At 34.3% G+C, this 260,012-nt stretch overlaps 9 protein-coding genes across 13 annotated transcripts; 4 read left to right on the top strand and 5 right to left on the bottom strand.

Moving 5' to 3' along the window:
* Positions 1–5,783: 5,783 nt before the first annotated feature.
* Positions 5,784–14,494, bottom strand: LOC140051587 (uncharacterized). 2 transcript variants are annotated; one of them, XM_072096844.1, is made up of 2 exons: positions 14,173–14,494; positions 5,784–10,127 (listed from the first exon to the last, which is right to left on the bottom strand). In XM_072096844.1, exon 2 carries the CDS (start codon positions 9,996–9,998, stop codon positions 8,904–8,906), a length of 1,095 nt encoding a protein of 364 aa, XP_071952945.1. In that variant the 5' UTR covers positions 9,999–10,127; positions 14,173–14,494; the 3' UTR covers positions 5,784–8,903. The 2 variants fall into 2 exon arrangements, with proteins under 2 accessions (XP_071952945.1, XP_071952946.1); XM_072096845.1 differs by lacking the exon at positions 14,173–14,494 and adding an exon at positions 13,955–14,133.
* A 2,084-nt stretch (positions 14,495–16,578) lies between these two features.
* LOC140052150 (uncharacterized) lies at positions 16,579–38,340 on the top strand. Of its 2 annotated transcripts, XM_072097583.1 has the most exons (5): positions 16,594–16,659; positions 23,089–23,194; positions 26,752–26,857; positions 27,330–27,447; positions 35,388–38,340. In XM_072097583.1, exons 3-5 carry the CDS (start codon positions 26,840–26,842, stop codon positions 37,598–37,600), a joined length of 2,349 nt encoding a protein of 782 aa, XP_071953684.1. In that variant the 5' UTR covers positions 16,594–16,659; positions 23,089–23,194; positions 26,752–26,839; the 3' UTR covers positions 37,601–38,340. The 2 variants fall into 2 exon arrangements, with proteins under 2 accessions (XP_071953683.1, XP_071953684.1); XM_072097582.1 differs by lacking the exon at positions 23,089–23,194 and having other exon boundaries at positions 16,579–16,659.
* Positions 38,341–39,825: 1,485 nt separating this feature from the next.
* Positions 39,826–45,268, bottom strand: LOC140051626 (protein fem-1 homolog C-like). The gene has a single exon (XM_072096900.1). The coding sequence runs from the start codon at positions 44,895–44,897 to the stop codon at positions 42,951–42,953; it is 1,947 nt and encodes a 648-aa protein (XP_071953001.1). The 5' UTR covers positions 44,898–45,268; the 3' UTR covers positions 39,826–42,950.
* A 279-nt stretch (positions 45,269–45,547) lies between these two features.
* LOC140050961 (coiled-coil domain-containing protein 171-like) lies at positions 45,548–104,848 on the top strand. The gene is made up of 30 exons (XM_072095987.1): positions 45,548–45,696; positions 56,365–56,459; positions 60,757–60,928; positions 63,251–63,330; positions 64,539–64,713; positions 77,598–77,710; positions 78,510–78,598; positions 79,993–80,128; positions 81,502–81,594; positions 84,854–84,948; positions 89,150–89,215; positions 92,203–92,341; positions 92,618–92,845; positions 93,736–93,825; positions 95,000–95,200; positions 96,099–96,257; positions 96,439–96,627; positions 97,294–97,667; positions 97,821–97,921; positions 98,349–98,483; positions 99,207–99,430; positions 100,106–100,288; positions 100,845–101,036; positions 101,503–101,648; positions 102,107–102,221; positions 102,307–102,375; positions 103,006–103,152; positions 103,471–103,577; positions 104,188–104,262; positions 104,401–104,848. The coding sequence occupies exons 2-30, from the start codon at positions 56,373–56,375 to the stop codon at positions 104,447–104,449; spliced, it is 4,029 nt and encodes a 1,342-aa protein (XP_071952088.1). The 5' UTR covers positions 45,548–45,696; positions 56,365–56,372; the 3' UTR covers positions 104,450–104,848.
* Positions 104,849–106,584: 1,736 nt separating this feature from the next.
* Positions 106,585–135,511, bottom strand: LOC140051391 (centlein-like). Its single transcript, XM_072096592.1, has 22 exons — positions 135,086–135,511; positions 134,523–134,624; positions 130,176–130,294; positions 129,919–130,044; positions 129,007–129,107; positions 128,793–128,878; positions 128,406–128,494; positions 127,961–128,132; positions 127,075–127,166; positions 122,219–122,336; positions 121,408–121,510; positions 120,897–121,007; positions 120,431–120,585; positions 119,828–119,959; positions 119,350–119,496; positions 118,860–118,957; positions 117,712–117,820; positions 110,793–110,948; positions 110,107–110,292; positions 109,686–109,886; positions 108,978–109,052; positions 106,585–107,781 (listed from the first exon to the last, which is right to left on the bottom strand). Exons 1-22 carry the CDS (start codon positions 135,506–135,508, stop codon positions 107,689–107,691), a joined length of 2,994 nt encoding a protein of 997 aa, XP_071952693.1. The 5' UTR covers positions 135,509–135,511; the 3' UTR covers positions 106,585–107,688.
* Positions 135,512–139,649: 4,138 nt separating this feature from the next.
* On the bottom strand, positions 139,650–155,357 carry LOC140052418 (centlein-like). Its single transcript, XM_072098029.1, has 13 exons — positions 155,249–155,357; positions 152,489–152,550; positions 151,839–151,927; positions 148,454–148,538; positions 147,399–147,442; positions 147,154–147,247; positions 146,048–146,129; positions 145,507–145,592; positions 141,982–142,038; positions 141,724–141,821; positions 141,058–141,167; positions 140,429–140,507; positions 139,650–139,713 (listed from the first exon to the last, which is right to left on the bottom strand). Exons 1-13 carry the CDS (start codon positions 155,277–155,279, stop codon positions 139,650–139,652), a joined length of 981 nt encoding a protein of 326 aa, XP_071954130.1. The 5' UTR covers positions 155,280–155,357.
* A 29,920-nt stretch (positions 155,358–185,277) lies between these two features.
* Positions 185,278–200,159, top strand: LOC140051636 (very low-density lipoprotein receptor-like). Of its 2 annotated transcripts, XM_072096910.1 has the most exons (12): positions 185,278–185,453; positions 186,119–186,229; positions 191,609–191,731; positions 193,251–193,370; positions 193,851–194,219; positions 194,497–194,622; positions 194,824–194,949; positions 195,283–195,928; positions 196,067–196,467; positions 196,760–197,147; positions 197,449–197,584; positions 198,073–200,158. In XM_072096910.1, exons 1-12 carry the CDS (start codon positions 185,381–185,383, stop codon positions 198,088–198,090), a joined length of 2,637 nt encoding a protein of 878 aa, XP_071953011.1. In that variant the 5' UTR covers positions 185,278–185,380; the 3' UTR covers positions 198,091–200,158. The 2 variants fall into 2 exon arrangements, with proteins under 2 accessions (XP_071953011.1, XP_071953012.1); XM_072096911.1 differs by lacking the exons at positions 185,278–185,453; positions 186,119–186,229 and adding an exon at positions 190,035–190,770 and having other exon boundaries at positions 198,073–200,159.
* A 5,153-nt stretch (positions 200,160–205,312) lies between these two features.
* Positions 205,313–227,237, top strand: LOC140051635 (uncharacterized). Of its 2 annotated transcripts, none has more exons than XM_072096909.1 (18): positions 205,313–205,438; positions 209,829–210,125; positions 211,390–211,503; positions 212,013–212,126; positions 213,784–213,909; positions 214,042–214,170; positions 215,135–215,281; positions 220,096–220,218; positions 221,254–221,365; positions 221,887–222,020; positions 222,378–222,503; positions 222,864–223,167; positions 223,300–223,536; positions 223,917–224,175; positions 225,536–225,680; positions 225,815–226,006; positions 226,448–226,624; positions 226,887–227,237. In XM_072096909.1, the coding sequence occupies exons 1-18, from the start codon at positions 205,381–205,383 to the stop codon at positions 226,916–226,918; spliced, it is 2,826 nt and encodes a 941-aa protein (XP_071953010.1). In that variant the 5' UTR covers positions 205,313–205,380; the 3' UTR covers positions 226,919–227,237. The 2 variants fall into 2 exon arrangements, with proteins under 2 accessions (XP_071953010.1, XP_071953009.1); XM_072096908.1 differs by having other exon boundaries at positions 211,390–211,509.
* A 14,843-nt stretch (positions 227,238–242,080) lies between these two features.
* Positions 242,081–247,866, bottom strand: LOC140052417 (growth/differentiation factor 11-like). Its single transcript, XM_072098027.1, has 2 exons — positions 247,527–247,866; positions 242,081–244,301 (listed from the first exon to the last, which is right to left on the bottom strand). Exons 1-2 carry the CDS (start codon positions 247,864–247,866, stop codon positions 243,448–243,450), a joined length of 1,194 nt encoding a protein of 397 aa, XP_071954128.1. The 3' UTR covers positions 242,081–243,447.
* Positions 247,867–260,012: the final 12,146 nt, after the last annotated feature.

The raw sequence follows: 260,012 nt of genomic DNA, 5'->3' as shown, positions 1-260,012 counted from the left end.
TTTGCACAGTTGTCCATTAGGGTATCAAAAACATGGAATGGAATGGTTGCACAAAATTTGGCCAGGGTAAAGCACAGTACATATAGCATTTATACCGTAAAACCTTGTAAAGAAATCAATGGGCTTCATTTTTTTAGTACTCTTAGGTGGGCTTCGAGATAGTCTTTACCTTCCAATTTTAAGTAGTATTGTGATCAAAATACCATTTTAAGCTGTAAAAGGAATGTACGATATAACTTGATCAGACATTATATCTGTATCACAAGTTATCTGGCATTAAATCATGTTGTTACTTTGATATTCAAATAGTCTATCTTGAAAGTAAGCCAAGTGGGCTTGATTTCAAGGGTTGGCTTCTTTTTTTAAATGTACATTTCAAAATTAATCTCAGGCTTTTTTGTTGAGGTTTTACGGTATATTTATTTATTTTAAAAAGAGGAAAAGATTATTGCTAATGTACATTGTTAAAACAGATTCAGAATTTAATTTCCTGTAACCATACAATAGTGATTTGACAAACATTTCTGTGTCATCTTTTTATTGACTATATAGTTTTGATTGCAAATAACTTTGTATTTTGTGACATATATACAAGTCCTTTAAGTTTGGGGGTGGTCTAATAAGTATTTTGAAAGTTTACTGAAGGATACAACATTTTTTATAAACCTACTTTACTACATAAATACGATATACAGTATAATGAAATGTAATATAATTGAAAATTATGACAAAATCCTAATGAAATTGGACATATGGGTCATTCTTCAGTAAGTGTCTAAAATCGTGTCCCGATACTTTGGTGGGATAGAGACTGAAAATTCATCATTAAAAAATAAAAATTCTTTACTTAAATCCTAATCAACATTATTGTAAATATAATTAATTACATAAAACAAAGATAATTACATTGATATTGTTAATTTTTATAAAAATGTTTTAGGCAACCCCCTAAAATCCTATGTCCCGATCGTACATCTTCAATTTTATGATCGCCGTATATATTTGATAACAGGACTTTTGTTATCGAAAATATTGTAAAAAGTTAGTTAATCATGATTTCATGCGATTATATTCGAAATACATCTCTACATACATTAAATCTCAAACTTTAAAGTTTTTGTTTGGAAAAAGCTTGTCCCGCAGTTTTGTGTCATTTCCGTCACATAATTTAAATGTACCGTCTACAGTTTAATGAACGGCGGGGAAAAAAATTGACTGTGCGTTGTAAACATACGAAGATATTGAAATTAAACTAGCCGCACATCATTTTCAATAAAAGAGGAAAAAAGCTAAAAAAAACGAGGTTTTAGAAAAATTACAGCTGCGTACCTTTATTGAATGTCATATCCGAACGGTATAGAACTCATTAAATAGTTATAATTTCTGGTTTTTTTCAACTGGAAGTACAAGTTATTCACGGTATCTAGAAGTATGCAATCCGTCTCCGCTGTCCGACATGCCTACGATGTGATCCTAGGCTCTCCAATGCTAAATACATCATCTCCGTCACGGTCAGCTCCGTCACATTTCCCAATGTTTCGTTGTGACGGAGATGACGGCCCGTGACGGATATGACTTTTTGTTATTGCCAGAGCCTTTTTTTGTTGTACATTTTGTTTTGTATATCTTTATTATGTTATTACATTGTATATCTATGTGACTCTGGTCAATAAACATAATCAAATCATATCTTAAAGTCATCTCCGTCACATGATTTTTTAGGTTCGTCATATCCGTCACGGTTTCATCTCCGTCACATGGATATTTTATCCTTTTAAATCCTAAAATATTTAAGTAATGAACGCAATTATGTGGTATATTGAAATATAAACAATATTCTTCTACTATGTCAATGGATAGTAATATTAGTTCAACAGAATTTTGTAAAACATCAGTGACAGTCATACTATTTTCTGAAAATTATTCTTTTTTGGAATAGTAAATGGTTTTGAACGTATAACATCATACTTATAAATGTTAAAACAATCATTTTTTGATTAATAGAGACAAAAATAATATAAAGTATCAAAGAATTAATAATTGAAATAATTTTATAATTCCTGAACCCTTATTTTTTCTATCTTTGTATATTCCATAAATGTGACGGAAATGACAGTAACATAGAACCATGTATTTATAAATACGAATAAAATACGAAATATATAATAAAGATTGCGCCAAACATACGCTTGCCATGTAATACATGTTCATTTATCTGAATAAACTTTTAAAATTAAAAAAATGCAAATTTTAAAATCGATTTTTTATAAACCTGAAATTAGACACTTACTGAAGAATGACCCATATATTGTTAAAACTGTATTCATACAAACAGTATGGTATTAGGTAAAATTAGATGTTGACCTTTTGACCTTTATTGGTCACATGACTTATATTGCTAAATAACTGCGACTATAAATAATAAAATAATATGAATAAAATGATCAGTATTAATTTCTCTTTCCAATGACACCATGGATGAGCATGTTTAGTGTCGATTGTTTTCGGCCATTTTGAAACCCAAAATGGCAGCTTTCCCCTGACCAAATTTTGTGCAACCCTTCCATTTTGTGTTCTTGATACGACAATCGTAGGAAAAGTGTCTTGCCTAAAGGATACAATGTGGCCACACGCCATTACGAAGCCAGGTTTTAGATGTTCTATCTAGAACTATAACAACTTTATTGTTCTAATCTATTAAATAAAGTACACATCTACACAGTAGGAATAAATTTGGAAGAGCGAGTCGCATACTTATTTCTTTAAACTGAATACAAATATACTGATTTCCAAAGTGGTTCAGTATACAACATATAACACAAATCAAATGTTTAAAAAAAGTGGACTATCTGAAATGTGAGCAAAGCAATAATCTGTGGTATGGGAATAGTTCCTATCTCAACTGGCCATTTACCAAATAAATAAAAATAATGGACATTAGTACAGTAACTTTCACTTATCATCTACAGGTACAATTTTACATTTGATCCTAAATTGACGTGTCGTGTTTGGCACACCATAGTCAGTAGTGTCGCGTTTGACAGCGAAAGCACTTGACCTAATTCAAGTAACGTATAACCTGAATGAACACGCAGATGCAACGGTATTAAACAAAAGCACAATAACTGAGACATGCAAAGACAGGTTTACTGGTATTGGTAAGCTTAACGATACTATGTGCAATCTACACATAAATACTGAAATCGCATCGCAGGATACCGTTTCATTTAAGGAAGAAGGTTGAAAGCGAACTGAAACGATTACAGGAGTTAGATATGATTGAACCAGTTGACAACAAACCTACTCCATGGATTTCACCAATAACTGTTGTAGCAAAGCCTAAGAAACGAAATTCGCATTTGTGTTGATATGAGGGCCGCGAACAAAGCTATAAGCAGAGAGAGACACGTGACACCGACAATCGACGACATAATCGGCAAACTAAATGGAGCCGTGATGTTTTCAAAGATCGATATGAACGCAGGCTATTATCAGGTAATGCTAGCGCCAAAGTCGCGATACATTACTGTCTTCTCAACACACGTTGGCCTTTTCAGGTATAAACGACTAAGCTTTGGAGTTTGTTCAGCAGCAGAAAAATTTCAAAACGTCATTCAGTCTGCACTAGGTGGACTAAAAGGAGTCATAAATATAAGTGATGTGTTATGGAAAGACTGAGAGATAAAAACCTTACCTTAAATAAAGCTAAGTGCGAATTCTTCAAACGCAGCGTTGAATTCTACGGACACATATTTAGCGATACCGGAGTATCACCAGATCCTAAAAAGATCGTCTCACTCCAAAAGGCTGCAGCACCGACTTCTAAAGAACAAACGCGATCGCTCCTAGGCATGACACAATACGTTGCTAGATTCATTCCAAACTACGCTACCATAACAACACCGCTCAGAAAACTCACTCGCAAAAACACACCATGGTGCTGGGGTGAAGAAGAACAGCAGGCATTCGACAAACTAAAGAAAACGCTAACCAGCTTGCACGTCATGGCCTACTTTGATCCAGAAAAGAAATCTACGATTATAACTGACGCAAGTCCAAGTGGACTCGGGGTCATACTGAGCCAAAACGGTCAACCGCTAGCATATGCGAGCCGCGCGCTTACAAGTGGCGAAACTAGGTACTCTCAAATAGAGCGTGAAGCACTAGGAGTCATATGGGGAATCCAACACTTTCACTTGTACTTATGTGGCAGTGAGTTCGATGTAGTGACAGATCACAAACCGCTTCTTACGCTATTCAATAATCCCGCATCGAAACCACCACCACGTATCGAAAGATGGATATTAAAAATCCAAGCCTACGGCTACACCCTGAAGTACCAACCAGGCAATACAAATCCAGCTGACTATGTCAAGACACAGCCTTACAATGAGCAACAAGACAAAACTGGAGAAGAACACGTCAATCTTGTAACAAACAACGCAATCCCTAAATCACTTACTCTGGAACAAGTTCGACGTGAAACGGCAAACAATGGTCTCATACAAACATGCATTAAGGCCATCAGTCGCAATAAATGGCACGAGGCTCTAAAAATTCAAGATGACCTCCATTCCGATCTCCAGTGCATGCACAAAGTTCGCAATCAGCTAACATTTGACCAAAAAAACAACATACTCCTACGCGATCACCGCATAGTCATACCCAAGGCACTTAGAAACACAGTAATAGACATCGCCCACGAAGGACATCAGGGCATAGTAAAGACAAAGCAACTCCTCCGAGAAAAAATATGGTTTCCCGGAATAGACCGCATGGTTGAATCAAAAGTAAAACACTGCATACCATGTCAAGCGACGGTGACTGAAAAGAACCACAATGAACCGCTTCAGATGTTGAAACTTCCTAACGGACCATGGGAGGAAATTAGTATTGACTTTAAAGACCTCCCTACTTGCGAGCATCTTCTAGTGATTCTCGATGACTATAGCAGATTCATCACAGTGGAAGTTGTTAAATCAACATCAGCGAAGACAGTTATTCCCAAATTTTGGAATACCCAGTATAATTCGCACCGACAATGGACCACCATTCAACAGTCACGAGTTTTCTCAATTCACAAAGTACCTTGGCACTCATCACCGCAAAATAACTCCACTATGGCCGCAAGCAAACGGAGAGGTGGAAAGAGTAATGCGTAATCTGAAAAAGGTCTACAAAACCGCAGTGGCCGAAGGTGTTAACTATAAACAATCACTCAATCAATACCTCAGAAATTACAGAGCCACCCCACACAATACCACAGGCAAACCTCCAGCATCTCTGATTTTTAGACATACCTTCAAAGTAAGACTCCCAGAAATAATCAAACAATCAAGTATCAATCAGAATGCAGTCAGGGACAAAGATAACGCACAAAAATAAAAAATGAAGGACTACGCAGAGAGACGGAAGAAACCTCGAAAGAAACAAATTGAAGTTGCCGACATGGTCCTTGTAAAAGAAAGCGGCATAATAACATCAACAAAAACACCATATAAAACTAAACCATACAGGGTAACTAAAACAAACGGAACAATGATTACCGCAATGCGAGGACAGCACGGAATCACTCGAAACTCGTCATTCTTCAAACTTCTCAACAATCACGTTGCAAACACAAATACAGACAGCGAAGACAACTATCTCACAGATGACGACTCTCCCGGAAAACATCCCATAACAACAAATAATGCAAGGCGTAATCCTCAAAGAGTTCGACAGCCACCAGTTTATCTCAAAGACTATGTTCCATAAGTTAATCGTAACTCTGATAGTTTTAATAATGATCAGCATTGATAATTACAAAACTTAATAACCTGAACTCATAATAACGTTTCTATAACACCGCAGATTGTCAATGCTTGACAACCAAATTGTTTAAAGTTTATTGCTTAGTTTTTATGTAAAAGATGGAGGGATGTAGTGTCGTGTTTGGCACACCATAGTTAGTTGTTAGTAATAAAGCAAAGAAGTAGTAACCATCATCAAATCGTGTCTTATATTTCATTCATTACACAACTTTACAGAAGGATTAAATAAATAGTGCATCATCAAAGGTATCAAAACGAATAAGAGTTATATGGTGTGTAAAATACTACCTGCTCTCTCACACAACTATTACTGTATGCTAACAAATTCTCTTGTACAATAATGCCATTGTTTGACTAAAGTACTGTATGGACTAATTCTACAATTTAAAATTTTAATACGCTTTAAATATTACTAAACAGATATAGATAGATATCTGCTAATATATAATACACCGATAAATGATATTTATTGGATTTCAAATTCATTCGAGGCCATTCACCATCATATTTATCTTCAATAAAGTTTAAGGTTAATGATACCATCCACTCCAATGAATCCATAAGTAGTAACAATGTAGGATAATCATCAACCAGTACAAAAACCACCCACTATAGACTGTACCACTGAAACAATGTTACAGTGGGTGCTGCATTCTTGTCTACAATAGACTGAGACATCTGCCTTTGAATTCTACTTTTTAGTTCATGCATTTTACATGCAGAATCAAACATTTGAGAGATTTTGATGTATAATCTTTCAAATTCAAAGTTTGATCTGTTGTTTAATAAATGGAATATTATATTTTCTCACATATTTTTCACAAAGAATGTTTTTTGTTTAAATTGCCCTTTAAAATTGCTTACTTCCATCCAAGTATTAGGCTGATGAAGTGGATGTTCATGTTGCTGAGTATCCAGTGAATCATTTAAGTGTTAGGCTGATGAAGTGGATGTTCATGTTGCTGAGTATCCAGTGAATCATTTAAGTGTTAGGTTGATGAAGTGGATGTTCATGTTGCTGTGTATTCAGTGAATCATTCAAGTATTAGGTTGATGAAGTGGATGTTCATATTGCTGTGTATCCAGTGAATCATTCAAGTATTAGTTTGATGAAGTGGATGTTCATATTGCTGTGTATCCAGTGAATCATTCAAGTATTAGGTTGATGAAGTGGATGTTCATGTTGCTGATTATTCATTGAATCATTCAAGTATTAGGTTGATGAAGTTGATGTTCATGTTGCTGATTATTCATTGAATCATTCAAGTATTAGGTTGATGAAGTTGATGTTCATGTTGCCGATTATTCAGTGAATCATTCAAGTATTAAGTTGATGAAGTGGATGTTCATGTTGCTGATTATTCAGTGAATCCGATTCAAGTATTAAGTTGATGAAGTGGATGTTCATGTTGCTGAGTATCCAGTGAATCTGATTCAAGTATTAGGTTGATGAAGTGGATGTTGATGTTGCTGATTATTCAGTGAATCTTTCAAGTATTAGGTTGATGAAGTGGATGTTCATGTAGCTGAGTATCCAGTGAATCATTCAAGTATTAGTTTGATGAAGTGGATGTTCATGTTGCTTATTATTCAGTGAATCATTCCAGTATTAGGTTAATGAAGTGGATGTTCATGTTCCTGAGTATCCAGTGTATCTTTCAAGTATTAGGTTAATGAAGTGGATGTTCATGTTGCTGAGTATCCAGTGAATCATTCAAGTATTAGGTTGATGAAGTGGATGCTCATGGTGATGAGTATCCAGTGAATCATTCAAGTATTAGGTTGATGAAGTGGATGTTCATGTTGCTCATTATTCAGTGAATCATTCAAGTATTAGGTTGATGAAGTGGATGTTCATGTTGCTCATTATTCAAGTATTAGGTTGGTAAAGTGGATGTTCATGTTACTGAGTATCCAGTGAATCATTCAAGTATTAGGTTGATGAAGTGGATGTTCATGCTACTGAGTATCCAGTGAATCATTCAAGTATTAGGTTGATGAAGTGGATGTTCATGTTGCTGTGTATCCATTGAATCATTCAAGTATTAAGTTGATGAAGTTGATGTTCATGCTGCAGATTATTCAGTGAATTATTCAAGTATTATGTTGATGAAGTGGATGTTCATGTTGCTGAGTATCCAGTGAATCATTCAAGTATTAGGTTGATGAAGTGGATGTTCATGCTACTGAGTATCCAGTGAATCATTCAAGTATTAGGTTGATGAAGTGGATGTTTACGTTGCTGTGTATCCAGTGAATCATTCAAGTACTAGGTTGATGAAGTGGATGTTCATGTTGCTGATTATTCAGTGAATCATTCAAGTATTAGGTTGATGAAGTGGATGTTTACGTTGCTGTGTATCCAGTGAATCATTCAAGTACTAGGTTGATGAAGTGGATGTTCATGTTGCTGATTATTCAGTGAATCATTCAAGTATTAGGTTGATGAAGTGGATGTTCATGTTGCTGAGTATCCAGTGAATCATTCAAGTATTAGGTTGATGAAGTGGATGTTCATATTGCTGTGTATCCAGTGAATCATTCAAGTACTAGGTTGATGAAGTGGATGTTCATGTTGCTGATTATTCAGTGAATCATTCAAGTATTAGGTTGATGAAGTGGATGTTTATGTTGCTGTGTATCCAGTGAATCATAAGTAGATATTCATGTTGCTGAGTATCCAGTGTATCTTTCAAGTATTAGGTTGATGAAGTGGATGTTCATGTTGCTGTGTATCCAGTGAATCATTCAAGTACTAGGTTGATGAAGTGGATGTTCATGTTGCTGATTATTCAGTGAATCATTCAAGTATTAGGTTGATGAAGTGGATGTTCATGTTACTGATTATTCAGTGAATCATTGAAGTATTAGGTTGATGAAGTGGATGTTCATGTTGCTGTGTATCCAGTGAATCATTCAAGTATTAGTTTTAAGTGGATGTTTATGTTGCCGAGTATCCAGTGAAGCATCTGTCATAAGTTGTGCGTAATCCCCTGTATGTTCCCTAGAATCCTTTACATTATGTAAGGTTTTTTTTTAAGTGTTTGCCAAATATTTATCAATTTCCATATCACCAACATTCCCACTATGTTACATGCATTCTGTTTCTTCTTCATGTTTCACAACATGCAACATAAGTTCATCAGAAGTGCAGAAACAATCACCACACGCAACGCACATGAATGGTTTGCATTCATTATTTTGTACCTCTGCTTCAATGCTAAATCGACAAACAACATTTCTTTTTTCAATCGACTCTGAACCTTTTGCCATTGGGCAAAACTGTTTATTATCAATATTTGCTTCATGTTTAACAACAGGTGATGGCAGAGCTTTAATTGTTTCATTGTTTGGCAACAAGAGCACTTTTTTTGGCCGCCCTGGTTTTCGTTTTATACCATCATTTATTTTGACCGGATGTATTCGCGGTCTGCCCCGCTTCCTCTTGCCTGTAATCGGGTCAACAGCAGGAAGGTATCTGAGTGTCGGTGGGGGTTTAGGTATTTGTATGGTATTCATAGATGGTATAAAAGTATGTGGTATAGGGCCAGTAAATGCCATTAATGATGGGTCGGGTTTTGGTCGTATATGCCTAATAACGTGACTAACAGGTAGCTTTTCACAAGGTTGTGGATGAATACGTGGCCTCCCTGGTTTTCGCTTTATTCCATCACTTGGCTTGACAGGGTGTATTCTTGGCCTTCCTGGTTTACGTTTGATTCCTATATCTGGCTTAATTGGATGAATTCTAGGCCTACCTCTTTTGACAGGCTTTAAAATTGGTTGAACAGAAGTATTGAACCCCATTATGCCAGGCGCTACCATAAACGGCGTAAACAACATTGCTTTATTATGATTAGGTTCTTGTTTTACATTGGATGAGTTTATAACACCATTATCTATAAATACCTTAGTGTTAACATAATTCTTGACCAAGCATTTGTCATGGCTATATTTCTTCTCTTGCCCAACATTAGGTTGATAGCAGCTTCCAACACTTTCCTCTGCTTGCTCTTTGCTGGTTATAAGAGCAGAATTTTTGTTCAAATATGAATCTATATCGTCCAAAAGTGGTTTTGTCTCCAAATTATCACCAAAGTCTGATGGCACTGCCAGCAAACAGTGGTCTTTCATGCCATTTAATAGACCATCATCATAATCAACCCAACTATCCATTGAATTCATTCTTTAATCAGTCAGTAGCTTGGCTTATATAAACTCACATTTTAAAAAGCTACAATTATTCTTCTTCTGGTGTTCAATTCAACTGCAACAAGCAATTGGAGTACAAATCAAGGTGATGTAGTTTTCCTTCTGTTTATGGAAATAAGAAAATAATTAGAATGTGCAAAAATGATATTTTTTTACTTAATTCTACTTGTATTGTCCCTTTAACTAATTCCCCCCAAATTTTTTTTTTAATATTTCGAAAAAAAGTGGGTCATTTTGAAGTATCATAAATAGTCACCAAAAATTAGTTGAAAAAAAAAAAATTTAACCGAAATATGGACGTTTTTTTATTCAAAAAATAACTTTGACTTCCAGTCAAAGTTTTCGATCAAAACAATGGAACGCGCTTGTTTGGCTAACTCTGTATGCATAATCAAAAAACTTCCTCGCGATCTGTGTGAAAACACCTTCTCAACCGCGACGAGTTGTAAAAAATCCTAATTAGCATCATGCATAATGCATACTCGTGGTTGGAAATCTTTGTTTACTTTCGCTCGTGACGATTTTCCAGACGAAATGTAATCAAATTAATTTACCTGTTACTTACGTAAACTTGTTGTTTTTGCCTCAAATTTTCTACTTAAAGTGAATAACTTTAATATTACTTTGATATGGCCAATTTAGAATATATTTTTTTTTTTTTTTGTGTTTCAAGGGACAATACATCTTTAATACACAACAGCGGTGTATCACAACAGTTAAAATATCAGGCAGTTTTTTCAATGACTAGTGCTAATCCCACACTCCATTGTGTTCTCACCGGAGTTAAATGAAGCTGAATGTTTTCCGGTGTACTTTATCCGATGAAATTACAGCATTCCAATATATAAACCGCTAATGAGTTTATTTTATTGCTAGAATACTCAATAATATACAAATAATGAATGTTAATGAGTGCAATAGTACAAATAATTTCAAGGTGAAAGATAAAAGGTCTTATTTTTATAAGGTGACAGCTGAGTGAGAATATGACCCTTCATATTTACTTTTAATGCTTTTAAAAAATACATGTAAATAACGAATTTCCCTGAGACCTCCGAGGTCTGGTACATCTATCTCAGGCCTCTAGCTAGTAGTAGTCTAACTAACTTTGGTTAGTAAATGTCTTACTCTTGTCTTAGTCAAAGATTCTTCATCTGCATAAATTGTTACAACTTGTAACAAGTCGTAAACCAGGTTTGATCTCCAGATTTATTGCATGTTTTCACACACGCATACGTGACCCTTGTGAAAAATAGTTGCACGCTATTTGATTACTATGAATGGTCAGTTAATACCAGGGCAATACATGTGCGCACGCAGTAAGAACTCGGAACATCTCGGAACAAAAAATTGTCACACAAAATTGTCTTCACACTATATTATGCAAACCTGGTTACAAGTTGTTACTTTTTGCAGATGTGAAAAGGGTATATGCCTAGCCTATATAAGCCTACCTAGGCCTAGGGCCTAGCCCTAATCAATAGTCTAATAGTGGTTGTCAGACGATTAGTCTAATGTGTTAGGAATCATTTTGGTCCCGATCATCTTAGCGCAAGGGCCGATAGTATGGTGTTGAATATGGTAAAATCGATCACATTTTATTTTGGTTCCGATAAATATTCGGTACGAAGCATGGCTGATACTCTTTTGCGATTGTGTTCACGTTTTATTTCTGTCAGGCGTTAGGCCTATGTTCTGGCTAGATACATTTCAACGTTTCCCAATTTTAACAATTGAACAGTTTTTAAAACTCTGTAAATGGTTCTGTTCAATGTTACGTTATGTATAAGAGATGAATGTTTATTTAGGCCTAATGTATATAATTTTTGTTTTCAATTTATTTTACAGGTTGCAACAAGTTTGTGAATGTGTTCTCTTTGAAAATCATTGTAAGAATAGTTTTAATATAGTAACAGAGTATTTATTACCAATGAGACATTCTTTATATGATTAGCATAACAAATACTCATCGTCTAAAAATATCCAGACTGTAAAATATATAATCTACAGTAGGCCTACCTGATATAAACGAAATGTTATTGTATAATGATCACGAAAATGTATTTAGTGCGCCAAATACAAGCAATAAAAATTAAAACCCAATCGATTTAAAAAACACGACCGATATGATAAAAAAGGCAAAAAGTTGTTTTTATTGCGACCAAAATAAAACGTGACCGATTTGGGCCCGATTGTCTTATTTGTTGGGGGTGCAGGTCAAGTCGGCCCCAAACCGTCTCGGCCAAAGTCAAGTCGGCCCCACGTCAAGTCGGCCCCACGTCAACTCGGCCCCACGTCAACTCGGCCTCACGTCAACTCGGTCAAAAACTAATCGGTCAACTCGGCCACAATAAAGTATGGAACGCAAAAAGTACTTAATATTATTATGATTTAATTACTATCCACTCTTTAAAAAAAATGAAGAAAATAAAAAATATAATATAATTAAATAATATCATATAAAAAAATGAACTCATTGCCGATATGAATAGAAGTACCCGCGTGTTACAAAAACACGTGCAGGTACCGCATTTTAGTAAATCAAAGACGGAGGCCTACGTTCCACCATTTGGCCATAGAAAAAATGATCGTACATATCGTTTTTGTCCATGATTTGCGTTTTTAAAAAAGGGGAATCCCCCGGTAAGCGAAAACACATAGCAGTTGTAGATATCGAAAAAGCTGCCAAACACGCAGGGGGAGGCGCAGCTACGAATTGTTTTCAATTGTGCAATTTGAAATTTTATTAAACGTAAATAAAGGAAAGTTGGTGAAATCATTCCTATGTTTTTTGCTAAATATATTATTGTCTAAATATTAATATTCATTAAAAGTCAGAATTATTCATAGTTAAAAAATTGTGATGAAATATTATTTTATCAATCCCCTTCATTTGCACTTTTTGCGTTCCATGGACTTGGGGTCGACTTGACTTTGGCCGTCGGCCCGGTTTAGGGCCGACTTGGATCGAAATCATTTGTTGGGCCTTATCGTCTGGGCCCCAATTGTGTCTGGTCCCGATCGTCTTAAACCCTTGTTGGGCCCGATCGTCTCACGGTTTGGGCCCGATTGTCTGTTCCTCATCAAACTTTAAAAAAAGGATGATATAATAAAAATTACGCCGTGGTTAGGATTCCGGCACCGGAACTCAACTGCCCACCGTTAGGGAATCCGACACGCTATGGCGCATGCCCAGAGCTCTGGGAAGTGAATTATAGCTTGCGCTAATAGTGCCACACACACCACACCACCGCCGAGAGTCGGAGTGTTATAGGGATTTACTGTAGCCTAGATAGTCGTTGCGCGAGCGAGAGAGCGATGGATGAAACTTGGCCTATGCCATACATGAATGAATTAATAATTAAAATAATACTACGCAACGCGTTAAAATAATCATAATGATATTAATAAGTATCAGTATCTATCTAAGAATCGTAATGCTGTTTTTAGCGTTGCGACCCTGACTTCCCGAACAGTTTTTTCACATCCACGCGGTTGCTGCCGTCAACAAATCAACTTGTGATTGCATGTTGTTATGTACCGTACAGTATAATGCGTTATGAAAAATCATAAACTAGTCATGTAATTATATAATTCATAATGATATGAAGTTTATATATGAATGAAGCAACCACTTTTTAATTACAAAATAAATAGGCCCCACTGGTCACGTCTAACTGGTAGCCCTAGCCTAGATTAGTGGATCCCGTATTATAGGCATCTAGGCTAGTAGCTATGAAATGATCCATCGCTGTTGAAGTATAGAGTCGCCGATTACCTCGATCTGGGCATGCGCAATAGCGTGTCGGATTCCCTAACGCTGGGCAGTTGAGTTCCGGTGCCGGAATCCTAACCACGGCGTAAAAATTATATAGGCATAATAGCTAGGCCTAAGCCTCCTAGTACAAATATTAAAAATGTATACATACATAACGCCGCGGCCGAAATGAACTTGTCATATTTGGTCCTTTTGGCGTTTCATGAATTTGGTCGTTCCATAACATAACTGGCGGCCGAAATGCACTGTCGGTGACCTATCATCTATCTAGGCGCGGCTAGGAAACTCAAATAAATGGCTAGGCCTTACTGAAGTGTTACTGTTATTTTAAAACATTATGATTATTTTAAACTAAAATTTATACTTTACCGTAGGTAGGCCTAATCAAAATGATTGTTTATGATAGTCGCGCCTAGGCCTAGCCTAATATTAATAAGAGGACATCTACGCATCATATCGCGGGGCCTTTCTGATCTTCTCTCTTTATTCTCTCTCTCACAACAACAATATCAAACCGGCCACATTATTTGTTTTCCTCCTATTTTAAATATCGATGGGGGGTTGAGGAAATAAGAAACTACAGCGGGCGTGTGTTACAACGGCTAATCTGCGGCTAGCTAATCGGCCGCCGAGAGAGGTGGTCGAATTTATATGAAAAGCCGGGTGTGATTCTTTGTATTGTTGTTCCCCCAAAAACATGAAAAATGAAGATTAATTAAATCAGACTTTGAATATGTTATTTTGTACTTTTAATCAAATTAATCACTTCCATAGAAAAAAAATAATGTTTTCTTTTCTCCTTGGCATACTTTGATGGCATTGTTTGAGCCGTGAAATGTGCAAAAAGTCACTTGTGCAAACAACCACATTGTGCAAACATGTTGAAAAAACACCACTTTTGTGCAAACTCAAATGTGCAAATCTGTAACAATGTATAATCCACTAATGTGCAAGTTTTCATGTGACATCCCTACTTAATTTGTACAGGCTGAAATAATCTGTTTTGAAAAACAACAATGTCCAGAGATGCTGGACTGGCACGTGGTCGCTTTTATTTTTTATATATTTATTAATAGGAATCACCTTTATCGATGGCACACATTTATCAGTTAATGGTGCATCCAATTTACATACAAAATTACAAACATAAGGCACGAAGTTCTAAATAAATAACATCAAAACAAAATGTAAACTAATTAATTAATGTATGAAAATATAATAGGCCTACGTCCGTACCCAAATTGTACAATATATCTTACTACGAAACAAGTAGCCTAAATAGGGGCCTAAAACAAATACACAACAACAAAAATACAGGATATCATTACAAATAATAATAATTATTATAAAACTTACAAATTTACAGATATACAATAGCCTAGTCATGCAGACGTCTGTGTCTCATATATAGTCATTAATATTTTTTACGTGTTGAGAGAGGTATGCTGATGGTAGATCTAGTATCTCATGCTTTCATTAAATATTATTTACAATAAAAATAAAAAATTCCTCCTAATGTTTAATTTTTAGTGAATAAATTGTCTAGCTGTTTGCAAGGTTGCTAAACTCCCCAATATACAAGCAAAGTGGGCCGAAGTTGAGATGGGGTAACAATGAAATAGACTGGGACAAAACATGGTAGGCCTACTGTAAAGTTCACAATATGAAACATTTACCAAAAGTCGCCCAATTTAATTTTAAATTAGGCCTATTACATCGTATAGCTTGTAGAAAACAATTATAGAAGTGGAATCTTTTTTGTTTGTTTTATGTTGTAGGTTCGACACACTTTTATTTCTTCACCAATAAGATGTGTTCGTTTACAATGGTAATATTACAATACAATACAACTGGCAATAATAAATAACTTTCAATACATCTTATATCTTACTCCTATACCAATGCATTTACTGTATATATATAATAGTAAGGAAAGAAAAAATTATTTTCCTCTATTTTATACATTTTACATTACTTTAAGTGCACCACGTAAATAAACCTCTGATGCACTATTGCCCAGTGCTCAATGACAATTTACGTATAATTAGCACAGAATTCTTTTATTTTATAACTCTTTTTACCTCTTTCAGGCAATCCAAAAATAGTTATTATATTTAACTTTACCTAAATATCAATTTTATAAACGTTACTTTTATACCTTGCTAAATTGTTACAGTCCACTTTATCTGACCACATTTTATTTGCCTTTTCTTTATAAAAACTCAATATTGTTCCCGTTCTAAAAATGTTAGCGATGTAAACAAGTTACGCCCTCTGTTGGCCGCTTGGCGAATGCACGGGAAATAAACAAAGTTTTCGAAGTAATAAATTGAATATAAAATTACGTTTTTTTAGTAATTTATTTTATATATTATATTGTCAATATCAATAAAATACGGATTGTTAAACACCTTGATAAATACAAAAAAAATGAAAATGATTTGGTCTAAAGTGAGACGTTTCGGCCCACAATTGTCAAAAAAGTGGATGTTTTGGCCCAAAAGTGGGCCGAATCGTCTCACCAAAAGTGGGCCGAATCGTCCCGGGCCGAATCGTCCCGGGTCGAATCGTCCCGGGCCGAATCGTCTCGGGCCGAATCGTCCCGGGCCGAATCGTCCCGGGCCGGGCCGAATCGTCCCGGGCCGGGCCGAATCGTCCCGGGCCGGGCCGAATCGTCCCGGGCCGGGCCGAATCGTCCCGGGCCGGGCCGAATCGTCCCGGGCCGGGCCGAATCGTCCCGGGCCGGGCCGAATCGTCCCGGATTAGTTCTGAATTTTGTCACGTTTCGAATCATAGCATGATAAATGTGCCTTATGTATATTTTTCTTTCCTTATTCACCCAGGGTAATTCAAAAGGTAAGTACAAAAACATTTTGTTTTTGTTCAAAACCATAGTATTAGGTAGCCTAGGCCTGCTTCCATCATGTGGGCCTGCAACAAAGAGACTGAAAATAAAATGAATTTATCCAAAAAGCAGTAGGCCACTGTAGTTAACAGGAGTTGAATAACAACTCCCTGGACCCTGGGTTTAATATACGCCGTCCGTGCCTAAAAAGATACGGTACCGATCCATACTTTTAAAAACTAAAGGTATGTCACGATACGATAAATATGGTCCGGTACAGGGCCAAAATATTTATGATTGAGCCCTTTTCCTTCCTCAACCTATTAAATATTGGATAATTGTTTTATAATAATTGTATTGAATTGATATATTACGAAGCCCCATTGGGGACATATGTAAAAAAAAAAGCTTCCACAACTCGTACGTACGACTTAGATATCTCGTACGTACGCGTTATTATCACGTACGTACGACTTATTATCTCGTACGTACGTGTTATTTTCTCGTACGTACAAGTTATTATCTCGTACGTACGTGTTATTTTCTCATACGTACGAGTTATTATCTTGTACGTACGAGATAATAACTCATACGTACGCGTTATCTTGTATACGTCACACGTGTAATTGAACCATGAACCACGTGTGCGCACATTGACATGTGACCTGCTTGTTGACAACCTGATGAGCTAGACTGGCTCTAGTCTATACTACTACTCTCTATCCTGGGGCGGATCCAGACATTTTTTAGAGGGGGGGTCCGCCGATAAAAAGGGCACATCAGATATTGAGTATTTGAGCCACAGGCCCCCCATGGTGGGGGTTGTGGCGAAGCGAATTTTGTTACAGGACACACTTAGATGGCCGGAAATGGCATTCTCGCACGCAAAATCCATGATAAATGGCACCTTTCTAGTTCGCCGGAAATGACACTTTATTAGCAAGGATAACGATGCAAAATTAAAAGTTGTTATTTTTCAACCAATTTAAACATTATCTGTTGGTATTTTGTTTCAATATTCCAATAAAGAAATAATTACGAAAATCGGACTTGTAGTTTTCGAAATATAGGGTCTAAAACATTGCCGAAAATGATCGTTTTTAGCCACGAACGTTGTAAACAAATTGCGCCATTTTTCGGTAAAATAATTACATATAATTACGTTTTATAGTAATTTCTTTTATATATCAACATTGGAAATATCAATAAAATATGTTATTAAATGTTTATAAAATATATAGAGTTGTACAAATTCATTGCTCTGAATTTGTGTAGTACCGTTTCAGTACAGAGAGATCACGTGACTTCTTGGTACACGCGAGAGAAAACATTCCGCTGTGGGTGATTCGCGTCCACCAATCAAATAGCCAGAATCAAAAATCATTCAACCGTGAGCTCTGCCGATCACGGGAAAGCTCAGCTTTGATTGGCTTACGATGACATCATATCACAAAATGGTGGTTTTGTAGTTGAGCCTCACGTAATTTTCACAAATATTGTTTCAAAAATGAAATAAATGAACCTTCTTTATGGTACGTATGTGTGATTTTTCTTTAAAAGATTTGAATAATAAAGGCTTCATATCGAGAAAAAAAACATTTTTTTGGCACTTATAATAAATATTTCTCAGAGAAAAAAGCACATGGCTTGTAGAACTATATTATCTTGGCGTAGGAAGACAAACAAATCCCAGGTCATGAGAGGCTCAACTACAAAAACAAGGTTGAATAGTGTAAGGACCGTTCGATGATTTTTGAGTAAACAATCTACCGCGTATGGTCGTACGCGCTAGATAGTACGATATTTTAACTACATTTTTTACATGTTTGGTTGGATGTAATGGAAATAAAAAATAGTGGATCTGATGGAATGATATGTAAATAAACAAATACTCAAAAGAATTATGTTTACAGTTCAATTATTTTCAGAATAATGATACATAAAATTGTGTTTACCAATGGACATATAATCGCGTCAATGACATAGCGCGCATGGTAACGTACGCGGAGTTGAATCGTAAAAAGTTTACATGCGCCCTCTGTAGTATGTGAAACGATCTATTTTTAGAAGTTTAAGTAGAGATCATCACGCGTCACCACCTCTCACGATGCTCTTTGATCGGCCGCCGTAACTTAACATCGCGCTCATTGTGATAAATTTCTGTTTTTATTTTTGGGGTTAGTGTAGCCTAATCTGTGCATACTAATATACACACAAATATGTCACACGAATAAAATATTGAACCTCTAAAAAAAGGGCACCCTTAAAATTTAGGGGGGGTCCGGACCCCGTGGACCCCCCCTCTGGATCCGCCCCAGCTATCAAATGGGATGGCCAGTCTGTGTATTCAGGAGGAGTGTATATGTGGTTGACAAACCTGGCTTTTGCCACTGTTAAGTGTAAGCTGACAGCAAATGTGATGTGATTGTGAGAGAAGTTATAGAGATTTTAAACCAGGCGCAACAGTTCCTGTTAAAAACAACCTAGAATTCTCCACCCCTCTAACCATAAAGTCATCTCATCTTGATTGTGATTACAAGAAGACTATTGCTCAGGGCTCATTTGGAGAAGTATTCAAGGGAATGTACCAATATGAGTATGTTGCCGTAAAGAAAGTGAAGTTGAGAAAGGGCAAGCGTCCGAAGAAGCGGATTATAAGGGAGCCTCAAATAGACCAACAACTCGCACACAAGAATATTGAAAAGTTCATTGGAATTTGCCTCTGGAGCATCATTTATGTCTATCATTACTGAATTCATCTATTGGCAAAACACGAAATAGGAAAGTGGCAGTTGCTGCAACTGGTGTTGTAGGTGTTTCGTATTTACACACAAGCATAGTCCTCAGATAATACACCAGGATAAAGCCCGCCAACATAACATTCTTTTAGACAAAAAGTTTGTACCAAAACTGTGTGACCTCGGTTGTGCTAGGATGAAGTCATGTGGTGCTGCGTCAACAACTATAGTGGGATTCATGTCACTTTGTAGGCCTACCCCAGAATACATGTGCCCAGAAATGTTACTAAACAGTGAGAAATGTACGTCATCTTCTGACATCACAAAGAGACCTTTTGAAACACAAGAACAGGACGATGATCCTTGACATTTATCAAGAACTGCATGAGGAGAGAAAGCAAATTCCTCCAGTGTTGAGAACATTCGACTTTCCATTCATCACAAGCTGTTTGAACTATCTTCCACAGAATCGACCACCTGCTGACATCTTGTGAAACATCTCCAGTGTCCCCCTTGCTCCAAAAGTATGGCTCTGTAAAGAGTTTATGTAGACACACTGTTTTTCTTTTATGTTTGTGTTGCTTTTAAAGTTAGGTTAACCATTTACATGGCTGAAGTCGCGTGCTCAAGTTAGTGTTTACCGACCAACCGACCGACATAGTGAGATGTAGAGTTGCGTTGCACGCGACTAAAACGTATATTGACTTGCTTGCCTTTTATAATTTTGAAGACATTGAACCATCATCATTAAAGCAGGGAAGAATTGAAAATACAATTTCAATTTCACTCTTCCCTGATTAAAGTGATTTTAAAATATGTAGTAAAATATAACGAAAATTAAAAGGATAAGAGTGTAAGCTACAGTATATCAGTTTAAAAGTAGACACTGACTATCTACCATCGTTTGAGGCTAAAATTAGGATATTATAAATAATATTAAGAAGCACAGAGTATGTGTCAATTTAGGATTTTTCAAATAAAACAAAATCATCATAAAACATATTTTTGATTTACTGAATGTTGACACTTACACATACTGATATCTTCACAACTCAAAACGAATAGTGATAACATCTTTGACACTTTTTAGTCGCGTGGACGCGACTCTATAGTTCACTATGTCGGTCGGTCTGTCTGTCGGTCCGGTATCACTATGCATTGTAGCACGCGACTTAATGGCTGTTGGCCTTGTTCTATTAATTAAGAGCTCTGTAAGGTGTTCTTTAATCTTTAAAGGCACGACGTATTCTGCCCAACCTTTAACATCACGGCACCAGTGGTTTTTTAATACCATACTTATGCCTATTACTAAGGTAGCATTATATTATATTGCTACATGTTTTAAGATTGTTTTAAGTTTAAGTTTTTGTTCAATGTTTCTACTGATTAAAAAAGTAATTGTCCTACAAAAATATCGGCATACAGATATGATTTACAATAAATTCACCGGGTTTTATAATTATTGTTTTGTTATTATTTTTCTATTATATTATAAGTCATTCATCATCGTAATAATTGTTTTTCAAATTTTGATATTTGTGAATTTTGGACATTTTGGAATCGAGATGGCGGTTATTCGGTCACACCCTCAGATTGCAAAAGGAAGTCCCAGCCAATAAAGCAAAACTATTATTTTGAAAAATGTAAGCAACAAAAGTATAGAGGACGACCACGATCCACACTATACTGGTAACTCTATCGAACGACCTGATCACCCTTCATAAACAATCATCAACTGCACTACTCCCTAGGATCAAAAGCATAAAAGATATAGCCTAGAAACGATTCGGAGAATAGCAGAGAACAGACAGGACTGGAGGAAAGCAATCCGAGATATAAGCAAAGCAGCAACTAAATTTATAATGTTGTTGTTGCCACTATGTCACGTGGACTTGTGGAAATTAAATTATATACAAAAAAAGTAGTAGTAGTAGTCAATTTTCCTCGATCATTGAAACACTTTGAATAAACCAAGTTATATATAGGACCGCTGGTATGTTATTACTGCGAAACTATATCGCACCCAATCTAATTACGTTTACAATATACATTTAGATTTGTAAACATTATTCAAATAATATATACAAAAGTTGCGAAAAACAATTAGACATAATAGATAGATATAAAATAATTTATAAATTGAAAAAGAAAATTGTAATAGACGCCCCAATTCATGTGATGTTACCCCCATTTATTTCAACCACTCCCTTGACAATTCAAAGCAATTGATGGATTCAAAATCAATTATGTTTAGTTTAGGCTACATAATGTCAAAATGAATATAGTCAAATGCTTTTTTCACACATTAATCAGAACCATCTTATATGTATAGGCTTTTATTCTCACTATAACTATAAAATCTTAATATTGATTGATTAACCATAAATAATTAATAAATTAAATTGTTTTTAACATCATGGGGAAACAAAGATGTTAAAAAAGAACAAAATGGATTAAAAACAGGCAGAGATACATATTGTAAAAAGCAAACAATTAGTACTAATTATTGATGAGTTACTACTAATAATGACAATAAAAAAAACAGGCTTAATTTATAATATTAAAATAACAAATAAAACCCCGTAGTTTTCAATATAATGACTAATCATGGCTTTTTTTTTTAATGATATATACATTATAACTCATTTTGCGCACCATATATTTGTAAGACCGGACCATATTAGGCGGCCAAAATCAGTCCTACTGCCCGGACCGATTTTATCCAGGCCGGACAAGTTTTGGCAGCCATAAAAGGTCCCCCGGACTGATTTTGGCAGCCAAAACTGGTACGATTTTGGTGTGACAGGTACGTACGGTAATTATAAATTGCATACCTAAACCTCGTACCTAAATATAAAACTCGTTCCTAAATATTAAAAACCTACCCTCTATTCTATAATCTCTCTTAAATTAAAAACTAAACAAGAAATATTTCTTATTATTAGAAAAAATGCTGCTTGACATTTTAAAATTAATCATTGTTCTTTCTTCAGGTATATTATTAAAAAGATGTCCTTTAATCGAAAAAGTACATACAAATCAAAAAGCTAGTTCTTTAATTATGAATCACATGCCCATTTAAAAATGGTCAATTTTGAACTTTAATGTGCTGTGTGTGTGACCTCAACCTGTAGGCATGCAACTGAATACCCTCTAGAGACATGACTTCATGCAGGTACAAGTGAGGAAATAACATCTATCTTACATAGCACCCTCTATAAATTACCGTACCTTTAGTTTTCGCGCCGCGGCTCTAGCCAGCTATGTCCCAGGAGGACACATTCATTAATAAGCTGTTTCATAGCGGTAGCTTTAGTATCTAAGGCTGACAGTTTTGTGAATTTGGAAACTCGACTATAATTTATAGGTAGCTGCTGGACCCAAAAAACGTCTGGGAGAAGAGAGTCTATATGAAAGCCTTTGCTGATAATACAGTATTATTGAGATGTAGACGGAAATCTGTAAAATCTTGTTCAATAAATAATAACTTCGTTTTTGCTGTCAACCAGGCTGGTATTATAATAAATCACTGTCAAATAATCATTCGATAATGGTCAAAACTTTATTTTGGCTCTGTCAACATAAAGGGAGGTATTTACAATAACTTTCTTTTGACTGTCAATCTAGGCCAATGTTATAATAATACGCCGTCAGATATTAAATCATTGAAACAGTCCTGGTACATTTTTTGTTGGTTATCAGATGCCGTGGAGGGTCCAATCAATTATCGTCAGAAGGTGAACAATCAGTCTAGGTAGCAGCAGCAGATTATTAGGAACGCCTGCTCCATTAATTAATCCAGAAAAAGGTTTGTACATTATCTATTTGTTTATTAGCCTTCTCCTAACACAATTATATTTTCTTTAAAAAAAGGTTTTATAAGTGGTTTCAACATTTATGATAGTAATGTCACAGTTCTGTGTCTGGACGCAACTTCATAGACCTACTAGTTATATTATTCATATTAACTGATACTTACTCTTCATTTACCGTAAAGTTCATTAATGAAATATAATATAATTTATGATTTAATCCCACCGACCAGACATAGCTGTCATGGTAGGAATTTAAGAAATAAAAACAAAATTACCCAGCTACTGTCTAAAACATCCAGATATACCAATAGCCCTATACCCTACTTCATCAAATTACTGAATTCTTAATTTTTTCCCCTGCTAGTTTGCGACTGCTCTCCCCTTCTTTGTTGTTTTTTTTTTTTCATATTTTTTATATATATTTATATTTTTGATATGACATGTATTTTACACGCAATTTGGCTCTTAGCCACGAGTTGTAATTTTGGTCAATTTTTTGATATTTGAAATAAAAGTGAATAATAATAATAATAATATAAATTGGCTTCATAACAATTAATTAGTGTTGAAAAGGTTAGTTTTTTGGTGATAGGTGAAAATGACATGTAACTTCGTAATCAATTTATTTTTTTTTGTATAAAGGCCCAATTACACTATGACGATAACGACGGACGATAAATATATAGCATGCATTTTGTTTACATAAACCAAAAGAAATTAGAAAGGTTTTTGTTCTAGACCTATAGGATAATCATTTATGCTGCCTTTGATAAAAATAATGTTTTTCAAATTCCAATCAAATGACGTCATGATAAATAAAAACAATAAAATCGCTGTATTGTCACGATATTATTGGTCTTACTAATCATGACGTCATTTGATTGGACGTGTGAAAATATAATTTTCATCAAAGGAATTGTTTATATTTCTTTTGGTTTATGTATTAAAAATGCACATTTGTCTATTTATCGTCGATCGTTATCGTCCTAGTGTATGGGCCTTATGCTGTAAATGTTCAATTAATTGATCATTCCGTTTTCATTTTATTAGTTGGACTCTTGCACAGTTGCTGTCTAATCGTTGTGTAATATCATTTCGAACCATATTAAAATCATAAAGATATTCATATTCCTTAACATGTGGCTGTTATTATACAATTGAAAGCAAAACCCGTTGAATCTCAAATCATTAGGACTAGAAATTTGGCTTATCACAATCAAATAAATACTTTCGTTCAAAATGAAACTCCAACCTCTCTAAAAGATTGAACTCGAAAACGGACCGTTTTTTTGAATTGGGTATGTTGAAACATTTCAATATTCATTTAAAAAAGTACATTAATTATGGTATTGATCAGTGGCTATAGAGGCGTAAAAACCCTCGGTCAATATCATGTAAAATGCACTGTGGAAGGGTCATTATTAAGACTGCAAAATTGGGCTTATCAACAAATAAATACTTTCGTTCAAAATGTAAAATCAAGGCTGAAAAATTGGGCTTATCAACAACAAAATATTTTATTATTAGACGCGATAACATCAAGGATAATCAGTATAATTATTAATATAGCCACTGTTACTAGTTTTATTCTACATGCTAAAGTAAATAAAAATCCACTAGAAAACAAACAAGTCTGAATGTTATGCTTATAAGCCATGTTATGTTTGTTACTGTAGGCCTATGATCGGGCCTATGATTGTTTGCAATGTCCACATATTATTTCCTTGGGCATATCCATCACTCACAAAAAAGACGTGTGAGGTTCTTTCTTTAGATTTTGAAGAATGATTTGTGTTACAGGTTGACACATGAGTCAAATGCTCAAGATATCGGCTAACGCCATGGGACCCTTGGCTTATCAATGAATAATAAATACAGTACTACTTTTGTTCAATTGAAATCGGAATCTGACCGTTTCAATAAATTGGGTGTGATTAGGCCTAAACATATAATAATTTATTAAAAAGGTACAATAAAAACAAATGCATCAGAGGCGTAAAGAACCCACGGTCAATATCATGTAAAATATATATGGTATAAGCACTGTGGAAGGGGTCATTATTATTAAACTGGAAATTCGGCTTATCAACAAATAAATACTTTCGTTTAAAATGTAAAATAAGACTGCAAAATTGGGCTTATCAACAAATAAATACTTTTGTTCAAAATGTAAAATTAAGACTGGAAAATTGGGCTTATAAACAAATAAATACTTTTTTTCAAAATGTAAGAAAACATTTTTTAAATATAATCCTTAAGCTCTGTCAAACTAAATATGATGTGCCCATATTATATAGACATGACGATGTCCACTACGATATTCGGGCATATCACTACCATATTTGGGCACATCACACTTTTTTTGTTAAACTAGTTGGGACAGTGTAGACACAGAACTATGTGATCGAAACATAAGTCGGAATTGGACTGACGCGATTGATTTAATTGGGTATTTTTATTAATGTAATGATTCATTAAAAACTATAATACCGATACGCGTTTGGTATTGATCAATGGTGCAAAAAACCCTGAGAAATAGTGGTATAACGCGATTTGGTGATAGCTTATCATTAATACAACCCATATACTATTATTATAAATATAAACTTTTCATCGCGAACCGAAAATGTATAAATGTTATTCTACAGACAGTAATTATATATTCAAAAGCCATATTATTATTATTATCAATACCTAAATGCGATAGTAATAACCACATAAACATAAATTATACCCAATACAAGTTTGTGCGTTTAATTCTAGAAAGAAACGACTGTGCTGACAGGCCAATGACATAAATCACAAGTAAAGTCCCAATTGTTCACTTGCGTTTTGATTGGCCGACCTATTATATTAGATTAATGAAGACTGTCCAGTCAAAAAGTTACGCGGCGTTTTTTGTAAGAAATATTTCTTGTTAAAAGTGTGGATACGGTACTGTATCTTTAGCCACAACGTTTAATATATCTAATATAGGCCTATATGACACGCCTTATTTTATTATATTCTGGAAAAATGGTAAAATAAATATTCACTAGCTTATAATATAAATAATAATATTAGTTATTACAGGCCTAATACTGTAGCTATATTCCAAAATGTATATAAATTCAGCAATTCCTGTTTTTCTTGCTGTATACGATCAACACTTGCATGTTTTATTCATAAAATAAAATTAACAATACGATTATACGGCGCGTCCTATTAGGTCGCAATATACTTGAGACCATCATCAGTAAAATCATGTACGAACCAATGATGTGAAACGCAAATTGACAACTTTTATCCATTTAAAATCTCCCCCCCCCCCTCTTCCCCCAAGATTTCAAAATTTCAAATTGCCTTTTAATCAATAATCAAAAATAAATTAAATTGAAATGTTCATAATATAGCTGGGAACTACTTAGATTTTCCACCCATTAAATCAAAAACCCCTATTGACAAAAATCTGATTAAAAGCTAGGTAACAAACAAAAACTTTCTTTCCATAAAATATTCACTGCAGTTAATTTAATCTATTACAAACGGAAAATAATTATTGCTTTCACAGGATACAGAATCAAATTAACTTCCTTTATTATGGTTGCACTCACTGAGCTGGATCGTAACTGCTAAGTTCATCATATACGGTATAAGCAATGGCATTGAATTTGGAGGTATTTAATTTTATATTTATTACTGTAATTCATTTTATATTTAAAATGGCAAGCAAAAGGAGCATACATGTTTATAATACTTATTAAAGTAAATGTTGCTCTTGAACATTAAATATTATAACATTTTCTAAAGATAGTTTCATCGAGCTGTCTGGTTGACTTCATCAGCTGATATGCTGTTTATGTAAATGACTGTACCGCCTGCTGCAGCCACTATGGAGTAAAAATGCGGTGAACAAATCTAGTGCAATTGCTGGTATTTGAAATTATGAACTAATAGTAATAGTAACCAAAAAGCAAAGTCTGTTGTAGTAGGCAGCCTTTCATTGGTGACTTCCATCTCGTAACAATAGTATTTCTTTACACATGTGACTGAACAAAGGGCGTTTTGTAATCAAAGAATTTAGTAAAAGTTAACTTTAACCCTAATCTTGTATACAGACGTTTTAACTTTATGTGAATTGTATTACAGGATATAAGTTATGATACCGTTGCTGCCAAAAACAAATATACTATAAATTTTGAAACATTGCTTCAGGAAAGAAGACATGATTTTGTGTTTGAACAAGAAAAGACAGATGGCAGATCAGGTTAGATATTGCTTTTTTTTAACTACAATACAATTACAATTGAGACGACAGTTGCCGATTACTGAGCTGAAATTACCCCACATATTCTTTAGGTGGTTCCCACCACAGTGGATAGTCATGTATAAGTTTTAAAATACTAAATATAGGTCTACTTTTCATATTAGTCTCCAATAAAAATGTTGTACATTTATTTTTTAGATTTTTCATTGTAAAAATACAGAACCCAGTAAGTGCATACAGTAGCTTAAAATAGTCCCTTTACAGTAATAATTCTTTTTTTAGCAGTGTCTTTTGTAAAGAGAACTTATCGAATGTTCCGAATCTTGATAAAAAGATTGAGGCTTCTTTGTCAGATATTGAGTTTAAGGAAGAAGATATTCATAAGTTTGGATTGAATTAAAGGATCAAATTGCTTACCCTCTCAGTCTAATATTCACTAGATTATTCAATGATCAGAAGGTCCCTTTATCGTGGAAGGAGGCAACAGTAATACCTATCTTTAAAAAAGGCAAAAACAGGGAATAATTTCGCCAGTGTAGCATAGCAAAAAGCTATACAAAACAACCTTTTTGCTACAGATTTTTAAAATTGTGTAGCAGTCTAAGAGATTTTTGTAAAATAAGAGGTCATCAATAAACATTTCGATATTGTGTTCTTTAGCAAATGTTTCTGATTTTAAGAAATCTTAAAAAACGAGAAATAGAAGTGGTCTGCTGATACAACTTGCCATGGTCTTTCAGGTATTTTATGCTGCATTAAGGGTTCTGGTGGTTGTGATATTTGGTGTGTTTGACATATGGTGCAGCTTTTGATCAAATTCTCAATGTCACGGTTGATTCCCGGCCAAAACACAGTTAATTTGGCTCGGAGTTGAGTTTTGGTTACACCTTGGTAGTCTGTTTGTAGTTTTTTAAGGATTTCTGGTCTTAGTTTTTCTGGTATTTGGATTCTGTTGCCTTGTAGAATAAGGTCATCTTCGATTGATAATGTTTCTCTGTCTGACCAGAAAATTATGAGACATTTTGGCAACTCTTTGGGGTCTTCTGGCCATCCGCTTGTTATGATATCCATCAGGGGTTTGAGAGTTACACTTTGTTTGGTTTGTTCTTGCATTTCAGCTAGTTTCTCATGCGAGAACTGTACGATGTGAATGGTTTGTCGAATTGTATTTCAGGGCCATATGAGGGATTGAGTCTTGACATTGTGTCTTTACCGGGTTTGTACGTTAGATGTACATCATATGGTTGTAGTTGAATCATCATTCGCTGGAGCCTTGGTGGAGTGTTTACTAAGTTTTTGTGTTGTATTCTGAGTCTTTCCTGGTTAAACTCTGAGTGTGTCTGTATGGTCTGCCAATTTTGGTATGAATGGAGACATATATTGTACAATCCCTAGGAACTGTTGTAACTCGGTGACAGATGTAGGACTTGGGAGCGAGTGGATGGCTTGTACTTTTTGTGTATCAGGATGTATGCCATCTGCATCATAGAGACATCCAAAGAATTTTACACAGTGTGTTTTGATGTCACATTCACAATGTTAAATACAAGGCCATATTTTGCTGCAACTTTCATAAGTTTGTGCAGGTTCTGATCATGTTGTTTCTCATCATGTCCGAAAACAATCACATCATCCGCAATTCCAAATGTGCCGGGGCACTGCTCCAGGATTATATCCATCTTCTCTTGAAATATATCTTGTGACACTTTGAGTCCAAATGGTAAGCGATTAAACCTAAATCTTCCGAAAGGCGAGTTGAATGTAGTTAGGAAGCTGGATTCTTCCGTTAGCACAATGCTCCAATAACCATGTCTCGCATCAAGTTTGCTAAAGGACTTAGCTCCACTTAGCTAGCTTAGTTTTGTGATAAGTTCTTTTCATTGCCTTGTTGAGATCCTTCGGATTGAGACAGATCCTCAATTTCCCATTACTTTTGCGACTGTAGGTTATTGACGATAGTATACCCAGTCAGTTGGTTCAGTTACATTTGTTATTATTCCATTATTTATCATGCTCACAGCTCTGCTTCCAGCTCATTTTTTTAGGTTTTCCTAAATTCCTTGGAGGGTGGATTACAGGCTGAGCATCTTCAACCAATGTGATATTGAATTTGCCTGGAAACCTCCCAATACCGTAAAATCTGTTTGGGTATTGGTTTTGTAGATCATTTTCGTCTTTGATTGGTGTGCTAACATCCACAGTAGTATTTACTGCACAGTTGATTGTCACAAGTTTCAAGGTTCTTGCGTCGGAGAGTCCTAAGATTACTAGTCCTTCAACATTGCATACGTAGAAGGTTAACCATGACCACTTGTTGTCATTAAAATTGGCTTGGATCTGGACTGTACCATGTTGTGGAATTGTTGTTCCATTGTATGCTGTCAGTTTGACTTGGCTTTGCTTTGTTTTCCCTGGCTTGGGGAGTCCATCTGTATTGATATTGTGAGGTACCATTTGTTTGTACACGCATAGGGGCAGGATGTTTCCCCAGGGTGCCTGTGTCCACTTTTGCAGAAAAATGCTATTCCTTTGTGGTATTTGAACTTTTAGGTTAGCAAAGAGTTCATCACCGTCATTGTTCATTCCAACTAAATCAAACAATAGTTCCTTAAACTGTTCCACGACATTGTTCATCTATGTCAACAGCGTTCATCTATGTCAACAGCGTTCATCTGTCTCCTAAATGGACTTTTGTTTCTGGATCTGTATAAGTATGATCCTTTGGTTCTTTCATCACTTTTTTCCTTGCGCATTCTGCCTCTGCACATTTTTTTCCAGTGTCCTTTTTTTCCACAAGCTTTGCAAACTGTGCCGAAAGCTGGACATTGTTTTGGTCTATGGTTGTTTCCACAATTCCCACATGGTCTGTTTTGTGATTGAACAGATCTGCATGGGACTTAGTAATTTCTGCTACTCTGCATAGTTTTAAGGCTTTTTGGTTAAGTCATCTTCCCCTAGTAGACGTTCACGGAGTTGATTGTCTGGAATACCACAGAGAATCCTGTCTTGTATTAAGGAGTTGGTTAGGTCTCCGAACTCGCAAGATTTTGCTTTGTTCCTTAATTCTGTCGCATACTGGTCAATTGTTTCAGATGTGTGTTGACATCTAGTGAAGAAATTGTGTCTCTCAAATGTTATGTTTTTGTTTGGTGAACAATACTTTTCGAACTATTTGAGGACTTTCTTTAATAGCTTCATGCTATCTCCTTCAGTGTCGAATGTAAACGTATGTATTATAGACATCTAGTGTGTTATCCCCGATAATGTGGAGCAACATAGATGTTTGTGTTGAGTCGTCTTTTTTTGCGGTGCCAGAAGCAGTATTGTATAGTAAAAATCTTTGTTTAAATTTCTTCCAGTTTTCAGATACATTTCCTGTTAGTTCTAGTGGTCCTGGCTGTGTTAGATGAGCCATGTTGTCACTGTAACTGTTTTGTAGGCCTATGCGTTCGTGCTTGGCTATTCGGCTGTTCTACACGCTGTGTAGAGTGGTATAATACTAGGCCTAGCCTAGAGTGTACTGACCTGACTTAGTGTTATTGCGTTACGTTGGCTTTTATTACCGCTGCCACCATGTAATAAGATCTGAGAGAGGTCTTGTAGTCATGTGGTAATGAATCAGACCTTGATTTATAAATATAAGAGGAGAGCTCCTAATGGCTCTCCTCAATATGTTGAGGAGAGCCATTATTTTGATTAAGTATTCGAGGCACAGGCCCACCATGGTTGGGCCTGTGGCGAGCCGAATTTTGATAAATGACACCTCTAGATGGCCGGAAATGGTACTCTCGCACGTAAAATTCATCGTAGGTCATTGTTCTCTGAACGTAGTCTACGATGTATTGTTATGATATTAAATTATCTACGCGTCGATCGTAGGGTGGTTCGTAGGGTTAGTAAACACCATTGTCATCGCCTTTACTTTAGAAGCATGGACAATGCAAACAAACAATGTATTGTTTGCTAATTAAAATCCTATCTAAAGATAGTAGACGTCAATTTTTGTAGCCACCCTAGCTAGCATCGGTTATCCTAATTTGGACGGAAATCCGCCGACGAGACGACATCGGGTCCGTGGACCTCTCAGCTCACGCAGAGAGAGAGAGTCGAGGCTATCTATCTAGTCTAGTTTCGGCGGCCTACACTATAAATTATTTAATCCTACCTTGGGTTAGCGAATTATAAAAACAACGACACCTAGGCTAGGACACCAACAAAATATATGCAAAATAAATATATATTCCATATTAATTACTATAAGATTTAACATAAAGGCGACATGTGTATAAGAAAAGGCCCGACCAGAATTTGGAGGGGAAAACATGTGAGCAGTTATTAAGATCAGAGAGAGTGTTTGATGTCATGTGACACAAAATCCAGGTACACGATCTTAATTACTGTTTATCGTCGGCAGCCACCCTCACATACTGAGTTTTAAAAAAAACATACGAGATGTTGCGGTAAAGCAGAGAGTATCGCGTTTCATGCCATGTGACCAAAAAAACTAGGTCTGTATAATTACGGTCTTCTGACGGCAGTCTTTTTGAGCTACCGATTGAACGTTCTGATACCATATTTAGAATGAATTGTTTACGATATTTTTCATGCAACATCAAAGATCGTAGGCGCGCCTAGCCTATCGGGGGTAGCCATAACAAAGATCGTTTGCGCGACTATATATAGACTGTGTGTTGTATTCGGGGTTAATATTCTTATCATTATAGGCCTATATATTTTTATGACGCACTGTAACAGGTTGGGGAGCGCTATTTTAGGCGCTCCTTTGATCGTTTTCAGGAGCGCCAAGGAGCGTCAGCGTTGGGGCCAACTTCCATCCATAAGATAACGCATTACTCTAGATAATATTACATCTTTACGGGTATTATTCCTTATTTCGGCGCTAGTTACCGGAAGAATCCTACTAGAACCAATATGCGCAACCGAAATTTCGCTATGACGTGGTGGACCCTCAACCGGTAATCGGGATAAATAATCCGCGTTCGCATTCGCTTGACTGTTCCTAAATTTAATATTATAATCAAACCCAGACAAATAAAGAGCCCATCGCTGGATTCGCTCAGCAGTCAAAATTGGTAACCCTTTCTTCGGACCAAATATAGTAGTTAGGGGCTTATTGTCGGTTATTAAAATAAACTTTCGGCCATAAATATAAGAATAAAACTTTTTGCAAGCATACACGATAGCCAAAGGCTTCCCTTTCTAGTTGCGGATAATTTCTTTCGGTCTTTCAATGAACGCGATGCAAATTTAATAGGTCTTTCTTTCCCATTAACCATGTGGGATAACACAGCGCCTACCCCTTCACCTGAAGCATCTGTAGCTACTGTTAAAGGTAAATTAGGATCATAGTGAACCAAAAACCCAGAATGTCTTAGCATTTCCTTAGATTTTACCCATGCATTTCTAGCTAATTCCGTCCACTTAAATTCTCTACCCTTTTCTAACATATTAGTTAAAGGTGCTAATATTGTGGCTAATTGAGGTACAAATGAACGGTAATAATTCACCATTCCCAGATACGATCTTAAAGTAGTAATGCCCGAAGGCAACGGCATTTGCAAAATATGATCAATTTTGTCTATGGATTTATGAACACCATGTTTATCAACACAATGTCCCAGATATTCAACAGACTGCTTCATAAATTCGCACTTTTCCCGTTTTAGTCTCAAGCCATAATCTTGCAAACGAACAAGGACCCTCTCTAAATTACCAAGGTGCTCTTGATCGTCTTTCCCTGTGACTAAGATGTCATCAAGGTACACTTGTACACCTGGGAGATCCTTCAAGATAACATTCATTGCGTTTTGCCAAATTGCTGGCGCGGACGTTATGCCAAAAACTAAACGATTTTGCTGAAACAAGCCCTTTTCAGTAATAATTGTGAGTACCTTTTTAGACTCATCGGACAACTCCATCTGATTGTAGGCTTGTGCCAGATCTAATTTGGTAAAGGTTTCACCACCCGCAAGGTTAGACAAAATGTCGTCAACGTTAATGTTAGGTGGGGCAACAGATTGTAGCACCGGATTAATTGTGGGCTTATAATTTCCACATAATCTAACAGACCCATCCTTTTTCCGAACGGTTACTATACCACTGGCCCACTGACTATGCGTCACTGGTGTCAGAACCCCAATGTTGACCAGTCTATCTAACTCAGTATCAACGTCAGACCTTAAGGCATAGGGAACCCGGTATGCTTTACTAATAATTGGCTTGGCATCTCCCTTAAGTAAAACATCAGCTTTAATATGCTTTAAAAGACCCAGTTCCTCTTTAAACAGACCCTCATGCTTATCCAAGAGTTGTTTAAGAGCATCCCTACATTCCAATTTATTAACATAATTATTATGAAAACATTCTTGCCAATTTAACTTGATAACATTTAACCAGTCTCGCCCTAAAATAGAATGCTTAGTATTAGCAACAACATACATGAATAAATAATGACATTGTGATTCATATACCACTTTAACACTGATTTTACCAAGGAGTTTTACAATCTCCCCCGTAAAACTAGTAAATGTTCGAGAACTCCCTTGCAAACGTTTATACTTAAAATGTTCTTTATAAGTCTGTTCAGATATCAAAGTTACTGCAGAACCAGTGTCCAATTCAAACTGAAAGTTCCGGTCATCCACATTCATATTAACACAAATAGCATCTGATGATTTAGTTGTCGTAAAAATAGGCAAAGGTAATGCAGTTTCAATATCACTATCGCTATCATCCATCTCGCTATCATTAATCTTTAACGCACGTACACCTTGTGACCTTTTGTAGCACACGCGACTAAATATGTCCAACTTTTTGACACACGTTACACTTCTTGTCTCTAAACCAACAATTTTGTTGATCATGTGATTTTCTTCCACACCGGTTACACATCTTAAGTTCTTTATTCCGCTTTTTATGTTTACCGTTATCACTTTTATGCATATTCCTACGCTCACCGCTTCCCTGTTTACCACCACTAGAGTATGTACCAATTTTATGAACCTCTGTATTTATAGCAGACTCTCTCTGATACTTGGATTCATCCTTAGCACTTTCTCTCGCTAAAGCAACTTCTACTGCTTCATTAAAACTCAACGCAGCCACACCCGCCTTTTCCATTAATTTCAATGACGTATTTTGGTCCCTCATCCCGCTTATGAATCTATCACGTAGTTGCTCGTCCAGCTTCTCGCCAAACTTGCAATTCAAACTTAAATGTTTTAAAGCAACTATGTATTCAGAAGTCTTTTCATCGGGACGTTGATTACGCTGAATAAACTTATGTCTTTCGGCAATGGTAATCGGCTTAGTAAAATGTTTCTTAAGTGTAGACTTTAATTCATCATATGGAATATCTTTTGGTGCCTTTGGGCTAACCAAATCCCTCAAAATACCGTAGTACTTACGACCTATTGCGTTCAGGAAAATGGCTGCTACTCTAGCTCCCACATTACCACGTGCATCTGCATCCGGCTCTCCATGTAAGACCAGTCCAATCGCCTCCACATAAATCTCAAACCGCTCCAAATAACAGTCAAAATTCTCGGCTTCATTATACTGCACAAACATCGGCATATAGTGGTCTTTAACGGCCATCCTCGTCGCCAAATTTTATGTTTCGTACACGCTAAAGACACTACAACAGTACACTGGTATAATAGACACGACTAAGTCAGGTGTGGATTCCAAGTGAACGAGGCATTTATTAACAACAGCCTATTATACTATTCTACCCACAATATCAATGCGCGTAGACCAATCACCCATGTCTTAATACACGACATCTACAATACATATGACTTGACAATGTGGTGTTTTAGTTGCAAAATAAGATGAGATAGGATAATGTATTAATTTGTCATGTTTTCAAATTCAAATACTGTTTATTGTAAAAGTTTTTTTAAAATTTTCTTTTTCAGTACAAGGCTACCAGAGGAGAGGACTAACACCTAAAGATGAGCTATTAGATGTCCTTGATTCAATAGCAAAAGCGTGTCGACATCTCAAAAAAGAACTTGATAAGTCCCACCTAAGAGAACTTTTTTTATTCAAAGAACTTCAAACTAGAAATACTAGTTCAGACAATGTTTTTCCAAAGTTAGTTGAGGAACTTCAAGTTCTACAACATGAAAATTGTAGACTACTTCATGAAGCTTCAACTACAAAAGCTGAACGGAAAGAAGATAAAACATTTATAGAAAAATTGAAAGTTTCTCTTGACAATCTTCAGAAAGAGATTAGACATTTATGGGCAGAAAACCATCAATTGAGGCTAGCAACAAATATAGAAGAATACAGTGAAGGTATACTACATGGTAAAAAATATTCAGAATTTTCAAACCAAGGAGAATTGCAAAATGAAAAACCAATGGAATATGATATTAAACAAAAAAAAAAGATACAAAAAGTAGAACATGAGCTTCAAAAAACCATTGACAAATTGGAGAAGTCACAAAATGAAATTGCTAGATTGAAGCAGGAAAAAGATGTCCTGAAAACAAGACTTCAAACATTTACTAATATGAATAGCATTCTTGTTGAACAAACAGAAAAAGATGTTACAATAAAACCAATGGCAGTGCCAGATGTTGCAGCTGATGCGAAATACCTTGAACTTTTGAAAAATCTTGATTATCAAAACATTTTATTAAGAAAAAGACTTGCTTGGGCGGAAGAAGATCGAGAAAACTTAAAAGAAAAGGTTAGACAATATAGAATGAATGTTCAGAAATATAATTTAATGCCGCCTGCAAGTCATAAAATCATTTCATCAGAATTTCATGATAATGTTGATAAAACAAGACATCAATCATTGTTAACCAATTCATCAGAAGTCCATTTATATAATGATGTGGATAAAACAGGACATCAATCATTGTTACCCAATTCATCAGAAGTCCATTTATATGATGATGATGATAAAACAGAACATCAATCATTGCTACCCAATTCATCAGAAGTCCATTTATATGATGATGTTGATAAAACAGGACATCAATCATTGCTACCCAATTCATCAGAAGTCCATTTATATGATGATGTTGATAAAACAGGACATCAATCATTGTTACCCAATTCATCAGAAGTCCATTTATATGATGATGTTGATAAAACTGGTATAAGTATTGGGAAACAGAAGGATTGTATGAATTTTAAATATGTAACTTCTGATAAAGAGTGTTCTAATGTCTATGAATTGTTACCCATTAGGTCAAGTATAACGAATATGGGTAGTGGATTTAGTATTGACTCCCAAGATCAGGTGTTTCCAGCTTTGCCAAGTCCAATACATAAATCCACAGTCAGAGTCAGTTCTGTGGAAGACATTACTAGCATTAGCAGCATTGACGATGATGAAGTATTCAATCAGGAAAAAAGATTAAGTCTTGGTGGAATAATTGCATCAACAGCAGAGAAATCTCATAAAAAATACTCATCTCAAAATGTGTTGCTGATTGATGTTGATGATATAAAAGATGAAAAAACACTGACAGAAAATGTAAATATCAATTCTCCTAGAAATATCCTTGGAACTTCTCATATTTTAAACAGTAGTCCATCTTCAAGTTTAATCGATTTAAAATATTCAATGTCCTGTACACCAGCTTGTTTGTCATCTAACCTTCCATTGTTCACTGATGTTAAAAAACTACTTTATAGTTCTTCAGAAGATGAATCATGTGATGAAAGCAAGGTTGTATTAACAGAGTTTAGGAAGCTTCCAGATCAAATTGATAATCCCGAGAGGCTACATGATACATCGCCAAAAATTGTTTTGTCAAACACAAAGGATACTGTTAGTGTTGTAGATCATCAAGTTATTAAACCTAATTTGGTAAACATAGATCCTGATAGAAATGTACATGAACACAATAATGCATCATCTGTCAAAAACAGAGCAGTAATTTCCCCCAAAAATAGAGTTAGTGCTCATGTTTCAGGATATGTTAAACAAGTTAAGGATTTGGAAGTAAAAGAGGTAATCCAAGCTTCTGGGTCATACTTAACTATAAATAACCACTTGTGTACTTCACCTAACTCTGTGTATAAACATAAAGTTTGTCTAAGTACTAGAGATCAAATATATGCTAACACTATCATTGATAAATACTTAAGACTTGCTCCAAAATAACAAAATAGACCAGAGTGATGTCTCATCTAGATCTCCCTGACTATATTTGATTCTTCCTTATTGACCCACAATTTTAAATTTTAATCGGCATACTTTAGCAGTAATCGTTCTTCATAACTAAAAAGAAATGGTGTAAAAATGATAATCTATGTTGAAATGCAAAATCATGTCACATATAAAATACATCAACAAGCATCTATCCAGAATCCCAGCGTGTTCTAATTATGAATAAACTGACAGATGCATTGTAAGGGAAACTACAACTGCAAGTCTAATTTTACTGTACTTTTTAAAGTTGCATTCTGCTATTAGTGGATTTATTTACTATATTTTTGTAAACCCTATATTAAATATAACAATTTAATTGTATTAGAGCTGACATTGTTTTAAAACAGAATCTAGGATTACTCCACTTTTAGTAGGTGGAGAAATGACCATCAAGAAGTTTTCACATACGGCAAGGACGACACAAATGTGCTGACTGGATTTTAAATAAAATCATTCCCGATAATGAACCGGATATATACTGGATTTGTAAACTATGTATATGCAGATTAATATTTTGTATCATTTTGCGCCCTTTGTCTATCACTACTATTGTCCCAATGGAAATGCTCAATCTAGTTTTCACCAATATGTATGATTTGTATAAAACCTCATGATTCAAATAATAAGAAATTAAAGAGACCTGTTGGAAAACCGAATAAAATATGGAAAAAAATGATACAGGATGACTTCTCACTTTTATTTTGTTCATACTCATTCAACACCCAGTAACTCACAAATTACAGGATGAACTAGAAAGCCACTCCGAGAGTGCATACCTCCGCCTACTGTAAAATTCTCCTACATAAGATTTCTCCGGGAAAAAATATATATATTTGTGTATGTCTTAATGCTGTTTGTGATTTAGGCTAATTTCACTACAAGCATGTGTATGCGAGTTTGGTGTAATGGTTAAGTAACAAGCCTTTCAATTAACAATAGCTTCAGTTGACTAACAATAGAACAGCAACGCGAAAATGAAACGAGTGAATTTGAAAAGAAATAGGTTTTTTAAACTACTCGCATCAAAAAAGTTGCACATTAAATCAAATTATGTTTTAAAATTACAAATCACCAATTATAACTCTTGCCTCTTGTACAAAAATGAAGTTTTTTGGACAAGTAGTTCTCGAGAAAATGCAATTTCAGTTTACTTAATACTCAAGACTGCTCGTCGGCTTTTGAAAAATTCTGTCCTATCTTTTAACACCAGCAGGTCTGAAAAGTATACTAAAAAGTGGTTCAGAATTGGGACCATGGTCCCAAAATTTAATGGAATGGTCCTTGACCACATATCTATCTGTATATTCATTTTGGTAAAGATCTTGTAATTACTTTTTGAGTAATCCTGCTAACAAACAAACAGACAAACACACGCGATTGATTACATATACCTCCTTGGCGGAGGTAAATAAACCAGGGAGGTATAAAAATAAATTATTTTTATACCTCCCAGGATAAACTTTTATATAATTTATCGTGCTTATACTGTACCTATTTGAAGATTAGTGAGTGGAGTTGAATGAAATCTTAAGTTACAACTCTGGCACTATAGGTTAGGATTGGATGTTGGGATTGGATGTTGTGATTGCATGTTGTGATTGCAACCATCAAGCTACAGTACCATTCTTTTTTGTTTGTGAAACAAAATATAAGGGTCTCCATGCCAAGCATGGTAAGAATATTTGACAAATAGAGATGCTAGGGCTCTGAACATTGCACTTATATGTTATGTTAACACGTGACCTGAAGTTATAAGTGCAGTAAATTTGATTGATATCTCTATCTATATTGGTTATGAATATAATTGATGCTGAATTCACAAAATGGTGCCCTGATAACGTCATGGTTGTTGAGTGATCATGCTTTTTGCTTTTTTGTTTACAGCCTGTCAAAGATAGTAAATCATGTTTAGAAAATTGTATCTCATTTTTACAGTTTGTTTTTATTTTTTGATTCGGGGGTCTGCATCCAGCTTTGTGGATGAGTGACAAATAAACATGCACAACACCTCATAACAACCATAGTTCGGACATTTTTTAAATAATGGCTCTCCTTGCAGTTAGTTATGGCATCATTAAAACTTCTCAAAATCATGGACGTACAGTCCTGCTATGCTAAAATAGCCTAAAACAAACCCTGGTGGTACAGTTACAAATAATATACAAAATACACACAAAAAACAGTCCAGTCTTTTAATGATTACTATATTATGTCAAACAGCAAACTTAACAAAATCAACTTTGAAAAAGCAAACAAATAATTATTTAGACTGTACCATGGTATTTAAAACACATATATTGTCTATATTGTTTTTAATTCAAAATTGGAAATTCTACAGACATTAGTATTCATATTCTTCTAATGAATGTCGGTCAACTTCTGCTGTTGACTACCTAATACTTCTAATATGCATAGTGAGTGTGAGCATCTTCTGTTGTTCCATTTTAAGAATCATAAACTGTGCCGTAATATGGAACAAAAGTAGGCTAATTTTAACTTCTGAAAATACAAAGTGTTGCTTATACTATAGATAAATATTATATTTATATCATCAATTGCACATCAACCCCTAAAAACCTAAAAGAAAAACAAATAAAATCTTTTGTTTTTTGTAAGAATACAATCTTTTTTGTAGTAAATAGTTGGTTATAAAAAATGTCTTTCCTAATTTTGATTTAATATTTCTAAAGAGTGTTTTAAGCATTTCTTTGCCATGTAAATCTTTAAACAATAATATTTGTATTCAAACAAAGTAATCTGGTATAAACATTAATAATAGTTCAAGTAATACTATATGAAACGAATACTTCATCATTGTAAACATGCAGTACTTGTAGAGTTGTATTCATTCAAACATATTAAGTCAAAATATGGATGGATATGGACTCTACAGTTTGAAAATACGTAAATGTTTTACAAGGAAAGGAAAGCTAATAATTCGCTGAAATAAATTTAATAGAACATAGCAACAAAAAAAAAGAATTTTAATGGCCTGACACATTTTGGCTATAGATATACAGGTAATTATATATTCCTTTTCACCATTTACTATTACCGGTAGTGCAATATTTTAACTTTCAATTTAGTGTAAACATACTTGCAGGGTACATGAGCACATACTGTATGATATGATCACACACTCATAAATTAAATTATATTATATTTTGATCGGACGATTGTACATCACATGGCATGCAATAGTATGTACTATTAAACAAACATGGAATAGCACCTTAATTTTTGTTGTGAACGGGGGAAAAAAAAATCTGTGAAATCCAATAGCAGCATTGCCTGTTATGTGAACAGAAGCAGCAACGCGATTTCTCCTTCAAAACATGATCAGAACAATGACAAGAATTTAATTAGATGTTAAAAACAAATAATGAATGTTTTTATATTCGTGCGATGGTACACATAATTTCATTCGGTGTAATATGAATTCAATCTTTCACCTCATGAAATTATTTGTACCATCACACTCATAAACATTCATTATTTGTTTAATATACACTATTCAAATGTGCATTCCATGCAACCATGCAATTGGTTGTGATGTAATTGATTGATTGTACAGTACAACTAATCGCCATGGGCAAGAATTTGCGATATCAAATAATTAGTACTTTTTTCACACGTTTGTGATGTTACAATTGCTACAACTGATCATAATGCGATGCACTTCTGAACTAAATTTATTTATTATTTAGATATTTTCTGGTGTTCAAATCATATTAATTTCAAATACGCGAGTATAAAATCAACCCTAAAATTTAGACAAATCGTTTTAACTATATTAGTGGCATGATATACTATGAATTATAATGCTCAAATGAATTTAGAACATACAGTATATCTGATCATAGAGTGGCATTTCTGAAATAAATTTAAATGTCTACATTTGACCAGCATTATTTTTTATTTATTATCACTCTGAACAAAGACTTTTTAGAGCTAAATGGCCATATTAATTATCAACCTTTGGTGATTTGGTGTGGTCATGCAAACTCCCACTTTTAAATCAAGCATCAACCCCACCATCCTCTGTAATATATATGTATATTTTTGAAGAATAAAAATCTGATATTAAAGTAAAAACAAAAACAGGCCTTGTCTTTTGAAAGGTAGGTTTGTTACAAATTGCACCCCTCAACACATTAAGGGATGCTGTAGATGTGTAGAATTTGCACACCTTAAGGGCATTTTAGGAGTTAAAATATCCTACTACAGTACTGTATGACAACATCGAATTCTAATGTGAAAGATGACCGTTGTTTGCAATTAAAATGATGATGTAATTAAAATGATTGAATATGGGACTGTTCTCTCAATCTCAAATTTCCTTTAAAAAAAATGTAATTATTATAGATCTTTTAACAAAAAAGAGCTATAGCACAAGTTTGTGTAAATCCCTTGCATCATATATATAATTTTAGAAATTGAGACATCAATATGTAAAACAGCATTTGATCACATTAGAGAATAATAATTAGGGAAACTAAAAGTAGTAAAAGAATAAACGAGCATTAATCAAAGACAACTACAGTACTATGCTTCGGTAGGCATGTCCTGAATTCAAATCAAGGCTGTGTTTTTACTTTAGAACTGCACGAGCAATTTACATTAATAAAGCACAGTTCAATCAAGTCGGCCCTAAACCATCTTGGCCAAAGTCAAGCCAGCTCCGCGTCAAGTCGGCCCAACGTCAACTCAGCCTCGTGTTAACTCGGCATCAAACTAATCGGTTAACTCGGCCCTAATAAAGTAGAACTAGTATAACTATTGAAATAGAATTTGTGTGGTAGAGGCCCTGGTCATAATATTAATTTTGTAAATATATTATTAGCCTAGGGCTATGTGGTATTATTAATATTAGTCTTGACCCCAGCTACTGTAGCTATTCTTTTTGCAAGAATTATTGGATCGTCCTGAATCTATTGTGATTATTTTTCTTGTATGGTAGATTCGAAATAAATATAACTGCTTTAATTATAATTACTGTGATATTAATTACTGTATTGTAAAATGTTCTTTGCTTAGTACTGTATAAGAAAAGTTTAATAGTAAAATTATTTATATTTTTTATTCTTTGATAGAATTCTTGTCAAAAATGTGAAGAAATATTGAATAGTATTTTTTATCCATTCGATTTGTTTGCACTTTCTGCGTTCCACACTTTATTAAGGCCGATTTGACCCGATTAGTTTTGAGCTGAGTTAACTTGAGGCCAAGTTGACGGAGGCCGAGATGGTTTAGGGCCGACTTAGATCGAATTTTTCTTGATGATATTAAAGTAATGCTTACATCAGTGAGATTCAATAAAGCCTTCTAGTTTACAAGGTACATGACCTTTGTACAGAATGTTATGCTGTAAAATGACCTTCGCTGCCAAACATTTTAATGTAACATAGTTCATTGGACATATATCACATGTACCTTCAACAAGCTCAAGAGCAGTTTTGTTGTTTGAATTGCGACTATCTATATGTGTACCTGATTCTATAAGGAACTTCATAACTTCAATGCAATTGTCTTTTAGAGACATGGCTGCAATATGAAGAGGAGTGTTTCTGTTGACGTCAACGGCATTTAAATCCGCGCCACAATCTATCAAAAGTGAAACAACATTCTTATCTGGGAAACAACAGACTGGGTAGCGACCAACTGCTGAGGTGTCTTTATCAACAGCTAAATGTAGTGGCTCATAACCATTCATTCCCTTTGGATTAATCTTTAGCAACTTGTAAGTGGCACGTTTAATAACCTGTGCATCTTCTGGCTTACACTCCAACTTTGCAACAAGGTTCATAAGATGCATTAATATCTGCAGACATCGGTTAAAATTCATCATATCTTTTTCTGTTAATGGCATAGGCTTGCCGACGACGGTGATTGCACGTTCAATTTCTTTTACTCCTTTTAGATAAACAGTTTTCATATCAACAAATGATAAATTACTATATACTCTTTGGCCATTACGTTCTGACATCATGTATGAAAATAGCTCTGCAAATGACAACAAACTACTTTGGGTCATTGGGTTAAGTGGTTCAAGTACACTCTGTTGCATGTCAAGTGCATACATCCACAATTGTATACAGCGATCAAAGTTTCCAGAATCGGCATAAACGGCACCACGGTATCGAATGTAGTAAGTTGTGTCAGGATGGGCTGGACCCAATATTCGTTCTCGTATTAATAATGCTTGCATTCGCATTAAGTCCACATCTGACACAATATTCTCAAGTTCATCGGCACTCTCAGCTTCTATAGCATATTCATAAGCAGGTATAAGATCATCTGGTCTTGATTTTTTTACCACTTTTCTTGGATCCTTATAACGTTCTTCCATTGCACGATTCCAGTATTTTAATGCCTGTAGCACATCACGCTTCTTATCAATATATGTTGCTCCCATTAATTCTAATGCATCAATCTTCTCCAGTTTATCAATTTCATATCTTAACACAAGAAAATCAACAATGTTTCTATGACCTGCAACTGCTGCAGCTAAAAGAGGTGTCATATTGTATGCATCATTTTCCATTTTTGCATGGTATTTCAGAAAAAGGAGCTTCATTATTTCTAAGCTTCCCGATTCAGCGCAATCATGCAATGCTGTATTGCCCTTTACACTCTTTCGATTAACATTTGCTCCAAGCTCCAGCAGATATTTTGCAATTTTAAAATGACCTTTATAACACGAGATCATGAGACATGTGTGACCATGACGATTTGCAACTTCAATATCTGCTTTGTGTTGCACAAGGTACTTTACAATATCATAGTGACCATCAAAACATGCTGCACGTAATGGTGTTGAATTAGAGAATGTTGTATGATTGACATCTGCTCCATGTTTTATTAGTGACTGAACTATGTTAAAATGGCCTGCAGCAGCAGCGCACCATAGTGGCGGAGCTCCATCAACGGTTTCGCCGTCAAAAGTCACAGATCCGACTTGTTCATAATCAGCGATGCACTGTTCAATAAAATAATTTACAATATCTAGATGCCCATGGCGACAGGCCATGAGCAATGGTGTAGTACTCTCTGTTACTGTTGACACAATATATTGCACTTCCTCCTTCGATAGCGAATCCAGGATGCCTCGCAGTGTGGTCAGCTTTCCTTGACGAGCAGACTGAAAAACGACATTTTTAAACACTTTTAGGTGTTCTGGATTTTCTATGACAGAGATAGATTTACTCTTGGACATTTCTTGTACCTGAATCATTCGTTTTATAGGCATATTTAGTTATTTTACAAAAATAATTAACGCATATTTATATCATGAGTCTCTCTCCAATCGTCATCGTTTTGGTAAAATTCCAGAGCCGACGACGACGACCCGAATTTATAAATGATCGTTTCCAAACAAAACCTGTAAATAATAAACAATGAAATTCATAATGTATATAAAATTAAACAAAGATATATGTATATATATATATATTTAACTTCTAAGCCATATACTGTATTTATTAATTTGTAAAAAAATGAACGGTAAACAAAATAAATGTTCAGTTTCAATATGACAGACACCAGGAGGAAAAATACAGTACCAAATTGGCAACTAAATCACTCTAAATTACCTTACAGTAGTCATAATACCATCACTCGTTTACCATTTGGATTCACAGTTAGTTAGATTTATATATCATTTTCAAACACATACAATTCCTTTCATTCACCCGCTGTTTTGTTGTGATATTTTACCAACTTTTAATCATAGAATCAGCAACCATTATTACAGTAGTCTGTTTCACGCGAGACTACGACTTCCTATTCGGTAGTGAGGCAAAAGTAACCCACCATATCGAGGTTGGTCTGCTGGCAGCAGCAATTTTCAAAAATCAAAAGATCAGAGAATCTACGACACACGATATGCGCGATGAAAGAATAAAAGAGAGGAGAGGAGAGGAGGAGGCTAGTTGGCGCGCGGAAGAATTACATTTGAAAGAAAAAGTAGGCTTAGGTTGTTGCTTCTAGGCCTAGGCTAGACCTAGAGGCCTAAATATTAGGTAGTACTACAAGACATGGTTAATCAGGTTAGTTACTAACTTAGTAATATTACTAATAATAATTATAGCCTAGCTAGGGCGTACCCTAGCTAGGCCTAGCCAGACTGGAGGGATCCCGCCTAACCGAATACAGATCACTCCGGCCGCGCTTCACTCCGGCCGCGCTTCAAATCCGGCCGCGATTCATTCCGGCCGCGATTCATTCCGGCCGCAGCTATGGAGCGCCCAATGAGTCTTTTACAACCGAGACACGTTTTTTGTAGAGAATCAAAATAAACATTTGTAATAATACAGTATATTTTTTCTCTTTCAGGATCACAACAACATCGCAAGTGTTTTAAATTAGGTCTAATGCTAGAACAAAATAATTTATGTGTTTTATCCAATGTAATAGGCTAGTATATTAATTGTAATGTGATTAATTAATGTAATTTATTGCAATGTACCCTATATGTCATATTATTTTTATCATATATAAATTAAAATATAAAATCATTGTAAATTGGACTGTACAAAAATGATATATTAATTCTTGATACAATTCCAGGTAACATTAATTAGACGGATATTTGATTATTTGAAATAAATTAATTAATATTGTAAATATTGTTATTAACTATAATTAGTAAGTATGGGTACTGGCAAGATAAAGTGTTATAAAAATAAGGGTTTTAACTAATTTTTAATGTTAATAAATGTAAAGCTATAAAAATAAATGTACATAGAAAGAAATTAAATATTGTTATTCAAGCATTAATTAGACGGGTATTTGATTATTATTTTATTATTGAATTTAATTAAGTTAAGTTTAGTTTGAAAGAAAAAGCAGTTCCAACTTCTTTGAATGTTATTGTTAATGAAACAAGTAAAATTGTTGCTAATAAATATTCAACTAGTTCCATTTAAATTCACCAAGAATTTGTTATAACACTGAACAGTATAGAAAACGTAGATATGGGCGCTCCATACTAACGGCCCCTTTGCACAGGAAGTCGAATTGAATAGCGGCCGGAGTGCATAACATCGCGCTAAACTGATACGGCGGCCGGAGTGAAGCGCGGCCGGAGTGATCGGCTACCGCCTAACCTAGCTAGGCTAGAGTAGAGGCCTAGCTCTAGGTAGGCTACCTAACCTAGTAGGGCCTAGGCCTAGCTAGTAGTAGTAGGCTAGGCCTAGAGCCCGGTATCGCCAGCAGCAGCGGTAGGCTTGGCCTAGGTCTAGTATTACTGGTATCGCATTGTTGTTGCATTGATTGTTTGGATGCTACTATTCTATATAGTACTAGCCTACCTAACTAACTAGCTGGGCTAGGCCTAGCGTGCGGAAGCCGATCACTACGGCCGGGCTTCACTCCGGCCGCCGTATCAGTTTAGCGCGATGTAATGCACTCCGGCCGCTATTCAATTCGACTTCCTGTGCAAAGTAGCCGTTTAAAATTAGTATGGAGCGGCCATATCTACGTTTTCTATACTGTTCAGTGTTATAACAAATTCTTGGTGACCAATCAAAAGAATTAAAAGAAAAAAGAATTTAAATGGAACTAGGTAGTTGAATATTTATTAATATTAGCAACAATTTTACTTTTTTCATTAACATTCAAAGAAGTTGGAACTGCTTTTTCTTTCAAACTAAACTTAAATTAACTTTTTCCTTTCAAATAATCAAATACCCGTCTAATTAATGCTTGAATAACAATATTTAATTTCTTTCTATGTACATTTTATAGCTTTACATTAACATTAAAAATTAGTTAAAAACCTTATTTTTATAACACTTTATCTTTCCAGTACCCATACTTACTAATTATAGTTAATAACAATATGTAAAATATTAATATTTATTTCAAATAATCAAATGTCCATCTAATTAATGTTTATTTTGATTCTCTACAAAAACGTGTCTCGGTTGTAAAAGACTCATTGGGCGCTCCATAGTTGCGGCCGGAATGAATCGCGGCCGGATTGATCTGTATTCGGCCTAGCTAGCCTAGTCAAGTCGCCCCATCGCAAAGTCGGCCCTCACAAAGGGTTCCAGGGCGATTCGGCCCTGGGACAATTCGGCCCACTTTTGGGCCGAAACATCCCACTTTAGACCAAATTCATTTTTTTTTGGTATTTATCAAGTTTTTAATGGTGTTTAACAATCCGTATTTTATTGATATTAAAAATTTTAATATAATATTATATAATAAATTACTAAAAAAAAGTAATTTTATATTTAATTTATTACTTCGAAAACCTTGTTTATTTCGTGCATTCGCCAAGCGGCCAACAGAGGGCGTAACTTGTTTACAACTTTCGCGTGACTAAAAATGATTATTTTTGACAATGTTTTCAAAATGTTTGCTTTATTGCATCTTTATCCCTAGTGGTACTACCCCATAGTCTCTCTGAAAATAAAGTTTGGGGAAAAACAGCGGCGTAACCCCGTAATTACTCTGCATTATAAAAATATTTTTCGGCATATGTCATTTAAAAGTACAGGTACATAATTATTTAAATGTGAAATTTTATAGAGAGGCTACGTCTGTGTCTTTAAACTATGTAAAACAATTTTTATTAATAAACATTCAGTTTATTATTATTACAATGAACATTTGATATATAAGCCCGGAAAGGCAATCCCATCATTATCCATTATAAAATTGCATCATATCACCAAATATGTCGTAAAAATAATGATGTGCATGTGTGTATTCGTTGTACGTCCGTCTGACTTGTTTAATTTAAAATTAAATAAACACCCGATATGAGGATATTAATTTGGTTTATTTATTTTATTTATAACGTAATTACTTCACTGTTCAGCCTAAACTATGCTCTAGCTCATCAGCGAAGAAACCCCGTAGTTACTCTGCATTATAATATTATTTGGCATATGTCAGTTAAAAGTACAGGTACATAATTATTTATATGTGAAATTTTATAGAGACCTTAGGCTACGTCTGTGTCTTTAATAAACATTCAGTTTACTATTATTAGTAATATAGGCCTACTATATCACGTTAATACATTTATTATATTATCCTAAAAAATGAGCTGGTATCCACTTGTAGGTTGAAGAAAGATTTGTAATTGTGGCTTTGGTAACTAATTTTAAAATCATATTAAATTAAAAATTTTCGAAAATCAGTTTCTTTTTAGAAACTTTCAAAACAAGGAACTATTTTTTAAAATTGATTTTCAAAAAGCACATTACTCCATTAAAACCTGTAAAATAAAAAGGAAAACACAAATTATGTATGTATTAAGGATAAACATTATAATGTATACTACATTTAACGCAACCAAAGTAACAACGCGATTGATATCAAACCTAATATGATTAAAACAGCGTACTAGCGACGGCGCTTCATACCGAAATAAAACCGTGGGCAACTTTGCAATTGGCCACATACAAACAATATCTATGGAGTGCCAAAACCGCCAAACAATGTACCACTTAGTATTGATACACTGTCACACACACTGAATTTATTATTATTTGCTGGGCAATTCCACGGTAACGGAATTCACAATGATTTTCGGCCTTTTTTAACTAACCCACCAGATCTGGGTAAGCTTTGAATAATAAATTTGATACGTGTGTGTAGTACACATACTTATCAATATAAAACAGTCCACTTAAAAAAAAAATTACAAAGTCTTGATATTCTGGTAACTTTTATTTTGGTAACGGAATTACACAGAAAATTGGTAATTCAATTTTGAAACATGCGATTCCGTCTGAATACTATAAACAACTGAAGATTATGATTGGTATTGGAGTGTAGACATAAGATGTGGCTAATTTATTATACAAGTTTACTTCGGATATTTTCATAGTTTATCTGCATTTGGTTAGTTTTGTCTGGTAACGGAATTACATGACATGGTAACGGAATTACACGTCTGATTATTTATTCGAATAGAACATCAAATAATAATTTTTTCTATGTTTTTTAGTGTTCTCATGGAACTTTAACAATGATTGATGCCCATTTAAACCAGATTTTATAAAAAATCATCACATGAATTGGTTGGATACCTACTATAATATTTAAAAAATGCGCCTATCTATGGTTCACAGAGCTTAGTCAATATATGCATGATCTGTCCACTATATTTAAGTCTTCTACACTATAACTAGAATTTAGAAACAAAATGTTCCAAGTTTAAAAATTTTAACAAATTGAATTGTGAAGCTTAATTTTCATTGTAATATTCAAGAGCCTGGCTAAAATTGTGTCTAAAACTACCCATTTTAAGCTTAGATCGTCCGTATTACTATTGAAGTCTAACTAGCTGTTGTATACACTGTACTACAGCCATCACCAAACTAATCATTATTAAATATAAGTTTATTCACTACTGTCATCAGCTTTATGACTATTAGTATTAACCTTCATCAACCTACTTTGGTTCAGATAGATCCTTCAAAGTGGTGCCCGTATAAGGAATAAATTTGAATGATTTTAGCATCGATCGGAAATATAGTATAGTATCTACTGTATACTGTACTATGACTCTATATAGTACTATGGATTTGTTTTGGAATTGGATTCATTAATATTTATGAATTAATTGTTGATTAGCTTCATTTAGAAACAATTTATACAGTACTAAGACATATGTAATGAATTAAGGTATAATACTTTATACATAACCCAATGTAATTCCGTTACCATGTAATACTATGTTATGTTATACCAAAATTTAATTATGTTACCCAGGCTTTCTAAAAAAAACTAGAGCAGACATAACTGGTTACTGATAATGATATTGGTTTGAGCATGCCTAGTATTAGAAATAATATAAATTAATTTAAGTTTTTATAAGCATTGGTTAGCTCATAGGAAGTATGTTTTATAAACGTTTTAAGTGATTTTGTGTACAAAATATTAAATTTCTACTATAAGTGATTCCATGGAACAGTTTTGGCCACTAGGAATTGGATTTATTATAAATAATCAATTAATTGTTGATTCCCTTCACTTAAAACCAATTTTATATGATTACAGAGACATTTATAGTGAATTAAGATCCATTACTTTATACCTATACCCCCATGTAATTCCGTTACCAAATGTACCGTATATTTCGGTGTATAAGTCGCACGTTTGACACGCAAATTTGACCTCTAAATTAAGGGTGCGTCTTATACACCGAACATAAATGCCTCACCACACAGATTGTACATAGGCCTAGGCTATCGTCACCTCGTTTGCTAGGCCTGAGTAGGCTAGGCCTAGCTACAGTAACTAACTAACGTAACGGCAACCTGCTTCTGCCTAGTTTTCAAGTCATTTTAGCATGATGTTATACTAAATATGATGAAAAGATTTGTTCATTATGGCGCTCCGATAAAATTTCATTTGTAAACGTTTACATGTACGATTGGAATAGTATTTATTTATACAGTAGTTATACGCACGATCGCCGTACCCCCAGCGCAAGCCCTTCTTTTGGTGGCCACACGGTGTACGGTATTCGACTAGTATATTCTCCAGGTGATTATAGCATGGACCTAGCGTACACACTTCTCGGATACATAGATACTAATCGAATACGATTGTCCGTTAAAACGTGCGCCCTCTCGAAATGATCGAGCGAGGCTGCTAGCCCACACACGTACATCGTGTTACACACATGGTCATGCACTCAATGTTGCGGCGAAACTCATGAATAACAAGTTAGAAAGAACTTGTTGAGGCTGGGCGCGGCCGAGCCTAGGTAAGAAAAAACCTAAATAAAGGACGCCGTTGTAGATATAACAAAATATATTATTACAATAATTAATATTGATTACAATTTAAAAAAACATTGTTTTGATGAAATATAAGGTGCGTCTTATACATCGACGATATAAAAAATACCGATATTTTACTCTCAGTCTCAGTTAGGGGGCGCGTCTTATACACAGGTGCGACTTATACACCGAAATATACGGTAATTCTGTTACCAAGTTTTCTACAAAACTAGAGAAACTAAACAAAATGTGTAATTGATATAGGTAAATGGGCATACCTAATAAGAGAATTTAAAGTAACTCAAGTTTATAAGCATTGGTTAGCTTACAGGAAAACTTTATCAATTTTTTGGTAACGGAATTACAAACCAATTTACTAGAAAATGAATAATTTCTTATAGAAAGTGGGAGATGCGACATGAAACTTTATATTAATATTAGTGTTCTAGATACCATGAACTCAAATAATTAAAGTCAACAAGGGTTGAGTTAAGTACATAGTTCAGGATTGTCTAATTCCAGCTATTTTTTCAGTTTCAAATTTTAAATTACACATTCGACAAGGCAAGCAATTTTTGAAGAAATGTGAATTAATAAAACAAAAATTTCAGTTGGAACTAAATTCCACACATAAAGTAAACAAAAAATAACACTTAAAGGAAAGGAACACCCTAATATCTTACCTAACTATTATAAAAGTAACCCTACCAACTTAATATTCAGAACAATTTATGTTTAAATCAGATTTGTAGTTTTCTAGTAAGGATTTTAAAGCTGTTTTCAAGACATTTGAAAATCGCCATCTTGTGCTCATGGCAGCCTGTTTGTGACGTCAGATACGGGCGACGAAAATTTTAAGATTCGCGGTTGCATTTGGCGCTTCTATTGGCTAAGCGAATCCGCTAATATGATTGGCTAATAACGCGACATGCAGTCATGCAGGCCGGCGATGACACGGTATGAGCATGCGCTGGCTTGGTAAACAAACCTTCGATCGATTTTTTCTTCTGCAAGCCAATTCGTAAATCTTTCAGCTATTGTTAATCTATTGTTACTTTTATTGCCTAGCTGTTTCAAACGGGTTTGGTAGGGGAATTAACTGGCAAACCTTCCAAACGGAGGCTGTTGATTGACGATGCAGTGTCTACTTTATTTTCGTTCAACACGAGTTCTAGGCCTAGTAAGGCATACAGTACAGATACACTGGCCGCAAGTACACCATTCTTCGACGGCTTGTTATGCTCGAGAATGTTCTTCTTCTCTTCTTTTTTCCTCATCAGCACGACGCAAAACTAACTCTCTTTCTGTATATTCTGGTTCCAAATTTTCTGAATTATAAAAACTCCAAGCCATATTCCGAAAATATTAGGTATGTTAGGCTATTTAATTGATTTTATTTATGGTTATATCCCGCACTTCCATATTGAAATACTGTACTAAGACGATGGACGCTTGGATTTGCTTGAATGCGTCCACCTAATCTGACGTCACATAATTGCTCTTAACCTGTCAAAATGGCGCTGTTCAATTTCCGATATGTTGTCGTTTAAAAGTCTATTTTTTAACTAAATTGCTTACTATTGTACCTTGAACCATTGTAATCATGTTTTTATTACATTTATCTATAAGCACAGTGGCACATTTAGCCCAGGGTGTTCCTTTCCTTTAAGTGTAGGTTCATGTAGATTTAAAAAATGATGATTTTGGTCTTCCATCCAATGGAGAATTGCCCTGCTTTTAAAATTGTACATTTTTAACGGTAATTTTCAAATCTTGAAAAGTTTTATTTTCTGTAGTACTTTAGGGCCTACTGTATCAGATCATCGTTTTGTTTTATATTGCAATTTTTAAATTAAAGTTACTATATTGTACATACTACATATAGACTTGCCCCAAGCCTGTATTATCTTTTTTTTAAATTTATTTGTTTTTATTTTGACCGCGATTTTTGTCTGAAAATACAGACTTGTGAAACATGTATAGAAATCGATTTGCAGACTGCAAACATCCGATAAGAATGACGTAGGTTATCATACCGTATTTGGCTATATGGGGCGGGCGGTATGTAAATATGGATTTCGAATCAACCAATGATCATTTTGTTTCAAAATGAAAAAGATCGAGTACGTGCAGTGCTGAATGTACGATCGAGACTGTTGAAATATAAAATCGTAATGCCAAGTTGTTTTGTTTATTAATTGTTTAGCCTTGGCCTAGGCCTCTTTCGTAGGTCCTACTCAATTCGCACGTATGACCTGCCAAATAAAACGCCAATAAAGTAGGCCTACATACTGTACCACCACCAGCACACAAGGGTCTGGGTGGGAATTAAATCAAAATTATCTCCGCGTAATAAATGATCCATTCAATGTTTGATTTGCGGATTTGCTAGCTTATCATATCAAGACGAGTTTTCATGTTCTTGGGAAAAATCCCATCAAATGTTTACCAGACTACTAGGCATATATAAAATAATTTCCAGCCTTCAGAAACTTTCATAAATGTACCCAAGTACACGTTGTCTAAACGTAACATAGCGCATGCGCATCATCTTTAGTTGTTGAGTCTTTGAAATTCTGAAATATGAATATTAAAACGGAGTACGAGTGAGTAGCCAATCGCATGCAGCTGAAACTAGTCAACTGGATAATCGTATGCACCAAGAATTCTTGGTGTCAAACCACGTGACTTGTGCGTGTTTCCCCAGACGGAGTATCCAAAATCAAGTAGTATACGTATGAAACGCCATATGTGCCAAAATATTTATCTTTTTACTAATATTAAGACAAAACTCCGTCTGGAACCCAAACTAATACTACATACAATGTGGTTTATCAAACAGCAGAATATAAATTAGCCTCAATTCAATACTAAATTAGTCAGATTTTGATAATGAGAAAGACTAAAAAATTCAATTTTTATCGTAAAAATTAACATTTGAGGCGGATGTACATATAATAATAACTGACTTACATATTAAAATAAAGAGTATTTAAAGCCTGATAACACGCAACAAAAATTACTCAACCACCTTTTATAGAGCTCAGTGCGATCGTGTTTTGAAAATGGGTACTGTACTGTAGGTGTTTTCCAAAGTTATTTGGCTCGCCGGCTTTTGTACCTCATTTTTAACTCGTGTTTTCTATTAAATTATTTAATAAACATCGATTAAAAAAAAAATATATATATAAATAAACCCTTAAGCAAGGTCTTTCCAGTAATTTTTATTCACATGGGTACATAAGAAATAGTATATTTTTTAACTTCAAAGACATGTCACTTTTCGAAATCGCAGTAATGAAAAATCCGCTATTAATATGTTAAACTTTTTTAGTTAAGTTTATTAATTTTTAAAAGTAATGTAAATAGTTAAATAATTTAAGTTAAATATTATATTTAAAAAATAAAACTGGAATTAAAAGACTTTCCTTTTTGTAATGTAGGCGTACTGTTAGTGTTGCTGTGTTAATCTCATACTCAAATAACATAAAGCCTACTACTACTAGTATAAATAATAGAAAAAGTAGTCAAATCGGAATTTAAAAAAAAAAACGAAAGATTCCCTAAAACTCACTTCCATGCTTCAATCAACATTCTAACGTCTGAAACACAAAACGGACGGTAAATTTAACATAATGCCTTTGCATGGATACTCGTGTGCTTTAATGGCGTTCCATTATGAATGAATCCAATTCCAAAACAAATCCATAGTATATAGAGTCGCAGTACAGTATACGGTAGATCATACTATATTTCCGATCAATGCTAAAATCATTCAAATTCATTCCCTATACGGGCACGACTTTAAGGATCTATCTGAATCAAAATAGGTTGATGAAGGTTAATAATAGTCATGAAGCTGATGACAGAAGTGAATATTTAACTTATATTTAATAATTGATTAGTTTGATGATGGCTGTAGTACAGTGTATACAACAGCTATTTTGTCCAGGCTCTTGAATATGACAATGAAAATTAAGCTTCACAATTCAATTTGTAAAATTTTTTAAATTTGGGACATTTTGTTCCTAGTTATAGTGTAGATGCCTTATTTAAATACAGTGGACAGATCATGCATATATTGACTAAGCTCTGTGAACCACAGATTTGTACATTTTTAAATTATTATAGTAGGTACCGTAGATCCAACCAATTCATGTGATGATTTTTATAAAATCTGGTTTAAATAGGCATCAATCAAAGTTCCACGAGAACACTAAATAACATAGAAAAAAAATTATTATTTGATGTTCTATTCGAATCAATAATCAGATGCATAATTCCGTTACCATGCCATGTAATTCCGTTACCATGCCATGTAATTCCGTTACCATGCCATGTAATTCCGTTACCATGCCATGTAATTCCGTTACCAAACAAAACTAAATCAAATGCAGATTATGAAAATATCCGAAGTAAACTTGTATTAATAAATTAGCCACATCTTATTCCTTATGTCTACACTGTAATACCAATCATAATCTTCAGTTGTTTATAGTATTCAGACGAAATCTCATGTTTCAAGTTAAAAATTGAATTATCAATTTTCTGTGTAATTCTGTTACCAAAATAAGAATATCAAGACATTGTAATTTTTTTTTTAAGTAGACTGTTTTAGATTGGTAAGTTACCAATCTAAAACAGTCTACTTTAAGTATGTGTACTACTACATATCAAATTTATATTTCAAAGCTTACCCAGAACTTGTGGGTTGGTTAAAAAAGGTTGAAAATCAGTGTGAATTGTAAATCCGTTGTTAACGTGGAATTGCCCATGGTCTGTGCAGTTTTCACAGGGAAATATGTAATTTATCCAAAAAAAGTAAAACTTCTACATAATCCATGAAAAATCTTTACATTGTGGTATAAAATATTTCTAAAATGCCTTGAAAACTACAGTTATGCAGACTTATACATCAAAATATATATATAGTTGTAGCATTCATATTATTTTTTTTCTGTTTTGTAGTGAACTGCATGATGGATAGCAAGAATGAAGAAAATTGTAGTATATCAGAGGACATATTAAGTCCAGAAGATTCAATGAGCACATCCAAAATTAAGGTTACATAATCTTGTTTTCACTACATACAGTATATACAGTATATTTCGGTGTATAAGTCGCACTTTTGACACGCAAATTTGACCTCTAAATTAAGGGTGCGTCTTATACACCGAACATAAATGCCTCACCACACAGATTGTATACCGTCACCTTGTTGGCGCGGCTAGGCCTGAGTAGGCTAGGCCTAGGCTAGCTACAGTGTACAACGTAACGGCAACCTGCTTCTGCCTAGTTTTCAAGGCATTATAGCGTGATGTTATACTGAATATGATGAAAAGATTTGTTCATTATAGAGCTGTTTTAGGCGCTCCGATAAAATTTCATTTGTAAACGTTTACGATTGGAATGTATTTATTTATAGTTATACGCACGATCGCTGACCGCCGTACCCCCAGTGCAAGCCCTTCTTGGCGGCCACGTGGTGTACGGTATTCGACTAGTATATTCTCCAGTTGATTATAGCATGGACCTAGCGTATACACTTCTCGGATACATAGATACTAATCGAATACAATTGTCCGTGAAAACGTGCGCCCTCTCGAAATGATCAAGCGAGGCTAACCCACACACATGCGTGTTATACACACGGTCATGCACTCGATGTTGCGGGTGCGAAACTCATGAATAACAAGTTGTAAAGAACTTGTTGAGGCTGGGCGCGACCGAGTCTAGGTAAGAAAAAACCTAAATAAAGACTCCGTTGTAGATATAACAAAATATATTATCACAATAATATTGATTACAATTTAATGAAATAGTTTTGATGAAATATAAAGTGTGTATTATACATTGACGATATAAAAAATACCGATATTTTACTCTCAGTTAGGGGGTGCGTCTTATACACTGTAATATAGTGTTATGAGGTTTCTGACTTGTAATGAAGACTCTACTCGCTTGACTGTAGTAACACATATATTGTTTATTCAATAATACGTTATATACTCAATACAATACAATACAACGAGAAACAGGAACAGAGGATACAGTGATGCTGTCGGTGAGGTGTGTAGGTCTGCTTCTGGAGAAGTGGCTGTGAGGTGTGTCTGGGCCCTTCTGAAACTTGGGGGTATATTGGCTCAGTTCATTAGCAATGTCAATTACATCATTTATGGAGCTAATGATTGGTCCTAAGTTAATCCAGGGGTGTTTAAGTGGGAGTGATTGATCTTATCTGGGGAGGTTACAATGATGAATTGGCCCTGTCAAATCTCTGCTAAAAACTGTCAATATCTAATTGTTTTACGATGGGAACGGTTAGGAATAGTGGCATGCAAAATTAAAGTTATATAAAAGAAAAAAACATTATTATACATATAAGCAAAATTGAGTTAGCCAAAACCATTGACTCTGAAGTGTAACCTTATCACTTTCACTCTCTCTCTTCTCTCAAAAAAATGTTAAAATTAAAAAGCGAATTTTGTATAAAATTCAAGATTTCATTAAAAAAAATTGGATAAAAAAATGTATAAAAAACGAATATGTTGTTCAAGATCGACGTAATTGTGGGTCCGTTGTTTTGGAGGCGTGCTACACTCGGATTACCGAAATAAAGACATCACAACGGTGGGGTTTCCCTAAAGAACATCGGTCACGAAGTCGACTGTCGTTAATCTAAGCTATAATAATGGGATTCGCGTAAATCAAACAAAAATCGGTTAAAAAATAAAAATACAAAACTTAAAAATAGTATGTTACATTGAACATACATCAAATCGTCCGACAACTTATCGCGTTCTAATGGCCTTCAAACATAAATCAATCAAATCAAAACGTAAAACTTAAGAAACTGTGCCTGATTAGCCTAAAATCAATAATTGACTCAAAATATCAAACTTAATCACTTAAAACTTAAAAGAAACAAATGTGTGTGTGTCTCGTTGACACAAACTTATCCACAATATATCATTATCATCATCACAACTTTATCGATTCAAGCATTTATATTCACAGGTAATTACGATTTCAATCGACAAATTAGACTTTTTTTACAATTAAAAGTACTAAGAAAATCTCCTGTTCTTGTATATAAATTAATTAATGCTTGAGATTAACGACTCAACGGTTTAAACAAAATATTTTCAATATCGCAATATATCGATCATCAAAATTAAAAATTAATCTTTATAAAAAAAAACTCGTTACAAAATCAATACTTAAACATAAATTCAATTCTCTTTTAACTGAAATCACATCATTACTAAACAAATCTCCTCAAATACATAGACTATGCTATCATTAATTTAGCAAATGTCGTAATTTAAAAAAAAATCTTGCAAAAAAAATTAAATCAGTAATTTGTTGCATTATACAAACGTTTTATGAATCGTTTTGGCGATCCACTTATCGGTATCTGTTTATTATTAATAATCTCTTTAATCAATTTATCTGTATCGTTATATCTGTCAATATTCCACCAAAATTTGCGATCATTAGGTTCGTGTTTTGTATTATCAGTGTTACGTTTGGCTGAAGACGGTTTAGAATACGAAACTAAAACTTGGAAATGTCCTGCTTTAAATCTACCTCGGTTTAATGTCATATTTGAATCATTAGGTGCTGTCATGATTAAATTAGTTTGTTCCTTATTTGTTCTTCTTTCATTTGGACTGGGGCTGCTAGTTCTCTACACAGTCAATGTAAGGTTGCAAGTTAAGGGGTTCTACTTTAGTTGGATGTGTAACGATATCAGATTGCAATTGGGCTGGTGTCCTATCATGTTCGTCGACAAATTCAACATTGGTTTCGTCATTTACTACATTAATGGTGTTTTGGATTTTCTCATTATTATCATCAGTGGGTTCATTCAACAATTGTTTAAGTTTTTGGAGATGTGTAAAATTTTGGCGTTCTTTGGGTGTTCTCATAAAACAAGGTTTCAGTCTGTTATAATTGAATACGTCGCGAAGTATTTCTCCTTTAATCGTTGCTAGGATGTATTGTGTTCGGTCTAGTACTTCATGAATTACTAATGGTCCGACCCATTCTGCGGCGATTTTCTTTGAATTTGCCGTTAGTGATAATGATGTTGGCTTGTATAAATATACGAGTTGTCCTACTGAGTAAATTGGACTTTTTTCTAAGCGTTGGGAAATTTTTGAGTTTTGGACGTTTTGTTGTGTTCGCTGTATTGTAGCATTGTCTGTGAAATGTTTTGAAATTTCTTCTTGAGGTGTTCAAAGTATTCTTCATAGGAATGAGACAATCCTGAAATAGGGTTAAATGCTAATGAGGTCAAACTTGGAGGTTGACGGCCAAAAACTAATTCGTAAGGGGAGTGGTTTCCTAGATGTGGGGATGAGAAAGAATTATAAGCATAACTAACATGTTGTTGATACAAATCTAACCCAATCTGTTCCGAATTGGTTAAGGTTGACCTTTAACAGGTCCGGTACAGTGACGTTTAACTTGTAAACTACTGTGATTATGGACGCTGATGATTTTCCTATCAATGTTAATGGTGTTACATAAGAGTGTTAATAATTTTCCTGTAAGGGAGGTGGCTGCATCTGAAATAAGACGAGATGGGGGTCCGAAAATACTGATGACCTTTTGAATTAATAGTGCTTCATAGTTTCGAACTATTTATTTAAGTTTTATGAACTAAATGGACCAAATATACTTTTGAAACATCTGGACAAACTCTCCTCTGGACTTTCTGGGCCAAGTTTGTGAACTTAGTTGAATCATAATACAAAGGTTGATTTCTTAATTATAAATGCATATCATTATATTACAATACGGTACCATATCATGGGAACTTATTAGGCAAATTGTACATAACAACACTACACTATTATATAGAACATTTGTTGTCAGTGTACAGAAATATTATTTACATGTGCATAGAATGTCTCATATATACTATTAGGCCTAATACTATACTTTTTATGCAAATTATATATGAAGATTTTTCCATTTTAGCATCTCGACCAATACTAATGATAACCTAAACAATTTGGTGTCCAGATCCATGTTTTCATGGTCAAGGATCATTGGCTATCTGTCAATAACAAGAATCAATTGTACAGTACCAATTGTACAGCATATTTTTGGTTTTTATCCCTTGTAAAATTGTATTATCATAAAAAACTATATGCCGCTAGTTCATATAAAATCTACTACATTTTTATTTACTTTTCCTAATTTCAGACATACACTATGAAAAGGAATCTTATTACAGGAGCTATACTTCAATTTTTTTTAAATCAAGGTTATAAACAGAATATGAATACATTTTATGTGTAAACAACTACTGTGTAACATTACATAATCAGAATTGGATTATTTTTATAGAGAACATTTGAGTTTGGTGCCAGCATAGATTTTGGTAATTCACCTACAGAGGTTAGTCAAGAACTTGTCAGAAGCCGTTCACCAGTGAGGGATGATGTAAAAATGAGAGAAGATATCCGACAATTAAGGATACAAAATAGAGAACTTCGAGCAGAATTAAATGAAGAGGAAGGTACTATATTAATAAGTTAAATTTTTAACTTGAAAACCGATTTAAAAAGAAAATACTGTTTCACTTTGTATGTAAACTTTAGTACACATAACCAGTGTTCTCATGAAGCAGTAAGATTTGCCAGTAAGATTTGCCGGACTAAATTGGCTCCATTGGTGTAAGAAAATGATACATAAAATAAACACTTATCTATTAGTGGTAGTTAGACCTAGCCATTAAAAACCAATAGAAACCAATATTTTTGCCAATTGGATAGAAGAATTAGTTACATCTTGTAATTTCAATATTTGGAGAACATCGGTAGTAACCCATGCATAGCGTTATTTTTTCTTGCAATTCTACGTAAGGCATTGGTTTTTTATGCTTCAGATCACAGGTTTTATCATTAATAAACATCATTGTTACCAACTATAGAACAATATCTGTCTTTCTTTAATAAACATATCCAAAAACCAAATTTCCTTATTAATTCTGAACAGTTTATTTAGTCTGAAACACAATAGCTTTTGTTATATTTAACCTTTATTAAAAAAGAACATTTTTTTGACAAACAAAAAATATTGTAACATCGCAATTGACACTGTATACTCGTCCTAGCTAGTAGGTTGGCGAGACAGTGCGTGTGAATGGGTATGATTCGAAATTTCCTTAGAAACAGTTGTGTTCTTTAATTATATTGAGATTTTGCATGATTAGATTCCAAACATTTCTACCAGGTCCTGAATTGTTTACAAATGCATGATGATAGATAATGTATCTTTGATCCAAATGATTTTTCAAGTTTTAGTGTAAACGCTTAGATTTAATTTTAAGTGAACAATAGAGAACAATGCTTTAGGCTTGTAGCATGCGCTGTCAGTTGACTTGAATTAGCTAATCAAAAAGCACAACACACAATTGTTCTTAAGGAAGGTCTGACGCCCGTATTCTTAAACCGGACATTAGTCGTAGTTCGAAGTTCGACTTGGAAAAGTCGTAGTTCGAGCTATTACTTGAAATTCGATTCAAAAACGAAGTAGTCGAAGTTTGCAGTTCGACTTAATGAAGTCGAGCTTTTAGTCGAGTTGCACACGTCTGGGTAACAAAGGCTATACATTGGCCAATGACAAGAGAGTATTTGAGGAGCAGACGAAATTTTGCGCATTGATATCACTTTCCATTTCTTACAACACTTTTTACGCATCAGGACTATATACATGAAAAATAATTTTAATCGTTAATTATTAGAACAATATCAGTAATAATTTAACAGTGAAGTATATTTGATTAACAACAAATAAAATCTTAAAAATATATTTAGGAACCATGGCGGTACGGTAACTTTTATATTTTCTAGGCCCCCAACAAAGTATGATCGCCACGAACCACGCACTTCATAGCGTGACAAGAAAGCGCTAGGCCCCCTAAACATTCCATCGCGTGGTGAATTGCCGCATCTCCCATTGTCGCTATGGCGTGACGTAGCTCAAGTCGGACTTGCGCGAAGAAAATAATGTAATTTGTATACAGTTGTAAATAAAGATGATTTTCATTATTATAATTTATACCAATGTATATTTAATTAAGCTAATATAAATATAGATATTTCATTCTTCAATATCTGGCCAATATAACAACTCAATGACTGTTACGTTTTTTATAAACATCGTTTAAAAACCATTTAGTCGACCATTTAGTCTGCCCTCTCCAGGACTAAAAAAATCGATCAAAATCCGTCTCGATTTAGTCGAGGTTGGCCTGATTTAGTCGGTGATTTAGTTGAAGTTCGGTTTATGAATTAAAATGACGTCATTTTTTTAGTTTTAGCTCGAACTACGACTAAAGTCCGGTTTAAGAATACGGGCGTATGTGTACAGATCTAAAATCTATTTGACGAATCAATGAAAGTTTATAAAATTGTCTTCCCTGTTGTTATTTAACTTATGAAAAAATATTGGTGACCTCCAAATGAGATCGAGAAAAGGATGGTTTTTAGCGCACATTTCAGAGCAAATCTCCTTAGTTTTTCCTTCTTCTGAGTTTAGATGGTTGATGAAAATAATTGTTTATATATATAATAAAATTAGAACAATTTTTAACCTAATTAATAATAACCTAAAACTGCATGTTTTTTTAAACAAAATGAAATCTGAACTTTTGACCTGTTTTTGTTTTTCGGACATATCTTTCAGAACTCTGAGCAACCCTGATCATTTTCTATTGACAATGTCACATATGTTTATTGCACTTACAGTTACAACACAGCTGACTAAACTCTGGAGTGTCTGCGGAGTTTTGCTAGTTGATGCAGAGATTAAATTTTTTAATTTTCTACTAATCTAGAACTCTCAACAAAACTTAGAAAGACTGTTACTCAGTTAGAGGAAAAGAATCTAGAACATACAAGCAATTTCAATAATAAGGTAAATGTTAATAAATATTTGCATTTGAATCAAATGTGGTTTGTAACGTAGTGAAAATGCTACATCCTCTAGATGGACGTTTCACAAACTATTGGCGCAGTCCAAATTTGGCCAAGGAAACATTTTTAAAGGGCCCAAGGTGGCTTAAGAAATTTACCTTCCCAAAACAAATTTACAATGCAATTGAGGAAGAGGATTTTAGGCAATGAAATAAAAAGTTTGTGGAATGTTGCTCTACTGTAGATTCCAGAGAGTTTGATACCCATTTCATATAGAATTGCGGCAATATTCCAGTAAGCAAGCCGTCTTGGCCTTCGACACGACTACCGTTACTGAATTTAACCTTCGTTTGTTGTAATGCTTCGCTGCGTAAGCAGGTGTTATATCGTGGACTCTTCCACACAGATCAGGCTTATGACAGTGATGGTAATATTACCGCAATTTTACTAGGTCCAGAGGTGGTAAACGGAAGCCGGCAATAAGGGGTTTTTACACTAGACTGGCGCTCACAAATTATCGCAATATTACCGTCTTACAACTCTGTGTGAAAAGGCCAATTTTTGTATAATGTTAGTTTTTATTTGGTTTTATAGGTACGTTTTATGATTGGTTAATATTGAGATTTAACCCTTAATCACAAGGGATCTTTTTTTTCATAAGATGATTAAATAGATACCATACATGTAATCATAAAAATGTAATAAAAGACCATTTGACAAATTTGTTATAATACATATATAATAATACATTGTTGTAATTGTTCAATTTTGAACTTTGACCCTTTATATCTAAAAAAACGCTTCCTACCTATCCTGATCGATTACCTTCTAAATTTGTAAAAAATTCTGGTCTAGAAAAGTTAGATGGCAATCTTCCACCCCACTCCCCCTCCTCCTGCCACCGGACTACTTGAAAAGCATTAAATTAACAGAAAACTGCAAAGTAATAGTTTGAATTTAGACCATGAAATGTATTGAATTCAGTGTGATATAACAAACATTTATAAATCATAGATTTGATATCTGAGCCTAACTGGAATTATATTACACAATCAATCAATTTATTTGGAAATTGCACTTTTATATCGGTGGCACACACAGGAAGTGGTGCATCCATATTGAACACAATTAACATAAAATGACGAATGAATGCTTATACTGTATCAACTTTATTAGCATCAATGTAAAATAAATGCTCATCTTATACAGAACAGTCAATTTCAAATTGAACTAGCTAAGCTGAGGGCAAAAATAGAGGAAGGAGAATCAGCTAAACAGACGATGGAATTTGAGTTGGCCAAGGCTAGAAATGAAACATGTCAACAATCAAAATCCATTCAAGATAAACAACAGCAGTTAAAGAATGTTATTAAAACATCAGATGGTAAGTGGAACTGTGATTTAAATATCAAAGTAAAATACAAAGCTGATCATTATGGGTTAATCCTGGAAGCATATTAGGGGCCATGATTTATATTACTCTGTGCACAGACAAAATAACACATTTTTTTTCTAGGTCAAAGCACTGCTTGCAAGCAAAAAAGCATATTTTAAATTGTACGTACTCACCGTGTAGAAATCGTATGTGTGTGTGTGTGTGTGTGTCTGATTGCTCTATCTATTGACATGTCTGTGTTGATAATTGCCAACATTAAGTTTCTGAAACATTTTTTTAAAAATTTCATCAAAATTGAACAATGATCTGGTCATTTACAGCTAATCGTTAAGTCTATTTGAAACCAATCCGTGGTCCCTGATCTGGGATTGGTTGGCCAGTTACGATGCACCACTAAATTGTCGCACTCATGCATGTTTTGAAAGTAGTTGATTGTATTTCGACATACGAGTCAGCTTAATGGCACATGCGCCACTAAGAAGCCTTTGTTTATTTTGTAACATTGTTGGTAGTCTGTGCTCTGTCAGCAAAATACATGGAACGTTTGATCTCAGACTGATGCATATTCTTGTGGTCATTTGTTCATACTCTGTGTAATGTGATTAACTCAATGTTTACCACAGTTAATCCAAAGGTTTGTTTATAAATAGAATTTCACGAAACTTCTGCCTCAATGCCATTGGAAATAAGTAGGGTTATAGTATATAATAGGTCGCTTAGGTCCTATTTTTGGCCATATTGTGCACTTTGTGAAAAAAGCACCAAACTTGGCAGAAACCGTCTTTAGGACCTAACTAACAATTCTAGAAGGGGTGCCCAAACATTTTAATTAATGACGTCATTTTGATCACACCCATTTTAAATATATTATGTAGCTATGTGAAAATTTTGAAAAAAATATATATTACATAAATATGTAAAGTTTGGTATCAAATTATAGCTTATGACATACAATACCACTGAGAAATGTAATTATATCATTTAAGCCACAACAATATATACTAGGGTATTAAATAAGTTTGTAAATCATACATATTTCAAATGTGGCATCAAATTAAATGTTATGATTATATAAATTGATTATATAATCATAATGTCATTGTAGCCACACCCAGTTTTATATAATTATGTAGCATTTTTTGTATTTTTACCGAACTATAAAATTATGTTGATGTATATTTGGTGTAAAAAATGAATCAAATTTTTCGTAATGCATCTAGAATCATGACATATTTGTAATGAGACTTGATCATACTGCTTGTGTAGCCTAGATGTTACACAAGTATGGATAGCAAGACCTGTGCAAGACAGTCCTGCTGATCGAAACTCGAAACAGAAGGGCAGCTTTTTACATTCACACTTTAGTAATTCTCTACAGACTTTTAATGCTTCAGGTAGTAGAGTCCAGATGGCTTCCACATAGGCCTACTGTCAATAAGTCCAACCAAAACCTTCAGATGAACGTACATACTGCATTAAGAGCCATTGTCTGTAAAAAAAGATTTGGTGGCAGATGTAAAAAATGGATTTCTCTCAAATTTTTACCATGAAGACACTTCAATAACAAGCACGAATGTGCAATACTCGGGGTACAGTGAAAGAAGCTGTAATGACGTCATAAGACCGGATGTAACGTCACATACACATCAATAACCGCGCTACCAAATACGGCTATACGGTACCATCTTCGAGACGTGATATGGCTGCATCCGGTTTGAAATTAAAAAATCCGGCTCTATAGCTTTGAGGACATGTCCCTGTAGTATATTCATGCTAAATCCGAGCTCAATACTACAACGAATAAGGGAGGAGTAGTACTTTATAAATCGCACTTTTTGCTCAATAGTGTCTGGATAGTAGAAGAAGAGGAAAAGATGAAAGAGTCCTAGACTCAGGTACCCCGAGTAATAAAACGAGATATACTCTATATCATATTACGTATACAGTATATTTCACCATAAAGATAAAGAAAAATAGGTTTCGCCAGGGCTCGAACCGGGACCTTCTGCGTGTTAAGCAGACTTGACAACCACTACACTACGAAACCTCTTGCACTAAAAATGTGGGTTACACAAAGTTTGTTAATCCATTTACATTACAGAATAAATATGGTAATAAGCACAAAGCAAAAGAAACATGTGTAAAAGTGATAATTACCGATTACACAAAATAGTTATTTAAAAAAATAATAAAAATAAGATATACTGTGTATAATTATCATATTGCGTATACAGTACTTTTCACCATAAAATTAGAAAAAAAAAGGTTTCGCCCGGGCTCGAACCAGGTACCTTCTGCGTGTTAAGCAAACGTGATAACCACTACGCCAAGAAGCCGCATATAACTACCTTACGCTGTGTGGTGTGTCACACATTGTGGCTTCTTAATTAAACAAATTAATTAACAAAAAAGCACGAATCTGCGATACTCGGGGTACAGCAAATGAAGCTGTAATGACGTCATAAGACGGGATGTGACGTCACATACACATCAATAACCTACCAAATACGGCTATATGGTACCATCTTCGAGACGTCATATGGCTGCATCCGGTTTGAAATTTAACAATCCGGCTCTATAGATTTTAGGACATGTCCCTGTAGTATATTCATGCCAAATCCCAGCTCAATACTACAACTAATAAGGGAGGAGTAGTACTTTAAAAATCGCACTTTTTACTCAATAGTGTCCAGATGGAGGAAGAGGAGAAAATGAGTAAGTCCTAGACTCGGGTACCCCGAGTAAAAAGCATATCTACAACATTCATTTTAATTTTTAGCTTTCGTTGCCATGACAACGGTCAATTACCCAAATGTTGATGTTTTTGCCATTTTTCACAGATTTTCTATAATGAAAAAGTACAAACTTGTATACTTATTTTAAACAAAAATACTTACAGTATACAGTTTTTGTTTATATCAGTGTAAACAACCAAGTATTGAGTTCCATTTAATGTAGAAAAAAAAAATTTACAAAATGGAGTTTGGTTGATACCATTATTTTAAAAAGGGGTGTTTTTAAAAAATATTTTTTTTTATAAAAGTATACCTCATAAACGTACCTATAACTTCCAAAGTGGTGTTTTTATATCAATGAGGTTTTGTAATTTGATAGTCAATAGGTTTTTCAACAATAATCACGAAAAAAAAACTGGGGTAAATTTTGTACATAGATTTTGTTTTGCCAGGAAAATACAGAAAATACAAAAAAATACAATCAAAATAACAACAAACAAAACACATGAATCAAAATTTAAATATGGCTAATCCAATAATAAAATATATATAATGTCATAATGCTACTAGAGTCATACGAATAGTTTAGATAAAATACAAGAATGTGTTGCCAGGTTTATTTCAATTAATTGCCAGAAAAACAGTATTTTGCATTGAAATATTAGTTGATGGAAACTAATGTTAAACTTTGAAATAATTGCCTCCAGGTTTTTTTTTTAAATTTTGACATCTATTTTTTGTAAAGAGATACAGAAAGACGTCCCAAAAAATCTGAACTTCTAAATAGGTCATTTGAGGTCAAAAGGGGTCAGAATGCAAAACAGGACGCGTAATTTTTTTTTCCAGGACGAACGTGGGCAGAAATCATGAATAATTCATAATTAATTATGACGTAATAGGGAACATTATAGAGGGCGCTGTATAAGAATGCAGAGAGATTAAATAATTAGTGTAAACAACGTTTGCCAACCGAAATGTTTGGTCTAGTGGTCCAGGCTTTAACCTATTACGCTGAAGCCCTCGGTTCGAGCTCTTTCATGAACATATTTTTTTTAATAGTTGAGAGAGATTATTTAGAGGGTTAGGTTTAGTATATTTAGGAAGTAGATCAGCTATCTTTCAATTCTTTATAATTTATATATAAATTTACGTAAGGGCAAAATTCGGTAAATCGCGCCTTATTTCTAGAATTTTTACTCGATGGTATATAAAGTTGGTTCGTACTTTCGGTACTGATTTTAACCACCTGATGTAACCCTGTTTACTAATTAAATTAAGTTAGATAATTAGTTATTGACGATTAAAACGAATTTAGGTTCAACGATTTGCCCCAAATAGGGGTGTTTTCCGATCGTGGTATACACTGTCTAATGGATGTCCATCTTGAAAAATACCCGCCACAAAAATGCGAGGAGGCTTCGCATTTTCCTATCTCCTCCTACGATAATTGTTTTTAATAGCTGAAAACCGGTTGAACAGTTCGAGTACAGCATCATAATGTTGAAGACAGGCCGATTTTCTTTAAAAAATACTATTTTGATACATTTAATATACGTTTTTACAAATGTATTGATTTGTGATGAATGGAACATTCCAAATTATTTGGTTTAACCATACAGGTATAGATTTAGATTTATGGGCCCCCTTGGAGAATAAACATAAATAGTATTGCAATGCTGTACAATACTGTTAAGGTATTAACCACTTTTGATCGCAACTTGAATCGCAAATTTCTTACTGTGAGTGTTGGTACTGTTAGATGTAATATAAAAATATATACAAATAAACTTTATTACTGTGAGTGTGGGTAGGCCCTACTGTTAGATTATAAACATATAATATACAAATAAATAAACGTTATTACTGACAGTTGCTTCTCAACGTTTGTATTAATTAATTTAAAAATATATAAACGTCGTAGTGGTGTATCGTTACATGTACTTTACTATTTCAATCGACTATGACAGTGAGAGTTTTAACAAAGTACCGTATTAAATCGTAAATGTTTTACTGTATTTAGTGGTATATTATTTATAGGCCTATAAAACATTAAAAACAATATTTCGTTACTGAGTGGATAAGAATATATTTTAAAATGTTTCCTCTTTGTACCTATCTTCTTCCACCATCCCTCAACCCTTAATGTTACATACAAAACACAAATTGGGTTTGTTTAAATGAGTCCAAATAAAAAAATTTGACTCATTTTGTTTCTCTCTCGGAAGTAATTCTCAGGGTGCTAATTTTGGTTGACTACATAAATCATTGTGTATATTTATTCGTTTCTGTAAACGACAATGTATTATAGTCCTGCGGTACGTACATTTGAAATCTCCATTTTTTTCTCGCTGGAAATACTGTGTATTCGAGAACCATCTGTGGGCACGACCTAGATGGTACGCGAGCGAAGCGAGCGTGCCATCTAGTAGAAAATAATTAAGGTAATGAATTATTCATGACTTCAGTCTTCTGCCCACGTTCGTCCTGGAAAAAAAAAACACGCAAACAGGACAAGTCCCCACTTTAGTTCAACTATTAATGTTTTATCAAAATTTACAAGATACCGTATATTTCGGTGTATAAGTCGCACTTTTGACATGCAAATGTGACCTTTAAATTAAAGGTGCGTCTTATACACCGAACATAAATGCCTCACCACACAGAGTGTACATATCGTCACCTCGTTGGCTAGGCCTGAGTAGGCTAGGCCTAGCTACAGTGTACTAACGTAACGGCAACCTGCTTCTGCCTAGTTTTCAAGGCATTTTAGCGTGATGTTATACTAAATTATTATGATGAAAAGATTTGTTTATTATGGAGCTGTTTAGGCGCTCCGATAAAATTTCATTTGTAAACGTTTACGATTGGAATAGTATTTATTTATAAGTTATACGCACGATCGCCGACCGCCGTACAAGCCCTTCTTGGCGGCCACATTTTGTACGGTATTCGACTAGTATATTCTCCAGGTGATTATAGCATGGACCTAGCGTACACACTTCTCGGATACATTGATACTAATCGAATACGAATGATTGTCCGTGAAAACGTGCGCCCTCTCGAAATGATCGAGCGAGGCTAGCCCACACACGTGCGTGTTACACACACGGTCATGCACTCGATGTTGCGCTGCGGGTGCGAAACTCATGAATAACAAGCTAGAAACAACTTGTTGAGGCTGGGCCCGGCCGAGCCTAGGTAAGAAAAAACTAAAGGACGCCGTTGTAGATATAACAAAATATATTATTACAATGATATTGATTACAATTTAAAAAAAACATTGTTTTGATGAAATATAAGGTGCGTCTTATACATCGACGATATAAAAAATACCGATATTTTACTCTCAGTTAGGGGGTGCTTCTTATACACAGGTGCGACTTATACACCGAAATATACAGTAGTTCATAAAAATTGTCAACAAATTTAATTTTTCACCTATAGTTTTACCTTAGCAACCATTTCTATGTGTAACTAAGGAAAGAAATTTAAAAAAAAAACGGGAAAAAAATGACGTTTTTATGAATACAAAGAATTGATTGCATTGTACTTTTTCTCAATTTGACTTCTACTGCATTCTAATAATCATAGGCCCTGTTCAGACCCATGGCGTTAGACCGTTTTAGCGTACGACGCTAAAAGAATGTGTGTCTGAACAGTTGGGGATTAGCGTACAACGCGTCGTACAACGGTTGTAGCGTTGTAGTAGAAAACGGTTGATAGTACCGTTTTAGCGTACGACGCTACTGTAAGTCAACGATGTATCCAATCAGAACGTTTCCTGTTATGACGCGAAACAAGGTTTGACCTAGGCTGACATCTTGTATCGTCAAAATGAGATGGATTTCAATAACAAAAAGGCCAGAATAAATAAGGCCTAACTACACTACAAATACAACTGTTACAAAGGCTACAAACTACTATCAACTGATTACCATTATATTTTCTAACAAATGACATAAATACATGCACCTTGTATTTAAACATAGGGACTACGATCCCAACCGCTTTTAGGGCCTAGAGCCATTCACGCATTTCATTCAAGCTAAAAACTAGCGTGGGACATCAAGTCACTCATTCATACAATGCAGACTAGACTGGACAAGTTTAATGCTGAAAACCCCCTAACTCCTAAAAAATTCAGTAAACAAACAAGGGGAGCTGTGTCCCTTTTATTAATAGCAAGTTAAGGGTTATTTTCAACCGACTGGACCAAAGAATATATATCTTTGACTGGACTGGATAGACTAATCACAATCAATTTTTTCTTCCTCATTAGGAGGCCTGCCCCAGAGCCTGGGGAAAATGTTTTTTACTACAAAATAAAAACAATAGAAACAGAAATTTGGCTTTACTATATTTTTCTTAAATAAATGCTGAGGTATGTTTTATTTACGGCAAATTTTGTCATAATTGTAGGGCTGAGATCTAGGCCTATTACAGTGGAAATAATGATGAAAACACGTGGGTAAGAGCACATGAATATGCAACTAGAAACAACCTGAATGACGTACTTCCGTTGTAACGATAATTGTACGCCGCTATGGGTCTGAACACCTCGTTTTTTTCTCTGCGGTTTGTAACGTGACCTTGCTAGTAACGTTGTACGCTAAAACGGTCTAACGCCATGGGTCTGAACATAGCCATAAAGTGATGACAAACTTGACCTTGGAAATTCATTCATTTTGAGGTCAAATGAGTTCAACATTTTACTATAGTAACTGCCCGGGGGGGTCACTCTTAAATATTTCCATACGGGGAGGTGCCGCATTTACGGGTATATTTTCGAGGGCCTGGTAGCACAAGTGTGGGAAAATATGAAGAGTTGGTAGCACAAGTGTGGGAAATGACAGGGTGAAATTAGTAGTTTAAGTCCCTAGCCCGCCCACCCGTGTCAAAATGTCACGAATTATCGCCAAATTTTGCAGGTATTTTAGCATACTGGATGCCCATCGCGGAATACCTTTTCGCATCAGCAGAAGAACACGAAACATCCAGCCTAGGACAAAACCATTCAACTGTGACCACTCTTGATGATCGTCGTCATGCACCCCGCGATGCGCGATAAACTTTCAAAACACGTTCGTGATTTTTCCCATGAACGGTCTCTTTGGCCATGCGCAGATCATGCTGGGAACCAGTACAAATGTTGCGCCCTCTCTGGCGTGGCCTTGTTTCTGCCGTCTTTTTATAGAACACTGGATTTTGGTAAATGGTAGTTCAAGTATATTTTTCAGTAAAACAGGTAGCGCAAGTGCCTCATGTCTTGAAGTGGCTGCTGCACCTCCCCATTTGGTTTATATACAAGTGACTTTAAATACTGAATCCTAATAATCTCAGAAAAAAGTCTTGACAAATCTGAATAAAGGTAAAAAATTGACCTTTAGTGCTATCTTAAACCTGTTTCTATATATAAATAAAATATGGGGTTTTCATGAAAAAAATATAATTACATTTTACATTGAGGTCAATTGACATCAACATTTTACCTATAGTGTATTTTAGCAACTCTTTCTATGCGTAACTAAGTACAATTTTGTTATTACGGGGTTTCATGACTACAAACAATTGATTACATAGCTTTACTAATTTTTCCCAAATTTACGTATCTACTGAATCCCAAAAATCACAGAAAAAGTCTGATCTTGTGAAAGGGTCATTTGTGGGTCAAATTATGTCAAAATGTATTATTTATGTTATCTCAGAACCTGTTTCTAGGTGTAACAAAGAATAATTGTTTTTTAAAATACAGTTGATCCTTCCACCCTCGGGACCTGGAAAAGTGACCGATTACGGGAGGTTCTGCCGATAAAGGGCCAAAATCACGTATTATGGCTATGCACGATATTTTTCAGTGTTCTTAACGCAACGAGCCTCTCAATTTTCCAGCTAATTGTATTATTGTTTATAATCAGGTGGTTTAGTATTATTTATCATTTTCAGACACATTTTAAAAGCTTTTATCATATGAAAAATGGTCGGTCAAAATCTGTGTAGTTTTCTCATCTCTTCACAGAAATGTTTTTAAAACCGCTTTGAAATAAAGCTAATATATAAAAAACTAGAATAAACATGTACCTCTAATTCATAGCTCCATGCACTAAGTATCACATTTTTCGGGTGGCCGCTTACGGAAGGTAATTTACCATACAAAAAATTAATTTTTAGTAAAAGAGTGGCCGCAGCCGCTTACGAGAGGTGGCCCCTTACGGGACGTACCAAATGCACTAATTCGATAGGAAGAACAAACATGCTTTTGAAAGTGGGGGGGGGGGGGGGGGTGTTGTGTTGTGTTGTGTGGGGAGTCGGAAGTGGTAGTTGATGGGCATGTGGGATCTGCTTAGGTTAGCAAATAGAAGAAGTAACAAAAATTAAAGAGGAGCTTCAAAATAAGAGAGGAGTAATCTGTTGCAAAGATTAAAATTCACAACGATCTGATAATTTATATTATTTAATTTCCAGAGGATATAACCTATAAAATTACATTAAAACTGCAAATTACAGAATCTATAATTAAAAATATTGGTTTTTTTTTCACACAACACAACTAGATTTATATAAAACATTAACAATTGTTCTGACCAATGGGTTTAAAATCAGATAATCAAAGAAAATAAAATGTTTTTAATAATTTACCATGTTTTTTTAAACAAAAATGCCTATGTTTCTGGCAACACTGCTTGTAGATTTTTAAATAACCCCAGTATTTTATTTTAGAAATCACTTATTAAACATTAGAACTACCTATTTGTAATAAATCAGCTTAAAAAATACACCACTTTGCTGGGGCGGATCCAGACATTTTTGAGAGGGGGGGGGGGGGTCCGTCGATAAAAAGGGCACATCAGATATTGAGTATTTGAGCCACAGCCCCCCCCCCCCCCCATGGTGGGGGTTGTGGCGAAGCGAATTTTGTTACAGGACACACTTAGATGGCCGGAAATGGTACTCTCGCACGCAAAATCTATGATAAATGGCACCTTTCTAGTTCGCCGGAAATGACACTTTATTAGCGCGCTAGCTAGCAAACAGCAAAGTGAGCATAGCCTAAGCCTAAGATGCGGCGACTAACAATAGATACATCTTTTTTGTTGCGTTCAATGCAAACGTCGGGGGAAGTCCCAGATGAACGTACTTCCGATATGGTCATAAATGATAATAATTCATTATTATTATCAATTGATGATGCATGTAATCTTTTATCATTTGACATTGTTTTCATGTTGATTACTGAATTTATTTGATTTAAATGAGCAGTTTCTCCGTTTCTAATTTGATAAACACAAAATTAAGAATTCAGACAATACCCGTCGTAAAGTATACGGTAAAACTTTATAAGTTTTCAAGTAGTGTATTACCACCACGAACATTTAACATTATTTACAATACATTTGTTAACCCAGTGTGCGTCTGGGGGGCCTAGAGAGGTAAAGGAGGAGACAGACCTCGTCGGCGGCGGCGGGTAAAAAAGTAGGTGGTCCAGAGCTTGAGGTATCTAGGCCTTGCTGATCATTATTACAGACTTCAGCGACGGCGGGTAAAAAAATAGGTGGTCCAGAGGTATCTAGCTGATCATCATTATTACTAGTATGTAACAACCAGCCACCTAGCTAGTTTGACACAATGTTTGGCTTGTTCTGCCAAATCTTGCTGTTTGCGCTTTCTCCCTTTCTCTCCTTACGAGGCATCTTGAAGTTTACATGCGCCCTCTGTAGTATGTGAAACGATCTATTTTTAGAAGTTTAAGTAGAGATCATTACGCGTCACCACCACGATGCTCTTTGATCGGCCGCCGTAACTTAACATCGCGCGCATTGTGATAAATTTTTGCTTTTATTTTTGGGGTTAGTGTAGCCTACTCTGTGCATACTAATATACACACAAATATGTCACACGAATAAAATATTGAACCTCTAAAAAAAGGGCACCCTTAAAATTTAGGGGGGGGTCCGGACCCCGTGGACCCCCCCCCCCCTGGATCCGCCCCAGATTTGGGCATTATGGTGAAGTAAAGTTTAGTTGTTTTTAACAATTAATAAAAACTGAAAAACACCCCTTTTTAAATAAATGGTAAAGTATGAAATCAAAATTTTAAAAAAATATGAAACCGGTACACAATGCATTGTTATTATGCACTAATTATTTTTTATAATTAAATCAACAAAACAAAAATATCGTTCATCAAAGTAATACCAATATCAATTTTAAAAAACCTTAAAAAAAGAAAAAATTATTCAAAAACACCAATTTGCTCGTTGCCATGGAAATATATGTGTGAAATAAAAAATACTTCATATTTGATTTCTCTCAACACATATATAACCATGTGCAAAATTTGAAAGAAATCCATTTTTTTTAGTCTGCCACTATTTTTTATATTTCTTTAATTCTTACAGACAATAACTCTTAATAACTAGAACGGCACTCCGAGAGTGTCTGTACTGTAAAATTCTCCTACATAAGATTTCAGCGGAAAAGTATTTATTTTTTTTGTGTCTTAATGCTGTGTCACTACAATAATGTGTATGCGAATTTGGTGTAATGATTATTTGACTTCACTCGAAGGTTTTGGTTGAACTGTAATTTACAGTAGTCCTATGTTGAGGCCAGTCTGGTTACTACCTGAAGCATCCAAAGTCTGTAGAGAATTACTAATGTGTGAATATAAAAACCGGCCCTTCTGCTCAGTAAGTTCTGATCAGCAGGACTTTCTTGCACATGTCTTTGCTATCCATGCCGCGGTACTTGTATGACATCTAAGCTACACAAATAGTATGGTCCAAGTGTCATTACAAATATGTCATGATTCTAGATGCATAACAAAAACTTAGATCCATGCTGCTAATATACTTGCTCTTTATTTTTACACCAAATATACATAATACTGTATCAACATAATTTTATGGTTCGGTAAAAATACTACATAGTAATACATAGGTGTAGCTGCAATGACATTATTATTATTAAATTATATTACTCTGTGTAATGCATTAAACACAAAGTGGACCGCGGTTAACACACTAACACTCATTACGGATGTTCGTTTATGCATAATCTTGTGGATTTCATTAATTGCATTAGCAAATTGATTTTTCATAACAATGTTGCGAGGCTATTTTTGGTAATTGACAACATAGATGGCTGGAAATGGTACTCTCGCACGTAAAATTCATGTTGAATGACACTTCATAGCGTGCTAGCAACAGCAGAACGATTGTATAGCCTACTTTTTCCTCCGGTAAACACACACGATAAGAAACATTTTGTTTGCATTCAATACACAAACGTCAGGGGGAAGTCCCTGATGAAAAAAGAAAACTAGGCCTACTCATCAGTAGGACACGTCCTCTAGTTTGCCGGAAATGACACTTCATATTGTGATAGCAAATAGCAAAACGATCATATAGCCTACTTTTTCCGTCGGTAAACATACACGATAAGAAACATTTTTTTGCGTTCATTCAGGGTAAGTCTCCGATGAAATACAACTAGGCCTACACTCATCAGTAGGACACCTAGTTGACAAAAATGACACTTCTTAGCGCGCTAGCAAACACCAAAACGATCGTAGCCTAGAATGCAATATGTATTATAAGATCAAAGCAGCTTGCAAATTAATTAATTGTGCCTAGCAAACCAATCACGCCTCCTTTGATGATGTGCGTATGCTACCGACGAAAGAGTAAAATTCCAATGATCTAGATCAGATAGTCAATTAATTCAGTGTGATATTGAAAATATCATTATGATATTTATTTTTTAATACACATTTTACAAGAATGGACGATTCAGCCAACATCTATTTAAAACTAGAGATCGAAAAATAGACATTTCAGCAACAAAACATTATTTTAACGTTATTTATTCTTTTGTTTCTTGGCTTGCATCGTCATAGTGGTCATGTCACGAGTCTCATGCAATATGCATTCCTCAACTCTAGAAAGTACCTGTTATTAATCTATTTTTAGATTGGTTGTGGTGGATATTTTTAAGCATCACGGATAAGGTTTTTCCGTGGGGAAATTGTGATTTTTTATTGTAAATATTTAGATCAGACATGATTTTACCATATATTTACACCCACCTTATTAATGAATTAAAGATTACCTAATTTCAGCAATTGTCTTTTTTGTTTAGAAAAAATACATGATTTTCAAAACTACATTAAGGATCTTGAAAATAAATTGAAAAAATCAACATCAAACTTTGAAAGTGCTGAAGAGAAGTACAAAGACATCATAATGGAAAAGGTAAACTGTATGAGCCAGTCTTCTGGCTTTTGTTTCATCATGGAGATATTGTCAACTGGAGAAACAACACTGAATATCCCTGTTATTCATTGCTTTAAAGGCCAGGTGCGGGCAAAAAATTTCTATTGATCATACATTCCAATAATCATCGATCTATAGTTTCCCCTATGTTTCATAATTTTGGGAATTTTATTTATGTTACACGAGGTTGTTGAAAATAAGCACTTTCTTATCAGTGGGGGGATAGTTCAAATTACACAGTAAAATCTCTATTCTTTTGTACACAAATTGTGTAAATAGAGAGGTATTTTAAAAAGCTATGAAAACTAAACGGTGTGGTAAAAAATGTTATCGGATGACTAAATATAGGTAATATAACTTGAATTTTACATTTTTGGTATTTTTATTCAACTTCAGATTTTTGTTTTCATGCTATAGCAAAAATTATCCACCGTATATCCACCATCTTTTTTCACCTTCTAGGGAGTCACCAGACATGTTATTACATTAGGTTAACTACCTAACTACTGAAAAAAAGTCTTCCTGGTTTTTATGGCAGAATATTGTCAAATTTTGTATTTGACCATATTAAGGGAAATTCATGTTTTTTTCGTCTTGATTTCTGTTACAAATATTTGATTTATGTGCAATTAACCAGATATTATATTTAAAATTCATGCCTGTACCTGAGCTTTAAAACAAGAGCTTTTAGAACCAATAAGACAGGAAAACGATGGTTAAAGCTACAATTTCACTTGGTCTATGCTTACAGTATTTATCACATTTATGTTTCAATCAGGAAAAAGTAATAGCTACCCTTACAGCACAGCTTGATGTAATGAAAACAGAAAAAGATCAGCTTGACCAAGTGTTTCAAGAGCAAGAGGGGTAAACTTTCATTTATTTATTTTGTTTTATTTTATGTCTTAAGGCACATATTGTCAGCGACACCACAAAGAGGCACTAACCGCTTTGACATAACCATGCGATCTTCATAAAACACATAATTTTAGCTTAAAGAAATTTTCATTTATATTTTTTTATTTACATGCCTGTAAAGCTAGACAATTCAGCTATTAAAAGGTGTAATTTATTGTAATCTTGTTTAATTAATGAACTAATATTAGGGATAATGATGTAATATTAAAAGTTAATATTTTTCAAATTAATACATTGCCTGTATCAATATTATAATAAAGAAAGAATTATGAAAATATATAGTTTTTCGAAATATAGGGAGAATCCAAAATCGTTCAACCATGAGCCCTGCGGAGCGGTCGAAAGCGGAGGTTTGATTGGCTTACAATAAAATCATACCACAAAATGGCATTTTTGTAGTTGAGCCTACGTTGAACGGATATTTGGTATATTGTGGGTTGTTACTAGGCCTCATATCAGAATAAAACTGTTTTTTTAGCCTTTAAAATTAATATTTTTCTTAGTAACAAACATGTGTATGTGGAACTACAGTATATTATCTTTGTGTAGGAAGAAAAATCATTTTAAGGTCATAAGAGGCTCAACTAAATGAAATGAAATGGTAGGTCTTTGAGCCGTTCGATGGTTTCATAGTAAACAAAAGCTATACGCGCTAGACAATAACGATCTTTTAACGACTATATTTACATTTTTAGTTAAATATAATAATAAAAATTACTTGATCTTATAGAATAATAGGTAAATAAATATTCACTTAAAAAGAATATTTTCATAATTAATTTATTTTCAGAATAATGGCCTAAAAAAAGTTTACCAATGTATAAAACACTGCGTCAATGACATTGCGCGCATAGTGATGTGCTCGCTTTTTAATCGTGGTGATAAAAATGGAGTCCGCTTTCGGTATCCCTACTAATATGTTAAGTCTAAACATTAGTGTCACTTCTTGAAAACACAAAATCCATTTCATGCGCATAGTGTCTGTAGCCACATTAATGTCACTTTGTGGCATCGATATGGCCAAGGATGACCAATAGTAAATGAATCACTGTCATATCAGATAGGTGTTAATCCCTCTAAAACACAGGGGATATTTTGTGAACCAGTTCTTGTATGCAAACAGCTTCTGCAGTATGGAACAATTTTTTTTGGTTCGTCATTTTCTTGCACGATCTTTGGTTAAAGTAATTAAAGTACGGTATTAGCTCGTTATTACTAAGCTTGAATTTTTTTAAAATCCTGTTTCTTAAATTGGGTTTTACCAATTTCAATTTAAAGAATTTGACATAATTCTAATTTCAGTTAAATCAGTATCTGTATTAATTAATACAACTATTTTACAGTATTTATGAAGATGCACAAGAGAAGATTGAGCAGCTAGAAATGGAGAGGAACATACAAACAGAAACAGTCAGATGCCAACTTAAAGACATAAAATATATGACAGAAAGAGAACAAACACTCAAGCAAGAAATACAGGTACAGTTTTATTGCATAGATTCAATTGTTAAGCAGATAGCAGATGAATTGTGTGCATCGTATGTTTTGCCCAGTGATACTGCAGTAGCACCTTTAGGCGTCATCTACAAATTATTTCAGACCACAAATCAGCGTCCAGATGCGTTTTCTATTGTTTACCCAAAAACGCGTCTCAAAACCCGTCTGATTTGGCTGCGTCTAGATGCCAATATGCATGTTCGACTATGGCCCCGCCCCTATATACGGCTGACTGCACATTGTTATACTGTGTACTGGTGTTAAACGCGCTACATACAAGTGAATTCATTGAGAGCGTGATATTAAATTATTATTTACAACAGGCAATAAGACAAACAAATCAGTACAGGTATACCCTTTTACCGCCGACAGAGTATACTGTAAAGAGCAAATTTTTGTTTCTATTTATTCGCGACCTTTTATTTTTGCGATTTTATTTTTTTTGTGCTAAAGAGTGAATTTACCACATGCAAAAACGTTAAAGTTAACTTTTGGAACATGGAATCACTCAAACTATTGACCTACAGTTCAGAAAGAAAATACTGCAACTTTACCTACGAAGTAGCTTCGTAGGCTACGTTGTTGGCTTCGTAGGTTCCATTGTTTGGCTTCGTAACCTCAATAAACAACTTTCAATGAGCTACGTTCTGAACTTTGTAACCTAAAAACAACCCTACGATGTTCTTAGTGAAGGTGTGAAATTAATGTGTTAAATTTAACTGGCAGAGGACCAAGTTGTAAAATATATAATATTTTTTAATCGTAATCGTTTCCTTCGTGCGTGTTTACCTACTCAACGGCGAATATAAATATAAATTTCCCACGATGTAAACGTAGAGACACGATCCAACACAGGTGAACCTCAACGAACAGGCCAACTAATAAATATAATATAGCGAACGTCCAGTCCATCCAGAACAATGCCGAGAAAAAAAGATCGTAAACAATTCATTCTAATAGTATCAGAACGTTTCCAGTCGGTCGCTCAAAAAGACTGCCGACAGAAGACCGTAATAAATACAGACCTAGTCTTTTTGGTCACATGGCATGAAACGCGATACTCTCTGACCGCAACCTCTCGCATGTTTTTTACGAGAGGGTGGCTGCCGTCTGACGACGATAAAACAGTCATTAAGTGTACCTGGATTTCCAGACGCGTCTCTGTGGTCTGAAATAATTTGTAGATGACGCCTTAGCTTAGTATAATGTTTAAAATTGAAAAAAACAACCGTATATGCGCAAGCTTTTGTTTTGTGAATTGCTAATTGTTCTTAATAGACTACACTTGCCCGAAGTCTGTAGCGATTGTCTTCTTTTTTATGTAAACTTGCAACTTACTGTTTTGTTAATTTCAGGAGGCTTATTCAAAAGTAAAGTTGTTGGAAGAAAGTATTGAAACGGAGAGGGCAGCACATTTGGAATCAAAGTTCAATTCTGAGATTGTACAGGTAAACCTTGCTTTTGTAATGATTCATAAGCATCCTATTTTGACATGCAGCAAATGTAACATTTTTGACAGAAATTGTCCCTTTTATTGCATTATTAATTAGATCCCAACTAGTCTAGGAAAAAAATCTGAAAAGATACCTAGAAATCAAGTTTGTAGTTGGGAATGTTTAGAGGCTGTCAACATAGCCAGATATCCTAATTAATCCCTTCTGATCACTCTAAGCCCTGTTGACACTTAATTTTTTGCCTTGTATTGAAAATTTTTCAAAATGGCCACCAATTTTATATAAAATGTGCATAAAAACAGATCTAAACTTTTAAAGTAGATACACAATCTTTTTTTTTTTCTCTCTTTTTTGGTTAAACACCACCTTTATTCATTCAATATTTCATACATATTTCGTTCACATTTCATTTTCGTACATTAAATTTCCGTTTTCTACTTTTTTTGTTATTTTCTGCTTTTTACTCTTTATACATATAGTTGTAGTGGGTTTTATATAGTCTGTTCCGAGCGTATGCTTTCTCAGGCGTATTAAATCCACGAGACCGTACACTGACTGCCAAAATGATTCCACATACAAAAAGTATACTGTATTTAACTAAACTTTTATTTCTTGTAACTCAGAATTAATACAACTTTCTATCAGACTAGACCTTTCTTTATACATCTTTCTACTATCATCTTATATTACATAGCCTATGTAAATACGTGAACGTGATTGGTTGAAACTGCATCACATGACTACCGCTGCGAGGATCGTAAATCGTATATATCCTCGAGAACGATGATATTGACTGAGTAATTTTTGCGTAATTATCGTGTCCCTGTCATTAATCATAAATTCTCGAGTACGATGATATTGACTGTGTAATTTTCGTGTGGCAACACTCGCGTTTGCCGATAAATAAACAAAAGTCATCTACTGGGTCTCCACACAAGACAACGCTACATGCGCTGCGCCACGGAACTTGCTTGAAGAAATTACTCAACTAAACTATTTAAACTATGCATACATAGCGCCCTCATTTGTTATTAGTCCTCCCTAGATGTGATGAAAGACCGTTTGTGATTGGTTAATACTCACAGTAGTAACCGATACGCTCGCGACGCACTGAACATCCGGTGATTCGGCTTGATCGAAGAAAACGAATTATTATTTATTCGGCCTACCTGATAATAATATTATTATTATTAATGTGGGCTTATTGATAGAAATTCTTCTGTTATTATTTAAACGACCTAGGCTAGTGAATATTTTATTGCCATTAATTAGTAATTATCTGTATATTATTCTTCGAAAGGTAAGGTGTCTGGGCAGCTTGTTTACATACAATACAAAAAGGAGGCCCAGCAGATATTCTACTTTTTGTTGGCTATGTAATATAACAGATATCGCCTTTTATATCGGTAAAATATAAGATTAGACATCCCCTCGGGAATGATATTAAGTTCTCGGGAATTATATATTTCCCTCAGCTGGCACTTCGGGAAATATATATTCCCTCGAACATAATATCATTCCCTCGGACATTCAAATTAGGGGCTTCTGAGGAGGATCAAATGTTGCCTCCAAAAGTTTCCCACCAAAATTATACTATTCTGATTGGCTCATAAATTAAGCAGACCTAGTCTGAAACATCCTTTATCTAACCACAGGACATCAGATACATAATATTATAACAATAGTGTTTTGATTATATGCATACAAAAACCATAAAAATCTACATTTCATTTTGTACATGATATAATACTGTACATTTTAAAATACAAATATGGATGCCACTTATAGGTTACAACATGCCTAGTGTATTCATATCTTTTAAAATATATTTAAACTGAATCCAGGGATTCTGGCATACAGGTTTTTTAAGTTCAGTTTTAATTTTAATTATGTATATGACGTACACAGCTATTGAATACAATTGATTTTTTCATTGACATTTACTTCCTAACAGGAGTTCTTTGAACGAGCTACTGCTGTTTTCTAGCTTTTTAAATATATTGTAAATTTTTTTCCACAGTATTTGATCTTTGTGTCTAAACACATGTACTTCAGACAAGAAATCCCTGTTGATACCTCAATTTTGCTTTGTATTAAAATGTTGGCCATTTAAAAAAATTCATTTTCTTCGATTAAAATATAAGTTAAAAATAAAAATTTCCGTTATAATGATCTAACTAATTTAGTATTAGTATAAGATTAAAATTAATTCTTTTTGAAACTACACTGTTTAATTTGACATTGTGTGTCGTTACACACGATTTTACTGAATGGAAGAGATTACTAGTATTTAAGTTCAGTTTATTTAGAGCTAGGTTGATTATTTATGATTTTAATTGATTATTTTTGGGTTAGGTCAAGCTTGTCTTAAACATGTTAACAAATGTTGTTTCACCCTTTCTTTACACATACTATTATATCCTGTATGACGGTTTTTCACCCAATAGACTATTGTTCTTTCGACTTTTTATAAGAGTCGAAAATTAACAATATGTCTGTAGTTCATTTCCTTTTATGTTTATTGGATTCGGTTATTCTATTGTCTAACTTAAACATTAGCAAGTTTAATAAAGTTACTTTAGGTAACTAATTACAAAAAGCATTCATTTAAAATTTGTTTTTCATTTTAAAATTTTACTTTATTGTATTAATCAAAAGAAGCCATAAACTTCCAACAGTAAGGAGTTATCAATTACTTATTTGTACACATTGAGAATACCTACCAACTGTACTTATCTTTAGACTAGCCAGCAAGTTTGGAATAGCAAACACGCAATTGTATAGTGGGGTGTGTGTGTAATAATTAGAATAGCCACAAGGATATTCCAGAAAATGAGATATTTTATCCTAACTTTGGAACTACTTTACGGATTTTTTTGCACAAAATTAAAATCTATAATAATTCTTTAAAAATACAAGACTATAGCAATTAACTTAATAATGTGAAGTGAATATACTGAATTTGTGTTGAGGCAGAATGAGTTTATATCACACTATCCTGTTCACCAAGATAAATTAAACAGATAAGGATTTAATCCTTTTTTCCACTTTTCCTGGTGACTCTACTTGTATTTCAGAATTATGGGTCCAAATCTCAAAATTTGTATACTGATAGGATTTATAGTTTAGGCATGAGTCAAATAAACAGTTATTAAGATTACGAAATTTGTTAGCAATTCATGTATTATTTGTTTCATATAAGTAAACAAAAAACAATAAGTAATGCTAATAATAATTATGTTATATTCATTAGTTGCGAGTTCGTGACCTTGAAGGTGCATTTGATGTTGAAAAGTCTGCACACATTAAGGACAGTACAAAGATGGAAATGGTATCCAAGGAATTGAGGTTAGACCCCAAAACAATCGTGAACAACAATTACTATCCTATTACAAGATGGTTGCTTATGAGATCCTGGGACGGATCCAGAGGGGGGGTCCACGGGCTCTAGCCCCTCCGTCGGGGAACACGGGTACTTTTTGTCGGGGAATATAATATACAGTAAAAAACGTTCGCGTTCACTTCATGCTTCAGCGCCTAGAAAACCACGACGTTCCATTGACCGTGAGAGTACGTCAGAGGGCTATTATGCACTTTTATGCATTCATTTATTGCCAGCGATCTAACTTACTAAACATTAGCTAGGTACGCACTTGTCTGGCGGTATCCCTTTGTACGAATCGTTCAACGTTGGGTCGAGACGCGTGATATCAAGTTCCATACAGGGACCAAAATGTGTAATGTAGTTATTTTCCAGGCGAAGTTTACCGACGGTTACCGAAGGGAACACGGGTACTTTTTGTCGGGGAATATAATATACAGTAAAAAGCGTTCGCGTTCACTTCGTAGCTAGCTTCAGCGCCTAGAAAACCGCGACGTTTCATTGACCGTGAGAGTACGTCAGAGTGATATTATGCACTTTATATGCATTCATTATTGCCAGCGACCTAACTTACTACTAAACAATAGCTAGGTTCGCACTTGTCTGGCGATATCCCTTTGTACGAATCGTTCAACGTTGGGGGTCGAGACGCGTGATATCATGTTCCATCCAGGGACCAAAATGTGTACTGTAGTTATTTTCCAGGCGAAGTTTACTGACGGTTACGTCGTGTACTGCGTCGACGTACGCTACACTACAGCAAAAACGAAATTATGTTAATTGTTCGTATGTTCACCAATTTTTTAATTTACAAGTAACCTTCTGTACCGTGGGGCACCTAAAATAAATTTTTCATCCATTACTAAACAAAAAAACATGCCATTTTCGCTTAGCCAACATCATTCTTTACTCCATGCCAACATCTTATTATAGCTAAGTTATTACATTTTCAATGTCCTGTATGTCATGAATTTCTCACCACTCGGAAGTCCAGATAGTACGCACGCATACACTTGGGAGGAATAAACTTATTTCCCCGACTGAAAAAGGTCTACGCTTGCGTTTTTTAAGCCTCTAGGCCTGATGTTTCCAAGGTATAAAATGCAATTTTTTGAAGACCTGCAGCTCTAGTTTTAAACAGTTTCTTAGCTCAGCCCCAACAATAAAGCTGGTCATATTTCGAAGTACAAGAAGTGCATTTTCCGGGACCTAACATCTCTATTTTTCAAACATTTCTTAGCTCAGTCACAACCATGATATATTTTGTTTCATGTTTTGAAGTATATTAAGTCCAATTTCCGGAACCTCCAACTCTATTTTTCTAAATTTTCTTTGAACTTTTATTTTTTAAATTGAAAAATATGGATTGAAATTTTTTTGCACGCAGTATTTTATTTATGCATTATAAAAAATGGAAAAAATGGCTACCCTAAATCTGATTAAAATGACCTCAAATGACGCTAGAACGCGTTGCTTCCAGGGGCCTCGCCGGGGGCCATTGGCGGCCCCCCTGGCTCCCAGCCTAGTGATGCTCGCTTCGCTCGCATAGCCCCCTCGTCGGCGAATGTAGCCCCCGCGTCGGGAAGATCCTGGCGCCACCCCTGCTCCGCGTACGTTACCATGCGCACTCTGTCATTGACGCGATTATTTGTCCATTGGTAAACACATTTTTATGTATTATTATTCTGAAATAATTGAACTGTAAACATAATTCTTTTGAGTATTTGTTTATTTACATATCATTCCATCAGATCAACTATTTTTTATTTCCATTACATCCAACCAAACATGTAAAAAATGTAGTTAAAATATCGTACTATCTACCGCGTACGACCATACGCGGTAGATTGTTTACTAAAAAATCATCGAACGGTCCTTACACTATACTATTCAACCTAGTTTTTGTAGTTGAGCCTCTCATGACCTGGGATTTGTTTGTCTTCCTACGCCAAGATAATATAGTTCTACAAGCCATGTGCTTTTTTCTCTGAGAAATATTTATTATAAGTGCCAAAAAAATGTTTTTTTCTCGATATGAAGCCTTTATTATTCAAATCTTTTAAAGAAAAATCACACATACCATAAAGAAGGTTCATTTATTTCATTTTTGAAACAATATTTGTGAAAATTACGTGAGGCTCAACTACAAAACCACCATTTTGTGATATGATGTCATCGTAAGCCAATCAAAGCTGAGCTTTCCCGGGATCGGCAGAGCTCACGGTTGAATGATTTTGGATTCTGGCTATTTTGGATTGGTGGACACGAATCACCCACAGCGGAATGTTTTCTCTCGCGTGTACCAAGAAGTCACGTGATCTCTCTGTACTGAACGGTACTCTACACAAATTTAGAGCAATGAATTTGTACGAATTCCAGGCCCGTAGCCAGGGGGGTTTTTATGGTTCGGGCGAACCCCCCCTTTACAGCGAACCCCCCCTTAACCGACTGCGAACCCCCATCCCCGACATGCCCAATACCTCACCCTCATCTACGAAAATCGTCCAAATACGTGCCCCACAGTACAAAAAGTTGTTCGTATATTAAAAAAATTGTAAACTCGTTCGGAATAACTCATACAGTACCTTCTTCCCTGTATGAGCGTACTTCGAGCGATATAGTCTGTAAAGAGTTGCAAATGAATTGCGGATTTTAACCTGAAAAATAAATGTTTGGTCCCTGCATGTAACATGATATTGACGCGCCTCACAGCGAGCTGGGGGACGAACGATTCGTACAAAGGACACCGGGCCAGACAACTGCGTACCAATTGTTTAGATCACTGGCAGTCAGGCAGCATGCATAAAGTATATAGCCTTCCGACATACATCAGTATTTATGTGTGGCTATGAAGTATAATGTATCATAGAGGATTATAGTGAATATTAATATTTTACACTATAATATCTATGGTATCATGTACTGTAGTTCACATTATGGCATCCGATTATTTTTTTCTAGACCACCAGCCGATACGTACTCAATGTATCAATATCACCTATTTACATTGGCATATTTAATTTCCTCAACAAATTGCTGTAAATAAATATTATAGATAGAGCTATAATAAGAATTGCATTTGCCTTCACCCAGTGTGCTTTTTTCGGGGCTTCTCCTAGACGTACGTTCGCATTGAACTTGAACGCAAAACAAAATATCGAGTAAATGATCAAACAATCGGCGGCTCCGCACAGAGCACGCGCATCTAACATACGGCAACAAATGTTATCGTTTAAATAGTCCACGAGTCCAAGTACGAACGTTTTGCTCATTGGTAGCATGCTGCATGAGAGTGTCTTTTCCGGCCATCTAGGGGTGTCATTTGCTTCGCCTCAGGCCCCACCCCGGGGGAGGGGGAGGGGTAGGTATGGGGGTGGGGGTGACCCAAATACTTAGTGTGCGAACCCCCCCTTGACAGATCCTGGCTACGGCCCTGAATTCCGTTAAATAAACAACTCTATATATTTTATAAACATTTAATAACATATTTTATTGATATTTCCAATGTTGATATATAAAAGAAATTACTATAAAACGTAATTATATGTAATTATTTTAGCGAAAAATGGCGCAATTTGTTTACAACGTTCGTGGCTAAAAACGATCATTTTCGGCAATGTTTTAGACCCTATCTTTCGAAAACTACAAGTCAGATTTTCGTAATTCTTTCTTTATTGGAATATTGAAACAAAATACCAACAGATAATGTTTAAATTGGTTGAAAAATAACAACTTTTAATTTTGCATCGTTATCCCTGCAAAGTGTCATTTCCGGCGAACTAGAAAGGTGCCATTTATCATGGATTTTGCGTGCGAGAGTGCCATTTCCGGCCATCTAAGTGTGTCCTGTAACAAAATTCGCTTCGCCACAACCCCCACCATGGGGGGGCTGTGGCTCAAATACTCAATATCTGATGTGCCCTTTTCATCGGCGGACCCCCCCTCTCAAAAATGTCTGGATCCGCCCCAGGATCGCCGTTTTCACAAAGGCGATCATTTATGAGAGGTGGATAGACTGGTAACTCAGTTAATAGATACATTTGCACAAACTTATAGAAAGGAATTGTAAAATATATAATAATTTTGAGACTGAATATATAAAATGCCTCTATTCTATAAACATAAATTCAACTTATGTTGTGACAGTATGTTTTTTATTTTTTACAGTGAAATAAAGTTACTTTATGATAAAGAGTTAGAAAAGGGAAATGAAACCAAGAATAAGCTCAACAGGTATGATTTACACTTTATTTATACTATATTCAGAAATTTAGTTAAAATATGATGATGAATACTTTGCCGAATTCGACATACACTAGAAACCTTCAATTTACAAACCCCAATTTTAAGAATTCTCAAATTTACTCATCTCGGCCTCACGTCATCACGGCCTCAAGCCAACTCGGCCTCAAGCCAACTCAGCCAAAAACTAATCAGTCAACTTGGCCCAATTAAAGTATGGAACGCAAAAATAGTTATAATTATAATTACAGAATTAGTAAGGTTAGGCTTACACATAGGCCTAGGCCTAGACAAAATTTTAAAAAATTCAATATAATTATAACACACTCGGTCGTTTTTCATTTCATTGATAGGTAGGCCCTTTATATATATATTAATATATTGTTATTAGTTGTGATATTAGTCTCACAGTAATAATATGGTATAGCTAGGCCGGCACTATATTTTGATACAAGAAGGATGCTTACAGAATGAATCGAAATATTCTTGGATATTATAGACCTAATAGGCCTAAATAGATATTATTAGATTAATTAATAAACAGTAAAATAAAAATGTTTATAAAAAATGTATAATGTATTTAAAATTGTTTCATTCTTTTATCAATTCGCTTCGCTTTTTGTGTTCCATACTTTAAGGGGGCCGAGTTGACCGCTTAGTTTTTGGCCGAGTTGACATGAGGTCGATTTGACTTGAGTCCGAGTTGACTTCGGGCCGAGCTGACTTGGGGTCGACTTGACTAGGGGGCGACTTGGCTAGGGACCGACTTGGCTAGGGGACCGACTTGGCTAGGGACCAACTTGGCTAGGGGACCGACTTGACTAGGGGCCGACTTGACTAGGGGCCGACTTGACTTTGGCCGAGACGGTTTAGGGCCGAGTTGGATCGAATTCAAATACACATGTAAATATATTCATAGTACTAAATGCAAAAAAGTTAAATCAAATATTAACTAGACTTGAACTCGTCACTTTGACGAGTTAGTTATCCGCTCATGACTTTCCACAGAAGTTAGTTTAAGATATAAATTACACTTTTGCTAAGTTTCAATTTAAATTGTTATATGGTTTTCAATCTATGTTAAATAGACGAAATTCAAAAATCGCGCATTAGTCACGTTTCGTAATTCTGACGTCATTCAAAAATAGGAGGTGCACAACTTCACATAATTTTCCATATGTTGACAAGGTTACGATTTGTTCTGTTTACACGTTTTTCGTGAAACGTGACACACAAAAAAGCAAGAAAGAAGAACTAGATTTGAACCTGTCACTTTGACGAATTCTGGTTGTCCGCGCAAACGCAACATGCACATCATTAAAAAATGAATGCCGACAATTATTATGCCATCCTATGAGTATGACATGAATTAAATATGTTTACAGTGCTGACAGAATATTACAGTATTTACAGAATACACTGTACCGTATATGTTATATACAGCGTAGCATAGATGAAATTACGAGACCCATCTTTTAAATCCAATTATTAACACGATGACATCATCAAATAGACATATAAAGGTAACTATTTTTTAAAGATAATTATCTAAATAATTTCATTAATATAAATTGAAGAATTTTGGGTACTGAAAAACTGAGATGCGCTCAATTTTAAACGCGTTGAACTTTTACGAAATAGATGAAAATCTTACTTTTTGAATTCAACTGCCCATATGATGACTTCAGATAGACAACATTTTTATATGAATTCATTTTAAAAAATGAGGGTAACCAGCCATCTTGAGGAGCAACTGAATAAATATAAGTATATTTGTTAACAAATTTGCATTCTTTGCTATTCTTTAGCACACGATTTCTAAAGTTTAACGTGCGTTGTTAATTTGCAATAAAAGTTAATCAAAATGAATGAAATCTACTTACTACAGAACGTATGAAAAACAAAAATCAATTGCAAACATCATTTTTCTACGCTTTGTACGAGCTGTGCGCAATACACAAAAAATTACACTTGGTTTTTAATCTATGAAGTATGATCAATCATAAAAAATCCTAAAATTAGTTTCTTAACTGCTTAAATGTATGATTAAAACGTTATTATTAGAAAACACTATACCCAAATGGAACAGTTCACTTATACACCAACAATATCATGCCATGTTCTCATAGAGGGTGCTAGCACTTCATGCAACAAGACATGAAATAAAAATTGGCAAGAGTGCAAGAGATTATTAGGGTTTTTACTCAGTACATTTGGGTGTTAGGGTGATTTTTATTTATGTTCAGTTTGCTATTACACGCCAAATTTTCTGTGCGTGATAAAACATTGATTAGGTTAAAACTATAAATGTGTTAATTACTACTTTATTTAAACAGAATTGAACATTTACTTGTAAAAAGTAATTTGTTTAATAATGAATAAATTGCCTCCATGTTCTTGATGGCAGAAAGTCCAAATTTCAAATAACTACTTTAAAACTTGAAATAAATATTTACTTAAATTATGAATTTTAGCTGCCTAATTAATTTAAAGTGCATCTTGAAGGTTGAAAGCATCAATAAATAGCATTTCAACTTGCAATCAATCATGGGTTTATAACCATTTATTGGAGATTATTTGACTTTAGGTGAGGTTATCAGATCTGAAGCTTGGTTCCCACTAGAACGTAACGCAAGGACGTAAACGCAACGCAAGCGTTTTAACGAATGACAAGCGAAGTTATAGACAGTTAGCAATCACAAGCGAATAAGCCATCGCTTGTGATTGGTCAATTCACTTGCGTTGCGTTACGTCCTTGTGTTGCGTCGCTAGTGGGAACCACGCTTAACTCTAGATCTAATTTGCAGAGTTTGCTTCTGAATGGTGTTAAACAAATGATATTAACCCAAATCAGTAAATCAGTAAAAGTTATCAATTTTAGTTTACAGTGGAATAATAAATAAAAACATTTTAATGAAATATGAGTTTTGTTTCAGTATATAGTATTTGACTACTTGTAATTTTTTATTTATTTTTAGTGTAGAAAAGGAACACAAAATGGTCAAAAAAGAATTAGTAGCAGATCTTGAGGAAAAGAAGTTAGTCATTGGAGAGTTATCAACTCAAATTGATCTTCACCAAAAAAACTTTGATGAACTTAAGCAAGAACTTAAAAAGGTTATATAATGTTAATTGCAAATTATTTTTGAGATTTAAAATAAACAATCAACAGAATTATAATTCTGCATATCAGACATAGACATTTTTTGTTGTTGTTCTTTTGGGGTTTTTCTAGGAAGCACAGAATACAAAATGGGCATTTCCAATTAATTTACCCAGGGTAGACTAAAGAGATCAATCTAACATTTGTTTCATGAGAGTGCTTATAAATATAAAAGTTGTTTTATAATTTTATTAAGTATTAAGTAAATAAACGTAAAGAATAATGTTTAGGCTAAGAAGAGGCAAATTTATCTAGAAGAGACATACGGTGGATGCATGAGAGAGCTTGAGTTATTTGTAAAGAGTTACCAATTTCATGAAAGTAAGACAGAAAAACCAACAGGAAAAAGAAAAAACAAGCCAAAGACAGATGAAAGAGCTACGCTTTCATCAATTATTGTAAATGTTAAGTCAACATTGATGACCTATAAAGACCGACTCAATTCTAAAACGTCAGAGGTAAGCATTTCAGAACAAAAACTAACATGATAATGGTTAAAGATAATGGTTACAAATGGTATAAAAAAACAAGCTGTGCCCGGGAGTTGTGGGGCGAGCAGTGAAAAGTGAATATTTCAGATGCCTCATGGCCTGCAAATACAAACGTAGACAATTTTAATTTTTTGGAACAACAATGTTATGGTTTCATCTTGTTATTTTTCGCCTTTCATTTTTTTTGTAAAATGTTTTATTAGAGCAAATATAAATATGTACATTCTGAATAAGGCTTTGTAAAAATCAACTCTCTAGCATTAATGTTTTTCGAGATATGGGAAGACTGTAATTTCACCCCCTTATTTGCATATTTTATGTAACTTGTACTAATAATTTACATACTTCTGAAGTGAGTGATACAGGTGTGATTTTGAGATATACTAAACAATCTTATGTTGACTATTATAAACTTGTATCTGAGCCATTTGAGGGCAGAACAAAGTATCTACAGACATTTTAATTTCATTATAATATGCAATATTGAGAAATGGATTCAAAATGATAATTGCCTAGCCTATGAAAATTATTTGGTTATTTTTTTGTAAAATGTTTCATTGGAGCAAATAGGAATATGTACATTCTGAATACGGCTGTGAAAAAAATCAACTCTCTAGCATTAGTGGTTTTCGAGATATAGGACAACTGTGATTTTCCCCACCTTATTTGCATATTTTATTTAACTTGTACTACTAATTTGCATACTTTTGAGGTGTGATTTTGGGAATTACAAAGCGGTTCTATGCTGGCTATTAGGAACTTATATCTGGGTCATTTAATGGCAAAACAAAGTCTGTACAGACATTTTTATTTTTGTACTATAACATGATTATTCTCTTCATAACATTATATTCCAGCTTTCGAACATAAAGAATTTATATGAGAAATTGGTCAAGGAATGCAAGCAGTGTAAAGAAATAACCATGTCAAGAAGTAGCACTGTTCAGGTAATAACTGTAACTAGATGGTACACTCGTTTCGCTCGTGTACCACCTAGGTCATGCCCACAGATGGATCTCGAATACATAGTAGTATCATCGTAAAAAAACTGGCAATTTCAGATGTGCAGGAACGAATAAATAGACACAGTGATTTTTGTAGTCAACTAAAATTAGCACCCTGGGAATTACTTCCAAAAGAGAAACTTGGCACAAAATGAGACCAATTGTTTGAATCAAATTTAAACAAATCCAATTTGTGTTTTGTATGTAACATTACGTTTTAGGGATGGGGAAGAGGATGGGTGCAAAGAAGAACAATTTTTAAATGTATTCTTTATCATCCATACTTTGTTGAAACTGTCACTGTCATAGTCTATTGAAATAGTAAAGTAAATGTAACGATACACCACTACGACGTTTATATTTTTTGTAATAATTACAGTATTACTTAATACAGACATTGAGAAGCAAATATATTGGGTACAAAAAGTTTGTTTCAGGAAAAAAATGCAGATACAAAGGTTTTCAATAGCGATATTTATAAACATAATATATAAATCCAAAGGCAAATTACTGAAAAAATGACAATGCTGTGGGTATCAGTGGCTGGATCTCAATGGAGATACAAAAACAAAAGCTAAAAGCTAAATCAAAACGAAAAGTAAAACAGCCAGAAAAGTTAGCAGAGCTTTCAAGCAACACTAGCCCTTCATCAGTGCAAGTGAAGGTACTTGGACAAGATAGATAGATATATATCAGGCAAGCGCTGCCTGGCTGGACAGGAATAAAAGAAATACAACAAAAGGAGGCAGGGTGGAGTCTGAATAAGAGTAGAAAACAAAGAAGGTAGCTTGGTAAACAATTTTGGAATGAAACTAAAAAACAGCTTAAATGTGGTTAATATTGAAACTTAAATTTTGGTAGTCAATGGAATAATTTTACCTATCTGGGAGTATGTTCCTAATGGTAAGTCCAAAAGGTTTTGTGGTTTTAAGTTGTAATTCGCAGTGGTTTTCTTTGTCTTTGCGAGTTTTTTCGCTCCATTTGACATCGTGGTCTATTGCAATTAAACATAATATATAAGATATAAACATAATATATATGATATAAAGCACTCATATTTCATATTGGTCCTCTTATGTGTAGATTTTCCATTATGTTTTTTGTTTAATGTTAACAGGAACTTCAAGAAAAGCTTAGAAAGACCAGTAAAGAGACGGAGCAATTAAAAAACAAGTGTCGTGAATCTGATGTCCAGTTAGCATCTGTAAAAGGAGATTTGAAAAAGACATCTAAAATGTGTCAAGATGAACGAAGTCAATTTACGTTGCTGGCACAAGAACTTCATGACAGAAATAAAGAGTCAATTGAAAGTGAAGAGGTAATTTTTGTGTTTAAAAGCAGCTGGAAGTCAAGAAGTCTAGTTTAAAATGCATTCATTTAATTATGCATTGCATATTAGTTCTATTCTTGTATATATATGTTTGTTGTTACTTGTTATCATATTCATTTTGTGTGGAAAATCAATAAAAACAAAAACAAAAAAAACAAAAAATTCTACCTACTAGAAAAATGATGTTAATTATGGTTCTTATGTACATTCACCTTTTTGTAAACATTTTGAGAATTTGTGCAAAAATGAACCAGTATCACGCCCTGTTTATAACTGTTGGAGAACCGCCTTTTTGAATGGCCTAGCTTCCCGGCCTAGCTTTCATCAATGATCTACGATGGATAAATTAAATACAAGTTTATTTTATAACTGTAGGTGTGTAATGAATGTTTTATACTTGTTGAATGGTGAGATTATAAAGTAACATTACACTCTGCATGACCTTTTTTCCCTTCCAATTTTCCAAGAAAGATGCTATTCTTGCAGCATTTTGAAAAGTAAATTTAATTTAAATAACAGGTCTGTCCCAGGATAGCAACTTTCACAGATTTCCAAATAGCTATGATTATGTTTATTTATTCATGTAATAAATTTCTTTTATTGATCATGTGTATGAAGCTACTAGTTCCTAAATCTTATTCAATTCAAGGGACATGCATTTAAAAAAAAAATATATAAATTATATATATATATAATTAATGCGATTTTAGTATAATTTGTTGACACTTTGACTGTGACCCAGTGACCTAATTTGCCTTAAAGCCTTCTAAAAAGATTGAAATAACATTTAATGGAATTGAATAAGGAACTACAGGTAGGAACTATTGATAATTTCACAGACATTGATGTAAGGAAGCTATAATTTAATATTGTTTTACTTTTAAAGAGTAAACGGTTGTACCTTCATTGTCTGTATCAGCGAATGGTAGCAGGGATACATCCAAATGAGCCCATATTGAGTTCATTCAGTTGGAATGACCTTAGTATTGCTATTCATGATCAAGTACTATTACTGATAAACTTGTTGAAGACAGAAAAAGAAAAGGTAATTGTAATGTAATACAAAAAAATGTAATGTTGTTCGATTTATATCGTTGTCGTTTAAAGTTCAATAGTGAATGTACTTTATTCTATTCACTGGGAACTGGTGTACAGCAGATTGTATGAACAGAGGTATAGGTGCAATATATGATGCCCTACTCTGCAATTGATGTCTTTTTTTGTAGGTAAATGATCTTGAATCATCGTTGCGTATGAAGGATCTTAAAATACAAACATTACATGAAGAGCATGGACAGAGTTTACAACAAGCAACAATGTCAGGAGAAGAGAGAAGTAAGAGAATGAAAAAAGAAAATGAGGATGTTGAAAAAAGATACACAAACATCTTTGAGCAACTCCAGATCAAATCAAGGGTAAAGCAAATTAATTTATGCGTGTAATTTGTACTTATGCTTTTTGAGAAATTATAAATATTGGTAATATTTCTCATAAACATATTCATAATACTGACATATAGAATAAGATGGTTACGATCACATTAATTTGTAAGAAAAAGTGTGACAACAAGCACGTCACTCAACAATATACAGGATGGAAAACAATCTAAACTAGGTCTTGTACTGAGGCTTAAGTAGTAGCTTTGTTTTGGGCATTGAATAACACAGAGCAGAGCCAATGATTGTTAACACCACAATTATTCGAGAAACTGCTATGCACACCCATCATACTGCTTAGGAAAAAACACAGACAACTTGTAAGACTATAAACTTAAATTACCATATACTGTATGTTTATGTAGGACCTTTTTATAAATTGTGTTAATTATGACACTGAAGTTGGACTTGCTTCAAGTATGTCTCTAGTTATTGTCTTTGATAGTACTCCAGTTGGCATTTCGGTTTTGTAGACGACATAATGCCGTTGAAGAGGAATGATATGACATTTAACCAAATCTGAACACAAGCAGAATGGTTCTTTTTTGGCCAAATTGTACGATAACATGCAATTTTAAGCACTAGAGTAGCGATTTATAAAAATTAACTTTGTAATCAATAATTAAACAAAATTGTTTTCATTAGAAAACACAAGGCCTAGCTGACCAAGCCTGGGAGAAAGTTCGGCTGCTAAGCACAATAAACGAAGGACTTGAATCTGAATGCAAACAGCTACACAAGGCTGTAGACAAATCCAATGTTGTAAAAACTAGCCTGTTGGCTTCTTGCTGTCTGCTCATAGGCGCATACATACCTTTATGCAGACGGACTAAGCAGCTTATTATTCAGCGAAACATCCTTGAGAATCGGTTAATTGATACATATGTTATCAAGGAGAAGGTATTAGAGCTTGTCCGTACTCTTTCTCTTGAGGAAAATCAGGAGATGTCTTGTCATGGGGATATGAGTATGCTGATGAAATTTAGGACCTGTGCTATTGCAGTCATTGCAGCCAATAGGTAATACATTACATTATTAAAAACAAGATTTGTTTTCCAGTGCTTTTTCATTAGAAAAGATGAAATACTGCATGTAGTAGAATTATTTTGGAAAACAACATACTGTAAAATTGATCAATCTTAAATGAATCTTTCAATTTTGTGTTTTAATAGATTAAATCGCCTAAGAAAACCGAGTCGGTATTTATTTATGGCGAAATGTAACCTCATGCCATCTGGTGTTAGCTCTCCTGTTTGTTTGCCATCAAAACAAGGTAAAGGTTGATATCTATATACTGTATATTGTTTTTTCAGTCAATAGTAGACTATAGGGTTTGATACAATACATGTTAAAGATGAAATGCATGGAAACCCTAATTTTTTTAATATGGCATCATTTTAAATAATTGCGATTGATTGCAGTATGTAATAATGTATATAATACATAAATTATATTCAGTTGTATATTACTATATGGATCAATGTTGAATGCCATTCCTGATACAGACATTGAAACTATAAGATTTTTGTTTAAATTTGTTCGCATCATTTGTTTAGTCATACTTTAAAATATATTTAGAGAAAAAAACCTGAATGGAGATGTGTTAGTACAACTTATTTTACTTTGTGTTTTATAATTTTGATTGAATATGTTATGAATTTGTATTGTTTTAATATTTAAAGTAAATTATTTTTTGACAGATACCTTTAAAACGTTAGATGATCTTTACATGAATACTGCTGTTAGTACAATAACTTGGTTAACCAACCAACAGACCCTGTCATCAATACTTCAAGCTACGTCTGACCTTAATGAATTACTTATTCTTACACCAGGTATTTAATATAAGTTGTACTACATTGTTATAAACAACAGAAGGTGCTATGCTTAAAAATAACATAATCATTGGGGTAAAAACACTTTTGACATTTTTGTCAAAGAAACAAAAAGTTGCAGCTCTAAAATAACAAAACAAACTGGATTTGAATTCATCATCGTAGTGAGTTTAGGTTATCCGCATAATGCACACCGTGTAACATACACATCGAAATACTGTATGCATGAACATTTCCGATTACCTGAAGTAAATATGTTTTATAGTGCTGAATTGTGTTATGGAGATATGTTATACTGAATATACTACTGTATTAGTGTAGCGTATTTTAAACATACAGAAATGACGTCATCAATATTAATAACAAGATAACATTTATGAATTATTATTCTTGAAATTGGGCACTTAGAAACAAGATGGATCCTCTTTAGAATGTGTTTCATACTGTTATGTGTTGTATGCAGGATATATTGTATAGTATACACAGTGCAACATAGGTGAAATTATAGAACCTATCTATATTCTAATTTTTAACATGATGACAACATCTGAATAAAACATGAAGATTATAACTATGATAGATAATAATATGAGCAAGAACATTGGGCCCATACATTGTAGATGCTCGCTACCTGGAAACTGATATTTTTGAAAAATAATCATATAAACACACACGGATAAACAAAGACCTATTTCCTTTAATGATAACCTATTTTATAAACAGAGCTTCAGACACTTCAGTCAAAGAAAATAACACAAGTAGCAAAGGTGGCTTTTACACAACTTGTCAGTAACTTAAGTCTAGCGTATGATGAACCAGTATCATCTTCAGAACACCATCAGTTTCCTAAAGAAAGGCAGTCAATTGTTGTCTTGCTGGGTTTAGGTTTAAAAAGGGCTTTGAACATGGCATCATTTTTCAAAAAAAGCAGTACTTCAACAACACAGGTATGAATACTTTGTAGTTTACTTTAAAAAGAAAGAAAAACAATGATAAATAATCTAAATTAAATTTACAAAACAAACATGTCATGTAAAATTGTGGTACAGTCAACTCTACCAATACCGGGCTGGCCAAATATGTCTGGTTTTTCGGAAATGTTCGTATTCGGAATGTGTTTTTAATGGTAAAAAGGAATTTGGGACATTTTGGTCCCCAAGAAAAGTGTGGTTTCTTTTTCTCATTGATTCCGGTATTGCCAGAGTTGACTGTACTTTGTCTAATCTATGTGCTTTCCTATTTGCTGGAACCCTTTAGCAAATTAAATTTAAACCAATATGAAGTTTAATGGAGTATAGTACAGAAATTGTTTCGCGTTTAGTACCTTACTTTCAATTTTCATAATTTTGTATATTATGAATAATTCAGTAAAGTTATGTTTTTATTGTGCATTTTATTTACTGGTAGACACTGTTTAATAATGTAAATCAAGTATCTGTATTTTTATCTTAATTAATTCATTCATTAATTGGCTTATGTATTTTTATTATATAGTTTATTTTGTATTTTTGTAAGCATGTTTTTGAGGATACACCATATGTGCAGCTGTTTTGAAAGCGTTTTCCTAATGAATTATTAGTATTATGATTACGAAATAAATATTTTTTTTTTCATCATGATAGGCAATAGTATCAACACTTCAAAAATATGTCCTTGAGTTCACCAAACGACTACACGCAGCGGAAGTGGAGAGGAGATCCTTACGAATAGAAGTTAGCAAGTTAACAAAAGATTTAAGTGATTTTACAGAACTGAAGAAAAAGAACGTTGAATTGACACAGCAACTTGATACTCTTCAGCTTCAAGTAATGTTCTTTTCTAATTCATATTACTATCATCATTTCCCATATGCATCCAACAGCGAGTAACTTGCCAATTACAGGGTGGATAAACTATTTGTTAATTTCTCATTCTTTTATAAAGTCTCATTTGAGGCATAGGGAGTGGAGTTAAAAGAGTCATGAGTTTACAATCCTGGTACTAGGTCAGGATTGAACCCTGGACCTTGGGATTGGAAGGGATGCATGTTAACCACCATGCTACAGCTCCACGACATCATCTTTTATTTGAGTCAGCATTCTCCCTCTTCCCAAAAACGACATCCCTAAAAAAAATTATATACTTTTATTTTTTATTTAAAATTCTGGTTTTATTAATTTAAATATCATTGTTTTTATAGCCACATAAATATCAGGTTTTTTTAAGCATCATGACTGTCCTATATGCATATATAGAGTGTTTTGTTGATGAGTACCGACCACATTTCGATTGATTGCAAAATTGTTTATGAACTTGAAAACGTTGACACACAGATCTACATTATATTGTACAATATAATAGTATAATTCTTATATCTAATAGCGCAAACATCTAACTGAAAAGGAGAGATTTGAAAAAGTTTGTCATGAATTGTCTTGCGCCCTTCAGCGTGAAGAGAAGGCCCAAGAAATACTGAATGAACAAAGTAAACAAATGGAAGAAATGAGTATGCGACTGAACATACAAACAAGCAAGGAGATTGAACGCAACTCTACGATATCAGAGGCAGTCAAGGTACAGTATGATGATGTAAAACATATGATTGAATGAATAATAATAATAATAATAGTATCCTGGATTTATAAAGCGCATATGTTGTAAAACCTATGCGCTGTACATATTATTACCCCGGCCATTTTTGGAAACATACTCCCATAATTAATTTGTGGTTGACCTTACCAAGGTAACCATTTGTACACCCTGGTAGAGAGAGGCAAACATAAGTAAAGTGTCTTGCCTAAGGATACAAGCAATGCAATGTGGGTATTGAACCCACAATCTCACGATCAGTAGTCCAACTTCCAAGACACTGTTCTCAAATGGACATACAATAATACAGGTTTTCAATTTACCTATTTAAATATTCCAATTGTTTAAAATATTGTAGTTGTTTTTTCATTGTACTACTATTACTGCATTTATAAGCAATTGTATTGGATATGGCGTATTGTAAAACTTATATTATTATTTTTAAATTTAGAGTTTGTCAGAGACAAAGATGGAGTTGCGTCGGAAGGACCAGTCAACAAGACAACTGAACAAACAACTATCACAATTAGAAGTTGAAAAACGGGAACTGACTGAAAGACTAGCCAGTACAGAGAATGTGCTCTTAATGTCAACAAAGTAATAATAATTATGTTTAAATGCATGGAATATAAATTTTGGAAAATCAAATCAAATTAATTCTTTTTTATACATAAAAAATAAATTGGAAACACTTCAATGATTACACTTATAGGATTGTAGTTACAGGATTGCTGCAAAAAATTCAACTTCAGTTTTTACTTTGAGTAATACCATGAAACCTAAGATAGAACTAGGTAGAGCATTTATTTATATGAAACATCAACCAATAATTAAAAATAAAAATTGTTTATTATAAAAAATATATATGAAAATGTTAAGCTCTGTTTACATATCAAACATTATATGCCCATGGACACAATGACATCATATCAATACCATATTTGGCACATCACACTTCTTTTGTCTAATTAGTTTGATAGGGAGACTCGCGTGTACAATACTGTATAATATGTTTGGCCTACTATTAAATTTACTAAATGAAAATTGACTTTTAGGGAGAAGGAGGCAGTGGCATCATACTTGAAGATTATTGAAGTAAATGTTGCAGACATTAAAGGACACATCATATTAAGAACAGATCACAAGATGGTTGATGAAATTCTAAATAAGGTAGAACATTCAATGTTTTATTTATCTTTTAATTTTGTATGATTGCAAGCTGTATATTTGTTTCATTTTATTACTTTATTTGCAGATGCTGTCTCAAATGCACAGACAGGTTTTAGAAGTAGTCAATCCAAGTCCAGAAGTAAAAATGTTGAAGGTATTTAATACCAAACTGAAATAAATTTAAATTTAATTCAGTCAAATTTAATATGTATCATAATAATGTGGGTTGTTTTTAATGAAAATTTTGCATAATAATAGAACAATAGTTCATGAATGAAAGTGCAAAGTTTCATTGAAATACAACAATTATGATATCCTTTTGCTAAGGTGTAATTTTTTTTGTATTTGTCATTTCCTGTTACTTAATTTAACAAGCTTTTTCCTCAAAACACTGATTGTAACAGCCAAAACTTTAGGCTGTGATATCTCTGAAAGTAGACATGGTATCAAGACATTTTTTTCAGCATTTTAAATCTTATGTAGTTTTCATTTTTAAAAATTTCCACAAATACCGAACTACAGTGTAGGCTAAAAAGGGAGTTTTATGTTTTGACAACAATTTAAAAAAAAAGTCACACTTAAAAAAAGTGGTCCAGAATTGGGATCCTGGTCCAAATTGCCTCCAAAATTTAACGTAGTCTTCCATGACCATCTGTATGTGGTATAAATGTAGTAAAAATTCATCTTTTAGTTATCATATCCTAAATATCGCAGAAAAAAATATAGTCTCCTTGGCGATGTAACCCCATTTTGGAGTTAATAATGACACAGCCTTTGTTTGCAGAATGTGATTGAGACATTTGTTGAAGCACAAAAGACAACATTATCTTGGATTGCAGCACTTGAATCTGAAATAGATTCCAATAAACAGCACATTAGTACTCTAAAGATTGAACTGAATTCAGCTTGTAGACGTGAATACCACGATGAGGTATTATTTCATTTATCAACAATCTAGTAATATTCATTTTATTAACAACAAATGGAATAAAAACAAATGTTATTAACAAAGGTTACATAGATGGTAGAAGGCAACCTGTTTACTGTAAATTCTGTAATTATTACTAGTTAGCTCTGCTAATTTTTATGGCTGTTTTACTTTATCATTTTGATTTAGCAGTTAGATTTTTTTTTTTTGTATCTCCATTGAGATCCAGCAAATGATACCCACAGCATTGTCATTATTTTCAGTAATTTGCCTTTGGATTTATTATGTAATTCATATATAAATTTTAAAATTTGTTTACAGAACATGATGTTTGGTGGAACACCAAAACATCCAGAAAGATCGTTTGGAAGATTACAACCTCTCTTTGAACACGAGAAGAGCTGTATGGAATCTTTTGTACCCCTGAAGTATGAAATATATTTATTATTTATGTAATAGTTGGTTTTGTAACATGGGGTAAAAATTATAGTCCAGAAGGGCTATAATTTTTTGCTTACTTTTTATACACCTTAATCATCTCCTAACAAAAGATTTATATGTCCAGCAGCATGTAAAGATCTAATAAATGTTTTAAAATGTTGTACATAGCAAAATATACATTATTTAAAATGTTCACTTAGGCCTAGGTCGTTTAAATTAACAGAAGAATTTCCATCAATAAGCCTACATTAATAATAATAATAATATTATCAGGTAGGCCGAATAAATAATATTACGTCTTCTTCAAGGAGCCGAATCACTGTCCGGATTTATTTTCATTTTCCTATGTTGTTGGCCAATGGAGCCAAATTCCCTAGTAATTAAGAACTCTGTACTGTGGGTAACCATCTGCGTGAAGCATTTAGGCTATATGGTTGTGTTTTCAATTTCATATACACCTATTTAAAGGCAATAAAATGAAATCCTACTACAGTACTTAAAAATGTATTTTGTTCCCAAAACAAAAACAAAGAATGAACAGAAATATGGGTTTTCCGGTTGACTATTTTTTTCTTTATGTATTTGTTTTGCTTATAGTGAAGACCATGATTACAGTGTGGGATACAGTTCCAGTCCTGGAAAATCAAAAGCAATGTCATATTATCATGATAGGTGAGTTCATACTTCAATTTCATTATTTTGTAAACTGAACATAATTGTACCATGGAGGAAAACCCCTTGGTTGTACAAGCTCATGTATTTTAAGAAATGTAAGAATTGTAAAGCAACACATTCTTTTTTATACTTTAGTTTGCTCGCATCTTCACCAGAGAGGAAAACAGGACAAGCAATAATATAATATTGCATCATTATATTTTGTAAAGTAAAAGAAGTGTGTGTGTTAAGTATTCTAAATTCTGTTTATATAATCTACCTGACCAAATAAATAAATAGATTGATTAACATAATATAGGAAAGTACATATTTTATAATAATAATATAATAATAATTTCATAACTTATCGATCATCCCCCCTCACCCTTTTTTGTTTTGAACATTTGTAGTGTTGTAATAATTAATTTATCACACTAATGTTTAAACAGGAAAATCTTCACCTAAACAGCATAAAAAGTACTTCCTACAGATGAAATTATTTCTACAGTATGTCTAGTATTAAAAACATGTGACACACTTGGGTGCGGTCACTCAGGATTTTCTTTTATATTTTTTTAATGAGTGTAAAATACTGTATGTTTTTATAGTGTTTTTTTGTTGTTAATTGAAATAAAGAAATACAATATCTGATACTTTGTCGGACAATTTAATTCCTAGTTGGTGTAATATTTAATTTAAAAGTCAATTAAACAACTTCGCAAGAGAGGATTTATTAGGCAAGTATTACAATGTAACTATGTTTAGGTAGAAATGTACCAAAGAAATTTAGTAGGCCTGTTTAAGGTCGAAACTGGTCAAGTGTATTGGGATCCTTCCACGACATGACCGATGGCGGTGGATGGCCTGGTCATAATACAAGGTTGAATAAGACACTTACGGATGTCACCAGACCGGTAAACCATTACAAAATTTGTCCTAATTTAAGGTCACGCACTACATTTTATGTAAAAATAAATATATTTTTTCGTCTTTAAACGGTTAAAATGTGAAAAATAAGTCAATTCTAATAATTTAAACAACTCACTATAAAAATACCAGAATCGTACATGAAATTTTCATATTGTGATGTGATGCATGCACTTTTGATCGATCGTCAAAGGGTAAACGAAAAGAAGAACCAAAACCAAAAAAGGAAAAGCAATTCAGCAACGTGACGTCAGGCATACATCAACACCGCTCTTTACCAGCTCAGCCTACAATACTGTCCATGAGAGGACATTCGACGCGAGATACTTAGGTAGTGGGTCATTCCGTGTAAAATCAATTTTTTAGGGTAATGATCCACATGTAAAAGTGTCGCCCCAATTTTTTTTCTTTTTAACTATCTAAAGCTGAAGCTCAACTAACTTGTCTCGCAAGTACTGTGGAAGTCTGCCCTTTCGCTGTGGTGGCTAAACTGGGTCCATGTTAACAACGGCTTGGAAGGGACAGGCTGCACCATTATAGCATTTGATATGCGGGTCAAAAAACATAGAACTCTTCATTTAAATCTTTGTCGAATTGTTGAAGGAATGGTATGATCAGGTGAACCTGGAATGAATGGAGTATGGATTGGGTTGTGGATGGTAATGGACTGTTGTTGACGGTAGGTTATGAGTGCATTATTACAATTGACAGAAGAACCTGGAGGAATGTGGTATTGTTTTGAATCCAAATCTTTCCGTCAATGCTGTGAATCTAGCTCTGGCCAGGTAGGAGGTAGATAAATATACTACGAGGTTCAAGGTTCATTATCATGAGTCTTAGTTGTGCCCTTGGAACCGTACGTGTAAGAGTTGCCTATGGCCACCTTCGCTGGACGATGTCATTTTCCAGAAAGAGTGCCTGCTAGAATATCAACATCGAGTCGTTCGACTACGAGGCCGTCAAAGAGAAGTTTTACCTGGTACATGGAAAAATATAACTTTCAATGGTGATGAGCCATGAGATGAGTATCTAATTTCGGACCAAAAGGGCTGTCGCTACAGCAACGGAGATCATATCACTAACGAACAAAACATGGTCCATGGAGCAAAATTTTCATCCAACGAAAGTGTATAAATAATGTTCTGCCGCCATGACTCTGAGTTTATTGTCTCAGTTTTAGTTAGGCTCCACTGTTTAGGAGCTCTGTTTTAATGTTCGCCATCGTACCAGCTATATGTGCTGACTGGTCGTACGCCTCTGTGCGATCACGTAGATTATGGTCTAGGCTAGGCCTAGGTTCAACAACTAATAACCAAATATCATGGGCTACCACCATGCCAATAAGGTTGAAGGTTTATATGCCAAAACTCTACAGACCGATGTAATGCGAATAACATATTTAATAACTCTCAATAATAATGATTCAATTCAACATGGCAAAGCAACAACGAACAAACATCGCCAGCCCATGAGGGCGCATTGGTGTTCATTGATTTGACACGGAATGACCGTGCATTGTTTATCTCCTTTTTCTCAAAGGAAGACAAGGAATTACCTGGTTTAATGTTCTTAAAGTAACACATATGCATTATTTTTACAAAATGTCAACAATTGTAGGGATAGTGTCGTTAAGGTTGCCATTAGTGGCCAGGCTGTTATGAATTTGATACACATTAATGAGCAATCAATCATTGCAATATGATACATTATATTCTAATATCACTTTTATTTTGATCTACCGTAATAAAAAAAATATAAAAAATGATAAAAATATTCACATGCATTAAAATACGATTTCGATCCAAGTCGGCCCCAAGTCAACTCGGCCAAAAAATAATCGGTCAACTCGGCCCCGTTAAAGTATGGAACGCAAATGAAGGGGATTGATAAAATAATGTTTCTTCACAATTGTTTAACTATGAATAATTCTGACTTTTAATGAATATTAATATTTAGACAATAATATATTTAGCAAAAAAAAAGAGGAATGATTTCACCAACTTTCCTTTATTTACGTTAATAAAATTTCAAATTGCACAATTGAAAACAATTCGTAGCTGAGCCTCCCTGCGCGTTTGGCAGCTTTTTCGATATCTACAACTGCTACATGTTTTCGCTGACCGGGGATCCCCTTTTTTAAAAACGCAAATCATAGACAAAAACGATGTAGCCTAGGCCGCGCCTACGATCATTTTTTCTATGGCCAAATGGTGAAATGTATAGGTCTCTATCTTCGATTTATTAAAATGCGGTACCTGCACGTGTTTTTGTAACACGCGGGTACTTCTATTCATATGATATTATTTAATTATATTATATTTTTTATTTCTTCATTTTTTTTAAAGCGTCGATAGTAAGAATCATAATAATATTAAGCACTTTTTGCGTCCCATACTTTATTGTGGCCGAGTTGACCGATTAGTTCTTGGCCGAGTTGACTTGAGGCCGAGTTGACTTGGGGCCGAGTTGACGTGGGGCCGACTTGACTTGCACCCTAAAATACACTGTATTCCATGTTCATGTTGTTTCTTTTTCAACTTTTGAGAGTAATTTATCATGTTCTATGATCTTGTCCATAAGCATCTGGAAGACCTTTTGTGCCAAAGGTGTCTGAAAATAAATTTAATTTATTTCTTTTAAAACAGTTGTATTAATTAAAGACAACTTTTGTTTGTTTACTAGTAAACTCAGAATTTGCCATTGTTTGGAAAAGGTTGTGTGTTTTAACACAAATTGTGTTAAAAAAATTAAAAATTAATACAATTAAAAAGCTCTTTCTACAATATCAAACAAAAAGTGTGATGTGCCCAAATATGGTAGTGATATGACATCATCGTGTCCATATATGGGTACATTTTGTTTGTCACATAAAGTTTGATAGTGTAGACAGAGCTTTCGCTGGACGCTGTTTATCTGATGATCATATGTGGCAGGGACAAGCTAGTAGATCAGTCGCATGTCGCAAAATTTAATTTTAAGATAATATATTATTATGCAGCTAATTATCTGTTTTATAATGGTAAAAAAAATCATTGTAATCTGACTTTTACTTACAAAGTTATGTGAAATTTAAAACATGTATGTGTTGGAACTCTCTGGATTATGTTTCGGAGAAATGTGCGTTCAAAGTTTATCGACGCGTTACTGGGCCGCGGTGGCCTCGCTGAACATTGAGGCTGAATGAACGCCCTAGCAACGGACAAGACGACACAGTTTTATTATTGTTCTAGTCCGAAATTATTTTTGTTTTTATATTACTCTTGTAACATGCAAAATCTCAGTATACACTGCTCTCGCATTGTGTCCTGCTTCCTCCTCCGAACCACTGTACACTTAGGTGTAATTTTGACAGCTACGACATTGTGAGCATGTTCAGTCGTGAGCTTTAAAGCCATGTGAGCACAATTGGCCAATCACAGCGCCGGATACAGCGTTCGTCGTTAAGGAAAATATTTTTGTATATATCACTAAAGTCATTATCATTGGTTAGGATGAGGATTCATAGTAGACAAGCCAGATTTCGCTCAGAAAATGGCGGCATACGAAGACTATTCTACAGGCGAAAAATTGACCATGTTGCCTTACAAAATGTATTTTTTACTTGTTTTAGTTGAAAAATTAAAAATATACCAACACAGTAGGATTCTAGAATACATAAAAGTTAGATTTAATCGATAAAATATTGTTTTTATTTTTTTTTTAGTCAATGTGATTTTGCCTATTCTAGGCTGTAAATCAGTTCGGGGATTACCGACAAGCGACTGGTTTAGCTTGTCCGTGCCACAAATGACAAGGGATACCCTTACCTGTGAATTGATTAAACTTTCCAATAGTTTCATCCATTCCTCATCTTTTCTTCTTTCCTTTATAAGCTCCTTCTCCTAAAAACAATTTTAATTGTTAATGTATTTAAAAATACATTATTATTATTACAAAACACAATTCAATATTATACAAATAGTGAATGCTTTGCCTCGTTGAAATATAACCTTTTATTATTCACCTCATGCCATTATTTGTACCATTACATGAATATAAAACATTCATTATTTGTTTTACGAACATTGATTCACGTTGTTTAAACAGTGAAATTTGGTTTTTAATAATATATTAAATATAATATCTATATCTATTGCACGCCATGTGACCCACAATCGTCCTATTAAACGACAGGAATTTATTTCGGTGTTATATAAAACCAACCAATGCAGTGTTTAGTAGAGTGTCACTTCAAAACAGAATACCATGATGGCAGAAAAGTACCAATTTACATTTCTAATTTATAAATGCTTAATTACTTTTATAAATTGGCTTGTTTTTTTTGTCTTTAAAAAAAATTGATTATATTTTTACTCCTGAATTTTTAAAGTAATATGAATTTGTATTTTCCATATATACTTTTGATTCATTTTTAATGAAGCACTTGAAAGATTAAATCATGTAATTCTGACCACATCAAATACCATTCATAATCTCACTGTTTGCATACGATTTGTATAGTTATATAATAATACCAATCTTTTATGCTCCTCAGCATCTTCTAGTGTCATCAATTCCTCAACATCTGATGCTGTCAGGTACAAAATTGAGGAAGCTATCGATTGAGCTTTTGTCATTGATTCATCCATTTTAACTTTGACACATAAAGACTTCTTAATTTGATGAGCCAATTCTCTTGCATCTTTTGTCCGATTTAAGAATTCACCAGCTAACATCTAAAAAGATTTTTTTTTAAATAATAATAATAATATCCTGGATTTATAAAGCGCCTAATGTTGTGAAACCATTGGATTTGAACCTACAATATCATGATCAGTTGTCAAACACACTACCCTTGCTTGCTAAGTCATAGTGTTCGCACAATCAATCATTCTTTGACGGTGGTCAAGTCAAGTCAAGGTTCTTAAATAAGCTACTGATATGAGTATAGCTTACCTCCAACACTAGCTTTAACTGACTATGCTTCAACACTTCTTGTTCAATTTTCTTTTCAGCTGAAGCTATTACTTTCTCAATGTGTTCACTCATGCTTTGCAATTGATTTACAGCTGTAGCCTCAAGATCCACGACCATCTTGTCAGCTTCATTTTTTTCTGTAGTCTTTTTTCTCAATTCTGCTTTCTGTAGGGAATGAACAATTTTTAATAAACATTTTGACAACAACAATTACATTTTAAATAACTAAATATACAAAATAAAAAAAATTTCGGCATTGGCTACGGTATGTTGGATTGTCTTACATACATACAAACATACAAATATACATACGTGCATGTGTGCGTGCATGCGCACGTACGTAATTTCCACATTGAATGCCGCAACCAATGTCCTACTTCTAATAGGGAAGCAAATACTTAGTGACCCACAAGTCGTTTATTGGACCTACCTGGAAGCAAGTTTGACTGTGCCAATCTCTTAAAATTACATGGTGATTTAAATTCCCTTAATTTTGTTTTTCTAACCAACAATTATGGAACAATATCGTAATGGTTATAAAATCTAAATTTCGCAAAAATTTTGGAGACAAATAGGGACGGTTTTCAATACGAAGATATGTACAAAAGTTTTTGTGTTGTGCCGTCTATGTCAGAATTAAGCATAATATATAGATCTGTACTTACAAATGTTTTTAATTCATCTTGTAATTGCTGATTCACTACTTCATAGGTGTGTTTCTCTTTTGTTACTGTCGTCAGTCTTTTTCGTAATGAATTCACTTCTACTTTTCTTTTTTCACAAGCATCAGAAACATCCTGTAATTTGTCTTCCAAGTCTTTCTGTGGACAAGCGATAATGTAGATTATTATTATCCATTCTGATTACTGCAGTGGCGGATCCAGTACTTTAAAATAAGAGGGGCCTAAGGCCTAAAAATGAAGTAAACCTACAGTCTCGGCTTTAGCATTGTAAAATTTAAAATTTGGATCAGCCTATGCAGATAGCACAGGTACCTCCACTGTGGTTTATAAACAATACAATACAATACAATATACAATACAATATAGATACTAAAATGAACATTTGTACGTACCTATATAACATTCCATACCTATTGTAACTGCAGATGTAGTTGTATTTAATTCAATTGGATAATTTGCATATTATTTTATCTGGAAGTTGTTTACTGCATTGGGCAGTCAGTTTATTTTGTTCTTAGTTCTACTAGCTAGTTGTAGCTGAGCACCCAGTAAGGGCAGTTTATTTTTTTGTTGCCAGCACACCATTTTTATTTACCTGGAGTTTACTTACATGGATTTATACTTATGCGGCTTTGGAATTATACTTTAAATGTTGCTTTGGATTTATATTTATGTTGCTTTTGGATTCTGTTATACTGTACATAAAAGAAGGTTCAACTACAATAATTTTGTTTATCCTTTATTTATGTTCTGCGTAAACAAACTGCTCGTCAGCCAGCTACACTCAATTAATTGTTGTCGCAATTAAAGTAACAAAAAATGAAGTAGTAATTATGGATAAAAGAGAGAGAAAGTTAACCGAGAAGGGTCTCGAATATAATCATGATGTGAAGGTTAAGGCCTTTTCTAGAGAAACGAAGCAGTTGCACAGACTTAGAACCTAATGAGGGTGTCATAAGTGACATGGTAGATCAGGAGATAATATTGCGTGAAGTATACTCAGAGCTCTGTCCACTTTTGAATGTGGTTGAAAGAGAAAAATACACTAATATGTTGGAGTTGTCGCATGTTGTTCAGTGCGAAGTAATTCCTCTAGGCACTCATCACAACATTCTTCACATCACTCTCATTTATCAAGACATTCGTTTTCGGAAGTCGAAACATTCATCTAATGCTTCTTTTGTTTCCCGGAGATCTTCGTCAAGTTAAAAAGGGGAGCACTTAAGAGTGGTCGAAGAAATCAAATGGGCGGAATTGAAAGCTGAATTAGAATTTAGTGGAATGGAGAACAAACTTAAGGAACATAGCTTAAGGTTGAGCGTGAAGCTGCAGAACATAAGTTTAAGATGGAGGAGAAGATGTTAGAAATTGAGTTTGAGACTAAATAATAATAATAATTAAGGAAATTTGTAAAGCGCAAGTATCCATCTAAGAAAGACGCTCACTGCGCTACTGACATTATTACCCCATTCATTTTGGATCAAACACGTATGGAAACATAATCCCATAATGCAGCTAGTAATCAGCGCAAAGTTGTGTCTTGATCTAACCGGGTACCCATTTATACACCTGGGTGAAGAGAGGCAAACGTATTAGTAAAGTATCTTGCCTACAGATACAAGCAATGCGGCGAGAGTTGGATTCGAACCTCGGTCTCACGATCAGTAGTCCAACGTCCAACAGACTACATTGATTGAGCAACAGAAGGAGTTAGCAAAGATGGAAGCTAGACTAGATGTCTAGCGTGAGAATGACGTTGTGAGTGACGATTTACAGCCATTGCCGAGTGGTGATGATGATGATTTCATTCCTCTTGGGTTGCAGAAATTCCTTGATGATCTACCAAAAGCGGTTGGTGAACCATCGGCAGTTATGGTAAGATCAAAGTCTGTTGCAGAATCACCTCAATTTACTATTCCTTCCTCAAGTGTATCTACAACCACAAGTGTGACTGTACATACCTCTGCCACTTCTTACATTGCAAAGTCGGCAATAGACACTTCAACCCATATTATTTCCACTAACATTAACCAGCCATTACCATTTGCAGATGTACGCAACACTACTGTTACCACAGAGTGCCAAATATTAGTTTTTTGAATGCAATGCATGCAACTAACTTTAATATTAATTCTAAAGCTTCTCAGATGGACACAGTTCCTGCAAATTCAACTTATGAGAATAAACCTAGTGATCCATGTGCATCGACTTGTGTTCCTACTAGGCCTACTGCGTCAACATCTCTAAGTTATGTGAGGACTGCAGCACTTCCAATGTTTTCAGTACCAGTTAATACAACTAATAATTTACCTACTGTTTCAACACGATCTATTGCCTCTACAAGGTTTACTCCAATAACATATGCTAATTCCGCAGATGTTTCAATGTTTACAGCGCCAGTTGACGCCGACAGTACTGTAGTTCCAATGCATTCTGATGTTAATACAGTTTAATTTAAATAATCCTTACCAGAATCAATTACCTTATGTCGAACCTATGGAAGAAAAAATTCAAGTGACACAGCCACAATATGGTGATATGCATCTTATACGACAACTTACTGACTCGTTGTGTTTGTAAAGAAATTTGATGGAGATCCTCTAAAATTTCCTGAATGGGAAGCAGCGTTTTTATCACTAATTGAAACGAAGCCAGTTACTTTTAATGAGAAACTTTATTTGTTAAATAAACTAAAGAATTTAGTTAGTAATTACTTGTTACTTGGAACCAAGAACGGAGCTCCGAAATCGGTATGTTCACAGTTCTGTAGTAGCGAGGGCTTTCCTAAAAAAGTTGGATGCTTGACCAAAGATAAATGGAAGGGACTATGTTGATTTTCTGGACTTCTCAGATTTTGTTAATGAAGTGGTTGCAGCGCAAAAACAATTCCTGACTTGGGTGTGCTTAATTATACAGCAGAACATTGTAAGGTTACCTACTTACATTGAGAGTAAATGGAGATCGATAGTGTCATCCTACTTAAAAAATGTTGTGAGTTCGTCATTCGCACAATTTGCATCCATTTAGCCTTCCTTCAGTGTATAATAGAGACAGCATACCAGCAGACAGATCACAGATAGCAACTCCTGATGTTGCGAGTAAGTGGGATCATCTTAAGCTGATGAAGTTGTGCCATACTGTACATGTCTGATGTACCTGTAGCATTGCTTATTGGTAATAATGTTCCTCGCGTTATTAGACCAAGAGATGCAGGAGGAGAGGACCAGCTAAAGTAAGGGAGATGATGGAGCCTGATTTTGTTGACAGAAATTTGGGCGTTTCGATGTCTGTTTGGAATTTTTTTTGATGTAATAAGCAACAACATACGTAAGCGAGATGACAAGATTTAGTAATTTAATGAAAATATTTTCCAAAGAACCTGATTTTAAGAAAGATTATTTTGTATTCATGACAGATGTTTTGAGAGAGTGTGCCGAAGAAGTACCAAAGAACAAGAATCCAGTTGTTGGTAAAGTCAACTATGTGCCTCACACTGGGGTTTATCATCCAAAAAAGCCTGGTAAAATTAGAGTTGTTTTTGACTGTTTAGTGACATAAAGGTACTTCTTTGAACCAGGTCCAAATCAAGCTAATAGTTTATTGGGTATTCTGTTGAGATTTAGACAGGAACTTTGGTCTTAAACGTGCTGCGGATGATGGCGAAAAACAATAAGGAAAAGTAGCAGCTGACTTCATACGAAACGATTTCTATGTTGACAATGGTTTAAGGTCTCTTCGCACTGAAGCCGAAGTTATATGTATGCACAAGCTGGATTGAGATTACATAAATGGATATCAAACAACAGGAAATAATAATAAGATTTATACAGCGCACATATCCACTAAAGTGCTCAAGGCGCTTGTGAAAAACAATGAAACATTTTAACCTTAAACCTAAATACAATTGATAAATTTGACAAAAACCAAAAAAATAAACAAGACCAATCAAACCCACATCACTGCTTCCGTTTACCAGCAATTTACGGTGCATAGACCAGCCAGTACATAACTCACAGGTGTTCTCAGTGATGTGGGTAAATAGCTAAACAAAGTAAATCTTACAAATTGCCAAAAGCAGCCGACAGCAGATGTGTCTTAAGCGCACTCTTGAAAACATCAGTAGACTTGCTTGAACGAATGTGTAAAGATAACCGATTCCACAGACGAGGAGCTGAAACAGAAAAAGACCCCCATGAACGTGCAGATCTTGGCTCAACAAGGAGAAACTTGTCACCGGATCGAAGTCTTCGAGAAGGTATGTACCAAATGAGCAGCTCGCGAAGGTAATCTGGACCTTCACCATTTAGTGTCTTGAATGCAATCAGGAGTATCTTGAAAATACTCCTATATCGGATAGGGAGCCAATGCAACTCCTGTAAAACTGGAGTGATGTGTTAAAACTTGCCTGTCCCTGTTAGTGTTATAATCCTAGCAGCTGTATTTTGCAACAGTTGGAGGCGCTGGATACTTGATTGATAGTTGATAGTATTCCAGAATCTGAACAAGGGAAGTTAGTGCTTGATATAAACATAAAGACTGACCCACTTCACGTCTGTCAATTCGTTTAATTCTAAATTATCTTACAGTAAATATCGTGTACCCCAAGACTCCATACTTGGTCCTTTGTTATTTTTAATTTACGTAAATAATATTTCAAATTGCTCAAATCTCCTTCATTTTGTTTTGTTTGCAGATGTTATTAACATATTTTTTTCTCACAAAAATAAACGTTCTCTTAAGTTTAAGTTAAATAAATTGTCTTTAAAACTAACTATATTATTTTTAATCGCACAAAGGGAAATCTTACTTTTGATAACTTATTTATTGATAATCATCTTATTTCTCGCGTCAATGAAACTAAATTTCTCGGTGTTACTATTGACGCTAATTTAACTTGGAAACCACATTTAAATAAAGTTAGTAATATTATTTCTAGAAATGTTAGTATTATTAATAATTTAAAACACTCTTCCCCTGGACAAGTACTAAACTTGATCGTATTTTTAAACTACAAAAAGAATTGTCAGAATTTGTGCAGGGGCACCAATTAATTCTTATTCTAAATTATTTTTTCATTATTAAAATGTTCTAAATATTTATGATTTAAATAAACTATTAACTAACACTTTTATGTTTCGTCTTACTAAAAAAACATTACCACCTTATGTTTGTTCTTTATTTACTAACGCATCCGAACTCCACTCATATAATACACGATTCTCCCAGACAAATTTCTTAAGCGATCTATCAAATTCTAAACTCAGACGCTCTTCAATTCTGTACAATGGCCCAAAATTATGGAAAAATATCTCCCCTTCTTTAAAAAATAAACATTCTCTTTCATCATTTAAATATCATTATAAAAGCCTCTTGGTCTCAGTGTATGGTGAGTAGTCTCCTCTTTCCTTCTTTTGATATTTTTTTGTATTGGATTTAAAGAGTTTTAAATGAATTGTAAATTATTTATATTTGGATTTACATAATATATTCTATAATTTTTTACTATATTTCTTAAAGATGTATTGTCCCTTTGACTAATTCCAAAAAAATAAAAAATAAAAGATTTCGAAAAAAGGTGGGTCATTTTGAAGTATCATAATAGTTATTAACTATCACCAAAAATTTTTGGAAAAAAAAAAATTAACTGAAATACAGACGTTTTTTTGTTTAAAAAATAACTTTGACTTCCAGTCAAAGTTTTCAATCAAAACATATCCCATAATGAAACGTGCTTGTTTGGCTACTCTGTATGCATAATCATAAAACTTCCTCATGATCTGTGTGAAAATACCTTCTTAATTCGAGTTGTAAACAATCCTAATTTAGCATATACATATTAATGCATACTCATGGTTTGAAATCTACTTTCGCTCGTGACGATTTTCCACATGAAATGTAATCAAACTAATTTACCTGTTAATTACGTAAACTTGTTGTTTTTGGCTCAAATTTTCGACTTAAACTTTAATATTACTTTGATATGGCCACTTTAAATTTAGAATATTTTGACCTTCATTTTTTTGTGTTTCAAGGGACAATACATCTTTAGTTTTATTTATTTATTTTGTTTTTAAATATTATTTTTTGATGCGTTCAACTTAACTCGGTCGGTCTGTAATCTGATTGACTCCTGTTACAATTAATGGTTTCTAACTTAAACGCTTCATTTGTATAATCATTTTCGTATATTTATCTGTAATTATTGTTTAAGTGATAATTTTTCTCCCGTGTGCTTGTCTGGGTATCCAAACTAAATTCTAAAGTTTTCAACTTATTTGGTCACCTTCCACACTCATCATACTTTTTTTAATATCTAAATATTTAAGTAAAATGTATATTGATGTGTGTGGAAAAAATTAATAAACAAACAAAACAAACTCCCAGTTGAAAAAGTTTTAGGAGTATCATGGTGTGTAGAAAGTGATGTTTTTAAATACAAGGTCCAACTTCATGATTATCTCCCAACAAGAAAAATATACTTAAAACTATCAGTTCCATATCCTGTGTTAATAGTAGGAAAAATTATTCTCCACATATTGTGCAAAGAGAATCTCGACTGGAATTTATATTTATGTTGCTTTTGGATTCTGTTATACTGTACACAAAGAAGGTTCAACTACAATAATTTTGTTTATCCTTTATTTATGTTCTGCGTAAACAAACTGCTCGTCAGCCAGCTACACTCAATTAATTGTTGTCGCAATTAAACCTGTTTTACATCAGATTACAACATTATGCAATTATAGATGGTAAATTTACTCTAATTGGGTGACGGCTTGTATTTATTGAATCTTTATGAAAATATAGATATGGTTTGATGTTTGGTAAATTTGATCTAATTGGGTTACCAGCCACAGTATTAACATCTATTATGCTTCAGAAGAAACTAAAGATTACTTACCAGATAGACATTGTCTGACTTGTCTTTATTGGTGGAGGCTTTCACTCTAGCTCTCAAATCTTCCATAAGTGACCTCTTTTGATTTAGATCACGTTCATTATGACTAATCCTAATATATTTCATAAAGTAAGAATACTTATATTAAATAAAAGAATTTTTGCCCTGCAACGTTGTTTCGAAAATCAACATGAGGTGCACACTGTTCTACTCCACTGGAGCACTAGATGCCAACAGTAGTACACAGTATGTGTTCGACATGTGCCAAGACCACACAATTAATTAGATGATTGAATGTGGAGTGACTATTCAATTTTAATATTTTTTAATCTTTTGAAACCCAAATTCATTGGTAGAAAAAAATGTGTGTACCATGTAAAGTAAAATCCTTATACACTAAAATGATATCTTTATTTAGAGGGAATTTTAATTTCAAGATTTTTTAAACATAAAGCTTAATACACCTATTTTTAATTTACTAATAAATCAAATGCATCATGTAGCACTGTAACTTGGGTGTCTAGAAAACTCAGATATCAATATCAGATCATCAAATGATTGGTTGGTAGGTCATTGGGTCATTCAATTATTATTCAGAAGGTAGGTAATTTGAAATAATAGAGTATTATTAAAACTGATTACTGTCACTTACGTTTTCTTACTAATATTGTAAAATGTAGAAGTGGCCTACGGCTTAAATCATAAAAAAAATACAGTGCACGTTACCGTTAAAATGTAGGCTTAAAAATTAGGTATGTACGAGTTGGTGTGGGTACAAGTTAGCCAAGTTGGGAATAGGTACGAGTTATTTTGGGTACGAGTTGACCACTTTCTAGCCTACTAGTAGGGCCAGGCCTACTCTTCGCGATACATCGCGATAGCACATACACATTGAGCCTTGAATTGAGTTTGCTTAGCTAGGCTAGGCCTAAATGCTAAGCCTACATTTCAAAAGGTGTATACTGTATTTCTTTATGATTTAAGTCGTAGGCTGCTACTACAAGTTACAATAATTAATATTATTAGTAAGAAAAAGTAAAATACTGCAGCAAAATACTGTAGTATTCAAACAAGCTAGATCTAGACAACTCAGATATATCTGAGATCTGAGTTTTCTAGATCTGAGTTTTCTAGACACCCCTGTAACTTGCCTATCTTGAAGAGTCTTTATCTGCTGAGCCTGTGATTCAATCTCACTTTTAAGCGTTTTCACCACCACATTCCGTTGTGATAATTCAATAGACTGGTTCTGAATGTAAACAGTATTTCAAATTAATGTATGGAATAGTTGACCACCCAGGAAAATACAACAATGCATTCTAGGAGGACAAGGAGGACAATTACACAATCTACATATCAATAATTTTTTATTTTAATAATAACATCATTATTGTAATTGTTTGTAACTACTGTGGAGTAGCTTTGCATCTGGTGTTGAGTAATTAGTCAGATGTTACCCTTCCTGTTGGCTAAAAATCAAAAAGTTTAAGGGATGTGGAACTAATAGTGTCGCAGCCACAGAAAACCCTTTAATCCCCGGACCTCAGCATCTAGATTTCTTTGATTTGCACCCAGGACCCTGAAAAGCAAGCAAAACTCCATTTCAGGCTTCTTAATTTAAGGATTGTGAATGCAAGATACCTTAGCACGTAATTCCAGTTCTTTCCAATCAGTGTCAGTATGCTTGGGTTGTTTTGTGCTGCTTGTTTGTCTTTTGCAGCACATTTCAACTTGTTGTCTGACAAGTTCTGCTTCATCATTGTTCTGCTCAACTTCTCGTGTCAACCTCTGGAGAAAAAAGAAAAAAAAAACAAGATAGTATAAAAGTGGTAACCCTTTCACGGTGTACTGTAAGATCTTTTAAAGGAAAAGGGGGAGGCTATTGAAAAGAATGGTAATTTGCATAAATCTGTGGTCACATGGCAATTTATTTTTCACTCATTCTGAAAAACTACTTTTTTCAATGAAAATTTATTCAATACAAAATCGTTTGTGGTATCATAAAATCCTAATACTTTGTAATAGGGTAAACAAATAGTAAATAAACAGTGGTTTGCATGCCACATTACTTGTGAAAAAAATACTTTATGTTGTGTATATGTATAGTAGAGATATGTACTTTTATGGTTTCTTTGCTTATCTTCAACCTTTGATTGGATAGGCTCAAATCAGCTTGTAGTAGCTCACATTTTGCAGTCAACTGTTCCACAGATTGTTGAAGAATGCGCTTTGATCTTTTTGTTGCTATAACCTAACAACACAAAATATAGTGTTATATACCAATCGCATGGATTGAATAACGAACCATACTAACAGCTGTTTTGCCTTTGTCCCCTGCTATCTCTTCCTAAATCATGCGGTCAATACTCGCAAAGTATACCTTTTTAAAATTCCTCCATTTATGCTGTTTACATGAAACCTCTTATTATAGCCAATTTCTTTGAAACAGACAGACCTATTTTTTTTTATAGTGACTTGCACTGCAAATTTTCTGGCTGTTTTACTTTATCATTTCATTTTTTTTTACTTTTTATGCTTATTTTGTTTTGTATCTCCATTGACTGATGCCCAAAGCATTGTCATTTTTTCAGTAAATCGCCTTTGGATTTATTATACCTTTCATACAAATAAACACAAAAGTACAATTTCAAGAAATAATTGAGTAGAGTAAGTATGGCAAATACCTGTTTTAATGCTATTGTATATAATATGCCATCTTTACCTGTTGTTGAAGGGATGCAAGTCGGTTCTTCAAACTACAAATATTTTGGTCTGTTAGCCCAGCCTTTCCACAGTATGTCTTCACAAGAAGTTTCTGTAACTTGGGTAGTGGTAAGTGTGGTGAAGTTGCTGTGTGTTGTCTCTCAACTTTAGGGGCTGAAAGGAATATCAATATAGTCTACGACATAGCAACCTAGAGGAATCTTCTGATTTCTTAAAGTGTATGGTTGGATGTGCAGTAAAACCAGATACCATATTAGAGGTACCAATCTAATTTACAAATTCTGACAGAATCAATAGGTAAATTATTTGTCACAGTGACAAATAATTAAAACCTTTTATTTCATTTTAAGTAAAGTACTGTATGATTCATTTTCTCTGTCCTTTTTATCATTAAAAAATCCTTCATTACCAGAAATGACTTGATTAAATCTTCACACAAAAAATAGGAATACAATTTGTCTTACATGAAGTAACAATGGTACTCAAACTGCTACCTTCACTGTCTGTCATTGATGCTATTTCATCATTCTTTTCAAGCAAAGATTCTTTTAAGAATCTAATTTCTGCTTCTTGAACTGCATATAAAAATAAGCTTTATTTATTCTGGCTTACGAGCTATAGAGCTTCATTGTCTCATTAGAAGCCCCAGAAAATCTACACTCATTTTACCCTTATTTTGACATGGAATTTTTGAAAGTACTAATACTTAGTTCAACAAATTTGTTTTAAACACACCTGAGTGTATCTCTCTCTTTTGATTGGTGAAGTAGGCATCACATGCCATTCGACAAGCGCCCATGGTAATTGTGGGGTTTTACAGTACTATCTAATGGCTTCTATACTGTAGCATGTATTGGATTATTTTCAGGGCTCACTGCTCCACAGATGTCAGTATTGTAACATATATTAAATATTAAAATATAATTTAATGTAGAGTTATCATATCAAATTTAATTATTAAAATGTATTGTATACCTCGTTCAGTCTGAGTTGCTACAGATATTTGGATTGTATGCTCTGCTTCTTTGCCTTTGTATGCCTTAGCCATCCGCCTTAGGTAGGTTTCAACAGAAATTAACTATATGAAAGGAGGGAATGTGTTTGCTTAATTATAACAACTATACTTTTTGCTACAGGTCAAACTATTTCAAGGCATTGTTGATGTCATTCTCTAATCCCTATCTAATACTAGTGAAGTTCACATTTACCTATAATGTGCAATAATGTACAATAATGTACATAATTATTATGGACATTTTTTATGATACTGCTCACTGGAGTACAAGACAAAATACAATTACAACCATTTGGCCAATTACTGTATTAAAGTTGCAAAAAGGTTTGGATCTTAAACTCTCCTATTAAATGTTACACAAGGATCAGATAGACTCATATTAAATTACAGTCACACGCTAAACGCTTCTTTTTGAATGTACTGTATAATGTCAAAGGAATAGAAATGTATGATCGTGTTATATCAATATGACCTTACATCCCTTAATAATCTCAACAATCAAGCCTCAAATATTTATTCTACAAATTTGTTGTTTTGCAAATGGTACTTTGATTGCATCTTGTATCTTCTTCAATTATCTGCTTTTTGGCAAATGTGTAAAATTGGTAGAGAATGTCTAAAAAATCATATTATCGTAGTAGCAATTTACAAAATTTAGAGCATTCATTTAAAAAAGAAGCCCATCTAAAAAAAAAGCACACCTAAGAATCCTAAAAGAAAGCCTCGCTTTTCAAGGTTTTACAGTAGGTTATGAAAAATGTGTATGGTTACCTCTCGCGGTGACTTGGGTGATTTTACTAGACCTGACAGATTCCTCCTTGACAACTTGTTTGCTGACCGCATTATTTGCTGTCCTAAACTCTCTGGGTTACTGCTAACAACATCATCACTGAATAATAAAACAAACATACATCATTGAGCCAAAATTAAATCACAAAAAAACAAAACATGATAGAGCTGCTGTCTTACATATCAGACAGCACATCTTCCCATTCGTTATCATAAAAACAAAACATGATAGAGCTGCTGTCTTACCTATCAGACTGCACATCTTCTTATTCGTTATCATAAAAACAAAACATGATAGAGCTGCTATCTTACCTATCAGACAGCACATCTTCCCATTCGTTATCATAAAAACAAAACATGATAGAGCTGCTGTCTTACATATCAGACAGCACATCTTCCCATTCGTTATCATAAAAACAAAACATGATAGAGCTGCTGTCTTACCTATCAGACAGCACATCTTCTTATTCGTTATCATAAAAACAAAACATGATAGAGCTGCTATCTTACCTATCAGACTGCACATCTTCTTATTCGTTATCATAAAAACAAAACATGATAGAGCTGCTATCTTACCTATCAGACAGCACATCTTCCCATTCGTTATCATAAAAACAAAACATGATAGAGCTGCTGTCTTACATATCAGACAGCACATCTTCCCATTCGTTATCATAAAAACAAAACATGATAGAGCTGCTATCTTACCTATCAGACAGCACATCTTCCCATTCGTTATCATAAAAACAAAACATGATAGAGCTGCTATCTTACATATCAGACAGCACATCTTCCCATTCGTTATCATAAAAACAAAACATGATAGAGCTGCTATCTTACCTATCAGACAGCACATCTTCCCATTCGTTATCATAAAAACAAAACATGATAGAGCTGCTATCTTACATATCAGACAGCACATCTTCCCATTCGTTATCATAAAAACAAAACATGATAGAGCTGCTATCTTACCTATCAGACAGCACATCTTCCCATTCGTTATCATAAAAACAAAACATGACAGAGCTGCTATCTTACCTATCAGACTGCACATCTTCCCATTCGTTATCATAAAAACAAAACATGATAGAGCTGCTGTCTTACCTATCAGACAGCACATCTTCCCATTCGTTATCATAAATACAAAACATGATAGAGCTGCTATCTTACATATCAGACAGCACATCTTCCCATTCGTTATCATAACAAGGCCAACAGCCATTAAGTCGCGTGCTACAATGCATAGTGATACCGGACCGACAGACAAACAGACCGACAGACAGACGGACTGACCGACATAGTGAACTATACTGACCGAAATTACTGAACATGTTTAAAAATGTTGAAATGTTTAAAAACATTTATATTTTTTTAATTTACACGTGCGTAGCCTGTCACTTTTGACGTGCTCGTATAACGTAATTTCGAGTTGAAAAGTAAGTCAAGAAAACAGAAATCGGGCAAAATGAGTGCGCAATAACATTTAACGCGCAGTGCGCGCGCAAAAATCTGTGCACTCATGGCAATTTTGTAAACGCTTAAAATTGCCTGAAACGTACTCTTATTTCATCGAAAATAAATTTTGAAAATTTTAAGCGCGCGTACGCATGCGTTACATGCGCTACGCACGTAATTGTATTGCCATATGATGATTTATGCCCTGAAATTTATGAGTACCAAATTTTATTTAATTGTGATTCATGGTTGTTAAGATATGATTACAAACGTGATTTCGTTAAATCGTGCGTAGACCGCGTAATTTTTTATTGCGCACCGTGAAAACATAACCACATCGATTCCTGGCCATAAGGAATATTCTGTGAAAAATTGACTTAGCTAGATTAAACTGATATCAAGATAAGGTCATAAAGCGATAAAACGCATAGTGATACCGGACAGACAGACAGACAGACCGACAGACAGACAGACCGACCGACCGACATAGTGAACTATAGAGTCGCTTCCACGCGACTAAAAACAAAACATGATAGAGCTGCTATCTTACATATCAGACAGCACATCTTCCCATTCGTTATCATAAAAACAAAACATGATAGAGCTGCTATCTTACCTATCAGACTGCACATCTTCTTATTCGTTATCATAAAAACAAAACATGATAGAGCTGCTGTCTTACATATCAGACAGCACATCTTCCCATTCGTTATCATAAAAACAAAACATGATAGAGCTGCTATCTTACCTATCAGACTGCACATCTTCTTATTCGTTATCATAAAAACAAAACATGATAGAGCTGCTGTCTTACATATCAGACAGCACATCTTCCCATTCGTTATCATAAAAACAAAACATGATAGAGCTGCTATCTTACCTATCAGACTGCACATCTTCTTATTCGTTATCATAAAAACAAAACATGATAGAGCTGCTGTCTTACCTATCAGACTGCACATCTTCCCATTCGTTATCATAAATACAAAACATGACAGAGCTGCTGTCTTACCTATCAGACTGCACATCTTCCCATTCGTTATCATAAATACAAAACATGACAGAGCTGCTATCTTACCTATCAGACTGCACATCTTCCCATTCGTTATCATAAAAACAAAACATGATAGAGCTGCTATCTTACATATCAGACAGCACATCTTCCCATTCGTTATCATAAAAACAAAACATGATAGAGCTGCTATCTTACCTATCAGACTGCACATCTTCTTATTCGTTATCATAAAAACAAAACATGATAGAGCTGCTGTCTTACCTATCAGACAGCACATCTTCCCATTCGTTATCATAAATACAAAACATGACAGAGCTGCTGTCTTACCTATCAGACTGCACATCTTCCCATTCGTTATCATAAATACAAAACATGACAGAGCTGCTGTCTTACCTATCAGAATGGACATCTTCCCATTCGTTATCATAAAAACAAAACATGATAGAGCTGCTGTCTTACCTATCAGACAGCACATCTTCCCATTCGTTATCATAAATACAAAACATGACAGAGCTGCTGTCTTACCTATCAGACTGCACATCTTCCCATTCGTTATCATAAATACAAAACATGACAGAGCTGCTGTCTTACCTATCAGAATGGACATCTTCCCATTCGTTATCATAAAAACAAAACATGATAGAGCTGCTTTCTTACCTATCAGAATGCACATCTTCCCATTCGTTATCATAAAAACAAAACATGACAGAGCTGCTATCTTACCTATCAGACTGCACATCTTCCCATTCGTTATCATTAAAACAAAAATGATAGAGCTGCTGTCTTACCTATCAGAATGCACATTTTCCCATTCGTTATAATAAAAACAACACATGATAGAGATGCTGTCTTACCTATCAGAATGCACATTTTCCCATTCGTTATCATTAAAACAACACATGATAGAGATGCTGTCTTACCTATCAGACTGCACATCTTCCCATTCGTTATCATAAAAACAAAACATGATAAAGATGCTGTCTTACCTATCAGAATGCACATCTTCTCTTTGTTATCATAAATACAAAACATGATAGAGCTGCTGTCTTACCTATCAGAATGCACATCTTCCCATTCGTTATCATTAAAACAAAACATGATAGAGCTGCTGTCTTACCTATCAGACTGCACATCTTCCCATTCGTTATCATTAAAACAAAACATGATAGAGATGCTGTCTTACCTATCAGACTGCACATCTTCCCATTCGTTATCATAAAAACAAAACATGATAGAGCTGCTATCTTACCTATCAGACAGCACATCTTCCCATTCGTTATCATAAAAACAAAACATGATAGAGCTGCTGTCTTACCTATCAGACTGCACATCTTCTTATTCGTTATCATAAAAACAAAACATGATAGAGCTGCTATCTTACCTATCAGACAGCACATCTTCTTATTCGTTATCATAAAAACAAAACATGATCAAGCTGCTTTCCTACCTATCAGAATGCACATCTTCCCATTTGTTATCATTAAAACAAAACATGATAGAGATGCTGTCTTACTATCAGAATGCACATCTTCCCATTCATTTTCATAAATACAAAACATGATAGAGATGCTGTCTTACCTATCAGACTGCACATCTTCCCATTCGTTATCATTAAAACAACACATGATAGAGATGCTGTCTTACCTATCAGACTGCACATCTTCCCATTCGTTATCATAAAAACAAAACATGATAAAGATGCTGTCTTACCTATCAGAATGCACATCTTCCCATTCGTTATCATTAAAACAAAACATGATAGAGCTGCTGTCTTACCTATCAGAATGCACATCTTCCCATTCGTTATCATAAAAACAAAACATGATAGAGCTGCTATCTTACCTATCAGAATGCACATCTTCCCATTCGTTAACATTAAAACAAAACATGATAGAGATGCTGTCTTACTATCAGACTGCACATCTTCCCATTCATTTTCATAAATACAAAACATGATAGAGATGCTGTCTTACCTATCAGACTGCACATCTTCCCATTCGTTATCATAAAAACAAAACATGATAAAGATGCTGTCTTACCTATCAGAATGCACATCTTCTCTTTGTTATCATAAATACAAAACATGACAGAGCTGCTTTCTTACCTATCAGACTGCACATCTTCCCATTCGGTATCATAAAAACAAAACATGATAGAGCTGCTGTCTTACCTATCAGAATGCACATCTTCCTATTCGTTATCATTAAACAAAACATGATAGAGCTGCTGTCTTACATATCAGAATGCACATCTTCACATTCGTTATCATAAATACAAAACATGATAGAGCTGCTGTCTTACCTATCAGACTGCACATTTTCCCATTCGTTATCACAAAAACAAAAACATGATAGAGCTGCTGTCTTACCTATCAGACTGCACATCTTCCCATTCGTTATCTTCAAATTCTGGAAAAACCTTCCTCATTTTTAAGATGGATTTATTCAAGAAAAGTTGATGCTGGAAGTAAAAAGATATATGTTCAATCATTTTCTTGTTTAAACATGACTTTAATTAGGTTTGAACTATCTTTCTTGAAATTGTCCATAGCTTTTCCATTTTGCAGACATTAACACTTATTTATTCATTCACATTTTATGTTTTCTATTTTCCAGGACCTTAATACTAAATTGAATTTCCATAACTTTCCAAACCTGTACGAACCCTGATATTCAAAATAAATTTGTATACATTTTTGCTCGTATACCCAACCAGCTCTGCTTATTTTATTTCCGTCAAGGTTCACTAATATAGAGTTTAAATTTTAATAATACTTTGAAAAAAATATTATTCAATTTTTTTTATCTAATAATCATTAGTAAATCTTGCGATATTCTCACCATTTAAGTCAGAATTTTTATTTTAAAGATGTATTGTCCCCTAAAAATATGAAAAATGAATATAAATAAAAAAAGACTTTGAATAGTCCATTTCACAGTTTTAATCAAGTTAATTACTAAACTTAATCCGTAAAAAAAAAAGTTTTCACTTGTGAAAAGACAAACTTCCAGTTTGACTATTTTTTTTCCAGGTAATTTTTTTTCCCGGTCCCATATTTGGTCAAAGTGAATAACTATGACATTGTGACATTAAAATAACATATTCAACAAAAATAATTAAAACATTTTTTCAGGGATATATATATATATCTTTAACTGTTCAACTTTGAGAATAGCAGACTGTACTGAAAGTATTTTCAATATAAAGATATACATACATCAATATTAAAAAAAATTGAGAATATAACACATTACCTGCTTAGGAGTTTTTATTGCCAAATGTTTGTCTGCCTTATACTGTTTCCATTTCTTATTCTTACGTTTCATCTTTCTTTTTAATTTGTGTATTTCTTGTTTATTGTGCTGTACCTCTGTCTCTTTGCTAAGAAAGTCCGTCTTTACAGTACACAAATCAGCTCTGGCAGATCTGAAATTTACATACAGGTATAACTCCATATATTATTTGAAGCATCAACCAACATATACGGTAAAAATTTAACAAAGAGCTTTATCGTCCAACACATACAAACCCACAAATCATCATCAGGAAAAAGATCAGAGAGAAAATACAAAAAAAAAACACCTCCATTGTTCTAAAGCTCTATCTACACTATCAAACTAGTTTGACAAATGGTATAGTCAAATATTGTAGTGATATGACATCATCATGTCCACAAACTATGACCTGACAATTTGTTACCTTGCCTCTCTTTCTAGTTGTATTTGATCAGATATAAGTTTCTTATTTTCATTTCTTTCTTGTTGAAGTTGTTGCTTTAATAGTTTATTCTGTAGAAAAAATATACTATCAACAATTTAGATAAGTGGAAGAAACCGCTATCATTTTATTCTGTAACTATATGCATAATATAAAATTAATTAGATGTGTTTTGATTTATTATTTATTTGCCTTTGAATTGTTTTGATGTTTTATATAATATAGGTAAAGAAACCGATATATAGTGCAGTGGTGTTGAGTTGGACATGTTCTACTACCCTTAAAATGCATGCATGTAGCTTTAAAGTTATTTGGTCATTATGCTATACAAAACAATCTTTTATATAGTCTACTGTGGCAATACTTTACCTTTTTTAATTGATCATCAAATATGCGTTGTTCCTTCTGGAAAATTTGCAAGTTTTTGTGTTCTTTTTCAAAGCATGCTTGTAACTCTATGAAAATTATTTGGTTGAATTTCGAATAATTATTAAATCCATTTTGTTGTGTTGTCTAAATAACAATTTGTAAAATAATCAAGGATGAAATTACAAATAAATATCCTTGGATGCATTATACTCACTTAGTCTTTCTTGTTCAAGACACCTGCTTAAATCAGCAATTGTACTTGCATCAGCTGTTGTCTGCACTTGAAGCGTATCAATTTCTTCATGTATATCAATTCTAAGTATAAAAAAAATCAATTTTACAAGCAATTAAGATAATATTTCCTATAAAATTACTTTTATCCCATTTTCCTATCAATAACATATTGTATTATTTAGTTTGAATTGAAGTTCTATAAAACATTACACTATAATTGTGACTCTCTATGGTCAGGTTTTAATGGAAATAAAGGTTATTGACTGCATACTACAACTGATTATTTTGGATTTGAAAAAAACATCAGGCGGCAGCATTCAACATACACAGTAAAGCTCCATCTACACTATCAAACTATATATGACAAAAAATGTGATGTGATGGATACAATGATGTCATATTACTACCATATTTGGGGACATCATACTTTTTTTTGACAAAATAGTTTGATAATGTAGATATACAATATGATCTTCTATCATGTAAGTTTTCCCACTACTGACAAAGCTCAACTACAGGCAGCTAATCACAATTCACACACATTGCTGTGGGCATGACTGACCAATAGATTATTTTATAATGAGACTTTCACGTGCAGTGACTTTTTATCAAAATAAATTATTTGAACACATGTATGCTATTTATGCTCTTTTGCATATGAAGGTGGTGGATGACAGAGGGCTGATTTGTTGTACAAAATCAGGACAACATATACATTCATTTAAAACTGGAAAACCTTTGCCTACAATTTTGTCTCAGATTATAATATTCTATATTTACGTTGACATTTTGTTGCCAGGGCATTTCATCTTAATTTTGAGTGCTGAGCTGGTAGCAAGCTCAGCTGGTAGCAACACCTAAAAAAATACAAAAAGCAATAATAGTGTCTTGCCTTTCATTATTGAGTTGTGTATATTTTTCTTTGTAAAAAGTTAGGTCATTCCATACTGTATCACTGTTTAATTGTTGAAGTTGCTTTGAACTTGTCTTGACATGTTTTCTAGAATTCAAAGTTTTCCTATAGTAACAAGAAGAGTTGAACAAAGTACAAGTAATAATAAGTCTCTAAAAAAAATACTTCATGTGCTTTAAAAGCTTCTAGCCTTGGTTATATTGGCAGATGTTCTCAGGGTAAATGATATTACTTACAATTCTTCTTCATCATAAGTACTAATTTGTTCTCTCAGAATGGAACAGTTTTCTTGCAAAATCTTCAAACGATCAAACCTCTTTTTATGCACCTTTCTCATTGTTTCTAGTTCTTCATTCTATAATTGGTAAAAAACATGAAATACATTGAAATATCTCAGTGGCAGATCAAAATGATTAAAAATTCCGTAACTTAACTAAATATACTACAACCTCTGATCGGTGTGAATTTTGCACTCAACATCAATCTTGCAAGGAGATGGTCATGGTCTATAGTTTGTAAACAAAATATTGATTAAATTATGACTTATTAAATATTTTAAAAATTACCTATGAAATATGGAATTTTCAAGGGGCGTCATTAAGACTATAAAAGCAGGAACCGAGAAAAAACGGCAGCATTACGGTTTAGAGAGGCGATTCGATAGGGTAGGCACAATTTTTAAGTAAAAGAAAAGCCACATGGTTGTGGATTACTTCAGTTCACTTCTATTTTTAGGATTATTTATATAAGCTATAGAACTACATTGTTATATCTTTATAACATTTATGTATATTGTGGCTCTACGTTTATTCGTTTTCTTTTATTCTTAGCTTGCAAAATTGTACATTGGCTATGCCACCTGTATTGTAACAATGGGAATGTGAATTATTTATAAGTAAGTTGATCATTCCTATAACCTTTATGCTACGTTTTTATTCTAGACATACTCTAGCCCTGAACGTAGTATTCTTCATTATTCTACTAATTACCAGCTTATTGTTGGTACAGAATCTTAATTATAATTAAGGCTACCTTTTGACGCCTATCATGATTTGTTTACTCTGGATTTCCTAATTTGTAATCAAAAAGTATGTAAGGCATTTTCATTTTACTTTGCAGTGCTTACATCAGTTTACTTTACATGAGTGATACTATAGGCCTACCTACAAGTCATATTGTATCATCGAAACTGGGAATAAAAGTTGTCTATTTTCATCTTTTTTTTCTGTATTTTCAACTTGTTTGTGTTAATCGTCACCAGCACATGTGTGGTAATTATGAATTTTAGATGTAATTTCTTATTAGAACTTGTGATTGTAAAATCCTGTCCTTACAATGCTAGGCCCATTGAAAATAAGAGGTCAGTCTACTCGCCTGCTACAGCCCGATGAAGCCTAAAAAAACACCTTAAAATCACATTTGAAACCGTTTTAGACCATTTTGAGCATTTCGACAAAACATTTTATCACAAAACAAAAGTGTACAGAATAGCTTCAAATCACATTTGGATACATTTTAGACTCAAGTAAACCTGTTGACTATGAAACCTATCCCCAGGAAGTGAAACGCAGGAAAAGGGGTAGGAGTGGTGGAATTATAAAACGTTTAAGACGGAGACAAGTAAAACCTTCTCTACCATTGATAATTTTTGGAAATGTTCGCTCTCTTCCAAATAAGCTTGACGAACTATGTGCATGTACACGATATATGAATGAATACAGAGATGCTTCTGTGATCTGTTTAACAGAAACGTTACATAAAAATATACTTGACAGTCAACTTGAATTAAATAACTTCAAAATAATCAGAGGTGACCGAACTCTAGAATCTGGAAAGCAAAGGGGTGGAGGTGTATGTATTTACATAAATAACAAGTGGTGTAAAAACTGGGCCGTGAGAGAACAATTATGTACACCAGATGTTGAATTGTTGACCGTTAGTGCCAGACCATATTACTTACCTCGTAAATTTGGACAGATATACTTCACCGTTGTTTATTTTCATCCAAAAGGACCTTTGCTATTGCAATACAAAAGACTCGTATAAAAGTAAGATATGCTCTAAATTAGGAAACTTGTATCATAATAATATACACTTAATTCCTAAATCGTCAGAGGCTTAAACAATTTAAGCCAGTTGTAAATAAGTTCAAACTATGGAATGATGACACTATTGAGACACTTCGAGCCTGTCTTGGACTGTACAGATTGGAAAATTTTTTACTGTAACGATTAAAATATGAAAACACAGGTTATCTCAGACTTCATATCTTGATCCCACTGTAAGCAAAGTTCAGTATCCAAATGATAAACCATGGATAACCGGCAGGTGAGCTCAAATTCTTGTTACAGAAGAAGCGCAAAGCACATGGCCAAAAAAAACGAAGTATGAGTCAAAGAAATTAATCAACTCATCAAAGCATCTAAACATAAATTTAAAAGTAACATTGAAAGTAAATTTAAAGAAAATAATCCAAGAGTAGCTAGGAAGGCATTACAAATGTTAACAGGGTATAAAAATGTTGCTAAATCTAGAAAGCAAGATCATGATTTATTTAATTCCGACAACTTAAATGATTTCTTGTCGATTTGATGATGAAGCTACTGTAAACGATACTCTATTAAATAATATAATGCCTGTAAATGATACAAATGAAAATACTGTTGGTGGTGTTTATTACTATCAGGGAAGTGAGCAGTACTGAGATTGCACCTGTTTTCACTCAACTATTAAATCAAAGTATAAATGATGGTATTGTTCCTAAAATCTGGAAAACCTTTGTGATATCCCCACTACCCAAAATAAAAAAACCAAGGGAACTGAAGGATTTCAGACCAATTGCTATCACATCAAACGTTATAAAATGTTTTAAAAAGAGAAAATTTTAATTGAACATTTATTTGACATGACTAAACATTTTCACCACCCCTTTTAATTTGCTTATCAAGAAAACCGCAGTGTGGAAGATGCTGTGTTAGTTCACATAAACAGAATATATAGTCACTTAGACAAAAATAGGTCATATGTCAGATCATTATATGTTGACTTTTCCAGTGCATTTAACACTGTAGTACCTGAAATAGAAAGTTGAATAATATGAACATTAATGTAAATATTTTAAAATGGCTATATGGCCAGACCACAGTTTGTAAAATTAAACGATATTTAAAAAGAGAGAGTTGTAAATGTGGGTATACCACAGGGGTGTGTAATCTCACCAGTACTGTATTCTCTATTCACTGTATATTTTAGATCCAAGTCCAAGATGTGTTTGGTAGTTAAATATGCTGACGATACCGTTTTGACTGGCTATACCAATGCAGATGAAAATAGTTATAGGGAAATGATAACCGATTTTTTAAAGTGGAGTGAGGATAACAACCTGAAATTAAATGCAACTAAAACTAAAGAAGTTGTAATTGAAAGAATATAAACATTTGATTCCAGTTGTTAAAAATGGAGAAGAAATTAATATGGCAGAAGAATACACATATTTAGGATGTATCATTGATCATAAACTTAACTGGAAGACAAACACAGATGTATTAGTTGGTAAATCATGTAGAAAAATGAAAACGCTCAATATTGATATGACTATTATGAAGTTGTTTTATACAACGATGATCCAAAGTGTATATCTTACTGTCTGATTTGTAACTATGGTAATTTATTTAAGAAAGATAAAAAAAGGCTAACGCCCGTATTCTTAAATCGGACTTTAGTCTAGCTAAAGCTAAAAGCTAATTTTTAAAGCTAAAACTTTAAAAATGATGTCATTTTTAAATTTATAAACCAAACTTCAACTAAATCGCCGACTAAATCAGGACCTTGACTAAATCGAGATGGATTTTGATCGATTTTTTTAGTCCTGGAGGGGGCAGGCTATATGGTCGACTAAATGGTTTTTAAACGATGTTTATCAAAAACGTCATTGAGTTGTTATATTGGCCAGATATTAAAGAATGAAATATCTATTTTTATTTTAGCTTAATTAAATATACATTGGTATGTTATAATACGAAAAAAACAACTTCATGGCAAAAAAAAAAGGAAACTGTAGAGTTAATGTATCATTGTGCAATGCTTCCTTTTTAAAATAATATCAGTATCATCAGTATAAATGGAATTAAAACATAATAAATGAGACTTCAATTGCAATTCTTGCATATTATTTTACAGTTTTCTAGGAGCGGTTGAAATCAGCAGGACTCACACCTGTCGAAGACGGTTACTAATTCTAGTATACTATAAAAAAAAATTGTATACCAAAATGAATGGGGTAAGCACATGATTATGAAAAATAATTTCTAAAGAATGATAACAAGAAGCTGAAATTAGGACATTTTTGTAGTTTGAAACTAAAGATTGATGGTCTTATGGTCTAAGACTTTAGGTGGTAAGTAGATTATAAGTACCTGTATATATTTGGGTACTTGTGTTGTGACTTTGCAATATTGTTTAAAGGTTTGCATGGCAAATAAACGAGACATTCTCAATTATACTTAAAGGTCTGTCTACACTATCAAACTTTAATATAAAACTTTAAATATAATCAAAACACAAACAAGCAATACAGCCATTACCTTCAGTTTCAAAAGTTTTCTGAGATCAGACATCTTTCTTTCATAGTTTTCTTCTAACACTTTTTTTTCCTTTCTTCCTAAGTTGTGTCTTATTTGTTCATCCTGGACAGAAAACCATAACTTAAGTATAAAGGATAAAAATCAATCTTAACAATTGATACCCCTCACACTTATTATGTTTATGTGTGATCAACAATACACTAGAGACGCTTTGGGCCTCAACTCAGGCCTGGAAGTATGTGGAATTACACTTGAAGAAAGTCAAGTTTTAGGCAGTTAGATCCAGGATGGACTTGATTCCCTTAATCATTGATCTTTGACCAGCAAACTACCTCTTCCAAGCCTGAGTAGTCAAATTACTGGGGGCTACCATCCAATCAGATTTTATCCACCTTTTTTAGGAATATGCTCCAACAACAACCATATTGCATATGGAGGGTTGGGGAGCAGTACACAACTTATGATAAAGCACTTGAGCGAGCTTCCAAGGTCACTGTGCATCGGGTTTGCTAAGAAAGTCACTAGAGTGAGTAAATAAATACAAATGTAATTTATTACTTTACCATTGTAGTTCCTGCATCAAGTCCAGAATAATGTATATCATTTACACTAATTCCACTGAAGGTTTGACTCCTATATCTTGGTCTACTGGATCTTTCAACTCTGTCGCCTGCTAACAATAATCTATGATGGTCAACTACCAATGGTTGTGGGTGAGAGTGAGGTGTTATTGGTATTTGTTCAGGTGTGAATGAGGCTTGCCGAGTGTTAGATGCTGTTGAGCCCACCTGAGTGCCAGGTGCGGTTGAGCCTACTTGAGTCTTAGATGCTGTTGAGCCCACCTGAGTGCCAGTTGCGGTTGAGCCTACTTGAGTCTTAGATGCTGTTGAGCCCACCTGAGTGCCAGTTGCGGTTGAGTCCACTTGAGTCTCAGCATTATTTGTTGATACAGCAGGTATCATCATTTCCTTCAACTTCTTTTCCATGAGCTTCTCATTTAATACCAATTTGTCATATTTCGATTTTACATCAATATACATCTGTGAAAGTGTGACAGAAATGTTATGACAATTTTTATGTGGTATACTGTAGTTTGTCTTAGAAATAGTGACCATTGTGGTTTTGTTGTTGTTGAAACTGTGTTACTGTTATAATAATAAAATCTTTTTGAAATGGAGGCTCAAAATATGTGCTTCTGCGAGGTCTGTATGAAAGAAATACAACTACAGTATCACAACAATTATCAAACCGATCAACAAACAAGAAAATTATACATTGAAAGGAGCAAAAAAAAAAAAAAGTATAAAAATGTATATTAACCCTTTCACTGCGTATACCCGGTTAAACAGACGTCGTTAAAATACGTATACACAGTAATACCGGTTATGGGCAAAACAATGATTTAATCGTATTTGGCTATAATATATAGCACCCTCTATATTTTTTCGATGAACCTGAATATTTTTGCAAGTCATTAAAACTTTGATTTGTGCATAATTTTTATAAAACAATAAAAATAATTCAATTTTTTTATATATTTTTATATGTTATACGTATCTTCATCAATATCCAGTTGGAAAAACGTATTTCATAAGAATTTCTTATAGAAAATATAGTTTTTATCATTGGTTCGATAGAAAACACAAAATCCAAAATACCGGTAATTAACGTCACATGACGTCATCAATATGCAAATTACATTTTTTTTTTTACCTAACTGTAGACTAACCCTTTGCCCACACACCAATAATTACAAAATTATCTCAATTAGCAATTTATTAAAATATCATGTTTTTCTTAAATATATATTACGCACAGAGGTGGGAATAATGCTCCGCAGTGAATAGATAGAAGTTAGTAGATAAAAATTAAAACAGAAAAACTAACAATTATAAAACTCTACTACAACAAAACAGGCTTAATTAAGAAGGAATTAATCTTTTGAAATTGTTTAAGGAGAGAGCATTTTTTGTGTTTATATCAATTTCGTTCCAAATTTTGGCTCCACGGTAAGAAAAACTTTTCTTTTCATATTCTGTATTTGGCTTTACTAGACACAGGTCATTTTTAGATCTTGTATCATATTAGGATTTTCTTTGAGTAAATTTATTTGATAGATAAGTCGGAGTCTTGTTATTTTATACATTAAGACTTTTTAGTTGTAGGTAAGTTTACATTCAAGATTATTCCATTTAAGTACTTCAAGTGGCTCTGTAGCCGAATCATACTTTCTTTTTTTAGTGATTATTTTTGCTGCCCTATTTTGAAGCACTTGAATGTTACGATTGAGATTTTTACTGCATCTGCCCCACTTGATGTTACAGTAGTCAAAATGGGTGGTTACTTTAATATAGCAATGACTGGAGATGCTTTGGCAACAAACAAGTAGCTTTTTTAAGATAGAACTAAACCTGGCAGAACTTTGTTTTTAATAAGTTCAACATCAATTTGAACACCTAGGTGTTTACAGTGTGAAACCCTCTGAAGGGGGATTCCATTTATATTAATAATTAAGTTTTTCTTTCATAATTTTGATAATTTTATATGCAAACCTATAAACATGAACTCTGTCTTATTTACATTTAAGCTTAGTTCGTTGTTACATAGCCAGTTATTTATATTTACAAGGTCACTGTTAATTTTGTTAACAATAGCCAGGTTCACATAAGATTTTATCGTGCTTTCGCATCGTGATATCTTTTGGATCTTTAGATATGTAATACAAAGCAGTATCATCTGCATACATACTTAGTTTAACATGTTTAACAACATTTTGAAGATCGTTTATATACAGTAAACACAACACAGGGTCAAGGATAGACTCCTGGGGTATTCATCAGACACTGTTATATCGTTCCGACAAGACACCAAAAACATTTGTTATATGGTTACAGTCAGTTATACTAATTACTGAACCAGTTTACAACATTAAAATCAACATCAAAATATGACAACATTTTACAAGGATATTATGGTTGCCACAGTGTCAAATGCTTTCTTTAAATCCAGTCTTCAGTTATATTAATCAGGGCAGATGAAGTAGAAAAGTTAGGTCTCAAGCCAGATAGTTTTCATAGATTAAGGAGTGAGAGTTTAAATAAGGATAAAATTTATGGTTAAACGAATAAGGGATGATAATTCCAATTTTATTTTACTTTTCCATTTTTTTGGAAAACGACTTGTAGTTACAGATAAGTTAACAATAAAAGTTATTGGTTCTAAAATATAGTTAATTGTTAATTTTATCAATTTACAAGGGATTCCGTCATTTCCAGTCACTTTTTTAGTTGATAGATTGAAGAGTAGCTTGTATATGTAATCTTGTTTTACTTCACACCTATCTCAACATTATTGGTTGAGATAGGTTTTCCACAATTTAATTGATTGGTTTTAGGAATATTTTCAGCCAGTTTAGGTCCTATATTTAATAGCAAAATAAGAGTTCATTGTATTAGCAATTTTTAGATGCTAATGTTCAAGATATTATTAACAACATTTAAACTAGGCCTATACTATTTTACCTAAAATTAAAAACTATCCAATAACTACCTAAAGTACACCATAGTCAATATTGACTATGAGTACACATAGAGTACTGTACAAATACATTTCATTTTCACACATAAACACAGGTATACAGTATCACTAGATACTCACAATTTAAAAAAGTTATTGACGCTTTTGCACATGATGACTTCATAAACATTTTATAAATGGTAAATCATGCGAATGATAATTGATTGACCTAGACAATATAAAAAAAATGGAGGGAAATGGAATACGGATAAGTGGAGATGCGCTCTATTAAATGTGATGAGCTATGAGGAAAGAGATAAAAATCCTATATTTTATATTCGAGTGGCCATACGATGACATCACAATGTCCAGTTAGCCATATCGATGCATGATTCAATATCTATAACTCATCAACTTCCAGAATATGTAATTTAAAAAAAGTTCACCACGTAGTTTAGAATCTATGACTGTTTGAAAAAAGGCATAATTTCACAAATTTTTGAACTTTTTCATCAAAAACGCGTGCGAATTGTACAATTTGACGTGCTCGTATGACATGATTTTATGTCAAAATTGTTTGAAAAGTTGATAAAATTACTAAAGAAGGCTGGAAAAACAAAAATCACGCAAAAAAATATTTGTTTTGCGCTACATGCGCGTAAATGTAGCGCGTAAAAAACTGCGCACGCGTGGGAATTTTTGAAATGTTTAAAATGACATGAAGTGTGTAGAAAGTTGATTAGAAATTGATTTTTCACATCTTGAAATTTTAAACACGCGTACGCGTATAACTTTCTGTGAAACATGCCATTTTTAATCCATAGAAAGTTTGCGCATGATATGACTTAAAATGACTTTGGTTTTTAATCTATGATCAATCATTGAAATTCATAATATTGCGCGTAACTTACGCTGCGCAACTCCGACATCGTCAAAAAGCTTGGCTGCATATCTACAGCCACAGGTCAAAGTTATACAATCTTCTGTTGGCCAGAATTAGAGATACGCTGCAAACAAAATTCGTGAAAAGAAAGAAGAATATCGAAAAAAAAAAAAAGAAATCGAGACAATAACAAGGGGTTATACGTCAAGTGCGGATAACCAATGAGAATGAAATTCTGATTGTCTGATTAGGGACATGAGTGACCCTGCCCATGATAGCTTTAGGATCCCCCTGGCCCGGGAGGAGAGCACCTGTTAAAGGATTCACATTGGGTTACAGTCTGATTAGGGACATGAGTGACCCGGCCCATGATGAGCTTCAGGATCCCCCTGGCGCAGGAGGAGAGCACCTGTTACTTCACATTGGGTTACAGTCTGATTAGGGACATGAGTGACCCTGCCCATGATGAGCTTTAGGATCCCCCTGGCGCAGGAGGAGAGCACCTGTTACTTCACATTGGGTTACAGTCTGATTAGGGACATGAGTGACCCTGCCCATGATGAGCTTTAGGATCCCCCTGGCCCAGGAGGAGAGCACCTGTTAAGGGATTCACATTGGGTTACAGTCTGATTAGAAACATGAGTGACCCTGCCCATGATGAGTTTCAGGATCCCCCTGGCCCGGGAGGAGAGCACCTGTTATGGGATTCATATTGGGTTACAGTCTGATTAGAGACATGAGTGACCCTGCCTATGATGAGCTTCAGGATCCACTGGCTCGGGAGGAGAGCACCTGTTAAGGGATTCACATTGGGTTACATTCTGATTAGGGACATGAGTGACCCTGCCCATAATGAGCTTCAGGATCCCCTGACCCAGGAGGGGAGAATCTGTTAAAGGATTCACATTGGGTTACAGAACTGCCTATTTAAAGATGTATTGTCCCTTGAAACACAAAAAATGAAGGTCAAAATATTTTAAATTTAAATTGGCCATATCAAAGTAATATTAAAGTTATTCATTTTAAGTCAAAAATTCAAGCCAAAAACAACAAGTTTACTTAATTAACAGATAAATTAATTTGATTACATACAGGAAAATCGTCGCGAGCAAAGATTCAAACCATGAGTATGCATTATTCATGATGCTCATTAGGATTGTGTACAACTCATCACGGTTGAGAAGGTGTTTTCACAGAGATCGCGAGGAAGTTTATGATTATGCATACAGAGTAGCCAAATAAGCGCGTTGCATTATGAGATATGTTTTGATATAAAAAAAAAGTTATTTGTTGAGCAAAAATTAAGTTACTTCAAAATGACCCACCTTTTTTCGAAATCTTTTTTTTTTTTTTTTTTGGAATTAGTCAAAGGGACAATAAATCTTAATATATTAATATATATATATAAATATTAATTAACTAAAAATATTTTTTGAAAAGACATAAGATACTGGTCTCTCTCACGCAAGACAATGCATATGTCAACTTCAGTCAATGAATGGCTAACCAAACAAGAATGATCATGATAAATACCTTTTCATAAGAACTAGTGTGTATATGGTGAACATCTTCTTGACTTTTGATAACTGTAAAGATAAAACAGTATGTGTTAATATATTTTTATGTAATGATATACTAGGCATTGAGATGCGATTAAGTAACAAGATCACTGGTGATGGCTGTGTTGGTAACAAAAAAAGAAGTAAGAAATATTGTAAATTTAAAATTACTTTTTGTTGTATATCTATTTTTAATAGCAGAAACATTATCTACGGGTCTAAAGCCTGTTTCCTACTATGTTGAAACAGGCTTTAGCATCAATCAAAAGCATCAGTTTATACACATGAATATTCATATTTTCATTTTTCAAATCCTGAAAAAAATTCTAGTTTCTTGGCCTTCAGCCTAATTAGTAGTTTGAATAGTTTCTTCTTTTTACGCAACGAGAGTTCAGAAAATGAGTTATGACGCATTTATCAGCAACCATGCACATTGAAATGTTCAGCTAACACGCGAATGAAATAAAAATCACAGTTTGTAATGGAAAAAGTGCATCATTTTTGGATTTGCACAAACAAATAATTTCACTAATAACCTACTCGTAAAATTTAACCAAAACCTATAATAAATTATGACCTTGTTGTGTGTCATGTTGAAGTGCCTGTAATTGTCTGATCAGTTCTGCTTGCTGAGCCGAGTGCTGTAAGCCATGTTGGTGAGATGCTTTAACTTCACTTAATTCACTTCTGCAATATGTAAAACAATACACATACAGTATAATCATATCATATATGGATATTTTTTCATGACCATGTGATATATTATATCATCGTTTGCACAAAAAAATTAATTCTCTAAATGGATAAGTTAGGTCGTGTTTTCCATTGTGAACCTCAAGGCTTAATATCTCGAAAAGTTGAATTTGTGACTCTATGCCGCTTTTGTGATACCAGGCCTCATATAAATAATATTTTTTTTTATTTTTTATTTTATTTTATTTATTTAGGCAAATTGCCAAGGATAACCATAAGCGAATTCATTCACTATCCTTCTTAAAGGTGGCAATCCGTTCACGAGACAAACATATACACACGATGCTCTACATTAACAAAGTCTTATTACAAGTCTTTGGGAGTGGAGTTGTAAATTGTCATTAGAAAAAAATCCTGACATATGACAGGACCTGAACCCAGGACCCTTGGATTGGCAGCCAAGCATCGTAACCACCAGGCCACAACTCCACTCCATATATCCGATAAGCAGTTACAGAAGAACAATGCAATTTTGTACAATATAATTTACCTTGCAATGTGCAGTTCTCCGTCTGATTTGTTTATCTTCTGTTTTAGTCTCATTACAATTGACTCAGACTGAGATAGAGCTTCACACTTAACCTTTACCTTAAAAATAAACAGAGAAAAATAACATTGAAGTACATTTTTACACAGGAGAACCTGTATATTTGTGCTTTTCAATTAAATTGTGCAGTTTAAGAGCATAGGTAACTAAATATTAATCACAAAAGGTTTTGTAATTTTAGTCTAAATTTAGCATACATACCTCATCTTGTGTCTGGATTAATCGTCTTTCTAAACGCTGCACATCTCTTTCAAGACCCTATAAGAACAGTGAAGAACCATTTTAATATGTATACAATTAACTTTATTTGAATAACTAGATGGTACGCTTACGGCTTGCGTACCATCTAGGTCGTGTCCACAGATGATTCTGGAATACACTGTAATTTCAGCGTTAAAACTGGCGATTTCAAATGTACGTACCGCAGCACTATAATCCATTGTCGTTTACAGAAACGAATAAATAGACACGATGATTTATGTAGTCAACCAAAATTAGCACCCTGAGAATTAGGCCTACTTCCTAAAGAGAAACTTGTCATAAAATGAGTCCAAAATTTGTATTTGGATTTATTTAAACAAACCCAATTTGTGTTTAATATGTAACTTTAGGGTTAAGGGATGGGGAAGAGGATGGGTACAAAGAGAAACAATTTTTAAATATATTCTTTATCCACTCAGTAATGAAATATTTTTCAGGCCTATAATTAATATACCACTAAATACAGTAAAACACTTGCTATTTAATACTTTTTTAAAACTGTCACTGTCATAGTCGATTGAAATATTAAAGTACATGTAACGACACAACACTACAATGTTTATATTTTTTGTAATTATTAATTAATACAAACGTTGAGAAGCAACTGTCAGTAATACAGTTTATTTGCATACTAGCAATTATACCCGCCCTCATGGCGAGTTTTAAAATTAGTTTAAAGCCTTCTCAGTACATAGCACCAGACTCTTTTCTAAAAACAAATTCTTCCCAGGACAAATTCAAAAATTGGATCCTAGATGGCGGATGATGTTCAAATATAGTAGTAGAACACAGTAACAGTAAAGAACGTTTATATGTTCACACAGGAAATGGATGTCTGTAATGAGACAATCCAAGAGACTGAAAGAAAATTATAAACTACCTAGATGTAACGGTTAATCTCAATGATGGAAGCTATAAGCCTTACTTGAAGGAAAACAACAAACCACGCTACGTTCATTGCAAAAGTAATCATCCAGCATCAATAATTAAGAACATCCCTGAAGGCATAAACAAAAGATTATCAAACATTTCTTCGAATGAAACTGTTTTCAATGAATCAAAGAAACCGTACAAAGAAGCCTTGTATGAAAGTGGATACGACCACAATCTGAGGTACAACCCGACCAATACCAGCGCGCAAAAAAACATGAAGAAGACAAGGAAAAGAAATATCATCTGGTTCAACCCGCCTTACAGTACCAACGTGAAAACCAAAATAGGGCACGAGTTCTTAAAGACTGTAGATGAATGTTTTCCACATAACCATGAGCTAAGAAAAATATTTAATAGAAATACCATTAAAATCAGCTATTGCTGCATGCCTAATATAGGGTCTGTAATATCGGCCCACAACAAAAATGTATTACGTAATGATATGCCCTGTGATAACATCAAGCAATGCAACTGTCGAAATGAATGCCCATTAGATGGGAAATGCCTAACCAGTGGTGTTGTTTATCAGGCTACAGTAACAACAAATAGTGATGATAAAGCTGTAACATATGTCGGACTAACCGAAAACACATTTAAATGTAGATATAACGCACATAATAGTTCATTCTGTAATGTTAAATACAAAAACAGCACAACACTTAGCCAGTATATCTGGAAGCTAAAAGATGATAACATAAAGTATAACATTATATGGCAAATAATAAAGAAGTGTAAAGTTTTAAACCATATTCCAATGTTAACAAACGGTGTAATCTATGCTTACAAGAGAAGTATTATATCATATGCAAGCCTGAAACCAGCTCACTTAACCATAGGAACGAATTAGTCAGTGCATGTAGACATAGGAGAAAGTTTCTATTAAGGTATCAGTAATTTAGATAATAGGAATTTGGTTTAACAATAGACTGTCCAGGAAATAGAGATGTGTTGTACTTGCTAATTAGCATACTATTGTTCACATAAACAGTTTGCCTTACAACTTCATTATAGCTTTTTGTATTCACTTGTGACTATTATTCAGAGCCAAGCACCTGAAGATTGAGTTCATACTCATGAAACAGCCTGTAGTGCAATAAAATGTTCAGTTGGTAATTTACTAGCGTCTTTATCATTTATTTATATATCTATATCTATATTTCCCCAAACGCCTTACTGAGGATAATTCAAATACTGTAAAACTTTTGTAGTATAATTTACAATTCGATAGCCTACAACCCCGAGCCCTACCAAAAATGACATCACAAACCACCACACCACCCCCCTCCCCCTCCCACAAAAACCCCAGGAGTCGGGGGGAATTTTTTTAATGTAGTTTAAAACCTTCCGGGTACAATTGCCATCATTTTGATACTCCATATGCATGGTTACGTGCAGAAACAGAAATTTGTATAACGAACAAACATCGAAAGTGGGGGTTTTGACCACATTTTGGTCCCTAACTTGGATCCTAGGTGGCGGATGATGTTGAAATGTAGTTTACAACCTTCCCGGTACAATTGCGGTCATTTTGATACCCCATATGTAAGGTTACGTGCAGTAAAAAATTTTTTTATAACGAACAAACAAACGGACGTACAAACTCTCTCACTTATAATATAGATTGTCCGTTTATATATCTAACAGTAGGGTCTACCCACACTCACAGTAATAAGTTTGATTTGTACATGTGTTTATATATCTAACAGTACCCACACTCACAGTAAGAAATTTGCGATTCAAATGGCGACCAAAAATGGTTAATACGTATTTAAAGTATTGCAATACTATATCTAAAGGTTTTAGGTTTATTCCCCAAGGGCCCATACATTTACCTACAGGTACTTGTGTTAAACCAAATAATTATATTGGAATGTTCCTTTCATCGCAAATCGATACATTTGTATAAACGTATAATAAATCTAGCAAAATATTGATTTATTCTAATCAGCCTGTCTTCAACATTATGATGCTGTTCAACCGGTTTACAGCTATCAACAAAAATTATCGTAGAAGGAGATAGGTATGCGAAGCATCCTCGTATTATTGTGTGAGGGTATCTTTCAAGATGGATATCCATAGTGTATTCCACGATCGGAAAACATCCCTATTTGGGGCAAATCGTTGATCCTAAACTTGTTTTAATTGTCAATAACTAATTATCTAATTCAATTTAATTAGTAAACATGGTTACATCAGGTGGTTAAAATCAGTACCGGAAGTACGAATCAACTTTATATACCATCGAGTAAACATTTTATTTTACCAAATTTTGCCCTTATGTGAATTTATATATAGATAGGCATTAAAAACAGTGAAGAGTACAGTATTTCCATGTATTTACTAACGATTGGTATTTATAAAGTTAATTTTGAGGTAGGTAGGTAGATTTGAGTAGAGTAAAAGAGTTTTTTTCCCTCAAACTTCTTTCTGTATATGCTTCTTTCTAACCATCTTAAAACCACTGTAAATGTTTAGTTGCTGTTAATAAAGGTTATGTGACCACCAGTTAAAGTTTATTATCACTTACTGTACCTTTACTCTAACCTCCTGAAGTTTGTCAATCTCTTCTTGAGCTTTGATGATGCGTTGAGATAAAGATTCAACATTAATTTCCAACTCTGAAATGAAAATTGTCATTTTGTGTAGATATGGATTCTCATAGCTAAATTGTATCTATTCACAACATAGGCCTAGTGGATTGAAGCAAAAAGAACACATTTTATATATGATTTGAGAATATAAAACCACCATTTTCACAGTAAATTACAACATTTTGGAAACTTTTCTATGGTTGGTATGTACAAATAAATATACTAGAGTACTGTAGAAAGAAATTAGACAGTCTTTTTTAAAACCTTATTATTTTAATCAAACAACAAATAACAAGTTTATTTTACTAATGAACAAAAAAAAAAAAGAAAAAGTAATCAATAACCTGGTTTGCCTTTTTCGTATATAAAAAGAGAACTAATTATTTTACTGTTACTACTACTCAATTTTAAATGTATATTATTATCTATTATTGTACTTGGGCCAGTGAACTACATACTATTTATCATTTTTTGGTAATTACCAGATTTCTCATTTGCTATTCTCTGAAGTTGTTCTTGGAGACATTTTTCTCGACTTTTACTCTTTGTTATTTCTTCTTCCAGCTGTAATAAACAATACAAGTTATTATACAAACACAGATAACTTTTTAACCACAGTGTGACCAGTCATCATTAACTTGTGGTACTTGGCACATTGATTCATTTTTGTAGCTCAAAACAAACTATACAGACACAGGTGAATCGTCAGAGCCAAAATTTGCAAAACACACAATTTAGAGGAAAGTTGAGAAAAACAAGGGTACATTAAAACTTGTCTTGATTTAAATAAAACGACTACAATGCCACCAGCGTGGTCAAATGATAACGTCATAACAATTTTGCATGTCAAATATGTACATGAATTCCCTAATTAAGTTTAAACAATTGGTGGTCACTGTTCATTCTGAGGAGTTCTCTCATAAGAGATTCAAAATATTTTACTGTAGGTATGTTTATACACAAATTGCAGAGTCCACGATTTGCTAAGTTTCATTTAGAGTTTATGGAAATAAAAGCAATTTATCATGTAGGGTATGAAGAGCAAAACATCAACTGCCTGCAACTGAAAGGCACACATTTTTTCGAGTTAAAAGGAACTGAGCGCAAGTGAAAACTTGAATCGTGTCACGTGTGCAGTAAAGTTAACCGTGACCAGTAGTAGCAATCAGTTTGATGTTTCCATATAAGCGCTCACACATACTAGTTCCTTACAACTATGAATCGCGTTGCGCACACATTATGGTAACTGCACACAACTATTTACAATCAGTTCCAGTGTCGACATAACCACTCGCACATCTAGTTCTGTTCAGTTGCTCAAAAGTTGACATAAGTGCTCTTGCGCAACTAGTTCCCTTCAGTTGAGTTCTGTGTTGACATAAGCGCACACGTATGACTAGGTTTATTATGGAAAAGTTATTATGAAAATTGAGATTTTCTTTGATAATTGGTACACAAAAATATGTACACAAAGAAATAAATAAAAGATTTTATACAATATCCATAGGTGATCTTTTAAGATCACCTAATAAATAAATAGGAAAATCAGAGGAAAGTATCTATTGCGATATTAGAGTTGCACACCTACCAGCCTCTCTGTCTCTTCCTTCCTGAGTTGAAGTTCTTTGTTCCTGATTTGTAGTTCCTCTACTTTCTCTTTATTTGCTGAATCTGAAATTGATCTGATGACAAAATGTATTTAAATTGCATTTTCATTACTAATAAAATAGACAGATCAAGTAATTTTGTTTGTATTTAGTTTTTCCTAAATTTTCTTTATTATTTTCTAAATTGTTTAGCTGTAGAGGAATAAGTTTAGAAATACCACCCTACCTTGAACTACTTTTACCCAATTTCTCTTGAAGTTCTGCAATAATCTAAAAAAAACAAAAACTATGTCACAATAGAGAGGTTTTGCAATCTTACGAATACGATAACGAAAACGGATACGTCACGCACACGTATTCGTTTTCGTAAGCCAGTAAAAATCTGTTTTGCATGGCAACGAAATATTGAGGGCGCCATAAAAAATATGACTGCGGTAAATTTGAGCGAAGCACATGTACGTGTTGCTTGGTGTTTTGCTGCCGAGGCCTAGCGTAACATCAAAGCGAGTGAGGACTTTAAAAACTACTATTTATCAAAATTGACCTAGCATTTTAGTAAATTACTTTCAATAATCTATAATTATATTATAATCATGAATCATTCCTGATTCAAATGCAAAATAGATCAAAAACTATACTCGTTTTGTAGTTACGAATATGACTGGTTATATACGTCAACACGAATACGCTTTACGAATATGAAATGGGGATCAGCTCAAAAGTTTCACAAATGTGTGACATATCCGTTTTCATTATCGTATTCATAAGGTTGCGAGACCTCCCTAATAATAAACATTTTTTTCAATGGATTTATTTCAAATTTAGACAGATATTTTCTATGTCTTACATCCATTGATATGCAAAGAATTAAAAAAGAATTTTCAATCGCCTATGGGGAAATTTTAAACAAAATGCTCTCCTTGAAACTTTGAGGAGAGCAATTAGGAGCTTTCCTTATATTTTAATAAATCAAGGTCTGATTGTATAAGTACAGACGTCTGGAATATTTAAAACTATTCAAGTTAAAACAAATCATTATTACATATAGTGCTATCACAACAATGAGTTCCAAAGATAAAGTCCTTGGACTTTTGTACATCATATTCCATGTTGACCAAGAATGTAAAAAACTTGTATTTGTTAATACTTATATTTGTTGTTTTTTAAACGGTTTTAATGTTTCTTTAAATATTTCTTAAGAAACCAATTACAATTTGAGTTCATGTATGAATGATTTACGGAGACAGACCGTGAGAAAAATAACAAATTTACATATTTTACCTTATTGTTTTCTGCAATTTGATCATCCTTTACTTGCAAAATTTGAAGAACTTTTTGATCTTTCATTTCCGACTTTTCTTTTTCCCTTTAAAAACAATAATAAAGCAATAAATGTTTGACATCTTCATTTCATGAGGTAAAGCCGAGTGAAAATAGAACGTTTCTCCTTTCACCAAATTAAATAAAGCAATAAATAATGAATGTTAATGGGTGCAATTAATTGTACAAATAATTTTATTAGGTGAAGCAGATAAAAATAAAATAAAACATTTCATAGTTCCATGAATGAAATTACTTTATTATAACACAATTACTTTTATTTAATTAATTTGCTGCTAAAATGAGGAAGACTATCTTATTCTTTCCAGTAGCAGCGCTACAATTTAGGAGGATATATAGAGACGGCGCACATTACAGGTTGACTTTTGAACATGATCAGTCTTGTGTCACGCCTAGCAAAATGAAGATGCAAGAACAAGCATAACTAAATTCAACTTGCATAAAAAATTGCACTTGCAGTATTGTGCGCCGAAAACATGAAAGAAAAAAGACTTTGAATAGGCCATTTTGCTGTTTTAATCAAGTTATTAACTTCTGTAGAAAAAATATGCGACAAACAAAAAATTAAGAAAAATAACTGAACACTTGACAATAACAAGCCAATGATTAAATTAAAGATGTATTGTCCCTTAAAACAAAAAATGAAGGTCAAAATATTCTAAATTTAAATTGGCCATATCAAAGTAATATTAAAGTTATTCTCTTTAAATTAAGTCGAAAATTTGAGCCAAAAACAACCAGTTTACGTAATTAACAGGTAATTTAATTTGATTACATTTCATCTGGAAAATCGTCGCGAACAAAAGTAAACAAAGATTTCAAACCACAAGTATGCATTATGCATGATGCTAATTAGGATTGTTTACAACTTGTCATGGTTGAGAAGGTGTTTTCAAACAGATTGCGAGGAAGTTTTATGATTATGCATACAGAGTAGCCTAACAAGCGTTTTGCATTATGAAAGTCAAAGTTATTTTTGAAAAAAAAAAAAAAAAAAAAAAAAAAAAAATGTTCCGGGTTTAAAATGAATAGTAAAAAATGTAAAATATATTTGTTTGTCTCTTGAACGGTAAACGTTTCAATTTATATAAGCGCCCAGTGAAGCAGAACGAAGGCTGTGAAATGAGGCCAGATTACAAGTGCAGCTACGGCAAAATCACACTGTGGTTACAGAATAGGAAATTCGTGAAATGTTCAATCTTCCGACGACTCGTTATCATTAACCATATCAATTACTTTTGTAAAATTATACGTATCTGATGTAATTTTAGTCGGTCTTCCCATTTATAAAGTCAATTTTCTATGAAAATCCATCAAAACAATGAAAAATTAGATATGTTTGCACTTTACGTTTGCCGATTTTCGCACTTAGGGAAAGCCTTCAAAATCAATGAAGCGTAACGTATACATTCCTGCTGAGCGAGGAGAGCGAGAGACGACGATACACGTGCTCTCTCTGCCCATGCCTGGCATCGTCACGTGATAAGCAGATACAGTATACAATACCAAACTGGTCGGGTCGAGTATACCCCGTCTATAATCACAACATGAACGATGTACAGTATTTGATTGAAGGTCGACTCGACCTACCGGAATGGTATAGATAATATAGCTCGAATGAGAGAGTTGGAATATTTGTAAACATAAGTATTGCTAATTTTAACAAGTGTCGCCTATAGTAACAGGCCTGGTAGTATCAATTCGCATAGGGTCTACTACACTAGCTAGCTCAATTTTTAACTGGGCCGGATCGGCTAGGTCTCCTTCCTACTACCGGTCTACTTGCTTGATGCAGGCTTTTTTGGAGAGTAAACTAGGCCTATTTTAGGCCTACTTATTAGACGATCGGGACACCATACGTGCGGACGGCGATCGGACCTTGTTTTGCCTCAATATTTACAGCCGATTTTTGTAGAACGTTTTAGGTTTAGATTGTTTAGGAGTTTGGTTGATAGGATGGGTTTGGAATCCACTGAGTTTTGTTATTTATGGGCCAATCGTTTAGTAATAGGCTAGCTAGGCCCATGATGGCCCCAATGTTTCAACGTAGCCATCGTGGCATGGAATCCCTAGTCAGAAATGGCTCTCACCCATGAATAAAATGATTTAGGCTAGGCCTAGCCTAGTACGTGAAGCCGATATACGATCTGTACTATTCGAGGTATAAAAATAGTATAATTTATGACTCCGTAATCTGTACTAAATTTTGTATTTCATTAAATGTCAAATAAATATATGCTACTACTGTTATTATTACACTTTAGGCCTAGCTTAGAAAATCTACAAAAAATGTATTTCACAATGATTGGGTGGTTGACAGGGGAGAGAGAACACAACGTACAAGCTTGACGTCGCGAGTTTGGAATCCACTGATGACGTGATTTTGTGAATATCTCATGAATATTAATGAGCTTCCCTAAGCTGCTGAAAAACAGACTTTCCATGAATTTTTTTAATTTCTCGTTATTACTTCTTCATTCTGACATGTCTATATTGTTATAATATTTTTTATTTAATAAATAAACGATATTTAAAAGCAATTTTAAACCCAGAATTCCCCTTTAAATGATTTTTTTTTCGAAAAATTTTGGGTGAAAGTTAATAACTATTATGATACTTCAAAATGACCCCATTTTTTTCGAAATACATATATATTTTTTTTGTCTTGTGTGAGTTCATCTCACGTTTATTTAAATTCTCATTGGTGAATATATTATATACATACATTTGTGACCATTAAAAGTAAGTGTTTAAAGTAGTTAAAATACAGGTATATTTACATAATAAGATGCTTGAATTCAGTATTAACAATATTTGTTTTCATTTAAAATTTTAGATACGATGTTAATTAAAATGTAAAAATGAAAAATGGCGGTAAAATACATGATTAAAATTTTCTTGTTAAACTATCTTATTTGTGATCTTATTTGTGTTCGAGTAGAGAGGCTATAAACTCAGGGGAGGAAAATGTAGTATCCTCCCTTTTCACCAAGATAAAAAGGATGAAATGAAAAAAGAGGAATGCAAAAGTTTGAAAGTTAGATATATAGAATGATAGCATGCAATGATATATTTAATGAAAACCGTAAGGTTAGAGTCCATACACTGTGCAAGTCCAAGATGCGATTTTGGCTCTGTGCGTATGTGAGACGCTTCATACCCGATGTCACCTTAGTACAACTACTACTTACAATTTGTATTTACGATATAAAATATTGCAAATATAGAAAGATATATAAATATATTTTTTTTTTAATGATTTTTTTGGAATTAGTCAAAGGGACAATACATCTTTAAGCATAGAAACATAAATGTTAATGTAAACCTTTGGACCACCATTCCAACAGCTTGTGCTATGCTTGGGTTTACAACCTGCATCCGTCTCCATAATGACCACACAAACTCCTTGTCAGCCTGTAGTGTAAATTCAACAAAAATACAAACATAGATTTATTGACATTGAATTGTACTCATTTTTATTCGCCTGCTGTACCCTTTTTGCCTATTTTTATTTCATTGATTTATATTCAATTGTATTGATATACTAGCAAATATTATTCATTACGCTTGCTTTCATTTTAAATATGTACACTAGATGTCTAAACTTGAACAAATTAAATATCGGGAGGTGTCCAAACTATAAAGGATGCGATAACATTTTTAAAAATACATTAAACCATAGAGGCCGCTATTAAAATGAAAAATATTTTGGCATCTTTAATAGTAATTATTCATCAATGTATGAATTTATTTATCTTATGAACCCATTTAACTATCTCTATCTAACCTGGGATACTGTAGTATAAATTATAAATTAGTGTATGTTGTAATATGAGGATATTTTTTATAATAATATCTAAACAATCGAGAGAAATTGTATTTTAATTTTGCGGGAAAATAGGAGATGACACAAAATATTGGAAGACTCCTGCGATTATTGGGAGAGTTGGCTGCAGTATTTAATGTAATTCCTACCTGTAGTTGTGTTAACTCTTCATTAAGTGCTTGGTTTGTAACTTGTAACCTTCCAATTTCATCTAAATAAAAAAAAACACATACTCTGTATAATCTATAAATTAATAAAAACGGGCCGTAGAAGGTTGTTTCCAGTGGTTTTTCCTCGAAGTTTTCCAGATACAAATTTTGCAACAGGCACATGGCAATACAACCAATCTGGTTGTATCATTATCATTAAACATATTATTAGGATTACAATATTTACCGTATAAAGTCAAAGGCCTACAGTAGCTGTAACAGTTTATGTAACTAACGGCAGATCCAAAGATGTAGCAGAACTTTGAGGTCGTCGCGCTATTTAAACAAAACATTCTGATAGTGACTTCAACATATGTAAAAGGTAACCGAAGACAAAACACAGACCTGCACTTTGTTTTTATTTTTAATGTCCGGCTCCGGCTTTTCCTAAATATAATAAGTCTAGCTAGGCTAGGCCTATTAATTATTATTTGGGATCACCATTATTATTACTGTTAATATTACTTAAAGACCCATTCCATACGTTTTCATGCTGCGGCTCTAGCCAGGTACGTCCCATGAAGACTACTCATTCAGAAGCTAAAGCAAGCAGCAGTTGTATCTAAGGCCGACAGTTTGGCGACTTTGTAAACTCGACTATAATTTATAGATCCCAGCTGCTGGACCTAAAAAACGTCTGGGAAAATAGAGTCTATGAGGGCTCCCGGTTGAACAATTTTGGATTCTCGGCCTTTGATTGGTTGACGCAAATCAACAGACTGGGAAGAATTTTCCTAACTTGTTGTACCGTTGTGAAGTCACGTTGTCTCTAGAGGGTATTAAGTTGCATGCCAACAGGTTGAGGTCACACACACACACAGCACAAAAAAGTTCAAAATTGACTATTTTTAAATGGGCATGTGAATCATAATTAAAGAACTATCTTTGATTTGTATGTATTTTTTTAAAGGACATCTTTTTAATAATTAATCATAAATATATCTGAAGAAAGAACAATGATTAAATTTAAAATGTCGAGCAGCGTTTTTTGTAAGAAATATTTCTTGTTTAAATCTAATTTAAGGTCACAAACTACATTAAAGTAAAAATAAATACTATATGGTCCTATTAACTGTTTTCGTCTTTAAATGGTTAAAAATGTGAAAAATAAGGCGATTCTAATAATTTTAGCGGCCCACTATAAATCCCTTGAACATGCATTGCGCGCGGATGATATTTTTGTTTTTCTTCTGTAATTCACCCACTTTTCGATTGATCGTGAGGCCAAAACAAATAGAAGACTTCTAACTTTTCGGCAAAAATACTGGGTTTCCCCCAATTTGTATCAACGGAGTCCGTCAAAAACAAAAAGATAATAAATGCAGCAACTATACGTCAGGCTAGGCCTATAGCTTGCGTATGATGTTCGTACGTTATGGATGTACCAGCCGGGCCTACAAAACTAAGCCTACCTAGGCTAGTTTTTGCACGCACACTATGCGTTAAACGTCAGTGCGCACTAATTTTGCCCGATTAGTGTGTTTCTTTAGCAATTCCATCAAATTTCATTCACTTTTCAACTTTAAATTGCGTTATACGAGAACGTCAAAATGGATCGGACTACGCACGTGTAAGTTAACATTGACAAAATGGTGCTTATCTTAAATGAAATAAGGAAGCAAAGAGTAATTGCTCGTATAGGCTGCCTCCTCTCATAGTGTTTGTGTGATTCATATTTTTGTTTGAAAGTGTTAAGCTTGAAACAATGTGATAAGGTAATGAATTGCATGTGTTTATGATACGTAAATCAAAGAAAGAAGCTAAAGGTATTAAACTGATATTTACACAGCTTCAAACTGTAAAATGACCAGCAGAATTTTGGAAAGTAACAAAATCAGAAAAACAAATCATAAAATAGGTTACCCGATACCGGTTGAAATAAAATAAGTAAATTCTTTAGTCCAGCCAGGCCAGACAATGCTACTGAGTACTGTAGTTGTACTTTCACACTGAACTTGAAATAGCTCATTTCATGGTAACCCACCACTAGGACCTAGTCCGATAGCGGGACGATTCGGCCCTGAGAGGATTCGGCAGACTTATATTTATCGGCTTTGATATGCATTTTATAAGCATAAATAAACTTTTTTCCCCAAACTTTATTTTCAGAGAGAATGGGCATTGTCGAAAATGATCATTTTTTTAGTCACGCAAACAATGTAAACAAGTTACGCTCTCTGTTGACCACAGCCTTGGCGAATGCACAAAATAAACAAAGTTTTCAAAGTAATAAATTAAATATAATAATTTATTTAGGCCTAGTAATTTATTTTATCTATTAGTTAGGCCTAGTAGGCCTAGCCTAGGCTATATATCAACATTATTGCCAATATCAATAAATACGGATTGTTAAATACCTTGAAATAAAAAACCCAAAAAAATGTAGGCCTAGCCTAGGCCTATATGAATTTGGTCTAAGTGAGACGTTTCGGCCCAACAAAAGTGAGCCGAATCGTCCAACCAAAAGTGGGCCAAATCGTCCCGAATTCCCCAGTCCTAGCTAGGCCACAGAGCCGCGCAACGGGTGAATTGTTTTTAAACTGGCTGGTAAAGCCTAGGCCTAGTCCCCTCCCTAGGCCGGGATTAACTAGGCCTAGAGAGAACCTACAGATACAGTATAGTAATGCGTGCCAGACTTTGTAGTAACCTTTATAATAATATACAGCAAATCACTGGTGTATAAAATTCAACCTGGCCTACCTTTTAATGATTGGGTTTGTGAATAATTCATATTCAAAACTCAGATTGGCCTAGCCAAGGCCCCTATATTATTTCAAATTTTGCGCTGTTTATAAAAATGTAAAAACGTCTCAATAGCCTGGCCGCCCTCTATCGATAAGATAAGAGAACTGCATGCTGCGCTCTGCATGCTGAAAAACATTTTTTTTACATCATTGGATCGGATCGCCGAATCGCAATTTATACAGTTGAAAACCTCCGCCGTGAGCCGCCACCTCCTCCCGTTTCAATTCAAAAGGCGTTTGTTCTTCCAGCTAATTAGTGCATTTGGTAGCGACCATTAGTCCCGTAATATAAGCGGCCGTGGACACTTTTTTTTTTTACTAAAATTGTTATTGCTAATTGTATTTTATTGTTTATGATCAGGTGGTTTTGTATTATGTATAACCGCATGATTTATAGGGCAATACTTACGTTATAAACGGCATGGACCGCGATGACGATACATGGGTTGGGGCGAGTAGGGTCTAGTCATTTCAGAAAAATACCACTTGCCCCGGTCCATGCCGTCTAGCTGCCATTTTACGCCATTTTAAAACGTTACTACAATTTAAGTTTTTTTTTATAAAAAAATGCAATATAAACGTATGATTTATAGGGCTATAATTACGTTATAAACGGCATGGACCGGGATAACGATACATGGGTTGGGGCGAGTAGTGTCCATTCATTTCGTAAAAATACCACTTGCCCCGGTCCATGCCGTCTAGCTGCCATTTTACGCCATTTTAAAACGTTACTACTATTTAACGTTTTTTAAAATAAAAAATGCAATATAACCGGATGATTTATAGGGCTATAATTACGTTATAAACGTCATGGACCGGGATGACGATACATTGGTTGGGGCAAGTAGGGTCCAGTCATTTCAGAAAAATACCACTTGCCCCGGTCCATGCCGTCTAGCTGCCATTTTACGCCATTTTAAAACGTTACTACAATTTAATTTTGTTTAATGAAAAATGTAATATAACCGGATGATATATAGGGCTATAATTACGTTATAAACGGATGGACCGGGATGGCGATACGTGGGTTGGGGCGAGTAGGGTCCAGTCATTTCAGAAAATTACCACTTGCCCCGGTCCATGCCGTCTAGCTGTCATTTTACGCCATTTTAAAACGTTACTACAATTTAACGTTTTTTAAAATAAAAAATGCAATATAACCGGATGATTTATAGGGCTATAATTACGTTATAAACGGCATGGACCGGGATGACGATACATGGGTTGGGGCTAGTAGGGTCTTGTCGTTTCAGAAAAATACCACTTGCCCCGGTCCATGCCGTCTAGCTGCCATTTTACGCCATTTTAAAACGTTACTACAATTTAAGTTTTTTTTAAATGAAAAATGTAATATTATTGGATGATATATAGGGCTATAATTACGTTATAAACGGCATGGACCGGGATGACGATACATGGGTTGGGGCGAGTAGGGATCAGTCATTTCAGAAAAATACCACTTGCCCCGGTCCATGCCGTCTAGCTGTCATTTTACGCCATTTTAAAACGTTACTACAATTTAACGTTTTTTTAAATAAAAAAATGCAATATAACCGAATGATTTATAGGGCTATAATTACGTTATAAACGGCATGGACCGGGATGATGATACATGGGTTGCGGCTAGTAGGGTCCATTCATTTCAGGAAAATACGACTTGCAGCGGTCCATGCCGTCTAGCTGTCATTTTACGACATTTTAAAACGTTACTTATACAATTTAAGTTTTTTTTTTTAAATAAAAAAGGCAATATAACCGAATGATTTATAGGGATATAATTACGTTATAAACGGCATGGACCGAGATGATGATACATGGGTTGGGGCGAGTAGGGTCCAGTGGTTTCAGAAAAATACCACTTGACCCGGTCCATGCCGTCTAGCTGCCATTTTACGCCATTTTAAAACGTGACTACAATTTAACGTTTTTATAAAAAATGCAATATAACCGGATGATATATAGGGCTATAATTACGTTATAAACGGCATGGACCGGGATGACGACACATGGGTTGGGGCGAGTAGGGTCCAGTCATTTCAGAAAAATACCTCTTGCCCCGGTCCATGCCGTCTAGCTGTCATTTTACGCCATTTTAAAACGTTACTACAATTTAACGTTTTTACAAATAAAATATGCAATATAAACGCATGATTTATAGGGCTATAATTACGTTATAAACGGCATGATTTATAGGGCTATAATTACGTTATAAACGCCATGGACCGGGATGACGATACATAGGTTGGGGCGAGTAGGGTCCAGTCATTACAAAAACATACCACTTACCCCTGTCCATGCCGTCTAGCTGCCATTTTACGCCATTTTAAAACGTTACTACAATTTAATTTTTTTTAAATAAAAAATGCAATATAACCGAATGATTTATAGGGCTATAATTACGTTATAAACGGCATGGACCGGGATGACGATACATGGGTTGGGGCTAGTATGGTCCAGTCGTTTCAGAAAAATACCCCTTGCCCCTGTCCATGCCGTCTAGCTGTCATTTTACGCCATTTTAAAACGTTACTACAATTTAACGTTTTTTAAAATAAAAAATGCAATATAAACGCATGATATAATAGGGCTATAATTAGGTTATAAGCGGCATGGACCGGGATGACGATACATGGGTTGGGGCGAGTAAGGTCTAGTCATTACAGAAACATACCACTTGCCCCGGTCCATGCCGTCTAGCTGCCATTTTAGGCCATTTTAAAACGTTACTACAATTTAATTTTTTTAAATAAAAAATGAAATATAACCGAATGATTTATAGGGCTATAATTAGGTTATAAACGGCATGGACCGGGATGACGATACATGGGTTGGGGCTAGTATGGTCCAGTCGTTTCAGAAAAATACCACTTGCCCCGGTCCATGCCGTCTAGCTGTCATTTTACGCCATTTTAAAACGTTACTACAATTTAACGCTTTTTAAAATAAAAAATGCAATATAAACGCATGATATAATAGGGCTATAATTACGTTATAAACGGCATGGACCGGGATGACGATACATGGGTTGGGGCGAGTAGGGTCTAGTCATTTCAGAAAAATACCACTTGCCCCGGTCCATGCCGTCTAGCTGCCATTTTACGCCATTTTAAAACGTTACCACAATTTAAGTTTTTTTTTATAAAAAATGCAATATAACCGTATGATTTATAGGGCTATAATTACGTTATAAACGGCATGGACCGGGATCACGATACATGGGTTGGGGCTAGTAGGGTCCTGTCGTTTCAGAAAAATACCACTTGCCCCGGTCCATGCCGTCTAGCTGCCATTTTACGCCATTTTAAAACGTTACTTCAATTTAACGTTTTTACTCGGGGTACCCGAGTCTAGTACTTACTCATTTTCTCCTCCACCATCTGGACACTATTGAGTAAAAAGTGCAATTTTTAAAGTACTACTCCTCCCTTATTAGTTGTAGTATTGAGCTGGGATTTAGCATGAATATACTACAGGGACATGTCCTCAAATCTATAGAGCCGGATTTTTAGATTTCAAACCGGATGCAGCCATATAACGTCTCGAAAATGGTACCATATAGCCGTATTTGGTAGGTTATTGATGTGTATGTGACGTCACATCCCGTCTTATGACGTCATTACAGCTTCATTTGCTGTACATACCACCCCGAGTATCGCACATTCGTGCTTTTTACTCGGGGTACCCGAGTCTAGTTTGTTAATTAATTTGTTTAATTAAGAAGCCACAATGTGTGACACACCACACAGCGTAAGGTAGTTATATGCGGCTTCTTGGCGTAGTGGTTATCACGTTTGCTTAACACGCAGAAGGTACCTGGTTCGAGCCCGGGCGGAACCTTTTTTTTTTTATTTTATGGTGAAAAGTACTGTATACGCAATATGATAATTATACACAGTATATCTTATTTTTATTATTTTTTTAAATAACTATTTTGTGTAATCGGTAATTATCACTTTTATACATGTTTATTTTGCTTTGTGCTTATTACCATATTTATTTGTAATTTAAATGGATTAAAAAACTTTGTGTAACCCACATTTTTAGTGTAAGAGGTTTTGTAGTGTAGTGGTTGTCAAGTCTGCTTAACAACACGCAGAAGGTCCCGGTTGTTCGAGCCCTGGCGAAACCTATTTTTCTTTAACTTTATGGTGAAATATACTGTATACGTAATATGATATAGAGTATATCTCGTTTTATTACTCGGGGTACCTGAGTCTAGGACTCTCATCTTTTCCTCTTCTTCTACCATCCAGACACTATTGAGCAAAAAGTGCGATTTATAAAGTACTACTCCCCCCTTATTCGTTGTAGTATTGAGCTCGGATTTAGCATGAATATACTACAGGGACATGTCCTCAAAGCTATAGAGCCGGATTTTTTAATTTCAAACCGGATGCAGCCATATCACGTCTCGAAGATGGTACCGTATAGCCGTATTCGGTAGCGCGGTTAGTGATGTGTATGTGACGTTACATCCGGTCTTATGACGTCATTACAGCTTCTTTCGCTGTACCCCGAGTATTGCACATTCGTGCTTGTTTTAAATAAAAAATGCAATATAACCGAATGATTTATAGGGCTATAATTACGTTATAAACGGCATGGACCAGGATGATGATACATGGGTTGGGGCTAGTAGGGTCCAGTCGTTTCAGAAAAATACCTCTTGCCCCGGTCCATGGCGTCTAGCTGTAATTTTACGCCATTTTAAAACGTTACTACAATTTAAGTTTTTTTTTTTTTTATAAAAAATGAAATATAACCGAATGATTTATAGGGCTATAATTACGTTATAAACAGCATGGACCGGGATGACGATACATGGGTTGGGGCTAGTAGGGTCCAGTCGTTTCAGAAAAATACCACTTGATCCGGTCCATGCCGTCTAGCTGCCATTTCACGCCATTTTAAAACCTTACTACAATTTAACGTTTTTATAAAAAATGCAATATAACCGGATGATATATAGGGCTATAATTACGTTATAAACGGCATGGAACGGGATGACGATACATGGGTTGGGGCGAGTGGGGTTCAGTCATTTCAGAAAAATATCACTTGCCCCGGTCCATGCCGTCTAGCTGTCATTTTACGCCATTTTAAAACGTTACTACAATTTAATGTTTTTAAAAATAAAAAATTAAATATAAACGTATGATTTATAGGGCTATAATTACGTTATAAACGGCATGGACCGGATGACGATACATGGGTTGGGGCTAGTAGGATCCAGTCGTTTCAGAAAAATACCACTTGCCCCGGTCTATGCCGTCTAGCTGCCATTTTACGCCATTTTAAAACGTTACTACAATTTAACGTTTTTATAAAAAATGCAATATAAACGGATGATAGGGCTATAAATACGTTATAAACGGCATGGACCGGGATGACGATACATAGGTTGGGGCGAGTAGGGTCAAATCATTTCAGAAAAATACCACTTGCACCGGTCCATGCCGTCTAGCTGCCATTTTACGCCATTTTAAAACGTTACTACAATTTAACTTTTTTTAAAATAAAAAATGCAATATAAACGTATGATTTATAGGGCTATAGTTACGTTATAAACGGCATGGACCGGGATGACGATACATGGGTTATGGCTAGTAGTGTCCAGTAATTACGGAAACATACCACTTGCCCCGGTCCATGCCGTCTAGCTGCCATTTTACGCCATTTTAAAACGTTACTACAATTTAAGTTTTTTTAAATAAAAAACGTAATATAACCGCATTATTTTTAGGGCTATAATTACGTTATAAACGGCATGGACCGGGATGACGATACAGTGGTTGGGGCGAGTAGGGTCAAATCATTTCAGAAAAATACCACTTGCACCGGTCCATGCCGTCTAGCTGCCATTTTACGCCATTTTAAAATGTTACTACAATTTAACTTTTTTTAAAATAAAAAATGCAATATAAACGTATGATTTATAGGGCTATAGTTACGTTATAAACGGCATGGACCGGGATGACGATACATGGGTTGGGGTAAGTAGGGTCTAGTCATTTCAGAAAAATACCACTTGCCCCGGTCCATGCCGTCTAGCTGCCATTTTACGCGGACCTAACGACAAGCCCAGGCATATCATCGCCAAGTTCATCTATCGTCCCCAGCGACATCAAGTTCTCTCCAAGTCATCACTAAAAAGCAGTAACATATATGTCATCGATGATCTCTGTGAAGCGGACCTAATTAAAAAACGAAGCCTGAAAGACACAATGGCCATAGCTTATAGAGAGGGGAAAAGGCCGTCCTTCAGAAATGGCAACTTGTACATAAACGGAAGTTTGCACTCTTAGGCAGCACAGTCAAACCTAACGTTATTATTATTATTTTATAACTAACATTACTTATTTAGTAGCTTTTTCTCCACATAATAATTTAAAAGATATTTTCTTTTTATCACATTCGGTTAATCGTAGACGAGAGTAGACTCTGATACCATTGTTTATTAAATAACTGTTTTTTTGTTAACTTTTCCTTGTAGATTACAAATGCAACACTTAAAAAAAATTTACTCCATTAGAAGTTTGGAATATTTTAATTTACATATTAAAGGCATATTACCTTTTTTTTCCCCCTATTTTCGACATTTATTTTTATTATATTTGTATATGTATTTATTACTTGTTGTGCATGGCAATATACTTTTATGAATATATTATGTCCCTTGAGACAAAACAAACACTATATTTTCTAAAAACAATTGCTTATTAATATGATTTGTATTGTATGTAGAAACGCCCTCATGAGTGGCGATATTAATCTAAACAGATGTGCATTATGTAATGGGTACGCACATGCCCAATGTTCTTCCATAGATCCAGAATGGTACTGTACGTCATGTAATATTTCTCTACTTCCGTTTAATCATATACTCAATGATGATGAGTTTTTACATGAAATAAAACAATTTCACGTAAACCAATTTGTTGATTTTGACCATCTAAATTCATTAAGTATTAACCCTTTTGACGTAAATACATCCATTCCTTCTACATGTAGATATCATATCAGCGATAACTTTAATAGTTCCATTGAAATATTAATAACAATTTTAGTTTTATTCATTTTGATTCACGTAGCCTGGTAAAAAACTTTACTGAAATAACTGAATATCTTGAAACTCTTAATCACAAATTTAATATATTATGTTTCACTGACCTCGTTTAGTTCAAATTCTGTACATACTTTATATAACATTCCTGGTTATACATTAATTCATTGTGATAGAGTAGATAAGAAAGATGGTGGCGTCTGTCTTTATATTATGGATGATATTAATTTTAGAATGAGAGATGATTTGAGTTCTTTAATTAATAATGAAGCTAACAATATCTGCATTGAAATAGAATTAAAACCAAAAAATTATATTTTCTCAGTAATATACCGACCACCAGAAAAATCCATAAAAACTTTTAATGAAAACATATCACTATTATTTGAAGTAATCAACACAGAAAAAAAAAGTTGTTATGCTTGTGGAGATTTTAATATTGATTTGCTTAAATTCAGTTCCCATACACTAACATCATTTTTAAAATTGTATATATTCAGCTAATTTATTTCCCGTAATAGACAGACCCACCCGTCTCAACCGTACATCTGCTACGTTAATTGACCATATCTACTCTAACAATTTTCATGAAAATATTTTTTCGGGATTACTGTATTGTGACATTACTGACCATTTACCTATTTTTTTTTATTTCTCATACATCCAAACCGTCTAATAAAATGAATGACCAAAAATATAAATTTAAAAGAGTAATCAATGACACTACCACTTCATCACTAGGCATTGAATTACTAAATACTGACTGGTCAGAAATAATTTCGATTACAGATGACCTGGATAAAGCTTATAATTCTTTTCACACTAAATTTATGAACATTTATGACAAACACATTAAAATATGTAAAAAAAAAAAATTTTTCGCAAGCAAAACAAACCACAAATGGCATTATCAACTCCATAAACAAACGAAATAAACTATATAAAAGATATATACAATCTGGTAAAGCCACTGATAAAACTAAATATACTGATTATACTGATTATAGAAACAAATTAACTAATCTAATAAGAATATCACGTATTATACATTACAAAAAGCAATTTGACACACATAAAAATGATATTAAGAAAACATGGCAAACTATAAATTCAGCTCTTGGCAGAAATATAAAAAGTAAACTTCCAACATATTTTTTAGAAAACAACATAAAAATTGATGACGAAATTCAAATTGCTAATAAATTTAATAAATATTTTGTTGATACTGGCCATACACTTTCACAATCAATTAACTCATCTCATTCAAACTTTTCAACATTTTTAAACCAACCCAACAATCACTCCGTGTTCCTTTCACCAGTCCTGGTGTAGATGAAATACATTCTAACGTTATTAAACAAATTTCTCCGTTTATTTCTAAAACTTTATGTCACATCTTTAACCTTTCATTTAAATGTGGGAAATTTCCTAATGCGCTAAAAGTTGCCAAAGTTGTAGCTATTTTAAAAAAAGATGACCCCCATAAATTTTCTAATTATAGACCGATTGCTTTACTTCCATGTTTTTCAAAAATATTTGAAAAGCTAATATATGCTCGTCTAATTTCTTTTTTCACAAAACATAATTTTATATACAACAATCAATATGGCTTTCGAAAATCACATTCCACAGATCTCGCACTTCTTCATTTATATGAAAAAATAACTAAATCACTTGCAAAAATATCGGTATTTTTTTTAGATTTGTCAAAAGCATTTGACACCATAAATCATAACATTATTATTTCTAAATTATCGAATTATGGTGTCAGAGGTCTTCCACTACTACTTTTAAAAGACTAACTTATCATTTCGCCAACAATATACATCAATAAACTCAACCAATTCTCAACTCTTGCATGTTACATGTGGGGTACCACAAGGGTCAATCCTTGGCCCACTACTCTTTTTAATTTACGTTAATGATCTTCCAAATGTTTCAAAATTATTTAATTTTATCTTATTTGCAGATGACACAAATGTTATTATTTCTCACGAAAACAAAAGTAATCTTGTATCTATAATTAATAATGAACTTAACAAAGTGTCTCTTTGGTTTAAAGCAAATAAGTTATCACTGAATATTTCAAAAACAAATTATATTTATTTTAATATTAATAAAAAAGTAACAAACAGCTAACAGAGCAATTATATATCAATGGTAACCAAATAAAGAGAACAGAAAACTTAAAATTTCTTGGAGTCACTATTGACTCGGAACTAAATTGGAAACCTCACATAACATATTTAACTAAAATTATCTCGAGAACGTTGGAATTTTAAGTAAATTGAAGTACATACTTCCTTTAAACATCTTATTTTCCCTGTATAATACTCTTATTTTACCCTATTTATCATACTGCAATGTTGCTTGGACTACAACTGTAGATAAATTTACTGGATGCTGCCCCTGGACAGGTTCTGATAACACAAAAATTAATTCTCTCTTTAAATTACAAAAAAAGGCTATCAGAATCTGTTCGGGAGCACCTCCAAAATCTCATACTAAACCACTTTTTATTCTCTAAATACTTTAAATATATTTGATATAAATAAACTCCAAACAGCTTTATTGATGTTCCGCCTAAATCATAATAAATTACCAACTCAATTTTACTCCTATTTTCAAAATTTTTATCATTCTTACAACACCAGATCTTCAACTGCAAAAATCTAATATACGAAAAGCATACCATATTACTTGAAGAACATCTTTTATTTACAATGGACCGTATATATGGAACAACTTACCGCTCAATCTAAAAGCAATAACCATCATAAATACATTTAAAACAAAATACAAACAAACACTTATTTCAAACTATTTAGAACATTAGTAATTCACAATTGCCTTCAGACTGTTTTTCTTTTCTTTTTTGTGCCTTTTTGTTTAATTTTATTTGTCAATTTGACGAAAGAAAGAAGTTTGTTTTTGTTCTCTCACTTAAATTAAATAATTAAATATATTACTTATCTGGAGGACCAAACTTAAAGCCTTGGCTTAATGCGTCCTCCTCACACAATTGTATTAATTAATTTATATTTCTGTTCATATTGTATTGTATTGTGTGAAACAATAAACTTGAAACTTGAAACTTGATTTTTTATTAAAAAAAAACTTAAATTGTGGTAACGTTTTAAAATGGCGTAAAATGGCAGCTAGACGGCATGGAGCGGGGAAAGTGGTATTTTTCTGAAATGACTAGACCCTACTCGCCCCAACCCATGTATCGTCATCCCGGTCCATGCCGTTTATAACGTAATTATAGCCCTAATAAATAATCCGGTTATATTGCATTTTTTATTTTAAAAAACGTTAAATTGTAGTAACGTTTTAAAAATGGCGTAAAATGGCAGCTGAACGGCATCGACCGGGGCAAGTGGTATGTTTCTGTAATGACTGGACCCTGTTCGCCCCAACCCATGTATCGTCATGCCGGTCCATGCCGTTTATAACGTAATTATAGCCCTATAAATCAACGTTTATATTTCATTTTTTATTTAAAAAAAAGTTAAATTGTAGTAACGTTTTAAAATGGCGTAAAATGACAGATAGACGGCATGGACCGGGGCAAGTGGTATTTTTCTGAAATGACTGGACCCTACTTGCCCCAACCAATGTATCGTCATCCCGGTCCATGACGTTTATAACGTAATTATAGCCATAAATTATGCATTTATATTGCATTTTTTATTTAAAAAAAAGTTAAATAGTAGTAACGTTTTAAAATGGCGTAAAATGGCAGCTAGACGGCATGGACCGGGGCAAGTGGTAATTTTCTGAAATGACTAGACCCTACTCGCCCCAACTCATGTATCGTCATCGCGGTCCATGCCGTTTATAACGTAATTATTGCCCTATAAATCATGCGGTTATAATGCATTTTTTATTTAAAAACACGTTAAATTGTAGTAACGTTTTGAAATGGCGTAAAATGGCAGCTAGATGGCATGGACCGGGGCAAGTGGTATGTTTCTGTAATGAATGGACCCTATTCGCCCCAACCCATGTATCGTCATCCCGGTCCATGCCGTTTATAACGTAATTATAGCCCTATAAATCATGCGTTTATATTGCATTTTTTATATAAAAAAAATTTAAATTGTAGTACCGTTTTGAAATGGCGTAAAATGGCAGCTAGACGGCGTACCGGGGCAAGTGGTATTTTTCCAAAATGACTGGACCCTACTCGCCCCAACCCATATATCGTCATCCCGGTCCATGCCGTTTATAACGTAATTATAGCCCTATAAATCATACGTTTATATTGCATTTTTTTATAAAAAAACGTTAAATTGTAGTAACGTTTTAAAATGGCGTAAAATGGCAGCTAGACGGCATGGACCGGGGCAAGTGGTATTTTTCTGAAATGACTAGACCCTACTCGCCCCAACCCATGTATCGTCATCGCGGTCCATGCCGTTTATAACGTAATTATTACCCTATAAATCATGCGGTTATAATGCATTTTTTATTTAAAAACACGTTAAATTGTAGTAACGTTTTGAAATGGCGTAAAATGGCAGCTAGACGGCATGGACCGGGGCAAGTGGTATGTTTCTGTAATGACTGGACCCTACTCGCCCCAACCCATGTATCGTCATCCCGGTCCATGCCGTTTATAACGTAATTATAGCCCTATAAATCATGCGTTTATATTGCATTTTTTATATAAAAAAAATTTAAATTGTAGTAACGTTTTAAAATGGCGTAAAATGGCAGCGAGACGGCATGGACCGGGGCAAGTGGTATTTTTCCAAAATGACTGGACCCTACTCGCCCCAACCCATATATCGTCATCCCGGTCCATGCCGTTTATAACGTAATTATAGCCCTATAAATCATACGGTTATATTGCATTTTTTATAAAAAAAAACTTAAATTGTGGTAACGTTTTAAAATGGCGTAAAATGGCAGCTAGACGGCATGGACCGGGCAAGTGGTATTTTTCTGAAATGACTAGACCCTACTCGCCCCAACCCATGTATCGTCATCCCGGTCCATGCCGTTTATAAGGTAATTATAGCCCTATATATCATCCGATTATATTGCATTTTTTATAAAAACGTTAAATTGTAGTACTGGTACTGGTTCAAATAACCGTCTCAAAGAGATATCTGGTAGCCATTGACTTGAAGTTGGCATTTGGATGTGTTACTTTTAAATGTAGGCCTACAGTATGAGAGTGACTACTACCAAATTACACAGTCACAAAACAACTTTTAAAACAGTTCATATATACAGTTAAACATTGCTGGGAATTATAAATTTCTGTTGAAGCAGGCTCTAATGAAGTTGCATCTAGTAAGTTGACTTTGTTGTACAACTCGTTTTGTAAGAATTTTTGTAGGATCTTCATTTTCTTTTCTAATTACATGTCCGATCCAGTTGAATTGTTGCTTGTAGACATATTCTTCTAGCGGTTGACAGCCAGTAATTTTGTAGAGATCGTCATTATCAATTACGTAACGCCAGTCTATATAGTTTTCATTCTGTTTCTTCATCTGAGGATATGTCTACATGGTGGGCAGACTCTTTGAAAGCCATTCACTAGCATTCTTCTTAGGAAGGTTTTGTATGTTGTGCTAAGTTTGGACATTTCACTTCCTGTTGCCCTCCAAGCATGGCAACCATAGGTGAGTCTACTCCTAACTAGACCATTAAGAAACATCATTCTTGTTTGTAGGTGGATCGTTCTGTTGGTAAGCAATGCCCTATTCTCTGCAAATGCTCCTTTGGCTGAATTGATTCTGTATTTTACTTCTTGATCTCCAATATGAACATCATTGTAGGTAGCCCATACACCAAGGTATCTAAAGTGTGTTACGTTGTTAATGTGTACGCCGCCAATTTATGATGCATCTTGGGTATTCTTCAACTTCCTCTTTCCAGTTCCATATAATGGTTTCTGTTTTGGGGGCACTAATTCTTAGACCAAATTCCAGACAAACTTTATTCAAGATGTTCACAATGGTTTGCAGTTCTTCTTGTGACCAGGAGCTTACAGCAAAGTCGTCAGCATAGCCACTTTCAAAGTCGTCATAGATGCCCCTTGATGGTGCTTTACATCTTTGAGCACGATTTGTAGCTTCAATAGGAATTAGGTATTGTATCATTAGGCCATGCAAACTAGCATCTTTACAGCGTTGTTTGAACACTCTAATAACGTAATCAAAATATTGGTTAAACATGCTGGTACTCTCAATACCACCCTGTCGCACCCCAGAAGATGTTTCGAACTTATCATCACTCGGATCGTCGTCAGCAAGGTATGCTTTCATTGAGCTGTACAGTGATTGTATAATGTCAATCATAGTAGTAGACTGGTTTAAGTGAAACCTATTACGAACGCTTAGGAAAAGAAGATTACGATTCACATGGTCGAATGCTGCTGTTAAATCAATGAAGCATGTATAGAGTTTGCGATTTGAGCGATACGCAATTTCCTGGATCATTGCACCCCCTGTTGGACCTGAATCCAAACTGTGTGCGTAGAAGTTGACTTTCATAAAAGATGGAAAAACGTGAAAGAATGATAACCATAAGTATCTTTGAAAATGTAGACCCAATCGATATTCCTCTATACATTGATGGAGTGGACTGCCTTTTTTTTTCCAAATGGTTGTTAATTTGGATAGTCCCCAATCACTTGGTACTTCTTTCGTTCTCCAAATTTCCTCAAACAGTCTATGTACATGGTCGACGAATACTGGGTTCTCTGTGGCGACTTGCAACATTTCAGAAGCGACATCTAGGGTAGCTTTGCGACCTTTTAGATGTCCGATTGCATCAATAATTTCTTTCTTGGAAAAATCCATTTTATGTAATAATTGCCTGTATAAGTGTAATTAATGTTCCATTGCGTTTGTTTATGACGACACATGCCATACGGATATCATCTAAGCCTAGCTGGTAATATGGGCCTAGCTAGCTAGATAGAAGAGTAGTAATATGCTATACCATGGAGGTATAAAATGAGTAATATTACTTCCATGTGCTACTGTAACATTGGCGGAATTTTGCATTCATGTCATGCTTGCTATGCTGACTCGATGTTGCTATGACCTCTCTGTGCTGCTGCACGCTCTGTGTGATCTGATTCTCATTTTGACGTTGGAAAATTACTTTCGGTTGCAGAAATGAGTAGGCCTATACAAACACACTTTTCGTATAGAAACATAGCATTGGATAAATTGTAATTAAAAGTTACCCCAGCGCTAGTAGTATCTTTGTGGTTGTGTTGTTGAGAAGATAGAGTAGATAAAAGTTATAATACAGACTACATAAGTATTGATATAGGCGCGCGATAGATAGATTCATATCCTGTTGTTGACCACGTGACCGTATTCATGAATGAAAACTGGAGGCGTGCCATTAGCAGAGGGGTTAAGATTATTAAACGGAACAACCAAAACACTGTTGGCATGAAGATAAACAAAGATGGACGCTGATGTTAATGCGATACTGGTCAATAATTATGAATATCAACCAAAGTGTAGCCTTGAATGAGCCAAACACGCATGAATTAACGTGAATAAAAATATTTTGTTATTTATGTATGACTAAAATTGGCCGCGTAGACATCCATCACGTTCACAATAATATAATATTAATTATGTTAATGAGATTTACGTCGTCAAAGTCTAGGCCTAAAAAAGGAAAAAATCGACAGAATTCAACAAATAAAGGCAACCAGAATTCAAAATTAAAGACATGTCTAGTAAACTACCGTATAGTTACTATATTTTCAATTGATTTATATGTTAAAGATGTATTTTCCCTGCAAAAACATGATCATACAGACTCCGAATAGGCCATTCTGTAGTTAATCACTTCTGTAGAAATACAGTAGGCCTACGACAAAAATAAAAATTTGACAAAATAAACGGTTAAATTCAACTCAAACCCCATTGGCTTACAACAGCCAATTTGACAATTTATTTGCTTTAAATTAAAGTCTCTTTCAGGTAAATAATTTTGATTTCGAGTATTTTTTTGTCAAAGTGAATACTAATACTATTGTGTCACTAAAATGGCGTATTAAAAATGTAGATATAGGCCCTAAATAATCTTTAATTGAGTATAAAATTAACCAATCAAAATATCTTGAAATTGATAATTCAAGAGGAACAATATAAAATAAAAATACAATTACAAAAAATAAGTTAAGCCTAAAGTAGTAGTATTATAGTTGATTTATTTATTTATTGAGAAATTCAATCATTGAGGAATTCGCAAACCCCCACACAGGTGCTCTCATTGCTGTGAGCACAGGCCTAGCTAGAAACTAACCCACAAAACCACAGTTTCCTATCAACTACAGTAAACCACAAAATTAGAACAGTGACGGATTAAAGAACATTGAAGCTAACAAAACAAATGCAAGAAAAAAATCAAGGATTTCAATTACGAGTTTTAAAATAGGGGTGATACTGTTTATCTTTACTATATTTTTGTATCTAATATTACAGATTCAAATCAACCAATCATTAGACATCAATATGGATAAACTATTATTAATATATTTTGTTATAGAATTTAATATTTGCCCGAGAACCTTTTTGTTATTACCTAAAAAGTATTTAATTCGTCAGATAATAAGCATACGATATTATGATAGGCCTAATCAATGCTATTAATAATATTAACACAGCATATTGACAATTGTTAAGTCATCCAGATTTCATATTTTGTCAAACCCACCTAATCGCGTCACTGCTGTCGTTATATATTCCATAATATTCATTGAACCACTGACGTACGTTACGTAAATAGACACGGTAGAATTTAGGGATAGAAAGGAAATAAATTGAGCACGGATATCGTATATCGCTTGAACAATGTAGAAGTATCAATGACACAAAGAGGAGGTTTTCGGCCCGCCAATAGTTTGGAAAACTGCCAACATCAGTGCGTCGTCACATATTTTCCCCAAATCACCCTTTCCGTGAGAATCACAATAGTGTTTTATATTCATTCAAACTGTTGGCTCATTTCCTCTTTTCGAATCAAATAAAACCATGGGCCTAATTTTAACTAGGCTCTGTAGCCTGTGTAAAATCCATTGCTAGGTTTTTCCTACACTGCGTTTTTCTTAATAACAGTTAATTTCAGGTAGCTCAATTTGCTGTCTGTTTCATAATTATTCTCATTGTTAGACAAATTAAATGATTGAAGTCTGCGAGAGTAAATACAGGTAGGTATAGCCGGGCTACTAAACTATAGTAAACAAATAATATGTCCAAGTGTTATCGTCTCACGGGTTTTTACTCAGCAGCCACCATCTGGAACTAAAAATAGTTACAAAATCGATTCAGTGTATTGAATACACGTACGTGAAATTCTTTTTTATGGATTGTCTTTTGAGGAGGGGCGTACTGCAGCAGTGACAGACTTGTTTGAATCTCTTGTCCTCGACCAAATTATACTTTTTTATTTGTTAATGTACATATTATGTTGATGTTTGATAGTGAAATATTGATTATCAACAAATTACGAAAGAGGCTAATTTGTGTAAACATTGTGAACAAAAAAGAAACCATTTTGAATAAAAATTGTACATAAATAAATTATAAATTTCGTGTTACAATCCGTACGAACTGCTTCTTTCCTTGAAAAATTCATTGCAAGTCTGTGAATGGATGGTTGAAAATCGTACGATAGTAATGTCTGCTTGAAAAGTTCATATAAAGGACAAGGTTGTACGTACTTAGCCAATCAATGACGACGTTCCCATTCGGAAGAAGCCAGCCAATCGTAGCTGGATATTTTTATTAGCCAAGTGTATGATAATGAATATAAAATATGATAATGTAATGATAAAATTCATTCATTCAATATTTTATTTCGGAATCTCTCCATCGAAAGTAATAGTTACGTAAATACAAAACAAAAATAAACTGTACTGAATACATAACAACAACGTTTTGTATAATATTGTAGGCTATAATTATTTTTGTATTACGTATAGGCTATATATTTTTCAAAACATAGTTCACCCGTTTTTCTTTGTCCATGTTTTTTTTTATAATGTTTATATGAGGGCCCCTTGATTGTCAGCATATGCTGTTTAGGGTCACCCTCACTAAATAAGGTTTACTAAAATTAATAAAAACATAAGACGCGCTCTCATTTCAAGATGTTATCCACCTGGAGAGCATTTTGACTAAAAGATATTAATAATCTTTAATAACAACGTATGTTTACACCGTACCGTATTTGAATAGCTTAGATCAATACAGTAAGTTGCAGAAAAATATTATAATTCATACTGTACGAGATTAATGATGATCCTTATCTGATAATCTTTAAAGCGTGTATATCTGACGTCATCTGACTATTTCTTGAATTGAATTTGAATTCACGAGTTCAATTTAAGGGAGAATCATTTTTTATTCCCAAATGAGAGAATTGTGGATTAGAAGGAGCTCTCAGTATTTGTTATTTTAAATTTTCTATAACGAAATTTATATTTAAACAGAAGAGGTTTTTGTATACCAGCAGATTATTATTTCTATAGCATTAAATACACTTGAACATGTTGTGGATAAACATGGACCTTATAACTAATAGGGTCCCTCTAATATTTGACGCATGATGTACCCGCAATTCGTGTAACAATTGCGGCGAATCCATGATCATAGCTAAGCCGAACACACGGATATGTGTAACTCTGCAGTAATGAGGATAAAAGTTGCTACTACCATACCATACTATCCTTTCTCCGCTTTGGGGTAGCCTACGCTGTTCAAATTGTAATTTATTTATTGTTCATTATTAAAATTAGGATATTGTCGAACTGGAACTGCAGCAACTCAAATTCTTCAGCGACTATGAAAGAAACTGAAACCGATGCTTTTTTCGATTAAGAGAAACCATTTACATAAAATCATCATGATCAATTTATGTTAAACTGTTAATAAGATGGTTAGTTGCATAAAAAACGTTACGAAGTTCACAGCATTTCGAAAAAGTAAAGAGAAATTCAACATTATACGCAACTCATTCAACTAAACTGCCCTTATGATTACACCTTTTTAAATGTAGGCCTACATTGATAACCGTTGTCTCATTCATCAAACCAGGCCTGATAACAAAAATGAAGCATTGTAGGCCTATAAATAAATACCGCGAATATTATGCTTTTTTTTACAATTTTAGTAAACCCTCTCAAAAGACAGTTAGCAAGAGATTTTAACCCTGTAACCTAAAGTAAAACAATGATACCCTTTTCTTTCAAAATTTTATTTATTTATTTTTTTTTCTGTATTTAGTTTGACCACGCTTCCCTGGGTTGACTAACGAATACAGATTGTGGAACTGTATTTTTCGTTATGAATCAATAACAACAGGCAATCATCTGGTTTCAATTAACCATAAGTAAAGCTGTAGCCTATGTAACAAATTAGGCCTAACGTCCATTGCATGTTCAAAATCCGATGATTAGAATGAAAACAAAATAAATCTCATTGAAAGAAATAGTTGAGAGGATGGGTAAATATTATAGTCATTGGTAGTAAATAACAAGGTTAGAATGTATAATAATATGCTTCTGTTATATTACGTCATCCTTGTTTTATGTACACGCTAAAAATACGCAAATGAAATCTGCATGTGACGTCATACGGCCCACAGACACGTGAACTTGTATGTAATGTGATATTTTACTCTACGACGACAATACTCGTACAAATTGATTTAGAAATACTATTTAATAAATCTACGTCGGTACCATTTTCATAGAAAAATTAACAGATAATGAATGATTTGTTTACTATGACAGATTTGACCGAGAATGTCTATTGGCGCGAATCGCACTGTGAGGTGGTCATCAGTGTGTTCACACCAACAATTTTCGGTCCACAGCTTCTGATGATGATGATGATGCTACTGCCAAATGCATTCTTCTTTTATGTCAAAGTCATTTTCCCAAATGTTGAAAATGGCTTTCATAATGCACTTCTTTATTTTCAGAAGTAGTAGGGGAGTATAACTAATCATACCATGGTCGAGAATCGGGATTGTCACATGTAGGAGCAATATCTTCATTTCCTGTATTTTTCTCGCCGCGCCTTTGGACAGTTATGTTCAAGAAGAGGACGGAAGCATTAGGAAACTGTATCACGCGGAAGCTTTATAGTTAAAAGGCTGAAATAACGGGAATTGGTAAACTTGGGTTAACGTAGGCTGGGTATGATCAGATACCATGACCAATTTATCATTGAATAATGGTCATACAATCCTTCCTCCGTGGTAAATATTTTTAGTGAACCGTGTAGATGAAGAATTGTTTGCCGATGAGTACGTTTGTCGATGGCTAGGGAATTAGAAATGGTGTTTGTTAGACTGGGCGACCTTATGGAGTATACGCTCCTACCCAGGAATATATACAGTGTAAGTTTAGCATTATATAGTTATGTACAGTAGGCGCGGATTGTGTTCATTTCAGACATTTTACTAAGGATTGATTTAGATAAAAATTCATTATTTCTTGAATTATTAAATATAATTATAAAAAAGCATCATTTAGGCCTAATGAAGAAAGAACAATAATTAAAACTTTTACGTAAAAAACAAAATTTCTTATTTATCTTTCTCATTTCGCATAAATATTGTTTATTATCAGTGGAATTCCCATCCTTTGAAGATGCCTGAGGGTTGGTCGTTTTTTTTAGTGCTGAATTCAAAGAAAAACCATTCACTTTGTGTTTTTATTTATGTGTGGTCCACTTGATATTAGCGCTACGACATTAAAAATAAAAGATCATATCAATTAAAATAATAATAATAGCTGGCATGCATCATTCAAATTAGGCCGTACACAATAAAAAAAAAAATCCATAATAAAAATTAATTATTTTAATAATGTTTAGTAATTTTTTAAAGACTAAAACAATTTATTCAGTCGAATCAGTTAAATAGATATAAATAGAATATAAAAAATTACAATACACCTGATGTTTTTCATAAAAACGTTTCTCACGATTAGGCAGCAGCGTCGGAGGACTATTTAGAACAGTAAAAAACAACTCGTCAGGGGAGGATCTAACATGAACAAGGCCACAGAACAAGTGAGCACGAACAGACAATCCACCGTCCTCCGCCCATTTATTGAGCCACTACCCATATTAGTATTTTAGAATATGCTGCTAATACATGTAGGAAGGTTGGTTGAAATCGGGTTCAAATCCTTATCACTCTTGACACCAACTTCGCCATTTTGGTCGAAGGGGATTCGACCAATGTTATGAAATCAATGATTGCATGATAAAATAGTAAGCCCTATTGAGTGAAATATGACCATGGTGGTTATATTTCAGAAAAGAAAGTGGGAATACATAATTATTATACACTGCTTCATATTCATATTTGCTTTTGACCTACATTATTCGCATTTTGTGATTATGTCATGTCACACGACGATAAGTAAGAATGTTGTAAGTTTACAGATGACGTCACGATAAATAAACGTCGTCTGAGTCGCGTGATATCACTTGTACCTGTTAAACTATAAAACATATTTCTATATTAGGCTAGTCAATCTAGCAAAAAAAACAGCCCAAAGTGAAACAAATTGCAAACAGAGATTTTTCTTTTTTAAATGGTCATATATGATGAGGAGATCAAAATTTGAGCATCACACCTTTGTCACTCATCCCTATGATATGCAAATTAGCTTAAATATGCAAATTAGGGTGAAATTACAGGGTTACCATATCTCAAAAACTACTAGTCCAAGAGAGTTGATATTTTCACTGATCTATTCAAAATGTATATATTTATATTTACTCTAATGAAACATTTTACGAAAAAATGACCGGAAGTACAACATTTGACCTTCGACCCCATTTCCCAATGTTTGCATATACAATGTGACTAAAATGTCTGTAGAGACTTTATTTTGCCCTCAAATGACCCAGACATAGGTTCCTAATAACCAGCATAGGATCACTTTGTAATTCCCAAAATCACACCTTTGTCACACACCTCGAAAGTATGCAAATTAGTAGTACAATTTAAATAAAATATGCAAATAAGGGGAAAAAATTACAGTTGTCCTATATCTTGAAAACCACTAATGCTAGAGAGCTGATTTTTTCACAGCCGTATTCAAAATGTACATATTTCTATTTGCTCCAATGAAACCTTTTACAAAAAATTGACCGGAAGTATGACATTTGACCCTCGACCCCATTTCTCAATATTGCATATATATAAATGAAACTAAAATGTCTGTAGAGACTTTGTTTTGCCCTCAAATGACTCCGATACAGGTTTCTAATAGCCAACATAGGACTGTTTAGTAGATCTCAAAATCACACCTGTATCACTCACCTCCAAAGTATGCAAATTATTAGTACAAGTTACATGAAATATGCAAATTAGAGGGTGAAATTAAAGGTTCCTATATATCGAAAACCACTAAGGCTAGAGAGTTGATTTTTCCAATAACTTGTTCAGAATGTACATATTTATATTTACTCTAATGAAACATTTTACGAAAAAATGACCGGAAATACAACAATTGACCCTCGACCCCATTTATCAATGTTTGCATACATAATGCGACTAAAATGTCTGTAGAGACTTTGTTTTGGACTCAAATAACTCGGATACATGTTTCCTATAGTCAGCATAGGACCGCTTTGTAATTCCCAAAATCACGCCTTCATTTTGGCATGGTTGGAATTCCCTTTTTTCGTATTAGTTTATGTACAGCGCTTAGAGGTTTCACAACATTAGGCGCTATATAAATCCAGGATATTATTATTATTATTTCTCAATATTTGCATAATGCAACTAAAATGTATGTACAGACATTGTTTTAGCCTCAAATGACTCGGATACAGGTTTTATATAGCCAGTATAAGTCAAGCACCTCGAAAGGATGCAAATTAGTAGTACAAGCTATATGAAATATGCAAATTACAGTGAATTGCCTTATGTATCTCGAAAACGCTAATGACCGAGAGAGAGAGAGATATGGCAACTTTCTAGTACTACTGATTTGCATACTTTCAAGCGAAGTAACAGAGGTGTGATTTTGAGAATTACTAAACAGTTCTATGCTGGCTATAGAAAACCTGTATCTGGTTCATTATTGAAAAAACAATTATCGAAAGTATGACATTTGACCCTCGAACCTATTTCTCAATATTTGCATATAATGTAACTAAAATGTATGTACAGACTACTTTGTTTTGGCCTCAAATGACTTGGATACAGGTTTTATATAGCCAGTATAGGATCGTTTAGTAATTCCAAAAAGTCAAGCAACTCGAAAGTATGCCAATTATTAGTACAAGTTATATGAAATATGCAAATTACAGCCTTATGTATCTCGAAAAACGCTAATGACCGATAGAGATATGGCAACTTTCACCTCTTTGTACTACTAATTTGCATATTTTCTAGGGAAGTAACAAAGGTGTGATTTTGAGAATTACTAACAGTTCTATGCTGGCTATAGAAAACCTGTATCTGAGTCATTTGAGGCCAAAACAGTCTGTACAGATATTTTAGTTGAATTATATGAAAATATTGAGAAATAGGGTCAAGGGTCAAATGTCATAATTCAATCATGACAATTTTTGCGTAAAATGTTTCATTACAGCGAATATAAATAATATGTAAATTCTGAATCAACTCTGAATTCAAATCAACTCTCTAGCATTAATGGTTTTCGAGATATGGGAAGACTGTAATTTCACCCCTAATTTGCATATTTCATGTAACTTGTACTAATAATTTGCATACTTTCAAGGTATGTGACAAAGATGTGATTTTGGGAATTACAAAGCGGTCCTATGCTGACAATAGGAAAACTGTATCCGAGTCATTTGAGTCAAAAAAAATTATCTACAGACATTTTAGTCGCATTATGTATGCAAACATTGATAAATAGGGTCAAGGGTCAATTGTTGTATTTCCGGTCATTTTTTCGTAAAATGTTTCATTAGAGCAAATATAAATATGTACATTCTGAACAAGTTTTTGAAAAAATCAACTCTCTACCTTAGCGGTTTTCGATACATATAGGAACCTGTAATTTCACCCCCTAATTTGCATATTTCATGTAACTTGTACTAATAATTTGCATACTTTGAAGGTGAGTGATACAGGTGTGATTTTGAGATTTACTAAACATTCCTATGTTGGCTATTAGAAACCTGTATCCGAGTCATTTGAGGGCAAAACAAAGTCTCTACAGACATTTTAGTTTTCATTATATATGCAATATTGAGAAATGGGGTCGAGGGTCAAATGTCATAGTTCCGGGCATTTTTTTGTAAAATGTCTCATTACAGCAAATATAAATATATACATTTTAAATATTTTAGTGAAAAAATCAACACTCTAGCATTAGCGGTTTTCGAGATATGGCAACGCTGTAATTTCACTCCCTAATTTGCATATTTAATATTACTTGTACTACTAATTTGCATACTTTCGAGGTGCATGACGAAGTTGTGATTTTAGGAATTATAATACAGTTCTATGGTGGGTATTGAAAAACAATATCCAAGTCATTGAGTCCAAAATAAAGTCTCTACAGACATTTTAATCACATATTTATGTAAATATTGAGAAATGGGGTCAAGGGTCAAAATTTGGTACTTCCGGACATTTTTATGTAAAATGTCTCATTAGAGCAAATATAAATATATATATTCTGAACCAGACTGTGCAAAAATGAACTCTCTACGATTAGTAGTTTTTAAGATATGGTAACCCTGTAATTTCACCCTAATTTGCATATTTAAGCTAATTTGCATACCTTCGGGATGAGTGTGATGCTCAAAAAATAATCACCTTATCATATGTAACCATTTAAAAAAAAAAATCTCTGTTTGCAATTTGTTTCACTCAAAATGCTAGATTGACTAGCCTATATTGGCTTTAGGTCGAATTATAATGTTAAAATCGTCAAATGGAATTAAATCGGGAAAATATATCTCTAATAAATTACAGCTTGGAGTATAATGTACTATGGGTTACCTTTATAGGCATAACCCTTGGTGCAATACTTCATGGCGTCGGTGGTTTAGTAATCATGGATAATAATAATAAGTAGTAGTATAGTCATTGATACGTGCACGTGGTCAATCAGGCGATATCAAGCTTGAAATCTTACGTCTGAGCAGGGAGATCTCCCTGGTCTAAGTGTGTACATTATACCACCATATAGTACTGTAGGCCTAATGTAGGCCCTTATATATTTAAAAAAAATGAATTGCGTTTGTAATAGGCCTATATACAGTTTCTACAGAGCAACAGCTGGTTAGAAAATGAGACTGTGGTGAATATATTAATAACAAAATTAATCCAAGGCAATGTGAGATTGCCTTGTTCAAACCAACCTAAAAAATATTAGTGATTAGTTCCCCCTGCCCTTACACCCGAATGTCTTGATCCGCTATACAGCAATGCATCCAATTGGGTAAAAACCAAACAGGAAATCTATCAGAGAAAGTAGAAGCAGGGAACGTGTGTAAATTGTAATTTAAATCCATCGTATGAACTACGGTAAATTCTTTGGAAAAACATTTTTCGGAAACTCCATATACAGCATGAGACGCATCACTTTACCATCACGATTTATTATTGTCATCATTATTATTTTTATCTTCAATCGCCATAATCAATACAATATTTTAATGCTTACTTGGCATATGAGTTCAAGAATTTCCCTGCTTTTAATTTCTTGATTTCCCTGCTATTATTTATTGAAGTATATTAACCACGTATAGCTTTGATTAAACAGTTTAACGAAAAGCGGTTAATAAGTAGAGAGCTTCCAGGTTATTACTTTAAAATAAATACAAAATATATATTAAATATTATTATTGTATATAATATATATGCTGGTAGCCTTTTCTACATACTGTGTTTGTTTAGTTGAAGATCAAAACAGACCTATTTATCCTGACGTACTTCTTATGTTAACTATATAGAAATAAAGATTATCTATAAAACCAACCTATTGCTAAATATTATGAATGAACGGAAATTGACTCATCGTGGCCTGGGCATTTTGACACTATTGCATCATTATGTCGCCAGTATTTCCAATGGAATGGAACCTACTGTAATAATACCTCGACCTCTATCAAATCATGGAACTAGATATTATAGTTCCATGATCCAATACACACATTTTACCTATATAAATCTATACGGTTTGACCTACAATATTGACAAACAAAATTTATTTTTATTGTAGGTACTTCCTAAGACCCAACAACAACACAAGAATGGAGAAAAAACAAGAAAACAAGTTGCTAATTTCACAAACTAAAATGGCCGTTTTCTCTCAATTTTACCCAATTACCCAAATCAATCAATAATCTGCAACCACACTTGACACCAGAAGAAGAAATTCATACATAGTACATAGGCCTAAAGCTCATCTGATTATATTTTTAGGTTTCACTGAAATGTAGTTTCCTTTTTCTAATAAATCAGGTTTAAGAATGATACATCTTTCTCAAACTTTCCCTTTGAGAAAATTGGCAGTCTTTTTGAAATATATTTACCATCTTTAATTTAAGTTGAACAATTCATTTTTTTTTAAACATCTCCAGTGATCGTCTTCTTGCATCATCTTCTTTTATTATGACCAAAGTATTTGAAGTTTACTACCTGTTCCACTTCCTTTGCTATACAGGTTCAACTGACATTAATATTCTAACTTTGAATGTTACCGGTACCATATCTTCACTCTTCTGTCAACTTATAAATCCTGCAACTTTGATTCACATTCTGAAAGTAATACCGTATCATACAGGTGTTGTAAATTGTTTTTTTGTTTCTTTCACCAATGTTTGCCCCTGGGGAATCTTGCATCTTAAAATGGTTTCACTGTAAAGATTGAAAAGACATGGTGAAACCTCTGCAATTTCAATCGTTCTAAATATGCATTAGTATAACTTTTAGTAAAACTTTTGTTATAGGCATATGACTTATTAAAACTAATATTGTTCTATGCTAGTCAGAATTCTTGTGGTATTATTTATCCCAAATTCCCCCAAGAATTTAAGAGCTTTAACAGGAATCTCATCTGGTCCTTAATGCTTCCGTTTTCCATTTCCTGAATTGTTCTTGCCTCCTCTTCTTCTTTATTGGTTTCTCACTCTTCATTATATAATTCTCCACAATCCAAGTTGCTATTTGTAAAGTTACTCCTTAAATCAGTATAGCAGTATTCTACCGAGGTCTCACTAAAAAGTTCAGATGGTTCATCTTCTATCGCATCAACCAGGCTTATTTGCCTCACAAAGAAGTCATACTTAAATATTCATCTTCAGTAATACCACATACGGCCATAATAACCAAATGCTGAAAGAGCAGATAAAGACCAACATTTATGGATATGGGTTATTTTTAAAGGAATTTCTGTCCTGAATCTTTTCACAAACAAGAAATTCCTACAGAGCATATCTATTTCAGAACATGCTGATATAGAAAGAAGCCACTGTTTTTAGGGGAAATTGATGAAGTCAATAACAATCGCTTCGTCGAATAATGAAGAGTCCATTGAGTCCGATTATTATTATTATTATTATTATTATTAGTATTATTATTGTTATTATTATTATTATTATTATTATTATTATTATCATTATCATCATCATCATTATTATTATTATTTAATTATTTAATTAAGCAAGCAAGCACCGTTTCTCAGTGTCTTTAGATAGAAACACTAGAAACACACATTTATTTAGATTTCAGTAAAGTATTATAAATTTAAAAATATAACAATAAAGGTGGGTAATTACTTCGAAGAAAAATAATTTGATTTTGATTCTAAATATTAAGTCAAAATAGGATTGTGGTCTACAGCAGTGGGCATCTTAAAATTACCACCGTCTTTGATTTTCAATTGACTGAATATAATATTATAATGAGCACATATGCAAAATAATGTGTAGAGAGTGAAGCAGTAGGCCTATATACAATTCGAAAAAAAAGGTGCTATTTTGATAACTGAGTAACCTGATATACGGTACAGGTATAAAAAAAACACTGTGGGTAGCGGCCATTTTGGTTTTATGGACATTAAACTAATTTCTTCAACACGTTGGTGTTTAGGTCTTTAGAGATATTACCACAAAAATAAAAATGCTGTTCTTTTGTTGTCTAAGCATAGAGAATGTTGCGTTGCCATAAGCACAACTTTACCTACACCCTCACTTTACATTAAGGATGCAAACCTGTTAATAATAGTTCATTCTGTTACCACCACGTAAGCAAAAGGATAACTTTCGTCATTTTTTAAAATGGCCAGTCGAATTGAAAAAGTATATTTTCATCTCATTTCACATAGTTTATCACATTCACATTTGCCAAAATTCTTAGGTGATTATCTTCATCTTTCATTTTGATGACGTCATTAATGAAAAAATAGAATAGAAATAGGTCCCGTAATGTTACCTATGCTATATCCATGAAGAATTATTTCCATGATAACATATAGGCCCACACGCGGCCGACCAACATTACGTTTGATTCCAATCACAACCTCATACACAACTGATTTTGAGAGAAATTTCCTGCGCACAATGGGAAAACATATTCAAACACGGCGCACAAAAACCTTTTGCAGTAGTAAGAAGAAAACTACGAATGCTCCAACAGCCTCCCTCATATGTGAGACAGATGTTAAAAATAATCATGATTCAATTCAGTAAGTGGGGAGATCAAATATGTTACAAGTTGTAACAACAAATTTATTTAGTGTGAAAATGTATTGCTATTTAGTTCCACAGTGTGCGCGTTAACTCGGATAACCCGAACTCGTCACAAGTTTTTTTGTTTTGTTTTGTCCGAACACACAGTCTAAAGTAAAAAAGATTTGTTTATTTCCTGAGTCTCGATGACTCAATACAAACCTGTCGTTAGAATTACTTATAATAATCTTTTTATCGTCCGAATGGTATATACATGTATATACAGTATACACCAGGAGTATAAACAAAGAAACTATTTAAATTATAATTTGAAGCCACAACGAAACGTTACTATTATATTATTTATATACGTATTATATATACGTTGTGCGTATCAATAATGTAATGTTTATATGAAAAATTTTAGTTTTGATACCGTACACTATATCCTTAAAAAATGAATTACTGATGAACCATACATTGGTGCAATTATTTTTATATTTATTCATGATCTGTTTGAAGAAATAAAATTGGGAAGAACACATAACGCCACACAACCATTCAAACACATTTTATGAATATGAAGATCAGATATCATCCCGTTTAGCTGAAAGAAAGTTAACTGCCAAGACTTTAAATATTATTATTATTATTAATATTCTTTTAAATTATTCTAAAATCCCATTGAAAAAGAAAGAAAATTTCTTCTCTCTCAAGGCCGTCCAAACTGTCATTTAATATTACGAATAGGTTAAATTAAAACACTTATTTACAGTTAACTAACCATCTGTACCTTCTTTCAGCAAAATAACTCAGTTGTTTGTGTTTTAAATTATTAAAGTGAGAACAAACTACTTTTGATTTTATTTCGTTCGAGAACCATGCAATGTGTCATTCCTTCCAGTTAATTTTTGTCTGATTGGATATTATTATGGCATGATGATAAATATAATCTGTCAGATACTTGTGAACAGGGAGTTCTAATAACAACTCCCTGTTGTGAATGAGCAGTTTTCTTAATGGAAACAAAGGGAATTCACCTTACCTTTTGCCACAGGGTCAAAATCAAAGCATGAATAAATGACTATTGGTTGATAATTCCTCCATGGCTGATCTTATCTTAAATCTGTACTCATTGTATATTAACTAACTATAGGGTGATAAAAATTGTTTATAATTGTGTGAAATTTTCACACCTTTTAATATGCTAAAATTCTGGCATGACTGAATATGTATTAGTGTTACCATGGAGGAAAAAATAATTATTTTTTTCCTCCATGGTGCCTTAGGACAATAAAAATATGGATGGTGGTATGGTCGATTTACAAAATCTTTCTGTGCGAAATTTAAATTTCGATTCGTCAAGTCAATAAATCTATCTTTTGGACCTATAATAAAAAGAATCAATATAAATGTATTTAAATCAATGCATATAACCTTTTAATTGGCCATAGTGACAATTAAATTTGGTTATCATATATTTTCTCTTTCTATTCTATATGTTAAGTTATGTTAGTATTATTACTACGAGTAGTTAGTACGGTATTTTACTGTGGAGTTACTGCAATGTCATTATCAATATTTATTATTAGTGTTACTGTTAGTTACAGCAGTAGTCTATTTCTTCTAACTAACATAATATAGGCCTCCTCTATTTAGTGTCGTGTAGCCTCTACACAAATAATTATAATATGCAGTAGAGAACTAAATGTCGTTTACTTTTTGTTTCCTCTTGATCTAAATAAAATGCTGTTGAAAATTCTACCTCTATCCATGTAGGTTATACCTCCATGCTCTATCATACAGTAATTTTGACAACAGAAATTATATAATATTATGATTATTATTATGTGCGTCAATGAAAACAATGTTATAATCATGTGACAATTACTACTATACTACACACACACGTGACGTGTAAACAGCGCGTCGTGTGTGTGTAGTATAGTAAATATTTTGGCTATTCCAACAGCTGTTTGTTCTCCCTCTTAAATGTAAAATGTTTAAAACGAAGTCTAAAATCACCTTAGAATATGTTTTAAATTGTACTCTGTACTTTATTATGTTTATATGATATAGTATTGTTCGTATAATTTTGTAAGAAACATAGTTACACGAGGTAGGTTAATAATTATAATATCAGTCAGTCGCCATTTCTTGGCACTCATTCAAAAATTAATCTCCTGATGTGACGTCATTTCCATAGTTGTGTGCCTTTTTTATTATCAGAGCAGCAGCAGATGAAAAACGCCCGCCGAAGAGAATACACACGAAGTCTAGTACACTCCGGAATACCTTTTGAAATTACTCCAGACATTTTGACACGGATTTATACACAGTTCTTTAGGAAATGGTTTCTTCATTACGACTGAATGTGCTGTTACTATTTAGTTTACACTGCTTAATGTTTAAATATGTTTTAGGTAAGTAATATATGTTTGAAGTTGTTAAACGTGGCAAGAAAGTTGGGCACATGCTTGAATGAAATGCCGGGCGGCGGTGGTGTGATATCTGAAAACATGGCGTGATCTCAAGCAAAAAGTGCCTGCAACAAGCATCCATACATGCAACAGTAATATTAATAATATTTAGCCTAAATAAAAAGCTAGCATACAGTAGATAATAGATTGATAAAATATACATTTGATGTCATATAACTTAGGCTAGGCCTAGGCCTATATGATTAACATCCCTCTAATCTAGCCAAATTTAATTGGTGAGTTTAAAAAACCTAAATCGTTTGTTTGTATTGTATCCAACTTAATTAACCCACAATCATTTGATCCTCAAGCCTAGCCATAATATTGTGCTATTACACCATTATTTACTGTGAAAATTAAATATAAAATAGTGTTGGATCTCAAGTTTAATTACTTTATATAGAGACTACCTAGGCTAGGCTAGTAGTAGTAGGACATAATAAATGTCATATTTTGTCAGTGTTTACTAGGCCTAGGCCTACTACTGCAGTTAGGCCTAGGCCTAAATGACATTTCATTTATTTAGGCCTACAGCACAGGCCGGCGTAGGTGCATAAGTAACTAGCCTAGCTAAACAAATTAAAATGTGTTTTTATTTTTTTATTTAGGTGGATGTGGCCCTGACCAATTTCAATGTCGGACAGACAGATGTATACCTGCAGTTTGGAAATGTGATGGTGAAAATGATTGTGGAGATGGATCTGATGAGCAAGATTGTGGTATGCATAAATGCAATTTCCTCAATTGCAATTTTTTCATTAAATTATAAAAGAATGCCAATTGTGATAATTTTGTATGCACATTGGTTAAAAGTTTATAAATTATACAAACATTTATAGAAACCAGGACTAGGCCTAGCCTATATTTCCCTTTTTCCTGGTTTATAAATGCTGTGGCACTGCATGCACTAGACTCAAAGTGTAGAGTCTGAGTAGTAAACTGTAAATTCACCTGATTGGTCAGGCTGAATGATGCATGACCAGCCCTTTTGTAGCTGTGATCTGATTGGTCAATTGCTAACACACCTTCATAATATGCAGCTAGAATTATTTGAAGAATGTTTTTGCCTGAATGAATGAATTTTACTTTATAAATTCCTTCCTACATGAAATTATAAAAGTACTGATTATCAATCTAACTAAGTTAAATTATGCAATTAAGTAAGAATGTGTAGTATGTTACACTTGTTTAAATTTACTGAGATTGAGTAGGTAGGTTTTAAAAAAATAGAATCTGTTTTGTTGTATGTTTTACTGTATACTAGTGTAAAGGTGTAGTTTCAATAAAAGAAATTTGTTCATGAGTAATATTGTACAATGCAATTTTTCCACTGTACAGAGGTCAAAGTATTAATTTCCTCCAAAGTGATCACCTCATACAAGAAATTCTGTACTGTACTGTACTTGTTAAGATTTTAGCACCCTTGTGTTTTTACTATTCTCAATCTGATTAATAATTCTGTACTCTAGGCTAAATGTGAAATGTTATACTTTTTAATATTAATTACATCAAACAGGCAAACTCCTAGTTGTAATAAAACTACAGTACACTCTGCCTTAGTCAAATCTAATGGGAGTGGTATAAAAAGTTTGAGTTATGCAAACTTTGACTTGCAGATTTGTAAAAAAAATTCTAGGTCCACTCACTAGTCGCGATAGTTTGACTTACAATAATAATTACACAGTAATGACTAATGTATAGGAAAGAATTTGGACTTTCATAAATATTTTACTTTCTATTTTTATTTTTTTACTTACTGTACGCGAATTTCGACTTGGGCGGAGTCGAATTTGTTTGTGGAAAACAATATTTCATCATTTTATGAATATTTGAGGATTTCGACTTACCGATTTCTTACAACCGATTTCTTACAAGAAAAATGAAAAGCGAAAACAGAATGTTAATTTGTACTGTATATAAATATTTGTTGATGGATTCAAATGGAGAGTCATTATATACCAATAGATAAAAGTTGCTCCTTCATCTTTTTTTTTGTAATGTATTATACCATATGGACAATTGTCTGAAATAAAAGTTGAATTGAAAAAAATAATAAATATATCCCGACTAATGTACTGTAGGGCCTGTTTAGAAAGAAGTGACTTTATATTGTGTTTAGTTTGTATTCTATGTATGGGTTTTGCTAAACATCGCAAACCTCCAGAAAGACGAGCAAACCCTTCGAACCAACATAAAAGTCAGTGAATCGTGTAGTGTACTGTACAAAAATACTCGTTATTTTTATTTTTGGGGTAAAACATCATTTTTTGGTTAAAAAGTAAATTGCTAAACCCCGCAAACCTAAAAAAAAACATAGCACGACGTAGTGTACGAAAATGAAAAAGATGCTATTCTAAAAAATTAATGGTGGGCCAGCTGATCATCGTCGCTAAATTAATAGTTTGAAAACGGCATTTCTTTGGTGACTTTTTTCTTGCTTGATGAATCCTTTGTGGTGGAGTCCATCAATTATGGGGGTGTTTAGTATTACGAACCCTATAAAACAGTGCTTCTTCAACCAATGTGTAGTCAAAAGATTTATTTAGTTAAATCGCTAAATTGATAATTGCGTATTCTATAATCACGTGACTGATGTAATCATCAGCGACGTATTAAATACACATGATTTAATTTATGCTCAAGCTGCCCATTCGCATTTTTGCAATTTGCGATTGGAGTTGTCAATTCGCGGAAAAAAAAATTATATCATTCGCAAAACTTGCGAAAATAATTTTTCCTTAAAAACTCAAACTTCGTCCGCTTAGTTAGGCTTCAAATATTAAAGTTTTATGCAAACCACAACGACTTTGTCGCCGCCGTCGCCATTCTATAATAATTGACAGCGATGTTGCGTTGCAGTACTTGCTAACAATGACTTTTTTTTGCGTCATTCGAATAAATTAAAACGAGTTTTCCGTTAGGAGGCTTACTAATTGTACAGACGAGTAGTTGTAAATCGCGTTGTCTGTAAATGTACACGCGGCCGACTAAGGAGAATTTCTTTTATGCATAGACATGCACAGTAATTGTAATTACAAACAAACTGCGCATGTGTATCTGATGAAAATATCGCGCAATAACAAACATGATGCATGGACATTCCGCCGACGTCGTAGTTCGTTTGTGGTGTGTTACAATGTTTTCGCGAGTGAATAAGAAGCATAAAACACAAACGAAAACTATTTATTAATTCATATTGTTTGTGATAAAAAACTTTATCCAGGCAGGCTGCATATGCTGATAATTGATAGAGGCCCGACGGCGATCATACATGACTCGGCTGTGGCATAGGCCTAGTCAACCGTTGAATAGGCCTCCTATAAGTTATGGCCGTGGCGACTGGTATCGCGTCAGGTCGGTGAGGCTGCAGTAGATACAGTAGGCCTAACATATTTTAATGGGTCATGTTTTATTTGTATTTTTATCATCAATTTTGAATGAATAAAGATAAAAACAATACAAGACAACAATCTATATATTTATTTCATGTATCTACCAATAAATTTAGCCATTTTCATGGTTTTTAAAATTTGCTAAAGAATTTTCAATTTTGCGGAAAAAAAATTGCAGACCTTTTGCAAATTTTGCGAAAGAAAATTTGACCTTAGGGTGAGCGTAGTTAATGTGTTTGGACAATGCTTGCTGTTTATAACACACATTTTTATCAACTGTGCTACTTTATCACATGATTCATAGTGCTGCTATTCCGGTTTTCCTTGACGTATGTACAGTGTTGACATGTACAGTAGATGTAACAATTGTTTTCATCAAATTGGTTCTGAATAGCCATTGACGACATTATATAGCGGCTAGCGTGCCTACTGTAAGCCTATTTTTTCCCAAATTACAAAATTCTAGCAAACATTTGCTAGTTTTGAAATGAACATGCTAAACAATATTGCAACTTTGAAACTAAAGGCACCACACATTATTAAACCAAAAATAAAATTTTTAATTTTGCTCTAAAAATATTGATTTTGTGAAAGAAAATGTTGGGCCTTTCACTAATTTTGCAAAGGCATTTTTGCCTTGGCGTGCTTGTAGCATTGCCACTGTTAATAATATACAGTATAATGACCAAATGAAAAAAAAAACGCATTTTAGCCATCTTTTCCGAGTGTAGAGAGGCTTGCCGGCTATTATCTAGCTACTGTGCCTAGCCTAAAAAGGGTTTGAGTTTGTTATTCAACCCCAAGGAATCTAACTTTTACTTTTAATTACTGATGCATAAAAATACATGTTATATAAATTTCAATTGTGAAGCTATGCTACCAACTAATCAATACCATTTCAACTTCACCACCATTCATTAAATTTAGCATAGAGACTAATTTGCATTATAATGCAGAGTTGTCAATAAAAAAAGTGGTCTGATTATAATACATTATTCAAAAGATGAGGGCAGCAAACAGGATAATTAAATCTTGCCCAAACAGGTTTTTAGGAAACCACTGGAACAAAAAAAAAACATATAATGCAATGATAATTGCTCTCATGCTGCGAAAAGAAGTTAATAATTAATACTTTACCTACTGTACTGTAGTATCAAAAGTCATGTTACTGTACCTGTTGGTTGATGCTTGTTTCGCGATAACTAATATAATAATTAAATTCTAAAAATGTTGATGGTAGGTATGGTTTAAGAGTCATGTCTTTTAAATACAAAGTTGGTTTTAATTATCTAATTATTTGAGCTAATAATATTAGTGTGGGTAGATTTTATTTACTAATAATACAGCTTAAGAGGAAGTAGTCATCTAAAATTTCTTTGATATGTTTAGTTTTCACCCATTCATAGTCTTACTATGAGCCAAGGTTGATGATTGGTTGTCTTATAGTCAGACCATTGCGATAACCAATCACAACCTGTGAGGTGATGCAGTATTTTTGTGTGTGAAGTGAACCATGACCATGGTAGAGATAGGTGTAGTAGGCGATGCCAATAAGAATGTAGAATGTAAATACTAAATCCTGTTGCTATATAGAAGGGATCACTGATGCATTTCAGTCGTGATATTGGTAGCAGATAAGCAAGTTTTGATTTTGGTTTCTTTTAACCTTGATTTTGTACCACAAGCAATATTGCCAAAGATGTCTACCAAGGAATACTTGTTATTTGTGTCAATTTTAGTTTGTGTTGGTAGTCTTAGCACCAATAAACATACCGACAAAGAAGTGCCTAATACTAGAGTTGAGCGAGGAATTTTGTCTCATCGTATTCCCCGTGTAATTCCAGGCAGAAGGAAACTTCCATTTTTATGTAAGATATCTGGAAGCGTTTTTTTGTTTTTTCAGTAGATGATTTGTGACTAGTATTAAGTATTAAGCTGATATGGTATACTGTAGTTAGATTTATATTTAAATGCTCGCTGTTATTTTAAATGTTGTTTTTAAAATAGTCTATTGCTGAAAGAATTTTGTTGAAGTTACTTAGCTCGCTAAATCAGCATTACTTGTGTAGTCAAGCTGCAGTGAGTTAGTACAATTTCTATGCATAAATATGCTGAATACATGCGGGTGTTTTCAGTGTTTGTTTTGGCCGCGACACAATAAAGCCTTTCTTCCAGACTATACTGTAGATTTTCTTTCAACAGTGGGAGAAAAGACACGCTGAAAAGGAAATTGTATTCTTGGTAAATTGGCAAAGCTTAACTTTTCTGGTTTTATATTGAATACCTTACATATTTAAGGCAAATTATTATATAGTTGTTTTGTTTGACAAGCAATCTTTTATGGATTTGTTAAGTGCTTTATCAAACTGTGTATATTTACAATACATAGAAGGGATATGATATCTTGCTAACAAAACAGGAATAAGATTACAAGAGTACTTTATTGACTTGGTCCATGGTAAACAAATTAGGCCTTGCCTTTTGAGGTGAGTGAGTAAGATCACTCACCTACTGCCCTGCCCCAATGTGATTTACAACACACTTAAAATTTGGTAAACTTCTACTACACACCGAAATACAAACAGCACACCCCTGAATGTATTGAGGAGTGCAATTTGCAACACCTACAATTTTCAAAAGACAAATCCGACAAAAGTTTTTATAACAATTTTTTATCAATTGTGTATCTTTTTGTTTTACTAACAGTTAAAAATACATGCAGTGCGACAGAGTTTACTTGTAGCAATCAGGAATGTATTCCAAGCAGATGGCAATGTGATGGAGACCCTGACTGCAATGACCAGTCTGATGAAAATTCCAAAATATGTCGTAAGTAATTTGGTATTTATTCTGGTCCTCAAGCTTGACTGAAAAATGAGGATCATCATACTGGTAGCCGATCCCATATTCTTTTAGAATAGCCAAACAAATCAACATTTCGATCAATAATGAATTTGTTCATATTTCGAGCTATCAGCAGACATTCCAACCAAATTTTATGGCATGGAATTCGGCTCAACAGGATTTTAGATCTTTGGTTTCTCTGCAACTACTGTACTTCATTAATTTTTTTATTAGAAACACATTTATTTATACATAGATTAAAAGTAAAACAAGTACTTTCAAACAAAGCAAAGTTATTTTTGAATGAATACAGTATGATTTTTATCACTTATTTTAATTTTGTGATTATTGAAAAATGATCCCCTCTGTATGATTTTATTAGGACACTTTTGAAATTTTATTTGAAATTGTTATGATAGAGAATGCATGATTTGTCTTGTTTGTAGTAAGTCGCTTTAGAAGTAACTGAACTTTAGTTTCCCTTTTTTCCTATCAGTCATTGTGAAAATTCGCAGCCAATAGGCTTGGCTGTATTGTATTGACAAATCAATAAAAATTTGTAACATAATGAAATAGAAACTTAAACTTTGGACTGATGACATGGTGGTATGATCTTTATAATATGATGCCATAACTCTTGTGTGATAATTTTATTTGTCTTTGTAGTTCAACAATCAATTCTATTAGTGTTAGCGCATTAATAATTATTATTGGTAAACAGTGATGAAGCTAGACTATTGGTGCGAGATAGGGAAAATATGTGGGAAAAACATATTTTAAAGTTTAATTTGTTTCAGAGAGGGAAACGGAGACATTACAAAATAATAGATTTTTCTCAGATTTCCTTAGTTTACTTTTTAATTATAGTATATAAATGTTTTAAATAAATATTTAATTTTATGAACTTAATAATGGTTATTTAGTAAGGTCATGAAGTAAAGAATTCTTCACGCCATGGTTTCGGTCATAAAGACTTTAAAATATGGCTCCACTAAGACTGTAACCACTTGTGAAGGTTATAAGGTTATGATCCTGTATAGAGGTCACATGGAATTTATTTCAGCATGTCTTGAGGGGTTTAAGGATTTTGTAGTTTAACATCACATTGTTGTGTAAACTGTAATGTATTTATTTAATAATACAAATACAGTATAATGACATTCCTTTAAACCATAATATTCATTAATAGAATTGGCATCAACTTAAGGAGTGTACAGTTGTTAAAAAACTTGTTTTTGCCAAGTATGATCAATGTGGTATTTATTAACTTTGTTACACAAGAGACTGGAGTTATAACTTTTAATCTTTTACAGTTCAACATAAAACGAAGACTAAGCTATTGGTATTAAGAACTACATACATTTTTTGAAACATTGTTATTTTGTCATGTACAAGGGGGCTATAGCAACTATTTTTTCTATTGATAATTATTCAATGCATTGCCACAATTGTATTGTAACCAATACCATAATAATCTCTACATTGTGTATTTTAATTGTTGTAGAAGCAAGAACTTGTAGACCAGACCAATTTAGTTGTGGGGAAGGTAGCATTTGTATTCCTGCAACATGGCAATGTGATCGTGACCCAGATTGTGACAATGGTGCCGATGAAGCTAACTGTGGTAAGTAACATTTTATGGTTCTGTTTCTGCTGAGAAAATATAGCTGATTAATAACTGTGTGAATAAATTAACCCCAATTTCTTGGCAGCAGAAATGGGACAAATTTTCAATAACCGGTTTAATAGCAGCCTGGAAATAACGCTTAAAACATCCCAATTGATTTGGTGTTAAAACACGATTTAACCGGTTATCACTGCAACTTTTAGCTGCATCGCAAAATAATGATTAATATTGGAAACTTTAGTATCTTGAACATTTTACTGTCAGATTGCTTTGCATTTTGGGTAATTTTAACACTATTCAACACCAACCACAAATTTAAACAGTTTTTTTGGGAGCAGAAATGCGGTTTATTCAGCGCTACAGTATGCAGTAGAAACATACCCTATCAAGTGTTTATCGCCCTCTTAATACATATCTTGTAGAATTTGTAATTTTACTAAAAGCCCCCTAAAATCTAAATTATAAATTTATATTTAGATGCTGTAACATGTACTGCTGATGAATTCACCTGTTCAAATGGAAAATGTATCACAAATCGTTGGGTGTGTGACCTAGACGATGATTGTGGTGATAACAGCGATGAACTGTCTTGCCCTCCAATCACATGTGCCCCCAATGAATTCATGTGCAATAACTCCCATTGCATTCCTGAACGATGGAAGTGTGATGCAGACTATGATTGTCCTGACCTGTCTGATGAATCCAGCGACCAATGTACCCCAACGCCACACCACAGCCATTGTTCAAATCGCGAGTTTGAATGTAATAATGGGGAATGCATTCACACAAGTTGGAAATGCGATGGAGGACGTGACTGCACCGACGGTTCTGATGAAAGTGGATGTCGTAAGTGTGCATTTTATTGTATTAAACAATATTTTGGTATAATAAAAACATTGTAAAAATAGCATTGGCATTAATGAGGTTAATTGAGTGGCCAATGTGAACAGACAAAAGAGCGCTGTTTGATGGTAGCTTTATGACACTTCAGGGGAAAGATAGTTGTGCAAAATTCAGCCCTGTAAGTTATTCTCCCACATTTACATTTAGATGAAATTGCTGTTCTAAACAAGTCATTTTTTGTTAAGTGTTATCATTAAATATTTGTTTCTTTTGTAAACAGCTGTGGTCACCTGTTATGAAACACAGTTTACCTGTACTAATGGAGAATGTATTGATGGAATCCGTGAATGTGATGGACATGCTGATTGCACAGACAATTCAGATGAACATGTTTTATGTCCTACTGGTAAGTAAATCACTACATTTATACTTTCTAATTTTCTACTGCCAATTAGCTCAATTTTCAATAACGAAGATGTATGGTAGGATGATGGGAACATCTCCGACAAAAAGTTGTTCCAACGGACATTTTACTTACTCATTTTCTGCCATATTTTGGATAGTATACTTCATCTTGATAAAACAATTAATTTAAAATTCTTTACAGCTCCTAAAGAATGCAATACAAATGATGATTTCCGTTGCAACAATGGCAAATGTATAAATGCGGCCAAGACTTGCAATGGTCAGCCAGACTGTGGCGATGGATCAGATGAAGATCCCTCTAAGTGTAGTAAGTTTTTCTGTTTAGCCATTGAATATATATATCTCCTTAGGTTTAGAACAAAAAATGGCAACTGCCAGTTTTGCGACTATAGCTAGGTGGGTACACCTGATATGCAGTGCATTATATGGTATTATGTATGTTGATTCTTGTTATCATTTTAAGGTAGTGATGTATCAATATTCATCCAGTGGAACAGCAATTTTCATTTGAAAAATAAAATGTTCTATTTTCACCTTGAAAATATTTGTGCCATTGCACTCGTAAACATTAATTATTTATATATTTCTAAATTGAAAGAGAATTTTCTATTTAACAGTTATACTATTATTTTATTTACAGATGTTGATGAATGTAGCACAAATACACACAACTGTAGCAACAGTGCCATTTGCCATGACTTAAACATTGGCTTTTACTGTTCCTGCTCTTCTGGTTTTAAGTTGAATGAGGTGAACCAGTGCATAGATATTGATGAATGTAAGCAATTTAATCCAAAGGTTTGCAGCCAAGAATGCACTAACCTTAATGGTGGCTATAAATGTTTCTGCAAGCCAGGTTATTTTCTTGAACACGATTCATACTGCCGAGCAATCGGTCCTGACCCACTGGTCATCTTTGCAAACCGTGTTGATTTACGTGAATATGACCCGAGAAAGAAGGAATACAGAATGATTGTGGACCATCAGAGAAGTGCCGTTGCTCTTGATTATGACATAAAGAATGAACAAGTTTACTGGACCGACGTGAACCTTGAACAGATCTTCCGTACCAACATCAATGGCAGCGGTGAACCTGAACCTGTTATCACTGTAGCCAACACACCAGATGGCATCTGTATTGACTGGGTATACCGAAATATGTATTGGACAGATGCTGGTACCAACACCATTGAAGTAGCAAGTCTTGAAGATCCCAGCAAACGTGCCATTCTGATTTCTGAAAATCTAGATGAGCCTAGAGCTATCACTATTGACCCAAGAGTAGGGTAAGTAAATCTGTTCACAATGAAAATATTTTTGCCAACAATAAACGAGTACATTGGCCACCTTAGTTATTTTTCTTACAGTTGGTGATTTAATTTTTAAAAGGTATATGAAATATGGTATATTTGATACATTTGCAGGTACATGTTCTGGTCTGATTGGGGACAAGCAGCAAAGATTGAACGAGCAGGAATGAATGGACAACACAGGGTAACTCTTATTGACACAGACATCGACTGGCCGAATGGTCTTGCTTCTGATCTTGTACAAGATCTTCTCTTCTGGGTTGATGCTAAAAGACATACACTAAACAGTATGGACTACAATGGCCAAGCAAGACGCATCATCCTTCAATCCGATACTATTCTACCGCATCCATTTGCAATTACTGTATTTGAAGACTATGTCTACTGGACTGATTGGCAGAAGGAGAGCATTATTAGAGCTAATAAATTCAATGGTGGAAACCGAACGACTCTTGTTGAAAGGCTCTACTCACCAATGGATATCCAGATATATCATCCACAAAAACAAATAGATGGTAAGATATATTGTTGTAATCAAAATAATTGCATTACTAAAACATGGTATGATTCGTTCCATAAGGTTTGAATCTTAAAGTATTCAAAATTCATATTGCAATTTAATAATTGTATTATTATATAGTAAGGGGTCTTATTTTGATGTTTTATATTTTTATAATGTCCTATCAATTATGCAAATATTGTGGTTTTAGCCATTTATAATGATTATTGCAAATAATAATAATTTGAGATAATTATTTTGTGTACTATAGTATAATGATCGCTAAAGAGGGTTTGTTTTTTTAACAGGTATTGTTAACTTATGTGAAGGACATAATGGTGGATGTTCTGACCTCTGTGTAGCTGCTCCTAAAATCAGCGATGGTTCGGCTAAATATTCATGTCTTTGTCCTTCTAACTCTTCACTCACATCTGATCTTCGAACATGTCATGGCTCTGAAAAGAATCCATTAACACCACCACCTGTTACCACAAGTGTGCCATCTATTACCACACTGAGCAACAACATTGACAACAAAGTAACCAATAAAAACAACAACCATGAAAATGAGGTGCCCAATAATGATGCATTAGACCAGGGACGACATACAGCTCCATCCGTCATTATAAGTGGAGTGGTTGGCGGTCTGGTTTTCATCATTATAGTTGTCATCATTATAGCTTTTGTAGGGTGGAGGTATGTACACTTTCTGTTTTTCAAACAAAGGCAATATCTAACAGGATACTGAGCTCTGGATATCTAATGATTTATCTGTGGCTGCGACATAATTAGTTCCACACTGCAGACACTGTGCGCCGCGGAAAATATGTACGTTGTACCCTACTGTTGGTTTTTTGTCGCAGTCAGATCAGGCAAGCCCTCATGTTCAAACTAATTACCTACCTTGTACTTGTTTTTTTATGTTTACAGTCTCCTGTATCATTTGATTTGATACTGTTTTAAAACCAATTTTGTTTACATTTAAATTTTCCTTTAGGTATTTAAGCTCTAAGAATAGAAGAAAGTCAATGAACTTTGATAATCCAGTATACAGAAAAACAACTGAAGATGATCAACAACTATTTTTACACCATCCAGAAAAATATGAACACAATCCTGGCCAATATTTACCTGTAAGTATTGTATTGTTATATTTAAAAAAATATTTCACCTGTTTGATTCTAATTGCATGTAAATGCAATTAATAGTATTACAAAAGTATAAATTACCATGAAAGGAACCATTCAATTTAGAGATGCAACTAGAAAGAAGAAATGTTTAGACTACACTGTGGCTGAGGCATGGGTGCTTAAATATTGAATACCCACATACTTAATATACCTAATATATGTTTGCCAAAAATATTCCAGTCAGTAGGCGGATGTGTTTTTTTGACGCGCTAAATACATAGGCAAGGTTTTTTTTAACCTTTTAAACTTTTTTAGCCCTTATTAATATGCCCGACATGGGTGTCACCACAGCACAAAACGCCTGTCCACTACCAGATAGCAAATAGCCCTGTGAATCATGTGGTACCACAGTTGATGATGTGAACTCTATAGTTAGATAACATATGCCTAAATAATTGTTTTTAAACATGCACATTTTCTTTTTCTTCCAGATAAAAACAATGGCATAACAAGACCTTTATGTAGATATAGAAATATAATATGTTGAGTATTAATGAAGGGAAAATAATGATGATAAACCAGAAAAAATGTAAACAAGTGTCAGCCACCAATTATATTGATGAAGTGCCATTAAATGTAATGTTTAGCCTCGGTTGTCTATTATTATACAGGGTATAGCTTATTGTCACAGAGTGAATATTAAACAGTAGGCATTTCTGTGAAAAGCTCCTGAACATTGATAACCCTTGAGATGCAGCTTCATTTTGTATATGTATTTTTGTAAGTGCGAATTACTAAATTGTTTTCCGTTCCATCAATATTTAGTTTCTTGTTAAAAACAAATAAAACAAAATATTGTAAAACTGATGATTAAAAGAGGGCATACACAGCACAGGAGTAATTAATATATATATTATTATATATTATATTGTTAATAATGATTAATATACATTTAAAAACAAAAGACAAAAAAAATCATAAAAATGGTGAAAACTTGTTTTAAAAAAAAGCAATTTTGGTACAAGGTGCTGGTAAGGATTGTAAATATGAGTGGCGCATATACCTTGTGTGATAGAGTGTGTGATGGTGTTGTATATTTAGTGTTTCAGATGTATGATTTCCGAATTAATTGATATGCAAGTCTGTGAGAAATATTGAGAATTTAGTTTGTGGATGAGTGTTGAAATAAAGCTTGAATGTACAGAAATTGATACAAATTGTAAATATTTAATAACTCATTCATTGTAAGCTTTTGTAAAATTATTTATTTCCTCAACGTCATGTGAAGTTTCTCCCCATATCTATAATTTTAACTTTGGGTAAAACCTATTGCTATTGAAGCTCTTGCTATTCAGTTATTCCAGAATGTAACATATATTTTTCATGTAACGTATCAAGACTAATTTACTAGTTTCTGTAAAGTACTAAAAAAAAAAATATTTATTTGATATGTTGTAAATTAAATGTAAAATATTAAGTTGATTTATGGCAGTCAATAGTAAGTACAAGTAGAGCATAAAAATATTGTTTACTGTATATAAGCCGAGAAATATATCTTTGTATTGGATTTATTTGTTTTTGTGTGAAAATATTTACTAGGGACAAAATGAAACAAGGAAAGTTAAATTGTACTTGAATACAGCATGATGTCGAGTTATAAAATGAGACTGAAATCAAATGTAATGACATTTAAACATTTAGCTTTTATTTCTACTACTATCAAGAAACAGTAGAAGTTGAATACATTTGGTGACAGAATTAAACTTGGTATACTATAGATGAAATAATATTAAAGTTGTACCATTGTATTCTACTACTGTGAAGTGATTTGTGTTGCAGTTGACAGTTCTACCTATATGTTAAAACACTGGAAATTATGTATTTGTGACTGTTGTAAAAATGTTTCAGTTGTATCTTCTCAGAAAAAATATAATAATAGATACAAATTGTTTTGTTATTAATTATTAGTACCCTTGTTGATATTAATTATTCCAATTAATAAAAAACAAATTATCCTGCACAATTTATGTCTTGTGCTTCCTTATTTAGAGTTATGTTTACAATTTGTTATGCTAACAAGATTCATTGGAAGCCTATAGTTATGGTTTCTCAGAACCATACAGTATAAAGTATGAAATTCCCATTAAGAGTTGGTGAACATCCGTCCAAAATACGCAGAATTTTTTTCAAAATACGTAAACTTGAGGGCGCTAAACCAATCCATAATACGCATGAATCACTTTTCACAGATATAATAAATATATGGCTAGGCTCTGACTTTTCAGTCTGGAGTGCGCCCTATAGCCTTCGTCTTGTAACAGCTCACCAGAGAGCTGTAATAAGAACGATTGGGAAACCAACAAGTTGGCGGCCGTTAATGTGTTCAAAAACATTATTTAATATGATATAACAAGAAATATTTCTTACAAAAAACGCTGCTCGCTTATTGACGTAACAGTTTTAAAGATATATTGTCTCTCTGAAAAATATTTTTTATTTCAAATTTGTTTTTGAATGTGTCATTTTATTGTCACATAATAGTTATTTTACCTGAAAAAAATGTAATTAAAAGCAATAAATATTTCAATTGTCTGTCAGACAATGGTTTTTGATTTATAATTAAACGTTTCTTTTCTCTTTTTATAATGTGAATTTTGTTACATAAGTGAATAACTTTGATATGAAACCGACTCAATTTAGTTTATTTTATTGCTAAGGTCAAGTCTGGGGGTCACTTCATCACGCCTTTGATACTTCAAGTGTGAAGTATCATATTACAAACAAAAACTTTCATGGACTGTTTTGATAATAATTCAATGATTATCTGACAGCGAAATACAGTATTGTCATGGGACTCATAAATACCAGAAATGCAGCTGGTACCTATAAATTATAGTTGAGTTTCCATTTTAGCAAAAATGTCAAAGTGTAGTACTATAACTGCTGCTTGATTTCATCATGGATTAAAGAATAGAAGGATATGCATCGACGGTGACATCAAACGATTTTACAACGCGCTTGCCTATACTAAAGCACTGCTGCCAATCAAACAAACACGTTCATTGAACTCCGTGTCTCTCTAACCGCGGCCCTATGTAAAACGCTGCGAATCAACTGTTACATTTTTTAGACCAAAACGTAACCATGTAGAAATCGTATGCGTAGTCTGAATGTTCTATTGACATGTCTGCGTCGATGATTAATTGACAACAAAAATGTATTGCTGAACAATTCTGTTTTAGTTTCATAACAATCAGACTACGAAAAGTTCACTTTCTTACGACTGGTAATTTTAAGTAGTTGGTAATATTAATAAAATATGCAATTTTTATATTTGAATTATCATTATTTGCCTGCCATCTTCTGTCATTAAAAATTGCGTTAATCTATAGAATATTAAATTATGCATTTGACCATGTATGACAGTATTGTCATGGGACTCATAAATACCAGAAATGCAGCTGGTACCTATAAATTATAGTTGAGTTTCCATTTTAGCAAAAATGTCAAAGTGTAGTACTATAACTGCTGCTTGATTTCATCATGGATTAAAGAATAGAAGGATATGCATCGACGGTGACATCAAACGATTTTACAACGCGCTTGCCTATACTAAAGCACTGCTGCCAATCAAACAAACACGTTCATTGAACTCCGTGTCTCTAACCGCGGCCCTATGTAAAACGCTGCGAATCAACTGTTACATTTTTTTAGACCAAAACGTAACCATGTAGAAATCGTATGCGTAGTCTGAATGTTCTATTGACATGTCTGCGTCGATGATTAATTGACAACAAAAATATATTGCTGAATAATTCTGTTTTAGTTTCATCACAATCGGACTACGAAAAGTTCACTTTCTTACGACTGGTAATTTTAAGTAGTTGGTAATATTAATAAAATATGCAATTTTTATATTTGAATTATCATTATTTGCCTGCCATCTTCTGTCATTAAAAATTGCGTTAATCTATAGAATATTAAATTATGCATTTGACCATGTATGTTGTTAGCGTGGCCGGTGTTCACACATACAAAAATCGTGTTTTTAATATATGGCTAAGCAGTGGTTTCTTCATAAATCTCCTTAATTATCGATGTGATTATATTTAAACTGTAGTGCCTGGTGATTGGCTAGTGGTTATGTCATCCACATCACATCCAATCACCGGGCCTAATTGAATGAAAACAGCGATCCCTGATCCGGATTGGCTGGCTATGTATAGTTGCGATTCGTTACCTAGCGGTCGTTTTGAAAAGTACACGCAGGGCAAACTTAATCACGAACAAACGAAGTACCTATTATTATTCACACAAGAAGTAAGATAACGGTGAGTATATAGATCATGATTACACGTTGTATCTACTACATTTAAGATTAGCCTAGGCCTACCTAGGCAGTATCAATGTCGGCAAATCATAGGGTTTACTAGCCCAGTTTTAGCCTAGTAGAAGGCCTGGGCCTAGGCTAGCATTCTTGCTGATTTTGTAATTTTACAACAAATGAGACAACAAATAGTTATTGTCTCAGATGTAGGGCTACTACATATAGGTCATAATGCTACTTTAATCATAAAAAATCATTAGCGTATATCAATCGCGGCAGAAACCTATACTAATTACAACATAGTCAATAGTTGACTATGATTACAATGATAGCATCTACAAACATCATGCCACCAAAGAACGCGCGAAAGAAGTGTAGCCAACAAGGTTAAATGTCGTTGCACATGTGCAGTAAACAATATATTAGGCACGCGACCGTTTCGTTGTTACCATGCGGTTAATTAAACTGTAACATTGTGGGCGGTCCGCGGTCTGTCGGCGAGAGTCAAGGAACCCTTGATCTCACGTCGATGCATATCCTTCTATTCTTTAATCCATGATTTCATCTAATAAATGAGTCATCTCGTGTGACGTAGTGGGGCTAGAGCAGCAGCGTGACAGTGAAGTTTTTATAAAATGGAATGGAATGAATCATTTCTTGGTATTGCAGCTGCTATCTTGTTGGTTCCGTCTCTATCATGGAGAATCACTTTTTGAACAGCGATAACATTATAGTTTGCCATCCAGCCTTCAGCTATATATCACTGGTTCAAAAGCATTATTTATTTAATAATATGGAAAGTAATAATCTCAATTACAACACAAATTCTTGTCAAAGCACAGTGAAGTATTTATAAAATTAAACATTCAACGTTCCAAAATCAATCAATCAAACTTTATAATGTACCAGCGCACGCGCGCGCAATATTATTTGCCGCAAGTACGTACTTCTGTACGATGTGCCAGGGGTGGCGCCAGGATCTTTCCGACGCGGGGGCTAAATTCCCCGACGGGGGGCTATGCGAGTGGAGCGAGCATCACTTGGCTGGGGGCCAGGGGGGCCGCCAAGGGCCCCTGGTGGGGGTCCAGGGGGGGGGGGAGCCCCCGGAAGCAACGCGTTATAGCGTAATTTGAGGCCGTTTTAATCAGATTTAAGTTAGCCAATTTTTTCAATTTTGTATGGTGCATAAATAAAATACTGTGTGAAAAACACATTGCAAGAGGTCCGGTACGATGACTGTGTAAATCCATTCTTTCAAATTTAAAAATGAAGTTTTTAAAGTTCAATATGCCTATCATAGAAAATATACGCGAACGTAAAACCTACCCACGGGCCAAGAGGTATATCGTTATAATCGCAGAGACGTAGGCAGGTTGCTGTTGTCTGGGGGTGCGAAAATTGTAAATGCGCGAGATATCCATGGTCTGATCTGTAAGAAAATTTTGAAAAATAGGGCTGCTAGGTCCCCGGAAATTGCAATTATACATTGATATATAAAACGAAATTACAAGTCTATCAGAGAACAAGCGCAACCACCGAGGTTGAGATGGAGCTAAGGACATTTAAACAACTATAGTTGTTAGGTCCCCGGACATTGGATTATAGTATTTCGAAAAAACCCTACCATTAGGGTTGAGCTGCTAAGAAAATTGTGAAAAATAGACCTGCTAGGTACCTGGAAATTGCACTTATATAGGCCCATATTGATAAATGAAACGAAATTATAAGTCTACAGAACCAGAGCTAAGAAAATTTTCAAAAATAGAGCTGCAGTAGGTCCCTGCAAAACATTGAAATATGAAACGAAATTATAGGTCCAGCCCACCATGGTTGGGGTGGAGCTAAGAACATTCTGACAAATAGAGTTGCTAGGTCCCGGAAATTTAACTTATTATACTTCGAAGCATAAAACAAGATATATACCGGTACGTCTCCAGAACCAGCCCTACCATGGATATAAAAAAAAATTGAAAAAATAGAGCTCTAGGTTCAATGCACTGACTGTATATTGTACATCGAAATATGAAACAAAATGTACGGTAAGTATACATGACCAGCTCTATAATTGGGGACGGTTGAGCTAAGACAATTTTGAAAACTAGAGATGCAGGTCTTCAAAAATTACACCTATACTTTAAAAAAATTCAGACATAGACTAGAGGCCTAAACAAGTTACCCTTTTTACCTTTTATTTGGAGGGGAATGCGTCCACAAGCGTAGACCATTTTCCGTCGGGGAAATCAGTTTAGATGTTGGCTAAACGAAAATGGCGTGTTTTTTGTTTAGTAATGTAGGCCGAGCCTACAGTGAAAAACGTCTATTTCAGGTTCAGGTACCCCACGGTAATCGTAAATTAAAAAATTTAACATACCAACAATAAAATAGATCGCGAAGATAATTCGTACCCTTTTGCTGTCGATACACAGTACACGACGTAACGCGTCAGTAAACTTCGCCTGGAAAGTAACTACAGTACACATTCTGGTCCCTGGGTGGAACATGATATCACGCGTAAACCGCAATGGGCCGGGCCCAATGCATAATAAAGTGTAATAGCCCTCCGACGTACTTAAAAATGGAACTTCGCGGTTTTCTAGTCGCTGAAGCTACGAAGTGAATGCGAATGATTTTTACTTTATATTATATTCCCCGACGAAAAGTACTCGCGTTCCCCGACGTGGGGGCTAGGCTCCCCGACGAGGGGGCTACAGCCCCCGTAGCCCCCCGCTGGCGCCACCACTGATGTGCACATCAATAAGTCATCGAAGATTGTATCTGTATCTGTTAATTGTGAACTTTGGCGAAAGATAAAAATCATGTTTTAAAAATTACGATACAATGGCGTCACTGTATTAAATGGGTAACACATTTATATCAATTCATATCTAAAACCAGCAAATCAGCTTCTATAAATATGTTATTTTTAAATGGGGTCACTAGCCATCATGAGGAGCTATAATAGATTAAATAGGTATATTTTAATTACCCATTTTAGAGCAAACGATTATAAAAGTTTGCCTTGCACGTGTGTCATTAATTTATGACAAAGTTGTACAATTTGTTCACAAGAATTAGAGATACATCTGCAACAAAAATCGTAGAAAGAAAGAAAAATAATAGATAAAGAGGAAAAAAAAGATCCTGACAATCACAAAAGCCATCTAAAACGCAACAGTTTCTGATAACCAATACATTACTTTTTTCTTTCAATTCGCTACTTGACATACGTCCTAACCTGTGGATATCGACTTTTAAAACTCTTGGTTATTTTGTCTAACAGAGGGAGTTTGTAAAATATCAATAAACAGCAAGGGTGACAAGTTGCAATTACTTTAAATGCTACACACACCCTGTGTTCTCAAATATCTTATATCCAATTGAAAAATTAAACTTCTTCAAACCTGGCAGAATATTCTTTTGAGCAGGTAGCTGTGTTTATTGCTATATGATTATTTGATTTTGCGGTAATAAAATGTTGCTTTATATCTACCTAATTGCACCTGTACTTGTATTTGGAGCTCCTTCTAAGCGTAAGTACTAATTACTTTATAATTGATTCACACATTTTTATAGAAATAACAAAATACTTTAATAATCGCCTTGCAGTGATATGTAAGTGATAACGAGTGTTTCCTAAACTAAAGGTAACTCACTTGAACATCGACTCAATCGCCTTTCTTACTCATCTACCTTTTATTTTTAAATCATCATAAAAACGATTGAAATCAGAAGTGGCAGAAAGACTGATTTTATGTTACACTAAAGCACAATAAAGCAATTAAAGCATTCAATCGTTTTAAACATTTGAATCCTGATTGAAATGGAATAAAATAGTTTCTGATATTAATGTAACAATGGCACATGATATAATTGCTATAGAACAAATAAAGCAAGGAAACGATTACAACATTTGATTTAATTTTCATTTTGTTGTTTTTGTGTGCTTTATTTGATTTTAATAAATAGCAAACAGCATGCTTCGGTAGCATATATTGATGATCTTCAATATATTCCTTTAGTGAGAAATTGGATAATTATAATTTTACCAGGGGTACGGTCTATTGGGTACATCGTACTGATGATGAACATATTATCTCTTCCCTGGCTTTGAGCTCTTTTTGATCGATGTGTGCTACATAATGTCAACAGTTCGTAACATAATTATTAAATCATGTTTTCATTGAATCCGACCACGTTCTTTCCTAAAAACAAATGGTACATTTTTATTAATAGACAAACAATGAATGTTTAAAGATGTACTGTATTCAAAATGTTTCTATCTTTCAAAGAGACTTTAAATTCATTATTTTCTGTAACAAAATGTGCGTTTACGAATTTACCTAAAGTGAAAACAAAAAGAAGGTGATACATACAACGTGAAAGTAAAGACTTTTTTATCCATGTCGATTGAAATATAAACAAGAAATATTTCTTACAAAAAACGCTGCTCGCTTATTGAAAAATATTTTTTATTTCAAATGTTTTTGAATGTGTCATTTTATTGTCACATAATAGTTATTTTACCTGAAAAAATGTAATTTAAAGCAACAAATTCTTAAATTGTCTGTCAGACAATGGTTTCTGGGTGTATTTTCTCTTTTTATATGTGAATAAATATTATTTTTTTGTTACAGAAGTGAATACTCAATTCTGTCACTTTAGTTAATTTTATTGCTAAGGTCTGGGGTCACTTCATCACCCTAGATATTTCAAGTGTGAAGTATCCTATTACAAACACAAACTGTAATGGACTGTTTCGATAATAATTCAATTAATATCTGACAGTGAATATACCAGAAATGCTTTGGGATTTGTAATTTTAGCATGACATGTCCTAATAGACTCTTTTCCCAGACATTTTTTGGGTCTACTGTAGCAGCTGGAATCAATAAATTATAGTGGAGTTTCCATTTTCGCAAAACTGTCGTCCTTAGAACTATAACTGCTGCTTGATTTAGCTTCTGATTGAGTAGTCCTAATGGGTCGTAGCGGGCTAGAGCAGCAGCGTGAAAAAAGAATATATAATATATTGTAGGCCGTTTTTTCTAAGTCTGGTTACAATCACAATGAACTAAAGAACGTTGCATAGATGATTGACATTATTATTTTATCTATTCATACAAAAATATCTCCATGTGTGGTAGACAAATACACAATCACCAGGGGGCAATAATCGGTTCAAATGATGACTTGAGTATCAAGCATACTTATATATCACTTACTTATTATATAAATAAGTTTTCAACCTATGGTGCCCTGTTGTTCACTCAGCCCAATTTCACTGACACAACCATCCAGTTGTTATCTCAAACGTAAACAAAAATGTGTTTTTTGGCAGTTTATTTAAATTTAAGAGCGTGTATGTTGACATAGTTTATATTGGATTGATTGATGTTCAAGATTATACTCTACTGATTGCGCTGCACAGTTTCAGGGTTCCCTTATACAGACATTGATAGATAGTTTTACTTTTTTTGTTGTACAGTTTACTTGATTAAATAATAACTACTAACGAATCTACTTAACTCCCCCTTAACTAATTAATATTACAACAGAAAAAACCCTAAAAAATAAAGTTGTTTATGTATTAATTGGAAAATGTTGTATTTAAAATATATAATATTTTGTGAGAGATAACAGAGGGATAGTATGATGATTTAAACCACCTGTGTATGGATAAAAGAGATGATTAAACGGATCGACGTTTATTGAACATATAAAATATATGAAAGGTGAATAAAAAAAAGGATAGTATGAGTGACGTTCTTAAAGATAGTAATAATACATTGACTTCTAAAGGAAGAAAGATATAAGTTGTGTTCTATGATTTAACAAATTATTTTCAAAGCAATTTTTTGTCTTTCAAGTCTATTAGAATAAATTTCGTAACACGGATCAAAGATTTTACATGAATATTTAATGATTATATTATTATATAATAATAATGAGGGCAATGAACAATTTGTTTAGAATAGGGGCCTTGTTACAACCGCTAATGTAGAAAACGCCAGCTAATGTCGAAACAACCGTTAATGTAGAACAATCCACCGCTTATGTAGTAAAACCTCCAGCTTATGTAGAAACACCAACAGCTTATGTAGTAAATAAAAATCAACACCAGCTAATGTAGAAACAGTCAACAGCTTATGTAGTAACGAAAATTGCCTCCCAGCTTATGTAGTTACTATCGCCAGCTAATGTAGAAAATGTTATATATTTTACAAAAATGTCTAATTCATGTGCAAATGCATCGATCTTTACTTAGCTATCAGTCTTTCCACCTCTCGTAAGCAACCAACTTTCTAAAATGACCACACATCGTAATAAGCTACCATCTCTGTTAAGGGACCGCTTCTCATAATCGACCACGTCTCGTAAGGGATCACCTCCTCTCATAAGGGACCGCTTCTCATAATCGACCACCTTTCGTAAGCGACCACACCTCTCGTAAATGACCACCTCTTTTAAGGGACCACGACCTCTCTCCCTATTAACGGACCGCTTCTCATAATCGACTATCTCCCGTCACAACGACCTCTGGTAAGTGACCACCTCTATTGAACGTCCACCGTTTCTATTAAGGGACCGCTTCTTATAATCGACCACCTCTCGTAAGTGATCACCGCCTCTCATAAGGAACCGCTTTTCATAATCGACCACCTCTCGTAAGCGACCACCTCTTTTAACGACCACACCTCTCGTAAGTGACCACTTCATTTAAGGGACCACGACCTCTTTATCTCTATTAAATCTTCAATGATGAGAAGCGGTCCCTTAACAGAGACAGTGGTCGTTGAATAGAGGTGGTCACTTTCGAGAGGTCATTGTGATGGGAGATGGTCGATTATGAGAAGCAGTCCCTTAATAGAGGTGGTGGTCCTTTAAAATAGGTCGTCACTTACGAGAGGTGGGGTCGTTAAGAGAGGTGGTCCTTTAAAAGAGTCGTCACTGACGATTATGAGAAGCGGTCCTTTAATAGAGAGAAAGAGGTCATGGTCCCATAAAAGAGGTGGTCACTTATGAGAGGTGTGGTCCTTAAGAAAGGTGGTCGTTTACGAGAGGTGGTCGATTATGAGAAGTGGTCCCTTATGAGAGGAGGTGATCCCTTACGAGACGTGGTCGATTATGAGAAGCGGTCCCTTAACAGAGATGGTTGCTTACGATGTGTGGTCGTTTTAGAAAGTTGGTTGCTTACGAGAGGTGGAAAGACTGATAGCTAAGTAAAGATCGATGCATTTGCACATGAATGAGACATTTTTGTAAAATATATAACATTTTCTACATTAGCTGGCGATAGTAACTACATAAGCTGGGAGGCAATTTTCGTTACTACATAAGCTGTTGACTGTTTCTACATTAGCTGGTGTTGATTTTTATTTACTACATAAGCTGTTGGTGTTTCTACATAAGCTGGAGGTTTTACTACATAAGCGGTTGGTTGTTCTACATTAACGGTTGTTTCGACATTAGCTGGCGTTTTCTACATTAACGGTTGTAACAGGCCTAACGTGAATGATAGATGGAATAGAATTGTCTTTTTCTTTCGTGGGATTCACTCTAGTATACTATACCTTCTCCTCTTTCCTTTTTATAAACATTAGTGTTTCTTAAACCAAAGTATTATGTCAAATCGTAAAATGATAAAGTTATATTTCTTTCACAAAGATAAATAGGCTCATTAGGCCTATAGGAATATAAAAAAAAAACTGTTGTTAAATAATTGATTGTTTTAATGAATAAGTTAGTTTTCTCCTAATTCCGTAGTAAATATAACGGTAAATTAGAATTACTAGAACTAAAAGTCTTTAATAATTTAACAAAAATGACGTTTTCATCAGCATTGTCGCCGGTAGTTTACAGTGTTCCTCCATGGTGGTCTCCCTTTACGTTTACGTTGAAATAACTTATTTCTTATTTTAGACTCTACTGTGACGGTGAAGCCAACACAACTGAACGCGGGTACAAACCAAGACCATCATTTAACATGTACAGTTCAACAAACCAGTCCAGTGGCCCCTCATCTCTACTGGACGAAAAACCATGGCAAACCATTGTCTACCAGTCCTAAATATTATATCTCACCTGTTCAGCAAAATGGGGATAATTGGGAGTTTTTATTGGTCATACGTCAGGCTCAGCCAGAGGATTCAGGAGACTACAATTGCTATATGAAGGAAACAAGCGAAACATATTCTGTTCCAGTCTACTTTCGATCAGGTAAGTAAAGTTGGGCGTATCAAATTTGTGAGTTTTCTTAAAAGTCTCCAATTTTCTACAATATCTCGAAACAGAAATTCAATAAACACTTTAAACTGGCTCATAGATCTGTTGTAATCAACATGAGCTTGGGTCAAGTTCTCTTTAAAAAAAGCCTGTAAATGGACACGAAGGAGTTATGTATAGTCGGTCTCCATAAATACAGAGGGGATCTCCATTTCGCCGTACGGCCTCAGCCTCTAATTGTGTTAGTAAGTTTGATTCTCTCAACATAACATAATGGCAACATGGCGACATCCCTCGATTGGTCCGAACAGTTTGCAATGAGTCAATTTGGCGTGACACTGACAACTGTATCCATTATACACACATAGCACTATACCGTATGCTTTAGGTCAGCGTTCCGCAACCTTTTTTGACCGCGATCGACTGCATGATCCTAATTTTGGAATTCTCCCGACCCAAAGAAAGCAAAATTTGTTAAATGACAACCCTATAGATGGCCGGAAATGGTACTCTTGCACGTAAAAATCATGATAAATGGCACCTCTAGTTGGCCGGTTATGACACTCTAATAATAGCGCACTCGCAATTGGCAAAACGATCGTAGGATACTTCTTCCACCGGTAAACACACGCTACTAAAAGGATAACATTTGCGTTCAATGCTAACGTCTTGCTAGAGTCTGAATAACATCGCTATGAGTGTAATATCATTTGAGATGGACATGTTTTTCTATTGAATGTTCATTGTATATAAGTTCCCACCGCCGGTACAAAGTTCACAGTTTTTCAGTCAAGTTACACACTCTTTTGCAAACTACAGAAAACTATAGCGGCGTCGTAGAATCAGTTGGTAGGTAAATCCACGTACTAAAATGGGATTACCAAATATTGTATCTAATTTTCTTCCAAATTGTAATATGTTTTTGCTCTGACAATTATCTTTCAAACTTAGTGTTTCATTCCGTAATTTCACCTGTGCTACTATATAGTAACAGTATACTGTATATACGATATACAGTATACTGTATATACTGCATAAGTCTAAATGACACATAACATACACTATACACTATAAAGTATGTGCTTCAGGTTTTTACGTTTTTGGCGTGTTTTTTTTAAACTTAATATGTCTCGGTAAAATGATCTTTTATCATAAATTTCACCCATAATTCGTCAAATTGACGAATTAAATTTTAGTTAATGTTATATAAGTATAATATTGATATTTTTTAAATATGAATTTTATAATTTATATTCAGAGCCAGAATGTTTTAAAGAATTCCGATGCCTCAGAAGTGGAAAATGTGTTTCTCAAGAAACGGTCTGCAACGGCAAGTCGGACTGCAGCGATGGATCTGATGAACAGGACTGTGGTAACTGTAAGATTATGTTTATAACAATGCTTGATTTTTTTTTAATCGCAAGGATATGGAAATCGTTCTTATGTATGATAGGCCTAAGTTTCCCAATCTCAATAACTTCATGCCATACTAATACAATTAGAAGAATTTATTTAGGTGTTATATACAAATAATAATACAAATAAAAAAACAGTTTAAGTATCAATATATTACCAATACATTCTGACTATTCTTTGCCTATTTACAGTACGGTAGATAAGCACAGAATAGTACACATCATCATAATTATAAAATCAGGTCTGACTTCAATATATTGTACTTTAAAACATTGGCAAATGCATCGTTTCAATCTATATTATTTTAGCATTTTATCAATTGCAATGAAGGAGAATAGTATTTTATATCTCGGTATCTCTATACATTGAATGTAAACACCAATTTTCGAAAATGCTTTTATAGTGCTGCACAGCAAATAAAATCGATTATTAATTTAATGACTTTAAACGTCTGTCTATTTTTAGATGAATTCAAGTGTCGTGAAAACGAATTCCAATGTGCTAATAAGAGATGTATACCACTTGTATGGCAATGTGATGGGCAGAATGATTGCAAAGACAACTCCGATGAAAAATGCCGTATGTTTTAATATTATTTATGTCAAATCAATGTTAATAATGAGGTCATATATACATGGATGCAGTCGCGTGCGCAAATTGGAGCTAGTGTTTAACGACCGACTGACATAGTGAGCTATAGAGTCGGGACAAATCTCCGCCTTGATTACATACCTCATCTACCTTAGATGTACCGCGAATGGTAGGCCTAGATTTGATAACATTAGTTCTCACTATTACGATATTGTTCCATATTTCTATCTTAGGAAGATATTATAAAGGTAGATTTTTACCCGTACGCGGTAGAAGTAATTTCCGGGTTCACTGTGAGTTCACGGGTGCACCTTGCAACTTCCTTGTTAGTGCAATAGCCATTTATATTTTGTTTATTTTCGGACTGCGCGTGTGAAGGTACAGTGGATATCAAAATAAAAATTATACTGCAAATTAATAAAGATCAAATTAAATATATTCATAAAGCATTGGAGTATATTGTGGGGAATAATATATAAAATTACATCTGATGATAAGACCTTTTGTTTGAAATCGAATCATATCCCGAGTTGTTGAATATGCTGGCAGGAATAACTGTGGGCTTAGGACACTGGGATACTTCTGCCCATGTTGCAAACCGTCTTCCTTCTTAGTTAGTTTCAAAGGAAGTTTAAACTACATAATGTAATCTACTAATTAGGATGATATTATTTGAATAAACGCCCAACACATTCCCAATAAAAAAAATCCCCCTAACCATCTTAAAAACGTCCTTCTAAAACCTTTTTACCTGGCTGGTGTGAACACGCCTCTATTTTCAGCAACGCTTGGAACAGGTCCTTCTCAAACCATCATCTACACTTCATAGATGTTTGCTTTGCGCGCGTAGTGCTCAAATGTACCTTGATTATGATCCGACACACTGCATGCTACAGCGATAACTGTGTCCGTTTGTGTTTTTATTCGGTAAACAAAAGGCTGTGTTTATACAACACCCAAAAGTTGTTTAATTTTTAGCGTGTTGCACGGGCCGAGGTCAACCCCACAAAAACCTTGCAGTTATACATGAAATCGTAATACCGTGTTATACCGTAGTTCATAATCCTAAGTTGTACATATACTTGCATGCATTATGAATTAATATGAGTTTATATTAAGGATTTTAATAAAGGATGATTTCGTTTAAAATTGAGTTTATTCAATTATTGATTTTTTAAATCTGCTTTTGAAATTAGAAATGTTAATGTGCTAAATCGGTTAAAATATGCAAAAAAAAGCACAATTATCTACTAGATTTGGTCAACATTTTCACAGCACATACTTTTATTTAACGAGAGGTCAAAACAATACACTGAGGACACTTCCAACACGCCAACAGCAACCGGGAATCCACAAAATGTTAGGATTCAGCCAAGTAGCATTTTTTTCAATTAAAATCTCATTACACGGAATCTCTTCGATGTTATACAACACACTTCTCGTAGGCGTGTTGAATATGCGTGTAATAGCGTGTTGTATAAACGCGCCCTAATACAACACACTTTTTGTAGGGGTGTTGAATATGCGTGTAATAGCGTGTTGTATAATCAAATTTGCGCACGCGACTGCAGCCATGTAAATGACCTTGTTTTCTACAGCAATGCGGTTAGGTAATTTATAAAACATATTTTTTTTAATTTAATAGCGACGGTGACTTGTGATGCGCACCATCGCATGTGCCGCAATAGCTCACAATGTATTCCTTTAAGATGGTTCTGCGATGGAGACAATGACTGCCACGATGGTTCTGATGAACTTGATGATATGTGTCGTGAGTAGAAATAATTTGAGTTACACAAGTTTTTCGCTCCGTCTGAAAACCCCGTATCCAATATTATTATATAAAAACATATATATGGCCATATTTTCTGCACACATATTAACCTATTCATATTAATTATAGGTAACCTAGAATGCCCGAATGGTCACAAGCATTGCCGTGCTCAGGAAAGCAACAAATTCCGATGCATTCCTGCTGAATGGTTTTGTGACGGAGAGATTGATTGTTATGGTGGTGGTGATGAACATAATTGTAAGTATTACTAGAAACAATTGAACTACTGTTCCTTTTAATAGTACGTTTAAAAGACGTTAAGCCGTTGGTCTCGTGTGCAACGTGGCTCACGTGCACGTTAAAGAATGCAGTTAACTATTTGAAAAGAGTATGGGATCGTCTCCAACAGTCCCACCAATTCACCACCAAAAGGACGCACCGAGGAGGACTTAATGTGTTATTCTTGGTGTGCAACACTAATAACTCACAATTCACCACCAAAAGGACGCACTGAGGAGGAGGACTTAATGTGTTATTCTTGGTGTGCAACACTACATAATAACTCACAATTCACCACCAAAAGGACGCACCGAGGAGGAGGACTTAATGTGTTATTCTTGGTGTGCAACACTACATAATAATTCACAATTCACCACCAAAAGGACGCACCGAGGAGGAAGACTTAATGTGTTATTCTTGGTGTGCAACACTACATAATAACTCACAATTCACCACCAAAAGGACGCACCGAGGAGGAGGACTTAATGTGTTATTCTTGGTGTGCAACACTACCATAATAATTCACAATTCACCACCAAAAGGACGCACCGAGGAGGAGGACTTAATGTGTTATTCTTGGTGTGCAACACTACATAATAACTCAAATATAATTTACTACAATACCAATTTAAATCGCTCATTAAAACTTCATTACTAAGTGTAGTAGTAAAACACTGTATGGAAATTAATATTTTGCTTAAATTCTAAGAACTGAACCATGAACATGAAAAATGTTAATTTCATTTTTTTTAATGTACATTTCTACGATTCAAGTTAAAATTCCTGATCTATAATTGTCTATTTTGGTGTCACAAAAAGTAGGTGATGATATGAATGTTTCATTGAATAATATAAATAATAAACAAGCATAGCAACGTGTTTGCAAACATTGTTAATAAAATAGGATAGCACCATTAATATAATCATGCATTTGTTTTACGAGGTAATGAACAAGAAGCCAACGCAACACCGATGTCTTCATGCCATCCAGATCAGTTTAAGTGTGTCGTTGACGGTCTTTGTCTACCAATATCTGTTAAATGCAACACCAAACGAGATTGTATCGACGGGTCAGATGAGGCACAATGCAGTAAGGGTGATTTTCATTATTAAAAGAAACCATTGTTTTAACCCAATAATTTAGAATTCATAAAAAACAATTTCAGTAGAAATACTTTATAGTAGGTCTACAAAATGAACGAATTTACAATTAAAGTTGTTGTTTGTAAATGTGTTAGGCAAACTGTATTTGAACTCGTCACTTTGACGAGTTAGTTATCCGCACGACAAACACCACATGCACATCATACGTTAGAGTATTGCGCACAGAAATAGATTATGCCATTATGAACTGAAGAAAATAAGATTTTAGTGTACTCTCTATTTTGTGTCTAAACAGTTTACACTACTGTATTGCACAGTCTGGCATTATAATTACGGGACCCGTCTTTTATTCCAATTTTTAACATGATGACATCAACAAAATGAAACAAGATAGCAATTTTGGAAGGAAATTATCTGAGCAACAACATATTAACGCGTTGAAGAAATTTGGACACGCAAACTATAGATGCGCGCTCTTTTAAATGTGATGAACTATGACGCAAAAGATGAAAATACGACTTTTTAAATTAAATTGGCCATTGATGACGTCACAACATCCGATACACAAAATGTCATCCAAATTAAAAACTCTTACAAAAGATAATTTATTAAGCAAAAAAATATTAATATCTGGGAGATAAGTTACGGATAAGCAAGATTGCGCTCTATTAAATGTGACAAAAATATTTTATATTCGGATGGCCATACGATGACGTCATAACATCCGAGAGTTAACAATTTTGCATAAATTTATATCTACAACTTATCTACTTTATTTTACTACTACTACTACTGTATTTTATTTTACTAGAGGGTGTAGACGATGGTTTTTGGAATGATAATGACTCGGGTAAAAAGGTTTTAGAAGGACGTTCTCCTTGTACGTTACCATTATTGAAAATGCTTGACATTCGTAAAACTAAACCTACTCTGTTTCACAGTGTCTTAGATGATTAATAACATTTTAAAGTATAGTGTTTATTGTGTAGTAGGGCCCTTATAGGGCGGAGGTGGGAAGGCGGAGTTCATTTAAGGGAGGTGCTTATTCGAGGGATATGTTTAATTTTTTAGTTATAATAATATGATAACATTATAATCAAATAAAATCCTCCAATAGATATGAAAAATAGTAAAAAATAATAACAAATGCTTGGTAAGTTGTAGATAACAGTGCTACTACAAATAGTATAATTGTGTTATTATAAATATAATACAATATTGTGTGTATAAATGTGGATGGGCGTTTATTAGATAGTTGGGTTGGGGGGTGGGGGCGAATATTATTCAAAGTTATGTTTTATTGGGGAGACGTTTATTCAAATAAATACCATCCTAATAATGAATACATTATTTAATTTAAACATCTTTTGTAACTAACTTCCACGACAGAGTGGGCCTTTTCGGCCCAAAAAGGAAGACGTTTTGCAACATGGGCAGTGTCACGAACTCCCTTTACGTATGTTTCCGAGCGGTTGAAAATACTTTAGGAAAGCGGTGTAAGTGGTACGGGAAGTGTAAGTCGTACGGGAAGCTTAAGTGGTACGGGAAGTGTAAGTCGTACGGTAAGCGACGACATTTATTTTGTAAGGTTCAAAAGAGTCTTTTCAGAACACACTCTCTACTCTTGAAAAATTTTCAAAAATGTCAGGACTGCAGATAAATGTTAAAACATCAGTAGCCATATGGATTGGGGCAAGAAAATACAGTAACATAAAATTATGCCCAGAGTTTGATCTCAAATGGGAAAAAAAGTATTTTAATCTACTCGGAATACATTTCTCACTTGACCTTAATGAAATGCTAGACCTAAATTATGGACCTGCAGTAGACAAAATTAACAAGCTTGTAGAGGTGTGGTCGAAAAGAAGGCTGACAGCTTTAGGTAGAATTGTTGTATGTAAATATTTGATGCTATCAAAACTTAACTATCTGTTTAATGCATTTACCAAACCCAGACCTGATAACACTTCAGAAAATACATAATTCCTTTAAAAAATTTATTTGGGGTAATAAGCTAGATAGGGTTAAAAGAAATGCAATGATGCAAGGATACTCAGAGGGTGGAACAAAAATGGTAGATATTTTTAGTTATGTAAAATAAATCTGTAAAAGTAGCATGGATGAGGAGAGTAAGACAGGATGACAATATAAATTCAATGTTCAACATCCTGCTCAATTTTCGATTATGGATCCTCTCCACTGTTGGAAATTTCAAAAAAGTTAAGCTGAATTGACAAAAATTAGGAATGCAAATTTAGATTTAAATGGAGTTTTAAGTTCATCTTTATGGAGAAATAGTGACATAAAGAGAGACAAAAAAACAGTGTAGGCCCTACTATGATAGATGGTTTAAAAAGGGAATTCGTTTTGTTAATGATCTTGTTAAAACAGATGGAGATTTTTTGAGCTATGAAGATTTTAAGTTCAAATACAACATAAAGTGTAATTACTTAGACTACCAAGGTATTATCGATGCTATTAAGACACAGTGGAACAGACTGTTGCCTTTTAAGTGCAACATTGAAAACCCAGTAAACGTAAATTATAATTTTCTATTCTATAAATGTAAATATGGTATTAAGGGTTTTTATAAAATATGTACCTCCGATAAATTGGAAGTTTCGATGGTGAGAGAAAAGTGGTCAAAAGAAATAAGGAAAGAATTTGAAAAGGATGAATGGAAACGAATTTGCTCTTTTCCTTTCATCTCGGCAAGAAATATAAAGTATCAGTGGTTTCAATATAGAATTGTCAATAGAATTTTAACAACAAACACCTTTCTAAAAAAAATTAAGATAAAGAATTGTGATCTTTGTACTTTTTGTAAAATGTTATGCTGTAAATAATCTTGTCATTTTGGTAAAATATTTTATTTACATATCAAGATGTTCTGATATTAAACCATCAAATTCAGGACTGGTTAATTTTTTAAGTCGTATTATAAAAATAGAAGAGTACTTACATTTGATAAACGACAATATAGAGTTATTTAATGAGGACTGGAAACTTGTTAAACTTCTGATTTTATAAGATTTTATTTTGATAAACCAAGACGAAATTTATTGTCTTGGGTAAATGGAGAACTAAGAAGATATACCTTTTACATTTTATGTTTGCTTTTTGCTTTTGCCTTTTGAGAATTTAATTTATTTTGTTTTGCCTCATGTCACCGCTGTGTCGGTTTTGTTTTTATTTTGCATATTTATACTGAAAAAAAAAAAAAAAAATTTGAAACCGCCCGGTGATATACTGAAATTTAATTAATTAATTTGAAACGATAAAGATGAGGAAATCTGTGAGAATGAGACCGAACTCGAACTCGGACCGCCTGCTTGATATGCAGATGTCCTAACCATTAGACCAGTGGGGCTTTCATGGTATTGTTCAAACTCGATTGGATAGCGACTCTTTAACATTCTCGGCGTGGTACGGCGGAACAGCACTAGTCTTCAGTTGTACGCACGCGCACCAGAGATCAAATTGATACGCCATGAGCCAGATGTGTACACTATACGGTTTATAGTCCTCATCCGAGAAGACTCGTTCTACCACCATTATTAGTACTGTACCATAATAAAAAATTGGGTTCACGGTTGATCCCGAAGAGCGATAATAGATTAAATATAGGCATGATTTTGACAATATTTTGTACATTTTTAACTAAATCGCGCGCAGATTGTCATTTCAATGGGAAAATGGTTTGATTTTAAAAAAATTATCAAAAAAAGCTGGAAACTTATAATTCAAGTGAAAAAAACATGTTTGGGTTTATAATGTTAATTATTTCCTTCCTTTATTTCCTTTATTTCTATTCATTCTTTCCCTTCTTTCTTACCTATCTTTCCTTCCTTCCTTCTTTTCCTTTATTTCTATTCATTCTTTCCCTTCTTTCTTACCTATCTTTCCTTCCTTCCTTCTTTTCCTTTATTTCTATTCATTCTTTCCCTTCTTTCTTACCTATCTTTCCTTCCTTCCTTCTTTTCCTTTATTTCTATTCATTCTTTCCCTTCTTTCTTACCTATCTTTCCTTCCTTCCTTCTTTTCCTTTATTTCCATTCATTCTTTCCCTTCTTTCTTACCTATCTTTCCTTCCTTCCTTCTTTTCCTTTATTTCTATTCATTCTTTCCCTTCTTTCTTACCTATCTTTCCTTCCTTCCTTCTTTTCCTTTATTTCTATTCATTCTTTCCCTTCTTTCTTACCTATCTTTCCTTCCTTCCTTCTTTTCCTTTATTTCTATTCATTCTTTCCCTTCTTTCTTACCTATCTTTCCTTCCTTCCTTCTTTTCCTTTATTTCTATTCATTCTTTCCCTTCTTTCTTACCTATCTTTCCTTCCTTCCTTCTTTTCCTTTATTTCCATTCATTCTTTCCCTTCTTTCTTACCTATCTTTCCTTCCTTCCTTCTTTTCCTTTATTTCCATTCATTCTTTTCCTTCTTTCCTTTCTTCCCTTCTTTTTCTTGATTTCCATTTATTCTTTCTTTCCATTCTTTCCATTCTTTATTTCTTTCCTTTCCTTTCCATTCCTATTTTTCTTTCTTTCTATCTACATTCTATGACATAGTGGTCGGATTCTCACATAACAACATAGAATCAAGGTCTTTAATAAATTCCGTGTGTGTAGTATATTAATTCCCGGAAAACGGGATTTCCGAAGAGAAACTTTTACATTATATAAATCGACAGGTACAGAATAAATTTTAAATCGCCCGGTGATACACTGAAAATGTATCAATTAACCTGAAACGATAAAAATGAAAAAAATATGTTTCTTGAATTTGAATTTACATTTTATTTTAGATTCTCAAGGTATTACCTGTGGATCAGAACAGTTTAAATGTGCCACTGGTGTATGTATTCCTAAACAGCTGACATGTAATCGTGTGCGTGATTGTAGCAACGGTAAAGACGAAGAAGGCTGCTGTAAGAATAATAAATTTGCCACCTTTTTAATAAAATAAATATTTTAATTTTGATTATTTGTCTAAATGTTTATATAAAATATGATGACTAATTTATTATTTATTTTCACTTTATTTACCGTACTAATCATATCTGAATTTACAGTTCATATAGTAAAATAGTTTGATTTTTAAATCCATTGTAATATAGTAATGTTGTAATTCACTTTGTGTATCTTTTAAACTGAAAAATATCATATTGATTATCATTATTATCATTTATCTTTTGCACATCGTCTTAATACTCTAATAGACTAAATTAAACTCGTCACTATGGACGCGTTAGGTTATCCGCCGCGCAAACGCCACGTGCACGTCATACGTTAGAATAGGCTTATTGCGCACAGTAAAATGATTATATGCCATTGTGAGCTGAAGAAAATAAAATGTTAGTGTGCCCTCTCTAATTTGTGTAGGCTATATATACAGTATACATACTAGGCCCAGTGCAGAATAGGTGAAAATAACGGGACCCGCATTTTATTCCAACATGATGATCAAAATGAAACACTACGTAGATAGTAATTTTAGAAGTAAATTATCTGAGCAACAACATATTAACGTGTTGAAGAAATTTGGATACTTAGAATATGATGCACGCTCTTTGTGAAAATACTACTTTTATAATTCAACTGGCCATATGGTGACGTCACAACATCCGATGCTCATAATTTGTATTGTATCTACCATTCAACAGCTTCCAGAAAACGTTTAATCAAGAATATCACTTTTCGTTCTGAGGAGCTATAACGTATTGATGTTTATTGAAATGATGAAAATAAGTGACCCAAGTTATTCACGCTTTTGCACATGATGACGTCATCAAAATTTTAAAAATTGTAAATCATGCGAAAGATAATTGATTGACAAAAGAGACCAAAATCCTATAGTTTATATGACATCACAATGTCCGGTTAGCCGTATTGATAACTTTAGAGGCAATATATTCCAACCTTGTACAGTATTATATTACGATAAGATATTGTTCATATTTAAGCTTGCACAGAGAAAGAATTCACATGTGAATCTAGTGGATCCTGCATACCACATATGTGGGTTTGTGACAGTGAGCCTGACTGTAGCGATGGAAGTGATGAAAAAGAAGAATCGTAAGTACTTTAACCACATAGTGCAGTAGTTTGTTGTTAACAGCCTATGCTGCTCACATTGGAACAGTTTGGGTTTGTAATGTTAATTATAAACACAACAGGGACAGAACATTAATTCCAAACCACCCGGTCATTCCCATACAGAGAGTGTTTTCCGTTTCTTCGACGTAGGCCTACTGATTACCACAAAATATTACAGTATACGAGATAAATGACTATCTAAGCGACGAGGAGTTTAATTATAAGTATGATATAGCAATCCAACCTGAAATTAGCCAGACACTTGATGTTGGATGTGTTTGAAATAAATTATTATAAAACGTTTGAATTTATTGTGGAAACCGAGTAGAAGCTATCTTAATCCCTGTATAATGATCGAAATGGTTTTTGAGAACATTGTACTATAAATAACCAGCCCTAGCTCATTTTGACAAAATCGGTGGCGCATGTGCAATTATGTACTGCCGATGATAATGAGGAAAACGACTACGTCATGTATTGTACATAATGTTTACTTGTAGATGTTCTGTATTACGTAACACAGCATGTGATGAAGAACACAAGTTCCGATGTTCTAGTGGATCGTGTATTACTAAGAGGTGGCGTTGCGATGGTGTTGATGATTGTCCAGACGGTTCCGATGAACAACATTGCGGTATTTGCATTTGAAAAAAATATGAATTGTTAATTTTAACTGTTAATTATTATTAATGTTTATATGATATTTTAAATATTTAAGAAAATATGATACGGCTAGGCTATGGGGTAACTGGATAACATTTCATTTACGCTGTTTATTTTTTTTATTGTGGGACATTTTCTCAAATTGTAAATTTGTTCTAATGAATGGTGCACACTTTGTTAACGGTATGAATTTGTGTTTGTCCATTATAAGTTAAATTTGTATTCACTGAAGATTGCATTTATTTAATTCCAAACGACATGAATGAATCCAACATTCTCGATTGTCCTAAAATGTGTGGTTCTACAGTTTTTACATTCTGTTTTACAGATCCACACCCGTGTACCTTAAACAACGGTGGATGTCAACAGCAGTGTGAAGTAGTATCCATCACTAGACAACACTGTACATGTTTCCCTGGTTACAAGATGGACGAAGCAACACAAACTTGCCTAGGTAAAATTTAATATTTTACAAACTATATCCTCCGTTGGTTAAATTAAGACTGCAAATTGTTTTGACATGACGTTACGCTGACAACTTATTTTACTGACAGGAAAGAATTGGTTATCCTTACTAATATCGTAGAGGAAATGGTGCCCAAATAAACATGTTCTTCTTTAAAAAAAAAAAGATAACATTTTAAATTTTTGTTCGGCTTTTTTGTTCTTGTTCGTTAATTATTCCAGTATAATTGTAAAATAAGTTAATTATAATAACTATTTAATCAATCCATAGTTTCAGTTTCAGCATCAACAACATGATTATCGTAATTTCTATTTTACTAATATTTTAATAATAACTTGATATCAACAGATATTGACGAGTGCTCTGAATGGCCGACCCCATGTATGCATACATGCATCAATCAGGAAGCAACATACAAATGCCTCTGTCCACGCAACTACAGTCTAGCATCAGATAGCCGAACGTGTATTCACAATAGTCCAAGGCAACCGGTGCTCATAGTCGCCAACAGACGATCAATACTGAAGTTTGACACAGCCACCAGAAGTCTTACAACATTAGTTGGGGGAACAAACGGAGCCATATCCGTTGAGGTTGATCTGTACCAGCATTTACTATATTATACTGACGTAGCTACTGAAAAAATCATAAGGTATTGATATGGTAGAATATCGCCAAGCTCGAAAAAAAAAACCCTTCCGAATTTGAAAATTTCAATGATATTGATTAGGGATAATTATATGCAATATTAATAATTAATCAAGTAAATATATATTTATACCAGCGTGCCACTGACGTCAGATGATGACTTCCAGAAAAAAGCTCGATCAAGCGTGACTGTTCTGAATAATGGCGTGATGACGCCAGATGGGATCGCAATAGATTGGGTACATCACCACATCTACTGGACTGATACTGGATCCAACACTATTGAGGTTGCCAACATGGACGGAAGTTCACGTAAGATTTTGTTTAGCGACCTCGATGAACCAAGAGCTATTGTTTTGGATCCATCCGATGGGTTAGTAAACTCGTGTTAGAAGTTTTTTGTTCGACTTGTTTGTTAATTTCTGTACATATTTTGTTAAAAAATAAATATTTTTTCACAATATCTTTTCTATAATAAAGTCAGCGTGATCATTCAACTGTGACGTCATAAAGTGCCATTTTAAAAATTCACATTTTCAATAATATGCCATGATGATGTAATTTGTCATTTTTTTTCAATTTTAAAAATACAGTAGAATGTTTTCTTTTTCTTCATAGATTATTACATTCAACTAAGTGCATCTCACATATCTATGCCAGATTGTCTAGCAAATTTTAATATGTTCTTACATTACATAAACAATTATCCTTCTCATGGGTTACCACAATTTTCATTTTGATGACGTATTTCAGAAATATGTACTGGTCAGATTGGGGATTGTTTGCAAGTATTTCAAAGAGTGGTATGGATGGGACTAATCGTCGTGCTATTATAACCGAAGACATACACTGGCCAAATGGTCTGACAATCGATTACCAAATGCGCAAGATCTTTTGGGCCGATGCGAAACTTGGACGAATTTCATGCTCGGGACTTGAAGGTGAAGGCGTTCGCGTTGTCCTGGAAAGCGAGGAATACTTACCTCATCCATTTGGTCTAGCAGTATTTGATGTAAGTTCTATTCTTAAACCAAAATATGATATAACATGTTTATGTTTATCCTGTTGAACAAGGTTAAAATCTACGAATTTTATTACGATCCCACGCGCTCCCATAAAACACCGTTTATGCAACATTTTTATATATGAATTTTATGACGCAATATGAATGAAATGCATCAATGATATAAATTTCATAATGTGATGTGAATGAAATGCATTGATGATATGCATTTTATAGCGCGAGTGAATGTATTGAAAGTAAAACTATTGGCGGCGTATGTCATTTCCCCCGCCATGTGATGGGTCAATCTCTGACTTAGACTATCAAACATTGGTACCGGCGACAGTGTGGAGAGGTCTGGCGGTACCAAGGCTTTGAAAAAGCATACGCCGCCAGTATTTTCACTCAAGTGATACATTGTATTCACATCAACAAAATTCGTATCTTCATATCTAAAACTAATAGTGATTCACACTTACCAAAGGAAAACTTAATTCAAGGGTAAACATAATCATACATATTCATGAGTTGTCCCATTGTCCAATCACAGAGGATTCAATTCCTCTATGGTCCAATCACACTCCTCTCTAAAAACTAATTTGCATATTTACAAACAAAAAAAGGTTGAGGGGGTTGGGGACGGGGAGGAGGAAGAAAGTGTGTATGGTGATCTATAAAAAGAAAATAGCAGTCAAAACAAAAAAACAAATAAATGAATATATAGGCCTACATTAATTTGTATGCTGAGAATCAAGAAAAATAGGTCTAGATGCTACTTAAAAAACAAACTTCTGTGTAGGCCTAAACTTGTATTGAGGCATTAAATCCTAGGCTGGTTACTGGGCAGACCAACAGTGGGACTAGCATCTCTACCTAGACTAGGGCTATTTTCCATATTGCACGAAAATGTAATAATGGCAGTCAAAACAAAAGCAAATAAATTTATACATAGGCCTAGACTAATTTGTATGATGAGGATAAAGAAAAAATAGGTCTAGATGCTACTCACAAACCAAACATAATATGAATCCCGGGCTGGTTACTGGGCAGCCCAGCCCATCTAGCCTAGACTGGGGCTATCTATATAACACTCGTGCATACAGAATCGTCAGCACAATCAAGATACTGGATAATTAAATGAAACTTATTAAGGTCTCTTAAAAGTTTAGGGGAAAATATACCAAGTTAAGGATTTCACTTAACATTAAAACCTTTGTTAATATCACTTAAGTGAAACCCTTAATTTGTCTTGATTTAAGGTAAATTCTTAGGATTTAAGGGAAATATCTCACTTAAGTGTGATTGGTGAATACGGCCATAGGATAATATAATATTTTAGTAATAATATATATTTTTTAAACACACCAAGGACACACTTTATTGGACCGACTGGGATAAGCAGGCCATTCTGTCAGTTGATAAGCATACAGGTGGTAACATTCAAGTCCTTCATTCAGGTTTCCAATCACCTATGGGAATAATCGTTGCTGAAGCTGATCGCATGTTCCGAAACCGTAAGTATCTAATTATTCTGGCCAATGGTTTAGAAAGTGAGTTATTACGTTGATTATTTTTGTTTTTTAAATCGAACATACATTTTTAAAAATTAAACTAAAGCCATACGTATTTTGTTAATTTTTCCGAAAAGGAACTAGCAATGTTTGCGGAGTTTTAAACGGTGGGTGTAGCCACCTTTGCTTACCCACTAGTCGCACATCAGACTCCACAATTCCATTATACTCGTGTGCCTGTCCTGTTGAGTATACCTTATCAGACGATGAAAAAAACTGTATCAGCGATATCCATTCTCGGGTAAATGAAGATGGCACTCTGAACTCCCGTAAGTAAATATCGTTTATACTCTATCAAACTTTATGTAACAAAACTTGTGATGTGCCCAAATATGGTAGAAAAATTAGTTATGTTTCACCATTGTTTTATTGCCTGTGAAATGAGTTTCATTCCAATCGTAAATATACCATAAGAAGATTTTTAGAAAACTTGACCGACCAGATAATGAATTTACAATTTATGTCCGCGACTTTTGAGAGACTTCTGTGTAATTGACAAATCAATTACTTTGGATGACAGAAAGCTAGCTCGTTTGGGTAGATTGAGCGTATCTGGGATGCGCTAGACTAACTTTACCTACCCACACTTACCTATCCTGGTGAAAGTCCTTGCAATAACAATAGTTGGTCTATGGACAAACCAAAAAAAAAGCTACATTATCGGTTATATAAAAATAAACCATTAACGAAGTTCAAATTCATTATTTAAGAAATTGTAAAGAAAATAATCGTCAAAGGGCTGACAAGCGACCTTCTACAGAGTCAAACTCAACAGTTCACAATGGAGTGCTACGCAAGAGATGAAGCGGTCGTTTGTGTCCCAGCATACCCATCAGATTCGCTTTATATCGATGTACATGTCACTACGCATGTTTGCCAAGCCCCAGGTGAGATCAGAAAAACATTCCCCATTATATTTAGTTAAAAACAGCACATTAGATTATGTAGCTTTCTAATTACTTTTTTAGTAGGCATTCTTTTACTGTAAGTAGATTTTATTTTCACTTCCGTCTGTCGTGTTTTTAAGGATGGTAATTTATCTATTATATGGTTTATATAATAATTATATAATCTAACTTCCCAGCTTGTTTTCTGGGCATAAACATATTAATAAACTGACACTGGTGTTGTATTATGTTTCATTTACAGATTTGATTGGTTCAAATAAGTGTTTGTTGTAGAAAAGATTTTAAACGACTTCAACAAAGATGCTCACGGTCAAAAGTAATGATTGCGATTAGTTAATCAAATCACATAATATTACTGATTTTCTTTCCTTTTATAAACATAGATTAGATTCCTTTTTCAAGATATATTATTTTCCTATACTGCCCTCTATGATATTTAGACTGCAACGATTACTATCCTTTTTATATTACCAATGTATGTAAAGTTTAATTGGTTTACGTAACTAATGGTAACTAACAAGATGCTTGCATGTCTTTATTTTTTGTCACCTAATAAATATGTAACAATTAGCAACAAGTCTTGAATTAATTCACTTATGTATTGATGGATTGCGGCTCTATTATTAATTGTTAGCTCCACCAAATACAGTACACCGTCAATATTACCGCATTATAATTTGTTAACTGCGAGATAACTTGAGGTTAACGGTTTACGTTATGATGATCCCCTGGTTCATTTTATTCTAAAATTAAAAACATTCCCCTATAAGCATGTTCTTTTTGCGCTCAACATATCCAATAAAGATGGAGGTAATGTAGCTGTTTTAAATATACCTGTAGTTAGTTTTAAAACATCATGTCATTGGTAGAGGTGAGTAGGAAACGCAAGAGATTTACCGAACATCTGGTATCGGCTCAACATCAAAACAACTGTAAACCGGTTTAATTTTAGAAAATCGACACAAAATCTGATTGTCTCATCTGGGCTTTTGACTAAAACTATAGGTGAAGCAAACGAGGTATCAGATAATTAGGTTCATATAGCTTAGTTTTTACTTCTTTTCCAACTGCTCCCCGTAAGGCGACCGGAATTGGATAAATATTTATCTTTTTACTAATATTAAGACAAAACTCCGTCTGGAACCCAGACTACATTTGGTAACTAATTGTGGTCGTGGCAATCACCGAGATTCATCCGTCCAGGTAGGTTAGTTAAAAATTAGTTTAAACATCATTATTTTGTTGTTCCGAAAGACCACTAACGTTTACGTATTTAAGATTCCGTCTGCTTTAAAGCAAACGGTTGTAATAATTGAAAATTCTACATCGGTTTTTTCTCCATTTATAGGTTATTCTCACCATGCTGATGTTGGTCTATCGTTACTCCTTCCATAACACTACAAAATAGGTGGCGCTGTTTCAAAAGAATAATAGAATAAAACAATATTTTCCAAACGCAAAAAGATTTTTTGTTTGCACACACGAAAAAAAGTACTATTGAACAACCGTTAAATAGTGCGTTTGGAGTCACTCGGGTCTAGCATGTGTACTGTGAAAGGGCCGTAACCAGGTTTGACGGCGGGGTGGATCGTTAAGTTGTTTATAGTAGAGCAGTTAATGACATGAGCTGTGCATTTTATTACCAAAGCATGAAACTTGGCACAAAGTTTCTTTAATGTATTTAGATTCAAAATATCGTGGGGTGCCAAGCGTCCAACGTCCGGTATGGCGGCCATCTTGATTTCAAAATGGCCACCATAAAAACAAAAAATGTTCATATCTTGGCAACTATACACATTAGAGACTTAATTATGGTCTCAAATTGTTCACAAACTATATATTTCTATTTGCTCTAATGAAAATTTTCGTCCAAAAATGACCGGAAATGACGTTTCTTTCAGTTTGACCTTTGACCTCGTATTTGTATATCTCTGTAACTACTGGTCATTTTCAATCGATTTTGGTGTCATTTTGTTCAGAATAAATACATTTATATTTGTAGTAATGAAACATTTTCACATAAAATGACCGGAAATACAATTTATGACCTTTGACATTTATTTATTGATTTTTAATTAGGTGAATATACTGTATGTGGTTTTTGTTGGTCTTCCTTTGACCTGATAGGCGTAATTATATTAAATGATTAATGGACTTAAATTGTATATAGTACATAAAATTGGTAAACATTGTGCTTGGTGGTACCATTAGTTCAATGATGTTGGCACCTTCTGATTCGCTAAAAGTTTTAATAGTTTGACAGAGGAAATAACATACATGTTATGGAATACCGTAAAACCTCGAAAAGGTGATAGTATGAGCTTCTTTTCGAGATAGACTGTATTTGAATGACAAATGAAAAGTATGATGATCGTGTTTATATCAATATATTATTAATGACCTTACAAAGAACCCTTTATATTTCAACAATCAAGCCTCAGTTATTCTACAATTTATTGTTTTCCAAGTGGTATTTTGATTGTATCTTCTTTTTGTATGCTTCCTCGGTTAATATGGTCCTACTCCTCCTTCTTTGTCTGTATGGTCTTATACCCCATTCTTTGTCTGTGGATGGTCTTATACCCCATTCTTTGTCTGTGGATGGTCTTATACCCCCCTTCTTTGTCTGTGGATGGTCTTACACCCCCTTCTGTGCGTGTTGATGGTATTACACCCCTTTCTTTGTGTGTGGATGGTCTTACACCCCTTTCTTTGCATGTAGATGGTCTTCCACCCCTTCTTTGTCTGTGGATGGTCCTACACTTCCTTCTTTGTCTGTGGATAGTCCTACACCCCCTTCTTTGTCTGTGGATGGTCTTATACCCCCTTCTTTGTCTGTAAGTGGTCCTATACCCTTTCTTTGTCAGTGGATGGTCTTACACCCCCTTCTTTGTCTGTGGATGGTCATACACCCCCTTCTTTGTCTGTGGATGGTCTTACACCCCCTTCTTTGTCTGTGGATGGTCCTACACCCCCTTCTTTGTCTGTGGATGGTCTTACACCCCTTTCTTTGTCTGTGGACGGTATTATACCCCCTTCTGTGCCTGTTGATGGTATTACACCCTTTGCTTTGTCTGTTGATGGTATTACACCCTTTTCTTTGTCTGTTGATGGTATTACACCCTTTTCTTTGTCTGTGGATGGTATTACACCTCTTTTTTTGTGTGTGGATGGTATTACACCCCTTTTGTGTGTGTGGATGGTCTTACACCTTTTTCTTTTGTGTGTGGATGGTCTTACACCCCTTCTTTGTCTGTGGATGGTCTTACACCCCCTTCTTTCTCTGTCGATGGTCTTATACCCCTTCTTTGTCTGTGGATGGTCTTATACCCCCTTCTTTGTCTGTGGACGGTCCTACATCCCCTTCTTTGTCTGTGAATGGTCCTACACCCACTTCTTTGTCTGTGGATGGTCTTACACCACCTTCTTTGTCTGTGGATGGTCTTATACCCCCTTCTTTGTCTGTAAGTGGTTCTATACCCCCTTTTTTGTCAGTGAATGGTCTTACACCCCCTTCTTTGTCTGTGGAGGGTCCTACTCCCCCTTCTTTGTCTGTGGATGGTCTTACACCCCTTCTTTGTCTGTGGATGGTCTTACACCCCCTTCTTTGTCTGTGGATGGTCCTACATCCCCTTCTTTGTCTGTAGATGGCCTTACACCCCTTTCTTTGTCTGTGGATGGTCTTATACCCCCTTCTTTGTGTGTGGATGGTCTTACACCCCTTTCTTTGTCTGTGGATGGTCTTACACCCCCTTCTTTGTCTGTGGATGGTCTTATACCCCCTTCTTTGTCTGTAAGTGGTCCTATACCCCTTCTTTGTCAGTGGATGGTCTTACACCCCCTTCTTTGTCTGTGGAGGGTCATACGCCCCCTTCTTTGTCTGTAGATGGCCTTACACCCCTTTCTTTGTCTGTGGATGGTCTTATACCCCCTTCTTTGTGTGTGGATGGTCCTACACCCCCTTTGTCTGTGGATGGTCTTACACCCCCTTCTTTGTCTGTGGATGGTCTTATACCCCCTTCTTTGTCTGTAAGTGGTCCTATACCCCCTTCTTTGTCAGTGGATGGTCTTACACCCCCTTCTTTGTCTGTGGAGGGTCCTACGCCCCCTTCTTTGTCTGTGGATGGTCTTACACCCCCTTCTTTGTCTGTGGATGGTCTTACACCCCCTTCTTTGTCTGTGGATGGTCCTACACCCCCTTCTTTGTCTGTAGATGGCCTTCCCCTTTCTTTGTCTGTGGATGGTCTTATACCCCCTTCTTTGTGTGTGGATGGTCTTACACCCCCTTCTTTGTCTGTGGATGGTCTTATACCCCCTTCTTTGTCTGTGGATGGTCTTATACCCCCTTCTTTGTCTGTGGATGGTCTGGACCCACTACTTTGATTGATTAAATCAGACATTGTTTCTTGTATGATTAGGAGACCAAGACCTTCAAAGTGAAAGTCCACAGGTGGATGCCTAAAAAGGTCTTGTACAGAACAGTATATTGTAGGTCCATGTCACTAATTTGAGGATTACTTGAATAATTATATTGAGATGTCTTTTACGAATTGATTTGGTTCGGATTTTGCTAAAAAATCAATGACTAGAGAAAATCGAGGAAAAGGATTCAGATGGTTTACAGCAAAGGCTCATTACCATAAAAATTGAGTACATTTGTTTAGATGCAACGAAAATGACCAAGAATTATCTGAGTTTCTGACTAATGAAAGTAGGTCTACTGTAGTAAGTACTTTGAAAGACGGTGTTCTCTTATAATACATTACAAAAAAAAAGAAAAGATGAAGGAGAGAGGACCAAAACTTTTATATAACGATTGACACATCACAGTTTAGCAAACAAGTCGGCATGAGCTCAGTGATTGCTGTTTCTCAGTGATCTGTCATACTTTACGCCTATCCTATCACATCAAAAGTCAAAAATTCAGAATAATAAATTCCTGGTCATTTTTGCATTAAGTGTCATTTATTTCGGTAAAACAAATTAGGTGCATTTATACCAATGTAAACCACATACAGTATGTTCACATAATTATATATGTCAAAGGTTATAAATTGTATTTCCAGTCATTTTATGTGAAAATGTTTCATTACTACAAATATCAAGATGGCCGCCATACCGGACGTTGGACAATTGGCACCCCCCGATATTTTGAATCTATATACATCAAAGAAACTTTGTGGCAAGTTTCATGCTTTGGTAATAAAGTGCACAACTTGGCTATTTTTATGGCCTTAACTGCTCTACTATTAGTGAAACCAAGGGGCGGATCCAGGATATTAAAATAGGGGTGGCATAGCTTTGCGATTGAAGCGAGCAAACATTGGCTGGGGGCCAGGGGGACGCCAAGGGCCCCCGGTCGGGATCCAGGAAAATTTTGGCGTTCTAGCGCATTGTAAGTCGTTTAAAACGATTTACAAACATCTCATAATGTCATTTACCAAACACTCTAAAGCTCGCAAATTACGACATGTGGAACATGCAGCTGATACTTACCTAGGGTATCAAAGCAAGCTAACAACTTGCCTGTGTACTTTATTACATCTAAATTTTTACAACGCGACGATGTTTTTCAGCTTTTATATAAGCATAAACTTGTCCTAGCCTAGGCCGGTATTATTTTCTTACACGCGCGCCGGGTCGATCGCAGTGACTACTTCTTCTTCGCATCATGCAGCTAAAGTAAAATGATGTCACGTTAAAGCGGGTCGTCACAGAGTCTCATGCATATTAATGAAGCAAACTTGCTGAGAGTGTTTTCCACCACCACGTAACACATGCGACGCGAGATTTATCGAAACTCCGAGCCATCGACTGACGGTCATGTTTTTGACAATTAAAATCACGGCATATTCAACGACCTGGTTTAAACGATCGTTTAAAAATTAGCGGTTCGGCTCGATTACATTATATTTAGTGATTTGAAAAAAACAAAACACCTCTTTTGTCATGATGTCATCGCGATGTGTTTATGAGAATCATCGACGTGAAAGCAAATAAAACAACAAGGGTCATGAAATGCTGCAGCATTGTTAATATTTTAATAGTAATACGTTTTAATAAAATTTATCCCTAACGGGATAATTTTCATAGGCATACAGTCCTAGCCCAGGGGCGCAGCCAGCAAAGAATTAAAGGGGGGGTCAACCAATATGTGAGTATTTTGCGAGCGAAGCGAGCAACCATGGGCTGGGGGCCAGGGGGCCGCCAAGGGCCCCCGGTTGGGGTCCAGGGGGCGAAGCCCCCTGGAAGCTTTGGCGGTCTAGGGCAATCTAGATCATTTGAATCGGTTTACGCACACACAAATATGACAATGTTAACACTAAAAAACTGAAACAAAGAAAACAAAAAACAACTCTCATTTTCATTACAGAACATTTTTATATTCCAGGCTGCCACAGACAAACACTTTTTTTCTTGCGTGTTTGTTAATTTGTGTAGAGAGGCTGTAAACTCAGAGGAGGAATTATTTGAATTCCTCCCTTTTCACCAATACAAAAGTTGCATGAAATGAACGTAGAGATGCAAAAGTTTGAAAAAAGAAATTAGAATGATAGCATGGAGGGAGTGATATTATTAAATGAGAACCGTAAGGTTAGAGTTCATACACTGTGCAAGTCCAAGAAGCTATCTTGGCTCCGTGTGTATGTGAGACGCTTATCATACCCAGTACATACAATATTTTGTTTAAAAATATACCTATTTTGTTCGAATGTATAGTATAGGTGATAGCTTATACATAATTGTAATAACTAACTTCTAAATTATTATCATACATTTTACGTTAGTTACTATAACGGCGCTCTTGACACATCGCGTGATGCATCTTTAAACATAAGTTTGGAACATACATTCTTCTTGGCTTGGAGACAGAATTCGCGAATGACATTCTCTGTATTAATGTTCATGTTAAAGTGTATGTTCATGAGGCACAATCCCAAAAGCTGCTCATAAGACATGTGATTTCCCAAACAGGTTTTCGTTCTCCATAAAGTCGAAAAACTCAGACGTTACGGGCATAGGCCTACGCGATTAGAAGAAGTGCACGCACATTCGGGAACACATCTGGATCCGCTAATTTTACACAGTCGCTTCCATCACTGAAGCTCGGAATGAAGATGTTCGTGTCTTGGCAGATCATCGTACCAAATTCAAGTTCCTTGAAGACTTCTTCAACATTACACTTCACTATAGACTCGGGTGCTACGCCAAATATTTTAAAGCATGGCCTGTTATCGGCAGAAAAACGGGTTTTTAACTCGGTTTGTAATCAAGAAGTTGATTTGGTAATACTGCTCGGTAGTAATCTTCCACAGTATCTCCAGGATGATTTGATCTGTATTGTTGTCTCATGTTTTTTATTTATTTTTTCTAAAAAAAAAGGGGGGGTCAGGACCCCCGTGACCCCCCCACTGGCTGCGCCCCTGCTAGCCTTTGTTTTTATTGTACTTAATAAATGGGCGCGTAGTATAGTAGCACTGACCATAGTGGCTTCATCAACTCTATTGATCGTCTGAGGTACCGCTACTCTACAATACTGGAGTGACGATCACAAAGGATGCCGACCTGCTTAGTGGAACGCGACCAAGCTCACCACGTGGCTTTTATCAACTTGCTCCTTTTACACTTAACTGTGAATGATCGTTGGTAACGCTAGAGATTGATAGTACACAAAGGATGTCGACGTACATCATGCTTGGTGGAATGCGATCAAGCTGACGATGTGCTCCGACGTACTATTTTCACTATGAAAATGTGCAAACCATCGGTGATTGATGACCGTCGAAACGATACGTGTTTTTAAAATCTATTTAATTTAAAAAAAAAATACGCCCCCGCTAGATCCGCCACTGGAACCATACCCTCGAATTTTTTTTCTCTATAGGCCTATGGCCGCAAATCGCATTTCCGGCTATTTTCTTTTGTTTATGAACTATATTGTTGGTGTAATTTCCAGCCCACAAATTTCAATTGCCGACCTTAATATTGCCGACCTTATATTGTCAGAGGACGGCATTCTCTTGCCGACCGAAATTAGGCTAGATCCCTCCTCCTTTCAAGCCTCCTAGCAACAACATGGTACATTAGGGATCGTATCATTGAGACTTTAACAGGCATATTCACCATCATGTGGTGTTTAGGTAAAAAACCATGGAATTAAGATGATCCCTGAATTCACTCAACCATTGCATCTTGCACTTGCGTGTGAGCTGCATGCTTTCTCTATCAAGCAGCTGACTGGGCACGTCACACACGCACGCGGAGACCTGTGTAGGGGAATACCCTGTTATGTCAACCAAACAACAACTATGCTGCTCTGTGTACAGCTCGTTAGCTCCAGAACCATGATGTTCAGCAGTTATCAAATAGAACTTATCTTGTAAATTTTAGTGTTAGGTTTTTATATTTTAGTTAAAATTTATTAAGGCTTGACTAGGCCTGTAGTGAACAATCGTCGTGTTGTGTTAGTATGCCCAGCAAAAACAAGCACGAATGTGCAATACTCGGGGTACAGCGAAAGAAGCTGTATACAGACGTAAACAGTTAGAAAGTTAAAGAAAAATAGGTTTCGCCAGGGCGAGAACCGGGACCTTCTGCGTGTTAAGCAGACTAGACAACCACTACACTACGAAACCTCTCACATTGAAATTGTGGGTTACAGAAAGTTTTTTAATCCATTTAAATTACAAATAAATGGTAATAAGCACAAAGCAAAATAAACATGTGTAAAAGTGATAATTACCGATTACACAAAATAAGTATTTAAAAAAATAATAATAAGATATACTGTGTATAATTATCATATTGCATATACAGTACTTTTCACCATAAAGTTTAAAAAAAAAGGTTTAGCCCGGGCTCGAACCAGGTACCTTCTGCGTATTGAGCAAACGTGATAACCACTACGCCAAGAAGCCGCATATAACCATATAACTACATAACGCTGTGGTGTGTGTCACACATTGTGGATTCTTAATTAAACAAATTAATTAACAAAAAATTAAAAATCCGGCTCTATAGCTTTGAGGACATGTCCCTGTAGTATGTTCATGCCAAATCCCAGCTCAATACTACAACTAATAAGGGAGGAGTAGTACTTTAAAAATCGCACTTTTTACTCAATAGTGTCCAGATGGTGGAGGAGAAAATAAGTAAGTACTAGACTCGGGTACCCCGAGTAACAAGCACGAATGTGCGATACTCGGGGTACAGCGAAAGAAGCTGTATACAGACGTATACAGTTAGAAAGTAAAGAAAATATGTTTCGCCAGGGCTCGAACCGGGACCTTCTGCGTGTTAAGCAGACTTGACAACCACTACACTACGAAACCTCTTACATTAAAAATGTGGGTTACAGAAAGTTTTTTAATCCATTTAAATTACAAATAAATGGTAATAAGCACAAAGCAAAATAAACATGTGTAAAAGTGATAATTACCGATTACACAAAATAAGTATTTTAAAAAATAATAAAAATAAGATATACTCTGTATAATTATCATATTGCGTATACAGTACTTTTCACCATAAATTAAAAAAAAAAAGGTTTCGTCCGGGCTCGAACCAGGTACCTTCTGCGTGTTAAGCAAACGTGATAACCACTACGCCAAGAAGCCGCATATAACCATATAACTACATAACGCTGTGGTGTGTGTCACACATTGTGGCTTCTTAATTAAACAAATTAATTAACAAAAAATTAAAAATCCGGCTCTATAGCTTTGAGGACATGTCCCTGTAGTATGTTCATGCCAAATCCCAGCTCAATACTATAACGAATAAGGGAGGAGTAGTACTTTAAAAATCGCACTTTTTACTCAATAGTGTCCAGATGGAGGAAGAGAAGGAGAAAATGAGTAAATACTAGACTCGGGTACCACCCCGAGTAAAAAAGTGGGAGGCCAAGCGGAACTCGCTGTTCAGCGGGGGGGATCGTACGATCTCCCCGATCCCCCCATGGTTACGGGCCTGCAGGCTGTATGTATGTTTTATTGTGAGTATTTTTCATGTAAACTCCGGAATATGGAATTGAATCATAAATGGTAATAAAACAAAATTTCTGATTTCATCGGTAGATTTTTAACCGTCGGCACGGTAGAAGTAATTTCTGGTTGGTGTGTCATCACTTTGCAACTTCCGGGCTGCCCTCTCTAGCTGACAACGTTGGCCGTTGGTGGCGATATTACATTTTGCTATTTTGTTTATTTTCATGCCGTGATTAACATTAGCAAAATGAAAATGACATTGTCATTGTATAATAAAATAATAATTAATAAATCACTTCACTATTTATAGAAGAAAAATGTTATCAGCATTAAATAATCCAGTGGGTAAATCTTTATGGAATTCATTTAAAGGCAATATGTTGAATGTGAAACATATAACAATAAAGAAACAAGTATAAAAAAATGGGTAGCTTTAAGACATATTATGCTAATATAATTTCTAATTTGATACGATTTATCAGAAAAGGAATTACTGTGATACAAGTTACAGGTGGTACTGATCTATTATGATTTATTTCGTTTATCTTGTATATAAATACATTGTATAATCTGGGTTGTAAAATAACAAGGCCAACAGCCATTAAGTCGCGTGCTACAATGCATAGTGATACCGGACCGACAGACAGACCGACAGACAGACCGACCGACATAGTGAACTATAGAGTCGCGTTCACGCGACTAAAAAGGCATAATTTTGACGAATTTTTGAACCTTTTCATCAAAAACGTGCGCAAATTGCAATTCGACGTGCTCATATGACGTAATTTTAAGTCGGAATTGTTTAAAAGTTGGTAAAATTATTATAAAAGGCTGCAAAAACATAAATCACGCGAAAAAAGTATGTATTTAACGCTCTACGTGCACACCGCGCGCCTAAAAATTTGCGCGCGTATGGACATTTTTGACATGCTCAAAATGACAAGAAACGCGTAGAAAGTTGATTAAAAAATAATTTTGCGCATTTTAAAATTTTAAATGCGCGTGCGCGCGTAACATTGTGTAAAACACACATTTGTTTTCAACAGAAAGTTAGCGCCTGATATAAATTAAACTTTTGCAAAGTTTCAATTTAAAATGTTATTTGGTTTTTGACCTATGTTAACATATGAATCTCTTGGTGCAAATTTTGCAACCAAACAGTAATTTTTAATATGTACCTATTGAGCTGTTTATCTACTTATAAGTTCATACCAAGTTCATGCAACCCAAGTCTTGTCATCGTCCATTATATTGGGGGTCAACCATTATGAATACAACTAATTTCCACAATGATTGATTATATTTTTTAACTAAAGAAATTAAAATGACATTAACTAGTATAGTATGAACATTTCCAGACTTTGTAATAATTACCATCTATTCATTAAACAAACCAAGTCACAGAAAGATAAACATAACCATTACCCGAATGAAAATGGTAGATCCCAGCTCGCTATCATTAAAACATAGGTGTCTTAATTTGGCAATTGTGAATATAAAACACGACATATAGAACTAAATAACACCTAACAATTGTTCCTTATATATCAAACATTAGAATGATATAAAAATTAAAATGCTACTTACAATTATATAATGAAAAAATTAACCCCAAACTTAGCTACAATCCAACGGTCTGTCAAGTGAAGGCTTCATAACACAGGCAAACCCTATTTGAATTTTGCCGCCTTTTTGAGCATTTTTTAGATTTTTTCAAAATAGATTTTGCTATTTTGACACAGTCTATTTTAAGCCAATGCTCATAAGAAAAGTATGTAAGGAATCTATGAATATTCAGCTTTCTTTTAAGAAACTATCCAAAATGATTGATGGCCTACAAGTGATCTTAAATTGCAAATAAAACACTGTGGTGCTTTAGAAAATAGGTAAAAAATTGACCTCACACTGTCAGCGGGCAATGGATGGTGAGTTTTAAAACGTAAAATGACACATACTTTTTGTAACTTTACAATTTCAAACATATATCATAATGTTCAGTATTGTCTACAGTTTATTTTGAGCTACTATCCAAAAAAATCCGATTTATAATAGCCGAGATATTTAGGTGGGAACATGAAAATCAAGTGTTTTGTAGAATATCACGATGCGAAATCAGTGGTATCCATGTCCCAGTGGAGTGTGTTGGGGCAATTTAGCTATTTCGTTGCTCAAGAGATTCATATGATACAAGAAAATCATTAAATCGCGCGTAAATCACGTTGCGCAACTCAAACGTCATTCACAATAGGAGGTGCAAAATTTCACGTAAATGCCCACATGTTGACATCAAAACAGTTCAAAAAGTACAGCAAAGCGATAAAACGCATAGTGATACCGGACCGACAGACAGACCGACAGACAGACCGACAGACCGACAGACAGACCGACCGACATAGTGAACTATAGAGTCGCGTCCACGCGACTAAAAACGAACAAATGAAAATGAAAAACTCACAAAGGGATTGCTGTAAAATATTTTAAAACGAGATAGATGATAATGATGATCATTGTCAAGTGTATAGAAACATACAAGAAAATTCATAAAAGTAAAAATGTTACTGATGACATTTGGAATTAACAAAAATGTGTTAAATAGGCCTAATATGATTTTATGTAATGACATGAGATAATATGAATGTGGTGTTTGCACCACAAAAGAGAAAAAAAAATTAATAAATCATCAGAAGAGTATTGCGGGGAAATTGTAACATCTGCATATCTGTTAAAAATTACCAGAACTCGAGTTTAAATATTAAATTACATCAGGAGAACTGATAATATAGGCCTAATAGATTGTTTCAAATCGAGTTATGCTTTGAAACAACCAGAACCATGTTTGCAGGCCGTTTAAAACGATTTTTTAAAGGCCGAAAAGGCTCACTTTTATATGTCGCGGATGTCAATATACATTTGTATGGTATTTTTTTTCTATAAATTTTTACAAAATATTTGAAATGCATAATAATGTATTATAAATGTATATCATTTTTTAATTATAATACTACTGCGTCTCAGACAGCTCAGTATCAACAATCATCCAGTACAAGAAGAAATAAACTTGGTCTATACAGAACCATGTTAATTATTTGTATAAACTCCCCCTCAAATAAGCAACCGCCCCCTTCCCATAAAACATCATTTGGAATAATTACGTCCCTCGACATATAACTTATACAGTACATACAATTTTGTATTATAACATAATTCTTCTCACTTCTTCATATTAATTGTGTTGTGTTTTCATCTAAGACACTGAGAAACAGATATGTTTTATTTTTACGAATTTATATGAGACTTATTTCTACGAATAAATGCATTCATAATGTATAGGCCTAGGCTATATCTTGTAAAAGCATTTCAGCCGACCCACGGAAATGGAACGAAAGAAGTTGGCGAAAGGTCCATGAGCCAGAACATTCTGTTACAAAATTAGTAAAGGGTGAGCGAGCGAAGCGAACTCACCTTTTAGTAATACTGTATAAAGTTTTACTAGCATATCCTTTAAAATTAGCTGTTAACTTAGTATTAATTCTGATCACCCTCTAATTACAATCTCTAAGAAGTGTAAAATGCTCATTTAGATTGATGGAGCAGTGACGTTAAAAATCTTAAAATAACAGAAACGTACAAAATTAACGCTATTTACAACTTGTCTGATTTTATGTTCCGATTGACCAACATGATATCTAACGTTAGATTGGTTAATAAACCTCACCAGTTGAATAACCAATAACACAGGCAAAAATGAAGATGAAACAACACAATCACAACGAGTTGTCCGCATAATAAAAAAAACAGAAACAGAACAAATAACAAAGACTTATCCGCAAAGTACGCATAATAAAAAAAACTATAAAAAAACAAAAAAACACAATCACAACGAGTTATCCACAATTAAGTGCGCATATAAAAAAGAAACGGGACAGGCACATAACAAGTGCGGACAATTAAAATTTAATTGTATTAGACCCGGTATTTAGACGTATATAAACATTTCCAGGTGCGGGTGTTGAATGACTAGGATTCACTCTGTTTCCTAGAACTATTTATAACGAGGTACAGGTAACAGAACTACACACAATAACCTAGTAAACTTTACGTTACGGTTATGGTGTTCTTGTCACAACATACCTCAAATTGTCTCTAAATATTGTGATGCAGTACAAGAATCGCCTGCGTGATAAAGGTAGCGTAGCCTGCCAAATTAATGAATGAAATAGTAATCGACCATCAGTCAATCGGGCGAATGACAAACATTCCTACTCCAGACGACGTGCCTATGCTTCAACTTTTCCCCAATTTGTAAACCTTACGTATTTGACGACCTTCAAGGTATGATTATGTTTATTTCAAAAGAGAACATAAGCAATATTTATCACATCACGCTGACAGTTTTGAAGTTCAAGACTCAATTATCATGTACAGTAGTTGCAAATGATTTCTGTGTTTGTTTACTCAGATCATTAGGTGCTTAACAAGCAACTTTACTACGAAACACACATTCAAATTGTATTTTTAATGGCAGCATTAGACAATAGGATTTTATATATGAATAAAAGTTTCTAAGAACCAAGCAAATCACGTGCATTGAATCATCCGTACCCAAAACGATGACGTTTTAAAAGGCTCTGTTGTCACCTCTCAGTCTGCTTAGCTGCTGTATAGTGAACGCAATAAAATATAAATTTGGACAGAACGTATTAATATTGATATCCTTTCATCAACTTTGAATGAAAGTTACTAAACTAAACGGAATAAATTACACCGTTCTTATATTTTGTATAATCGAGTTTGAACCATGATAGCCCAGTGGTAAAAGTAATGGATCGGCTTCTAATTATCATATTATGATCAGCGAGTCAAAGGCGCGAGAGCTAAGACAGGGGTGCTGTTTACAGTACCTAAAGAGCCAGCAATATCATTCGGCATTGGTTTGAGGCCGTCTCGCACCTAGTTATGGTGGTTGAACAAGTCTTCTCGGATAAGGACTATAGGCCTATGCACCTAGGTACAATGTACACAGTTTACTCGTGTACACTTTAAAGCAGCCAGTTCATCATTCGAAATGAGTATGGGGTTACCATCTTTCTATCATTGAGAATCAAATCGAAATACGTTACTAAAATAGCTGTGATGGCAGAAAGTTGCGAATGTCCATAAATATTTTAAAAATCGCCTCTTTACACAACAACCGTCATCCTATGTAAGTCTCCTGATATTGCTACAACTATGCACTAGCTTTTTTTTGTTGACCGTACAGCTGTTAGTGTTTGTACATTAGTTCGTTGTTTTATTACACATTAGCAGTAGATTGTCCTGCTTTACGGTTGTGACACAAGACACAGTAATAAAAAAAGCTTACGAAGACTTACGATTTTTAAAATAATCTATTCAAAATAATAAGTATCAATAATGAAGTATACTTAATGACAATCTATAGTAAGCAGCGTTCACTCAGTCATAGGCATCAAGCCTCCGTCAAAGGTAAATAACTATATTATTGTATAAATTAAAATTCTAATTATAATCATTATTTTTTATAAATTGATAATATAATTAAGTTCGTTCCTTGAAGATCGTCTCCCAGACATTTTTAAAAAATAAATTATGGTTTACTGAACATTCCATTACAGTATCACCTAATAGTTATCTACTGTCCAATGTACACAGTTTACTCGTATACCCTTTGAAGGAGCCAGTTCATAATTCGAGACGAGTATGGGCTTACAGTTACCATTGTAATGTCATCTAATAGTTATTCACTTTGACAACAAATTGGATTGAAAATAAAAACCAATAAAACATAATTTTAAGCAAATATGAATGGGTTTTGGATGAATTTAAGAAATTATTATGTATTTTTATTTTTTGTATTAGTTTTTGTTGCTACGGAAGTAATTAACAAAATAAAATGGCCTATTCAAAGTCTTATTTTATGAATCTTAATTTTTCATGTTTTTGGGAGACAGTACATCTTTACAAACAAATATAAATATAATTATCAAGCTTCTGGTTGTAACATATTACAAGATAACCAGTCATAAATATAAATAACTTATTACCGTTTAAGCCTACATTTTATATGCCGTACCGTGCCGAGAGTGTTCTCAGAGATCAAATTTACACGCCCTCATCTTTCAGTATATTAACTCACGAAGCGAGATCTCCGAAGAGATATTTTTACATAGGCCTAATAAATAAACAGAACAAATTCCGCCTCTGAAAATATACTAATTAATTTGAAACGATAAAGATGAGGAAATCTGTTAGGATGAAAGAAGTCGCCCCAACCGAGACCCCAACCCGGAACCTTCTACTTGATATGCAACCACTAGGGCTTTTATGATATCTTAAAAACTTGATCGACTCCTTAACTTTCGACATGGTATGGCTGAATAGCACTAGTCCTCAATATTGTACACACGCGTACAAGACATCAAATTGATACGCCCTCATCTTTCACTATATTAATTCACGAAGCGGGATCTCAGAGGAGATTATATTTCTAGCTGTTTTACTTTAGCGTTTTTAGTCGCGGTCGATAAAGACTAACTCAAATTTGAACACGCGACTGTGCCAGCCATGTATATATGGCCTTGTTGTTTAGCTTTCTGCTTATTTATTTTGTATCTCCATTGAGATCTACCCACAGCATTTATTCAGTAATTTGCCTTTGGATTTATATATAGTGGCAGGATCTCAATGGAAATACAAATAAAATAAGAAGAAAGCTAAATAAAAAAAGCTAGTAAAATAGCTAGAAATATAATGCATATTGTGTGCAGTATAATATACTTTTGAGATAACCCCCAGAAATCATGAGCACTTGCAGTCATTTGCAATTAGATTTTCAAGTACCATTACTTCGAGTGTTCGCTCCGAAGTGCGTATTATTACTGGAAAGTCGTTAAATCTTGTTGGTACACAACACGGACCATTAAGCTCAGGGTCTTTTTCATGCACATAATGTTTGAATAATGTATGCATGTCATTCATAAAAATATTATTATCTCCGCATGCACCATGACAATAAAACATATTGACTGATGTAGGACGGAGAATTAGATTACCAAAATTTAGCTTCTCAAAATCAATTGTATAATTTTTTCGACAACATCCAATTTGATTTTTTGAACACATTCCATGTGAATCTAAATTTGAAGTTTGTGTGTCCCTATTTAATCTACTTCTTTTCTGCAATTCAATTGTTATAACGGGGTATTGTTCAATGTTTGGTATTTCGTTTGAGTTGTTTTTCCTACTTCTCGAACGACGGCTATACAAATGTAAATAATTATTGAGTGGTTCTCCTGTCGTAGTTCCAATTTCTATTCCAAAATTCAGTCTTGGAAATTTTAACCAATCATCAACCAGATCTGTGATGTCAATGGAAAATTTCTGCCATTTATCATTGATCAGCGGAACAGTTTGTGATTTTACATGACCACGAGCTGTCAAACTTGTGTTGAAAAACTCAAAAACACCGATTTCTATACTTTGCGTGTTCACGTTGGGAAGTGCCTTTACATAAAATGTCAACGTAGCTGTTTTTGTTATGTATCTCCTTTTCCTACCTCGTGCTTCGGCAAAATGAGTATGAAAATACAACCGTTCAGTGGAACCGTCTGACCTCCATGAACGTCTTGACTCAAGTAACGACGGCGAATGCCCTGTAAAATACAATCAAAAAAGATTTTATCATTTTAACTTCACAACGCATTCAAGTTTCCGAACGTGTGAGAAGTTAGATATGCCTAGGCTTGTAAGTCAAGTATAATTATTCGAAAATATACTGGTCATAAATTCAAATTATAGGCCTAATCAAGGCAATAAATGTTATTTTATTAACATAATACATCACTATAAGCAATCATCAAATGTCCAGATATAAAACGTATGTATTATTCTTCATAACGACAATTTTATTAACATTAAATGTATAGTTAGGCCTACAGATAACCACATGACCTTTACAAACGGAGATACGTTAACTATATGCAATGGGTCTATTGAACAACTAAACCTAAACACTCACAGGACGAAGGATAATTTTTCTTCAATTTCGTGAAAGTGTGAATGTAATGTGTAGGCCTATAGCATCATAAAAATTGTAACTAAAAAAGCATGTTGCACAAATACAAAAACCAAATTTAAACAATACCATAAAAGCCACAGTGGTCTAATGGTAGGACATCTACATATCAAGCAGAAGGTTCAGAGTTCGAATCTCGGTAGGGGATTTTTCTCATTCTCACAGATTTGTTTAATATATATATAATTTAAGGATAGCCGCTACCCCTGACTAAAAAAACAAATCATGGGATAGGGTTTATACTTGGTACTAACTATCATATTGAAAAAAAAATGTTGAGGTCATATTTGTCAAAGGTCATCTATTTTACATATTAATAGACTTTTAATCCCAAAAAATAGGAAAACAAGGCCAACAGCCATAAGTCGCGTGCTAAAACGCATAGTGACACCGGACCGACAGACAGACCGACAGACCGACAGACCGACCGACCGACATAGTGAACTATAGAGTCGCGTCCACGCGACTAAAAATAATTAAAATGACTTTATATAATACACATGGTTTAAAAAAAATCAGCGTAGCATCTATATAAATTTATGTAAGGCCAAATTCGCGCGTTACTTCTAGAATGTTTACTCGATGGTATATACGGTTGGTTCGTACTTTCGGTACTAATTTTAACCATCCTTGTAGGCCCTAACCCTGTTTACTAATTAGGCTTAAATTACGAAGATGTTTCGCATTTACCTATCTTTTTGATAACTGAAAATCGGTTTTTGAATCGCAAATTACTGCGAGTGTGGGTACTGTTAGATATATAAACACATGTACAAATAAACGTATAACTCTGAGTGTGGGTAGGCTGTTATATATACATAAACGCACAATATACAAATAAACTTTATTACTGACATCGTAGTATCGTTACATGTACTTTAGGGCCCTACTATTTCAATCGACTATGACAGTGACAGTTTTAACAAAGTATTTAATCGCAAATGTTTTACTGTATTTAGTCGTATATTATTCAAAGGCATATAAAACATGAACAAAATATGATTTCTTTACTGAGTGGATAAAGAATATATTTAGAAATTGTTCCTCTTTGTACCAATCCATTTCACCATCCCTCAACCCTAATGTTACATACAAAATTGAATACATAACTCATCGTGTCTATTTATTCGTTTCTGTAAACGACAATGTATAATAGTGCTGCGGTACGTACGTACGTAAGAAGCTAACCCAGTCAAGACCAGCATATATTTGGATGCTAGAGAAGACTGCCTCTTGGATGCGACTGGCATCAGTGGGAGGAACGAAACTGTACTGTACTGTACGTACATTTGAAATCGCCAGTTTTTTACGCTGAAATTACTGTGTATTCAAGAACCATCTGTTGGCACGACCTAGATTGTACGCGGGTATTAGTTTTTTTTAAATTAATTAATTGTTTTAAAATTATTTTGTTTGTTTTTGGGTAAACCTAAATTTGGAAAAGGCATTGGCGACTGCTTATGTGGTCAGAAAGTTGAAAAAAATATAAAAACGAGAAAATTGAGGTCAGAGGTTGAAAACATATAATTTGTATTTTTTACATATTTACATTTTTTAGATAGGTAGTATTACAATAGTAGTAGATAATAGTAGAACAATATTTAAAATATACCAACATCCTTTTTCTTTTAGAAATTAAAAAAAACTATGTATGTCTAGGGTAGAGGCTAACCGTAATTGGTTATTGCTAATATTCATAAAATAAAGTATATACACCAAAGACTATTTTCCACTAGGTGAATTTGTTCGCGCGAATCGAAAGCGTCAGCTTATACGCATGCGTATAGAGTAATTCGGAAGATGGAAACATGAATACGCATGCGTATAAGCTGGCGCTTTTAATTCGCGCGAACAAAATCGCCTAGTGGAAAATAAGCTAACATGAGTGTATAACATTATGCAAATGATTTATAAATTGGCATCGTAGTATACTCCAAAATCGAAAATAAATTATTGTAGGCTAAATGTCAAATCCTCTATACTTGTATTTGATTTGTAAATGCGAATGGTCAAGTCGTGTACAACATCATAATACATCTGATAAAAACATTCAGTGAATTCTTAAATATAATAAATGCATAAACATATTTTATTATTGGCATAAAGTAGGCCTACCCCTAACTGTATAACAATACCATGCGTCCTAAAGTTATTAAAGGTTATATTTGTGTAGGAGTAAACGAATTGAGTATTGATAGCCCTATTATTATTTGCAAATACAATGCAATTAACAGACTATTATTGTAACTGTCAATGTTTGCTAGATTAATACCTTATTTAGTGAACAAATAAGGTTCTAAATAAGTTTAAGAATAAACAATACTTGAACTAAGTTTTAGCTATCTAAACCATACCAATTAATTTTTATCTCAGACCGATGCTGTGGATGGCACACGACAGACATACCTACTATCAATTCAAAGCCATCGTCTTTCATTGGAAGGTATGGAGGAAGACAAGTACGGCAGCGGGGTCGTCAAGCGTCACCTACACATTGTAATTTTACCCGTATTTAAAAAATTATTGTGGAAAGATTCATGACCTTGAATGGTGATGTTAATAAAACTAGGAGGTGTGATAACTCTCAAAATGTTCATACTATAATCAACGATAATCAACGATATCGGCCGTACGATTTTAAAAGAAACAGTTTAGTACCTAACCCATACATAAGTCGTAAATAAACTGAACAAACCTTCTAAATAATCTTTTCAACTCAACAAATATTGTGCGACCGATTTTCTTGGTGATTATGTTAAACCACCACTTTAAACTACTTATCTTAATGATAGAACCGACTTACCTTCATCTGTTATGTTGAAAAGGATGTCTGTTTTGCCACTCTGTATCTGGTTCTTTAGTACTAAGTTGTCGTACTCTCTTAATTTGTCTTCTGGTATCTGCTCAGGAGGAACTCTGTTTAATTCGTTAATGAATGACTCATCGATTGAAAGCAATTTCATAATAGTTTGTTTTGTTGCTAACTCTAAAGCTTTGCCAATGTCGTTTTTTCTTGGTCTTTTTGAATCGTTTTCGCCGATACCACGTTGCTGGCGTTCTGTGTGCACACCCTCACGCAAACAAGCCTTAGCGCCTGCAGCGATTAACAGGATACACACTAGTTGAATGGCATGGGAATACATAATATATTAATGGACCTTTAAGTACCAAAGATTATCGACTGAATGTAAGTGGATCGTTTCTTATTATATATAGCTCCGAGCAAAAGTGGGCGGTCGCTTCTAGAATAAACCAAAGTTCTACTGGATGATTATTATAACAGAGAGCCCGCTAATTTTGAAAGAATTTGTTATCTTTGAACTTGCGTTTGTTTAATATAGGCCTAATGTAATCAATCAGCAGTTGCTGGTTACGCGGTAAAATTGTAATGTCACTGCAGCAAACATATTACAAAATACTTCGTTTCAAGGGCCTTGTTCAATTCATTTATCAAACAAGCTCATGCTCCCGAAATTAGCAAAGTAACGTTAGCGGGGTTACTGTGTCGGTTGATAAACTTTACTTTAAACGCACCAATAGCCACAAAATAAACAACAGACATTGTTTCTCTTTCCTGTTTATTCTTCTAAAAGTGAGGGATTATCGATGTGTTTAATGATTTACGGAAACATCAATTGTTACGTCATCCTCAGTAAATCAATTAATAAAAGTAAAAAGTGCTAAAAAAATGTCTCAATTAACAAATAGGGATGTCTTCGATCATAGAGATATTATCATAGAGAATATCTCTATGCTTCGATTCAAGTTAAGTCATGATTGTAATTGTTTGTAACTGCTGTGGAGTAGCTTTGCGTCAGTGTGTTGATCAGTTGCTACACCACAGTAGTTACAATGTTGGTGCAGCAGTCACTGCAGCAAACATATTACAAAATACTTCGTTTCAAGGGCCTTGTTCAATTCATTTATCAAACAAGCTCACGCTGGGCTCGAATCTAATATTTAGCCATCAGCGCAAGCTTGGTGGTCCAGAAGTATTAGGTCGTGGGTTCAAGTCCCACCTGAGAATTACTTCCGACTATTATTATCAATATACTTAGTATACAGTACAAATTACGTCAAACCATTTTGATCAAGTTAGGTCATGTTAATTCATTTTTGCGCAAGCGGGGAAGTTAGGAAGGCTTTCTCACCTCTCGACACAGTTTTGGTGGACGATGGACAACACATCAAAGCGTATGGCATTGAAAGCTCCATAAAAATAAAATAACAGTAGTTTATATCCATCATGTGGATCTTTCAATACTGGTGCTATAAACCTAATTGAACAGGCCTACGCACTCTGATATAATTTGATATTGTAGTATTTTCTGTATAAAAAACAGATGTCTACAAAATTCGTAGGTCGGAAATATAACCTGGAGTGTTTAGACTATATATTATGTCAAATATATGATAGCATAATGATTTTACGTGAGCCATGTTACAACCTCTAATATAGGACAATCAACCGAATATGTAGTAAAACCTCCAGCTAATGTAGACCACGCTTAGTAATTGTTTCTGGCGGCTTTGCGAATTGATTTGCCACATAGTATTTGATAGGATACTACTGATGATCAAAAATTCAAGGTAGGCTATGTTGAATTTATCTTGTAGGCTTGTTTCAATACTTAGCCCTATTATATAAAATTAGATGATAAAAGACAATTTAATTTTGGAAATATCCTAATGAAAATATCGTAGGCCTATACTTTAATAAAAGAAATCAAAATTTACATTTAATAAGATGAAATGAATATGAATATGTATTTCAATGATGTATATTAGTATAATAACAAACCTTTATTTATTGGAATATATTAAATGGCATTAGTTTTCACCATTTTTGCATCACACTTTCCCATGATCAGTTTAGGCATAAGTTTATATATAGCCTTTAACGTCACCAATAATTATATGTTTTTGAATATATAAAAAAATACATTTTCAAAGCACACAAAAACCACTGTCTGAAGTGGTTCCCTACAATTATGAAAAGCGGTTCTTAGCGAGAGTTGGTGGTCGTTTAAAAGAGAAGTTACGAGAAGTGGTCCATGATGTGGTCATCTCGAAAGGTGATCGTTTGTAAGAGGTGCATGCGTTGTCGCTTGTTTTAAGAAACTGGCAAGGGAGGCCGCATACTATGGATAGTTGCCGTGGTGGAGGTGATCCCTTACGAGGTGGCCGCTTTTAGGAGGGAATGAGAATTACATGGGTTACTAAATGTCATCTTTACAGTATATTTTAATCTCTTATAGATCATTAGAATAAAAAATTACCCTTATTAAAACGTATTATGGAAGCTGCTGAATTATAGATATTAAAGCATTTTGGCTATCGGATGTTGTGACGTCATCGTATGGCGAGTTATATTTTACGATTACACTATTTATCATTATAATATCAAAATTTATTAAATTATTGTCTACATAGACTTTTAGGTTAGGACTAAGCTTATTTGCTAAAGTGTGATTTTAGGCCTAGTATCATTATGTCGATTTTTGGACGATCGGGTACAGACGATCGGTAATCACAACATATACCGAAATGGCAGTCTTTTTCACCCACGCTCCAGAATCTCGCAATTTTTATAGCCAATCAAATAACATAGTCTTTTTCTAATCTTTTCGGAATGTTGTTTGATTATTGGCATATCACTTACCTTTATTCACCGCCAGTTATTGAATTTCCCCTTGCCATCGCTGTTCGAAAGAGGTACACGTGATTTTCTAGAAAATGTCTCAGAGAGAGGTCTGTACGTTGCTGAAACCACGTGCTATGGATTCCCGGACGATCGGCCCTGAGATGATTCTGGCCAATTTTTGGGCCGAAAAGTCCCACTTTATGGGCCTAAACGTCTCACTTTAGTCGAAACCAATGAATGGTTGTTAATATACATTTTTTGGGGTATTTATACAGTTTTTAAAGCTGTTGGAACTACCATTTAAAAACATACTTTATTGATTTTGATAATGCTGAAATATATAATAAAATAAATTACTAACAAAAAAGGTAATTTTATATGCAATTATTATTTGAAAGCTTTTTTTTGTGCATTCGCCAAACAGACAACAGAGGGCGTAACCTGTTTACATTATGTACAGTACCGAATCGTCTCGCAGGGCCGAATCGTCCCGCTACCTGCTAAGTACAGGGCTTTTCCCATCATTCAGGTCTACAGGATCGAGGCGATGGGGTGTGACAAAATTAGGGAAGCAGTGTAAATTCACTCTTCCCTGGATAAAATATTATATTTTCACTCTGCTATGTTCGAGGGACATGTTAAATAATTGTAAAACTCACTATGTCGGTCGGTCGGTTGGTCGGTAGGCCTTAACACTAACTCAAATTTGAGCACGCGACTACAGCCATGTATATGGCCTTGTTAATTATCTGTACAGTACAATTTTAAATATAAAATATGTATATTGTATATTTCACCAATTTTGTTATCAACGGTAGGCCTACTTATCTTCATAATTATGTCTTTATCTTTATGCCGCAATGTAGGCCTAACTTTTTAGGAATTACATTTTATGAAAATTATACATCGATTTAAATTGATTGGAATAAAATGCTTTCATAAACACAGGAAATTACAACAAAGGATTTAACAAAACCAAATATATTTCAAAAGAGATCAGAACACCAGTACAGAAAATGAAAAATGGTAAATCTGGAGGTTTAGACAGCTAAATTGCTAAAAGCCGACATAAATATATATTGATTGTCTCGAAAATCTATTTAAGACCATATATGGAATAAAGAAGAAGTTTTAAAAACATGTATACAGATGAGCTTAAAATTACCAAGGAAAGATGACCTTAATGAATGCGGACAGGAATAACACTTACCGCTGATCCTAGCAAATCATTTGGTAGATTGTTAATCAAGTGGCTGGACAAAATGCTAAGAGCTGAGTAAGCTGGTTTTAGAAAAGGCAGAAGCACATTGGAACAAATATTTGTCCTGCGAAATATTGTTGAGCAAGTTGTAGAATGGCAGTAAACTTTATACAAATGACATAATTACATTCGCGAATTTAAAAAGCTTTCGATTCAGTGCACCAATGTATCAAACAAAATTATAAAACTGATAAAGATTCATTAAGAAAGCGAATGTGTCGTCTTAGATAATGAAGTCAAGTGGGTAACACTAGTCAAATTAGGAGTGAGTACTTTTTGATCAAAACATATCTCATAATAACGCGCTTGTTTGGCTACTCTGTATGCATAATCATAACACTTCCTTGCGATCTGTGTGAAAACACCTTCTCAAACCGTGACGAGTTGTAAACAATCCTAATTAGCATCATGCATAATGCATACTCATGGTTTGAAGTCTTGTTTGTTTGTTTTGTCTTTCGCTCGCGACGATTTTCCAGCAAAATGTAATCAAATTAATTTACCGGTTAATTACGTAAACTTGTTGTTTTTGGCTTGAATTTTCGACTTAAAGTGAATAACTTTAATATTACTTTTATATGGCCAATTTAAATCTATATTATTTTGACCTTCATTTTTTGTGTTTCAAGGGACAATACATCTTTAAACTATATATGAACGTCGACAATTAACCTTTTTGTAACTCATGTGAAAGAGAATTGATTGAGAAAGAATATATAATAAAATTTAGGAGAAAACGGGAACGCATTAGCCCGATGCACTCTATTAAATTAAAAAATTCTATTTTTAAATTCGAGTGGCCATATGGTGACGTCAAAACATCCAGTAGGTACACATTTTACATGAATTGATATCTACAACTCATCAGCTTCCATAACACAATACGTAACCAGCCATCCCGAGGAGCTATAGCTGATTACAAATAGATATATTTTTGCACAAATTTGCATTAAATTACCTATTCTTTAGCAAACGATTCCTAAAGTTTAACGTGCACGTACGTCGTTATGTTGCAACCAAAGTAAATCAAATAAATGAAATCTACAACAGAAGTAGAAGTCAAAATGACCTGAAATGTACGCGAAATTGATTATAAATTAATTTTGCGCATTTTGAAATTTTAAATACGCGTTATCGCGAAATTCTGTCCTGAAAAAATAACAAGGGTTTATCCGCCAAGTGTGGATAACCAATGATTAATTTTAACTTTTGTGTTTATATTAAAATAAGCTTAACGTTTGATGTTTGTATTTTCAATTAATAACTGTATTAATTGTGTACTACTAGATGGTCGTGTCCACAAATGGTTCTCGAATACACAGTAATTTCAGCGTAAAAAATGTACGTAGGCCTACCGCAGGATAGTACATTGTCGTTTACAGAAACGAATAAATAGACACGATGATTTACGTAAAATTAGCACCCTGGGAATTAGGCCTTGTCTTAAAAATGAGTCCGATTTTTTTTTATTTGAACTCATTTAAACAAACACAATTTGTGTTTTGTATATAACATTAGAGTTGATGGATGGGAAAGAAGAGGTTTTATAGGCCTATCAATAATATACCACTAAACACAGTAAAACATTTACGATTTATAATACTTTTTTTAAACTGTTATAGTCGATTGAAATAGTAAAGTACATGTAACGATACACCACTACGACGTTTATATTTTTTATCTATATATAAATTTACGTAAGGGCAAAATTCGGTAAATCTCGGTTTATTTCTAGAATTTCTACTCGATGGTATATAAAGTTGGTTCATACTTTCGGTACTGATTTAAACCATCTGATGTAACCCTGTTTACTAATTAAATTGAGTTAGGTAATTAGTTATTGACGATTAAAACGAATTTAGGTTCAACGATTTGCCCCAAATAGGGGTGTTTTCCGATCGTGGTATACACTGTCTAATGGATGTCCATCTTGAAAAATACCCGCCACAAAAATACGAGGAGGCTTCGCATTTTCCTATCTCCTCCTACGATAATTGTTTTTAATAGCTGAAAACTGGTTGAACAGCTAGAGTACAGCATCATAATGTTGAAGACAGGCCGATTTTCTTAAAAAAATACTATTTTGATAGATTTAATATACGATTATACAAATGTATTGATTTGCGATGAATGGAACATTCCAATCTCTGTTTCACAAGTGTCTATTCCCTCAGGCGTCGTAAAGGCAAGTACAGTACTGTATACTCGAAATTCGATCCATTTTTGTTTTCAATCTGTGCTGCAGAGGTTGGATATAATTTTTTTTTAAACGGATAATGAGCTAGCGTCTTCACTCGCCGTATATTATGTACAAATCTTTATTATTGCAGTTAAACCACACACATCATCACCTTTCCCTCACTGGCATAAGTAGCGTTGTAAAACCAGTAGAGAATAGGCCTACGGTACATCACATGCCCTAAACGCAGAACAACTTTGGTGGGTAGGGTAGGAACCAACTTAAGTATGAATTGGCTCTAAGAAACAATTGAAAACCATTAGGCCTACTAATTAAGTTGAGTTAGATAATTTAATATTTATTGACGATTAAATCGAATTTATGATTTTCCCCGAATAGAGGTGGTTTTCACAAATTGTTTTACATTATATTATAAACATATACACGTCGTAGTGATGTATCGTTACATGTGCTGTACTATTTCAATCGACTAGGACGGTGATAGTTTCAACAAAGTATTACATCGCAATGTTTTACTGTGTTTAGTGGTATATTATTTGTAAAACATGAAAGCAATTAATATTTCGTTACTAAATGGATAAAGAATATATTTTAACATTGTTCCTCTTTGCACCCATCCTCTTCCCCATCCCTCAACCCTGTCTATTTATTCGTTCCTGTACACGACATGTAATATTATTGTCCTGCGGTACGTACATTTGAAATCGCCAGTTTTTTAACGCTGAAATTATTATGTATTCGAGAACCATCTGTGGGCACGACCTAGATGGTACGCGAGCGAAGCGAGCGTACCATCTAGTAATTATTAATTAATACAAAAACGTTGAGAAGCAACTGTCAGTAATCTACCCACAGTCAACAGTAATAAATGTTCTTTGTATATTTTGTTTATATATCTAACAGTAACCACATTCACAAGTAAGACAATTTCGATTCAAATGGCGACCAAAAATGGTTAATACGTACAGTATTTACAATATTGTCAAAGTATTGCAATACTAGTTTTATTCTCCAAGGGCCCATAAATTTACCTACTTGTGTTAAACCAAGGGCTCATAAATTTACCTACAAACTGGGAGTCTGAGAGATTGGAATGTTCCATTCATCGCAAATCAATACATTTGTATAAACGTATATTAAATCTATCAAAATAGTATTTTTTAAAGAAAATCGGCCTGTCTTCAACATTATGATACTGTAATCGAACTGTTCAACCGGTTTTCAGCTATTAAAAACAATTATCGTAGGAGGAAATAGAAAAATGCGAAGCATCCTCGTATTATTGTGTGCAGGTATTTTTCATGAGGACATCCATAAGACAGTGTATACCACGATCCGAAAACAACCCTATTTGGGGAAAATCGTTTTAATCGTCAATAACTAATTATGTAACTCAATTTAATTAGTAAACAGGGTTACATCAGGTGGTTAACATCATTACCGAGATTCTAACTAACTTTATATACCATCGAGTAAACATTCTAGAAATAACGCGCGATTTACCGTATTTTGAACAGCACCCTAGTATACGGATAAGGGTCAACCCGCACCCCCATGCCAACTCGATCCCTAGTTTAGCCTAGCTGGGCTAACCTACCTCACCTCTCACATGCCCTCCTGATACGTAGGCCGAAAACGCGACCGAAATTACTGGACCCTACCCTAGCCTGCTAGCCTAGGCCTAGATAGCAGTGATCCGTAGTACCATGGAACTACAATGGTAGTACTGTGTAGTATAGGCTAACACGTCTGGCTCTACGATGCCTTTTTATGCTCATAGGATAGCTTTTTTGGGCGTCCCAATGTAGGCCTATGCCTATAGCTAGGCCAGATTTCACATTCATGCAGGCCTATAACCTATGCTCTAGTAGGGCGGGTAGTGGATGTACCCTGGTCGATTCACCCCCTGGTCGACTCGTACCCATGTCAACTCGTACTAAACTTCCTACCCTAAACTCGTACCAACCAAATAATTGGTTGATTTCCAGCTAGACTAGTAGGCCTAGCCTAGCTACAATATTCATTATGCCCCGCTAAAAAGGTAGATGTGCTACCAAACTAATTACGTAATTCGTATAATCAATAACAATAATTGACTAGAAGGCCTAAAAGCGGCGGAAAACACCTATCCATTCTTGCATGGCAGTACGAAAACCTGTCTATGGTTGTACCGGGTGTTGTACATCATTGTAAATTGTCAACATACAGACACTGTGCTACAGACCATGTACCGTGTTAAAAGTACAGCATTTAGGCAGACAGCAACGTGTATGACTTGCTATAGTTTTACAGATAACACCTAGGGACAGTAGCAGAATCGGTTGTTATTGCCTTCATATTAGTATTATTTCCATCTAATTTTGACTTTACTGGTAATTTCGTCCATTTCATATTCATGTTTCAATTTGTGTTTAATTTACCTTTCTTTGAATTTATCAAACTTCAATATCCCAAGGTACTTATAGCCATCCTATTATTACTGAATTGTAAATTATACCAAATATCTTTAAACCGAAATCCATTCCTATATCTTTAGTGATTACTTTTACCTTCCTAATCAAACTGCCGATGTCCCACTTACTCTTTCCAAAGAGTTTCAAATCATTCATTTACAAGAGATGGTTTACCATCAAATTGTCCTCTTTGATAGCATAACCTGATTTTCGAAGGACCTTCGTTATTGGCAGCATGCAAATTACAAACAACAACGGTGGAAGATTATCGCCTTGAAAGATCCTCTTCTAATTGTAACTTTTCAAGATACCGTACTATACTCACAATTATTTTGTTCAATATAATGTTTAAAACTACACTCGTTCTTAAGCTCGGCATATCACATTTTTCTTAAAAGGGACATGTAAATGGGTTGATGGAAATTACTGATTTCGAATCAACTTAAGGGTACAATCTTGCTCGTTTTGGCTTTAAAAACGAGCTAAACAATGTATTATAATGAAAAGTGTATAATATGTTTGATTTCTAAAAATCTAACACCAAACTTTGACATCAGCAATCAATCGGATAGCCAGTAACTGAACATTTTCTACTGAACATTGTATTTAACCAGCGTTAAAATAACAATAAAATTTAATCATTGAATTAATGTTATGTACCAGTAACAAAATAAGCTCAGGCGTATTGTAAACTTATTGTGATTACCAGAACTATATTAGTACTATATCTACATAAAAATTGTCCCTAAAATACACAATTTGTAACTAAGTAATAATCTACTGTGGATTGTGAACCACCATACATATCCATACACTTGTTATTCTATTAATCACAGTTCATTTAGAAGTTAGAAGAAAAACCTAGCTGTGTTTTCCTATCAATAAAAATAATAACACTGTATATTAAATACACATTATGTGTATGATAAAGGTGGAGTGTTTGCAAACACATCCTGTATCATTGAAAGAGTGATGCAAGATAACGTGATATTATAAGATACCCATCACGTCAACCCCGCCTGGTACAACAAACACATCACGTTATCTCTTTTATGGACAATCTAGTGTAATTTTAGGTTGTATCTGTATAACTCAGTGTATAAAATTAGACAAAGGTAGTGCAAATACAAATATCCATCACGTCACCATCAACGGTTACCGCAAACACCTCATCACCATATATGATATAAAGTATTGCAGAGGAATATGTGGATTGCTGTCTGGTGAGATGCGAACAATGTAAATGCGGTAGTAATCTCCTCCCCTCTGGGGCTGACCTAAATTTTTTTAAATAGAGCTATTAAGCCCCCTGGAAATGGCACGTTACATGATAAAACCAAATATGACTCACCACGACTGCAGCTCCACCATTTTCAAAAATAGAACTGCTTAGTTCTCCAGAAATTGTACTTATACATTGAAATATGAAACAAAAGTCAACATGACCAGCCTACAATGGTTTGGGTGGAGCTAAGGACATTTTGAAAAAAAAGACTGCCAGGTCCCTAGAAATTGGACTTATTATTACCGGCCTACTTCTATGAAACAAAATATATGTCTCCGGCATCCAGACCTTGACTGGGGCTGAGCTAGGAACATTTTGGAAGATAGAACTGCTAGGTCCTCGGAAGTTGCACTTATTATACTTCGAAATATGCGGCCGTACCCATCCCATCTCTCCCAGACTACTCCCTTGATAGGTCTATTGTCGGAAGATCGGGTCCAGTTGATCGGTAATCAAAACACATTCCAAAATGGCAGTCTTTGTCACACGCTCTCCACAATTCTCTCACGCAGACATTTTTATTAGTCAATCACAACACATAGTTTTCTAAAATTTGCGGCATTTTCTTTTATTCGCCTCCAACAGTTGTTTTTACTCTTTTTGGAGTTGCCATACATCCCAACGTCTGAAGCTTAAAAAATGAGGTGGGTAGGTTTCGAATGGAATTTACCATCGAGACCAAGCAGGGTAACAGTATATCTAAGAAAAATCAGTCAAACAATAAATTGGCCATCTAAGAGAGAAGATAGAACAGGAGATAGGAAGCAATTAAACAAGGAAGAGTTATTTAACGGAAGAGAATTAAAGAAAGTTGTAGCATTTAAGTACTCTTCGGTCTGGGGATAAGGAGATCACCGTTAGTGATCTGTCCTGTTGTCATGCGCCCATTAGAAGTGATCTTGACAGACTTAGTAGCAGGGTGTAGAGTTAGTTTTTTGCAGAGCAACGAGATATGGGATTTTCAGGTAAGAGTATTATCAGTGATAATACCAAGGTGTTTATGAGAGGTAACAGATTGGATAGGAGAGTTATCAAGACTGAGGTAATTTGAGTTCAATGCCGCAGCCAGGATTTTTTACAGGGTGCACTTCCTCGGGTGTACCAGCTCCCACGCCTCCTCCCCCACACTTTATTTACTATTTAGCAAATATTAATATTACTTAAATATCATGAATTAGACACCAATGTTGTTCTTACCCACCAGAACTTTTGAAAAATTGAGCGCATAGGTCAGAACTGGCATAGGTGCTCGGTCTTTTATATCAGGTTTTTTTGGTAGAAAATATAGATACACCGCAGCCGGACGCAAGAAAGATCGAGTAAAAGCAGGGAGTTGCAAATTAGAACTCCTTAGGTAAGCAAGAATAGACATACTAAGTATTTTTAGCCAATCTCTTTAAATCTTATTGTTGAAGCCAGGATCAGTCGACCATCACACCCACACCGTGCGTTTTAAAATAAAAAGAGGGCAATTGAAAATACACTGGAAATGGCGGGATTATTAGCTCTTTCAGGAGACGATCTTTAGCCTAGGCTAGTAATATAGTAAAAGAAATGTGCCTGTTGGCTATACAGAATTCCCAACAAATCGTCATGCCATATGGGCCCAGCTACTAGGCCTGTTTTAAACTTAAAAGGGCATTTTAGGGGGTGTGTGTGGTTCGTTCGAACCCTCGAACCCCTGGCTACGGGATTACAGTTGTTAGCTCTTAGCTTAGAAGGAAACCCTAGAAGCCTATATTTAGTTTTGCTGAATTAAGAGTGAGCTTATTAGACTGGAGTCAAATAGAGAGTACGGTAGTTTCAGTTCAATAAGTAAACTAGAAAGCCGCCTACTGTAAAATTCTTCTACATTAGATTGACTAAATCACAAAATATAATTCTTGTCTCTTGTATAAAAATGAAGATTTTTTTGGACAAGTAGTTTTCGAAAAAATAGTGGTCCAGAATTGGGACCGTGGTACAGATTGCCTCCAAAAATGGAGTGGTCCTTGACCACATATCAATCTGTATTTTCATTTTGGGAAAGATCTTGTAATTACTTTTTGAGTAATCCTGCTAACAAACAAACAAACACACGCGATAGATTACATATACCTCCTTGGCGGAGGTAAATAAAACGTATAAAATACAATAGTGTTGACATGTAGGCGTTTCCGACATTCAGAATATTCACGTCACATTTTCTCTGAACGTTGGAATTAGAGTTTACTGTGCTGTCATAAAATATGAAGCAAACCAGTATGAATGTTATTTTACAAGAATTTCTAAAACGGGGGCATTCTCATAATAGAAATGAAGAGGAACATATTTTAATATCTATTATAAAAATATGAACAATTGATTTATATAAAATCATAACATACAAGTAGGCTATAGAAGATATTGTAAACTATACTATGTTCTTTTTTTCTTTTTATGGGACCTGTATTAATTGATGGAAAGA

The sequence above is a fragment of the Antedon mediterranea genome, chromosome 6, assembly GCF_964355755.1.
Source record: "Antedon mediterranea chromosome 6, ecAntMedi1.1, whole genome shotgun sequence".
Taxonomy (NCBI): domain Eukaryota; kingdom Metazoa; phylum Echinodermata; class Crinoidea; order Comatulida; family Antedonidae; genus Antedon; species Antedon mediterranea.
This window is presented reverse-complemented; position numbering and strand designations above follow the sequence as displayed.

Bases quoted from the DNA above. Each gene is read 5' to 3' on its own strand.
- LOC140051636 (XM_072096910.1), top strand. From the start codon at position 185,381: ATGGTTTCTTCATTACGACTGAATGTGCTGTTACTATTTAGTTTACAC. The intron at 185,454-186,118 runs GTAAGTAATATA...TTTTTTATTTAG, and splicing joins AATGTTTAAATATGTTTTAG to GTGGATGTGGCCCTGACCAA. The intron at 193,371-193,850 runs GTAAGTAACATT...ATTTATATTTAG, and splicing joins TGCCGATGAAGCTAACTGTG to ATGCTGTAACATGTACTGCT.
- LOC140052150 (XM_072097582.1), top strand. The intron at 27,448-35,387 runs GTTAGATATTGC...TTTCTTTTTCAG, and splicing joins AAAGACAGATGGCAGATCAG to TACAAGGCTACCAGAGGAGA.
- LOC140051626 (XM_072096900.1), bottom strand. From the start codon at position 44,897: ATGCCTATAAAACGAATGATTCAGGTACAAGAAATGTCCAAGAGTAAA.
- LOC140051635 (XM_072096908.1), top strand. From the start codon at position 205,381: ATGTTGCTTTATATCTACCTAATTGCACCTGTACTTGTATTTGGAGCT. The intron at 210,126-211,389 runs GTAAGTAAAGTT...ATTTATATTCAG, and splicing joins TCCAGTCTACTTTCGATCAG to AGCCAGAATGTTTTAAAGAA. The intron at 223,168-223,299 runs GTATTGATATGG...TATTTATACCAG, and splicing joins GCTACTGAAAAAATCATAAG to CGTGCCACTGACGTCAGATG.
- LOC140051587 (XM_072096844.1), bottom strand. From the start codon at position 9,998: ATGAATTCAATGGATAGTTGGGTTGATTATGATGATGGTCTATTAAAT.
- LOC140050961 (XM_072095987.1), top strand. From the start codon at position 56,373: ATGATGGATAGCAAGAATGAAGAAAATTGTAGTATATCAGAGGACATA. The intron at 60,929-63,250 runs GTACTATATTAA...CTACTAATCTAG, and splicing joins AGAATTAAATGAAGAGGAAG to AACTCTCAACAAAACTTAGA. The intron at 101,649-102,106 runs GTAATAATAATT...ATTGACTTTTAG, and splicing joins GTGCTCTTAATGTCAACAAA to GGAGAAGGAGGCAGTGGCAT.
- LOC140052418 (XM_072098029.1), bottom strand. From the start codon at position 155,279: ATGAATTATTCACAAACCCAATCATTAAAAG. The intron at 140,508-141,057 runs GTCATAATTTAT...TTATCTTTACAG, and splicing joins TCAACATGACACACAACAAG to TTATCAAAAGTCAAGAAGAT. The intron at 139,714-140,428 runs GTTAGCCATTCA...ATCCCTTAACAG, and splicing joins ATCATGATCATTCTTGTTTG to GTGCTCTCCTCCCGAGCCAG.
- LOC140051391 (XM_072096592.1), bottom strand. From the start codon at position 135,508: ATGGAAAAGAAGTTGAAGGAAATGATGATACCTGCTGTATCAACAAAT. The intron at 121,511-122,218 runs GTAACCATACAC...CCTTTCATATAG, and splicing joins CACCCAAGTCACCGCGAGAG to TTAATTTCTGTTGAAACCTA. The intron at 110,949-117,711 runs GTAAGTAATCTT...GCTTGTCCACAG, and splicing joins AGTCAGACAATGTCTATCTG to AAAGACTTGGAAGACAAATT.
- LOC140052417 (XM_072098027.1), bottom strand. From the start codon at position 247,866: ATGTATTCCCATGCCATTCAACTAGTGTGTATCCTGTTAATCGCTGCA. The intron at 244,302-247,526 runs GTAAGTCGGTTC...TGTATTTTACAG, and splicing joins TTTCAACATAACAGATGAAG to GGCATTCGCCGTCGTTACTT.